At 39.9% G+C, this 288,358-nt stretch overlaps 4 protein-coding genes across 9 annotated transcripts; 2 read left to right on the top strand and 2 right to left on the bottom strand.

Moving 5' to 3' along the window:
- Positions 1–52,591: 52,591 nt before the first annotated feature.
- On the top strand, positions 52,592–91,540 carry NOX3 (NADPH oxidase 3). The gene is made up of 13 exons (XM_009956943.2): positions 52,592–52,636; positions 53,303–53,398; positions 53,599–53,709; positions 55,549–55,633; positions 64,132–64,277; positions 67,320–67,501; positions 70,307–70,436; positions 73,555–73,647; positions 74,797–75,050; positions 78,594–78,756; positions 85,998–86,144; positions 89,147–89,271; positions 91,414–91,540. The coding sequence occupies exons 1-13, from the start codon at positions 52,592–52,594 to the stop codon at positions 91,538–91,540; spliced, it is 1,704 nt and encodes a 567-aa protein (XP_009955245.2).
- Positions 91,541–114,379: 22,839 nt separating this feature from the next.
- TFB1M (transcription factor B1, mitochondrial) lies at positions 114,380–143,609 on the top strand. 3 transcript variants are annotated; one of them, XM_086461126.1, is made up of 10 exons: positions 114,381–114,410; positions 115,712–115,869; positions 117,411–117,562; positions 121,492–121,600; positions 122,912–123,063; positions 128,293–128,412; positions 128,607–128,645; positions 139,023–139,150; positions 141,868–142,395; positions 143,588–143,609. In XM_086461126.1, the coding sequence occupies exons 2-9, from the start codon at positions 115,737–115,739 to the stop codon at positions 142,124–142,126; spliced, it is 1,092 nt and encodes a 363-aa protein (XP_086317252.1). In that variant the 5' UTR covers positions 114,381–114,410; positions 115,712–115,736; the 3' UTR covers positions 142,127–142,395; positions 143,588–143,609. The 3 variants fall into 3 exon arrangements, with proteins under 3 accessions (XP_086317251.1, XP_086317252.1, XP_086317250.1); XM_086461125.1 differs by lacking the exon at positions 128,607–128,645 and having other exon boundaries at positions 114,380–114,390; XM_086461124.1 differs by lacking the exon at positions 128,607–128,645.
- Positions 132,261–133,061, bottom strand: CLDN20 (claudin 20). Its single transcript, XM_009947361.2, has one exon. It carries the CDS (start codon positions 132,958–132,960, stop codon positions 132,301–132,303), a length of 660 nt encoding a protein of 219 aa, XP_009945663.1. The 5' UTR covers positions 132,961–133,061; the 3' UTR covers positions 132,261–132,300.
- TIAM2 (TIAM Rac1 associated GEF 2) lies at positions 143,340–235,606 on the bottom strand. 4 transcript variants are annotated; one of them, XM_086461120.1, is made up of 26 exons: positions 234,410–235,606; positions 227,795–228,230; positions 222,595–222,767; positions 221,333–221,557; positions 210,572–210,757; positions 209,479–209,625; positions 208,046–208,111; positions 205,816–205,878; positions 200,864–201,031; positions 198,085–198,195; positions 197,543–197,621; positions 196,535–196,627; positions 195,205–195,465; positions 176,053–176,156; positions 156,637–156,816; positions 154,428–154,496; positions 153,927–154,052; positions 152,601–152,709; positions 151,844–152,023; positions 150,506–150,624; positions 149,227–149,335; positions 147,438–147,496; positions 146,478–146,583; positions 145,619–145,706; positions 144,895–145,049; positions 143,340–144,017 (listed from the first exon to the last, which is right to left on the bottom strand). In XM_086461120.1, exons 1-26 carry the CDS (start codon positions 235,604–235,606, stop codon positions 143,374–143,376), a joined length of 5,253 nt encoding a protein of 1,750 aa, XP_086317246.1. In that variant the 3' UTR covers positions 143,340–143,373. The 4 variants fall into 4 exon arrangements, with proteins under 4 accessions (XP_086317246.1, XP_086317247.1, XP_086317248.1 ...); XM_086461121.1 differs by lacking the exon at positions 208,046–208,111; XM_086461122.1 differs by lacking the exon at positions 208,046–208,111 and having other exon boundaries at positions 200,864–201,028.
- Between the last annotated feature and the right edge of the window lie 52,752 nt (positions 235,607–288,358).

Genomic DNA, 288,358 nt, shown 5'->3' with positions numbered 1-288,358 from the left:
TGTGCTGCAGTCCTGTGTCCTCTCCCAAATCACACCAGTAGGAGCGCGTGTGCTGGACCAGGCTGTGCTGGCTGGTGTGTTCACCCACTTGCTTCACAAAACTCTAGCTGGGCATTGACCAAGACCAACAGAAAGACATACTGAAAAGGACTTACCCTCCCTTTACCCCATTTCTCAAATGAACAGCAGAAGTAGGTATCTTCATTTGCTTGTTAAAATGCACTGCCACCGAGAGATGTGAAATACTGTAACTTTCCTGAGGCTGCCAAGCCCATTGTTCTCCCTTCCTCCCTCTCTCCAGTGATTTTTACTCCAACTCATCGCATTCATCTGTAGATTAAAAATAAATAAATGCATAAATAAATACATAGCAATCCCTTTGAGCCCAAGTTGTACCCTTCTGAATGTCCAGAAACAAAGATAGGGCTCTGATCCTGGTAGGAAATGCCGAGTACAGTGCTCAGGCTCATGACAGTTGTAATCCGGTCAGCACAGTATTAGGAGGGATTGCTGCTGCTGCTGCCTCCCAAGGTTTGTGTGGCAATGACAGGGACTGATTAAGGTGCTGAACTCCAGGGCCAGGAGGGTGGCTGCTCCCAGCCCTGAGCTTGAAGTGACTATTTTTGGAAGAGAGGAATCTAAGGGCTCTTTTCAGTATTCACTACTGCATTGCTTATCTGGCTTCAGTAGTCCAGGGTCAGGTTGTGCTGGACACAGAGCTTGGGGACCACGCTAGGGACTTCATAAGCCATGGAGAGCATATGTTCAGAGCTCAGTACTGATCCTAGCTCATCGATGCAGATTTAGCCCCCAGATGACATTGTGACAACCAGATGCACAAAACAGGACCCTAATTTACCATCAGATGAAAGAAAAACTTTTTTCAGCAAGAAGGCTTGGGCCTGAAATGAGTTATATGATTTTATTTCACCTTTTCTTTCCTGTTTTTTACTTATGGTAAATTCTCTCTGTTTCAGATGATTTTTAGAGCTTTTTTTTTTTTTTTTTTCCCATAGTAACATGGTTCACTCTTGCAGAAATGTATGCAAATTAACTTTTTATGAAAAATGGGGGCAGAAATAAAACATTATGCTGCTCTTGCAAAATAAAAAAAATCATTAGTGATTGCCAAAAGCAGCAAAGTTGATCTCTTGGCAGCATATTGTGTATAATTACAAATTTTCTATTCTATTTCAGTCCTGTGAACAGTAGAAGAATAGCCCTATCGTAGGACACAAAATAATTCTGACACCATGGTAACTGACTCATCTACCTCATTCCGACCAACTTCACACGAGCATTGTTTGAGACAAGCCACATTTTCAGTGGAGCTTTGAGGAGGGAGAGAGCAAACACTTTTTCATTACTTGAAAAGTGCCAAGGATGCTATAAGCATACCTCAGGCAGATTTAATTGTAATATTAATTAACTGGTTCACTTACTCACTAATTAATCTGCTGCCCCCACTTTTTCACACTAATGTATTTCAGAAACATATTCAGAAGAAATGTTAGAAAAGTTTCTTTTGAACATCTCTGAACTAAAATTTGCAGAAGTACATGTACAACAATTGCACTAGGATCAGAGTGGCAATGCTTAATCTACTACCTTCCTTTGATCTAGTCATTTAAAAGTAGGAAGAGGTAGCTACTTATTGACTGGATAGTATGACTAAAAGGCAATCAAAATATGTCTTAAGAAACAATCCTTAGAGTGCTATACACACTACTAAGTATATGTACTAGTGATATCCACATAACACGTAATGCTGCCATGTCTTCAACTACAAGCATTTCTCAATCATAGAGAAATGCACAACAGATATTAATATTCAATTAGAACTGTAAAATACACAGAAAACTCCACATAAGCTGTATCCTGCACACTCTGCCTCATTATTAACCTCTTCTTCAAACTTTTTTCAGCTGCTCAATACAAATAGCTGCTTCCGTGTCTATGAAAGCCAACCTGCAAGAAAAGTGTTCCCCCATTAGTGGCATTCCCATCATGTTCATTTGAAAACAAGATGTTTCTGGAGACTGCCAGTCTGCTGATGAGATGCACAGCACTGTTACTTGTTCGGTAAGGGCTGATAACACTGGAGTTTAATCTAAGGTACTCTTGTGCATAGACTAGGTTTAGAAGCCGTTTCAATATATTGGTTACAATTTCTCTTCCCTTTTGACAGAAAAGCTTTCCCAAGAGAGCTTCAATTTATAAGCAAATGGACAAAAAAAATCATATTTTTCTTGCTGCTTTGCTAGTGCAGAGCTGAGGGCTTCTAAAGGGGGAAGCAGGTAGAGAAGAGCATATTCAGATCTCCTGTTTTAGGCTATGGTAAGTATGTTACTCCAGTGCTAGCTAAAGGCCCAAACCAAGGTTTACACATGACACAGCATGACAAAGGTGCCACAAGTTGTGATTCTAAGCACTAAGTGCAAGCATCTTTTTTCACCTCTTGGGACTTAGGACCTGTTAAAAAGGAAGACCAAACCACAGAGCCTGAACAACTTTCCCAAGATCAGACAGCAAACCTGGGGCAAAATAGGAGGCAAGTTAATGTCTTCAAGTACAGGAAGACCCTTAGCACTCAGCCATATTTTCTGTCTTTAAAATGTTTTTAGGGACAGGTAGAATAAGTATACATAGGAAAAATGATGACATAACATAACTTAATGATTATTGATGATGTCTTAGAACAGGCTGCGTAGTTTTTTTGTGGCCTCAGCACACTAAGTGTAACTTATTTCCCAAGCTATGAAGTATTTCTTCCTCACTAGTGTTAGTTAGATAAAGAGACAAAATGCATCCTGCTAATTAGCATTGTTAAACTGTTTCACATGGATAGTCCAGTATTTTGGCTCAGCTCTTACTCTACTGGTTCATTCAAGCTTAAACCTCCAGCAGTGGCGATGAAATCAGTGTTCTTCAAGCAAACTGCCTCTGAGACTGCAATAAAGTTAAAGCACTTAACACTATCTTTGTGTTGGAAAATTTTTCCCTATCAAAACTGAAGAAAAGTTATTTGTTTTACAGATAAAGATGTTAACTTTATTAAACTTCAGGTACTAAGCATCTTTCAGCAGGCAATATCAAACAGTCAATGATCCAATTTATACTTGTAAATACAAGAAATTACCAGGGAATAACACTTTGAACAGAATTGGTTTTAAATGGTCAAAAATATGTCACTGAATATATGTTTTAGACTTTTTTGCTGGATGACAGCCTAGCCCCACTGTGTTCATACATTTACACAAAAGTTGTGGCATGCAGTCACTATCACACAAACCTTTACAATCACATGTTTATAAAAAGGAGAGTAATTCTTAAATTTGACAAATTATTGAACCAAAGAGCCACAGGAAAATTATTGTGACAGTAAGTTGCTCATAAGTTATATTTTCCCCAATTCGTTCTTTATATACTGACTCAGAATTCTTTGGTGTCATCAACCTGCCAGAACTGATACATTTCCTCTAAAGCTTGGCCAAGTAGAACATTTCACTTTCCATTAAAAATCTGCCTGGGAACATTACATATGCGTTATCTGAATTGTTAGTATGTATTGCAAGTAAATTATCTGGTTCTCAGAGCAGTAAAACCATGTACATTTTAAGGCAAAAAAGTGATTTTGGAAAAGGTACAAATTGATAGTCGAAACTGCATTTCAAATTAAATGCATTTACATCAATCGTTTCTGGAAATCCCTTCTCCAAATTGTGACTTAGTTTCTTGCAGACATTGACAAAGCAGGTGGAGGAGACTTCTGGTTTTTTGTAGCAGCCTTTTAGGAAGGTCTGCAACCGTAAACGATTGAGGTAATTTGGTGTTCTGCTCTGTCTCAGCAGCTAAACCCTTTCAATAAAGTAAACTTTTCATTGACTATAAATTGACTATTTTCTAAGCAAAGTGGTAGGTTTCTATTTGTATCACTTTTGATCCCAGACCCTATTTACAGAAGAACAATTTTGTGTCAATTTCTAAATCTACCAGGTTGAGATTTTCAGTAATTTGTGTAGACTTGGGCAATATCAGCATCCTGCAATGTCTTGTGTTCACTAGGAAAAACAAACAAGAAGGATGTTAACCCACAGAACTGAGAGTTAATATAACATCCACCAGCATATCACTCTCTAAGATGTAGTCCTCAGTATAAAAGGAAATTTTTCAGAGCACACAAGTCTGAGAAAATAGTATTATCTCAAAATTGCTGGAAATCTTACCTGCTTTCTGGATTAAGAATTCACCCTGCTTTCTCCACTTAATAACTGCCTCATTTTAAAGACAGTCTACTTTTACTTTTGTAAGTTTAGAAAAGGTAGTGGCAAGTTTTCTTGTGAGGCAGTAGCATCTCCCTTTCAAATTGCTAGTGAAAGCCTGCTTTAACCTGGTGAAATAAGAGATACAGTGTGTGTGAGAGGCAGTTATCATAAGAATTGTGTCTGTTCACGTACACATTTGTATTGCTTTCCAGGTGGGAGAGTCTTGAAATGTTACAAAAATAGCCCTTTGATTCAGCCAGGACATTTTTGTCTCTTTTCAATCATACTATGAACATCTTTTGCTCACTGAAAAATGCATCCTGAGGCTTATGAAACAGATAAGCTATTGAAGTCTGAGTGAAGTGGAGTATTTGCCACCATCTGGTTATGAACCCTATAGAGAAGCTATTGATGGGTCTGCTTGCTATTTAAGTGGTAGCCATATCCACACTGGTGTCCCAATTAGAATAAAAGAAAAAAAGTTATTTAATTGGAAAGACAAGTTCACACATTTCCAAATTTTATGGCAGGCCCAGATGAGACCAAAAAAAAAAAAACCCAAAACCACCCAACAAAAAAAAACCCTGGTTATGTCAAAACTGTGTTTTTTTTCAAATTGGCACAGAAGTGACCATATTTTACTCAACAAAATTCTGAACTATACTGGATGGGATGGGGGAGGGAAGAAAAATATTCAATTATTTTTCTGATATAAAGAGGGAAGAAAAAGTATGTGGACTCCAAAATGGCACCTTTCCAGGAGCCTGACTAAAAATCTGTTATTTTTTGAGAAAGAAATTAAATTTTGTAAGTTTCTAAAATGCACAATGAAAGGCTTATATACTGCCAGGTTTTTAAAGATTTTTTTCTCTGCATTGTGGAGGAGCTCCTGGTGTCCTAGTTTGAAAATTAGCTTATATTTACTAGACCTGAATGTATCACCTGCAGCGAAGATATAACTCCTTTCTAATCTGATTCAGAGATCACTGACTGATTCCTTTCAATTCTACTGCATATAACTATCTTTCTCTAAAGTAAGTAATGCACAGCTACTTACAACCCTTTACCCCTGTACAGACCAGATACAATTAAATTTTAATAACTTTATTTTCAGCTATTTTCCTACAAAAGTGTATGTTACTGTAATTCTAATGAGAATTAGGTACATGGTTACTTGGAGTCTTAAGACTGTAGCAAACTGTTAGGCCAGTGTTACGGCTATGGGAATCAGTACTTAACACATTTGAATAATTTTATTTTTAAAATATTCCATTTGTTTTGAGTGGAAACAAAAGAATAATCCATATTCCCCAGTAATATTATAACTAGCAAAGGGATTAAAATGCATAGAATCATAGAATTATTAGGTTGGAATCATCAAGTCCAACCGATGACCCAGCACCACCATGCCCACTAGACCATGTCCCACATCTACACATTTCTTGAACACCTCCAGGGACGGTGACTCCACCACCTCCCTGGGCAGCCTGTTCCAATATTTGAACACTCTTTCAGCAAAGAAATTTTTCCTAATGTCCAATCTAAACCTACCCTGCTGCAACTCGAGGCCATTTCCTCTTGTCCTATTGCTTGTTACTTGGGAGAAGAGACCAACCCTCACCTCGCTACAACCTCCTTTCAGGTAGCTGTAGAGAGCGATAAGGTCTCCCCTCAGCTTTCTCTTCTCCAGGCTAAACAGCCCCAGATCCCTCAGCCGTTCCTCATGAGACATGCTCCAAATCCTTTACTAGCTTGGTAGCTCACCTCTGGACCCCCTCCAGCACCTCAATGTCCTTCTTGTAGAGAGGGGCACAAAACTGAACCCAGTATTCGAGCTGCGGCCTCACCAGTGCCGAGTACAGGGGCACGATCACCTCCCTACTCCTGCTGGCCACACTATTTCTGATACAGGCCCGGATGCTGTTGGCCTTCTTGGCCACCTGGGCACACTGCTGGCTCATGTTCAGCTGGCTGTCAGCCAGCACACCCTTTTCTGCTGGGCAGCTTTCCAGCCACTCATCCCCAAGCCTGTAGCGCTGCATGGGGTTGTTGGGACCCAAGTGCAGGACCTGGCACTTGGCCTTGTTGAACCTCATACAATTGGCCTCAGCCCATCGATCCAGCCTGTCCAGATCCCTCTGCAGAGCCTTCCTACCCTTGAGCAGATGTCATCAGAGCTTCAGCTTGAGTTTTGTTCCACTAGTGAAAGATAATGTCCTTTGAACTCTAAATATAATAATGAAATTTCAATTAATATCTTCAATGTATGTTGGATTGCCATTAGCTAGAATGGCCTGTTCATTTTGCCCTGAAAACTGAACCCACTTATTTTTCATCATATATCAGTGATGAATTAGTAAATTGTAAGTGTTAAAAAGTGGACTGACATTGACGTACTTTTAGTATAGATGGATGAGATTATATTGAAAACAACTAATCATGTTTCTGTTCCTCTCACCTGCATATTAATGTGGGAAATAAGGGATGATGCTTCATACTCTACAGCAATGAACTATCAGATGCTGGAAACTGGGATCAAAATCCTTACCGCCTTGAATATGCTAAGTTAAGTATACGATTTTCCCAAGGAAACTATCAAAAATTTCAGGCACTGGATTAGCAACAGAATTATATCTAAACCAACAAATGCAGAGCATGACACTTGTTCAGCTGAAAAAAGGAAAACATTAAATTGAAGTGTAAAGAATATATGATATATTCTGAAATACTAAGTTATGTGTACAGAAGTGTACATATTGTAGAAACGTTCACATAATTCTATGTCTTTCAAGTATCTTTTCCTAGGAAAATGGGCAGCACTTCAGGGGAAAAAGCATACAATTCCCAAAGTGGCTTTTTTTGCCTAACAGCTTTATCTGAAGACACGTAGCAAATGCATGTTAACTAAGTGCACTGTGCAAACCCACAATCTGACTCCTAGGGTTAGATCTATGGCACCATGTGCCAGAGTCAATAAATGAATGCAAGATAGCAATGAGTGATGCTTGAAAATTTACCAATACTGATGTCACATCCTAGAAATATATTGACATTCATCTCCTGTGGTCAGGCGACGTTTTACACTGTCATGTTATAGACTCCACCTTCCCAGACTCTGCTTAAGCAAAGAGGCCAGAAGGCGGAGAGCCAGTGAAGTGACTGAAGGTTGCTGTAAATGCACCATTGTGTTACAGTACAGGAGGGATCCCCTGCAATGGATAAGAGCTGTGAAATAGCTCTACTTTCCTCTCTGCACACCAGTCAACAGAGCTGAGACTGAAAGGAGATTAAGGAAGAAACTAGAGTGTAAGTGTGGCTCTGAACTACAGTCTGTTTTCTGATATGCTCATGGGATGTTACAGCTATGTGCTGCTTTCAAAAATTGGACCAAAAATTGTAGGCTATAGTCTAGATCACACGTTTGCAGTCTAATAGCCTAGTCCATAACCTGCAATTTTTCATCATGCATTCATAGTATCTGTTAGCAATGTGTATTGGAATGTCAGGCAAAATCCATTAAAGTTTTATATCCATAACTTCAGCGTGAATTTCGGTAAACTGTCTCCTGTGTACATGAGCAAACTGCATGTGCAGTATTTGTACTCTTGGTGAGACTGATGAAAATATTTGAAATATCACAATGGGGAGTGGTAAAATTCAACAGGATTTTTTTTTTTAAAAAAATCTGTATATTTTATATTTATCTAACTGATAAAGGAAGAAAAAATTAAAGATTCTCCAAACCTGCAGTCCGTGCCTGCTTAGCCCTAGAAGATCTCAATCCTGAGGAAGTAAATTTCTGGTGTTGGTGCTTCTCAGTGCACTCAAAGGCCAGAAGCTTTGATCTCAGGAGAGTTCATCAACAAGGGCTGCCCACTTTGTCTACTAGAAGTTATCTGACAGATCAGCCCTCAAATGCAGCAAAGCAGAAGAGAGAAAGCCTGGTGTGAGAGTGACCCAGATTTATTTATATCCTTCCCTATGTTGATTTACAACACCTAACTCCTAGGAGCACATTCTGACCACTAGCTTTTGATGCACTACAAAGTAACCACCCTCAAATTTTCTCATAAAAGCTGTGTTATGGTGTGTGGGAGACACAAATACTTATTACAGCAGAATCCATAACTTGGGTCTCCCAAAAAAGCACACTATCTAGCAACCAAGCCATTTTTCCTTCTCCCTAGCCAAACGAAGAACACTTATTGCAATGAGCCTGACATGGAGGGAGAAGCTCCTGTTTGTCAGGAGGGCAGCATCCTCCTTCTTGACGTTTCCTAGCAGCAGGCTTAGGTGGACTCCTAACTGAAGGTCTGGCATCTTTGTGTTTAAGTGTCACACGAGGAGCAGCAGGTGCTGTAATATTAGGTACAATTTTATATTTGGATCTAGATGTTGATAACGATTTGGTTCAACCCAGACAGTTTGCCTGCCATGGCAGCTGCAGCCTCAATAGGCCATTGTAAAACAAAAGTGTAACCTATACCCTACAAGTAACCCAAACCTCACCTTCACAGAAAAGTGCACAACTCATGCCCGTGGCAAGAATCCCTATAGCATTCACATGTAAACTAATCTCACCAATGTAAATATTTTCTAAAAGAGAACTGTCTAGGAATATTGTACGTTTTAGAGTCTATACTCTTTTCTCCATTAAGCTCAAGTTCACAGATGTTATTACTACATTACACAATCACAGCATTTATCTCAGAAGAGTAAGGTAAATTCCTGGCTCTACATTAATCAAATGGGTGTGAACTATAGGATTTGGGCTTCAGTAGGTTCTAAGAATTCATACAAACAAACACGAGACATAGATATATAAAGAAAGAGATCAGAAAATGCATACATTTAAATTAATTCTGAACAGGGTTTTAATGTTTTTCTAAACTAAAACACTGCAAAAATGGAATTACTAAACAGATCAAAATGTCTCATATTTGAACTTTATAGTTTTGGGTCATTAGTCATTGGTCTTTTGTGTCATATTTAAATTGTTCACATGTTGTTTGTTACAATATTTCTGCTAAAGCTGAGACATTTTCCTAAATAAAGTTAAGAAAACAGTTAATGAAACATCCAAATCAAGCTAAAGTTTGCATGGAAAAAAACAGAGAACGTCCTATTGGCAGAAGCTTTTTCTGTCTAGGCTAGGCTTTCTGGTCGAGAGGAGCAGACAAAGACAAAAATCCCACAGGAGAGAACAACGTAGCAATGAATAATGTTATACAGAACATGGGGGTATGAGAAAAACACTTGAGACCCTTCTTCTTGGCTATTAGCATCTCAATCAAGTGCCATAAACACAAGGCCACCGGCCATCCTATAGCCAATGTCTCCCCATAAGCCTGAAGAAAACCTCCTGTGGGTCTGAGGTCTGACAAGCACAGAGTAGAAGTCTTGAAAAAAACAATTCAGTGGGACAAAGACATTGTTTCCTGCCTAGTTCTATTCATTACCTGCTGGTCACTGAATATAGAAAAAGAAAATGATATCTGATGCTCTGACATAGTTTCCTAAAATTTATTTGGCTAAACAATTTACAAAAATTAAATTATTTGTAAAACAATCGTTCAACATTAAGTTTCCAATGAACTTCATGTGTGAAACACACAGACTGTTCATCTGATTTAGGACAGCATTCCCTGTTTAATACTGTATCCTATTTCTAACAGTGCTCAGAAGACCAGTTGAAGAGGCAGCTATGAAACTGGAAAACAAAGAAACAGAAGAATCAATCCCTAATTCCTGCAGACGTGTGTATACCTGTAGCACCCTGTATTTAATATTCTACAATATAGAATTTATTTTTAAAAGTAGTACTTTCTGCCCCCATTGGAATCTAAACAGTATTTGCTTTAAACATCACAGGCTCATACTTTATATATGAGTAATTTTTTCTCAAAAAACCCGAGAATCATCCAAAAGTTTTATTCTTCCAGAATGTCCTTTTATTTCAACAGAACAAAATATGCCTAGTGCAGTTTCATTCAATAATGTGCTCTCAGCTACTGATGGCTGGCCATGTGATTAGTCCTTCTAGACAAATAGGATTGTTTCTCCACTCCTGTAATTGATTCTGATGTGCAGGTCTGGACATTGTTTCTGTGTTGTGCCACTTTGATTCGCCTATTTAATTGAAAATGTGTTATGTTTACAGAACATCAGAGGGAGTATATAATGCATTTGTAAGTCTGTTGAAGCAACTTTAAGCCACAAGATGGCAATGGTGTTTACATTTTTTATTAGCACTTAGATTATGTTCTGTTATATAACCTACACTTTGGTTTATGTTAAAAAATAATTAAGATATCACTCCAGAGTGGCATCTTTAAGTCTCTAACCACATATCGAAAACTTTAGCCATGGCCCTCACACCACCAGGGAACATGCAGTGAGTCACACTATGGAAGCCATCCCACTACCTCTGCCAGTCACCTTTCCCAGGCCAATGGAAGGCGCAACGACACTGTGGTGCAGAGAGGTATCAGTTGGCTCTTTGCAAGACAGTTTGAGTCTAAGAGCCACAATTCATTCACTTTGGACTACATCCAAGCTACCACAGATCAACTGGTTTGCTTGGCACTGTGCTTTCCCATGCAGATGGACTTTGTGTGCTGGTTGCACCCACCAAGAGTATCTATACCTCACTGCTTTATGTTGGATAGACATGCACTGGATGCCTTACAGAAAGCAAAGCCAAGAAACCCGTGGCAGAAATTCTGTGATGGCGTATAACAAGCTTCCATGTGCCCAGAGCTGCTCCCGGGTCCCCTTGTTGTGCCCATAACCCCTTCCTCTCCTTCTCCCAAGCTCAGGCAAGGTAACAACAACTGCCTCACACAGCTATGGCTCATAGTGTGGGCTGCTTCAGATCCAAACACTTTTTTTTTCCCCAGAGATGCTAACGTGGATTTAATTTCTTCAGTAGCATCTTAATAACCATACTTAACTACTTCTGAAAATATAATCCTCCATGTCCTTTACATCTGCTGGCAAACTGGCTGGCTTGATTGGTTAAAAGACTTTCTGTCCCAAGGTGCTTGGCTCACTCTTTTGAGACATGATCTAAAGCCTACTGAAGGAAGCAGAATCACTACCTGATTTCAGCAGGATTTGAAACTCCTGACATTTAGTTTCCTCCCCATGCCATCCTTACTCCACCATGATTTATATATAAATAATATATACATATACGTGTATATTAAAACCCACAATAGAAGAAAAAAAAAGCAGAAACAGACCAAATACAGGATTATCAAAGCAGACTCCTAACCCTGTAATTGTAACTGCACTGCATCCCTCAGCATGGAGCTTAGGATTTAGTTTATCTAATGATGTTCTCCAATTTGGAGTATAATATTTTAGGCCAGGGAATATTTGTTCTTATTTTTTGCCTAAAATATGCCTACAGTACAGCACTAGATAGAAATGAATAATACAATACAGAAACATTAGAACATGATAAACAGCCTTACGATAATGAATAGTGATGAACATCATTTTGTCTGTTTTATTGTAATCTGTAGTAAGTAACAACTTCAGACTGAGAATGCACCCACAGGGTGACTTAGGAACATGAAAACACTCTTCACAGAGGAAAGCAAAGGGGACAAAGTTAGGTCTTAAGGAAGAAGACCTAGTTCAATTTTGGCTATTAGAAGATTAAATGGAAACTCACAAAGATGTACAAGCAAGTCTATCTCTGACATTTGCATTGGGCAGAGGGAAGCATGATGGGAGTGGAGAGGGAGATTTCTTAAAGATGAAATACTGAGAGGTATTGTGCAGAGCAATGGATTATTGATCCCAAAGGCAAGAATGGCAAAGAGGAACATCCAAACAGCTGCTTGGGCTCTGGGTCAGAAAGGCATCTTTATTCAATACATTATTTAAGCATATGAGCATATGATTCATTGTTGCCCTGACCAGAAATGCATTTAATCAGTTTTCTGAATAGAGACCTAAATAAATATTGAGGAGATGAGACAGAAGAGGACTGAGCTGTAAAAACAAAGGGAAGGTGATCTTTCAAGGCAGTTATCATAATGTTGAAATCCAAGGAGAAGTCAAGGAGGATGAAGGTGGCATTTGACTACAAGGATGGCATTAGTTGCTTAAGTACAACCAGTTTTAGCATAACAGAAAAGATCTTGAGAAGAACTTTGAAGAAGTAAGAGAAGAAGAAAGGGCAGCAGCAGCTCAGGGAGAGGCAGGTATTGAATAGGGAGTTGGGAACAACAGTGTCAGGGAACGTAGCATGTGTGTTGTCAAGTGGTGGGCTGTGAAGAGAACAAGAAGACAAAGAAGAGGGTGAGAGGAGACAGAGGGCATTGGAAATGGAGCTGTCGGGGAAGGAGGGGAGAGAGGTGAAGGGATACTGTGCAGCTCAGCTGGCAGACAGTAATATCAATCCGGCCCATGATGTGTTTCAGTCCGGTTCATCGGTTTTCCCCAGAGGAGAGGAGGAAGAAGGTGCCACCCTGTGCTGGTGCTCCCACAAAAGGTACTGCTTTCTCCTGTGCCTGCTGCTGCCAAAACTAGTGATGCTGAGGGACAGTGATTGAGGGTGGAGACCGAGCTTCCAGACAGCTGTTGCCTCCTCTTGCTTCCTATGGAGCAGCCTCGCTCCATATGTGGAGCATCAGCTTGCTCTCCTGCTGCCTTCCTTCATGCTCTCTAGTATGCTACTACGAGGCAAAAGATTCAGTGAGATTCAGAACAAGTTGACTTATATCTTAAGCATGATTGTGCATTAAGACTATTCATCAGAAACCTTCTTGTGTCATCCATATATGGGAAGCGATGGATGTGCTCTACAGTTCCTGCCTGTGTATACTCAGTCAAAGGCAGCTGGCATTTTGCCTCAATACAGATTGCAGAATCCATCTACATGAAAGAAAGATTTCAATATCTCACTCTAAGCCTGAAGAATCAAGACTGGATTTTCAATCCTATTTCTCACCCCAGCTACTGCAGTGACCTATGGTAGCACATTTTATACCACAGCTTTCAAAATGACTGGTAATTTTGGTGCCACACAGCCTGATCTTCAGACATGCTCAGCTCCAATTTCCAGCTTAAAAATTAAAGACTATATTTGAAAATGCTGCTATTACCTCTGGCCCAATATTCCTGTTTGTAATAAGGAGTTAGCTTATTTCCCAAGAATTCTGAGAATTTAATTACATAATGTCTGTAAAGCAATTGGAAGAAAAGCACTATGTAAGTGTTAAGTGTTATAATTGTATTAAATGCGTATGTCCAGTATTGCAGGGAAGGGACATGATTACCTAATAAGCAATGACCTCTTCTCACCAGCAATAAAAGACTTTGTGAAGACCACAATGTTATGCTGGCATGGCTGAATTAAATGTCAAAAACATCAAGCAGTGCTTTTAAAGTTTTCATTGCACAGAAGTTTAAAAGAATTTCTGTTAAAACACACATTGCCCAATCAGAATACTCTCAGTACTAACGGTTTTACAAATACTGGTACAGATATTAACTGGAAGAGCTAATTTGAGGCTATCTCCTGTCACCAGTGCAGCTTTAGATGAATGAATTTTAATCTGACCCTCAAGAGTCAGTCTAGCCAAATAATAACAATGAAAAATGCATGAGAATAGCAATTTCAACATGGCTATTTCACAGACAAGCTTATTTTATGCATCAGTAGCAAATAAATCAAGAAATTGGATGGACTTTCTGAATGTCTTTCACTGTTCTAAGTAAATCCATCTAGCCCATGTAACCATCAGTTCTAAAGATTGGAGAGTAAACAGAGGAGGAATATTGATTGATTGCTTTATTTGTAATGGAATTCCTAACCTCACCTTTACCAGGAATTTAACTTCTAGGGGTGAAACTGAGGATTTTGCTGCTATAAGCTGAACTGTAAGATACCCTAATTGTTAGCATTTGGGTTGCACTGATTATCTAAAGAGAAATTGCATCTTAAAAAAAATACTTGTGCAAACTTTACATAAGTACTATGAAACAACAACTGATTGTTAGCAAGTTGTAATACAGCTCTGGTAGAAAGAGCTAATGAGGTGTTTTTTAAGACTTCCACAAAACGTACTATAAGATATGTGTCCTAATTAGTAACAATGGAATTACATGCTGTCACAGAAAAATAGAGTAGTTAATACAAATTTAGGTGCCTAAAAAAATAATTCAGCCTCTTCTGGCACAATGTTGTGGTCTATTGCTTTTTGCTCTAAAACATTTTCCCAGTAAGTACATACAGTGTGCCATCACTAGGCAAACAAACAAAAATACTGGGTTTTGGTGTCATTTATCTTCTCTTAATATTAAATGCTCAGGTTTAAATTTCGGGCCCAGTTCCCAGGACATATTTCATTTGATTTGGAAGATGGCCCAGACCTTTGTATTAACACAAAGCAGAAAAGTTTTTATGTTAGTGTTTACCAGTAGATTCAAGTGGAGTTCAGACAGGCAAAGTTTCATTAAAACCATCAAACCCTAAACAGTAGCTTATAAAAACAACAGATCATGTTTGGTTTTTAAAAGGAAGTTTGACATATTTTACTTGATGAGTGTTCAGTTTTGCTATATGAGAATTGATGGAACCTCAGAATAATATTCTTTAGCGTAAATTGCCGTATATATTTCAGTATCTGAAAATCTATAAAATCAGGGGGCTTTAATACAATTTTCACTGAAATCCTCAAGCATGCACATATGCATTCAGCTTTGTGAAGATTCCCTTTCTATTGAACGAGACATTGTAACTGTTCTATCAAGCACAGTCGAGTTAGATAATTGATATATTATTATACCTTAACAGATGTACAGGGAATGACTCTTGGATGTTACCACTTTGTGTCAATGTGTACTTGCACACATGTGGCACTGAACAGCTGAGACTGAAGATTATGTTTGAGAAGGCTTAAACAAAAGGCTTGTTTCATTTACCCTGTCCTGTGTGGATCTCCATTCATGTGGACAGTTTACACATGATATCAGAGTTACAAAGGAAATAACTGACTGCCTATGGACTTGGAATTGCATTGCTGAGAACCAAACTAAGCAAATGTTCATGAAACTGTTATTTTCCAAATCCTCAGCAGAAAGGTGATCTGAAGCCCTTCTGGGCTTTCATTACCGATATCTTTCTCTCCTGGCCTGATATTTGCAGATTGATACAGATGAGAAAGAAATACTCACAGGCCATTTGAGATAACTGAGCCCATTTTTTTCTGAGCAGCTTCCTCTGCGAAACTGAAATTGTGTGTGACAAACCAAGAACCCACCTGGAGAATGGATCTACAAGGAGAGTGGTTGGAGGAAGTACCCAATGAGAGCTGACAATTAAAAAGTGTTATTTCAAAGACAACAATAACATACATACCAAGAGTTTTGTCCTTAATGGGACAAAACTAGAACTAAATGTATAATGTTTCTATTGCAATACAGACATTCAAGAAAGCCTGACTTCATAGATTCAGAAGAAAAACAGAATAAAATTCCACAAAACCCATCATCATGTCTGTACCAATAAGATGCACCTCAGAGAACAGATAAAGATCTATGCTGTATGTTCATATCACATCATTAACACCACTTTCATTAGAGAGACTAGAAGGCAACGTAAGACCTCCACTCCACATAGTGGAGAAAAGAAATATTAAGTATGAGTACAAAAAAATCCTCTGTGAAAATCCCTCATCTTCCAAAGAATGACACTTTTTTTTTTTTTTGTGCCTCTGACAAAGGTGAGCTCTTGAAAAATGAGCAATTTGTTTTGGCTTAGCTTGCATATACTTGGTTTATGACGATCAGTTAAGAAGTTTCTTCTCTAATGCACGTCCATCTTGACAGGGAACAATAAGAAGTTAAAATGGTGGCAGGGACCTGGGGAGGAAGAAGGAAGGAAATGTAAACCTTGAAGGAAATAGTACAGAAACTTTTCAGAACATTAGGCATGTGGAAAAGAGGTAACAGAATATGTTTTCAAACAGTTCTTTGGTTTCCCTGACTTGGGGATAAGATCCTCCTGCTAGCTGGGGAGAGACATAGGGCAGAATTGCTCTTGGCTTTCCGTCTGTGAGGAGCAAGACCCTCTGGCTAACTTCAGATAAAGCTGTTCCAAACACTCTGACAGTGTGTTTACGAAGGATGAATCCCTGGTGGAACCAGTGCACTGTGTGGTTGATAGAAACACCAGCGTGATACTTTGAAGAAATGTACAGTAGTGCCTACACACACTCACCAGTACAGTATTTTCTCCCCTTCCTTTACAGCACACAAAAGAAGCTGCATTATTCAGTGCAGGTAGTTTATTATACAGCAACATCCTTTGTTAAACTGCAACAGTACTAGGGAAATAATAAATATGGAACAGTTATTTCCCACTTAGTGAATCTTTAAATTGAAGGCAAATTTATCCCACCAAATTTACAAGTCTACACCACCATTCACTCTCTTTACAGCTAATGGAGAGAAAGAAGTGTTGTAAAGAACAATTCATTTGACCTAATTTGGAAGTCCACTTCAGATGGGTCATATTTTAGAAGTGCCTTTTTATCTATTGACTATAAAAGCACCTAGATGATCTGCTTAAAAGTAGACCTACGTTGTTACATATGTAAGAATTCACTACAGTTTTTAATTTTTGTGATTAATGATACATGACCTACAACTTATTTCTGTCAAGCCAGGATTGTGAGGAGAACCTGAGTCATTTGTTGTCAGTATTTTGATTTAGTGATAAAAGTTTTTAACTAACACTTTTCTTTTTGCTGTGCCATTTCTGCATTTTACATGCTGTTTAAATACATCTAACAAATCGAGGATGGAGGTCAGGTATTAAGAAAATAACTTTGGAAATATTTCCAAAGAACTATTATTTTTGTCTCCAAATCAGCTAAATGATCTATTCATTAGTTAAGTATATACCATACACATGACTCCATAATAAACTGAGTTACAGTATTGTATTGGTAAAGTACAGCTTCATTTTGCACTTTCAGCACAGAATCATTAAAATCAGTGTTATCTTTATTGAGCGTTGTATGTGTATATCAAATAGATTCAAAAGAGTTTACATCATATTTTATCACCGTCAAAGCAATATTTCTCTTGGATTAGTCCAAACACATTCCAGTCCTAACAAATCAACACATCTTAAGGTTTACTACTCTAATTAACAAGAGAAGGTGGCTTTTATGTCAAGGGTAAATCATCTGTATTCTATTTATCCTACAGTCCTTAAGGATTTTAAATCAGTAAAAAATAGTTAGGTCTTTGTCCTCTCTCACTAACTTTCATAAAACAACTAAATCCAAAATCTTTACAGAGAAATGCATCTCACCCAAGAAGCAAGGCATCCTTCAGAAACAATAGCATGTATTCATGCATATAAATAAGACAGTAGAGTTAAGACTGTGTGGAGCATCTTGACTTACATTTTCATACTCTCGAATGCTTTGATCTACTACCTTCTAATGTAGGTGTTTGCTAATATAATTAGGGAAAAGCCATAAACAATTTCACCAAACACAGAAGCTCAAAGATTTCTTTTCAGGATCCTACAGTGAGCCTATCACTGTGATAGCTTATGCAATGAAACGTGCAACAGAGATCTAACTCAGACATGGAAATTATTTGCTTGTCTGGATCTGATTTGTCTTTGGAGTCCTGGGTCGTTCTTATTTAACCTTCTGCCAGGTCTCCCACTGCATATGCTGTAGTGGAAACTTAAGAAAGATCCTCTGAATGAATTAAAGCAGGGTGAAGATGTTCAGCTTCAAGTACACCGGTTGTAGCTTGACTTTTCCGACACTGTCTTAACATAAGCTATGAAGGAATGCATTTTTAGGCACTGGAAGAAATTCATTGGAAAAGGAGCCTGACTGTCTACAGACTATCACATTTTGTGGCTATTTATGTATGACAAAGAAGGAATAAATCAAGTCTCCACTCCATCTGCAAACAATGCTATAAAACGTAAAAATATAACAGAAGGCAAAATGCAGAAGACAAGTGGGCTTATACTGTTTACTAATGGAGTAGAGAAGGCATTCAACAGAAGAGTGGATGTACAGACTGCATGTATTATAGCAAACCAAAGTGTAGGACCAAAACTTGTGTACTGCCACGCAATTGCTCAGTGCTTAATTTTTAGCAGACTCTGTATCATGGTTGTGGTTAAGCCAGCTACCATTTTCCCAGGCAGTTCCCTGGGATGAACTGCTGGACCGCTTGGGCTAGGAAGTGATCCAGGAAGCAGTATGGATGGGAGCACCTGATTTGGAGCAGGGAGAAGGGAGTTTAGCAGGATGTAAGCCAGGACACACACTTGCCCTGAGTGCCAGGGAACAGACTCTGGTCACTGCTGTTTATTAGTTAGTGTAGATATGGCCACAAGTGTACCTAGTGGAATAGTCTTTTTGCTCTCCTGTAAAAAAATATTTTTTTATTCTACTAGTCATAGGACTTCGTTGTTGGAGTGCAGAGGGGAGAGGATTGAAAGTTTAGCATCTTTTCTATCCATTAAAATTATTATTGCAATCTCACCAAATAAACTAGACTCTTAAGTTCATCTACCAGAAGACAGAGATGGAAGAAAGGAAACCATCCTCATCATTCTCGGAATTGTTCTGTGGCCAATACCAAGTAATGTTACTGTGTTTCCATATATGAATAAAGATTCTCTGTGGTCTGGGCAGTGAAGATCTGATTAGCAAATCTCATTAAGATGTTCGTAGTTTAATACAAATGACATTTATTTGCCTACAGCCATCTTTCTAGTAAGTGAAGTAACTTAATGAATAATTGAAACATTACTATTTGATACCTGCTCAATTATTCAACGGTAAAAGAGAGAATATACATTTTTAGGTAAACATTGCTATCCTGAATTTGTTTAGCTGTGGTGCTAGGAACACAGTGGCAGCTTTACCTGCACTGCGAGCAAAGAAGTCAAGACAATTTTCTGATGGTTGTCCTATGTACTAACAGACTAGAAGCATTATTTTCAAAGGCATTAACACTGGGGGTTCTTACAATGTTTGTGGATTTGAGGTGTGTTCAAGAACTGAGAAAGGAGGTCAGAAATTTAAGCATTGTGCAGCTACATTTGTTTCCCTTTGGCTTTGCCTATTGTATCTTACAGAAAATTCCTAATTCATCACATAGCACTGGCACTGAGCATTCGGCTCAGTTATTTGAAACAGGATTAAATTTCCAGGAAAAATTTCCAGATTTCAGTAGCCAAAAGTTTAGACACGCCCAGAGAGACACCTTAGTATTTGTATAGATGCTTGCAAAAATGTTTGAATGCCTGCCTTGAAAACGGTGGCCTGAAAGGGCTTTGGAGTTGTTATCAGCTGCAACAAGCTGACTCCCTCGGAGACACTCAGAGCAAAACGCGAAAAACCATGACTCAAAGAAGAGGTGAAAACCAAACTTGCAACAGTTATATTATCACAGGGAATGTTACAACTCACCATGTGACTTTTTAAATAAAGGATCACAATTTTTCCAAAGATATATTTTAAATACTCTGTCTAGACTTTCTGGAATTATGTTTTCTAAGTCGACCAGGAATCGGCCAGGATTTGTGTAGCAGGTCAATTGAATGTTCTGAACTTTACTCTGTGTATAGAAATCAGACTCTAAGGTTGAAGTCCCAACTGCTTTGTTTCTGCAACTCTTTTCAAAGAGTTTCCAGTTCTGACTTGACCAAGTACTCCCCTCTGTGCAATGTTTTCTGGTAATATTTACTCTGGAATAGTGGATGTGCAGGTTATTAGACACGTATAGCTCACGTACTTAATAGACATGAAATTTTGAACCTCTGTTCCTATAGGCGTAACTTTTGAGTTAGCTCCAAGAACCTGAGGTCCTAGTGAAAATTTGCTCACAGTTCAATAAAGATACAATTTTACTTTCTTACAAAGGGTACTGACTAGTCCTTTCATTGCTTATTCTAAAAAGCACAAAATATTGCAAGGAGAAGCATAATGGCATGATTTCCTGAAGTAATTTAATTGTCCCTGATGCTTTTCCAAGTTTGACAGCAGTATCAGAAGAAACAAGGTACTGCTTCCACAACTTAATGATAATGCCTTCATCCAGGACAGCAATAATTGAGTTTTAATGTCCTGTACTGTTGCTTGTCATAAATCCTCTCTATGTGAAACTCTAACCTCTGCTAGTCAAGATTAATGGTTAACAGTGTTTATAATATTTATTAAACCTCTTTTTATATTGCTTGGCAATCTGTGCTGCCATCAAACAACTTGAAATAATTGACATTTAGTGCATCAACCTTCTTTTGACTAAGAAGCATGACATTCATGTAGATAGTAAACATTTGGCAATTGCTGTAAATGTCTCCAAATTTAACGCCATGACCTTTTCTCAGGTAAATGTTTTGGGATAAAATGTAAATAGTGATTTGCTGTATGTCAAATATCATGCAACGTCAAGTTTACTGTCTTGTTATTCTTGAGAGGTTTGCAACTTGATTTTGACCTGTTGCTTCATCTTTTAAACTTTTGTACAAAAAAGAGGTGTCTGGTTTTTTCAGTCTATTTTTATGACTTGAAGACTGGGAGAAGTTCATTGGATTTTTTTTTTTTGGTAGTTTTACAGTTCTATTGACAAGAACCCAGTAAATGTGCCACTAAAAAAAACAAGATGAGGCACATCATAAACTTTAGCAAGGTGACTTTAGTAATGTTGTGTATGTCAGAGTGTTTTAAAAAAAGATTTATTTTTTTTGTTGTTCTTTGCTTGTCCTGTCATGTACTCTGACGACAGTGCTCCAGTAACAAACAGAACAAACAAAATTCACACTAGGAAAAGCAGCTAAAGGAAAAATGACTACAAAAGCAATAAACGTTGGATTAATTCAGGTTAAAAAGGCATTACTACGTTGTGATTTAATTTGGTCCAGAATGACAACAGCAGGTGTCTGATTGCATGTGAGGTCAGCAGGTAATTACTTATATTTAACCACTTTGGAGTACAGTTAATTTGGAAAGAAAACCCAGAATATTTCCCTGTATATATCTGTGATTTAGAAATAGAGGCATTTGGTTACTAACATGGTTCCTACCAGTGAAAACACATGCAAATGAGAAAACATGTTCCTGGAGTGAGAGGAAATAGGGAGTTACAAAGAGATCTGCTTTGGTCAATGGGGAGCTGAGGCAGTATGTTATGAGAGTTAAAACAAGAAACATGCATGTCTGAGTCCCGTGATTTGTCTTCATGTTTTCAGAGTCCATTGCCATTTGGCTCAGCTTCACACCCTCCTACCAACCCTTGATCATTTGGTGGGGCCTATAGAGGTGGAAGCATTTCTGTGCTGGAGAAGCCTCGGGTGTTGTCTGAAGGCAAACCAAAATCCTTCTGATACTGTTGTTAACTCTCCATTTTAGTCACCAACTTAGAAACAGTTTCTGATACGGAGGTCTCTTAAGGATAGCCACAGAGCAGAGCACATACTTGCTATGACCCAGCTATGATTGCCTATCACCATCACCACTGTTCTCCTGTTGTCAACTTTGTCTTCTGCAGGATGGTCCTGCTCCTCTGACTCATTTAAACTGCTGCTTTCAGAAAGTCAGTTTACATAGGAAATTCCAAATAAGGTACATAAAGCCTCAGCAAGAACCGCTCATGTAAAACTCTTTCTCAGCATCACTGTTGTGATCCTTTTCAGTTCCTTCCCCTCATACCTCCACAAAGAGTTGTAGGATGCATGAGGATCTTGGGTTGTCATTGAACAGCAAACTCTTTTTCCAGAAAATTCCAAGCAAGACCAGATACAGATATTTTCTGCTCACCCAGCTTTGGACTGTACAACTTGTGTCTCTCACATTTACTGTAAAAAAACAACCATCAGTCTCAGTTCCTAATCCTTCACCCTACTGAACAGCATATGGGCCAGGAACAGAGTCTTCTCCAGACAAAACATTTCTTTACCAATAGTCAGTAAAGCTTCCTGCTTTGTCTCTGTAGACCAGCAAAATCCTCTACATGGGTAGTCAGATGTGCTTGCTGTGATAATTTAGCTTTCAGGCATCTATTCACCCTTCTATGCCAATGTGGTATTAATGGACCTCCTTACAAATGAATATACCATATACAATAAAAATAAACCAAAGAGCTGAAATTAATAGCTGAAACAAACTGGAGAGCATGGACTACCAAGACTTACTTAGCTGGGAATATATTTGTATTTGTGTTGATGAAAAGGGTATGAAATAAATGCCATCAGAGTGGGAGGAGCGCACAGCAGAAGCCATTCAAACTAGACATCACAACATACATTTTGAACATTTGGCAAACTGGCGGATGTGTGATAGAAGTTAGAGGAAGTCATTAGTGTGGTCATGAACCAGAGTGTAACTCGAGAACAGGAACAGTCATCCAGAAAAGAGTCAAACATATCTGCAGAGCAACAAAGAGCAAAAGCCCCATCCTAAGACATCCACAACTTGAAAGGAAGAGTGTAGGATGCTGTATTATTGCTTGACTGCTGATGGAGCGATAAGGATGAAATGTATTCTGTCAGTTTGTCACTATCTGCAGATTATCAAATAATAAGTGCGGATACGTTCTTTAAACAGTAAGAAATTAGCTTTGTATCCACAGTGACATATCCAGTGACTGAAGATGTCTATCCATTAACTACATATTTGCAGAACAGGCAGTATAAAACTCATTATCTCTTGACTGAAACAACAATCAAAGACAGTGATGAGCAAAAGAGCTAACTCCACCAAGTCATCAGTAGCTATAATCAATAACCAGAGCCATAAGTTTGGCCATTGAACTGTAAGTGGCAAAAGAAGATAAAGGCAGTAATTTGTTACAGTAATAATGACCCTATAGTCAATAATAATGTCTCAAACATATAAAAGTTTAGTTGGATTTCACCAGCCTCTAACTTCCTTAGGTACTTTGTTTCTGGATCACATTTAGAAATGTTGACCTTCCTATTGATTAAATGGCAATTTCATATAGCCAATGATTAGATAATCCAATCTTACCTGCCAAAAGTGATCAACCATATATGAAATAAAGGGCAGAAGTCGTGTAATTTACAATACAAATGAGCTGGTTCCTGTGGCTCTGATTAAATAAAACAAAAAATCAAATTAAACAGTGATCAAATTATAGGGGTGGCACTGTAACAATTTTAATTTTTTATCATTCATTTAATTTAAGACAGCACTTAGCTAAAAAATAAATAAAAAAGAAAACCCTTTTTACTCCTTCCATCTTTGAAGTTAATTAGCCTTACTTAAAACTATTTCTTGAAATTCCATGGTGCAAAACATTGAGAGCTATTTTCAAAGTCATCCAAGTATTATTTCTACACCACACATAAAATTGTTGACAACATCCTCAGCGATAAATTTCACTTGGGAATAATGCTTTCACTTTTTAAGAAGAGTTTTCCCAAGCTGTTTCAGTCCATTCCAGAGAAGTTGTTTCCGTTACAATACTGAAAAGACATCTTCAAAATATCCGCTCAGTTTACTGCATCCTAAAATTCACCAGGCAATTCAGCCTGGAGAACTTAGGCAATTTTTCCTGAGCATCCACTTGATCTCTGTGTCCACATGCAGGAGGATGGGAGAAGGCAGGTGGCTCCCCCAGGACACCCTCCTCCTGGAGGGAGGAGAAGGAAAGGTGTCTGTGGTCACTGATCTCCGTCAGGCAATAGAGGCAGCAGATAAGGGTACAGGAGGGTTTGTCAGGCATCAGGAAAGTTATGCTTGCACTGGTAGAGCTATTTCTGGAGATGGACAGACTACAGCTGTGCCTGTCAAAGCATGGGAGGGAAATATCATGAAGCTACCTTTGAGGAGCACACATCATTAGGCACCTTTGCATGATACAGCTGTTTTCCGCTAATATGGGAATTAAGTTCTTTGACTGGAGAATTCATACTAAGCTCCTGCGCAAAATGACATGTGGAGTACAGTGTCCAGTTTTAATACAGAACTCAATGCCAAAAAAGTAGTAAGATTGTCACTGTGACTAATATCCAAATCAATAGGTCAAATATACACAAAAATAGACAGCTGGTCATTTTTTGAAAATACAGATTCAGAAATAAAACAATTGCTGTAAGTACAGCATCAAAGATATACTGTGGACAAACTGCAAGACAGATTCTTTCTCAAAACAATGTAAGTGAAATCTTGAAAGTGGAAGATAGGATAAAACAAAGTGAGAGAGATTGAGGTATATTTGGTGCCTTGTTTATTGATATTACTTTAGAGATGAAAACAATGTAGAGCTAAACAGTGGTTTAAAAGCAGTTCATTTCAAAAGAAGAGAGTCAAATGGAGGTGGTGAAAGCAACAATCTGTTTTAATAACTGGTTTCCATTTATAAGAAAGATACATTAAATATAAGGAAATCAAGGTTTCGAGAGGTTGCTTCATAGCCTTTTACTAACACTGTTCTTCTATGTCCCTCCGTTCCAGTACTCTATTCAAGTGTTTGGGGTCTGAATCATTCACTATTCTGAATTCTAACTTGTTGCTAGAAGTTTTTCTGATCCCTGGACTCAGGATTTTCTCCCTTCTTAATCCTAAAACTGGTTTTTAGTTGCTGGGAAAGCTGCTTGAGGACTTATGACTGGTGTAAAGAGGAAGAGACCTCATTGGCCATTTCTTGTTCTGAACGTATTTCGTTTTGGCAATGAAAGAAATAATGATTTGTATGAGAACAATGTAGAATCACTTCTACCTATTAAACACACTCTCCTTTTGTCCTCTTCATTCCCCTTCACCCATTTATTATTTTTTGTGAGTTAACTTTTTTAAATTAAATTAATTTAATTAAAAGCAGTAACTAAAAAGTAAATAATTTTAAAAAGCAATCCTTGTGCGTGATGGTCAAGGTTCAACACAAGACTAGCAGACATAACTTTAAGCTATTTTTCTCTGAAGATTAGAGTAAGATATATGATCCCCCCACGCCCGTGTGTATGCCCTTTCAGCATGAAACTAGTTCCCTGACTGTATACACTCTATCTTCATGGCAATCTTTGGAGAAGGACTGCCCAGTAGGAAAGTATGCTTCTACTAGTGCCAAAATCTGTCCATCATTCTAATTAAGCTTCTTTTCCATCTAGGTCCACTAAGGATTTGATGCTGTTGATTCAAACATTACAGGCAATTCAGTATTGCACTGGTGCCATTGTTTATCTTGGCTTGCTACTTCATAAATAATCATATTTTTAAAAGGCTGACACCAAGCTATCAAAAATGTACTGCAGGTAAATCTAGACAGATGGTTACCCTAAGTGTGCATGCCTGGATAGTGGAAACTTCAAGACCTGTTATTTCTCCACTCTCTTTCTGTATTAAGACATTGGTCCCCAAATACATTTGGAGTTTTCAACAGTTTTAGTAACTTTGCACGTTCTCAGTTATTGGATGCTACCTCCCTGGCAGTAGGAGAGAGGCAGCAAGGTAAATACAGATTAACAACTAAAATAATCATTTAACACTAAAGAGGAAAGTGCAACTTTGCTTTATTTATAACTATTATTTACTTTCTGAGCTTTTGACCACACAGTTGAAACCCAGTAAGGGGATACTACTAAGGTGACAGAACAGATTTTTGGGGTGATATCTATAAGCAACTATGTAGAGTTGATCAATTTATATGCCTATGAAATTCCAAAGGTTCTGAAGAGGCATGAAGTAGACGGCCCGAGTAAACCAAGTAGTGATTTATGTGGTTTTAATGTAGTTGCATATAACAGAATTTGTTTTTATAATCACTGTAAATAACATACAAAAAGAAGAAAATTACAGTTGCAAATTTGAGCACATCAAAGGTGATGCACTCTTAAATTAGCTCCCATTTATTAGATATCATGATATAATCTTTTTAATGGCATGATAACATACCCCTACCTCATTAAAGGTGCAGAATGTACTGTGATTAAAGGAAGAACGTTTTACAGTAGGGAAAAAAGCACCTTCTGTTACAGCACAGGATGAAAGCCCAGGAAAGCTGAATGTACCCATGGTTCTATCACAGACTGCATATGTGATGGCTATCAGAAGGCAGATAAAAAAAGGATTTGGAATATGACTGCATTAGCAACTTTGTAGTTCCTAATTTCTGAATACTTTGTCTTTTCAGAGGTATTTTTCTCTTAGCACCATTCTGTGTATGAAATATGAGTTGCATGCACGCAAACCACAAAAAAGTTTTGAGATACTCAAGTAGTAAAAAATGCTTTTTTATTTCAATTACATTAAAATACATAACAGTTCTTAGGAACAGTAAGCTAGGAAGAGTCATTTTCACCACAGTTAAAATTAAATTCTAATAAGTGTGTGCAAACTGCGGAGGAAATTAAAACATTCTTGCCCTTTTAGCTCATCTCATACAGATTATACATTGAGTCATGAAATTATGGGAGCTTACAGTATACAAAATACAAATGCACTTAAACATTTGATCTGTCCTGTAAATGCTTTTCTGTACAAAGCATTTTGTTGGCAGACAGTCCCACACTACACAAACAAATTCTGATTCTATACTTAAAAATACCCTGGTACAAAGTAAACTATGCCTTCCATAGCTAAGCCATTGTGGATACTCTCCAACTAATTTTTCATTAAAATACCTCCTTTCATATTTGTTTTCAAAGCATTACAGAACCTGTTTCTGAAAGCCAAGCAGGAGAAGGCACTGTTTCAGTTGTAAAAGATGCATCTTATACATAAAAGGCAAGATAAGGAAAATGTCAAAGAGCAGTTAGTATACTGACTAATTCATGGTCATATGTTAAAATGCATAGAAATGTACAGATTTATATTCTCTGACTCACTACTATCTCATTTTATACAGGAACACGCTACACATTTTTCAAAATGTAAGCCGAAATGTAATTGGCACTTGAAAAAAAAGCTTGGTGATAGTAAAAACTTTCATCAACTGCTAGTGCAGCTTAAATGAGACTTAATATAGCAAATATTTTAAAACAATACAAAGATAGAAATTGAGAAGTTATAAGCCAGAAAAATCTGTTTTGATAAGAACTAAGTTTCTCTGAAAGTCTCTTACTGCTTTCTGAAACTTAATGCTAGTTCTTGAAGTCACCTCTATTTTTCTGCAAGCCAAAATGTACATAAGTACATGCAAACACTGTTTATAAATATGAAAAATAGACATTTTCAAAACTGTAATACTAGGGCTTTTGAATGCTGAAGAAATCTTTTTAGTAAAACTGCAAAAACCAAAAATTCATCACAGAAGAAAATCAGGAAAACACATATGAACTCATTTGTGATTTGTCAACTATTTTGGAGTGATATGATATACAACCTGTGATCTGCAATTATTAATGCCCAAATAAATTGATCTACCAGTAAGTACTTTTTGCTCCACTTAAAATATCCTGGCTTTTATTGAGTTCAATATCAGGTTTTAAAACTCATTTTAGAACACTGCTGTATATTTAATTTATTTCAGACATATCCCTAAATATCTCTGATTTTTATGATTGTAATTCTATATAAATTAATTTCAGTCAACAGAAAGGAGTGACTGTGCTTTGAAATGTCAAAAAGCATATAAAAGTAGTACTCAGCAAATACATTAACTGTATACTGTCAATCATTAATATTAGTTAATGTGGACTTAACAGGGTTAGCAATTGTAACTTGAATGTTGAGGTTTTGGTGTTGCTGCAAAATGCAAAAAAACCTTAGCACATGTTGGAATAAGGGCTTAATACATGAAGTACAGCAAGATATTCAGTAACAATTTATGGAAGATCCTAAGGTTAAAAAAAAGGGCTAATTAGGTTATTATTTCCATAGAACAAGTTGTTTCCCTGCTATAAAATGACAGGTTGAACAGCCCAGATTCTCTGTTGTGGTACTAACAATACACTGATTTAATCCTTCTTTTTCCAGGTTTATAGCAAATTTGAATTAGACTTCATCAGTTATACCACCCTAAGATGAATCAAGCTCCCTGATTTTATATTTCCTGTGAAATCGGTATTCAGGGGACTTTCAGAGTTGAAGCCTGCCTATTAGAAGACAAAAGCTTTTCATTTCTGAGGATAGCTGAAAACGGATGAGATTCTACAAACAATTTGTATTCTATACCTGAAGGGACCCATTCATATTAAGTATCTTTTATTTCTGGATCAGAATTTGGGCTCCATGGAACCACTTCTGGCACAGAACCATTTCTGGCACTTGTCCTAGCTGTCTGCCATGCTCATACAGAAAGCAGAAAGCAGCCAGCTGTAGCTAGTGACTGCGAGGGCTCCTTCCGCAGCCCCCTGCAGTGGATGTTTCCAGGAGAAAGCTCCTCAGCTGGATGAAGCAATGCAGTGGTGGCTTGTTTCACGGTTGTGGTCACAGCAGGAAAGAGGTATTTGCGTCTTCCACCCTCCTCTGTGTATTGAATGCAGCTGAACCAAGTTGGAGAATACAAATCTACACTGTGCCTGCATAGATCCTGGACATCAGCAATGTTGTAACACAAGCTGCAAAAATAGTAACAATAAATATTGCAGATTTAAGTGTAATGAAACGGGACTTCGGAAACTGTGTCAGCATTAAAAATGCTTTCAATAAGGGGTTCTTAGTAGCACATATTTTTTACTTAGAGCAGTGAAACCGCTTCTTAAACAATGGGGGGACACACCTTCTCTGCCTCAAAGATCTTGTAGTCTTGCTTGTAGCAAGTTATGCAGCAAAAAATACAGAGCATTAGGTAGGTGTGTGGGATCTTGATATATTTTTCCTTCTCAGGCTTCCTCTGGTATTGAACTGAATGTCTGCCAACCTTTGGATGAGCACCTGCATGACCAAATGTTTCTATCCAAGTGCTGAAACTATTCTTAGATGTTTGTTTAAATCTTCCCTTTCCAGTAGACTTGTTGATTGCTCCAGATTGCTAAATATGTCTATACATTGAATTGCCATCCAGCTTATGTCCAAAACCTCTAACTCTTAATATTTGACCCATATGAGTTTAGGGATTACAATTTTTTTACTAAACTTGTTCAATTTAAATTCCAGAAAAAATAGAAAAGCTTGAAATGCTTTTCTTAAGTTTACACATCTGTTCAACTTAAAATGAAGAGCTACAGGAGTCCTGATAGCCAGAAGTTCACTCATTATATTTCCTGGAGATCTGTCAAAACACACAACAATGCCCTTCACTAAATAAGGCAGAGTTAGGAAACTTTCATACTGCTTTTCCTTTAAAGTCACAAAAGATTTGCTCATATCCACAGTCTCTCTAAATGCTGGAATACATACAGGAATTTGTAGTCAAAGGCCATTCAGGTATAAACTAATCCCTAGATCTTCAAATATCTTCAGATATCAAGCTCCTGAACTTCCATTGACTCACAAAGGCTTTAGTGACATAATAGCTTTGAAGATACGGTTAGAGAGACTTCCTCTTCTTTTTTTTCTTCACACCAGTCCTCACAACAAATGTACTTGTCCATCATCAGGTATTACCGGTCAGTGTGAAAAAAGGAGACTCCTGAGCATAAAATTTCATCTCTTAGGGAAGGAATGGAAGAGGAACCCCACAGGATGGATATCCCGAGCCCAGATTTGTCACTGAGACATCACAGTCAGTAGTGGAGAGTGGCTGCAGGGAAGCCAATGCTAGATCTTTTCTGCACAAGTGACTCTAAAGTCATTTTGAACCTCTTTGTGCAAGTGACACAAGAAGGCTTTTAGTGTATGCAGATTTGAAGTTATTGAAGTCTCAGTGTTTCCCTATTGAAGTAAAAATTTCCAGAACAGGGAATGTGCATGGTTGCTTGGTAGACAGCGATATGTAACCAAATAAAACCATTTTTAAGCAGTGTTCTGTTCTAATGGAAATTCTCTGTGTAACAGAGAAAATTAGGGTAATCAATCTACTTTTATGCAAAAGGCAGAAATAATTTTCTAGTGTACCTAGCATGTTCTGTGTAGAGATGTCACAATAAATCTTTAAAATAAAATAAATAGCAAAAATAATCAGTAGACTTATGCATACATTTTAGATAGGTAGACTGAAAAAACCTAGTTATCGTTTGCTCACTAGCAAAGGAGAAATATTACTTTTATATTTTTCCAGCTACATGCATGAACCTACCTCACTCTGAGGTACCAGGGACTTCTTGGGACTCATTAGCACCAGAACACACAGAATGTCCCTAACTGAACACTCAGACAAAATGCCATACTTGAGAAACTACTAGGAAAAATATTTCATGAATAAATAAAAAACTTATGAAGCTGCAACTATAAATAGAGCTTAGAACATTTTACTTTTAGCTCCTTTTCAGCGATCAAGCAAAGCAGTTATTAAGTGCAAAGAAATTACCAGTTTTCAAATGTGGTTATTTTGAGTACGTTTACCCAGTAATAGCTGTACTATTTAAGTTAAAATGCATGTTAGTAAAATGACTATGAATTGCTAATAATTAACACGAAAAATATAAAAGTAATCTTTTACCTTTGTTAGTGAGCTGATGATAACTAGTTTTTATGGCATTCCAAACACATTCTAAATGTATTTAAAAACAATTGTGAAGCAAATGTTCAATAAATAGGATTACAGAAAAATGTAAAAAATCAGAAATATGCACCAGTTTAATGCTTTACTTTTTCATTGCATCAACACAGGCATTTGTTTTCACATTAAACATTTTACCAGGTACTGCATACAAGAATATATAAAATTACATGCTGAAAGATGATGGCTAATGATTTAACTTCTAGGATGTGATCTGCATTTGATAAAACTGACAGCATTCCAAGCAGCTTTAGAATAAGGAGGATCAGACTGCTAGCTATCAGAATCAGATTTCTTCCAGCTGCCAGGAAAATTAAGGTCTTTTCCAAGTTGGCTGAAATCTGAACAGTGCAAGTCCTAACCATGTAGTGTCCCTATAGACAGGTGCACAAGACTTGGTTGCAAGTGTAGAATTATCTCCCAGGTCTCAAAGATGATTTCTTTTTGTTGCAGTATAATTAGGACTGGACAAATGTGGGAGCTCTGAAAATCTAAACCAATGAGGCTATTTTGGACAGAAGAGTTCACTACCATATCTCATCTTCCATGGAACACAAAGAAAGAAGAAACATTTCCCCAGCAAAAGTAAAATGCAAGGCATTTAGCAGTAGGTTTCAGTGAAATCTGAACAGCTCTCCACTGTAAGAAAATACATTTTATTCTTTCAAAGACTTCTCAAGAACACTGTTCTTCTTAAAGAGTCTAGTAGAGACCCTAGTACCTTTTCTGCCAATGGAAAGACTGTTTTACACTTACTAATTCCCCAGTAGATTGGTGTAGTAAACCGAAACATTTCACTCTTCTTTGTGTGCTTATATAGCTCATTACTACATTATTTCAGTACTTGAATTATTTTCCCAGTTGGAGCAACAAAATGGAGTTAAATTAGTACTGCTCAACTACTTCAACGGTCTGTTTTGTGGGGCTGAATCCAATATCCCTCTGCCCTCTTCTCTGTGCAATCCTCATTTAGAAGCACTAAGATTTTTGATAGAAGTGATTTGTCTTTTTTGCACATCTTTCCACACAGAATATTTACAGAAATGTAGGATTCCAGCTTGCAATTCTTGCACCTAAATATCTTGCTGTGAATGTATGGTCAGCAGATGAATTTGACCTATGACTGAAAGCATCTGAAATGATGGCATGACAATGTTGTTATGGAAATGCCTAACATACAAAGCCATATGATACAGTAATTTTAAACATACCTTGTCTGAGAACTAAGGATGAATTCTCAGTTGCATCACCAACAGACATATGGTCTGAAATCTGTTCTGTGAATATGAAAATTTTGCCAATGGAATTTATAATTATTTTACAGATTGGATTAGTTGATAAGGCATTCTATGTGATTTGTTCATATTGACTTTAAATCCTAGCAAAGAAAACAGCACCATTTAGACTACAGAGAAATCATCACATTTTCACAAATCAGCCAAAGTGTGAGTTAAAGGCACACTGTAACCTCAGTTTAAGCAAATGAGTTGTTGTTAACCAGAGTCTGTGAATGCCGTTGCTAGTATCAATGAATCTATGGGATACAGAATGGTCATTACTGAAGCAGCAGTCACCATGTGGAAGCCAAGATGAGTTATTTAAGTAGTGAAATATATGTAGGTCATCAGTGAGAGGTATATGTATTCAGTCCCTCCCCCTTTTTTTTTTTTTTAAGTAGAGAGGAGGTTGGCTGAGAAGGAGGAAGCAGTGGCAGCTCTTTCTGAGCTATTAGGAGAAATAATAAATCTATTCCTACATGTGGGAGGTTCATATGCATGTTCTGTAATGGAGATGAAGTTAGAAGGGGAGGAGGCAGAGGCTGTGACTCAATTTACAGGTATTACAGATTATTTTTAATGCCCACTCATCTATTGTGATGCCTGTCCAGAAGTGCTTGAAAAAAGTAAGAAGCCACAATAAAGCTCTCCATAAATCTCTGCAAAATTATCAGTCATAACCTGATGTCTGAGAGGACCTACTTTTGAAGTGGGAGAAGCAGATGAAATAATTTCTCTCTTCTGAAACCGTCTCTGCATAGAGATTCTGTTCTTGATCTTTTGTTCTCAAGACACTTGAAAGGTAAAATGTTCATTTCTAAATGACTGTATATATGAAGATGGAGCCCTAAAGACAGAATTGTTTTTCAGGCAGCAAGAAGTCTTAAGCTTATTCGCAAAAGTGCTCTTTGCCACCAAAGTCAAACTGCATATACTACAGTCTCTTTTTTTTCTAGGTATTAGTGACACAGAAATTCAAAATCACTTCTCATTATATTTGGCACTGATCTCACTCTTAATTTGAAGCATGTGGTGCAAGCCAGAGACGTGCTTCTGTAATCAGTTGCCCTTTAAACAAATAGACTTAAAGTTTATAGCAGACACATTATCAGTAAAATTAACCATTTAATTCCACTTCACATAGATTTATTCCTAGGGGCAGCTTATCATAACAAACATTAACTGTTCCAGTTAGTGGAAATGTGATCTTACAACAACAGTGATACAACCCCCAGATTCCTTTCCTTTGGGCATACTGTAACAGGTTGCTGCCCCCTTCACAGTCTATACACTACAACTCAGAGGAAGCACAAGCTTGGCAGTGGTGCTAGGTTGATCTTTATTCTCCTGGTCTGCGCCTTTCAAAGAACCTGTAATAGTTCTTAGTAATTTCTGAGAAACTCAGGTAGTTTTACTAGTCAATGAGGTTGTCTGCAAAGTGTTGCATGTTAGTACTCCTTTTCTTACATCGTATTGAGGACAACAAACAGAGTCTGGCATTGTTAACAATTTCTCAAAAGCACTGATGTCACGTAGAGTGAACAGCTAACGGAAGTGAGGCTGATGAAAAGCAAAGGAGATACTTCTCAGTGTTTTGTATCTTCCTCCATTAGTATGTGGTTTCCTTTTTAATGGGTTTACTATCATGATGGAAAAGATCTCAGAGGCTCCCACATAAAACATTTATGTCTAGATTTCAAATATATCGTGGCATCTGACACACAGCCTAAGTCTGAGGAGCCCAGTTTCAAAGAATCACAGAATTGTTTTTGTTGGAAGGGACCTTTAAAGGTCATCTAGTTCAACCTCTCACTTACTTTACAGCAAAGCCCCAGTCTGAAAATATTTCCTTCTCAAGCTGCTGAACACTTTTCTGCCAGCAACTGTCCTAACTTCCTCTCCTTCCTCCTCTTTTCCCTCCACAAAATGGGAAACCTCTCTGAACCTCATTTTAACATCCCCAAACCTTTCCAGACAACACAGCCAGCTTCTGGAACGTTTATCAAGCACCACACAACCACATACCAGACAGAGCAGTGTCCCCCTGGAAATTCACAAAGTACTTCTGCTACTAGAAAGCATTTGCAATTATCACATTCCTACACACTGGGGGGAAAAAAAAGCCTGCTTGGAAAAATTCTATCAAGTTCCCACTACTCAGTTCAGGTATGCTGACAACAAGATAGCAAGTATGCACTTTTAGCCAAATAGCACACATAGAATTAATTTAAAACTAAATATTTGAATATTATCCTAACTGATTTACATCTAGTTAGATGTTTATACAGATTAACAGTACCTTAGTATTAATATCAATATTAATATTAAACAAAAAAAAGCAAACAAAATACAAAAGTATTCCGGAATAAGCTCAGTAGTGGTAAAATCAAAGTCTTCATACTGCGTTAAAGGCAGTATTATACCTAGATGCGTATATTTTATTGTTTTTGGTTTCTTAACTAATATTTTTCTTTTTATCTCAGGAGGACATCATTTACTCTAAAGATATATTACCTTTCAGAATACCAGAAATGCCAGAGCCAAAGCATAACATGTGACACACAGTTTGAAGCAGAAAGAACGCAGGCGCAGCCTTGTCCACCAGATTTATTCTGTGAAATAGAATGCAATTGAATTACTTATCAGATTTCAAGAGATGCTCTCAAGTACCTTTTAATCTTGCTAAGGTTACCTATTTTCTTGAAAGAATTAACAATTCAGCAATCAAGAGGCTTTAAAATGTTGCTTCTTTCATTTTGCCTTTATTGCTATTTTTTATAATGGATAGTGAAATACTTGTTGTTTAGTATGCAATTTCTTCACCAGCTTTATGCAATTCTGTTTTCTCTTAGCCCAGATATATTCACGGCAAGTTGAAAACCACTGGGTGACAAAGTTAACAGAATTTCAATCACTATGTGTAGGTGCATGCTTTTAAATTCAATGTTTATACTGAGTAGCTAGCAGAACTACTAGCTAGGTATATAAATCATGGTGCTAGTGATATAATATCACACATGTCAATGCAGAGTGTGTCTTGAAGGCCCATCTACACAACTAAACTATTCAAAGGAAGTGAGACAAGTTTATGATCATTTACACTGAGAGAAATAACCTCCTGACTCCAGCTTCAAGTAAGTACTTTTTCTCTATGTGAAAATTCACTAACTAGACTTGTAGTTTCAAGCTAATAATTTAATTCATGTATTTGGACCATCATTAACTAAAAATCTTTCCCTAATCATCTCATACTGCAGATAAATTGTGAATTAAAAGGTATCCTTCTATTCTTTTACTTCAAAAGTCCTCAAGTTTGAAGCTGTCATAATGAAATAAGTTTTGAGTCATTCAGTACTCAAACTAGATAAACTACTGTGACTGGAAAGTCGGGTGCTAAACTGTACAAATGGTACCAGAAATCAGCAAAGACAGTAGTGTGCATTTGTAGTTTGACTTTGTAGCTTGTATACTGTTAATTCATCAGAGAATTTACTATGTGTTCGTTTTCACAACGTACAATGACTGAGAGAGCCTGCAATGATCACAAAAATCAGACGATATCACTGGGCAAAAACCTCTCAATTACATGTATAATGGCAAAAACTATAGATGTGTTCTTTCACATCTGACTTTAGCCATCAAAGAATTACATATCAACTTCACAAAGAGGTAGAAACATCTTTATATTTCTAATTTTTTTTATTTGTCTTAGGCACTTAGAGAGATTAAAGATCACTTTAGGTGTTTAAACTGTGGCAAAGCGAGTCCTGTGCCTAGAGTATGACTGACTCCAGAGCTGTGAAAAAAAAAATCCAGGTGAAGAGATCTCTTGTGAATTGCATAAGATGTCTTGCAGTATTCCAATATTCCACGTTTCATTCATTTTTAGCTGCCATAGAGTACAAAAAATGCCTCAGGAATACCAGATATTTGTAGCATATTGAAGACGACATATTCTACTTTCACCTTGTAGAATTTGGAAAATCAGATTAAATTATTTCATTTACTAATTCACCAAACATACCATGTTGAGGTTCTGTTCTGATAAAAATAATATGTGAACTCATACATTACCTATAGATACAGTCAACTGGCGTTAAACTAAAGAATGAGACACAGAGATGCCCATTATTACTCACTTGAATAGAAAAAAGATTACATATTGTAGTTTTAGAGAAATTCACCAAATTAAGATATTCTTATGACTATATCTAATTGCAAAATGTAATTACATTTTGGTTTAGGTATAATTAATAAGCATATAAAAACCTTCTGGATAATTTGATAGTAAGTGGAACTAAAAGAATCAGTGCTCCTATTAGAATTCATTGAAAATAAGAGTTCCTGTATTGTTTTCAAGTGTTATGAGTTCTATAATTTTTTACCATAAAACAGAAAAGTTTTTTAAAGTTACATCAGCATACTAATTAGAGAACAACTCTGCTACCTTTCCGTCTTCCAGAGTACAGGTGCTTCCTTGCAAGGAAATATTTCAGCCCTAGTTGCTGTTATCGACTGGGTCACACACCGAGAAATATCCATGACCTATCACCTCCCTCAGAGACAGAGACAGTTGCAGAGGGGAAATGAGTGGCACAACAGGCATTTTTAGCAGTTCAAAGAGCTGATGTAGTTTGATTTCATCAGCTACAGTATAGCTGAGAGGGATGAATTATCATCCCTTTTGGTCTACGCTTCTGGATAAAGCTTGGAGAGATTTCCTTTCCTTTTCACTTTCTTTTGTTTACTCTTTACTCTGCGCATCAAACAATTGGAAGTAGGTTAATGTCATGATCAGTTCTTCCAAAGCCAGGATGAACTGAATATGAATACCACCACTCTAGAGCAAACACAAGAAATGGTTCTGGTGCAGGTTCTGTTGGCAGAGATGCACTCTAGAGCAACTGCCCCTTACCAGGACAACACGGCTGGATTTCTTTCTTTGCTGGAGATTACTTTCAAAGCTAATCAGAGGACAAGCCCCCAGCTATGCACCTCTGCCTTAATCTTGTTGAATTTATGGTGGCATACGTCTTCCACCTTTAGAAGAAACTTCTTGATTTGTTAGTATCCAAACCAAATAAATAAATTTCATACTCTAAAAGAAACAAATAAAGAACTTACTCTTTTAACCTTAACATAATAGAACACAAACCAGTAAATAACATAAAAGGGTTTTTTTTTTTTGAAAAAACTTTAAACAGAGAAAATTGCTGACGTTCCCAATCTGTATCACTCTGATAAGGTGCTCAGGATGCCACCTGACATTACGCAGTTAAATGATTTCCAATTGCTCTTACTTCAGATTTCTTGAGACTAGAAATAAACTCAAAGAGGGCTGACTTGTCCTTACCATTCCTTTTGCTTTTTTTGTAAAAAGACCTTTCTTGGGATCCATTATTTGTTTTGTGGTGTGCTCTAGTCTTTAGAATTTCCCAAAGACACCTGAAATTTCTGCTAAGATCAAAACTTCACCGTGTCTGTGATAGTTAGGGAGTGTTATATTGATTCAGCTTTCATTTCTAATCAATGGAAGTTCACTGGAGAAGTTGTGCCAAACCAGTGTTAATTCCCCCATCACACACACTGTCAGAAGGCAACGTTTACACTTTGTCCTCTAATTGCGCCTGCAGGCTGCCCCTGAAGCAGCCCTGAGGGTGGGCTGGCAGAGAAGTCACACAGGAGCTTGGGTGGAAAGAAGGAAAGGCTCTTAAAACTGTCATCACTGAATGTGTCAGCAAGCAGAATCCTTGCCAGTACAAAGCCAGGCAGGTTACATGAAGCAAGAAGTAATATATTGCCCAGCCCTCTTTTTAAAGTCCTAGATATCTTCAAGATGGAATGTTCTCTGCATTATGTTTCTTTCCTTGTGTGTCTAGGACCATGAATAAAAATTATTAGGATAAGAAAAAAAAATAATACTGGTAACAGGGTACAAGAAAAAAGTATTTGAAAATACCTTGGCTAGTTAGGAGTCTCTTATTGTGCTAGCCATCACGAAAGAAACAAAAGTAAAATAACTAGAAAGACGTGGGGCCACTCAGACAAGAAAATGATTGTACATGAATTTAATGACTTTCCTTTACAGATTAAATGAGAATATTAAAGATATATAATGGGAAAATAGTCATAAAACAGACCTCCATTTTTCCATCCAGCACAGGGAGTTTTGCAAAATAAGTCTTTTGACCAGCTTTAGATGTAGGACAAAAATTTAATTTCAAGATCATCTTGGCAAGTAGAGCAAGATTTCCAGAACAGACCACAACAATACTAATGTGAGACAGGCTTTCAGTTTTTCTGCATTAAGCTATACTGGTTGCAACTAAATTAGGAGAGAGCTTTAAAAGCATGTTTATTTTATTAAGAGTTTTGTGGAAGCCATTAGTAAAAAGTATTTTGCAAGAGTAGTAATATTTTCAGGGATTTTTTTCCTCTGCTTGTTTTCGTTTAAAAAGAAATACTCATATGAAAACTTTGGTTGCTTAGGAGTACATTTGTTCCACAGGGATTTTGATTTCAAGTCAGGAAAAAGCAGCAGCACCTGATAAATTCCTATGTGCGTATTTTTATGCAAATATCTCCAGTAATCAATAGGGAAAAGTTATAAAAAAACATATATGCTCTAGAAACAAAATTATTTTTATATAAAATATTTTCAGAATTTCCCATGAGAAGAGAGTAGTTTTTAAAAGTAAGTTGCAAATGCCATCCTTAATCTGAAAAAAAAAAAATCTATGGTGAGTTTTTCACAATATATTTATGAAAGGCATAGAAGTAAAGATTAAAGGGTACATGCACTGTCAACCTTGGAAACAGTTGCCATTAATTAAATATGTGCATAATTCCAGCTATTACATTGAAAATATGCCTCTGTGAGGGCATCTGGCTTAGCATTCCCTGTCATCTAGTCACCACAATACTGTCAGGGAGAGTAGCTACTGGATCACCCATATATTTTAAGCCTCAAGAGCTTCAACAGGGTTTTACCGGCCCTGCTCACTCAGGGGATACTGCTGTGCTGGTTAGGATCCTCCCTCAAGTTCCTCTCAAGAGACATTTTGCCTTCCTGTCTTGTTCCTATCACTCAGTTGTTTTTATCGCTCTTTCACCGTAGTATCAATTTGTCCTTTCCCGTAATTCCTCTCAATCCTGTGAGCTGCTTGGTTTCCAATTCAGCTCTCTAGAAGGCACACCATAAACATGCAGTGAATAGGGAAACAAGGCTAGAGGTAGATACAGGTGCACCGTAGATTTTCATAATGGATTACTTCTGCTCGCATCACTACTTTTTACTCAGAAAGATAAAGCTGCCAAGTCATTCAAAACCAAACTTGCAGAAAACAGTGCCACTTAGGCTATTTTAGCCTTCTCAATTTAGCCATTCATATTTAAGAAAACATGCCAGAATTTCATGGCTTGTCTGCCTTATCTTTGAAGAGATCTGCAGCTTAACAAGCATACATAAAAGAAACGTCAAACTCTTATTGCATGGACTGTTCTCCAAATTATTTCACACACACCCCTGCGACCTTGAGGCTATTTTTCAAATTATTGCATTTAGTTCTGTTTTTCAATCCAGTCCTTTTGAGACACCTTTCTTTAGACCGGGTGCAAAAGTACCTTCTTCCATTGCAGGAAGGCAATGAGATATACCCAGCTTTGCCCAAGGCATGATGGAGCACTTCCAGCTCATGGTGGATACGCAGGTAGGGATATTCATTTACACAACAACTTTAAGCCTGTTAACTGCATACCTTTTCACCCAGATACAAGGCAATCTTGAATCTAAGGCAATCCCCTCTGTCTAAAGAGCAAGAGTAAAAAAAAAAAAAAACCAACAACCCAAAAGCCATCAAAAAAGGAAACTGCATGTTTCCCTCCTTCACATACGCACATTTCCTGTGCCATTGCACAGCCCACTTCCCCTGTAGTCTGACTCCATGCCCCATGCTCCTCCAGCAAGTAGGTGCCGGGTAAGTAGGAGGCTAAAGAAAATTCATACAACTTGAGTTCGTCCTCTCACTATGACATTTTGGCTCAGTAGAGGACCTATGCAAACAAATATGCAGACAAATAGCCTTCAGGCTGTCATCCACAAATATAGGGTGAGCTGTATCTTTCTGATCTTAACTCCCCAGGACAAAAATCTGGCTTTATGTTCAAATTAATGTGTGGAAAATTTCTTAATATCAGCCTTAACTACTAAACTGTATAGATACGCTCCTTAAATCATTGTCCCAAGCTGACCACTGATCATGTCAGGGTGAGGTCAGATTCTCATCCTCCACTGTCCTTTGGGCAAAGAGTAGATCAGGTATGAAACAACTCACCCTCAATCCAATTTCCAGTAATAATAAAACACCTTAATTTTCTAGCAATTTCAGTACGTACTCAGCTAAAATATACTCACAATGAATCTAATAAATACTTGGAAAATTATAGATTCTTTCAAAAGAAAAAATTTTAGGCAGAAATTCTGAGACCAGTTTAATATGAATAGGAAAGAATTCAACACTGGGCGCAAAAGCCTCTTAGCTTAGCTTCTTGCATGCAGTCTTCACATAAAAAGAAAAAAATTAAAGTACTTGTAAACTTGGAGGACAAAAGCCAAAAATAATAAGCAAACACATAGTTACAGTTATAGAAACTTAATCAGGTATATGACGGTAGATGCCACACGGTTTTACTGAGATGTGTCACATCAGACATCTCAAATGATCATTTATTCTTTGGACATAAAGAACATTGTTATTCAGAAAAATAATTTTCTATTCAATGAAAAATTCAGATTGTGAATTGCTTTCTATTAAAAAATGAGTGAGAAAACAATCTTAATGATACTCATCTCAAAGCTTCTTAGGACAGTTAAACCACTTTGATTATACAAAATATAAGCAGCTCGGTTTCACTATTTTAATGTAACTCCTGATAATTTTTATTTTCAAAGAGAAAAATAAAATTGGAAAATTCCAAATATAAAAAAGTTGTTTTAACATGTTTTGAGTATAAAATACCAGTGTAAACAGACATTGTTAAATTTAATATCATAATTTTGGCCTATACAAAGTGGACCAAGCAGTATTCTCTGGTGGAAAATTGAATATCAACAAATTTTCTAATGGCTTTGAGGATCAGAAATTGGATGAAAGAGAATGGAAGTAGAAAAAATGGCACAAATTGGCATTCAGTGGATGTTCAGACAGTGTAATTTACATGTATAGGAGACAGAGGGAAGTCATTAAAGGAGAAGCAAATTATGGGATAGTGTAAGTCAAAATCTCTTCCCTTAGAACTTTAATTAGCCACCCTCATCATTGCTTTTCTCTTATAGACATTACTGCCCCATCTCATTCAATCGACACCAGTCTAGTGCAGCACCTAAATTCAGGGATAAATTGCATGTTTTAATAAATACATGCATTCTCTGACAGGCTCAGTCTACAGCTTGTCACTCTTTATGATGTTGCTAAAGTGAGGCCAGCTTTGATGGAAGATTTGCTCACTTACTGCAGCCCTGATTTATCTGTCTTGGAAGCACGATTCGAGGCAAGCTCCTTATGTTTCGTGGAACTACAGTGGAAATTTTATGGCAGCAAATATTTATTTTTAAGGATTATTTTATTTGATTAAATACAACAGCGCATACTGTTGCACACAGCATGATTCATACGGTGTGTCTGATATTACATTAACTTCATACTGCCTGTGCCATTTCAGCTTTCAATGTACCATAGGCTGGCACTTGCAGGTTTGAGTTAATAGTTCATTCATATGTGTAGGACACTTCACGTTCCTCAGCAATCATCCCGTGATATCTTTAAGGTCTGGACAATATCACTAGATCAGTTTACATTTGATTTATATTTTCAAGGCTGTCACCACAATAACAAGGTCTCGGATGTTGTTTATTTATTTGTCAGCTGAAAGCTGAGACTCTGGAGCACTATTCCTGGGCAAGGAGTGAAAAATATTTCAGAGTGGCTGTGTGCAAAAATTTTTCAAAGGATGGCATTACCTTCAGCCCTGATCTTTGTGGCCATCTTCTCTATCATTACCAATTTTTTCTACATAATTTTTGACTATGAGCTCTGGCTGCATTTTCTTATATCGATTTTACCAATGCTGTAAATCATGTCATATTCCTACTCCTACTCAGGACTCCCACAGCCACATAGCCATGGTCTCACTCAGCCAACCCACTGTAATAGGGATTAAGAATGAATCAGTTCACTGCTCAAAAGCACAAACCTTTCTGAAGCCACTGCTTGCCAGGAAACAAAGCTTCATTCTGTGCATGCAATTTTATTCTTAAAAATATAGACTGACATTCCAAGTCCATTTTGTTTGAAATGGCCAAGGCTGCAGTATGAACTGGGGTGCAAGTGTGGCTGATGCCTCCTCCCCCAGGCTGGGCAGGGGACGGAGCTGCTCCCTACACAGCAGACTCTGCCCCAGGGGCAGGTCCCAGTCACCAAAACCAGCATCAGCCATGATGTCAGGACAGGGAGGCTGGAGCAGGTCTCACAAGGTACGGCACCAGTTTCCTATTTAGCAAGTATTAATAATACATGGGGGGAAAAGACTTTAGAAGACAAATAACTAATTAAGCAACAAACCTCCTGTCATCTTTCTTTTTGTTTCTCACTGCCACTCTCTTAAACAATCTATCAAACCACAGTAAAATTATCTGGATCTAGTGATCATACATTATCATTTTCTCCACTATAATAACAAGTAACAGTGCAGTTCTGATAGTCTCATATATGAAGAATGATTTGGCTTTTTTCAAAACAACAGAAAAAATAGTAAACATCTTGTGAACTGCTTATGAGACACGACCTGTTAACAGATGTTGTAAGTCTTTGGCAAATCACTTAATCTTCTCTTCTGATTTTCCTTTTTGTAATAACTTATCTTCATCTTACAGAATTTGATGTAAAGACTAAATAGAAATGCCTGTACAGTGCTTTAAGTATGGCAAGAGCTACCAAAAAATGAGTGGGTTTTTTAAATGAAAAATACATTGTTATATAATAAAATTATATGATTATATAATTTTGTAATAAAATATGTATAATACAAATACTGTCAGTTGAGTATTGAGGTATTGAAAGAGAACATTTTAACTGAATTTCTGTTAAAACAATTTTTAAAATAGCATGATTTGCAAATAGGCCTTCCTCAAGGTTTTATTTCTAAAGACTAAATTTAAAAAATATTTTGTTCAGTTTTTGAATTAATAGCATTTTATTAATAGTCCTTTAAGTGTCTTTTAATTTCTTTATTCTCAAACCATAGGCAGTTAGAACTTTTATGAGATCTGAAATGAGCAATATTTGAACATAAACCAACTTCAATCTCTTCTGTTTTAAAGCACTATATTGGGAAAACCTTTAACAAAATTGAATTCATTAGCTTAAGTTGTAACTACAATATAAACAGGCATACATTAAATACTATAATCACCACATCCTTGCAGTTATCTTTGTGTTCATACTTACAATAAGGTAAATCTACAGCTTCACAGAAATTGCAGGCAGTTCAAAGCCTTGAAACACTTGCAATGTTAATCTAAATTAAGAGCAAAATTATGTGAGAGCTGACTTCCCTGAGCCCTGGTGAGGGGTGATGCCTGTGGAGAGCAGGGATGGCTGGGGTAAGGCCACAGGCCAAGGCAATGTGGTGGTGCGTGTGGTGGTGACGGGTCAGCAGGGACATTGCTGGTCACCACCCGGCTGCGGGAGATGGGAGCTGATTTTGCCAATTGAGCTGCTTTCTTGAGAAAGCACCATGGCAGGAGACCAGCCTGCATACGGTGGGGAGAGGAGTAAGAAATCCCTGCACATTGCCCAAAGGAGAGGAGAAGTGAGAAAAGAACATGAGCTGGTCTGCTTCTTTCTTCTCCATGCTCAACCTCAGACTCCCATTGATTTGGAATTACTCCACTACAGGTGAGAATGAATGAAATCGGGATCTTATTAGACAGGAATCACTCAAAATTTAATTTCAAACTGCAAGGAACAAATCACAAGGTGTGTTAAACATGTGCAACCACATGGCTCTTTGGGATGAATCTGAAGTCCTAAAACTTCATTGCTTTGTCCACAGCATGTTAAATCAACTGTGTCACAAATTGTAAGCAAAAGACTTTTTACCTATGCACACTATTGTCATGAGATGTTGGAGCAGTCTGATATGAAACTATTTATTTTTAGTTGCCAAAACTTACAGGGCTTTTAGAAAAAGTTTAGGGGAGGGGATAAAGGTGTGGGGAGGAAATGTTGAAAGGAGAAATAGAGTCAGGCATCACTTGGAAACCTTTTCTTACAAGTGTATTATTGCTCAGACTACGAAAATACTGTTTAAATGTCTGTCATCCTCCCACTATGTCTTTCTTCATTGTTTCTTCACCTCTTCTTGGTGTATTCGATCTTTACTCTCCTGCCCTGCTATGTCTCTTCATGGTTTCTTCTCACCACAGAGAGATACTTTATAGACAATGCCACCAGCTTATTTGAATTTAAGGTAATGGAAGCAAATAACATTTTAGTGGTAGAGAAATGAGTCCAGAAAACTTATAGCTTATGCTTTTATATATTACTAGACTGCAGTGCTAAAAAAGATGGCCTGTAATTACTTTAAAATACAATTTCCACTTCGAACATGCTAGAAAATGCTTTCTGCTAGGTGATCTCTTAGCTCTTGACCTCTGTTCTTGTGTGCAGTTGTGAACAGCCATCAGGAAAGGTTGTACGTACTGCTACTCTTCCTGCATGTGCATATGATTGCTGACACCAAGGAGTACATAGGAGTGACCTTTTAATGCTCCTATGCTGGGCAAACTGTATTTCATTTTTAATTTAATATGGAATAGGATTTAATAGTAATCTCAGTATGAATTTGGGAAGGAATATAAAGTCTAAATGAGGAGAAATCATTCACTGAAAACCATTCAGATTACATACAGTTTTATCAACTCTGGTAATTTTGCTACTATGCAAATGAGGAATTTGCATGGTGATGTATTTTTTGGAAAAAATTATTTGTGACACACAGTCTTAAAAACATACCTATATAAAAGTCCTTATATTAATTTAATTAAAGTCTTTATTCATGTCATTGCTACTCATTTTAAGGGTATATGAAGTCACTTAAATACCTATGTTACCTTCTTATCAGTGTTTTCACTGTATTCAGTGAAAGAATTTAAGACTGCATCAACCAAAATTGCTATAAAATATTCCACTGAAAATATTCAATCTAGCACTCCAAAACATTTCATCCTCATAAAAATGGACTGCTAATGGGATCACAAAGTTCTGAATAAGAGCCAGAAATAAAATCAGACTAATGTAATAACTTCTTCATGAAAATTTTAACAAAAGATAAATTAATTTAGTTAAATTAAGTATGCTTATAGTCTAGAGTAAGAAACTTCAGAATGCTCCATTCACTTTGTTCTAGTAAACTAAGTGGAAATCACAGACATCATAAAATGTCTGAGGTTGGAAAGGCCCACTGGAGATCATCCAGTCCAACCTCCCTGCTCACAGGTGGGTCACCTATGCCAGGCTGCTCAGGGCTGTAAGCAGATGCTTTTTGACTATCTCCAAGGAGGGAGACTATATCTCCAAGGAGGGAGACTATACCATCTTTGGGCAATCTGTGCCAGTTATCTTCACAGTAAGAAAGAGTGTCCTGAAGTTCAAAGGACTGTGTTTCAGTTTCTGCCCATTGCTTCTGGTCCTGTCACTGGGCACCACTGGGAAGACCCTGGATCCATCTTCTTTGGACCCTCCCATCAGGTATTAATACACACTGGTAGGATCCCCTAGTCTGCTCTTCTCTGGGTTGAAGAGTCCCTCAGCTTGTCCCCTCATGAAATACGCTCCAGTCCCTTAATCATCTTTGTGGCTCTGACTGGACTCATTCCAGTAAGTACATATATTTCATGTACTGGGTAGCCCAGCAGTGGACCCTAGACTCCAGATGTGTCTCACTAGCACTGAGCAGAGAGGAAGGATCACCTCCCTTGACCTGGTGACAACGCGCTTTCATAATGCAGCCCAAGAGGCTGTTGGCCTTCTTTGCCATGATGCTGCACTGCTGGCTCATGTTTAGCATGTTGCCCACCATGACCCCTAGGTTCTTCTCTGTAGCGCTGTTTTTCAGCAGTCAGTTCTCAGCTTCTACTGGTGTCTGGGCTTATTCCTCCCCAGATGCAGGACTTGACATTTCACCTTGTTGAACTTATTGGATTCCTGTCAGCTCATTTTTTCCACCTGCTCAACACCAAACCCGCCATCTCATCATAGAAGGCTGTCAGGTTTTTTAACCAAAATTTCCACTTTCTGGAGACATGCTGACTGCGTGCTGGAAATGGTTTCTAGGAAGATTTGGTCAATCACCTTCCTAGGGATTGAGCTGAGGCTCCAGTTTCCTGAGATTCTGCTTCTTGCCCTTCTTGAAGAAGGAATGATGCTTGCTTTTTTCCAGTCCTCAGGAGTCTCCTTCAACTGCCATGACCTTTCAGAGATGATTAAGAGTGGCCTCACAGAGACAGCAGCCAGGTCAGCACTGTGGGTGTGTCCCATCAGTCTCACCAGTAAAGACTGAGGTGAAAAATGGATTGCACACCTCAGCCTTGCCATGTCCTTTGTCACCAGATCCTGTCCCTGATCTGGTCAGCCCTGGAGAGCATGGAGAGGATTATGTCTGTGCAGTAGCACAGGGGAATTGGTTGTGTGCTGATGTGGAAACTGAACAACCCTTTTATACCCATATTGAGTCTCTCTCAATACTTTCTCCATGGTGTCGGTGATGGCCTGGTTCTGGGGGACAAAGTGCCAGCTGGCAGATGTCTTACCCTTCCAATACTTCGCCTGCCATGGCACAGTCCTCCCTTCCCCCTTATTGTGAGTTAATACCCAGCCTGGGAGAGCTGGCTCCCACGAGGGGCATACTGTGAGTACAGTCCTGCAAAAAAAAGTGTCACAGATTGCAGATCTGTAGACTTAGCAGTGGCACCTAGTACAGGAGATGAAGAGCTGGAAGGAGGCCAGCTGATGCACAACTTGCTTGTGCTGTATTAGGCACATATGAGACAGGGCCAGGTGAAAAATATCTCATCTGTTATGGGATTTTTCAGGCCTGGCAACACAGAGAAAACATCATGGATAATACTGTGATACTGTCATCCCTTTTTCCCCCTGCTCCCTATTTTTTCCCATTTCTCAGCTCATTTTTAAACTGTTTTCTATAGATTGCTACCTACCAAACAGCTAAAAGGATAATTCAGCTGGGTAACCTGTGGACACATCTATTTGTGGACACATCTTTTTGTACAAGAGCACAGGAAGTTCCACCTCAACATGAGGAAAAACTTCTTTACATTAAGGATGACAGAGCACTGGAACAGGCTGCCTAGGGAGGTTGTGGAATCTCCTTCCCTGGAGATATTCAAAACCCACCTGGATGCGATCCTGTGCAACCCGCTCTAGGTGAACCTGCTTTAGTAGGGGGGGACTGGACTAGGTGATCTCCAGAGGTCCCTTCCAGCTGCTACCATTCTGTGATTCTGTGATTTCAACTGCTTTGAGGGGTTGTTTTGTTTTATTAAGCTGGGAAACAGCTCATGTTGGAAAACCAGCATTTTGCACATATAATTAAGAAGGTAGGATACTCTGTTTCTGGAGATGCACAGTCAAGAGCTGGAAGATTTTGGCACTTACTGAAACAAATAGCTTTTGAACATCTGAAATTGCTCCTGAATATATTTTGATTATAGTGTGAGCATGGTAATAAAGGAGTCCCTTGAGAGAGAAAAGATTTGGATTCAAATATTAATACCGTTTGTCTGTGAACTGATTATCTCCCAAGCTAGAGCTGTTAGGTTTCTTATCGATAAACTGTTCTGCTGGCTTGTGGAAAGAATCAGAGTTGGGGTTGCCCCCTGCAAACAGGGTGCCGAGCCCTGCTTCGGGCGGAAACAACAATTGTTCTCACACTGGTCAGTGACAATACCCCTTTCAGCCTCCAGCGTGACCTCTGATTTTGATCCCAGACCATTTGCATTTCACTGTTTTTTCGACTCCTTTTCTTAGCGCCTGTAGGCATTGCTGGCGTATGCTGCAATTTCAGTTCCTGGCTCTGCCCATCAGTTGAGATATCCCTGATACCTCAGTACCAGATAGGATAGGAAAGGAACTGTTTATTGCACTGTGTCTGTCTTACTGAACTGGCTTGTGGAGTTCAAGAGGAGCTGGACCTACAACAAAAAGACTTTTTAAAGGGGTTCTGAAACTTTATTCTGCTTTTCTGGATAGAGTCAGGAGTCTTTTCCTTCATTTTGTGCCTGGTGACCAATGACTGGATTTGACATAGCCATTGCTATACCATTGCTAGTTCTGCCAGCTGCATCACAAGTGTTTTGATAATGGCATGATTTTTTTTGTTATTCAAGCTCACTTCTGCGGCCAAGTTTTTTAATATTTTATTAAAAAATAAACACATTGTTACTGAAAAAAAGCTGCAAATGAGAAGCCAGATGCCCTTGAAATCCCAGTACTCAGACTGCACAGCCTCAGTACCCCAAACTGCACACTCTTTTCTTTTTTCCATTTCATAAATTTTAGAACAATCTGATGATTTTTGAATCTTTGGCACTTACAAGGCTGATATTACATTAGTCTTTTAGAGCTTTAGGGAATTTTTGAATGTTCTCAAACTGAAAAACTTTTCCCCCATCTGTAATGTGAGTACAGTTCATAAAAAAAATCCATCACCATTAATGAGGCAGTTAAATAAAAAAAAACCACTATAAGAAAATCTCTAAAAATTATATAGCTGTTTTTCTGCTACTAGTCACTCAGCTATTGTTTATAGAAATTCAGTAAGTTTCTTTTAAAAAGCTAGAGTCAGAGCATTGAAGAACAACCAAAGCTGAACCTTGGCCTCTTCCTTCAGAATTGTCTTTAAAAGAAAAAAAAAAAAAGGAAAACATTTGCACCCTAATCAGCTTCAGCAGCTTCTCTCTCCACAAAAGTTGAATGGTTTGTCAAATAAATCGTGCAGCTTCTTCATCCATTCAACAGACACAAATCTGCCTCTGACTTCTTAAACATTATTGGGAAACATTATGTAGAAATTATGTAAAAATTGGAGAACACAGCAGCACCACCATTTTGTATGGTCTGATACAAAGTGTACACTCTGATACAGTCAGCAATTAAACGGCTGTCAGATGGTCTGCAAAATTAAAGCACTCTGATTCTCTAGATCACTTGTTTACCTATATCCATCTCTATATGTAAGATAGTGAAGCTTATTGAATTCATCCATGTTACTAATAGACATAAAGTCAAGCACACAGGAAAACTGGCAGAGTTCAGAGCTAACTGAAATGATTTTGCCTTTGAGAAACAAGGCCTAGCAAAATGAAATATATACAGGTATATGTATACAGTAAAATGCTACTAATTAATTTGTCTTGTAAAGGGTAAGCACTGTTGAAAGTACTTTTAAAAAATTACTAACAACCTCAGATAGAGGTTGCTGTCAAATAGAATAGAACTAACTGTGATGGAGATCTGTAGCAGTAATTGATATAAACATTGACATTAATGCTGAGATACTTACATGGAAAAATTCAGCACCACATAAACCTCTTTCCATGCAAAACCTGACCTTTCAAGTTAATGACAGTATTGCCTGTCTCTTGCATGGGAAGTCAGCATGCCCATCACTGCTTTTTCCCCAACTGCCAGAACAAATCCCTTTTCATCCTTATTCTAGATCCTTTTTAGGACAGTTGCAGCTCATGATAGTGATAAAATAATAACAAAGTGGAATACAATTAGTTTTTTAATCAATAAAATGCCCTTTCCTGAGTCTTGTCTGAATATTTTGTGCTAGAAATTGTCTGAGAACACTGCAAATCAGTATAATAAAATGATGATGACCAGTTCCTTTGTAGAAAACTAAGCAATAAAGAGCTCTTGTGTTAGCTTTATGTTTTTATTGATAGATAACATACTGGAGACCACACACATTACCATTATATATGAGAAAAAACATAGCTGTTTCAACAGACAGAAAATAAAGTGCAGTTGATTCATCGGCTCCTTTAAGAGGACTGGCATCTGGACCACATGCACTTCAAAGTCAAATGCTGTACTGAGATGTGCTGCTTTGAAGTACAGCTGCTGATCCAGACAAATTTTGGAGCCTAAACCAGCATATGAATCTGCTGTAGTCTGAAAAAAATCTATTTCAGATGCCAGTTTTGACTCATTTTAGAAAATTGCTGTCTGGATCGGCTGAACTTCAAAGCAGAACATCGCAATGCAGCATTTCCCTTTGAAGTGCAGCTAATCCAGATAGTGGGTTTTCTCTCCCCCCCTCCTTTTTTTTTTTTTTTTTTAAGTAGTTAAAACTGGCATCCGACCTTACCAGTATTTCTCCTCACCCTCTGCACATTCTTCTTCCCTTCTCCCTTATTTCCTCTTCTTTTGACCTCTCTGAATAATACAGCAATACTCACTATCTTGTTAGCTCCTGCATTTCCAAAGCTACTATAAAGAAGGTGGTTGAGGGAATAGCCTATATCAAGGCACATAACGGGCAGTGGCCAATTACTGCACATGGCTTGTCATAAAGTTTGTTAATAAATAATGCTTAATTTTACCATCCAAGAAAAACAAAGCTCAAAATAAATCCCTTGTAAATGCTTGTATTCAGAGTATTCATAACTACATTTCCATGCTTCTGCTTACTCATATTAAAGGTCATTAGCACTGGTTTAAAAAGTAGCTGAGCTTAATAGCATTTCAACTTTAAGAAATTGTAAGCTATTTTGTCACGGAAAGGTCTCCTTCACAGCCAAGTCAGGAAGGCCTTAAGAAAATTATTTTACTGGGGAAGGAACAAGATTACCACAGGCAGAGTTTGCACAGCTTCTGGCAAGTGGAGCCAACGGTAAATACAGAGCACTCACCAGGACAGGACAAAAGAGGAGCTGAGACCCAGACAGCAAGGAGGACCTTCCTGCAGTGGAGTGGACCACATTTCAAAGCAGTCTTTTCCTTACCCCAGTTGTTGCCAGTTCCACGATATAAGGAAGGCCAAGGGGAAAGGATTTCCTTCTGGAGAAGCGCAGAAAAGTCAATATATCATTCTTTTCTCTTAGTAAAGGGAAATCAGAAAATGTGTTCTTCACGTTGAATATAATCATGGTGCTGGCCGCTCAGAGAACCACCTACTAAAGAAAAGTCTTGATCAGACTAACAGCATTCTCTGTTATGCTGGACTGTCAAAAGGTTTTCATCTAGCTGAGAGGAACTGAATCCCTCTGACTCATTTTTGCAGGTGGCTTGTCAGATCCTTACAGGAGTAAGCCTCTGAGGAGAAGGAAGTAGCTTGAACAGCCCTCAAGACAAACCCAGAGGAAGAGGAACATCTGGTTTTATAAAGAAAAACAAACCCTGAAAAAAAATGGGTATGCTTCGGCCCTTGACAGTGTTTGTGGATTGTATTTGGAAGTGGCTTATATTCCCGAGTACCTTAAGTCCTGCCAAATCAACATGACTTTACAGACAAAATGTGGAAGCAGGGTCCGGAGCACATGAAGAGCCACAGCACCTGCCAGGCTGCTCAAGCCACATGCACAAGTAAGGGACATGGTTATTCCTAACTCCTCCGTGCTCGAAACATCTGAAATAGGCACCCTCTCCTCACCTCACAGGTCATGGGTATAGGCAGTCAATGTTTGTGAGACATGACAGAGAAGCCTAGGAGGAAATTAACTGTTACTTCTCTCCTCCTAGCAAGGAGGGAAGGAATTAGGATTCTTACACCAAACAATGTGAACAGAAGAAAGTATCTGCTTATTTTATGACTGCAGCCAACTGAATGAAAAACTAGCATGCATTTTAACATTGCCATAATCTATATTAGCAAGAAATCCAGACAAACATTAAAGGGGCATACTTTATTCTGACAGTTCCAAACTTCTGACTGAGTGACTTTTCCACTCCCAAGACCTTTTAGCAATGCTCCCGTCTTATACACACATAACGGATGCTCCCATTTGCTACTAAATTAAAATACGAATCAATGTTGCACTCTCTTCAAACTGCAAACACAAAGCAAAAAACCCCACCCAAACAAATGCTAGTACAAGAGGACAATTTAATGACAGCATCTCTCATTTGCCGAGAAATAACTTTGGAGAGAGAAAGGACTGGACAATGACCAACATTTTATTTACACAGGTCATGAGACATGTCACTTGAGTGATGTGTTCTTGTCAGGCAGTCCTTAATTAGAAAATTCCTAGAGAGAGCTCCTGCTCCCACTAGGTGCCTATTAAAATCTAAAGACAAAAGGAGTTAGTAGAAAAGCTTGAGGACTGGACAGAGAACTCAGGTTACACTGGAAGGCAAAAGTCAGCTGCGCCTAGCATAGGGAGAGGCACTCAGGATGGGATGCTGGATTTTGAATGAAAAACTCTCAGTGCTGTTATTAGTGAGTATTTTTTTAGCATTAAAAAAAAATCTAATTGGATATATATAAATATTTTAAGCTTGTTTAAAAGACATTTTATGGTTTGCTTACAGTAATACTCCTAAGCTTAATGTAAAACTTGCTATAAAATATTAAGCAGCCTTTTTATAACTAGTCTTAAAAACAATTTAAAGTCTTACTGTTTTATTTTTAATTCATTTTAAGTCCATGTACCTCAGATAGAGGAAAAGGGGTTTGCAATTGTAATTGAAATTATATTCTGAATTATTTTTAGAGGCTTTGGGGAACTGAGTATGGGGGGCAGAGAAAGGAATTTCCTCAGCTCCTAACTCCCTCCATTTCTGGAACTCTTTAATTTTAGCTTTTATTGCCTTTTTAGAGACCAGGCTAAGCTCTGTGTTTAAGATCAAGTTTACCATCACACAGTAAATGTCATCTATATCCTCTGTTGGGGATGTGGGAATAGGACTGTAATCCTGAATTTGCTAAAAGACAGCCTCATTCCATCAGGCATTTGTGATTTCTATCATCTGTGATCAAGAGCTGCATTGCACCCTGATTTTGAAGTATCTCTCAGATCCTTTTAAAACTACAACCATAACCACTTTTATATGCATTTAAAAAACACTGTAAGTGCCACTAATCTGTAGCCTGTCTGCTTTGTAGCTGATGTGGCTGGGACTGAATTTCTATTTGTTTATTGATACCTTCCACTGGTATGAAGACGAAGATGCTTACATTTATACAAGGATTATGCTGGGAGTAAGTACGAGTTTGATTGTTAAAGGGCTCCACAAGAAGAATGTATGCATAGTCTGACTTTATTTACATCCTTCATAATACTATTTTTGATGCTTCAAGTTTTCCCATATAAGTGTATTATGTTAATATAGTATTTTCTTTCTTTTGCTCTTCCTATACCAAGCTTGTAATTTAATTTCTTTATACTGTTGTATGTACAGTCAACCTTGGCTTGGGCAAGAGCTTCTGCAACGTGCCTTAATTTTAACTGCATGCTAATCCTGTTACCAGTCAGTAGAAACCTTATTTCATTCTTAAGAGGAGCAAGCATTGTAAGTACCATTTCTCAAATAGCCGTATTATCCTCCCTTTTTTATTTCCATAGTTCAGCAGTATTATCCATATCAAACATTTTCTGACAAATTTTAATTTTTGATAGAGAAGTCTGTACACTATTGCCTAGTTATTACCATTTAAATTGTCAGTATTCATGACTGAAGAGAAACAAATGGCTTGTTTAACACAGTGCTCTAAAATGCAACACTGATTTTGGCAGCCACTGCACAGCATGGTATCATGAAGTGAAAAGTGAGGAGCTACAAAAACGGTACGTAATTATGCAACTTAGCCAAACAAAGAAAATGCATATCCATCACGTATATCCTGTGTAGTTGCAAAGACAAAATCAGAGAGAAAAAATGTACAGATAGGTAAAAGTGTCATAAGGACACTAAGGAACGCGTATAAACCCTTCTGCCTGAGTGTCCACCATTCAAGTCTTCCTTTCTTGTAAACATGTGCTTTTGTAATGGAGTGGTCATCTGCTCAGAGGCATTTACATCAACCTCGGCATCACGTATAGGAGGTACTCAAGGCTTTAGCTCTACTAGCTACAGCTTCAACTTGCAGTGAATTATTACAGTCAGAGCAATTGCAATATGACATGTTTGGGTAAAAAAATCACTGATCACTTCATGCCTCCAAGAACAACAGGAATTTAGAAATCGTAATATTAATTTATTTTGTTGTAAGCTGGTTCTTGTTTCAGTTCTGCCTTCTTTTTTCTGCAGAGTTAGAGTTACATTTCAAGCAGCCTTTAGGCTGGGAATCAACACTGTTTTATAATTGTTTGAGTTTAGGAGCTGAGCATTTAAGAAAAAAAAAGTGTTGTTGGACTTCTGAATCAGCTTGTGAATTAACATAAAATATATGAATGCCACTTAGATGCTGAGTCAGAAGTCAGAGAAATGGAACTCTTCTCACAGACAATCAATATTTTGTCTTCTGGACAATATTCTGCTCTTGAGGAGCATGGTACAGAGCAACTTGACTGGCTCCAGCCTGGCCAGCATAGGGCTGGATCTGGTGACTCTCGGAGGAGGTGCTGTGTCTTAGCATTGCACCCCACTGTGCTCCAGATTTTTTCAAGATTTATTAGCTAGGAAACAAGGTGGATAAATGCCAGGATCTTTGGCATGGCACTGTGCCAGGTCAAGCGAGCAATCCAGACACCCACAACACCGTTCAGCGACTGAATTAGGTCCACCAGCGCTGTCTGTGTTCCAGCAGAATGTGTTAGTTTTGGCTGATCGCCGCCCACCCGGGCCCCAGGCTGGCTCTGTGCAGAGGCACCCAGCTGGCCATGACTACACCACCGCTGAGCATTTCCAACACTGGAAAGACAGCTCAGTAACATTTAAGCATGTAACCACCTGAGGTCTAGACAGCTTCACCCTCCTGGGGTGTACATTTCATGAAAGCAGCGAAAATGTTTTCATTGCAAGCTGGCTTTGCCAGCAATTCAGCTATGGTCATGCAGCTAAACGTAAGCTTGCAAAGCAGTGGTGGCCCAGCCTGGTGTCCTTATACCAGCAAATTAGTTAATCACTAGCCCAGACAAACCACTCACAAATCACAGCTAAATGTAGCAGAGTTTTATCAAACCTGGTTTTGAGCCCCTACACAGGCTGAATAGCTTAAGAAATCCTGGAGTGTCACTATGACAAAACCAGTTACCTGAGCCCCAAAGTTAAGGCCAAACCAAATCTTCCGCTGAGTTCCTTGGACATTCGCTTTTTAAATGTACTGAACTCCTCTCTTCTCCTCTCCAAAATGTGAGCTGTAAATACTAATAGGAATGGTATAAAACAAGGTCTGCTTTTTCCACCGAGTGCTGTGGAGGAGCGCTGAGGAGACAGCTTGACAAAAACATCGCATTTCACAAGATGGTTGCCTACGGAATAGCTGTAAATGCAAGTAAGCTTTATTTTTTCTTTCCTTCTTTGCCTTTGAAATGTTTTGAATTTCACGGTCGTTCTGTCTCACGCTGTAATCCCTATCAGCTCTGAGACGTGCTATTTCAGTGCAATCATTTGGTGACTGCAGCTTTAAATAGGTGTAGGAGTCCCATCTGATTAACCATTTGTAACTTTTTTTGCTTCAGAAAAGTTTGATTGTTAAGTCAATAAACTTTCAACCTGGACAGTAACTACTAGTTGCCATTTAGTTACTATGACCAGCTTGTGTGTTCTTAGTGTTTAACGCAAATAACTTTCATCAAATCTCTGAGAGTAGATGTTTGGGGAGATGACAAAGCATTACAGTGTGATTTCCTAAGAAAATCGTGCTTATGAGTCACACCACTCATGTGTCCATCACATATCTTCTTCAATAAATTTTCAACAAGGTAATGAATTTAATCTGAATTTGAGAGAAGCAGCTGTCTCTAAAACATTAAATTCCTTTTTTTTATTTTTTTTTTTTTAACTAGGTAATGGGTACAGGAAACTAATGGCCACCTTGAGGGAAAAACCGCATCTTGAGATCAAAAGTTATCTATACTGCTTACTGAGCTATAGGTGTTTGTTCACCTGTCTGAGAAGAAAACATGGCACCTGCCATTTCCCCAAGTTGTTAAAGGACCTGGAGAAAACTGAAGCTTGTAGGAATTCAAAGGACATGAGAGGAACAGGAGATAGTGTGAGGAAGAGGGATGTGCAAAGAAGGAAGAATGAAAGGCAGTATGAGGAATGGCATAAGCACACAGAGATGGAGAGGTATCTGGGGCAGATAGTTCTCTTAGAAAACATGAAGGAGACACAGGAGTTAATCAGGGTTATTTGCAAGCATAAGACATTGCAGGGTAACAGTTCTACCCCCGAGCTGTCAGGGTAGATCCTAGTCCCAGTATTTTTTTCCATCTACATGAGGAAGCTGCTTTTGCATATAGGCTGTTAATGTCCCCATGCAGTGAGTCAAGAATATGAAGTCAGGATTGCCATCAGGAACAAACAGCTAAAATTTGTCCTTTGTATGTACTGCTAAAGAATTCAGAGGGGAAGGCTGGAGGATGAGAACGTGCGTCTTACTGTGTATTATGATGATTTACTTATCTCTCATGTCCATTCATTTATCCGAGTTCAGTTTCACCATAAAGCAGATTCCTACAGAACGCAACATTGCTTCTTTAATTAACAAATCAACCCTGGAATGTAAATCAACTGAATTCTACTTCGTGTATAATTTGTCATGCTCCAAAAAGAAAGCAAAGCTGCACAGTCAAACCTTTTATGTTTTTGGTTTTTACATTGATATAAAAATGTTTGCTAGTGCATTAAGGTGGACAGTTTGGGAAGTGCAAGTCTATCAGAAAAGTGATTAGTTTATGGCTTCAGTAATTCCAAGGAAAAAGACATAGGAGCCGATGTGAAATGACAGAAAACACCATTATTTAATTCTATCACTCTCTAAGGAGAAAATCAGTGTTCACTGTTGGGTTGTTATTTGGGTTGGGGTTTTTTTCCTCCAGAATATACAATGGACAGATAGTTGATAAGATATTTGAGAAAGAAACCAAAATATGGGGAAGTATAATGAACAAAACATGACAACTTATGAACCCATGCTTTCCTAACAGACCAGTGAGAAACAACTATCATATTTGGGAAAACACTACACCACTGTATAGTCAGACTTGGGTAAAGTATGGCTAGAAACTCAGTTGCCGGAAATTAAATTTCAAATCCGTAAAAAAAAAACCAAAACCACAATCTACAGCACATATTGTGACAGAAAAGCAACGTTTCAGAGTAAAGAGGTACCCACAAGTATATTGAGTCCCTTTTTATAAAATCTAACAGTGTTAAAATGATGTGTAAATAGATGCCATTTTCCTCTCAACTGACACATTATTTATCCAAGTACTACCTATATTGCCTGTTGTAACACAAAAGCATAGTCAACTCCTATTAGCCTATTGCAATTTAGTAATTCTTAGTTAAATGAATGTTCTCGCCCGTATGATCAATAGCCTAAATGTGGCAGCAAGAAGTTAAACCAATTTGCAGATCAGATCAGTAAGCTTAGCCTCACAATATAAAATTGTAGACTCCTTTATTATTAAAGTAACATGTATTCATCTCAGCTTGCCAGGTGGTGTTATTCCAGCATATTTATTTAATACTGTGCTAAAAATAGCCAATGCAACATCAGTATTGTCTGGCTTATAACAGGCAGCCAGCTCAGCTGAGGTACCCGTGGCCTTGGAAAAAGTACATCTGTACCTTTAATTTTTCATTAGCTCTAATACAAATTCAAAAGCGGGCTTTAATTGGTCAGGTCATAAAGGGATATAATTAGAGACTAGTGGAAGAGGGAAGTTGGAGGAAAGAGAGAGAGTAAACAATGCTATCTATAATCAAGGGCATCATTGAAAATTCAGTAAAGGGAATTCTGCTTAGTTTGTCTTTCTGCATTTTGCATGCCTGTCTGTGATAAGAGCTGTCTGGGAGTTATTCACCCACTAATAAATCTTCCTTATAGACCTGTAACTCTGCTAGAATAAAGTCATAGTTTCATGCACTCACAGTTTGATCAGTGCAAATAATTCTATGCTTTCTAATGCAAAAGAGACTTTTCAGGTGAGAGGCAGTTTTCTGAAAACTAAAGAGACAAAAAATAATGTTTTGTACAACTCCTCCCTCTTATTGTATTGTTTTTGCCCTCTTAAGAAAGTACATTCATACATTTTCTGAAGTGGGGAGTGCTGGGGGGATAATTTTTTTTTTTTTTTTTACTTTAACATATGGTGCATATTTTGAAGAACTGCTCCTTGTGTTGTTTCGATATTTGCAGAAAAGTTATATAGATATATTACTCTAACAGTCTTTCAATTATGATATGAATAAAGCTTAAGCAATTAAGTGAAAGTAGGGGAAGGACAGCGAGGTTCTTTGGCTGTTTGAAATGGTGGTTCCTGCTCCTTAAAAATTCCAACAGTGCGATTTTCTTTAAAAACATGCAAAATGCAGACAGAAGTATAGTGATGCTGGGTTTGTTTGGCTTCTGACAAGCACTGAAAAATCTGTAGCTGAAAATACTAGAAAACCTTTCCATTTGCAACCATGGTTTGGTATTGGTGACTATGTGACAGGCTTTGGTGACCTGAGTCACCATTTTGTGTAAGCGATGAAGTTTCCAGGGAAGCAGATGCTTATTTTCAAAAGAGGTTTAGCTGATATCTCAGTGTTGTACTTCCCAAAATTACAGAAAGTCCAATTTCCATTAAACTGCATTTTGCAGTCAGATTGTTTAAATCCAGACTTAGTGCAAGTACTAGGAAGGAAAGTACATTAAATTAAAGATTATAAGCTTCCAGCTAGGATAAAAAATGGTCCAAGTCTTGTTCTACTTTGAAGTTTACAACCATTCTAAAAAAAAACCAAAAAAAATATCTAATGCAAGTACGTGTATGTTCACTATTGTTGTAATTTTTACATAAACCGCACTTTTTAGTCCACAAAGACAGCATGAAGCTGAATTAAGCTGAATTGTGCCTAGAAAAGGCACAAGGCAGTGGGTGGCAAAAGAACCCGGGCTTGGTCGGGGACAGAACTCCCTGTGCCTGGATTAGTTGCTTGCAAAGCCATTCTCTTCACTGCGGGCAGAAAGGCCAGCATTTGACCCTTTGATTTTATCATGATGGGTTGCTTAACTAAAATATGTAACTGCTAGTAGCAAGCGCCAATTTGATTATTATCCCGTACAGGCATGCAGAAAAACAGAGAGAGAAATCTTGTCCTCAGATAAACACATGCAATTTCTGTTTAGTTCAATGAGAGTTGTGCATGCTTCACTGGAGGCACAATTGGCTGAATAAGACTAGCTAAATTGACCAGACTTTCAAGATAATTTAATTACATCTCTTTGTATTTAAGAATATGTACAGTAAATACCATGCTCTAATAGCAACCCTTTTTCTCCCTCCCTCCTTCCAATAAAACCTTTTATTTGATCTCAGAGGTGGACTAGACAGAACATCTTGGGGTCAAATACAAATTAATGCATGTTAAGTGCTTCAGAGGTTCCAGATGTTGTTAAAAATAACAGCCAAAATCCTTCAGTCTTCATGCACAGTTATAAAAAAGAACTTTGTTTAAAAGATTGCATGATTTATTCTGTACTTTATATTTGATCATGCAGAATGGGGAAAAATTGAACTGAAAATCTTGAGATGCATTACCTTAAACTTTGCCCTCATTGTTAACTTGGATAAGTGGTGCAGGGGAAAAAAACCCAACTGTTGTAAGCTCAGATTTCAGAAATCTGCATATTAATTTTGGAATTACTTAGTAAATTCTATACATTGCAGATGCAAAGGACCTTCAGAAAATGCACTTTAGGGATGTAAAATATTTTAGCTAATGGCATTATATCCAGTGCCAGACTTTTTATTCTGCTGCAACTATTGTACATTAAATGAACCACACTGAAAATGGAATTAGATCTTTGCATTACTCTTACCATCCAGCTATAATTCACTCTTAGATTGCATCATTTTTTCCTAGCAGCACACAAAAATTCATCACAAGTATTAATCTAATAACACTCTAGGCAATATTTAAGATCATGGGAGACTCAGGTAAACCAACATATTCAGTACATCATTACTTTGAATGTTAATATTTTCCAGTGTATCATTATACTCTGTACATTAACAGCTACCACAGAATAGCTCACAAGTTCATTCTAGAAGTCTTCTACACTTGTAATATCCTCTGCCTGTTAGATGAAAACTGGAGGGAATATCACCCAAAAGGGAAGATCTGGTAATCCCCAAAGAAGAGGGTATGATGATGTTTCCATTGACAGTAGCACAGTAAAGCAGAACAATATTCAGATGGACAAAGCAGTGTCCTTTAATAGCCTGCAGAAAAATCTTACTAGGTTAAGTTGCAGAAAGTGGATCTCTTCTTCCAGGGAAAAGTTGCAACATGATTACCCTCCATTAAACCTTAGGCTTGAAACCTTCTTGGGAAGCTATGTCTACTCAACCCACGGGTTTTTTTCCTGTCCAAGACTGCAAATAGTCTGTTAGGAAATGTGGACCTCTGTCTGGAAGAAACTACCACCTCATTTCGATCTCAACACTCAGCATATACCAGATAGCACTAGGTTTCCTGTCACTGCTGTCGTGACTGGAATTTGTACAAATCATGTACAATCCTGCACTTTGATGGAAGTGCAAGATTTTGTAGTCTTCTAAACAACAGAAATGTCATCATTTCACATGAAGATTTCACAATTTGCAGTATCACTTTTAAAAATAATCTATGTGTTTGGAAGGTAGAAAGACAGAAAGAGTGTGATGCCCTGAACACAGATTCAACCAACCACTTCTAGTCAATGTTGCTATTTTAAGTGAACCAGGATAGTCCAAAACCTGGGGTTTATACGCTGCAGGGAACCCTTGCCGAAACAACGCTGTGGATCACAAGTGTGTGAAACTCACCTGGTCCTAAGGCTGTTGTGACTATTACATCATACTGGAGCTGCAAAGAGCATCCTGCAGGTACAGAGGACAAGAGGCCCAAGTACCTTTACTGATCGCATCAGTAATTACTAGCAGATCCCAAGATATAAGTGCTTAGTAGAAGTCCACTCAGAGATTCATCATCAGGGCTTTCCATCCTTTGAAAGTTTCCTTTTCTCTTTCCCTTAGTCTGGTACCAGACTCCATGCAACATATAACTCCACAACCTACCGCAGACAGCAGTCTGTTACCCGGCATGTCTGTCCTCCAAAGTGAACTCTTTCAGATGTCAGAGAAACCAGGTCCTCATCAAGCAGTAACTTGGTTCCCTTCCAGCTGGATCTGATAACATCCTTACCAGGCCAAAACATCTGTTCTAAAAAGAGCCCCTTGCAGGAACAGCTCCCCTCCTTCCCACTCAGCACTTAAAAGTGCTGTTACACTTAAATACATAAACAGTGTTTATATACTGCTTATACATCAGTTGTACACTGGGGAACAGATTGCCACAGCCCCCACACAGCTGCCACCTAAACCCTGCAGCTCAGAGCCTCTCAGGCTTTTGGGTTTTGACAGTCTGAATCCACACATCTCACTCGCTGCTCATGGTCTTGTGCAACCTTCCTTCCAGCATCCCGGTGCTGCCGAGGTGCTGGGAGCACCCTCTCACGCGCTGGTTCTGGGGAGCATCTGCTGCCCGACACTAGCTGGGTTGTTTCACATGCAGCAGCTAATCCATAACAACTTACGCAGGACATGCCAGGTCACTGAGTCCAATATCCTCTAATGCTCACAGTCACGTCATATACGCTATTTCATAAAATGACCAACTTTCATCTGAAAGCTGCTTCGATTGCTTGAACCCATTATCCCATTTATCGAAAGGTTATTTTAGAGTCTCATTCCTTTGATGGCTTGAATCTGTCTTCTAATTTCCAGGCTCATTTTATCTCTGTGCAGTTCATACCCATTTGGATTCAGTCTCCATTCTGCTGAAGCTATTCCAGCTTGTATAAATAATTTATTATTCATTGGGCCAAAGATTCAGAAAAAATGGGAGCTTGATTTTGCAGTTTGGGTGCTCAGGATATTCACTTGGTTTGCTGGTGTCAATAAATATTTGATTATTTTTATTAAAGGTTTCATCAGGAAACAGCTCACAAGAGAATAACCAGGCAGCCCAATGACTCGGACATGTGATTTGGTTTAAAGCCCTACTTTAAATTTAATGTAACAAGGATTTTAAAATAGGTCTTTCATCTCCCAGTAAGTCCTAAGCATGGGGCAACGAGGTGAAGCAGGTGTTAGGGAGCAGCAGGGGGGTAGTCCCTAAACTAACATTATGTTTTGAGTGAAGTGCAACCTGACAGTCAACCAACCACTCCACATCTACCGCTCTAGAAGGATCACCTCAGAGGAACGGAGTGAAAATAACTTCTCTCCAGTCCAGACACATGGGCTCACCTACTGTTCAGGGGAAGAATGCAATCTTCTACCTTTTTCACTGGCTGCTTTAAGCACTTCCATGGCCAGTTTCCTACCTCAACTCATATTCCCTTGCCCACAGCTCTGCCCAGGCACTGCAGAGGAGCTGGAGCTCGCATGCAGAGTGAGGAAGCTCACTAAGTGGATAGGCACCTAAAAGAGAGCAATACCAAAGTCCTTATGCATTTAATCCTGTGTTTTCATCTATCATTACACAGTGACTAGCACAGTAAGACATTACTTCTGTGCAAATAGTTACAATTAAGAGAAGGAAAAGAAAGAGGAAACAAGAAAGAAGAGACAAGAGAGAAAAGAGAAGAAAAAAGAAAAATTAAAAGAAAAAAGAAGTAAAAGGGAAAAAGAGTCTTCTTTTGAGATAATATTGTTCACAGGAGCTGATCATATTTGGTTTACGACAAATACTGCTTTTAGAAAGGTTTTTTAAATGGTCAGGGATGACAGCAGATAATCGCTGAAGGAGAGATGATAACAGGAAGCTAATTATAAAAACTAGAAATAGCATATCCTAATAGCTCTACTATAAACTTCTAATTGTTTTTCATTGTCATTTTTTCATCCTTTGGTGTATAACATTTTGCATTAATTACAACTTTCCTGTAATGGATTTGAGAATCTCTCATATTGAAAACTGAAACTCTGCACCTAGCATGATTATGACTTTATCTATGTTAGTCAATAATAAAACAAAGTCCTTCCTTTTCCCCTCTTTTATCATCTTTTTTTTTTTTTAGTCATCTCTCCACTCAGCAAAAGAATTACAGGGGAGTAGTACTCCACTCTAAGGCATTTTCCTAAACTGACCATTTGGGACCAAGCCAGAGGTGGAGGTGATACATGATCTTCAGGGCAAATCATATCTAATGCTGTGTTTCAGATTTCTCCCTTAAAATCATAGTTCCTTCCTCAGGCTCCACTTGCATAAAGTAATGCTATAGCTACTCGTTAATAGGGGACAGATTTTGTATGCATCTTTTAAATACCCCTCATGCAAGTTGTGAACTGGTCTATGCCTAAAACACACAAGTTACTGTCCTGCGTAGCAATATTAGATCATGGTACAATCTAGTATATTAATAAAAACCCAGTGATTTAAATCAGTTTACCTCATTTTGAACAATTTAAAATCAGAGGCAAACACCTTTATATCATCTCTCAAGAGGTTCTCCTTTGATGACACTGAAGACTGCAGGGCACTTGACTGTGAACATGGGAGGTGACCCTGGAGCTATTCCTCTCCTCTCCAATGTGAAGAAGTTGCTTCATATTAAACACATATTTGATAGAATTTTCCTTTTATTGTCAGCTTAACCCATGCAGAGCTCTCAATTTATGCCCAAGCTTTTCAAATAGTTCGTAGTGTGCTTAATGAAGTTCTTTCTGGCACTGTGGATATGTACAAGTGCATCTGTAATGTCACACCACTCTTTCTCTCATGTAGCCATCCATATTGTGGCCCACTTGATCAACATCGAGCGTTATCATACCAGCCAGTCAAAGGAAGCCGGGGAGTTACGGAATAAACTTTCTGGCCTTGGCAAGAGCCCAAATGAAAGCTACTTGAACCCAATCAGGACCTATGAAACGGTAAGCTGTCACTTTTTGGTTTTCCTCATCTAAAAAGTTTTCCTCTGTGGATTCTATTGTCGGTAAAACTGTATTTCAAAGCCTTTTAACCAGAGCGAGAAGGTGCTGCCAAAGGTTAACCTCAATTTCAGCTGAAAACACTTACTCAGAGCTGCAATTTTCAGGTTACTAAGCTCAAAGAAATGTCTACAGTATTTTAATTACTTTGTCAGGAGACAGCTGCTGGGGGGGGGGGGGGGGAGGAGGAGGATAAGGAGTGTTGTGAATAGTAGACAATGAAATGAAGCTGCAAAGAATTTTAAAAAAACCTAAACTAAACTATCAGTACATGGAACAAAAATAAACTTATTTCCAGAAAGAAAAATAAAATAGCAATAGCACTTCACAATATTTCTTTCAGTTGCTATTTTTCTTGCCCCGTGGCTGTGCAGGATCTTCCCAATCTGGGGGTTGATTCTGCCTTGTTACATGTCCAGCGTGGCTACCCAGGGAAGAGCATGTGCAAAACCACCCGGAGGCTTGCTGTATATAGGAAGAAGCGCACCAGGAAGCTAGCGCCACTGTGTGCTCTTCAGAGCCAAGCAGGACTCTGGGCACCTCAGCCCTGCAAATAAATGGTTCTTCTTGCTATGGGGAAAAAAGTGACTGTGTCTCCTGCTCATATTCTTGGCCATCTCACAACAGCATTATAAGCTCTTCCTTATAATACTTATGAAGAAAAACAGACCCTTTCTGCAAGGTTTACTTGTAAAACATGCAAAAGTTAATCAGCTTTTTTCCTTATTCCATTATACAATACATCACATTTTTGTTATATGTTTCCTTGTGTATACTGTTGTATACTGTTATATACTCCAGGGTTGAAATGGCCCGGGTGACATTCCTACACGTATTGTTTCTGCTCTTTAGAAAATTCCCACATTGCCAGCATGCAATAAAGACTGTGTGAACACCACGGACAGGGGCTCTTTTGATCAGTGCTGTGCTCCACTGAAACAAGAAACAGTGAGATAACAGCTGGACAACCATCAGCAGGGTTTGATAGTACTTTTCAGTTACAAGGCATTTTGCCCTGCTTTTTCTCAGTTCCTTTACAGTTTAGATACTGTGATCTTTCAAAATAAACAAGTAAACAATTCTCAAGTTTGAAGAAAATCAAGCAAATTAATGGTCTCAATGGTATGAATACAAAAGTCTTCATGTTAGTGTTGACAAAGTAGACAGGTTTACCAGAACAGGACAGCAAGTCAAGGACTCAGCTGCACAGTCTTTCAATACACCCAATGCCCACTCTCACCATATGCAGGTGAGATGTTCCCCAGGAATGGAACAAAGCTCACAGCTCTGAACAGGAACATACGGTACTTCAGTAGGTGTTTTTCTCCACTAAACCTTCCCACGCTGATATAATTGTGAGGTAGCCCTCTAATTAGCATTAAGATCCTAAATATCCTTGAGGAGGAAGGCTAGCATGTTTTGAGATCCTTTCCCAGACTTCTCATAGTAATATGCCCCACAATTACCTTCAAATTTACAGCTTAGATTTTAATCTAACCTCTAATATCTATATCATCCACTTGCGTCTCAGTAGCTACACCCAGAATTAATAAATTATGAAGGAAAGCAAATAAAAGATTGCTTCTAACTTCAGAGAAGAAAGTTCTGAGACCAACAATTCAGGCTTTCTTTTCAGTTTCATCCTACCCCTGTAGTAGCAATGTACTATGTGTTTTTGACATTTTTACTTGTGTCATCTCAACATTCAAACTAGCCACTGTAGTGGAAATGTTCAAAATATCACCTAGATCAATCCTGTTAATATGTAATAGGATCTGAACACAATCTTCACAGGCACCAGTTTGAAAATGTACTGTGTGCTGTCAAGTGTGAACATTTGAAAGAATGATTTGACTGTAAAAAGGGACTGTAAAAATGGCATTGTGGAATTTTATCACCTCTAGGATTTCCATATCAAATGAGTGCACTTTACAAATACAATATAGGGGGTTTTTCTCCCAGTGTATTAAGCTGTAGAACCAACTCAGGATCCAGAAGGCATGCTGAGTTCCTTCATTCCTGTGCATCAGCACCAGGAAAGCAGATATATATGCTTTGCAAGCCAAATGGGGACTTCATTTGCACTCTGCTGGCATGTTTAGCTTGAGTCTCATCTTGCATGTGAGATTTTTACTGCTGTTCTTCACGATTTGCACTTTATAACTGAGATCAGCATCTGACTGTTTTGTTCAAAATACATCTTCATTCTCACTTCAGTTTATTTTGGTGGGTTTAGACAGATGTAACAGAGCTGTGCTGATGTCTGTGAGTCAGGAACAAGAAGGAACGTGTTCTAGCCCAGCATATTAATGTTCATCACTGACAAGCATAAAAATGTAAATATAAATATGCCCTTTAAAGAATAAACCCAAGTACTACCCAATATATCTCCAGGTAAATGTAAGGAATAGGTAAATGAGAGTATGCCATTTTTATACACCATTTCAGGGCTGCTAAAAACCCACAAACTTTGAAGTAAAATAAGCATAAAAACACCCCATACCTTTATGGTTGCAGGTGTCTTAGCTCCTCACTTTATCACCCTCACATGAATAAGCTGGTTTCTAGTGCTGTTTTGCTTATAACATCTGATCTCAATTCTTTAATAATTTTCCTTTTTTTCTGAGACACTTTTACATAAGCAAAATAGACGAAAGTACTAATGAGACTGTCTAATTTACACCTTTTGATTCCTGAAACAAGTAAGTGGCAGAAAACATTTACACATCTGTCTGGGATAAGCCTGAGTGGAAATAAAGCAAAGGGATGTTTTTCCATGCTCTTCTGTGGTAAAATGGAGGTTTGTCTTGCCTCCGTGTCCTGTTCTGTTTTTGTTCCTAGGCTGTAAATATATCTTAGATTTTGACTTCATACATAATAGCAGCAACAGTAACAATAGTAACAGTAACAGAAGTAGTAATAAAAAAACCAACTATAACAACAATAACTACTAACACTAACATTAATAATGTATTCTTATTCTAGAACACAACAGGAGAGGTACTAACCACCATAGCTGGAATAACTGGAGTTGTGATAACTGTGGCTTTAATTCTGATCATGACTTCATCCACTGAGCTCATCAGAAGGTCATGCTATGAGGTGTTCTGGTATACACATCACCTCTTTGTGGTTTTCTTCATTGGTTTAATAATCCATGGTATGGGGTAAGTGTCTGCATAAACTACATGGGGTATATGTACACAGTTTGAGATGAAACATGATTCAAATCTACAATTCTGTGCTTTTCTATTAGCTAACTGCTGGGATCTTTGCTTGGAGATAGATTGCAAAATGAAAGCATTCTGAAATTAAAACACACCACTTTTCTGAGGACTAAAAGTTTGGTTTAGTTCTTTCAACCACTCTTCTGCCATCTTACAACCTGCACCTTATCAATGCGTCAGTTGGAATGAACTTTCATCCCTGGGAACTGGGGGCATTACAGATTAGGAATCAAGCCTTTGTGGTTCAAATTAATAAGATAGACTTTATGCTCATAGCTTTTGTAAGGCACATTGTGAGAGTGCTTGTACAAGCTTGACAAGCTTTCAGCATGTCAGCTACCCTATGGTGGATGTCCCTGCACCCATTCTCCTCTGCATCCATAAACATAAAGTGGTTTTGACCTTTCTTTGTGGTGCAAAGGACCCCAAATTTCCTTGCCATAGAGAAATACTGTGCAGTAGCAGTAGGCACTGTATTACAAACAAGGTTTAAATTACTACAGTAACAAACAATTCAAGCTTATGACTAGCCCAGTCAGGTGGCTTTTACAAAGAGGGCTGACTGACAGGTCGCTCTTTGTCTCCCTATTCCTCAGCACAAGAGGAAGGTCCATCCTCTTGGTACAAGGCTCTGATTCTTATACTAAGGGACAACAGAGTCGGGGAAGCCTCACTGAGAAGCTCAGGGGCTGATAAATCCCCTATTGATGCAGAGTGAGAGCAAGAATGTGCCTAGTGCTGAAAACATTTCTGTCTTCTGTTTCCAGATCCATTGACATCTTCTGCTTCCTCTCCCTTGTGTGCTTTCCCCCATTTCCTTTTCTCATTTCTTTGAGATAGCATTAATGTGAGTCTACAGTGGCGCATCTACATTCCCATTTTAACTCAGATGATAGGGAATACAGTTTTGAGGCAAAACTCATGGTCCTCCTCACCTCCTAGGTTTGGCTCATACCATGGCACAATCCCTGGACTGCATAACACGGGGTGTTTTGAGATGAAACTACACTAACAGGAATGCATCCCTGTGTGCCAAGCACTAACAAGTGATCCATTCACAGGACCAAATCCATTCACAGACCTAGTCCTAAGCCCTAGATAGCCCTCAAATGTGTTCAGTGCAAGGCCCTCAACAAAGACTGCTTTGCTCCATAGATCTTTTCCTGCTGACTATGTAGCCTACACATAGCCTCAAGCTATAGTCAGGCTTTTCAGATCTAAGGACAGAGTCACTTGGTGTTACCATAATACACTTTTTATGTCTGCTGCATAAACCATTCAGGTGGTATTGCCCACCACTAAAGTACATACAGACCACTACTCTTTGACACGCAGGAATTTCCTAGCCCACAGCAATGTGTGCATGTGCCTGTTCTCTGGAGGTACACGACATCACCACAGGTCAGGGACCAGGCTAGTGAAATGCCTTGTGGTATGTTACTTTTCTTACCTCTTTCCTTGTGATTTGAGTGCTGCCACATTCAGTTTGGCTTTGAGTGTTTCTGAAATTGCCCTAATTAATTAGGCCCAAGTTTCACAGGCACAGCTGCAAAGCTACAAACAAAGGCTGTAAACTATATCCTGGCCTGATTAATATAGCCCCCTCCCCTCTCTTTCTCTGGCACATCTTTTACAATGCAATTTCAAACAACTGTAATGAACCCTTTAAACCTTCAGCTTTGTAAGCTCCCTCTGCCTAGCCAGCTGATCGACACCCCTCAGCAAGTGGCTTCCCCGAAAAGAGGACACCTATTTAACAGCCCTATCGATAGCATTCAATGAGCATGCTGCTTGCTCCAGGCTGGGAGTGCACTGAAACAAAGCAGCTCCCTGCTGCTCCAGCACATCCCTACCACTACCCCATTCATGAAAAGAAGTCAAAATCCAAGGTTTCATTCACTTCTCACCTCTTTCTCCTTCCCAGGTGTCTGAACAAAACTCACTTGTGCCTACCTCCTTTTTTGTCTTTCTGTCTGAACTGGTGGCAGCTGATGACACTGCCATGTAGAAGGCAGCAGCACTTCTTAGCTCCTTGTCTCTTGTGGGCTAGTGGGCAGGATAGGCTAATGTAAAGCCAAAGTAAGTATGGAAGGGAAAATTCAGAGAAACAGTATGAAACAAAGTTTCCCCATAAAAATCTTCCTTCTCTACCCATAATCAACACCAGCTGAAACCTATTTAAACTGAACAGTCAGGATTGATATGTTTGGGAAAATTCGCATCATTAACATTCTCTGAAGTAAAGAAGCTAGAATTTAATATGTTTAGAGAGTACACATCTAATTACGGTCTTTCAACTTTATTTGCAGCTTTTAAAAATGCATTTAGAAAGCAGCAAAGGAAAGAGAAGGTCTGTCATTATTAAATTTTATTATTTTTCTAAACAATACCAGATGCTCATATACAGAGGAGGTCAAAGTGTCTGCTCCAAAAAACTTGAAAATCATTCTAATTTTGCCACAAACAGCAAAATGTACATTTTCTATGCAATGACTCTTTACACTTCAGCTGCATTGATGTATACCAATACTATAATACACTTCTTGCATTTGATCAAAAAGTCATGGCAAAGCTAAAGGAAAGGTAATTTGAACAAGAGAGCAGAACAGGGTTGAAATGGCCAGTTCTTGAACTTTCAGTTATCTCAGAATCTGCATTTGACTACTAGTGGAAAACCTACAGATGCACAGAAACATATCACTGATGAATAGAAGCATATCACTGATGAACATTTTTTGTTTCAAGTCAGCTTGTTCGAGGTCAGACACCTCAGAGTCTACTGCTTCACAATGTCACTTACTGTAAGGATCACTACTTGGAATGGGAGAACGCCACTCAGTGCCCTTTGCCGCAGTTTTCCGGCAACAAACCTGTGGTAAGAGTGATGTTTGTCTTCTGTTTTTAATTTAATTTCCTTCCTTGGGAGGCCAAATGTCTGAGGTAGTAGGGGGCTGGAGTGTATGCTAGTGACTGGCACTTGGTGTCACATTTAGAGTGTAGTTTCACATTTCTACTCCATGACCTCTCCCTGTGCATTAAGATAGTGATCCTGACCTCCTCTATAATCAGTATAGACAGATATAGATGAAGAGTGATGTATAAAATTTTGCTGTCATTAATAATAATTTTTATTTCTGGAAGATCCTTTAGTTAGGCAACACTTTCTTTGAAGCGTATGGATTTCAGAACTGTACTCTATTTAAATCTGTTGTGTACATTTATTTTTAATTATTCAGTATCACTAATATCCTTGATGTGTTCATTGCACAAACATAGACTCCAAGTGAAAAACTTATGAGATCAGAGATACAAAAATAGGATGGAACAGTAAAGATAGGGATGCAAATTAATATTATTATTTTAACTAATGGTACTTTAATATGGATAGTCTAAATACCAAGGGAGAATAAGTTTGAAATAAAATTATGTCCTTGCTTTGGGGCACATGCTTCATATCGTCCAGCCTTGATGTCTTAAGTTAGTTAAAAAGGAGAGAATTTGAAACAATGAATTACGAAAGGGAAAGGCGAGAGGCAGGAAAAATGTCCCACAGAAGGGTGGTTTTGCTGCAACAAGATTGCAAATCCACAGGGGGTAATTAAGTAGCAGACTTGTACAGTATGTCAGATGTCTAGCATCCAAACAAAATCATTTAACATTTACAGCTCAAGATTTAGCTTGCTCATATGCAAGTTTTTGTTGTTTCTTCCAAAAAGAGAAAACATACCAAATGAAATCCTAAAGGAGAAAAATTAGCATTCAGTGTCTTGTAGATCTTTTAATGGCTGACATAGATTTTTCTTAAACTAAACTATTGTTAGCCATTATCCAACCTGCATATTAATAGGAAAATGAATGCTTCTCTAAAAATTTCAGCTACAATGTCACCATAAAAATCAATACATGGCCACGCACCATGAATACAGACACAAGCTTGCTTCCAACAGCATGTCTTGACATTCATTATCATAAAGCTAACTGGAGAGAACTCCCACTTCTCCATGTTAAACCTATTTTGCCACACTTTCCTGCATACCCAAGGCCATACTTGCAAAGTCACATTACTTTAAATGAATTGTGATAATACCATATGGCATATAGATCATCTATAAGAACAGTGCTTTGATGGATGGGTAATGTGCTATGGTGTGATACCTGCTAACCACCACAGATAGATAGCACAAATTCATTCAGAGGCTAAAAAGCCATGGTGAGGCTTGTGCAGCACCAGCAGGGGCAGGTGCAGATGGGACTGAGCAGGGAGGGGACGGCTTTGTGCACAGCTGGGATTGCGTGAGGTGATACGGGAGTGCATGCCTCGCTGGCCACAGCTCGCAGGGGCAGAGAGGTCCTCCATAGAGGAAGCCCTCTCAGTCATGCCACATCTGCTCCCCTGCTCCATATTTCAGCAAGTAGGAGCCTGATCTGGCTCCCACCTTCTATTGCACCCAGGGTGTCCGGACTTCTATCCTCACAGCCTCTCCTGAGCCACCGCTGCCCCATCTCAGTTCATTCTCATTACAGGAGGAAACACCACTTGGGCAAGAATACCCATGCTCTGATTAGCCGGCCAGGAGCCGTGTTGCCTAGCAGCCCATCCCTCCTGGTGGATGCCCTGTTGTCCCAACCCAGCCAGAATATATTTTGGATTGAATGCTCTGTTGCATTGGAGCGATGGCACATTTGAAATCTCAGCTGAGCTCTCGCACAGGGTAGCCTGCAACCTTAACATTCCTGTCACATGCTTTTATTTACAGGTAGCACAAATGGAAGGGAGGAAAAACAGGTCTCATCATTATTGTGGCTTGATATATGCAAATATATTCAAGATGTGAGATTACCCACTGTGCAGAGACACCTGTAGTATTTAGGGACAACGGATGTGTTGAGTTTCTGCTTTAACTGAGAATCTTCTGGCTTATGCTGGTTTCTTCCCATTACTAAATCATGCATTTTTTTAATTTAATTTTCAAGACTTAACCTTGGGAAATTGCCACTCCATCCTCTCAGCACTTTCTAAGGAAGCCACGTAATTTTATGACTTGCTTCTCATAAAAGATACTTTATAACCCCTGTTACCCAGCTTGTGGAGCAAAGTCAACGTTTCAGCAAGCAAAGTTACTCTTTGGAGATTTCAAAAGCCACATGATTGTGGAGTCTTCAGTTTGCTAGAATGAGCTGTGTAATTAACAAAATGGGAAATAAAACAGTATTTCTTCTAGGGAAAAAAAAAATTAAATCATGAAGATTCAATTACATCTAATTATGTTAGCTATCAGCACAACCCAGTGAAACCATCAGCTAGTATACCTGAATAGCCAAGTATCTTTGATTGTTACAGTGATCAGTAGATACAATTAGCAAGTACAAGCACAGCAACCATGAGCAAAACTTTAAGTATGATCAGCTTAGTATCCTAGATCAAAAAAATACATTTATTGATACAGAGCCAACTAATGGATTAAATGGAAATGTATCTCATTCCTCTAATTGAATATTTGGGACTTAATATTTTCTCATGAAGTATCAGAAAACTCACAGCTGACAATAACAGCTACTCCTATCTGACTCTTCTGAAATATTTTAGACTTTGAAGAGCAAAAAAATAGTAAGACTATGGGTAATATTGTATAAATGTACGCATCTTATATCTTCAGGTCCGAAGACATCTATATGTAACACCTAAACAGATTAATTCTTTTGCCTTTTAGTAGGAAAATATTTTAAAGGACTCTTCTTGGCCAGAATACAGATAGATATTAGCACCACTTTTGGAGTGCATCTGTGAAGGAGTCCCATATGTCTGTTCCACAAGTTAGCCAGAACTGCTACACTAGCAACAGAAATACTCTCTTGAGAAAGGCAAACTGAAAATCACAGAAAAGAAATCAAATAATTTCATTTCAGGCTACCTGCTGATTTAAACCAGAAATGCAAAATGGTTTTGTAAACATTCAAATAAATATTGGTTTTTAATATGCAACTTTCTACAGGCTTGGAAGTGGGTTTTAAGTCCTATGGTGTTGTACATCTATGAAAGAATTGTTAGATTTTGGAGATTTCTACAGGAGGTGGTCATTACTAAGGTATGTAACATAGCTTGCATCTCTGCATAAAAAAATCGTTATGTCAATGACTTTTTTTATCTTTTATAGATAACTTTTCTATATTATGACCTTATTTTTCACTCCTAGCTTCAGCAGCTCTTCCATCATTACCATGGTTTCTGCCAAGTATTGATTTTAGGGTTTGCATTTATTCCAATAGCAAGTCCATATGAATATTCCATATGGGACTAAACTTGATTAATGAAGTACCAGACTTTACACCACCATAACACAAACATCTGCGCAGAGGGTCTCTCTTTTTAATGAACTGGAACCATGTTCCACTGCAGTAAATGCCAGAGACACCCTTGACTTCAGTAGGACACAGTTTTTACTTTCAAATCTGGAGGCTTCCAAGGAGATTAAGGGCTATATTATCAGTTAACATAAACAGTTGAAGCTTCATTAATTCCACTGTAATGATTTATCCCAGTTGTAAATATCTGTGTGCTAAGGGCCTATTTAAGTCCCAGCAGAACAGATAGGGAATGCTGCTATCGAAGCAGACGAATCCACACATACCAAGCCAACGATCAGAAACAGGCTTACCTTGTGTGAGGGGAAAAGCACATTGGATAAATCTTGCTGCTGATTTCACAGGGTGAAATACTGCGGTCTGAGAATCTCAGTATACTATGTGTAACATATAAAACTGGCTGCTTAACTGAGATTACTTCTTAATAAAAGTATACTGGAATTGAGCTCAATGGGCTTTTTTCTTCTTGCCAAACCAACAATAATCCAGTATATGTTAATTGTGTTACATGAGAGTAAAATTGGGAAATTATTCCAATCTATTAATACTTTTGCATAGGCTCTACTAAGACAGAGAGTTGAAAAATTGTTGAATTGTTACAGCTTTTCCTCTGCCTCTTACACTCACAAAGCAAGCTGCCCTGTGATACACACTGTATGTGCTCTCAAGCTATTGGGCAGCAAGAGGACTGCAGCATGCAGTTTAGGACATAATCTACAAGACATTTTAAAATTACTGTGGATCCCAATTTGGATTAACTTGTGGGTGGTTGAACTCAAGCAGAAATTATTGCAAAGTCACCCATAACCTAATGGAAACAAACAGTTACCCTTCTGAGGGAAAATAAAACAGGTCCTTCTATTATTGCTTAGGTGGTGACACATTCCTCTGGAGTCCTTGAGCTTCACATGAAGAAACGTGGCTTTAAAATGGAACCTGGTCAATATATCTTTCTACAGTGCCCCTTTGTCTCACAGCTGGAGTGGCACCCCTTCACTCTCACCTCAGCTCCCGAGGAGGACTTCTTCAGTGTTCACATACGGATCGTCGGGGATTGGACTGCATCCCTCTTCAGGGCCTTCGGGGCAGAGGAAAAAGCTTTCAAAGAATTGTGGATGTTACCAAGGTTTGAATAACAAACAATACATTTTAAAATGTTAATTCTACATTTTAAAATAAGTGTTAACATTCTAACCTTAACTAATTTTTTGTATACTCTTTATGATACAGTATTATATCATAGTTCTGGACCCACAAAAATGTCATTACACTAAAAAAAACCCAAAAATAAACACAGCCATGAACTTAGGCCAACAGCAACCAAGAAGACATGATGTCTAATCCAAGATAGCAATATCTATATGTCTGTCGCTATCACCTAAATATCTAACATCTATATCTACACCTAAACATATATGTGCTTAAGAACCAATTTGAAATTACACTGGAAGATATCTGCTAGCTTTTTGCCAGTACGCTTATGCTCTGATGGCACCCATCACCTGCCATCCAAAATTCCAGCTTTTCCTTTTTAGTTACTTAGATATTTTGTGGCCCCAGAAACTTCTGCCTAAACCTTACTTCTTTCCAGCAGTCTCCCTCAATTCTGTCTCTGTTTTCCAAACCTGCTGCACTCTATAAAGGTTACTCAAAGGTGCTCAAATTCAGTACCTGTGGCATCTTAATCCAAGCAAAAGGTTGATGCTTTGTTGTTGCAAGTCAGCAGGGCTCCACTGAAGCTAATGGAGCTAACCTGACTTATAGCAGCTAAGCATCTAGCTCTATATGTAATGGATTCAAACCATGCAGCTCCTTGTAGGCATAGTGGAGATTTTCAGCAAAGAAAAGCCCTGCACAAGATCATTTCAATTCTGGTGGAGTGTGCAGAGCCTGGGACCAAAGGGACTACATTTCCTCTGGAAAATGGCTTTTGATGAGGGAGTTCTAGTAAAACTGAACAGCAAAAGGCACTTATTTAACTACATTTATATAATTTAATGGGACTTGGATGCTGAAGAACATTGTCTTAAAAAGCTTATAGACACCACTAAGCTACAGAGGCATACTAGAAGGTGGGGGCAGAGAAGAAAGTCTGGTCCAGTCTTTGCATTGTATCAGTTAATAAGAATTAGAAATGAAAGCTGTGCCTTTATTAAAGGCAACTGGAATGAGAAGTATGCCGTTTCAGCAGAACTGGAGCAAAAATGGTCCAAAGTGATTGACAGCCAGTGTAAAGAATGAGAAAGAGAAAAATATTATCAAACGTTGCTGGCCACAATGCAGGGTTGAAATTAACAGCACTGTCATATATAAAGACTCTTCTTTTTAATCTTGTTAGGATGCCTAATGCCATCATTTAGTTGCTTTCTTGCAATATATTAAAAAGAATATTTCAATAGTTAAGCTAGCAATAAAGCAAAAGACAAGTCTTTTTCACAGGTTTCAATATCTAAAGATAATTGGCGACTATATTAAAAAATAACATATAGCAGAAACTGAGCAGAAGACAGAAGACACAGCAACTGAATGATAAGGTTCTAAAAATAAGGTATGTATATTTTAATTAATAAAAGAAACCTAAAATAAAATGTATGTGCATTTATGCAGGTAGCAAAGACAGTTAGTTGTGATTTCTGGCCAATTTGAGAGATAAGACCATAGAATAGACTATTCCTGTAAAAATAATCAAGTTCCATATTATGCCTTTTTGGGATTTTGGCTCACTTAATTGCTGTTTTAGCACATTGTCCCAAAATCTACAGTCAAATCAGCAAATGTTTAGATTCTAAAAATAATACAAGTATCCATTAATGTTACTTTTTGAGAACTAAATACTTTCTCTGCCTTCCCCAAAAGTATAATGCTCTTTCTAATGAAATTGTGTAGATGGACACATGAAATATGGATAACCCAAACCATAGCCAGAAACAGTCATAGCCCTATTTTCTAGCTCTCCCTTGGCAAATGTAAATGTAATATTTTTTGTCACTATGTTTACTATCTTTCTACCTTCCTCCACCCTTTCTAGGTCAAAGGAATGGGTTGTATAGCTCAGTTTCTCTTTCTCCACTTTCTCCTCCCTACTTCTCTGAGTCTTTGTATTTGACCAAGCTCTCTAGCTACAGCTGAGCAATGCGTTCAAACCATTGATGCGATCACTGTCACCTGAGGATTTAGCAGCAGACTGACAAGACAAATCTTTGTAAGGAATGATTCAGAAATAATTGATCCTGTCTTGTAGTACAGAGACAGATTAAAGAATCTCTTGAAATTCCTTCCAGATCAATTTTTTCCCAATTTACTAACAACAATGAGAGTTGCTCCCAAGCCCACATCGAACTACATAGAAAGCTCACCTGAAAGCAGTTCTTAGGCACTTTACATATATACACTAAATTAATCGTATTTTACAGGATGTTTTGAGTGCTCAAAAAGTACAGGGATGGGCAATAACCTGAATAACAATACATATTTTAAAAAAAAATTATTTTGTTTATACTTGAGGCCAGATTTCCAAAAGTTATCCCTGAGTAGCAGTTTCATGTGCTACTGCACTTGCAGAGCATTTGGAATATTGAAATAAAAGTGACAAGTACAAATAAAAGGGAAAATGTTTGCTAGGATTTCAGGTACACTTTAAGAAACCAACAATAGGGTTTCAGATATGTTGTGTCCCTATATTTGTGTGTAGTATTGTTTGGTGATCCCCCTTTCTTTTCCCGTTAAAATATTTCATTCTTCCTATATCTGCATATTTGTTTGTAGTATTTAAGCTGAATTTTAAAGATGATTCATGCAGTAAAGAGCACAAACCAATAGAAAATCTGAAAGAAGCAAAAATTCCAGTTTTAATAAGGACTGGGTATTAGTGAAACCATCTTCCAGAGCACCTATTTAAAGACAGACTGGACAGACCATTTCAAAGTACTGTGTGTATTTACATTCCATGTTGCTAGAGGAATGAATCTGATTATTTAAAAATCTCTAATTTTGACCAAAATGAATGCCTCAGCATCAGCAACATTGATTATAGGAGGTAGTAACACAAACAAGCATTTCTCCTTACACATTTTGCCTTTATGTCAGATACTAAGTACAGTATTATTGCCAAAAGTGTATTTCTGAAATATGGGTTTTTCAGAAAGAGCTCAGAAAATAGTAGTTTCCTTGCATATGATGACCTCTTTATTGCATTCTCTTTTATTACTTTAACACATAGAGAGAACTTTTCAAAATGATTAATATAATCTATTCCTCTTTACTTTGATATATACAATATAGAAAATAAAGCTCTAAAACAGGATGCTTTTCAGTAATTCGTAATCAAATATGCAAATTTCACAGCTAAATTTGGACATGCAATTATATGACTAATCACATTTCAGAAAGCCAGAAAATTGCAATTGCATGCTTAAATAGATGGCCAGGCCCCAAATCCACATGGGTGCTCTTGTTCTCTCACTTCAGAAAAAACAGTTGCTTTTCTATTAAATGGCACCCACTGAAAATTAAATGTGTTTGTATGGCTAATTTGTGTGCCAGCTTAGACATGTCTTTTCTCTTTTATTTTAACAGAAGTTCAGTTTTGAAAATATGTAGCCCAACAAATTTTAACCTTTCTGTCATTTTATGTGTTGCCTACCCTTGACTAAATGTCTTGCTGCTGTAGACTGGCCGTGGATGGACCATACGGATCTGCAACCACAGATGTTTTCCAGTACCAAGTGAGTGTGTGCATTGCAGCAGGAATCGGAGTCACGCCATTTGCCTCTATTCTGAAATCCATTTGGTACAAATGCTGCAACCCTAACACAGTCCTGGCACTGCAGAAGGTAGGTGGGAAAATTTATTGCTCCATCAAAAAGCTCCACAAATGAGTCTGTTTTGCCAGGCAAGAGAGGCAATTCAGAGCTAGAGACTCACTTCTGTGCCGCCACAGAAGCAGTCACTCACTTTCCAGCTGCCTCAGGAGCTGTTATGGGGTAGGGTGTCCCAAATTCAGTCATTCCCTGAGGAAGAAGAGTGTCCTAGCTGCAGTATGTTTAGTAAAAGCTGAAGAATCAGATTTTTCAATAGCAACTGGAGATAAACGTGGAATGTCTTTCATAGCTAGACAGATAGTTAGAGAGCTACAAGAAATTTGAACTCTTTCCTACCAAAAATAAACCCTGCAAGGTCATCTTGGACAGAAGCAAAGGGCAGCGCTTGCTCCTTGTCTAGCTGCAGGTTTCATGAAGGCCCTTTGGCTGTATGTCCTGGTCCAGAATGCTGCATTCCATGACCATTAGCTGCTTTGCAAAGTCAGGATATTAGCCAGCATAGAAAGAATTAAAAAAGACATTTAAGCTTTGGATGAGATGCATATATCAAGATGCATATTACTGCCTGAAACCACTTTAATTACTTTGTTGAAAAAATATATTGGGGTCTGTAAGGCATGGATGGCACCAATTAAGTTAACATACTCTTGATCTGCTAACCTCTTTTACATCTTCTGCTAAGGGTATGTGAGGCAGGGAGGATAGGTGAAGAAGAGATAAAGGGTGAAGTAGGGTGAGGGATAAGAAGGTAATAGAGTAAAAAAATCAGTATTAACATTCCCTTCCCTACCCATCATGGCAAGTGGTAGCTTGTGGACCTTACAACTTCTTTTAGCTCATTTTCCAATGTAAAAGCTGAATCAGGAACTGTTCAACACTTCACATTTAAGGACTAATGTTGAAATTGCATTGGAGTGGACAGATCTCTGAGAGGGTCAGTACATATGGAGCTGATTGCAGGACCAAGGGGCTGATCTTTTTAAATGAAAGAGTGTTAAAACTGGCATCTTAATGACAAGCTGCCACTGAAAAAGCATCTGGGATTTTAGTAACTGAGGAGTTGAGGACAGGTTCAAATTGCCAGGGGGGATCTTTGAGGCAGAAAAAGCACCGAGAAGGGAGGGAAATAAAAATGAGAATAGATGCTAGATGTGCTAGATATGCGAGATGTGAAAAATAGTATATTTGCAAATGCTACAATTATACCAGAATGATAATTTTCCACTGGAAGGAGAGTTATATGTATGTATACACGTTATATATGTATGTTATGTATATTCTATATGTATACAAGTAAAATTTTTATTATTTTCATTGCTGTTGTTATCTTAAGGACAAAAGAACAGAATTCAACTATGCATTGAGAGTATAGTATACCTCAGGGTGTTCATGCATAGCTTAGGGAGAATCTTGGGTAAATAGGCCTGCAAAGAAAAATGCACGGTACCTTCTGCCATGGCTTTCTGCTATAGAGTTCAGTTTTTCTGAATTCCTGTGAAATGCAAAAGTACCGTGATTTCGGTATGTCCTTTCTCTGTATCTTGGCTTCCTTATTGGTGCAGTGGGAATAGCAATGCTTATTTTTCACAGGTGTTATGAGGATAAACTTCATCAGTGCTTTTAAAATATTTGAAAGCCTGGATGAAAGGTCCTGGGGAAGTTCACAGCATTACTTAAAAAATTCAGCAGTCATCTTAGTGAGAACGATTAATCTCAGGGTAGCTCCACATTTTTTTTCCATTGGTTAAAAGCTTCCACTTGTGGTATAATTACAAATAATTTAATCTTCCTCAAAGTATTCAGCACTCTCTTTCTGCCATGATGAGTACCATAGAAATGTCTATTAAGGAAATAAATAAGAGGTTTTTCTTTTTTTAACAACTTCGTTTTGATTTGAGTACAGCTATCATTACGCTTATTGAACTAATATTTCTTAGTGTTGCCCACATACGGTTGAGATATAAATACTCATAGCTTCCATAATGTCTGCAGCTGTATAATTTAAAAAACCCAGCAAATCAAAAGGAGTACACATTTATCTAATTGATTCTTCACAATTAAATAGCCTTAGAGCCTTCATTTCCCTATCATTTTTTGCAATGAGGAAGGGCACTACTACTAGTTATGGCTGGAAAGTTTCTACTGGCTTTAGTTATGCATAAAATGATCTTTTTTTTTTCACATTAGTGGTCTCATTTTTCAGATCAATTGCTGCTGAAATTGATAAAATTGTACTGATTCATCAGATGCTAATATTAGCAAACATCCACTTTCTCTTTTACCCTATATGAGGACATAAGAAAGGTCCTACTGAGTGTCACCAAAGATCCATCTAGCCCAATATCCTGCATCCAACAGTGGCTCTTCATGAATGCCTAGGGAAAACTATACAGACCAGAAAATCACACGGTGATAAGTCTTTAGTGGACACTTTTTCGCCCTTGAGCAACTTGCAGTTCAGTAATGTCTTGATACAAGAGCTGCATCTCTATGTTTAATATCCCTTAGTAGATTTTTCTTTCATGAATTTGTCTACTTGCTTTTTGAACCCATATAGACCTTAGACAACCACAGCATGTTGTGGCAGTAAGTTCAGCTACATGCTGTGAACAAACCAAAACCAGACTCTTCCACTTGCTTTGAGACTGACTGTCCCTGCCTGAGGTGGTAACCTTCTGCTTCGAGCTCTACCCCAGCCCACAGGCTTCTCCACAAAACATCTTCTACCAAAGAACTAAAAATCTGGGCTCTTTTTGCTGTCAAATGTAACCACCTTTCTGAGCTGTGTTTGAGAACAGTTTCAGCCTCTTGCTTCAAATTTAGGGGTGTGAATTTGAGCCTTGTCCTGCATTTATACAAAAGACTGCTTGCTGCCACCCTAGCTCTAAGGCATTGCCTCATGCAGGCTGCCAAACCTCCGTCCCCTGCATGCCCCAGGCTGCAGGCACACCTGCACCTTATCTGTAGTGGCCCACTGGATCAATTAATTAGGCTGAGGAAGATCCCTGATCTTTTTTTGGTACGCTACAGCCCACGGGCAGTGTGGTATACTCAGGAGCTGGAAGGACTGGGGTTTTGCAGGGAGGTGCCTACTGCATGTCTAAGAGGGTTTTGCAAGGACTAGTCATGTCTAAGAGGGAGCCAGAGTCAGGGTTGAAGATGCTGCCCTAGATATCCTCTGCTTCGTCACCTTTTACACCCCTTCAGTGAAAAGCTGGCTTTACCCAGAGCTGCAGCTCCACCTCTGTCTTCAGGGAGCAGGGAGAAACAGACGGATGGTCATCAACAGATAATTATTAATGACTTTCCACATGATGGCAGCTGATTTACAAAGTATGTTCTTTCACCTTACAGGGAAGAGGTATCAGAGCTCTTGCTCTTGTCTTTTGTATAAAAATCAGTACGTGGGAAACACGAATGATAAATATGCATGCATTGCAAAGCAGCAGCGTATTACAGAAACAAGCGACTGCTCAAAATCCTGCATTACTGATCTGATTAATAGCAATACTGCATCTAACTCAATCTGCAAAAAGAGCACTTGGAAATGTAAGACAGTTTACTTGGGCAAGCCATCAAGCTGATGAATGTAGTCAATGGGAGCAGGGTGAGTGGAAACTAACAAAACGTAAATCTAAAACAGATTTTTAAGGGTCCTAAATATTGCAGTCATTTCATAGTATGAGGCTTACAAGAAAAAAATATGGGATTCAGAATAATTGTTTAATTATAGAAATGCACTAATACTGGCTTTATTCTACAGTTTTAATAAGGATTAATTTTATTGTGCATTTATTGTATTTTAATTATGCATGTAATATGTTGTGCTATGCTATGGGCAGTCAGTGTAAAGAAAGGAAGACTTCTTTGTAAAGACCATTTATTTTAACATATTATACTAGGAGTCCTCTTTGATCTAAGGGAAATGGAGACCTTTCACCCATAGGCCATTCTTCTTCACTACTTCTTTTCTTTCTAAGGTTATAATCATGGCCAAAAATACTGCTTATAATGACAGTCTTTCTTCATTACCAAATGCTCTCCACCTCTAACACATGAAAATTAGAGGCAGTGCAACGGGTACCACTTCAGTGGAACTGCACAAGGGATGAGCTTAAGAAATTTCTGCAGCTTTAGAAAGCACACACTTTCTCAAGAGGACTGTGCCAGAGGTGGCTTGACCCAACTCGGTTGGACTGGCTGTTACTGTGACAGCTAAGTCTGCAACTAGCTAAAAGCACTCCTTCAAGCTCCATAGCCTGATATTCTGGAAACCAGTCTCCCATTTCCAAGACCACATTGTCTCAACTTATCGGCTAGCTTTTCTTCCTCCTCCCCTGAATGTGCTTGGCTCACAGTCCTGCCCACATGCTCCCAGTTGCTACTCCACGCACAATTCATCATTCCTTTAGAAGCACATGCCTCTTCTCCACATGCATGTACTAAATATACATTTCCATAAAATGAACTGCTGAAAGGACTTGAGAAATAAGATGATCAAGTAGAGGCCGGAGGAAGAAATTTCTCACTACAAATCAACAGCCACAGTGTGATACAGACTGACACCATGCAGTGGGCTGATTTTTGAGGTACTGAGGATGTGGACAAGCAGGGACTTCAGGATTCAGACACAAAAAACCTACATAAAGGTTAAGGCTATAAATCTTATCTAGTTTTGGTAACTTAAAATAGTGCTGCTGTTGGTCACAAAAATGAAATGCTATGAAGTCAGTGGGCTAGCTTTTTCCTCATAACATATGCCAGTGTAAATCAGCAGCAAGCTCCCTGTAAAGCAATGAGGTTATATTTGAGGCATAACATTGAAACAGAAGGGGGAAAAGCAAACAACCAACATGGCTGGTACTAAAGTTCTGCGGTCAGTCCCATTCCTGGGCTGTAAAAATACCCTGCTTAACCCTGAATGCTTTACCTCTGTTTCCTAGGATCATACTTAATTTTTATTTCTTACAGAAACCACAGAGTCCCTTATAGTACACTCACATCTAGGAAACATCTCAAATTACTGTTAGTCTCTTTCACCAAATCTCCAGTGAAGCATGGTGTTACCACATTTTTCTCCCACCACCTTACCAGAAGTCTGACAACCTAGTACATAAATCTTTGGAAAATCTCTTTATAGCTTTCTGGTTTCTTCTCTGATTTTTCACTTCAGAAGTGTCTAATATGCATCTTTATCTAATTGATCCTATGGAAAAGGGCTACAATTTCCAAATCATCAGAGCTCCCACAATGTTGCCTTGGGGACAACCTTCCAGGCTTCCTTTGATATTGAGGTATAATAAAAGACAGAGGGGCTGATGAGCACAAAGAGAGATGGGTTGGAGGAAATTAAGGGATTTTGTAACAAAATAAAAGTCACAGTCACAATAAAACAAGTTCCAACAACCCCTTTGTTATAAGCTTATACATTTTCCCCATGCAGTTCCTTTTTCATGCAAAATTGTGTATTTTTAGGCTTCCTCCATGATTGTGAATTATTTCTTTGGAGGCACCATAAAGACAATTACACGCAAGATTACATTGCTTATAGAGGCCCATTCGAGGTCTGGCGCCCTCTGCTCAGAAGTAATGATAGATTGTGGGGCAAGAGCTACAGAATTCGAGTTATAAGAATTGCATTTAGATGTGTCTTATAATTGTGGCTCAGCTAGGCACCAGGGTAGTGCCTGGGCAGACACCCAGGGAACTTCAGACATTCATCCCCCGGGTGGTGCAGGAATGCCCAATTTAGTCATCTACATAGCTGGACCAGCCTGAGACAAGGGACTGAGCTGAAATTAGGTGGGAAATTCTGACTGTCCTGAAGATTCCCTAAGGTAACTCCCGCTTGGCCTAGGACAACTGTATGTCTCAGTGTGTTGATTAAGATCCTGAGAGGGGAATCTCACCAGTCCTGAGACTCTGCAGGCAGTTCCTGCTGCAAGATTTATTAACTTGTACATAGATAAGACATTTGCAACTGTTCAGCAGACGTGGCCAAACAGTACAGTCTTTTACACATAGTTAGTTAGAAGATGCTTTATATGTAGTTAAGACAATAGATCACAACAGATCATGCACATGCTGGAGCGGTCACAACAGTCCCTGGGCCAACTGGCTATAAGAATTGAGGAGAAAAAGGGGTTTGGGGAGTCTCACCTGATCCAGCTGAAGATGCTACAGCAAGGACTCTTGAAACAGAAACTCTCATCACAGATGGACAGTGACTAACATCCTGTCTGAAAGACTTTATTCCCTATGCAAGCATGATCCTATGCCAAGATCCTAATAAATTGGCTTTTTAAAAAAAAAACAAATAAGCACACAAACAAACAAACTCTCTGGTCTATTTATGGCTGACTGCAGTAGAGGAGGAATAGACAGAAATAAGCCATAGGAATGCTTAAAAGATGGAAAAATAGCTTCTCAGTGACAGATCCCAGGAATGTTTGGTTTACCATACGGAAGATTATAGGACGACTTGATCCCAGCCTTTAATTTCTAGCTGGGGAACAAAACTTTAATAACAGGCTCTCTAATCTAATAGACAATTAAAACAAGATCCAGCATATGGAAGATGAAGCTAGAGAAATCTGGATGAGGAAAAACGTGTAAATTTTTCATAAAGAGGAGAATAGAAAACCAAGCATGGGATAGTGGTTCATTTTACCCCTCTGGCAACTTTAAAATTGCAGTTTCATGTTTCTCTAGAAATCATATGATCAAATTTAAACAAGAAATACCTTAAAAAAGAAGTAGGGCCATTCTGTAACCTGTTTTATTCAGGATATCTGACTTGAAGAACATAACAGTACCTTTTCACCACATCAACTGTTAACCCATGGCATAAGGTCTTCAGAAACAGGAATCTCTTCCTTCAGTGCTGAATGAAACTGAAATTCCATTTTAATCATACTTGAAAAAAAAAATCCAAAATTTCAAATAATAATCAAGTTATTTGCAAGAAATGCAGGGCTAGGTATTTTAAGTCAAAGTTGAGACGCACTGGCAGGGGGAGATGGAAAACTTGTACATTGCCTATCTTCACTAGCACATTAATATATTCACTCTATGTTACCTTGAAAATGAATTTTTTAAAATATAGAAACTACATCGTCAAAATGATGTGTAATTATGTTTAAATTTACAGCAGAGAAGAGTCACACACTATGTGGTTAATGAGTTGAGCCAATCATTAGGAAGTTTTATTGAAAGCTTGCTTCTTGTTAAATCTCTTTACTTTTACCTGACAGGTCTATTTTTACTGGATTTGTCGAGACCCATCAGCATTTGAGTGGTTTGCCGATCTTCTGTTCCATTTGGAAACAAAAATGGCTGAAAAAGGGAAAAATGATTTTCTGAGTTATCATATATTTCTTACTGGCTGGGATGAAAGTCAGGTAATAATAAAACTCTTACAAGTCTGACTTTATGTACCTTGCTTTTCCAGTATGGGAACATATGGAACAGGAACAGCGGAACAAATCATGGATGAAGCAGAGAAACAAAGAAATGTAAATATAAAGACACCGAGCTGTCTGCTTCCATCTCACATTTAAGAAAACAGAAATGCAGAAATAAAGCCAGTGATCCTTCCAGTCCTTTATCTTGTCTTGGGTAGCGCTGATTACCAGGTGTCTCACAGAAAAGTGCAGAGAACCTTTCAGGAGCTTGTGAAGGGACATTTTGTCTATATCTTTGGAACAGTCTTTAAATAGATTCTGGCGGTTTTGTACTGAAACATGGAGGGTTGTACAAAAAGTCTTGGTTTCCTCTTATTATTTACTATAATTTCTGTTATTCACATATGTGTCCAGTGCACTTTTGAAACCTGTTGTGCCCAGAACACTTTGGCAACAAACTCTATGGTCTAATTCATGTTGTTTGAAAAGACATTTTCTCTGATTGACTTCAAATTTGCCATCTCATAATTGCATCAGATCATCCCACCTTGAGGGGGTAGACTGGGTTGATTTTATTCATCTTCTTTAGTCTTTACCTAGACCCAAATGAGTTGATTTTCTCTCTCTCTCATTTTTTAATGGATCGCTCAGATCACACTGTGATCAGAGTTAGGCACCTGCCAGAAAAACTCTCAAGGAAAGTCTTTGCTCTACTGTTTTATTTCCTGCTGTCTCTGTTGAATGAAGAACTGTCTAGTGAAGTTTAAAAAAAATAGATTTCATAGAGCTTTTTCCTTCCTGCCTTTGCTGCCACAAAAACACATTGTTTCTTTCTGCTGTCCTGAGAGTTTCTGTCAAGTAATGCGGTATGTGCATAAGGCTGTATTCAGAAAAATCTACTCCCATCGTGAAGTATATGGCAGTTATAGAAACTACCACTCTGCATTAGCAATATTACAGGGTATTACCTAAAACCTGCTTTGAAAGAAGCTATTGAGGAACCTAACAAAACACAAAGCTGCCCTCACCTCAACTGTCATCGTCTCACTTCCCTTTTGGGCAAACATAAGGCCAGAAATCAGGTAGGTAGACAACTATTCTTGCTGGGATATCTGAATCTCTTCACATGTGTGCCCTGCACTTTTCTGAAGTGAAGTGCCTCCTTCTTCTCTTCAAACCCTATCATCCAGCCTCCCTGTCAGCACTGCCTCATTATCACGTGCTGCCGGTTAGGTGACACAAGAGCTGTGCTGCCTCCCTGCCTACACTGGTACTGCTCTTGCTCCTGGAATCCCCCAGCATCCCACCTCTAAAGGGCTGTGAGGGAAGAGGAATGCTTTTCAGTGGCTGCTTCTACTCTGACCAAGCTCAGTGAACGGTGTTGGGTAACAACTCCACCTTCTTCAGACATCCACAAAGCTCCCTCATCTTACTTATCTTCAGTAAATTCCAGTTCATCGGTCCTCAAAACTTGAGCTTCAGCATCAGTGATATTTGGATGATGCTTTACTTTGCTTCTCCTTCAGCAAACAACAAAACCAACATTCTCTCCATTCACAGGGTGTCCCACCATATAGATGACCAGTAGTCGCGTGAAGCTGAACCCAGGTAGGATGGGCAATTTACACCATCTAGTGCACCCTCCACTACTGGCAGGTGTTTACTCCTCAGACATAATGTTCATTCAACACTTCGAGCTCTTTGTAGATCTCATGTTGGCAACAGATGGTCAAACAGATAAGGCACGTGTCTGCCTCTGCTTGGATAAGAAATCATGTTTCAGCCTATTGCTCCTTGCAACACCCCTGAGATTCCTAAGCAAATTTAACGCTGTGAGCTATATCAAAGGCTAACAGCAAAAATCCTGGAGAAGTTCCACTTAATGTGAATAGAAATAGCCCATCTGCTCAGTGGCACAATTTTGCTATAAACAATAAAAAAATCCTGCAGTTCCCCACCTCCCACTCCCACCAAACACTTTAAGTTCTTTTTTAGACTATTCCAAGTCCTCCATGACACTGGCCCAAACTAACAAGAACATTTTAGAAACATGACCTCCTGTGATAACTGTGCTTGACCAGAATAATTGAGTTGTTAAGCAACATGGAAGACTCATTAGCACAAGAAAGATACAATTTCCCAGGAAATGGATCTAAATTTCAGCAACCACTTCTGCAAAGATGGTAATGATGCCTAGTTCATGCTAGGGCCTGAACTAAATGCAAAGCCCGTTTTTTAACTTAGCTTTCCTCTGGTAATTTCTTGACAGTGATAGTAATGATGATAGTCTGTAGTGAAAACAAGTGTATTACCCCTACACAATAGCAACACTATTAGGAGAGATGGTGATTTTGTTTTCAAACATATCTGGGAAGTACCCAGATAGCATGGTAACGAGCATAGCATAGGAGCTGAGAGACAGTAAATGCCCACGAAAATCAGGATTTTTTTTCTTGGCGCTGGGAGCTGTGCAGCTTTCTTAGTTCAGTGCTTCTCCTGAGCTGATTCTCTTTCTGCACCTGCCTCTACCCGAGGTGAAAAGCCAAAACACTGAGGTCTTATCCCTGCCGCGCTGGTATATCCACTGTCTTTTCCATCAGCAGCAGAATGCTCTGGACTTAGTTAAGGCATATATAATTGCTAGTATTTACTGTCAAACTCTGTTACTGTACATTTTGCTCATTTTCCTAAACTCCAACTCAACCTTAAAATGGTGGCTGTCACTCCAGGATCTGCAATGAAGGAAGTGTAGGGTGAGATATTCAAAGGCTGAGAAGAGGTTTAAGAATCTAAGACCTGCTTTGTGACTGAGGCACTTAGGCCCAGGCCAGTAAAGACATATCGATCTCCTCCCATCTCCTCTCCCCTCCTCTCCCCTCCTCTGCCATTTGATAATTACAGTTTCCTTTCCCCCTTCTGTCTTTCACAGCAAAGCAGCATTATTGCTATCACCCCTATATGTTGTTGACTTTAAAATTATCTTCTAAATTTGCCTTTAGGCTACTCACATAGCCCTACATGATGATGACCAGATGGATGTAATTACTGGTTTGAGACAGAAGACCTGCTATGGAAGGCCAAACTGGGACAATGAGTTCAAGCAACTAGCTGAAAACCATCCTAGGTAAGGCAGGTTGGCTTCTAACCTTGTGTAACTCTTCTCTCAGCATAAACAGTGGAAGAAGGGAAGGGCAAACCTTTCTAAATGACCCTTTTAAAATAATTTAGGTTTTTTTGCTGTGTGGAAAGAAGATTTATGCTTAATGAAGCTTTTAATGAAGAAATCTCGGAAAGAGAATGCCAATAAAATCTAATTTTTGGACAAGAAAATCTAATATTTAGAAGTATTTCAATATCCTGGCCTTTGTCCAGATATAATTGAAACACACAATCCAATTACTGTTCTGCACAAAGGACAAAGTAGCATTAATTTCCCTTGAAGATGGTTATTAAAGAGATAAACTGTGATTTTTTTCTTATGATGTCAAGGATATGTTTGTTCCCCTAACATATTTGGCTACTCTTGCAAGACTATGCTGTTCTGTTATTAGTTCATCTCTGCTGGCAAAGACAGTTCATTTGAACTTGCTGGATTCGCAAGTGGTCTGAGAAAAGCTCCTTTGTTCCTAAAAGCCTTTGAAGCAAGAATTTGAAATATTCTTTGTTCAGCAGTACAAAATTCCAGAATCTTTGTGACTATGATTTCCAAACTTTTACCTGATAATGCAAAATAAAGGCTTGCACTTGGGAGACAGAGATACAAAATGAAAAAGAAGAAAACTTTATTTTTAAAAGATGAAAAAGACCCAAGAAAAAGCTGAAAGGGAGGAGATGAAAGAGAATGCAGTAAGCTACAAGAACACCATAAAATTGCAAAAATAACAGTAATAGAGAAACCACTTGATGGAGGTCAAAATAAATATAATCAGGAAATATGAAAGATTAAACACAGAAAAAGGCCAAGAGTAGAAAATACGATTTTTGAAAGACCTTTCATAGGGATTCTACTGCATAAACAGAGCTCTTAAAGTTATAGTTGAAACATTACCTTTTGTTACTTTTGTTAAGCACAACTTAGAAAAATCTACTTTTCTGAGGCACAGGGAGGGAGACTGGGCATTGACCTTCTATACTGGATCTTGTGTAGTTCCTTGGAAATCCAGTGCTAAAGTGACAGAAAAATCTACGTTTGCTTCTGAACCTGGATGCCAATGTTTATGGTCAATGTTAAAGCTTTTAAAGAAAACCTTGCATGAAATAAGGATTCCTTATGAGAAAAAAAATACCTTTTACTTGCTCTGAGTTACAGAAAGTACAAGAGGTAAAGAAATTCAAGAGTTTCTATTGTGCAATGGAGCAATCAACTTTTATGAAGTCACTAAATATTGGGTCCCTGCACCTAGGTCCATGGAGTTTCACTCCAGGTTAAACCTAGTGTAGTCAAGCACCAGAGCAATGTGAGCACTACTTCTGGGGACTATGGCTTGGGCACCAAAATCCTATCTACAGCCCCTCCTTTACAGAAGCAAACTTTCTGAAACTCGTGCTGTCACTTGTCACTTGCACTGTGTTTACACAGATTGAGCTTTCCCCAGTAGCACAGCACATGTGTGTACCTGCGGGTACAGATATGTGTTTTAAAGCAGTGTGTGCTGTGTACTTAGAAGCAAACCCTTTAAGGCATGTTGCAGCAAGTAAGCAGGTTTCTCCCTGTAACAGACTTGTGCGCTTATGAACACAATTATTTGTTACATTGGTCATGTTCTTATTTTATAAGAACTATCTGTTTACAAATGTTGTTATTAAATCAGCCATTTAAAAATGGCCCATAGGCAGAAAAGCATTAAAATGAGGGGGAAAAAAGAAAAAAAAAAAGAAGAAAAAACCTCAGAAGTAACTTAGAATTTTGTATATTTTTTAGGAAAAAAATTTAACTCAGTTGGAGAAAAAGCATTGAAAATTTCCAGCCCAGTGTTTCCTTCTCTGATTAAAAAAATCTATGAAGATCAAAACCAAAGAACTACCATTTAAAAAACATTTAGTTTGTGACCTCTAATATAGCGATCCAAATACGCAATGCAATAAGACATAATAAACACTAAAGTATTAAAATACTGCAATAGTATTAGTACTGCAACAGTTTGTGACAGTAACACAAATTTTTTCAAAAGTCGTTTCAAAAGATGTAGAGCTGGAGGCAGACAAAAGGTACAGTTTATCCATTTACTCTGCTATTTTCATGTTTTTGTTGTTATTGCAATTACAGCAACAGTATTGGAGTATTCTTCTGCGGACCCAAGACTCTCTCTAAGATCCTTCAAAAGACTTGCAACTCACATTCATCTGTGGATTCAAGGGGAGTTCAGTTTCACTATAACAAAGAAAGTTTCTAGGCTGTATTTCTTAACCATGTATAGATATTGCCAAATTGTATATTTTTTCCTCACCTTCTGTCCTCTGCTCATTCTGCAGCATTCAGGCCAGATATTAGGAGCTGTAAATTGAAGTAGGTGCATTGGCTTCAGTAGAAAAATGCCATCCTATGCCAACTAAAGATTTGGACTCCATCCTTAGCCTTTCCTTCAGAGATCTGAAGGGCCGATTCTCCATTACTTACTTAATGATGCTGTGACTCCATCTACATTTGTCTGAAAACAAGCACAAACCACTAACCTTTGAAGAGAAAGGCATGAGTAAAACCGACATTTAAAACTGTACTTCACTGTTGTGTATGATCAAACTACTACCGCAGGCAATACTCACATTCCTGCTGTTTAAATCGTGCCCAGACATCCAAAGCATTTTCCTTCCTGGTGTTCTGATTTTGCACTGATTTATAGCCTCCCACTGCACACACATCCATATCACCTTTTGTGCCATTGAAATACTGTTTATATACACACTGTCCAACAAATTCCCTTTGCCCTACCAAAATATGTATCATTTAAACCTGCCATTTCCACAGCAATGGTGGCCGTGCATGCCATAAGCTAATATGTTCTGAGGGTTAATATGTTAAGGAGACTCCAGAAACTGTTGCACTGAGCAAACAGATCTCCTGAGACAGGCAACTGAAACCGTGAAAAAAGGTTTCAGGTGTCTTAAATGTCACACGGCTTCATGGGCACTGAAGAATGGGCTTTAAAAGATACAGAATCTCAGACATATGACAGAGTGACTGAGGTGGGAAGGCAGCCCTGGAGATCATCTACCCCAAACCCCGTGCTGAGCTTGTTCTCTGAAGACAGGAGCAGCATTTGCATTCTTCCAGTCCTCAGGAACCTTCTCCCATTGCCGTGACTGTTCAAAGATAATGAAGAATAGCCAGCTCCCTCAGCACTTGTGGGTGCATCCCATCAGTTTCCACTGATTTGTTTGAAAGCTCCCTAACCTGATCCTTCTTCACTGAGGGTAAGTCTGAATTGTTTCAGATTTTCCCACTTGCCTCAGAAGCCTGGGATCTCTGAAGGCCAGCCTTACATCCTGTAAAGACTTAGGTGAAAAAGACATTAAGTACTTCTACCTTCTCCATGGCCTTGGGCACCAAGTCCCCACCCCATTCAGCAGCAGACCAACATTTTCCTAGCCTTCCTTTTGCTATTCATGCATGCATTAACAGCCTTTGTTCTTGCCCTTCACTTCTCTCACCATATTCAACTCCCAATGGGCTTTGGCTTCCCTAACCCCATCCCTGCACACTCAGTGTCTCTATATTCCCCCTGCATCACCTGACCCTTCTTCCACCTCTTGTATGCCTCCTTTTGTGCTTGAGTTTTGTCAGGAGGGATTTGTTCATCCTTGCAGGCCTCCTACCTTTGCTTGACTTACTCCACAGCAAGATGGATAGATTTTGAACTCGGAGGAGGCAATTCTTGAAAATCACCCAGTTCTCCTGGAGCCCTCTTCTCTCTAGGACCATATTGCATGGCATCCTTCCAAGCATGGAATTCCTCCCCATGCCACGTGTGTTAGTGCACAGGCACTTCAGAGAGGTATCCAGTCATGTGGGTTTTCCAGAAGTGTTAGCGTTGTCCTGTAGGCACTTGCTTCTTTGTGTGGGTATCCTCAGGTCCTTCTGCCCTGTTTTGTTCATTGTGACATCTCTCCTGTTCACATCATCCCACACACTTTGCTTGTCACCCCAGCCCACCACTTTCTCACTTGATTGTTGGTCATCCACTCCCTCCCCATCATTCCTAATTTAAAGCTCTCTTCACAGGCTGGCCAGCCTTTGTCCCACTGCAGTGGACCCAAATCTCTTCCTAGCAGTCCTCGATCCTCAGAGCAGGTCTCAGGGTTGTAAAAGCCAGATCACTGTTGTCAACACCTGCTGTTAAACCAACTGTTGAGTCACAGGATCCATGCCCACTGAGTTCCCCATCATACTGAAAAGCCTTTTGTTTGGTTGGTTGTTCAATAATCTTTGCTGATATGGGCGGAACCATGTTTGCCTGCCATTTTGTCATATGTCAACTTGACAGCCTCAAGAGTGGTGTATGGGTGTAAAATACTCCCACACACATATCACTGCTTAGCATTTTTAACAAAGTCTAGTTCATATCTCCATTTCTTGTTTTCAAATCTGCCTTGTAACTGATCCAGCCTTTCATCATAGGTCACAGACTATGCTCCTTAAGCTAGTTATATGTTCTCTGCTATACTCACATAGCACTGAGAGGTAGGTACAAAACAGTAAGTCATCTTCTCACCTCTGCAAACCTTCTCAGGTAGCTGCTGGGAGTCCTGAAACACAACTGAGGCAAGCTACAGAGCTGCTGGAAACAATGCTGTCGGAGAATTGTGTTTCAAACAACTCATCCAGGGCCCATGGAGCGTTCCCTGGAGCCACATCTTCTAACTTGCTGGGACTAACGTAAAGCTACGCATGCCATCTGTACAACTGCTGATGCTTTCCACAAGACAGGACTGTCTCTAGCTGGTTAAGTCAGACAGCCTTGCAGTACCTTATTTATCAAAGCAATGAAACAATGGCCTTCATACAACTCAAATCTTTGCTTATCTTCTTGCAGCTCCAACTGGCACTAGAGCTGCCGTGGCTATACGTCCTATCCCCTAAAGCAGTCCTTCCCTCACAGCTTTGTATTGCTCATCTTTGATGTCTGGGTATATCATTGCCACCTTCCTAAACCTGATGTTGTCTTCCACCTTCAAGTATGATTTGTACTTTTTTTTTGACTTTAGCACTATTAAGCACTATTAAGAAAAACTATATTTGAGTTGGACTGAGGTGTAACAGAGTTCAGTAGGATCACATAACTTGTTTACCCAGCTACACAATAAAAGTGGGAGATAGAAAACATCCTGTGTACGTTAGCATTCGAATAAGACAACTGACAACATTATGTATGCATACTTACACATGCACACAAAAATGCCCACTAGAGGGGACATAACTATAGACAAAAGAAACAGAACAATAAAAATTAAGTCACAGAAGACTCCAGTATTATTTTATACCTCTTCTATTAGGGGATACAGTATGTGAACTCAGATTGTTCTACAAGATACAGTTGTATTATACTTAAGTTTAGGGCAATGCATCTTTGTTTTAAAATTGTTGAAGTTTTTTTAAATGCCTGCCTATGTGAAATGATTAATGCGGTGCATACTGTGTAACAGTAGAGTGAGTGGAGAATTAGAGCCTCTGCCAGTTCACCTAGAGGCATTTATCTTTTATTTTTTTCCCTGGTGCCCATGCTGAGCCTCAGGGTAAGCTGACACATTTTTTAATATAAATTCAGCTTCTTTTTTTTATGTGTGCTGAAAATCTTGAAGGAAATGAGAAATGTGTGTAGGCACCAATACCAGCTGCCATTGCATGAAAGAAAGAGGTGACAATTTCCTGCAGATTCTGAATGATTGTTTTAATGGGGTTGGATCGGAGGTAACAAGCACAAAGATATTGTGCTGCCAGAAAAACAGGATCTGTTCTCCCCCTAGCCTCATGCAACAAGATGTAACATTTAGCTTCTGGCTCAACATGGCATCTCTTCACTGCTTTGATTTATTCCCACTTTTGCAAATCACTGTGGTATGCTACAGGAGATGCATTTAGAGCCCTTGTTATAGTTCATTGAGTAGCACTGCCGTTATCACCACCAGAGGAGAATTTCACTTGTATCAGGACTGAGTGACCTAGAATAAAGGAAAAATAATAATAATAAAAAAGGAAGAAGTGGGGAGGTTTGTTGGACTAGGATGAAATTGCATTTAGGTTGAATGAAAATCCCTTTATTACAAATACAATTGAAATCAAAATGGGAACTAGGAAGATTTGGCTTCCTGCCTTGTTTTGAATAACACTGAGCACACAGCAGCTATGATAATATGAGTGCATATGTAATGACTCTATTATTATGTTTATATATGGAAACATCATTCACTGTCAGGGAAAATGAAAGATATCTTCATGGATTTGTCCATTCAGCTTCTTCAGCAGGAAGTGTTCAGCACCATGTGGGAAAATATTATTAAGTAAAATATAGTCATAACAGCACAGACTCACCACATCCTGTGACAGAAAACTAATCATAGACAAGGATCGTAAACATACAGATTAATTACTTTGGCTCTTACAATAAAAAGAGTGGTATTAGAATGACTAAAGTTGTATTACGATAATTTAAGTTTATTCACTAGTCAGTAAATTGAAATACATGAGTTTATATGTTCTGGGTTTCCCCCCTCTCTCCCCTTTCCCCAGGTTATGCATGTAGTAGAAATTATTTAAGTGAGTTTGCTCCTTAGTTTACACTGAAAGACTAAACAGAAACTCCCACTGTTAACAGAAGGTAGATCATACAGCGGTGCCTGTACAAAATCATCACCATTATAAGGACTCTCCTGCTTCTTTCCTGCTTTTAGATATAATTAAATGGTTAAGAGGAAATACTGTTAACTGCAAAAAAGTGACAAACTTTTCATTGGTTTGAGTACTCCTGATTAGCAGATTTTACAAGAACTACCTTAAAGGCAGCTCAGCTGCTCTGGAAAAGTAATAAACTAAATGACATGGTAGTTTATAATCTCAACTGGTCAACAATTTTTTTTTTGGAGGGAAAATCACCTGAATTTCTTCAGGAACATAGAAAAGCAAAACAAAAATGTAACAGTGCTTCCACCCAGCTTGCCCTATGAATACCAAAAGCTTAAATAAAACATGCATAGTCAGTCAAGTAATGAGGAATGCAAACCCATGATGGTCAAAGCAGCATAGCAGGTGACTGACTGGAAGGTGCAGTACTGGGGGCAGCAAACGCAAATTGTCTAGGCCTTCACCTCTTCTCCTGACAATTCTCAGGAAATCAAATACCACACGTGAAGTCACCTTGGTGACCACTCACAAGGGAGAGGGCATTCTCCTAGGACTGACTGGTCTAAACCTTCCTAGTGCTGGAAACAGGCTGCACTGAGGCTTTCTCACCTCAGTCAGTTTAACTGTTCAGCAGCAGCAACTCCAACTCCTCATGTCCAGTCACTTAATTTTCTCAGAAATCCTGCATTTCTGTGTAATAAAATCAGGTGACCATTTCATTAAAGCTGCAGCCACAGAAAGAATCATTTTGTAGGAGTGTTTACTTCTTACTGAACATGTTTGAATGAGAGTGGACTGATGATTTGCATTTTAAAATGCTAACCAGTTAAGTCTACTTAACTAGAGTCTTCTTGACCTTCAACAAATCATATCTTACAGTGAAAAAAATCTCAATCACACAATGGTCTTTATATATACGTGAACAAATGTGTTAGTTGACATGGAAACACACTTTCTCCTTTCAAAAGCATGAAAGGATGAAAAGGCTTAAACTCTTTAAAAGATATATTAATATCCTTTCAGAATGCATAGGAACAAACAAAAGTTGTATAGTATAATTAGCCACTCAAACCAGCATTATGTCAAAGGCTATCTGCTTCAAACATTTGCAACTATTATTTCTAAACAATAATGACTTCTAACATGGTAAGACATTTGTATTCATTGAGGATAAAAGCCCTGAGCCTGCCAACACTTTCACACGTGCTTTACTAACTTCAAACAATCTTTTTACTGTCCTGGAGGACTAAATATGGTTTCCTTTGAAGCTCATGCACAGAAGACTGATGTCAGGCTCAAGGTTGGGTCCTGAAGGCTGATCTGTATGATTCAGCTATTAAACTACTGGACTATCTTGATTCTTGTCTAGAGACCATTTCTCTGGTACAGTAATTCTGAATATGAAAGACAATTTGCAGTCACGCTCGCCTTAAGGTACACAGATAAGATTGCACTTACGCACTTGAATAAAAGGCCCGGTTTTCAGTGGTCTTACAGCTTCTATTAAGCAAAAAATGTAGGTTTGGGGAGAGCTTGTCTCTTTTTTTCTTTTGGCCAAATGACGAATATGCAGATCTGAATATTTTATTTCATGGATATACACAAATAAGCACAAGAGAGGGCAGATATGAATCTGTCTTCTGAGACACAAGACCTGGTCTCCAGCCTACTGCTGAGCATCCCCCAGCACTGCTGCCTTGAACACTGAATCTCCTCTCCCATGCAAAGGCCCGTGCCTTTGTTTGAGACAGGGGTTCTGTGCACAAAAGCAACATCTTTCCTCCTGCTGCTGTCCAAGGCTGCAAAAACCCTCACAGAAATCATTACTGTCAAAAAACTGAGCTAAGTGGGACTTTGTGAGCAAAGATAAGGAAGCACACACAAGGCCAAATTAACACATGGTAGTTGTGGCATGGACGCACACAGGAAATTTGCAGAAACCTATCTGCTTTAGATCTCACAGAAGCTGATGTCCACAATTCCCTCTTACTGTAACAAGCACATTGTATTTATTCTCATGTTTCCAGGAATTGATCAAGGTTAAAAAAAGTGAAAGACAAACTTTGAATTCAAAAGATCACAGGCACCTAATCAACCTGCAACACATCACGATCATTAATTATGCATTACTATACAATTACATTATATTTAGATAAAAAATGTTTAGACTGAAGAATGCCCACCATTTGCTCATTAATATTAGTAAAATATCCATGCAATTTTCTGCGTTTATGTGCTGCTAAGGAAATTCAAAGGGCTACACAGAACGCATACCAATACAGAGTTAGCCATTTAAGATCATTCTTTTTAAATTCCTTATGATGCTGGCAAGAAGAAGATAGTTAAGAGTTGGACAACTTTGAATGTAATATCAAAGGTTTGAGGATGAAACAAACAAATGTATGCTGTGATACTGGTCAACACAGAAGTTACTTCAAATATAAATCGTGAGGAGAATAGCTAGATTTGACTGAACTGGACCTTGTGTAATACAAAGATGCCCAACTACAATTTCTCTGACAGGAATGCACATCAACTGTTTTATTATTTAATGGAAACTGTGGTCATCATTACAAAGATGTAAGAGACATCAAGCATAATCACAAACTCTGGCCACCCTACATCTATTACAGCAAGTACATCATCCTTCTGTAACATTGTGCATTCATAAAGAAGCCTGAAAACACTTTAAAAATTGTCTGATGCTGGGAGTGCTGCGCTGAAAGAGCTTTTAGTGAAACCAAAAGAAACTGTATTTGCTCGGCATTCTGCAGAACCAGACCTTTGGAGTCCAGACAATGAAATTAACTGGAGTTTTGCCAACATGAGGACAGTAGAATTTGGCTCAGTTAGTCAATGTCAGTGCAGAATGATATATTGCAAATATCGAACACTGAACTTTAAAGGAAAAAAAAAAAATTCACTTCAAATTGTTGGACTTGTTTATAATGAAATAGCCAGTGCTTTACTACATGCTGATTGTCTTACTGCTATACATGTAAATAGCCATCAATAATGAAGTCTGTAAGCAGTCTTCTTTGGGGATGGATGCAATTATAACCACATATATAATATATATTATATTATATTATATTATTAATGCTACTACATCAGGCTCCAGTTCAGCAGAATATTTGTGCTTAAGCTTAGTTGAAAGCATGTAAGATTGAGTTTTTGTTTCAAGGGAGTTAGACACATACTCAAGGCTCAGTCCATATCTTGAGAGCTTTATTCAAGGGAGACACCAAATGCTTCCACAGGGAAGTTTTTCCTAAATTAGAAGAGAATTTTCTCACATGGTTAGTGAAGAAACTGTGAAACTCCTTGGCTTTGATGTCCAAATATATCTTGTCTTATACAGGGGTATGAAATTGGTTGTCCTCTTTTCTGGGGAGCCAGTAAGATCAATCTCAATTCTTAGATTTGCATTTGCCATAATAACTAGCTGTTATGTGATTCGCTAAAGAAATAAGACCTATGTTATTATGATGTGTGTCTGTCTGTCTACTGGTTCCCTTTTCTGCTCCTCTACTCCTCAGCAAATATTGCTTAATTTGCCAATCAATTTCAACAAAGAAATAAGGCAGATAATCTTATTCTAAACTTTTATATAGCCTGTAACGCCTAAAATGTCTGAATATTTCAAAAGCTTTAACAAGTGGGCAATGTCACAGAGCAGTCAAACAAACCTGTCTGAACACAGACAACTGAGAAGCTGCACATCTCAGGGCACGGGAGGCATGCCAAACTCAGAGTATACTGCTGAACGCTGGAAATTAGTGATGCTGAAGAAGAAATTGAGGCTTTACTAGACAAACACCTCACCACATGACCCAGTAAAATAATGCAGCAAAAGAGATAATTGTTCCTTTGTACATGGGAGGGATGAGACTAATACTGGTATATTGCAAATTGTTTTGTTGTACATCTTAGGATGTTAAGAAATTAGGGTAGAGAAAAGAGCCACAAATGTATTCAAGGACTTCAGAAAATACCTTGCAATTAAAGGGCTCAATCAGCTTAGCATATCAAAAATTAGATTAAGAGATGACTCTATAATAGCATACAAGTACCTTCATGTGAAGAAAATCTAGGCACTAGCAGACTCTTTAATCTAGCATATTAAAGCATAACAAGAACCATTTCAAATAGGAAATAAGGCACTCACTTTTAACAGAGAAGGTGATTAGCTACTGGAAGGCCCCATCGGAAATGGTAAAACCTGTATCTCTTGCTGTCATCCAGTCAAGCCTGGGTGCTACTTTGGAAGTTCCATGCTAGCCAGACACAAGTTAGGCTCAGTGAAGTGGAAGTTATTGGTGCAGCTTTGTAACTGGGTTCAAATTATTGGCTGCTGCTACTTGAGCATCAAGGGTAAAAGGTGTAGGGTCCCTCTGGGGTGCAAAACGCTTTGAATGTATGTTTTTTCATAATATCCTTCTCAGGTGGGAAATATACTACTTCCAGTTTTAGATGGGGAACTGAGACATAGAAATGCTAAGTGGTTTGCCTCAAGCTCTCAAAGAAATGGCAGAATAAGAATTAAACCACAGCCTTTCAGGATCATTGCTTGAACTGCTACAGCAATCTTCCTCTCCCATAAACTGTATTACGTATATTTGACATGGCCCTTAAAAATATCTGTGAGCTTTCTGAATGAACATAAAACTGAATTGAATTTTTTTTTTTTTTTTTTTTTTTTGCGACAACAGTTAATATCGTTATTAGGCAGTATGGTTTGAAAGGCAAGTATTTTGATTCCCAGGACCATGATACATGCTTGCTCACTCTTAGAATTATATGCATTATATAAAGTACTTACATGAAAAGTAGGTCCTCTGGCATACAATGAGTGATTTCTGTGATCAAACAGAAGGTTTAAAACAACAAAAAAAGTAATATATACCAGAAAAGAAAAAACATTTGGACTTTTCTACTAAGTGATATTATCCAAATATCTGAGTACAGACTTTGATACTGGACTCAAGCCTGATCCTACTCTGAGCAAAGAGCACAGGAAAATGCTTGTTGCCTCACATAGTAACAGGATCCAGCTAAACACCACATAGCACAGCAATGCACTGTCAGGAAAGCCAGGATTTCATTTCCATGTAGGACAGATCAGAAAATTTTCAAGTGTATTAAAGCTCCTCTTTAAATATTTCATGTAAAGAATATACTACAAAAAATAATAAAGCTAAGTTAATAAATAACAGCCTGCTTCAGTTTCCTAGGATGCACTTATCCCCTTTATGACCATTTGAGGCTACACTGGATTTGTTTGCTTTCTGATTTCTGCCACCTTGCTTGTACTTAGAGAATTTTCTAAGATTGCAAAGGTGGACCCAGTTATTTCTTATGTCTAGCCTGCATTAACAGCTTAAAATAAATTCTAAGAGAAACAGATATGAAGTCTTCATCCAGACTCTTTATCACCTCTGTTATAGACTCCATAGTAATCCAGACTAATGGTATTTGGTTATTGCCCTGCTTAAAGGTACATTAAAGCTGTGTCTGCAATAATACTATTTACAAGAGCAAATTCATTCCTTCTCATTCCATTCACTAATATTTTCTATTAAATTAATGCTAGGGGAGGAAGGATTTAGTACACTTCACCTCCTGCAGAAGTAATCAGACAACATTTATGAACGTTTTCAGTTGTGATGGGAGGAATAGAACAGAAGGCAGTTTATTATGCTGATTTTATCCTATTTCTTTTGACTGGTGCTAACAAAGTACAAAAAGCCAAAGCTCACAGGAGAAAACGAATCTGTGAATTTTCAAAATTCCCTGTCAATACAATAATTTTGAGCGGGGAAAAAGTAATTCATACCTTACTGTGTCAGTTCAACTCCACTAGCTGCCAACACCACAAAGCACTGGGACATACTGTTAAGCAGAGGAATGAAAACTACTCTGAAAGACAGCATCAATCTAGAAATTCAGTCATTGAGAGCTTGCTTCATGAACTGAAGCTAATTAATGCTCTCATGTAGGGTTGAACCCAAACCATCAGAATGATAGCAGCTCCACATCTGAATTACTTTTTTAGTATGCTGCCACTTAAAATTCCACCCAGCCACTTTAAAAGGATGGAGCACATGATTAAATTGTGCTACAGGAAAGGGAAAGATGAACAATTAAAGTGAAAATCTCCTAAAAAACAAAGATGACCTAAGATATTTAAATACAGAATGACTTTATACCACAAAAAAGCTTTCTGCAAAAAAAATCCTTTAATTATCTGCACAGAGGTACTCCTTGCGCAGCTTTGTCTGGAAGCTCTAGAAAAGGTACCTTTGTTAGCTCAGTCTTACATAGCTGCTTCAGTAAAGGAGTTGAATACCCTAGTAGCAAAGTAGAAAGATGACGCTGACTGCGTGAACTATTCAGTTTTTTTAACCAGAATAATTTGTCCGTGCAGATGCCTGGAAGAATGTGACAACAAAAACCAAGGGTAGATAGAGCACATCCCTTTATCTTAGGAGTGGGAAACAGCACAGATCATTCTTACAAAGGGTATGAATCTGGAATACTTGCAAGTTACTTTCACATTTTGCCAAATGACTTTAACTTGGGACATTGTCCATGACAGTGCTTTCAAGCCCTTCCAGTTTATTTGCATTCCTAGCTGCTCTTGTTTGGATTCTTTGCTTTCTGAAATAGACAAGAATGAGATTTCAATGAGTGTTTAGGCTGGGGGAGGATGATCAGATGTATACGGCTATAAAACCACATCTGCTAATGTCTCTAAACGATGCTACAGCTGCTGAAAATCATAACATTTACTTGTCTAGGTTATCAACTAAACCAAAATTATATTTACAACTGGATTTCTCATCAAATACATGGGATTATCAAAGGTAACATTTCAAAAGGAATTGAGTTAGGAGACTAAATCACATTGACTTTCAATACAATGCAGGCATCTATGTGACATAAATATGTGACATATATAGATTAGTATTTTCAGTACTAACCCATGTCAAAGGTATGAGGCCTTTTGCTGAGTTGGGAAACAGCACATTGTAACTGGGAAGAAGCCAAAGGAAAGGGAGGGGCAGAGGAAGCATAACAGGGGGCACAGCACTTGTAGAGACTGTGAAGCATGGGTTTGACCTCAACCAGGAATGGCTGGAAGGCTTCCTCATGCTGCCCTGAAGGAGGATTAGTGTCATCTTCTGCCTGGTGTTTGGATTTCTTGTGATTTATGCAAACTAAGCCAGCTTGTGAGATTCAAACCAACATGGCTTCGGCAATCCTTTGTCATAGTCAGAAGATAGGAAGATCAGTCCCATAGGCAAACATGGACAATAAGGCCATGGTCAGTGACAGAATGGGTGGTAGGGCAGCAGGAGCTGCAGGAGGCTGTAAAGCACATGAAGGCCCAGCAACAACTCTTTTTCTAGCTATTAGACTGTGCTCAGCTATGCCACATAACGATGGGGAATGCTAATATGGCAGCAGCTCCTTTACAGGTGTTTCAGAGTGATCTATGAGGCCCATAAATGCCCTGGGCATGTATGGGCTCTCTTCATGTGACTGGCATTGTGTGTGAGCTGCCATCCCCGACTGTAGCAATGTGAGTGAAGATGCCTACTGATGATGATTTAGGCAGGAAACGTTCTTTTCAGACTCATATCCAGGACAACATCACTGCAGCTCAGGAGTTTTTGCAGCTCACCCATAAGCCTGTTCCCCTGTTGAATCATTGATTTTGCAATAGCTTTCTATCTGGCACCATACAAAGAAAAATTTTGCTTCCAGCAATGTCTCTAGCCCTGAGGAAAATGCTATAACATGCAAAAAATGGATAGGAATTTTTACTTGGGCTTTAGATGACTAAAAAAACCCAAAAGCCTAAGGTCTTAAGCTCTTCAGTTTGTCAACGCCTCCTGAACTTCTAGACTGCCCCTCCCCCCCCCCCCCGTTCTGCGCTGGGTCTAGTTTTCTCTGTCCACATACACTGGGAATCATGGTAGATAACAGAAGTGATTTAGGAGAGGTAAGCACCTTAGCAGAAAGGCCCTTAATTTATCTCACTGAGAACAATTCACAAACCTAATGCCTACAGATCCCTTGTGTTGAGTACCTGTAGCTGTACCTCAAAGGTTGCTGGAGGGCTTCTAGAACTACAATGGGAAGTACACAGGTAGCAGACAACTCAGAACTCCCAAAGCTGAGTAACAGGCCCAAGACATATTTATGGGATGCAGCTGTGGACTCTACCATGTGGCCAAAGAGTCACTGATACTGAAGTCAAGTAAGGTGATGATGGCAAATGGCTGTGACCCTGCTGCATAGAGGTTTAGGCTTGAAACTGGGACCTAGGAGACTGATTTCTATTACGGATCATTAATCAAGTTCTGTACACTTGTGTGACTGCCTAGAAGAAACTGTTTTTTCCTCTTATCACTTCAAGACAGCGAAAATCATGTCCAAAATGGTGGATCACTGGAGGATAATGGTGTACCCCAGAAAAACAGTCTCTGCAGGTTGACTTAAAAAACCACCTGTGTTTCTGTGGCAGGCAAAATTCCAAGAGAGGTGACCAGGTTGTTCAATTCACTCTATGGATGACTGGCAAGTGAGATGTGTTTATCCCATATAGTATTCCCAGAACCATAGGTAGACATCCTGATGAGGATAGCACAGAATGAAGGGATTAGAGCTTCCCAACACCAGATCTTGATTCGGTGTAAAACAAGATCATTCAACAGCAACAGTATCCCAGGCTGCATTAGGAAGAGCAGGTCGAGGGAGGCGATCCTTCACCTCCACTTACTGCTGGTGAGACACACCTGGATTGCTGGGTCCACCTTCGAAAAGTCCCAGTTGTTCTAACTTATAGTATCTACATTTTGTATTGATTTCTAGAAGGGCACTACAAAAATGAAACAGCTGAATTTGACCCAATCTGATGCTCTGAACTAATGAAATGCAACAGATTTGGAGAATAGCCATTGAAAAAAACCAGTCCTGAGTTAATGAATGGATATTGGCAAGCTCCGTTATTCCTGAAAACCAAGAGTTACATTAACTGCCTTCATAGTCCCAATATCACTTGTGCCTGTTCCAAATCCTGCTGGTAGGACTAGATAGAATGGTTTGATAACTTGAGGATGAGGTACTTTGATACTATGGATATTCAGACATGTATCTTGATACACCACCTTGCGAACTGAGTCATTGCACAGACAGCTCGAGTCTCTAAGGACTTTTTCTCCAACAGTGTCACGTAATTGACTGCAGGTTTTAGTAATATCTAATGAGGTATTTAGACCCTGTGCAGCCTAGTTACTGTGGGTTTAACCAAAGGAAGTCTCCATTTCTCTTATATCAAATATAAACCACTTATCTTCACCCCAAAGTCCCACAATGCCCTATATGTACTCTTCTTATGATCTCTTGTTCACTAGTGTGACTCTACAAGTTAGTGAGCTACTTACCCAGGTGAAGCCATACCTTGGATTCCTGCTGATTTTAATTCCTGTTTTAAGGCTTTTTATTTAACACAGAAACAAAGTTTCCAAGGTACTTAGAGCAACAAATCTTCACAGTCTTGGTTAGATCTTCTTTTCTAAAGCTCCACTGCCCTTCTAGATCATAGATAGATCCAAGCTTTCGTATCCTTCTCATTTACAGCTTCAGTCCTAGTAGCCTCCTCCTATCCTTCAAATACTTTCCTAAATTCTTCCTGCTATCAAGTATATGGAGTCTTTCACTAGTGGTTTTTGATCTTGATCTTCTCACTTCACTCTTAGCATGTGCTAAGAGTGGAGGGCAAGAGCTAAAGCTTCCAGCGTGCACCTGTGTGCTCAGAATGAGGCCTGGGATGGCATGGTCTGGACAAAAACCACCTCAAAATATTCTTCCTGCACGTTCCTAGCAGCACTTTTTCTGATCACTGTCAACAATATTAATACTATGCTCCCATCTACTCATATAGTCAGATTATCGGTATCAGCTTGGACCTCTTAACTGGGCCTCATTCCCAATCTTTGTCTTGCAAATCTTTCTGCACAACATCTGTAAGATAGTTTTTCACTCATGTAGTTAAAATTCTCATCCAATTGTCAGCTCTTCATACCTTACATACTGAAACCGCCTTCTCTCTGGCCTTCATAAATGCTTCCTTGTCGCACTTCTCATATCCATCCTTCACCACATACCTATCTACCTCTTGCTTTAGCCAGATGCCTGCTCTCTTTACATCTTCCACTGCTTCACCTTTTATATTGCAAGATATGCCACAAACCCTCATGTTCACTTGCCCCTACAGAAAGACATCTGAGTCTGCTTCCTGTAAACTCACTCATTGTTGAGAGGCCAGCTGGTTTATGAGAGCAGCCCATGTTTCAAAGAACAACCTTGACGTTTTTTCCCTTCTGCCCTCCCTGTAAACATCTGCGAAGTTCCCTTATTGTACCCTTCATATCCATCTTTTGTGATGCTATAGGAAAAATGCTGTCTTGCTGAGACCACAGCTTGTCACGCTGGCTAGTACAATCTCAGTGCCTCCTTCTTCTCTTCATCTGTCAGTATCCACTTTTCCCTATTTTTTTGGACCCACATGGCAAGGTGTTCCTGACAGTGGTCATATCTTCTGCTGCGTTAGTACAATTTCTGACATGCTCGCGTTCTGTTGGGGGCCTCTGGGTGTAACTACAATAAGAAAAGAGTCCATTCTAAACTTTGAATACAACATTGAATAGTGTATTTAATACACAGGGCTAAACAGACACATTCATTAACAGTCTCAGTGGAGCTGTGGCTCCAAGTTAACTTCAAACAAGAGTTTCACAAGTGAAGAGCCAGAAAGAAATCACTTTATCCCCCATCTACCTCCATTTTTGTTGGGTTGACAGTTGGACTTGATGATCTTAGAGGTCTTTTCCAGACTTAATGATTCTATGATTCTATTTTCAGATCACAGTACGAAAGAATGTATCTGGAAGTGAGCAGATTACTGTTGTATTCTCAAAGATGTCAGAATATTTTGGTTTAAAACCAAGTCAAACTAACCAGACATGAAAGAATTAAACAGTATTCCCCCCTGTTAGAAAGCAGCATGATCACCATGACTTTAACAGAACAATAACAATTTATGCCAGGTAAAGCCTCAGCACAATACATTTAGAAAAACAGTTGTTGTTGATTAGGGGAGCAATTTCTTGCTGATGATTTTTAACTTCAGTTTAGCACTTCCCTTAGTCTGGACAGAGAAATCATTCCAGTTAGCATTACTCTCCCACACTGATGACTACAGCAGTGGTGGTTGTTTGCCACATCAGAAATGCATGGTCAGAATGCTGTGGTAGCTACAGCACCCTAATGATATAAATAGGTCAAGGTTCAGAGGCACTACGTTGTATTATACCAGCTGCATTAGATGCAAAAATCTAACTTAAAATCTAATAGTTAATTAAATGCTTTCTTTTTAAAATAGATTTTTTAATCAGTCTTCTTTACCCTTTTCTTAGCAAAAGACAAATTCTGAACTAGCCTACTTAGGAGCTCGCAAAAAGCAGAGCAACTATGATTAACAACCTATCCTTTCAGGTGGTATATTCAGCAAACCTGAGCCTCCAGGTTTTGCAGCTTGGATTTTGCTTGCTAAATCTTCCTTTCTTGTTTACTGTAAGCGTCTACCTATTGACCTTCTGCTTTTTATTTCTGCTAGGCAGACTATATGGCATCCGCATTCTAGCAGCCTGACTCGACAGAAGGATATACAGTGGAGTCAGTAAACTTTCAGTTCCTTGCTAAATACTCTGCAGTTCACTCGTCGTGGAACAAGAGTGGCACCCAGTGGCCAGAGAGCTTGGTCCAATACCCATGCCCTGAAGTTTCTGGCTTCTGCATTTTATAAATCCCCTTCCAGCATTTTGAAGAAAGAAATCCTTCTGTGCTCAAGCTCATAGACCCCTCTCCCACCTCTGTACTTGAAAGCCAGAAGCTAGAGAACTGAAGCTAAAAAGTTTCGTCTCTGAACTCTTTTTGACTATCACTTTTTCTGAGAGCATAAATAACACACCACAGGTACTAGGCACTTATAAAGGGTACCGCTTATTTCTGAGGGATCAGGCAGCAACTGACTTGCCTGGCACAAGCACAGAAGAAGGAGGAGTTCAAGCACCTCATCTAACTCTAACGCATTGTCCAGTAGGTCCAGAGGAGGTAAACATACATTTTTAAGCTGCCCTGCAGAAAATGCAGCAGCAGGAAAGGAAAACCCAGGGATGGAGCCTGCTTTGTGATCTCCCCTCACAGGGAACATACAGGCTCTGGGCTGTTCCCAGGCCATGGCTGTGTTTTACAAGACCATAAATGAGATTGTTGCACAGGAGGCACAGATGGTGACACAATGTGGCGATGAACACCGTTACCTGTCTGATAGTACATGTTTCATGTGCTTCTCAGAGGTTCGTGTAATTTCGTATTTGTTTTTCATGATACACAATCGGAGCATAAAAGTCTGGCTTTGACTTGACACAGTATGTTGTACTTTTAATGAAAATCTTTGTGGGAGCTGTTGCAAGTAGTGAGAAAGCTTTTATTCTCATCTTTTTTCTTTTACTTAGGTATACTTACTGTTTAAACTGGAACAAGAATTTTGAAAACACCCTGCCAGAGAGCTTAATTAAGACGTAAACAACTATTACCCTCATGGGAACATTCTTCAAGATGGAGACTTGGGTGTTGGGTGAACAAGACCAAGTTCACTAGAACACCAATGTTTCACACTGCTGTAAAATACCCAGCAATAAATGGGTGATAATAGTGCAGGGGCTCACAATGCTGAATCTGAGTTTGTGTTTTTGGGTCCTACTTGCAGTGTGAAAAATCCCCATTTTTGTAAAGGCTAGCAGCTAATGTGAGAGTAGTCTTGATTCTCCCAATTCCTGGCATTCCTAAAATTTTTCCCTAAACTTTGCATTAACTGATATTCCTTCTAAATGCCCTAGCACTTAGAATGGTATGATCAAATCAAAACTGTCAAAGAAAAATAAATTTACTAGTGTGGATGGCTACAGCTAGAGCTTGACAATGTGATCCAGGTAGATTAAATGGCTCACAAATCAAAAGGCGCATCAGAAGAATAAAGCATTAAAAGAAATTCCAATGTTTTAAAATAAATATAATGATTTTTAGACATCTGCTGTGGCAATACTGAAAGCCATGGATCTTTGTACTTCCTGAGTTATGTTAGGAAAGAACTCAGCAGTCTGGACAGAAATTTCTGCCAGATTTTCTGTTATCGGGAAGTCTTTGTTCCTTGAGTGTTTAGTTTTTGCTGCACAACATTACTGAAGTGGTAACACAGAAAATACTGTTCCTGATCATAATGTCGTCTGATGAATCCGCAGTGGTAAACTGACAAAAGTAGGAAGATTTTCCCCATAACTGGATTGTTTTGCTCTAGGGGAAGAAATGGATGTAGTAATATTCTGTTTTATTTCACATTGAATGTAACCATTGCACTGAGCAGAACATTTAGTTCAAAGAAAGTGTTCTAAAATGCATTGCCTCCACCATCAAGGAGCAAGAAACCATCTTACAGATCCTCTACAGAGTTAATACTGAAGATGTTTCATGACAGTTTTGTACTTTTTTTTCAGCCTGTGGCTTCTAAAATTACTGTGACTATGCAAATGCACATCTCTCTGCTGTTATCCTACCTAAACTTTTTCCCATTTGCTAATTTATTTTCTTCAGCATTTTATTTGGTCACGTAAGTTGTCCTGAGGGGAGGGCCATCACTGTGTTGTTTGTACAGTGCCTGGTGCAACGGGCTCCTAAAATCTGTTTAGAATCCTTATGAGGTAGCACAATAGAAATAATAAACATTTTATTTTAACAAACAATAGAAAACAGTGTCTTTGAGAACAAGCTGAAGAATAGAGGCCTTGTGGTATGAAAATACTTTCAGCAGGGTGGAAAAGATTTTCTGTGTCTAACCTCTTTTGGGTGTTACATTTCCTTATCATTTGTCAATGCAATCTGGCCATTTACAACTTCTCATCTTATCTTCGATGTAAAATAATTGTCAAATAGATTCTTCTGTCTCACAATTCAAATGGAGTGCAGCATTTCAAGAGCACAGTGCGAACCCTGTTTTCTACAACACGATGCCATAACATAAAGCTAGTAACAACAATCCCAAGCAACACAATTATTTTAGGTCAGTGATATTGCACTTCCTTTTAGAGGGGCTTACTTTCGAGTCGCAACAACCTGAACACAGAACCAGTAAATAATTAGCATCTATGAATGAGCTCGGCAAGTCTGTAAAATTAAAAACTGAAATTACCACTGACATTCCACAACTGCTGTGGAAACTTTCCCCTGGTGCACATACTTTTTCACAATTACAGCCGCAACTTTGGTTTCAACCTTTGTAATGCTGGCAGGTGAACCTGACCTGAAGCTGCAGTCAAGAAAAGAACTCCAGGTGATCCCATGCGGGTGTCTCCGCACAACTGATCTCAGGACCTGAATCTGAGCTGCTTCGGATGCCCAGTGTATCTTTCCCTGGCAGCTATCTGGTCTGTGGAAAATGTGCTGGATGTTTCATTGGTTTCAAAAATAGCATGCTCTGCTCCTAAGGTCAAGACACAATTGAATAATGAAGTAAAAGTGAGATGGTGGATTCCTGCCATTCTCAAAATAAAGTATTTCACCAGCATTCCAAAACTCTGCATTATTTTGTTTTGTTTTGGGTGTGTTTGGTTGGTTTTTTATTGTGGGTTTGTTTTTTTGTTTTTTTTTTTTTGTCAACTGCTCTCACCCTGGAGGAAGGAAAGAAAATAGATTAAAAACTTCTTTAATAGATTTTTGGGCCGAGCTCCAGCATCAAAATGTAGTTACCCAAAGTCTAACTTGAGGGGTCATTAAAGTTTTATTATTGCTGTTTATGGTAGCGCTTTCCATATTCCAGCCACCTTCTATACACTTAAAGACTGTCCTGATCATGGTGCTCATAAGCCTTTGTTGTTACACAAATATCAGGAAGTCAGTCCTGTCACCCAAGACCTTACATTCAAAGCAGATGAGACAGCTATAGGGCAGTGGACGTACAGAGCCATCCATGGTATCTCACAACAATCACAAAGCAGATCACTGGAAAAGCTGGGAACAAAATCTTTGTCTCCCCACTTATGGGTCACTGCCTTGTCCATGGCACCACAATGACTCCACAAGGTTCTCCTCTGGACAGTGAACCCAGGAAAACAAACCTTTCCCACATAGTGGGCAGGCCATTAGAAGGCCACGTTCTTAACAGTGACGGAGCTCAGGATGTGACACAATAGCTAGAGTAATGCCGAAGATCTTCCAGCAGCTTATGCTTCTTCTTGCGGACTTTGAGGCATGTGATCAGAAATGTCTTCCAGTGACAATTCCAACATGTCAAGGGAGAAAGCCTTGTCCATTAAGAGGCTGGAGAGTCACAGGGTGGGTGTCAGGCATTCACAGGAACGGAAAAACTCCTTCCAGCTTCTTTTTCTCACATTTCTTCTGCAAACTTTGTTAGAACTGTAAGAAGGAAGTGCTCTTCCCACAGGCACTACATAGCTTGCAGAGGAACGACAGCATTGGAATAAGTAGAATGAACAGATGGAAGCAGGGAAGGCTCACTTTTCCTCTTGCAGAATATGTAAGACTTAGTTGGAGGCACCTTCTAGAAACGACCAATGACATGATGAGTCAAGGCTTAACTCATTCACTTTCCCTTCATGAGTTTTAGTGGCCACCCTGACTCTCTAATCCATACACTACCTACCCCTATAGCAACTTTAGGATCTGGAAATCATTTCAACTATAAAATAGAATTACTATTTTAGCAAGTGATTTTTCTACCAAGATTTTTCTACAAGTAGACCTATTAGGACAGATTGCTGTATTTATTTCAAGTACATAAGTATAAACCTATTATACCTTGTTATTATTACAGTAAGAGTTATGGCCACATGGAACACCTGGAAACTTCTGTATGTGCATCTAATCAAGAAAGAGCTTGTACCTTAACTATGACACAACACTACTTGTATCAAAGACTGAGTAGACTTGAGCTTGATGAAAAAGATCGGTCTTGGTGACAATCCAGTATGAAATGCATTATTAAAACAATGGTCTGACATAATATTTTTTACATAGTGAGGAAAACATTTAATCTGGAATCTTCTTTGCTTTAGAGTTAAAATAGCCTGGATACCTCAGCTGGTCATAAAGCTAATTCATCCCATGCCACTTTCACAGTTGCTCCTCCAAAGACCCAGTCCGTATTCCTTCACATTTCTTCAGATTTTTAGCAGAAGAATCACCATCACACTATTTTCTCGTAAAGCCCAGTTGGAATTGGACAAAGTAACAAATACAACTTGAAATCTCACATTACCACCAACAGGTGGAGCTTACATTTTGTATATAATTTACAATGACTTTAAATTCAATTAATATAGATTAAGACAAATACTTTATACCTCACATACTCAAAATTCCACTGTTTCAGAGAAGATTAGGACCATGACATTTTATTCCAATATTCCACTGTATGTAAACAGTAAACCCTAGGTCAACTCCTTTTCTTATTGACACCAATTGCAAAGTTCCCTATGTTTTTAATGTCTGCATAATTAGATCGATTTTAATTTTTCCTTGTGGCCCCTTCGCATTATATTCTCTTTCCTGTTGACTCCACTAATGTTCACACACATATTATTTATCTCACATGCATGGTTTTCAACAGTGATAAACCTGGTTGATCTCAGAATAACGACTGAACCCATATCTATAAAGAGACATTGAAGCAGCTATTATCAACCTTCTTCCACTTAATTCTTTACAGGACAACACTAAAATACATTATAGCATCTCCTGTTATTATTTAACTAGAACAGGCTATTGATGGCAGAAGCTATGTCTAACGCACAAAGCTACTTAGCAATACATCCATTATTTATCCTGAGTGAGGAATTATTTTCTGCAAATCCTTTAATGTCTCCATTTTCTTACATCTACCTAACAATATCCTTGATTATCTGTGGCTTTTCAGTGACTTCAGTTTTCTGGAAGCATCTTCTTTGCATTCCCTTGCACAGTCATCATAATCATCAAGCATGGAATTACAAAGATGAAATGGAAAAAGAACCTTAAAATCCAACAATTGTTGAAGTGTGGAGAAGGGAACTTCTTTAAGCCACCGTGACAAAAGATATTGCAGAAATACTCTGCCAAAGCAGCTTCTGATGCTACCAGTGAATATCAGGATGAGCAAAACTGGATATTGTTTTAAGAATATACACATAGATACAAATATACACACTTATATTATGAATACATAAAGTTATATGTTGGTACAGTACATTGTAGCTAAAATTCTGTTGCAACATGCAGCTGCTTAGTTGATATAATGTAACTACCGATGAGAACACTATCATTAAATGTTTCTTCAATGCTAATTTCCCAGTCAGATCAAGACGTGTGTTTTGCATGGCTCCAATTGGAAAAGCTTGAGATATACAGAAACATAGAAGGATTCCTATTTTCAAAGGAAATGAAGGGAACTACAGGTTCTGATCACCCTCTAAAATGACTGATACACAGAAATCAGCAGAGTCAGCCATTTGCGCAGTATCCAGACTAGCTGAAAAATGGCCTAGCAATTGGCTCACTCAAATGAAACAAAACCCCAAACCTCCACTGTAAATATGTAAGTCCAATTTCATTCCAGGCTGATCTCCAAATCTGCAAACCTGCGCTCCCATTCAACTTCTCCACGTCTTCTGAAAACATACCACACGCCTGTTTCCCGGAGCCTGCAGCTCCCTCTATGTGAAAGGGAGTCAGACAAATCGAATTTCCCTGGAAATAGACAAACTACACTTTAAGCCACAACTATGGCTGCCAACGGGTTCTTTTATTGCCTAGAACGCACACCCAGGGTGACTTCCATTTCAGGCCCAGCATCGCGGCCCATCCCGGCCCGCAGAGCTACAGCTCCAACGGAGCCTTGCCCCGGGCCCTCCCGCGTAGAGGCAGCAGGAACACCCACCCCCACCCCCCCCCCCAGCAGCGGCGGGAGCAGCCAGCAAGCGGAAGCTCTCGGGAAGGTTCACACCGTACGCGCGGAACGACCCCGAGGCCAAGGTCGGCCCCGGCTGCCAGCGCCAGCGCCAGCGCCGGCCCCTCCCTCTCCGCACGGCGGCGGCCGCACGCCCGCCGCGACACCGCCCCCCACCCGCCGAGGCGCATGCGCACGCGGAAAGCCGGCAGGGCACCGAACCGCCCCGGGGTGCATGCGTGTTCCCTCCCTCTCCGCGACACGGAGCCAATCACGGCGGTGAACAAGCGCATGCGGCTTCAGGGAGATACGGGGCAGAGGAGAGGCAGTTCCTTTTCCGGGTCAGCTCCCGCTCTACACCGTAAGGAAGCGCCGCGCTGCTGGGTGCTACTCTGAGGTTTCCTTTTCGCAAAAGCAGAGGCAGAAAAAGCGTCTGCGGCCCTGGTGCCCCCGGCCCGGCCCGGCCCGTGCGGCGGCTCCGCGCGGCGCCCCGCTCCGCTCCGCTTCTCCCCTAGGCCTTGCCCGCCGCTGCTTCCCCAGCCACGCTGAGGGCCTCTGCGCCTGCGTAACGAGCCGCCGTGCGGCGCCAGTCCTCCCGCGGATTGGGAAGCGCGCAACCAATGGGCGGGGCCTGGGGCGGGGCCTGTCGACGACCCGCTCGGCGGCGGGCAGGGCCGGGGCAGCCGCCGCCGCCGTGGGAGGCGGGGCGGGGGGCGTTGGCCCCTGCGAGGGGAGGCGGCCCGGCCGCTGCCGCCGCGGGGATGGCGGGGCTGGCCCGCCGGTCTGGGCGGGAGGAGCGGCTGGTGCTCCGTTGGGTGTGGGCGCCGCTGGGGACATCGCTGCCCACGGCCCGCCGGCAGCTGTAAATGGTGCCTGCCCTCAGCGCTCGCCGCCGCCTCTTGCCCGCTGCTTTCGCCGCTCCGCGGCTTTGCCCCCGTCGGCCCCTGTCGTGAGGCCACCGAGACCTAAAGCGCAGGGGGCGGCCTCTGCCCGGGGCGGCCGTTGCCAGTCGGGCTGCGCCTCGGAGCGCAGTAGCGCGGTGCGGCAGGCCCTGCGGCCGGCCTGGCAGCGCTCGGTGCTGGAGGATGTTGGCCCCGAGGTCTGTAACGGTGCGGCTGGGGCTGGCGGGTGCGAGCAGAGAGGCGAAACGATTTCTCCTGTCATGCTGCAAGTGAAAATAAATATTTTTTTTAAAAAAAAAAGTCACCTAATGCAGTTGTTTACACTTGGGATTCCTATCTTTACCTCTGCTTAGAAAAGCAGGTGATTCAGTAATTTTAAAAAATAAAATTTTCAGTTCTTGTTCAGAAACACTATAATTAAACATATTGTTTCTTTCTGTGATGCAATGAATTCAAGCAGATTATCCTGAACGATTCTTCTTTAAAGTAATGAAAGACTGACATCGAACAACTGTGAGAGGATTTTGTTTTACCTGATGTTTTGGGAAAGCTACAAAACAAGACTTGCCTAAATCCCACAAATACATTATGCTGAGCGTAAGCACTGCATACAATAGTCAAAATACTGATATTTAAAATTTAACACTTGTGTAATGATTTGTAAAGCGTGTCTTGGTTTGTAAACTTCGTAGCGTTTTTAATATTAAGTATATTAGAATTTATTGCATATACTGGAATCATCTTTTCAATGTCTCTCCAGGAGGAAGGAACAAGAGTTTTGTCTTATGGCTGTTCCAGGAAAGGTGGCAGCTTTCCATCTGCCTCCCCTGCCAACTGTTGGAGAGATTATTAAACTCTTTCGCCTTAAAGCGCAGAAACAACTTTCCCAGAACTTTCTACTGGATTTGCGATTGACAGGTTAAATATTTTATTCTAAAATTTTTGCTACTGTGAGACATGTAACGTGGTTGTCTTCAGAATCCAGATTCTAGCTAAGGAGATGATGTTTGCATGATGACATCTGTCCAACTAATGGCAGGTCAAGGCTAAACCTTTAAAGACTTCTTTTAAAAGTTGCTTTAGTTTAGACAAATTGACTTTACTTATAAATTCCTAGACAATGTCTTTCTTTATAAATTATATAGTAATTTTTAGGTAGAAACTATATTCCTATATAAAATATGGGTTGTTGATTGAAGTGTAAAAATCCAAGCCTTAGTAGTACTTTTACTGTTCAGGTCCTTTTACAGTTTGCAAGTTTGATTAAAAAAATGAGTATTTTTTTCAGATAATTATGTATCATAGAAAGTACTGTAACTCATTGTGCAGTATAATTTACTATGTACTGTGGTTAAGAAGGTCACTTGTCTGAGTTTATCAGAAATGTTGTAGCTTTTTTTTGAACCAGTTACATTATTCTGAACAATACCATTTTCTCCAGGTTCATGTCAGCAATGGGTAACAAAGCTGGCAGTGTTCAATCAGTGGTGGGTTTCTTTGCTGCCCTAGTGGTGGCTGGGATTTGCAGTAATAAATGCAGTGCAGCTTCATGTAGCTGATGACTTGATTACATTTGAAGATTCAGGTTGATAAAGATTTAGGATATGAACATGAAACTCATTTCTGCTTCCTGAACAACTGGACTGTTACTGTGGAATAAAAATGTCTGCATGCATTTAGTAAAACCTTACAAGTAGGCAAGTCTTCAGATGTTTCTTATTTTTATTGCATACTTAAGAAGCTACGGAGTGAGCAGCATAATTTCTCTCAGCATCTTTTCTCCATGCTTCCTAAGGATCACTTTGATTTGTTAGTTACATTTTAATCCTTATTTTAATCCTTAATTTGTTTTCTTTTCTGTCTGTAATACCCTTCAATGTTGTATCCTTCTGCTTATGTACAGGTATTCTTTCCTCACCTTTCAACTGCCTCACTTTCTGTAACTACCAGTTGCCTGTATTCGAACTCTTACTTTACTCCAGCTCCTCCCTCATAAAATTGCTCTGTACATACTGTAGTTTTGGTAGAGCTTCACTGTATCTTTTTTACTTCTTAAATTTCCTTGAAACAGAGGTACTGTAGTGAAATAACCTTTATAAGGATAAGTAGTGAGACTTCAGGGTGTTGAACACAAGTGCTTACTTGCAGGAGAGTAGTACTGCTAGTTTACAGATGAGAAGTAAGTTATTTTTATTTGATTCTGTAATAAGCGACAATGTATATTAAAGATGTTAAACTGAAAATAGTCTTTTTTAAATAGTTGAGCATATCTTGTGGCATGAAACAAATCTGAATTCTGTGCAGTCTAACAGGCGTGTGATCATTTAACTGGGATGAGTTGCTGTTTGTGTCTGTTCTGAGATAAGCACACTTGTCCTTTAACAATAAACAATGAGTTTTTCTTAGTGAGCTGGATCTTCTGGAGAATAAAGGCTTAGTATATTCTTTGTGTCTTGCAGACAAGATAGTGAGACAAGCTGGTGAGCTGAAAAACACACACGTTTGTGAAGTGGGCCCTGGGCCAGGAGGAATTACCAGATCCATTCTCAGAGCTGGTGTTGAACAGCTCCTTTTAATTGAAAAGGATGCTCGATTTATTCCAGGATTACAGGTACCAACTGGAGAATAATTTGTATAAATGCATCCACAACCGTGAATAAGAATGTTTAAAGAACATGGAAAGGTTCCAAGTGTCTTGTTGAGATCTCAGCATTGAAAATAGGTTTGCTTCTTTGGTTTAAATCAGAGCTATCATTTGCTTGAAGATGAAAATACGCAGTATAGCAATTAATTGCTCCTGCTTTCTCACAGGCCTTTTGGGACCTGATCCTGCAACTGAGTTAATGCTGAGGCCTGTCTGGTTTTTTCAGGTTGAGATGTTTCAGGTGCATGTCACCATGCAGGTGAAATAGTAATTTGAAGGCTGAACGTAATGTCCTTTGGTCTTATTTTTCATTTTAATCCTAATAATTATGCTTTAAAATTTATAAAATTGTGAAAGTATATCTTCGGCTAATACAGTTTGATGTGGATTAACATCCAGATAGAGAAGAATAAAGCAAGCATTATTTTACATTTTCAGAAAAACACTCTTAAACTTTCGTTCTTTTCTTTTAAAGGTGGTATAAGTTCAGAAGTCGTTGTGGCATTTTTGAAATGCCATCTACTTGTGTTGCTGTTAAGTTTCCATGTTTATGGAATATGGCTGTATAAATCTCGCAAGAAGAAGAGTCCAAAATCACTTCAGATTTGAGTGTTTGCTTGTGCGTTTACAGTCTCAGATTATATTCAAAGGGCTTTCCTTGTATGGCACTGTGTCTTCGGTAGTAAATCAGCAGTGGAAACAAATAGGTAGTTCACTTGAGAACTGCTACCATCTCTTTGTAGGACAAAACCAGTGTAAAATACGAATGAAACTGCTCATATCCTTAAACCTGAGTATGCATGTAAGTGTAGGGTTAGCCATGGATAATTTAAAGTATGCCATCGTGACCTTACAAAGTATGAAACTTCGTGTTTTCAATTTTCTTGAGTGGTGGCAAATCTGCGTTTTTGTTTTGGATTTTAAAAACTGGTTTGGGATTGGAGAAAATTTGAGATTAAATGACATTTGCTTTGGTTAACAGAGTTTTGCAAGTACTTAGACAATTTGTCTGATCTTCCAAAATGCAGGCTCTACAACAGATTCCTCTGAATAAAAGTATACCTTTCAGGGTCTATAACTAACTTTTGGTATGTAATTATCTTTACTGTTAAGTGAATTAATGTTAGTCATTGTTTTTAATTAGCAACCTCCTCACAGAGGAAATAAATATGTCTGAATGAGGTAATTGAATATAAAGATGCTATAACTCACTAACAGTGGATGTGAATGAACAAGAAATACTTTTCAACCATTAGACTTAAATTTTGTATTTTTTTTCCCCTCCAAATAAGATGATGCATAATAGAATGAACCTTTCTTTGTGATAATGTGGGTTGTAATACCTTTTTTTTTCTGGTTTCCCATTAAAAGCTCTATCAAAACCAAATGCTCATAAAAGGGTTGAGATTTGAATAACAGAAGATGTCAGAGATTAAAATAACAATCAGTGACTATAACTTAACAATTTCTCTTTAGCTCCTTACAAGATCATACAATCACAGAACAGTTTGGGTTGGAAGAGACCTTAAAGACCATCTAGTTCCAGCCTCCCTGCCATCCATGGCAGGGACACCTCCCACCAGACCAGGTTGCTCAAAGCCCCATCCAGCCTGGCCTTGAACACTGCCAGGGAGGGGCAGCCACAGCTTCTCTGGGCAACCTCTTCCAGTGTCTCACCACCCTCACAGTGAAGAACTTCTTCCTTGCAGCTAATCTAAATCTGCCCTCTTTCAGTTTGAAACCATTACCCCGTGTCATATCGCTACATGCCCTTGTAAAAAATCCCTCTTCAGATCGCTGTCGTGAAGCGTACAGCGTATTTCATTAACTGGTTTGCAGTCTGTGGTCTCTATCACAAAACTGAACTTGGGATCCTCTTTACTGCAAAGCTGAAATATAGTGATGAGCATATGTGTACAGAGAAAAAGTTTACACAAGCTGCGAGTCTGTCAGTTCTGTCTTGCTCTTAGAGAATCACAACCTCCCTATGCTATATGCCCTAGTAGTTGTTAGGCTGGAAAGATTTATAAGGAGAGAAAGGGTACGCTCAGCCAGAGAGTGGATTGAATATAGAATTCTTCCAGGAACACCATTTCGTTTTCTAAACTATGCCCTTTATATTTTCTTCGTGCCATTTTTGGTTGTGTGTGAAGAACAAGAGGATCTGTATGATGGAGAATTACTTGGCTCACGTGCTTGGTGCACAAGAGCTCCTGGAACTGTGTTGGCTGCACACGTTGGCCTTAGAGTGGAGAAAGTTTCAGTGTGTTTCTGCGTTTTTATGTCAAGTCAGAAATATACAACTGTGATTTTCTGCTCGCAAATTAAATGCAGTTCTCCATTATGTTGTGTAATACTCAAAAAACCTCAAGCTCCTCTTGACCTGAAAACCATTGTTAAAAAACAATATATGTTAATCCATGATCGTGTAGGCAGCTGTCTGCTTCCTCTTACACTATTTTCCAACTTTATTGATCTTACATTATCTTTTATCCTGTTACAGCATTTATAACAGCTTCAAAGAAAGATTTGACAAATCATGGCAGCTTAGTGAATTTATATGCCATGTAATTGCTAGTGTAATGCTGAAAAAATGTGTGAAGTGGTTTGGAGTTGAGGTTAGGTTTATTTTTCTGTATGGAAATAATTGCACTTAAAACATGTAGGAACACTTAGTTGTTAGTTAAGCTTTTTTTTTTTAGTACTTTACACAAAATTTAGCTGTTTTGATGGTAAAAAATGCTTTTACTAAAAAAAAAAAAATCATGCAAACATTTTGTGAACAGTATGAGAAAGCAGCACTTTCCTTTGGCTCAGAGATCTGTGAAATGCTGTGCCCCTGAGCACATAAACATGATTCAGATTGAAGATGGAACTAACAATGCTGAGCAGTTTGTTTCAGCAGTTAAGCCACCAGCACTTAACTGTTTATGGGTTTGGATTTCTGTGCAAAAGCAAAATTGTTCTTTAAGCCATTTTTCATTATCCTGGCTTAGGAACAATAAATATCCCCAAATGTAATCTTTGTAAAAGTTGACTTTGCTTTTGAATTGTGCTGTTTGTACGTAGTTTCATACTGTAAGAGAAAAGATTAGTACAAGACTAAAAAATGTAACTAATTTTTGTTCTGTAAACTGACACCAGAAATTAAAGAATTGGTCATCAAACCACAGCCAGTTCAGAGTTTGCATTTCAGCCTTTACTAGACACTAGATAAGCTGCAGAAGTGGAATAGACAACAGAGTGGATTTTGTAATGTCTAAAAAGATAGACATTTTGGACATTTTCTCTACAGCTAAGTACTCGTTCCCTCATTTTTGGGTACTCCTTGGTTTTTATTGATCTGAGTTCAGACTACTACAGGGATTATTAAGAGAATCTTTTCCCCCTTTTTAATGTAAAAGAAAAAATGACTGAATATTTCTGCAGCCTCCTATCAGATATGGCTAAAATTGGATGATAGACCCTACAGCTGCAGGAGAGACAGAATAAACAACATGAGCCTTGTTTCCATAGGTAATGGATCTAAAAACTTTTCAAAACCTGCTGCTTGCATTATTACTTAAATCAGGTGGGGTCCTGTTAGTGGCCCAGGGTTTGTTAATCCTCCTTGTTGAAGAGGCTCTTGTCAGTCTTCTCTGTTTTAAGTTCTCCATTAAGGATTCTACAGCTGTGAATAGTAAGCATTTACAGACTCACACATTAAACTTCTTTCATTAGTGGTTGCTTTTTGAAAGTAAATACTTACTAATATTGTGCTCAGTTTTATCTACTGTGGTGCTTTTTTGTGTATTAAAGATAAATAGGTAGCAGCGGTTTCATTCCTTCTGTGACTGAAACTGTAAATCAGTTTGGTTAATACTCACTGTGAATTCTGCTTGCTTGTTCACAAACAGATGTTATCAGAAGCAGCTCCAGGAAAAGTACGCATTGTTCATGGAGATATCCTGACATATAAAATGGAGAAGGCTTTTCCAAAGCATTTAAAAAAGAACTGGGAGGATGGTTAGTATTTGGATTTCTTTATTTAAATTCTAAGGCTTCTGAGTTAGTCTTGGATATAGTTGGAGTTCACTCGGTGCAGGTGTTACTCTCTTCTGGTACATTTTGAAGGTAAGAAGAGAAGGATGACCTAACTTCCTTTCTAGAAGGAAACAGAGATCATCTTCCTCTTGTAAGACAAAACAGTGGAATTTGTGTGACATACACCTTAGTCAACAGTGAGGATCTTTATAGTTATTAACCATAGAGTGTCTTGACTGTAGAGTAATGACTCTTGGAAAGTATAAAAGCAAATCAAATGGTATACTTTCTTCCCAGCTTCTTCGTTTTTTTGGGAGAAGCCAGAAGCCACCACTGCTGTCATTCCACTGAAGAAATTTCTGTAACTTGCTTTGAAACGTTTAGGAAATTTGTCCTCAAAAATGTAGGTTTTCTCATTGCTTTGGTTTTAGCTGGATATCTGGCAAAAGTAGGCTCTAATCAGAGATTTTTTATTATTTTTTTTTCAAATCTGAGGGTATCATAGGACTCGATTTCACCTCACTTTTAAAACATAATGTTAGTAGATAAATCGGAGATGACCTCCCAGTCCCCTCTTCAGAATTTCTTAATTTGAAGTACAGTCACTGTCTGCAGTGCCTGAAGAATGGTAAACTACTTTCTTTTGCACTTTTGTCCACTTATATTGCAATCCTGCTTAGAGATAAGAATCCCTGCTAACGAAATGCCTGCTTTGAGTTGTACAACACGTACATACTGATAGGATCCAGATGTGTCACTTCTTACGGCTAAGTCTTGTACTTAGTCTAAGACTCTTTGATTTCCTTCTGTACAGAAGGAGAGCTCTGTCTGGTTTGAGCTAGGTGATTGTTTGGGGGATTATGTAAAGTGCCCCTGGGAAGAGTGTGTTGGACAGAGTGGCTGTTTGCTTTGTACCTAGTAGTCATAGTTTAAAATCATCGAAACAGTATTGTAGCTTTGCTGTTGTTACAGTTTTGCTGTTTTGGAGTAGCTCAGCTGAAATCTGCTGATCAGATGAAAATCAGCTGAAAGCTACTGATTTGTTCAAGTGTAAATGTGAACCAAACCTAACCACTTTTTTCAAACTAATTACTGAGAATAGTAACACGGTTTTGGCAGTGTAAGACAAGTATAAATGGAAAGGCTTAATTTTGGTGTGGCACGCTAAAAATTGTTTTCATGTTTTAAGTCTAGGTTGATATGCACGTATCTTTCTTACTTATGTGTTCTTTCGTGGCAAAACCTTATCCAAAACTTCTTGACAGTTGTTTTTCTTCCATCGAATGTTAACAGAGCCACCAGATATACATATCATTGGGAATCTGCCCTTCAGTGTTTCAACTCCTCTGATCATCAAATGGCTTGAAAATGTTTCCAAGAAGGATGGACCTTTTATTTATGGCAGGACGCAGATGACATTGACTTTTCAGAAGGAAGTTGCAGAGGTAAGATGTTAGTGTTTTCCCAAAATTTTACAGATGCTAAATTGAACAAAAATTTGTTTACATGCAACCGCTTGTTTAAAAGTACAAACCCAATCTTAGTTACCTTTAAAAAGAGAGGAAAGAGTTGGTTCAATTTTTTAGTTTGTATGGCCGTGAATTATGAATATTAATGTTGAGTTAATCATCTGCTCTGATCCTTTCACAGCACATACATTTTTTTTATTTTTTAAATTTCTTATGAAGGGATCTATTTCCTTGAAGTACTTAATCTGTTCTTTTCTGAAGTTTGATTTCTTCAACATGAACAGGTTCCACAGCACTTTCTTCCCTTACAGTCATTCATGCACCATTTCCTCAGCCTGTTTTTCTTTCCCTTTCAGTCATGTCAAGAAATACAGTCATAGTTATTTCCTTTGCGCTCTTAATTAAAAATAATTTTTAAAAAAGATACGTTCCTTAAAAAAACAACGAAAACACAGGGAATGTTGTCAAGACCATGGAAACTGACGCTGGCTTTTTTGAACAAGAGTTGGTATCAGAATTATATCAGAATCATATCAGTCTTGTCGTGTGTAAAAAGGCATCATTTGAGTCCTGTCACAGGGAGTCCAAGAGCAAACTGAGATTTTACTTTGCCTCAATAGTCAGAATCTCAAAGAAGGCCAAACTGATCTGCCATGTAGTAGTGTTAATTCTAGATCAGTTGATATTAGGTTAGCTTACTCCACAATGCTTTCAGACTTAACAGTTTATGTCTGTTGCCATTGCGTGAAACATAACATAGAGGCTGAAAGACTTTTTTTCTTTGTATTTATGAAAGTGGTATGGCTTCTTACCAGCATCTCAGTATGGCTTCTTACCAGCATCACACTTGCTTTAAAAAAAAAGAAAGAGGAATTGCACATCAGTCTGAAAACTGAATTTACATCTAATTACTCCAGTGTTCGTAAATATCTGGTTTTCTGTGTGCAACCTAAATGTGTGTGTTGTTTTAATTTTAATCTTTCAAAGTAAAAATTCCAGTTGGAAAATTATGCTGGGGGTTTTTTTGGTACAAAAATTAGTAATAATTATATATGCAAGTGGCATGTCTGCGGTCGTTTTTTGGGGTCATAGAAAACCGTATTGTGCTGTTACTACTCTAGCTCTGCAGTCAAGATTCAAGACATGTACCGAAGTATTTCCAGTAGGTGGCTGCAGTGAACACCAGGGACAAACATTTGGTATGAAATAAAGTAGATTTCTTAATTCAGTTCTGAGCTCATTTGGTTTCAGGCATTAAAAAAATCCAGCTCTGTTTTCCAGAAGCACTTCATGTCATTTGAGATTAGACCTTGTTGCAAAATGTGGCTAATGGACTGTGATATAAAATGCAAAGTGATGATGGGTAAGATGCAAAGTTCTGTGACAGCAGAGAAAAAAATGGCCTAGTACTGAGTGAGAGCATAAATGCTCTCTGTCCTTTATATAGCTGTAACGAGCTGCATACGCCATTGGTGACATGCAGATTATTAGTGCTGCTGCACCCAGGATAGCTCAATGAGATGCAAAATACCATGCACTCTTACCTTCCTTAGAACGCTGAGAAGTTAGAAACACTACAAAATTGGATATGTTGTTCAAGGTCATGCAAAGAAGCTGTGTTAATTGTTGTTGAGTTTACATTCTGGGATCTCTTAATTCTTGTTCTTACATCTGTTTAAACACTGATCTTCCGCTGACAATGAAAATGCTCATAGTTTCTGGTTTGCATTTCCATAATTGATTTGACATCATGAAAAACTTGTTTGAGAGAGACTTATTTTGTTTTATGATTAGGGGAGAAGATGATAATCAAGATATGTGTCTCTTTCTGGCCCTCTAGAGTTGCTTAAGTTAATGATCGTAATTTGGCATATACAGACATATTCAGTACCACAAAATAGAGAACAGTGTAATGCAGATAATAAATAAGTCGCTGATGATATTTGGTGTATCTATGAATTTATAGTCTTGAAAGGAAGATGTCTTATACTCAAAAGTTTGATGTCCTGTAAGCTAAGAGCCTAAATATCAGAGAAAGTCTCAGTGTATATGCCATAAGCGGAGCAGAAGGGTAAGGTGCTGTCATGGAATGCAGCAGTGTGCTTTGTAACAAATTAGGATAATTTGATGTTAACAGTAAGAAAATAAAGCAACATGCTGTGTTATTTGTGGTCAAGCTTGGTTTTGCTAGTATAACAGGTAGAAAATACCTTTGCCTTTCTTAACGGGTGGTATTTTCCTGCTTTTCTGTTTCCTTGTAGCACAGCTACGTTGGCATGAGTTAGGTCAGTATAGACCTATTACTACAGAGCACTCTGTTCTGATGTGCTTTGATTAAATTGATTAAAATTGTCGATGGGAACCAGCAATTAATGTTATATACTGAGTTCTGAGGCCTATTAAGGAGGATAAGACCAGATACCCATAGCAGTAAAATGGCACTTTTAAGTGTTGAGCACATCGTTTTGTCTCTCTGTAGTTTAAATTCGTAAAATTGTTACTTACTTTGTGGATAAGAATTTTTACCTTGCCCCACATTCCTCAGTGCTTCACCTCAAATCTGCCACCTGGGCCAGCTACTTCCTGGCCCACTTCCATTAGAATGGGTCATATTTCAGTTTGAATAGAAGATCTTTGTCAGTCTCTAATTTTGAGTAAAACTGGGCAGAGAGTAGTTTGCCTGAACTGCTCTGCCAACGTGATCTGCAGGCTGGGAGGTGGGGTGCTAAACTGTTAGATGTATAGAAGACAGGCATGTTGGAAGAGCAGAATACTTAATCATTTTATATCTAACACTGCTGTCTATTTAGAACACGAGGCAAAAGGTGCTAATAAAGTGGAAAAAAATTCAGATTTTGGAGGAGCAAACAGAAGAAAAATTAACATTATGTTTTCATAACTGATATAAGTTAAATATAAATACTTACGTCCTAAAAAAAAGTTACTTTGCAGAGAGCGGCTTATATAATAAATTATGTGTAATATTCCTTCATACAGTCAGCTTTGCCAGTCTAATTCTTCATGTAGGTTAATTCCTGTGACAGATTTTGCAGATTCGTTGATAATGGGGTTTTAATACGCATTTAGGAAAAGCACAATTATATCGTATAGCTTACTGAAGAACAAAACAAATAATTGTTCCTGAGGTAGTCATTGAGAGTGGTTGATAGTGAGCAGCATTAGAAGAAATGTCAAGTGCCACCTTGATTGTATTCTAGATTAGGGTTCAGAATCTTTGTTTTGCTTCATGCCTTGCTAATATTTTAATAGTGGAACCAAAATTGTTACCTAGTTAGCTGAACTCCAGCATGGTTTACTTAGTGCAGTTTCAGATGCTAACAATGTTTTAAAAGTAGAAAAAAAGAAAATTTTGAGAACTGAGGGGAAAACGCCTAGAAAAGTAAGTCAGGTTACAGAAGTATGGGGACAGACTTTTTACCTGGGGGCCAACTTTTTAGCAGGCCATGCTGCGATAGGACAAGGGGTTAGGGTTTTAAACTAAGAGGGTAGATTTAGCCTAGGTATAAGGAAGAAATTTTTACAGTGAGGGTGGTGAAGCACTGGAACAGGCTGCCCAGAGAGGTGGTAGAAGCTCCATCCCTGGAAATGTGCAAGGTCAGGTTGGACGGGGCTCTGAGCAACCTGATCCAGCTAAAGATGTCTCTGTTCACTGCAGGGGGTTGGACTAGACGAGCTTTAAAGGTCCCTTCCTGCCCAAACTGTTCTATGATTCTATTCTATGAGTATCTTCCCAGCCTTTTTGTGTTCCTTGAGCAGTGCAATACACAAATATGTTCCTGCTGATGTGGTTGAAGTGGCTTAAGATATTACTTCCCAGCGGTGGGAGTTGTTAAGTTAGCCCTTCTGTAGCTGAGAAGTGGGAACTAATTGCCTGAGACTTGTTAGGTTGTTTTTGTGGGAGGGAAAGACTGGCTTGTTTGAATTGGCATTGGAAGGACTACAAGCGTTGTCATTAGGTCTGTTTCATTTCCACTGTAGAGGTTAAGGAAGTGCATATCTGATTCCATTGTTAGACTTTGCAGCCTGTTTTTTTTTCAGAGAATAGTACCGATGGCAGATAGATTTTAATTTTTTTTAAGAAGGTTTCCTCTGAAACGGTAGTGAAGGTAGTTTTAAATGCTGATGTATGCAAAAAGAATCGCTGAGCTTTCTTCCTGAAAAGTTGTTGAAAACTATTTTATTTACTCTATGCTGATACTTAAACTGCCTTTCAGGAGAGTTATTTAAAAAAAAATTAAAACTTCAGCAATAGGTTTAATTTTATTTTTCAGGAATAGTTTTAATAAGCAAGGCAGCATTTCATGAGTAGGCTTTTCATCTGAAGCTACCCGATGTACAGCTGCTACCAGCTAGGCAAATTGGTTTTCATCTTTTGTTTTTAATTAAGTATCTTTAAAATTCTGTTTCTGCGTAGTTAGTGTAAGGTCTTTTACCGTTTTATACTTGTTTTACTGGGTGCTTTTTGTGTTTACATCTTGGTTTTGCTAGCAAAACACAGAGAACATATTTCTTGCCAAGTTGTGAAAGTGTAGAAAACCTGTCGAGGCTACTTTTTTGATAATCTTTGTAAGAAATTTATTGGGAAAATCAGAGAGTTACTAAATTGAGCTTTACATACTAAATGCTCTTACTGTTAGGTATTCTAAATTTATGTAAAATAGATCCAGCTTTCTTGCATATATTGTAAGCGTAGACCAGTTAATAATGAAGAAATTTTGGGTTCTATCTAATTTTGAGTTCATGGAGCTTTGTTATTTCTTGAAGGAGAAAAAATAGTAATATTTGGTAGAGAAACAGTGAAAGGAAAGGGTGCAAGAATACTGTTCAGCTGATGTTATGTTTGTTTTGAATCCTGCAGTCAGAATAGTTTTAGTTTTGCCTTGTGCTCATACAAAATTCTTCTGACATTCATAAGTTCTGCAGAAGTTCAAGGAGCTCCTTTTCATGTGCATTTAATTGCAGCACTGAGGTTGTAAATTAGCACGGTATCTTAATGAAATGCTACTACATTGGAGAGGAAAAAAAATCTAAAAGAACTGGGCATAAACTTTGATATGAGTACTTAACAATTAATTGGGTTTTTTTTAATTTGTCTTTGTCTTTGATTATACTGAAATTCAAGCTTTAATGTAACCACTTGATCAATTGAGTTTCACTCATTTACATGTTTTGATTCTTCAATAGAGGCTTACAGCTAATCCAGGAGGTAAGCAACGTAGCAGACTGTCCATCATGTCTCAGCATCTCTGCACTGTTGAAAACTGTTTCGTAATTCCAGGTCAAGCCTTTGTTCCAAAGCCAGAGGTAAGCTTTAGTGTATTTCTTTGGGTTTTCTGTTAATTTGTCAATCAAGCAATGTAGCTGATTTTGAGTAGGAAACAGAGTTGGTTGCTCTAGTTCAACATCTCTCTACTGTGGAGCGGAGTGATGTGATATTCCTGTGAACAAAGCATACTTGCTTCAAGAAGGTGATTTTCTATTTGGTTCCTCAGAACCAGAACTTGGCTTTGATCTTCAAGCTGGTCTGCAAGAACAGCGTACTTCTTTGGGTGTTTCTGGAGAGGGAGATCAAGATTTAATGACAGGATGGTCTGGTGGGATTGTAGCATCTTTGGAAAGCGTGCTGTTTTACAGTTTGCATTTATAAATAGTTTAGGAATTGTGCCTAGAAAATTTGATGGGTCTTTTGAAAGACCCTGATAAATAAAAGCTTTTCATTTGTCATCTTTGTCAAAGATCTCTAATTTTACTATATCTATAATCTTTATGTTTCACCCTACTCATCTTTAGCATATTTAACTCCCTCCTATTCTCTGTAGCACTTTGTCACTGACATCCCACTGCCTGTTTAAAAAAGTAACCATCTTTTCTCCCTCCTATCCGCTCTGGAGTGAGTAAAGGAGAACGGTCTCTTTGCTGTCCTCTTACCTACTGCCACCGGTTTTTATTAATAGACATTATGATTGCAGGAATCAAGAACTAATAAATTATACTGTGTTTTGAATACAAGAATGTATCATTATTTTTTTCTTTTTGGTAAAAGTTTGTGCCTGACACTAAGTGGGGTCTGTTTCCCCTTAATACACATGGAAATCTACTGTTCTCTTTCAGAAATAAACTTGCAGCTTCTGAAAGTTCCTTTTAAACTGGTAGGTTCAGCTCATCTCCCTTCCCCCTTGGACTTTAGTCTATCTCTTGCTCTTTTCAGGCTTATCTCTTGAGAACCATTGGAAGGTCATTCTCTCTATCATAATGAATTTTAAGGCCTTTATCTGGGCATATTCTGATAATTATTTAAAATTCTGTTAGTATTTTTTGAGCAAGTAACCGTTCAAAAGTGTTAATTTATTAGTTGTGACAGCAGTCTGTTGTGAAGAAAAATGACCATGCTTAAGACGTCTTATTTTTTGCTTTGCATTTTTGGGTTGTTGGGGTTTTTTTTGCCCTGTCTCCTAGTGAAACAAAAAGTAATTTCAGGATGTCATCTCACTGTTAAATAAGTGAATTAGTGTTCAGTAAGGGCAGAATTCCAATTTGGTGGTGGTGGCTTCTCAATGGTGGATACAACTTGAGGGCATAGTAGAGCTAGTGTCATCAGAAGTCTTGTGCAGACTGTGTCTCAGAATTGGGAAGCTGTAACTGATACTCCCATTTTCCTGTACTGAAAAGGCCATAGTTGACTGAGAAAGAGGTAACTCATAGAGTTGTGACAAATGTCTTAGCGTAAGCAGATCCTGTGGTCAGTTGGTGCTCTGTTGAATAAAAAAGGCAGTACCACTAAAGGCAAGCGTATTTTTATTTAATAAATTTCTTTGAGTTAAAACAGGTATTCTTTATATTGCAAAAGCAGAAAGTACAAATTTTTCAGACAGCCCTGGCACCGGTTTTCACTACATTTAGTTTCCTTCAAATTCCTGTTGTAGATTGATCTTCTGTTTTGTCCCTGTTCTTTTAGCCGTAGACTGACATGTGGTTTTAGATATGACTGTTTCTGATAGAATCTTTGTTTTCTTGGAAAGCTCTTGCAGCATAATGTAAATGAAGTGGCTCAGTGCTTGATTTTTGTTTCATAGCTATACAAAGAAGCTCAGGTACTTCTGTATAAAGTTTTAGGATGAAAAATTTGCTGCTTATGTAACTGATTAATACTTCATTTTGCTCATAGTATGCAACTACTTCTTACGCCTCTCTGTCAAGACGCCTTTGGTTCTTATTTTACAAATGCCAGTTTTAATTCACATATATAGCAATGGTCACAGCTTAGTGTCATGTCAAACCCCTTACTAAAGGTGGAGATGCACGTTTTTGGGAATGAGTAGTTCACCTCATTTGCTCAATGAATGAGTATTATTTCAACAATATTAATACTATGAATGTTGACACATAAAAGACTCGCTTTATGGAATGGTGCTGCATAGCATTGTGTCTAAGCAAAGAAAATTTGGCTTTTTGGTCATAGTTAAGGCTCTGCAATACCACATAACTGCTGATAACTAGCATTAGGAATAGTACAAAACGAGCTGCTTGATGAATACATAGGAAACTCAAAATGGCTACGTAACAGTACTAATACAAGCGAGATGTAATTCCATTCTGTGTATATTAGAATAAAGACTCTTTACATATTAGATGCATAAACCAGTCCACTTTCTCAGATGCTAAAACAGGAGATCTTACTTTTTCCAAAGAACTACGTATAATGTTAAGGCCCCTTCATACTTGTTTTAGTGAATTTCAGGCTAATAATGTGGGGAATGAAAGTTGTTCATAAATATGCAAAATAAATAGCAGTTGGTTTTGTTGGAATATTTGTTCAGCATTATCATATTGCTAAATTTAAAGGCCTGTATCATCCCCCTTTTTTATTCCCTTACCTATGGCAGCAGATTAACATCAATTTGATTCTTGTTTAGGGAAGCATTTAGGTAGAACATACTCTGCCAATTACCAATACAAAACAAAATCTGTGCATTGAAAGAAAAGGTTAAAGGGTATAAGATTATTAATCAAAAGAAGGGAATTAAGAAAATAAATTTAAATAAAGAAGCTGTCTCTCTGTCACCATTGTGTATTACATTTTACAGTAATAGAATACATGGGAGTGGGCCTGAAACAGACCCTGCAGGAATAATTAAAAGGATTTATGAAGTTCTTTTAGAAGGCCAGAGACATAGAAGACAATAAATGGTATCTATATTATTTGAGCTGTTAAAAGCTACTTTGAGCAAGTGTAAGCCAGAAAGCTTCCAGACTTTTCTTGAACGGAGTTAGTTTAGGTTGTATCCTGTCTGTTACAGTTTGCAGGTGTTTTCATAGTCACAGTTACATTTGTGTTGTGTTGCTCCTCAAATCTAACGTTCATTGTGTAGTGATAGATTAGTAGCAGTTGGTGAATGCCGAGTAGACATGTCTTTAACAATAATAAATGAAACCCACAGCAGGTGGCAGTTTAGGGCGGGAGAGCCATTTTTGGCAAGATCTGAATGGTACTGCTGATTCTTCAGCCTGATATGCAGAATATACAATGTAGCTAAGGTTTGGAGCTATGGGGTTTTGTTGTGTTTTTTTTGGTTTGGTTTGGTGTTGGGTGTTTGGGGGGGGTAGGGGGTGGAGTGTGTGTTGATTGTTCTTGTTGTTGATGGGTTTTGTTTCTTTTTTTTTTTTTAAGAAATCTAGTTACCAAGGCAACTTAGTATTGAAAATGAAAGGCAGATGTGTCTGCTATTTAAAAAACATTGAATTGGGCTTCTTGGACAAAGAGTGTTTGGGTTTTTTTTCCTTGCATCATAATTAAAATAAATATTAAAATGTAAAATATGCTATAAAACTTTGTTATTGATAGCCTGATTTGCTAAATAGAAAGCAGTTAGGTTTTAAGCATCTTTGCTGTAACAAGCCATCAGTACATTAATTGCACTGTCAGTTTTGTTTTAAAATAGTTCCTTTTTCTTCAATAAATGTTACTTGGAAAGTCAGAAAGAATAGTTTGAAAAAATCAACAGAAAAAGTACTCTCGTAGCAGACTTAAGCATTGTCTCCTACTTCATTCTTTTTGTGGATACAGCTATAAATGAAATATCTTGCTTAACTGCAACCCAGATATAAGAAAAGTTAAGTGCTATGTTATACATTCTTTGAAGTAATCAGACTACACTTAGCCCCCAAAAAGCCTCAATGGATAGAAATAACTATTTACACATAGTCCTTCAGGTTGTAACCTGCGTTGCTCTCCTGCTCTGTGGATGGGAAATGGTGCTGCTTTGGAGGGTAAATCCATGCTCCTTGCTGCTTTTTAAAACAGGAAGTGCAGAAGATCACACCTGCGATAAGCAGAAACCCTGCTGAAATGAATCCTGTATAAACTGCTCCTCCTGGCTCGTGTTTACTGCTCTCTGGAATGGTCTGGTCCAGAAAATTTGAAATAATTTCTCTTGTGTACCAGGATGTTGGTACTAATCCAAAGATTCCTGCGAGAATGAAGCAGACTCCTCCAGCGAAACAAGCATGACTTTTGCTCTCAGTGTCCCCTCCCAACTTTGTGCATTTCATTCCAACTGTAGTGATGCAGATCCCAAAGGCTGACAGGATACAAGACAGTACCATGGTGGTCCGTGCAGCCTGGATGTAGACGGGGAGAGAGAGAACGGAGTATTTCAGGGTGCAGCTAAACATCCCAGTGCTGTACCATGTGCAGTCCATCCAAAGTCCTTGCATCTGTGTTATAGCTGTTATGATATTTGAACCAACATCTGCATTTACCTTCCAGTTTGGTAGCAAGGTGGCTGTGATATCTCCAAAAACACCAAACAAAGCCAGAATAAAAGCAAAGAACTGCAGACTTGCTGATGCCATGATGATTATCTGCTGTTACCTTTTGTCTGCCCGTTTCTCTCTTGTAAATGAGTGTAACTGGTTGGTAGCTTCGTAGCCAAGGCTGTAGCCCTCTGTGTAATAGGGAAGAAGGGGAGGGGAGGAGAAGTGCGAGGGGGAAAGAAAAAGAAATCAGCGAACAAAAAAAGCTTGCATTTAAAATTAGAGCTATCTGAGTGAACATCTGAACATCACCCTGCAGCAGATGAGAGCAGCTGAGCAGCTGCACACAAGGTACTTCAACATAAATGATGGCAAATGGACAGTATTTTAGAATTGCTTGCAAGAAGGAGCTGCTGCCCTTTCATACATGATTGCAAGCCATCAAGAAAAACTTATTTTACTGGAGTTGGTTTTGTTAATAGTATACAGATTGCAGGCTTCCTAGACAAATATACATTGTAAATGGAACATTAGAAACTTGCAGATTACAAGTCACTGTGGAAAAACGCTGTGGTAGAAAATATATTGTATTCTTCAAGTACCTCCTTTAAGTGTGTTGATGGCTGTAGGCAGCTCCTGTTGACTATTTTATAACAATGAACATAGATAGTATTATCTTTTATTTAAAGTATGGTTAGAGGTAACTCTTTATTTCAGTTATTTAAATATTGTCTGTTCTTTTGTTTCATAACTGTTAAGAAATTACGTGTTTTTGAAGGAGAATAACATTGAATTTATTTTTGTAGTATATTCACAATTAAGTCACACGTGACTTTTCTAAATCAGTATTTTATTTTCAGTCAGTGATTCTCAGTCCTTGACTTAGAGCAGCAGTATTGAGCAAGTCATAAGAGTGAGTATGATCTGCTTTTGTCTGTAAGACAAAATACTGTTTTTAACGCTGATACGAAACAACTCTGTTGTGTAAGTGCATTTTTTTAATCAGTCACTTACCTGTCTGACACAATTTGCAAATTTGCCATGAAGTGGCAGTTTTAAGAATTCATTAAAAAACCTCCCTGCTATTCTTGCATAAAGAGTCAAATTTCATTTGACAGATGAGAACATTTTAGGCAGTATGATAACTGTGCACCTGGGAAGACAGAACTGTTGTTGTTACATCAGCTGGACTGTTGGGATAGCAGGCGAAGAGCAATGGTTTGAAACCTCTGATGAGGATTAGAAGTGGTGTCCTGCCTTTTGAGTGGGGCTGTCTAATTGGCAGGTTTTATCTTTTATCAGAGTGATAGAGAAAGGGTGGTCCTCAGTCTGGGTTATGCTTTCTAAGACATTCTATCTAAATATGAATGATAATATTAAAATTGGTCTTTAACATTAATACTTTTTTGAAAAGCCATAACAATAGAGGACAAAGTTAAAGTAAGTGGAACACAAAATATCTGTAGCATTGTACTCTTATTTCAATTCATTATATATAAGACAACAAGGTTTTCATCAATATGTATTTTATCAGTCTTTAGTGGCATTTACATAACAAGTAATCCTCTAATTTATATACTGTGCTTAGTTCAGGTAATTGTTCAAGGATGTGCTAACTCTGTCCAGCATATATATAAAAATAAAGTGTTTGTAGTTAGGGTGAGAACGTTAACAGCTACTCATTTTAAAAGTCTTACTTCAAAGACCTGCCTATTTCCAGATCCCTTCGGTTTGTTCAGACTTTGAAGAGTTGCTTTGGCAAACATGTACCGTTTGCTGTATCAGGCCCACGGGAGAGATGGCTTAACTTCCTTTTACAGAAGGAACTGACATGTCTGGATAGCTCAAAACTCATTCAAAAGCATATTCTGGAACAGCTAATTAGGATCTTGAGTTAGCCTTTTTCATCGCTTCCTTTTTAAAATTTCAGCATATACAAACATGCAAACATAAACGCAAACCACTGCAAATGCTATTCATACATTACATGTAAGGGGATGAACCAAATTAAAGGCATGATAAATTCAAATATAAGCACTGCAATTGTAGTAGAAGATACAGTTATGTTTCATTCCTGTTTGTGTAGCACTTACTGCTGGATGTGAGGTCTGAGATGTTTTCTTCACTGTAGATGTCCTGGAAAAATGCAGTTTCTCTTGAATGGAACTATCCCTTCTCATATAAAACTGCATTGGCATGTATTAACAAAATTTCTTGGAATGTTGTTTTTTTTCTCTTCTCTACAGCAAGTGCATTACTGCTGTTTGTTCGCTCTCTTAGTTCCATCTACCCGAGAATAAAGGAGTACTTTGTTTAGTGAGTTTTGTTTGACAAACACTCAGTAAGGGAAAGCAAAGAGATTATGGAGAAAAACACATGAAGGCCCTTAGTCCTAAATACATAACGATAACCCAGGTTCTATGATGAAAACTGTGAACAGTGATTAAAAGAAGTAAAATCTTGAGACTCCAGAAACTGTAGACTTATGGATTGGGGGGGGCGGGGGGGGGGGGGAGGGTAGAGGGATAGGATTCATTTAGGTTGAACTGAGAGCCAGAACCAGAGGGTTTTGTTGTTTGTCGGTTCTTGTTTTTTTTTTCATCACAGATAATCTTATTAAGAGTTTAGAGAAGTATGCAGTGTATTTTAATTTGTAATTGGAACAGCAGGACATTTCTATTCAACTACAGGTTTTGCTTATCTCTTCTTGATGGCCTCAGCCTTCTGTAGGTCATCCTATAACTTGTTACCTTCGTACGAATCTGTATAAAAGAATGAAGGAATAAAGCTACTAAAAAGGCTTATATGGTAACTGATGCACATCAGAGAAGTGGCCTTGACAAGTTCGTGTCTTTAATCAAGAAGTTAGGAGAAAAGTCTTAGTGATTGCAGCATTGATATACCCATAGGTTCTGTACCTGACTTTTGGTATCCTGTGATCCTGTTTGTGACCCTAGTGTGAACGGAGTTAAGTTATTACAAAGCTGTTCTTACACAGGACTTAGATTATTGCTATTAGTGCAGTGGCACAGTTATTTTCTGCTGGAAAATAACCAAAATTAAAGCCTTGCATGGGAACAAGATTGCTGCAAGATACACATATCTGGTGTTAGACTTAACATTTGTCTGTAGTAGACAGTTAAAATGCTGGTACTGAACACTTGGTGAAAGTGCTGGCTCAAGCAGTCTGTTTTAATGAAGTTGTAATATGTTCTGCTAGATTTCAGTTCCCCGTGAGTAAATTACAGCTTGAAAAAGGGTGTGTGGGTTTGCTTTTAATACAGTCCTGTTGCAAGATACATGTATTGCCCATCATGAGACCTTTATTGTCAATAATTAGTGAAAATTCTCTCATTTAAGCTTATTCTCATTTAGAGTGTTGATTTCATCAGCAAGGCAGCAGACTTCCCTGACTTAAACTCTATGCTGTCATGTGTTCCTCCAGCCCTACCAGAACATAAACCTTCATTGTACAGATACAGGAGATCAGCAAGGGGTGAATAATTGCTGTGCTATTGACAATTCAGGATCTATCAGTTGAATAATTTTCATATTCATTATTTTGTAAGAGTTGATTATTATTTTGTGAATATTTCTAATATACGTCGTGGGGTGACAAAAAAAGTGTTACTAATAAAATTATCAGCAAATTAACGTGTGTATTTTAGGTGGTCTTGTGTACTCTATTGGCTTTCAGAATTTTATGCCTATTAAAAAGGTTAGGGAAAAATAGCATGTATAATTTTAAAGGAGTGGCCAATTACAAGTGAAAAGGTTTCCCCTGTATCTGTTGCTATAGTAACCAGGCAGCTTTCCTGGGGTCCAAAGAAAACAGCGTCTATAATGGAAGAAATGCTGAGAAGTGCTGTGTTTTGTTTCAGAAGCAGAAATTATTGCCCACTGGCCTTGAGATTGCAAATTGAGCTGTTTTTCTCTTCAAACTGTACACTGCATCTAGATTATGTTCTTTTTTTCTTTTCCTTCAGAAGTTTTTGTTAAAGATGCAGCTACAACTCCCAAAGAACCCTCATATCTCACTTAGAAGCAGTTCTGCAAAATTGAGGTGACTAGGAGATCCCAAATGGTCTCTGGTGGTTTTCTTCTCCTTGATTTTGTGAGGGAAATACCTCGTTATATTTCTTGTCAAAAATGTAGATAAACATACACATGTAAATAAGTACTTAGTATTTCTGTACGAGGAGCTGGTTGGTCATGTGAAGTATGTGTTTGTCCTGTTCAAAAAGATAAACTTTTCTGACACTCAGTGTGAACACAAGTTTTTGCTGTGTTCCTGTGGTCTTCTTGACAGGTAGCAGCAACCTGTGGCAAAGGTAGAAGCTATGAAGACTTGAGAAATTCAGAAACTGCTTTGGAAAATACATTTACGTGCATTTCACTGCAGATTCCATATGTCAAGTTGTCTTTGTCACCTCATTTTTAAAAAAGTTCTCATGTCTTCACATTCTAGTAATTAAATTATTTTTTTTCTGTCTTATTCTTAGCTCTGGCTTTCAGTAAAGGTGGAAAAGTAGAGAAAAAACACTATCTGTAACATATACTTGAGATCAGCAGTGCTAACACTGGAAACTTGCTGTGGTTTTTTTTCATCAGCACAGTTAATCGGTATTTTCTTTCCTTTCTCTGGAGAGTGTTTTCGTTCAGCTTCGTAAGTTTTGTCTACATGAAAAACTTAATGTTGCTTGAATTTCATCATTTCTGTTGAAAGCAAATACAGTACCTCTGCTGTTGAAGCAGTTGTACTGGATAGATGTACTGGACAGCTGAGCTGTTCCCCTTGAAAGTACGACATGGATGGATGGCACCTTTGTGCCAGAAGAATATGTCCACATCAGAGGTTACTACGATTCAACTGATTTTAAATTAGCGGTAGGAAATTTAACAGTAGGAAAGAAGCAACAAACTTAGCAGTAGGGAAAAACCTCTCTTATTTTGAAGTTCTCTCTTGCTTTGGATTTTTGCAAACAATTGGCACACTGATAGCGTGCTTAGAACAGAAGCTGTTCTTTGGCCTGAGGTGTATCTTTTATTTCAGTCGGAACTAGCACGTCTTCAATTTAATGTCGCATAGAATTTGTTCTATGAATGCCAATATTGACTTTCAGACCTTTTAAAAAGATGGATGATTGTCCATCATATTAGCAGACCTCTTTAATGAGAGACTGAATATTTTTAAAAGTCTGGCACTTAAAAATTTTGTTGTCATTCAGTACCAGTACTTGTACAAATTGTACAAATTTCCAGTGTGCTCCTGCATAGAAATTTTTCATTTTAATTGTTGTTAATAACTAGTTTGGAAGATGAGCTGCTGAATGATGTTGTGCAGAAGTGGATTTTTAGCCCAGCCTGTATTTTTTTAATACAAGTCTGAATTCAGGGCATTTCTCTGTATTACAGTATTTCTATAATTGCATGACATATTTGGTGGTTTTTATATGCATATACGTGTACATTGAAAGGAGGACTCTTCTGTGAACGAAGCTGCTTTTAGAACTATAAAAGAATAAAACAAGCTTGAAAAAATATTTGTAAAATGGTTCAAATATAAATTTGGATGAACTGTGATACACAGTATAAATACAGAGTTGTATGGTCACTTAAACTGAATGCGAACTTATTTCTACCAACCATTCCTTTAAATAGACTACAATTTTAAAATCTTAATGTGTTGAAAAGTAATTCCTTGGCTTGGATTTTAGAAAAGCCCTAGAGCAACAGAAAACATAGAGGGAATGGGTTTGATTTCTAATTATAATACCAATTTTCTCCAGCTGCCCTTCAGCCTGTATATTGGATATTGTCTAATTTGTGTATCATGTCAGAATTGTCTCGTGGAAGGATCTGAAAAAAAAGAAGTGCTAATTACATTACAGATTACATGGAAGTGCCATGGGGAAAAAGTACTAAGTACTAATGGTGTGTGAACTAATTGGAAATATGTAGATAACTAGACTAAAATTCTTGAAAAAGTTAAGCCAAATCTTTACATTCAAATATTATGACATTAGTCACTGCACAGCTATGTTACCTGTCAGAATAATGTGTTCCTATGTTCTGCCTGATGTCTAGCCGGTCGGTTAGCTTAGAAATCATGTATCTGAGAGGAATATATCTACTCAAATTTATCTTTCTTTTCCATATAGGTGGATGTGGCTGTGGTGCATTTCACTCCATTGGTGCAACCAAAGATACAGCAACCGTTTGAGCTGGTAGAAAAAGTGGTTCAAAGTGTTTTTCAGTTTAGAAGGAAATACTGCTTCCGTGGAATCGAGTAAGGATCTTTAATGAAACCTTCTCAATCTTTTGTAGATGTGTCAGCTACTAAACCAGTTGAGAAACACCCGTAGCTGTGCAGTTTATTTTATTCCTCCAATTTTGAATTTGTCGTCGTAGTTCATCAGATCTTTCCATGTCAGGATGGTTTCTGGAGACAAAAGTATGAGATTAATCTCTTTCTGCTGCAATTATATATCAATTACTGTGTATTTTTGTTAGTGTAGTTAAAGTTGTTAAAATTACTAGTGTAAATTGTTGATCTTTCCAATAATTTGCCTGTCTTAGAAAAACAAACCACAAAAACTACAGCATTTGTTGATTGAGTTAAAGAATGAAAGTATCAAAATTCAGAACCAAAGATGGCAGCGTGAGGAGGGAGAACGTCATCTGTGAGAAATTTTACTTATTTGGAGATAATGTCACAAGGTCAAATGCTTGTTTCTGTGCTTGCCCTTTTATGGAGTTCTTACTCACTCCTTAAAAATCCCCATGTCTTTCTTACTGAGGGATTTTCTCGGTTCTCTAACTGCTGCAAGAAACCTGCAGTCTGTTCACCAAGGCTCCTGTTAAAACTCCAGCAGAGCCACGTGTCTGCCCTGGTAGGGGAAGACCCCAGCATTCAGCATTGTAGAAGGGGACATAGCTGCTGTTAGGCCTGCAGGCGTGCTGCTGCAGCTTGGGCTGCCTGCATTTTGCTGGGCATGGTTTTGGCCCTGGTGCAGTCTAGGATTAGGGTGGATGCCACCCACCTTACTGAACTGCAAGCCTTTATGTCACTTTTAAAGGTGAACAAAGAATTTTGCCTCTACTTTTGGGTTGGTTTTTTTTTTGCTTGTGGCAGTGAATGCTATCAATGTCTGGGATGCAGACAGTGGATGCGTAACGATTTGCCTGTGTTAAGGTTTGAGTATGCATTTGGAGGTGGTTAGAAAGTGAGGTATCTGAACTGTAGATTGATCTGTATTTGATTTACAGGGTGGTGGGTTTTTTTTGGTTTCAGTTGACAATGCAGGCAGAGGGCATGTGCAATCCGCATATCTACAATATGTACAATGTTTTTGCCAAAGTTTAAAAAAAAAAAAACAAACCACACAAAAAACCTACTGTGTAATCTCAAATTGCTAATAACTGCTCTACAGTCTTCTGAGGCAAGGAGGGGGAAATCTGAACTTCTGGACATCACGTCTGCCCTAGTAGCTTATCATACTTTAGCCCTATTGTACAGCTAAGAAACACAATCCTCTTATTCTTTAGCTGGCCTGAAAAAAAAAAAAAAAACCAAAAAAAAAACACTAGCAAATTTTGGTGTTATGAGAAGGCTATTAAGTTCACTATAAGGTATATATCTGTCCATCTATTGCATATACGGTATAAAAACAAGGCAATATAATCAGTTTACATTTGTCTGTGAATTCTGGGATCTGAGAGAGACAGGGCATGTAAGATTAAGCTGTTAAGTCCATGAAGAAAAATACTGTAGTTCAAGTTGGTATTCATGGGACATTTATAAGGTGGTTCATAGTCTGTATATAAAAGGTGACTAAACATTTTTGGCTCCAGGTATGTCTTTCTTTTAACTACCCAATCAAAGAAGAGAATAACTTAGGGAGGGATATCAAAATAAGGATTGATCCATTTTACCCTTGCTGACCTAGATGCTGAACTAACGGGGACATTTTTGACCAAGGCCTGGAGTAGCACATACTTTAAACTAGGTTGTTCCCAGAAGTTCCACCCTTCTTTTGTCATTTTAAACTCTTTCTTAACTTTGTATTCTGTCTGCCCATCAAGAGCAAACTATCACTTACGGAAAGCCTTTTGACTAGCTTGTCCAGCCAACCTGCAAAACACAGCTGGGGGTGTGGGGGTGCTGCTGCATTAGATGCAGGTCTTATGTATGTATGACGGAGGTAGATCATTTGAAAAGTGAGACATGCACATCAGCCGTGTGCAAATTTTCTGCCTTCCTGATCCATTGTAGACTGAGAACTACTGCTAATAGGAGCTCGTCCTTTCAGTAGTTTGTGCTTTATAGTACGCATTCTTGTGAGACTATTCATTAAAAATTAGGGAACTTGTGAAAGCGTTGTCAACGCATCCGGCCACAGAGTAAATGCACTGATGTGACTATCTATGAACAGTGACAGAGCTGAAAACAGACACCTGGCACATTCTCCAAGTTCTAAATATTAAAAAGTGAATGATAATTAAATATTCCTTTCTTCTGCTTGCTTTTTTTTTTTTTTCCTGCATTAGAATTAAGGTAATAATGACAAGTGGTAATGGTATCTTTCCCCTTGGAATGAAACACTTGGCCTGAAAGGAGGTCATATGGTTTGGATCTGATCTGTTTTGCATAGTTTAATCTGTTGTTGTGCTCTAAATATGAGGCTAATTCTAAGAAGGCTCTGTGACTGTATCCATACCCAAAGCTTTTTTTAATGTTAGCAAACATGAACAAACACATAGGTGTGTTTAATGTACAATTTACACATATGCTTTCCTCTGTTGTCATAATTTGCATTTGCAGAAAAATAGCCCTTACATGTTTCCATTTGCTTAGATAATGAGCTATATTAAGAGTGCCAGAGCTAAAATAATGACATACTGAATAGTAAACCTATACTAAGTAAATTCCCAAGAGGAACCTGTTATATTAAGGGAGACCGAATTGTCTGTCCGAATTATTTGCATTTGGTTTTTCCTTTTTAGGACCTTGTTTCCTGAAAGTGGACGTTTGAAAAGAACAGAACAGCTGATGATGACAGCAAATGTTGATCCAACTCTTCGTCCTGCTCAGCTCTCCATGTCACAATTTAGAAATCTGTGCAATACATACAGGAAAATGTGCGATGAAGACCCAAGCCTTTTTGTGTACAATTACAGAGAAGAGTTAAGGCAAAGGAAGATGAGGAATTCTTGTAAAAGTACCAGTCAGTCTGAACAGACTGAAGAGGAAAATCATCTGTAACAGTTATAATTGCAGCAGACTGATTTTTTTATTAGTTTTAACTCCTTGGTCTAGAGGTGTTGATTCAGTAAGAGGCGGCTTATATATTCCTATATCTGTGCAGGTATGGAAGAAGCACTTTTGAGAAGGTGGTGGAGAGGGAGGACTTTCCCATTTTGTTTATTCATTCCATTCAGCTGCAGACAAAAGTGAAAAGAGAGTCCAGTTACAAGATGCCTACAGGTTCTTTATACTTCAGGGGAATGGCAAGAACACATACTACGAACAAGGTATGTTGTGAGACATGTAATGAAGTTAGGATACTTCTGAAATAATTGAGTTGAGTTTTGTATGAATAAAAGTGCATTATTGAACCGCAAGGAAAAAATACTTTTCATACTTCAGCACATAAGATGGTGTTGGGGTTTGTGCTCTTTTTATCCTGGAACATCCTACTGTGCAGAGTAATTTAAAAAACAAAAGCCAAAAAACTGTTGTATACACTCAAGTGACTGGCTTAAAGGAGGATAAAGTGCACAGATTGCCTCAAGGTCTGCTAATACTCTTCTCACTTATGCAAAAGCAAAGAATTTGGGATTTAAAGCTCCAACAAGAGAAAAGCAGCATGATAAAAAGTAGAAAACATGGCTAAGTACAATACTTATTTTACTGTACAGGCTGGTAGAGAAAATAAAAAATACAGTCAAATAAAAGATTACAGGCCAAGCTTTGTTTTTGTATTTACACATATGTATAAAGTATAAACAGCGTCTTGAAACTTACAAAAATGAAATTTCTGCACTATTGTGCACTAAAACACATTAAAATAACTTAATTCTGCTTTAAATAAAGCAAAAATGAAAACCAAAGAAATAAAATGCCCAAGGTATTGAAAAATTCATTTTGCAATGCTACTTTCCATTGTAATCCCCCCTGCCACGCAGTAGCACCTTTTCCACGTTACTTAAAATACTAATGAGGCCATCTTTCCCTTCCCCTCCCCAAGAACACTACATCATCTTAACTGCTTGAAAGGGATGAACTAATTTACAGACCTTGGCCAACTTAACCTATTTTTGATCCACAATAAATTAAAATAACTTAAGAATCCTTTACAGCTGTTTTTGTGGAAAAAAAATGTATTAGTGCACAAAATCAGATAGTAGTTTTCCTGCAGCTTCCATGAATTTACTCGTTTTAAAGCAAAATAAGTTGTTTGAATTCTATGTGGACTTCAAATCAATATTTTAAATATAGTGCTTAGAAAGCTAGGATTTCCCATGCCTCTCCACAACTTCATAAAAACAGTCCTCATTAACTACAGATGTTAAACTCTGGACGCTAAATTCTCTCTCTAAAATGGAGTTCAGATCCACATTTGCCACATCAGAGTGACTGTCAAGGGACTGGTGACGTTCTTGCATTGCCATTAAAGTTCCTCTGTTACGCTTTGTGCTGTTTACTTTTCTCTTCACTGGGCAGAAATGGCCACGCACCAGCTTTGGATGCTCTCCTGTCTCGAAGCCATCTCCTTCCTCAGTTTCAGCAGCCTGATCCCGTTCAGAGTCAGGACTTGGTTCCTCTGAAATTTTCAGCCGTTGGAACTGTATTTCAATGTCTTTCGTAGGGCTGCCCTTCTTTAGGTTCTGATAGTCATCATCGTCATCATCATCACTGAGAATATCAGACTCTTTGACAAGAACATTGGAGAAGTCAGATGCACAGCTCTGTACGTGTTTATCAGGAGATGAATTTTTGGGCTCCTGTATGCTCTCGGCCGTGTGGCAGCTGCTGCTCTGAGTACTGCTGCTCAGGCTGCACTCATCAGAGTCCTGGAAGGTGCCTTTCCCCGGGTCACCGTTCCACTCGCTACTGGATGAATTCTTCAGTACCTTCAAGGACCTCGTGGAAGCTGTGCAGAGGAAAAAGGCAGGTTTATTATTTCAGCAAAACGTCAGCTGGTTATACCATCTCTCTCGATAGCCTGCTTATAATTACAGCGTACGTAGTCTCGTTTGATAATCGTGCCAGGTCAGATGTGTCAGCACTCTGATACCGACAGTGCGATCCCGTCTCAGAGTTTTCATTCCACCTACCCCAGGGCCATCTGTTTGCCTTCACATGTAATATGTACAAAATCCTCCAAAACGTAGTAATGATTTACACACATCTGCGGGAAAGCAAGACTGACTTATTTGGGCACCTCAAGCACTGGAGGGCCCAAGTTGTAGGCGGGAGTTGAACTGTCCCAGTTCCTGTGATGTTAAGGGGATCTTACAGATGGAGAACTTGAAATATTAGTAGCTACTCCGTTTAACTAAACGTCTGAGGCCTGTACCTAATTAGGGTATCTGCTTGGAGGCAGATTTAGTGCACCGAAAGCAGCAAGACTCCTGCCTTTTGCCAGTTGTTCTACCTTAAAGTGTTATTAGGGCTGAGTTACTAAAGGGAACCCAGAGGAGAGAACACTAATACTGTATGCCAAAGGGAGTCTGTTTCTTCCCAGCAAAATAAATTTGGGCCTTACCAAGTCTTCCTTTAAGACAGCTAAGGACACATCACAGGGCAGGGTGTGTGTGTGTGTGTGTGCATGTGGCACACTTGCTTATCTGCTCTAGGCCTTGTCATGCACTGAGTTGCAGAGAAACTCTACCACCTCCCCAGCCCAAAAAAGAAATCGGATTTGTGGGCCTGGCACACGACGCGCTACACTCATGGTAGCAGCTGCGAACCTTCTGCCAGCGCTGGAGCCCAGGCTGTGTTTTTCCCTTTGAGAACATGTTTCTTACCCAGTTTGGCTGTTGCAGGGACACGGTTCTTGAGTGGGATGAGGCGATCTTTACATGTTTTCTCCAGTGGTAGCTCACATTTTATGTGACGTCTGAAATTCTCCCGCAAAATAGAACGGATCACCTTCACTATGTTAGTCTTGTTCTCACAGTCACTGCAAGTTTAAGAAAACATAACCTAATTTTCCCCTCTGAAGTAAGACACTATTGGGATAAAATCTGCCCACATCCTTTCTGCTGATGCGTTTTAGTGCAGTGGGGTTTCTTCCAGTAGCTTGCTTTAGTAGTCGTTTCGCAGCTAACATTTTTATGTGTTGCTAGGCATTTCACACACTTTGTGTTTTGAGATTTTGGTTACTTTCCCTTAGAAAAACTGCCCGAAAGGTAACTTCTGTACCAAGGGATCACCCCTTAAGTGGTCTTTATCAGAAATAATTTCTGCTAACCAGCTGAGAGTCTGATAAAATCAGTTACTTTGCCCATTATTGTACTGGAACTTATGATTATATGTCTGTGCAGACTTCCGATGTTGGATCACTGCGCCGAATTCACTCCCATTTAAAATTGTCATACTTTATGCAGTTGAACACTGGCATAGTGCCTGGATTCAAAGAGTGAGAGCTGCATTAGAAGTGCTGATGCAAAGGTCACAGAGGGGAAAATCTTTCCTGTTTTTAATTCCATTAATGTGATTTGTCAAATACAACTTCCACGGAAAGCTTACCTGCTGCACAACTGAAAAATTGTTTCTGGCCTCCCTTCTAGTTCTGACTTCGTGTGAATCAGTTCCCAGATACAGCTGTTCTCTGTTCCTGTGCATGGAAGGAAACGTCATTTTTGTATATGCTTCACAAAACCTTCGCCATTAGAAAGACCAGCGTAGAGCTCCTCCACTCCTGAAGGTGGTGTTAACATAGCCATGGCTGGATCCACAGAAGATGTCACCCGAGATGGAACCCAAGGGAGAGTCCCCAGAACTCTGCTGTTGCGGCAGCCCAGCGCTGCCTTTGATAACTTCTGTCTTGGAGAGTTGCTTTCCCCATTCTTATTGCTTCTCACTGCCTTCTAGCCTTAAAAAACCTTCTCCTAGGTGCACTAAGCATTTATTTACTCGAAACACCTAGTGACACTTTACAGAAGATACAGAACTAGATAGGATCATAAAGATCAGCTCAAAGGGAAAATAAAAACATAGCCCTCTACTACCACAAATTGCACAGTCAGCTTTCCCGCATTTGGAAAAACACGAGGGTCAGCACATACACAGCATATGGGCATCACCAGGACGTCAACCATGGTAAATCGCCTTCCTGTTCATGGTATCTTTTCATTGGGGATTTCCATTCTGTCCTTCCTTCACGTCATGTTGCATCTTCCTGAACTCATGGAAGAAGCCAACATACCAATTAAAGAAAGTCTGTTAATGTGTCAAGCCTGTACCCCTAAGTGTACAGACAACAGTAGATACCCTTTTCTCTACACCTGCCTGTTTCCAGAGGCTCCAGAAACACCTATGGAAGAAGCAGTATTACAGAGTCCCAGAAAAGCGTTCAATCTTGATGTATTCAGTGCAAGGGAATTACCTGCTGTGTTCCCCAGTCGAACTTGAAGAGCAGATAAAGGAATCAGCCAACGAAATTTAAATGGATCCAAGTCACCATAATTATGTGCAGCACGAACATTAGTAGGCTGAAAAGAAAAAGAACAAGGACATTTCTAAGAAGTTAAAGTAAAAAAAGTGGGGGTTTTCTGTGTTACGCTTAAAAGACGTGCCTCTGAGGAGAAACTAAATTCATTTGATGTTTTCCTTCAGTACCCTTATATGTACCCTTGTAAATGTAGTTGAAATGGTGAGAGACACAACCTTTGGAATTCATAATTGCTTCAACTTTTAAAAGCATTTGTTTTTAATGGATAAAAATAATACTTTGCATATAAGTACTACTAGGGAACAAGTTTCCCATGAAGGAACCCGCAGACTGTTGATTAGCAGAATCCATTAATCACGTAGCTGCTGCTGCTACTTTTAGAGCCCCTCCATCTGTTACGGTAAGCATGGCGCAGTACTTCACCACTGGTACTTGGGATGTACAACTTGCTACTTGACTTCAGCATTCCCGTTTTGTAAATGGGGACAGAGGAGGTTATGTTTGTAATGCCCCTTTTCCTTTCCTTCCAGGGTGATCAAGGGTCTGTGAACAGAGGTCTTTAACCTACACCCTATGTCAAAGTAGGCCATCATAAATGCCATCTGGAAGAATTAATGCTTCCTACATGGCAGTGTTTCATATTCAACCTGACAGAACTAACGTGGGGCTCCCACAGAGAAGATGCTGCTGCTTACTAAATAACAAAATATATTTATTGCTACCCAGATACGGAGCACTTGTTTTAGCTGTGACTGATAGCTAGAATTCCAGCCTAGCGAGGGAGGGTGGCGTTTCACTGCAGTCACTCCCCCTTCAACACCGGTATGGTCCATCTCACACTGCAGTAGGGTCCTGTGCATAAACACCCACCACCTCCACTGATACAAGACTTACCATTTTCTTTTTCAGTTTGTAGTTCTCCTTATACACCAGTATTACAGCCCTCTTAAAAACTAAAAAAAGAAAGAAGAAAAACTGTTAATTACAGATGTAATATTCAATGAAAATACTATCCTGGAGAAGCAAGATTATTGTAGTCATAGGAATGTAAAGGGTAAGTAACCTGATTGAAAAGCACCTGCGTGTATTAAGATGACAACTGGGTTTTTCATCCTACACTTGTTCATGCAATAGCTGTATTTTTTTCCTCAGATTTTGTTCTGAACATTTAGAATGAAGCCACTCTGCACATCTATTTTGATACTACCAGCAACCTGTCTCCTGTAAGTCTTCGCATAAACAAATACAGCAGATGTAGGTTAGATGTAAAGGTTCAGATTTTCTTTTTGCAATCAGTGGATGGTTTCAAGTGGAGTGAAGGGCCTATAGCAAGAGTGCTGTGAAAAAGGATGCCAAGTCTGTTCTTCCTGCAGTTCAGCATTTGTTTAGTTGGAAACACAAACATCTCAGTTCCTAGTTTTCCATCTGCAGGAATTCTCTGGCTTTCACAACATCCGACTGGAGTGGCTCACTAACCTTTCAGCCTCCAGGGAGGCAGGGACATGTTCTCTCTCATCTGTGAGGAGGAACTGAAACACGGGGGCATTGAAGCTGCAGGTGAACTAAGGGATGGCTCTGCAGAGCAGTCCTGGATCCCAGATTGGACTCCAGGGCAGTGTAGCCGTGTCCCTGCTCATGCATCCATGTTTCCTTCCAGTGGAAGAGGACAGGGACAGTGGCATGCAGTGGAGACTCATCCCTACGTGAAGCCAGATGCAGCCACAGTGAGCACAGCATTAACCCCAGAGCTTGGCAGTTTCCTTCAGGTCCATTAGGTGCATTTTCTAAGCAGCCCACATGGGGTTTGAAGTGAGAATAAAATTCGGTTTCCCCAATGGCAGACGAGCAGTCTAAGCATCAGGCCGGAGTCCTTTCATTCATACATGTCCTGCTGGGAAGTGTCTGGCACACGGGGACCACCAAGAAGCCAAGGAACCTGGCTGGTAGTTCCTGTTTGTTCTTCTGTTAGAAGCATCCCCTCCCCTAACCTGTCATGCTTCCAGGGAAGGAGTGCACGACAGCCCTGAGAAAGAGAAATTTGTCTCTTGTCAACCTGGAGCTGTTCTGTAAGTGTTTAACCAACGGCACTTTAAAGAAATATTTTTTTAAAGAATGGACAAGTGACCAAGATGATTCACTGGAAGAGATTTAATTACTTAGGTAATTATTAAATTAAGTCTATATATACTATTAAATAAAACTCTTGGTCATATGCTCTCATTTCCACCTTCATTTCTCAGGTTAAAATAATCTGGATGGGGATTTTGATGCAGTAGCTGTAAAGCAGAGGTTAGCCTAAATTCCTAAGAGTAGGACAAATCACCATTTTCCTACCAGGCTCCTTTGAAAGCTCAGTTTAGCAGATTGTTCTAAAGAAAATCACTAATTTCCATAGTTTACATATAGGCAGGAGAGCAGCTGAGGTTGGCTCACAGAGCAAACAGCAACAGCAAACAAATGAATGGAAACTTTTCACTTCTCATATTACGAAATATAACTGTGTGTTTTGTTCAGATCTAAGTCTACGTATCTACCTAAGTCTAGATATATCTACGTATCTACATAAGTCTAGATATCACATGGTTACAGGGAAAGGAGATGGTGGCTTTCATCTTGTGGGAAGATTTAATGTGGTGCATTTTTAGATTTGAAAGAGCAGAGACTCATTAAGGAAGACACTTACCAAACACTGTAAGTTCAAGGTCTTTTCTTGCTTTGCCCAGTGATGGGAAAGGATTCAGCCAGGAAACGGTAGAGTGCATCAGAAGTTCTCCCATTGAAAGCTCTGTCACCTGTATAAATTGTAACAGTAGATAATATAAATAAATAGTATAAATATATATATATCAGTGCTGTGCTCCACATATGTGAGTAAAATGTTAATGAGTACACATCAGTAACTTCAAGGATCTGTGTTTTCTGTATTTATGCATAGAGAGGAAGGCAGAGACATCTGCACTACAGCAGGAGAAGTATGAGTAATCCCCTTTTTAAAATGGATAACAACTATAAAAAGTAATAGCCCCTAAGTTACAGAAGCTGGATAGAAGTTCCTACTATTAATAACTGAGAAGAATATTAAGTTGATCTGATGATTTGTCACTTACACATAGCCAGTTGTGAACTGGCTGATTTATTAGCTGTAAGTACCTTTAATTTCTATAGAGTAATTAGTATTCATGACACTGCCAATGGCAGAATTAACGGAGGTCTTGTACTCAAAGGCTGCTTTCTTCTGTGGGACACAACGTAACACTGTGAAGAATCTCCCAGGCTGTCAAGTTTTATTTCCCCATAAATGATGAAAAACCAGGTAGCCAACAGGGACGATTTGGCTTTTACTAGGAGGAAATAAAACAACTGAGCGGGCATCTCTCCTATCTGATCTCCATCTTTACAGATTTGATCTGCTTAGTAACTGCTTGATGTAAACGGCTAAGTTGAGACCTTGCTTGCCCCAGTTCTGGGAGATGCGTGCACACAGTCTGTTTAACTAATGGGTTTTGCTCTGACAAATACCCATGGATGCCTCAGCACTGGAAGTGCAGAGAATTAGAATAACAGATCTTAATGTGAAATCCCTTGAATTGCCATTTTCATTTATACGGGTGAAAAAATATCTTAAGAACCTACGAACTGTATAGCATAAAATCCGAATGCCTTGGGGCATGGATAATTTCTGCAACATTTAAGAGGAGGAGGATTTTTCCTACTGAGAACTCTGTCTACTCCTGCTCGCATTCTTGTCAGTCCAGAAGGCAGCTGTCTGAAAATTTTACCGTAACCTCCTGACAAAAAGAAACTTGACAGGCAGATATGAAATAGAAGTCAAAATATTAAAGGAGAATGCAGGAAGCCCAGCACAAATAAGTTCCCAAAATTACCTCAGGAAGAGATAAAGACCCAAGGGCAAGCGGTCTAATGCTTCAGGAGTGAATAAAACATGTTGTTCCTTCTCTTACCTCCTTCTCTGTTCCACTTTGATCTGCAACCAGTTGGTCAAATACAGTGCCATAATCTTCATATATCTTCTGCATCTCATTGATGTGACTTGCTACTTTTTCCATTGCCTTCAGCGCTTCTATAAGGTTTAAAAATTTCATAGACAGCTATGTAATTCAATCGTATTTTCTAGACATGACATTTTTTATTGAACTCCACTTGAGGCAGGCAATGATAGCAACCATGGTTAAGTTTTGCATCTTGTATATATAGGGCGACTAGGATGTCTAGAGTAATCTACACCCATCCTAGAATAAGTCATCTGATGAGGTTTAAGAGAAACAAATTGCATTTCGCTCACCACAGAATGGACAAAGAAATACAGTGCTAGTTTGTACAAGTTCCTCACAGATTGTATCCATGAAATTGAACGCTGGTGGCCAGGTTTTGTTTAAATTTTGTTTTCCAAGCAAGAATGACACTAGATTTCATTAGACTTTTGTGTTAATTCAGAAAGGAGTTGGAGAAGGGCACTTCGTTTCTCCAGTCCCGCCAGCTCTTAATGGTGCAGCCTTTTAGCAGTTTGGCATCCATCCTGACCTGCAAGTAAGGCACCCCCAGCTTGGTTGTAAGGGCAAGGGAACAGTACCAGAAGCTCCCTTTACCATCAGTAACAGCCTTCTGACTTTTTGCTGGCAACATATTTTGCCTGAATCTATTTTGTTAAAATGACAATCGATTAATAAAATAAATCTCTAGACTTTCATCCACCAGCTGCTGACAGACCTGGACTGGAATTTGCCAGGGTGAAGTCCCAAGAGCATCGGAACCTAGAAAAGCAATCAACTCTAGTATCTGTAAGACAGACAAGTCTTTCAACGTGGGAAGACTGCAAAGCTTTGACACAGATCTCTTCTACGCAAGCAAGAGTCACAGACAAACCGCAAACAATTAAAATTTCTTTCTGCGGCACTCGAACGGACACATTTCAAGAACTGAATAATAACCACAAGATGGAGCTTCGGTCAGTGTTTCCCAAGTGGTGGGGAAAAAAAAAAAAAGCGCAACACTATGACCTGACATGCAATGACATACAAGAATTGAGGAGAAAGACCCCAGTCCTATTTGCCATGGCAAATCCTGGGCATTATCTACTTCTCAAAGGGACTTGGATGTATAGAGTAGGACTTTTTGCTAAAAGCATGAAAAAGCTACTTATTATTTTTAAGGAGAGGGAGGGAATTCTCTCTAGGTTTTGACAAGTTCTGTGCTATCTACCAGAATGGTTACCTGCATCTTGAGAAAGGGCTGGAAATAAAACTTAACTCATATTCATTCCTATAGAAGAAAGAAGTTACCTGTCAAATGATAGTGCTCCTCACTCTCGTTGTCTGTCAGAGACACCAGCTCTTTTAAAAGCAGAGGATATTTCAGTACTCTCTGAACAGGCTTTATGAGATACGACTCCAGTGTAGAAGAGTGTTGCTTTGTGGGATTTCGAGCGTCCAGAAAGGCCTTAAAGGCACTATCTGTTTTGGCTGGAGGTAAATAAAAGAATTGGTCAGGTGAACATGGAAGCCGTAGAAGCTACAATAATTTGAAAGCATAGAACTGCAACTTGTAATGAGCACCAAAAGCCTCACCTTTTCAATAAATGGTTTTCAAAGTAGTTTACATTATTCATTTCATAATCATTTCCTGCATTAAATAACATACATAAGGGCTAAGAAAGCAATTATATCAAGGTGAGATTATTTTTCAATGTAATTTTTCCACTGCACTGCAGTGGATGGCAGAGGAAGTAATTCCTAACTTACTCTACCATTTGTTGATGCTATTTGGAGTATGAGCTGGATCTGCAGACAGCTCATACTTGTGGAAGGTGCTCCTGTAGCTATTCAGGCTACTGCCTGGGTGTTACAAAAGGAATCTTATCCTTTCAGTTCTATACCATACTTCAGCAGAACTGCAGATCTTAGCTATTCCTACTGAAAGATATCCGATTAGTCCTTGCTTTGTATCAATATTCTCTGTGAGTCGACAAGATTTATTATGGTAGTTCACTGCAGTTCAAATTCATGTAAATGAATTACAGTAACGAAGATAATAAATTACCTCTCTCAAGAACTTTCTGAACTTTGATGTGGTTTGCACAGAAGCCACTGTACAGTTTAAAGTGGTCAGCATAATACAGAAAGGAGCCTCCGAGGGAAAACAGCAATTTCTGAAATCAACACAATCAAAGTATTAATTCATTACTAGAATCATAAATAAATTATCAGGTGCATAACACTCAGACTCAACGGTGTGATTATCTGCTATCTTTCTATACATATCATATTTTTTATATATATATATATGTATATACACACACATATATATTACATGAATATACTACTGGTAGTAGCTCCATGACATTTTTGTATTTCTCTGAGTGCAGAGTTCAGCCTATTTAGGCATAGCCTGCAATTTTGTCCTTTCTCCCTGAGCAGGTAACACCACTGCAGATACTCTGTCTTACTGTACCTTTCAGGCATCACAGGAACAAAAATCAACAGACATGTAAGAGGGTATGTTGTGTTGGGAAAAAAACATGAGCAATAGGAAGCAAGGCATAAAAGTGCCGAAGCCAGAAGGGACAGCGTAAAACAAACACTGAGGACTGCTTTCCAACTGTTTTCTTTCTTTCCAGCAGGTGGTAATTACAGGGCACCTCTGGTGTTCTGGGATGAAGGGGAGGTTGGGAAGGCGTGGGAGGAATTGAATCATGAGGAGATGTTTTTAGAAAAATGCTTCCCAAAGCAAAGATAAGAAAGACGACCAGTGAGGGAGGAGGAGGGAGAGGAGGAGGAAAAGGAGGAGGAGGAGAGCAGCCCTCTCCCCTCTTTTTAATCAATGTTTGCTCCACAAAAAGCAGCAAGTGTCCAGGAGACCTGCCAACAGTCTCGCCTGGTCCTGAGCCACTGACTCCATCGCCAGGGAACCTACTTTCTCCAGTTAGGGCAGGTACTGGGTGGTGCCACAGTGTACAGCTGTTTACAGTTCATAGGCTCTCTTCTTGGACCTCACAACATGAGAAACTCATGCAGCATTTAACAGGAAAGGTTCCCAGTCTGTAGTGGGTGAACTGGGCACAGCAGGGAGGAGCACAGGGCAGGGCAGAATTCAGCACAGCAACAATAACCTTTCTACAAAGGAGTTCTGCATGACAAGCATTGCTAGTTTACAGCATATTCAAAGTCCACTCTGCATTTTCCATATTGCATCTTCTGCCGTGGGCAAGAGGAAGACAAAACCATGAAAAATAGCACTTATCTTTCACTGCTGAATAGATGTCTGTAATCAAAAGTAAAGCTTCAAACATAAAAGCAACTTCTTAAAGCCAGATTTTCACAAAAATTTGCAAGCACACTACAAAGTATTAAATTACGAAATAATTACCCGGAACTGGGATGGCGTTTCCAGTGTATTAAAATCCGAGGAAGAAGATATTCCATCTTCAAGGGTCTCCAAAAACACCTTCTGGAAATCCAGCATTTCTGGCAGACTGCCGAACAAGGACTCCATCTGTGAAAAACATCAGTCTATGAAGTACAGCATTCCATGCACCTAACAGTGGTCTTGCAAAAAACAGTCCACTAAGGAGAAGTGACGCACAAAGAGGTTGTAAAGGCAAATAATGTCTTTGTTAATATTTTTCAAAAGTTTTAGAAAAAAATCCTTACAAAAAAAGCAGACACTTCTTAGTAGTTAAGTCTGAAGAACAATTACCCTTTAAAAAGGTGATGCACGCACCAGACAGAAAGGCATTGACTGGTGTAATTACTATTGTTATCTTTGTTGTTTGCTTTTTCTGTCACGCTCTCAGCAGTGGAAAAACCCAAGTGCCAAGGTCTTAACCCATAAACGAATGAAAAGCACATCTTTCAGTTATTCCCTCACCTCATCCTGGGTAAGGAAGGTTTCATTTTGAAGGGGCTCCAAGTATAGCTCGAAGAGGCAGCTCAAGTCCTGCAAGAAACAGAATTCATTCAGCTTTTATGTAACAGTTTGAAATTGTTCTTTATGCAACAACTGTGGGATAGGGGTAATTTTCAGGAATAGAAAGATACAGTTCCTTTTCTGTAGAAAAATCACCTGCATGTTGTTAGCACTAAAGTGATTGCTAAATTAGACGCAAATTGATTTGAGTGTAATGTGTTTGTTTCATCCTTAAGTCTTTACAGCTTGATTGTAACAGATTATATTTTAGCATAGCATGAGGAGAAAAAGTTACAGATGATGGCTTTCTAAAGAGTCCATATATATAAGCAGCACTGAATGCTTTAATCAAGTGTGTTAGATAAACCATGTAAGTAGCCAGTCATTTAAACATCAGTAGTAATATTCAAAAGGACAATTAACATTTTAAAATCCAATTAGTTATTAAAGTGTTCAGTTATGTTGTCAGGGGAGATGTGATCAAGGGCTTTTTCAGTCACTCCTTCAAAGAATTGGTGCCACTTTTGAAGACTTACTATCCCACATCAAAGCATGACGGCAGGGATGGGGCCCACTGCAGGGCTCTCCGACCCTGAGAAGAGAAATGGCAGAAATTCTTACGGCGAAGGAACCACAGAGTCATAGAATGGTTTGGGCTGGAAGGGACCTTAAACACCACCTAGTTCGAATCCCCTGCCATGGGCAGGGACACCTTCTACTAGACCAGGTTGCTCACAGCCCCATCCAACCTGGCCTTGAACACAGCCGGGGAGGGGGCAGTCACAGCTTCTCTGGGCAACCTCTTCCAGTGTCTCACCACCCTCACAGTGAAGAGCTTCTTCCTCACATCTAAGCTAAATCTCCCCTCTTTCAGTTTGAAACTGTTACCCCTCATCCTATCACTTCACTCCCTGACCAAGAGTCCCTCCCCACCTTTCCTGCAGGCCCCGCTTAAGTACTGGAAGGCTGCTATAAGGTCTCCCCGGAGCCTTCTCTTCTCCAGGCTGAAGAACCCCAAGTCTCCCAGCCTGTCCTCATAGGGGAGGTGCTTCAGCCCCCTGATCATCTTCATGGTCCTTCTCTGGACCTGCTCAAGCAGGTCCATGTCTTCCTTACACTGGGGGCCCCAGAGCTGGACGCAGCACTGCAGGTGGGGTCTCACAAGAGCAGAGGGGGAGAGTCATCTCCCTCGACCTGCTGGCCACACAGCTTTTGATGGAGCCCAGGATGCGATTGACTTTCTGGGCTGCGAGCATCTCCCCGAGAACACTGTAATGAGTATGTGCAGCCTCCCAGGATTTTCTGTGGTGCAAAATTTCACATGTCAGTGACTTCCATGGTCATGCCTTTGTTCAAGCGATTCCTCTGTAAGAAACTGGACATACATGAGGGTCCATGTTCTGTAAAGATTCCTCAAGCTTTAAAGCGTATGGCTGTATTAGTGTATTGGTGGATGTACTAACAACAGACTGAAAGTTTTTTGTCTTCTTTTCCACCAACATTACTGCAGCAAGTACCGATAACTCCAAGTATGCGTTTTGAAATCCAGTAAAGCAGGTGATTCCTTTTTGCTGAAGGTCAACGAAATGAATGTTTTCATGTTTCTTTTGGCATTCAGTCACATGACTTTGGGGTTTACAAAAAGAACAGACCTACATCTAACAAATTATTAACTTATTAGCCAGAGGAGAAATAACATATGTGTGACGCTACAACCAACTGGAGTTGTGTTTTTTATCTTTGCTGATTCCAAAATAATTATGCACTATGTTCCACAATTAAACTTTTTTCCTCATTTGTAGGAGAGTCTATTCTGTTCTTCTACCAGATTTATTTCCATCTTGAAAACTTGGGAAACATTCCCTGGAACACCCCTATGTTAACATATTGCAGGTATCTACTGCCCATGAATTACCACTCTCCAATATAAATACAAATTGACTAGAACTAAAGCTACTGGATCAAATCCTACAGCCTCTATTACAGGAACAAGCCTGTTGAAAACAACAGGAACAACAAGATAAGTGGACCTCGTAGGTTATGGCCCTTGTAGAGGGTTGTTTATATTAAAGGCAAGCACGAAATATCTTAAGAACATCCACAAATCATGGTCAGACGCAAAAACAAGGCTGTGGCTAGCCAGATTTCATGCTTGTTTGGTTTTTTTTACCTTGACATAAGATTTCTCAGTGTCCATAAGTTCTTGGATGACTTTCCTCAATCTATCTGCATCAGAAAGGTGGCGAGCCAGTGGTCGTGGAGGTGGATCCTGGTTGTCCTTCTGTCCTTCCATGCTGCTTGCTTGGACTTCTTGGAAGTTTCTGCACAGTGCACTGATCTGTTCTGCGCTCTGTTAAATGAGAAGAAAGAGACAAGCACCAATGTTTAGAATACAAGCTGTACTACAATTATTTTTAAATTCCTCAAATTTTGCTCCTGTTCCAAATTCGGGGTCCAGAGCATGCCACTGATTTTTCTCAAATATGTATCCTGATATCTTTGAACACCTTGAATTTATAGCAGATCCAGATCACAGCAGTAAAATTAAATGAAAATTTTCTAGTGATTTTCCAGTGCAAATTATTTTCAGTCTTCAACTACAAGCTAGTGGGATGCAAAAGATGAGAAAACACTCAGATCATATACTTTGATTCTTATGACACTAGCTTCACACTGTTTTCCATCTCTCTTATTTCGCAACACTCACTGCATCAAAATAGAAAGAATTAGTAGATAGACCTTTTAAGCATCCAGAATAACTTTTCTTTGTCATCTGCTACCTCTATTGTGTTGTGTGTTTTTTTCAAACAATGAGACGTGGAACTGAGGGTTCACATTACAATATCCTGGGATTGTCAAAAGATGTTTAGATACTTTCTCTCCAAGGAGACAACTATTTATCAGGGTTTTTTGCTTTCAAAAACAGTAAATGGAAACCTAAGTCTGAAGAATTATAAAGATTAAAAAAACTGAGACAATTTTCAAGCAAGGTAGGAACTGGAGATGGAACAACAATTAATCTTACAAGGCAAATATGGAAAAGAAAGACACTTCTGACACAATGAAATGGTTGTGTAGTTTGCTCTTGCATGACCACCACTAATATCAAAGAGCAACTTTTGCAGGCAATAATCTTTAATGCTTAATTCTAAAATTACTTCACTGTTGTCTTTCTTGCATGACGTATTCCTGAAAGCTAGGACAGTGCTACCATTACCTAATTCTACTTTAACAGCTGTCGGTATCCACCTCTTTATACTACATGAAACTATTCTTCTTCAGTGCTTCTGTCTTCCAGACACTCTCTAAGATACTGGGCAGTTGCATATGCTGTGCCATATATTATCTTCTGTTTAGCAAATGCATTCAAATGAGGCCATGAATGCTGCCTTATTTCAAGTGCAAGTCTCGTTTCAGTGATCTTGTTTCAGTGAAGAAATCAGGACACGAGTGCATTTCAGAACTGTCTTAATCTGTACTAATTTATTCCACACACTGTTTCAAGCAGTCCTTTTTGGATCTGCTCATTCACCACTGATTTTCTGTGTAGCTAGGTTCACCAACATACTAGGTCATCAAATGAGCAAATACAGGAGTTATTCTGAAACAAAGCCTTCTGCAAGGTGGAGGCGAAACGCACTAGCAATATTAAAGCTCAATCACTCATGTGACAAAACATAGGTACGTCCCTCACATCTATATGATGGAAAGAAGTGTTAAAATGTCAAATAGTTGCCATGCAGTCCATATTACTCTGTAGCTTTCCAGCCCCCAGTCTTGAGCAATGACACCACTCTAAAAGAATCAAGTTACCTTCCTCACTAATATGTGCAGGCATCTTCACAATCCCGTATAATGACAGCCTGCAGGACTATGAAATTTAGATACATTTTGTATTTACAACATTTATTAGGACCTGACAAAACACAATGTAAATTCAATGGTGTTTGTTGGAATTACAGCTGCACACTGATGGGATACATTTAAAAATCACAGTGCCACCACAATTAATTAGTGTTTTGGAAATAAATCACAACTTAATTTAGGAAGGGGGGGGGGGGGGGGGGGGCTTATTTTAAAGCAACTTCTAAATAGCTGAATGCCAAAGTACTTGAGTTTTGTTTTCTGTTTCTGATGTCAGAAAGTTTTGTATTTGTATCAGAATGACTCAGATTTTATGCTTTCTGCAGCTCAAGGTGTGCATGGGCAGCTTGATTTACATCAGCCTGATGCCTGATCAAGGACACTAGATCAAGGATATGAGACAGCCTATTGAAACAGAGTCAAACATCATCATCAAGCACAGTTTTACGGGGAGGAGTTAGAAGTCCTCTGTTCCTCCTCAACCACCTCCACGTGTAGGGCAGGCAGACATTGGAGAGCATGCTATGCCACCAAGAACCACTGGATAAGAAAGCATATGGAAATAGATTATATTCCTCAACATAAATACTATTTGAGCAACTAAGTAATGTCATTTTGGTGTCAGAAATTGTTCCACATAACTGGCCTAAGCTCAAGGCACAGGATTACCTCTCAGCCATACTGCCAAGAAGTAGTGATTTTTATAAACTTCAGGATGTTCCTGAACACGTAAGCACTTTGTGTTTGCAAGTCTGGCATTAAAAATACTGCCCTTGCCCTGTGGTGCTGCTTATAGGCTCTTGTCCATTCCTGTAGTCTTGCTGCTCTCTGTCCTTCCCTTTATGGGAGGCTTCCAGACTGTGCAATCTCCAGACCTCATTCTCACTCTTTGTACCCACTGTGGTATTTACATTTGGGTCAAAGCAAGCATGAAATACCACTTGATCGCAGGACAGAAGTATTTCACGTTTACTCCTACACATTGCACGGACCATAGATGTGGGAACCCATTTTGCCAGTGAAACCACAAAGTGTACCTAGGTTCTTGACCAAGAGCCCAGTATTCATGAGAAAATTCATAACAGCAAATAAGTAGACAGCAACAAAAACTATTATTGCTTCACATTTCTTCCCAAAACATCTTTACTGCCCAGGTCAGGATCTCCACCCTTTTTCCACACTGTTCCAGATGCTACTTTCTGCCTCCCACACTAAACAATGTCCCACTCTTTATTATTTTTGCTGTTTAAAACAGATCTTTTCTAGAAAGGCTCTAGTGATAATCCCTAAGAACATCTCTTTCATATCTTTTTTGTGTGGGCAGGAGAGGCCCAGCCTCTGCCCTCTTACTGATTGCAGCTGGGATTTCAAAGCCACCTGGGCATTCTGGATGTCAAAGTGGAGTTTGGCAGTACAGTGCCCTTAAGCTAAGTAGGCTCAAGAGAAGCCCCAAGCTGATACTACATACACCTACTGTAATCTTGAATTAAGGTGGAAATTAACCTGCAATGGCTAACACAGGCAGATTTGACTCTCAAATACATGTAGTAAACTCCTCAAGCACACAGCTTCTTTTATCTGCATCAGGCCAAGATTGTCTGTACTTAGTAAATGGTAAAAAAAAATATTTATACAAGCCTTTATAGTGTGCAGCTCATCAGAATAAAAACACTTAAGTAGGTGAAAAGCCCAAATGACACTCTGTGGACAAGGCTGCAAGGTAGCTGGGTGCAGAGAAAAGCTGAGAGAGCATACAGTGGAAACAACAAACTTTCTCCAAGATCCATCACTTAAGCTTATATATGACACTTTCAGTGACATGTACAGACAATTGCAAGCAGCTTCAGCTTACCTTTGGCACTGAACAGCAGACAGATAAGGCTAAAAACCCCAAAATTTTGACTAGCTAGAGTTGGGAAAGACAACTGGAGCTTATGCAAGATTTATAGAAAAAAAAAACAATTACTTGCATTCCAGGGGGAATGAAGGTAAGCTGCACTACACTATTTTATTGGTCATTTTCACAGATTTTCCAACAAAGCTGTATAAACCCTTCTACAGACCTAGCAATCAGGAGAAGCAGCCTCCTGCCCCATACTCTCTTGGCCTTTAAGAAAACAGAAGCATGTGCAGAAACAGCCTTAAGAAACTTATTTTTCATCCCTGCATGTTTGCAACTCATACTTCTGTCCCACATCTTTTTACAGGGAGTGTTCCCTTGAACGCAGATTGCTCACAGTAACCTTAGAAGGGAAGGCTCCAGTTGAAATGATTGTCCGCTTGACCCATAGCAGTCAACCACCACAATGGTTCTCAGCTTGTCAGACGGAGATGAAGCACATCCCATCTTCAATAACACTTCTGCTAAGAAATATTAGAGATGATTCCTCTAAAGTGAACAAAAGGATACTCTTACAAGGAACCTCTTACAGATTTTCTTTACTCCTTGCACACAACATATCATCATTTGAGGCTGTGCTACTCCACCAGAGTTAAAAATCTCCATAAAATTAATCTGCGAGACAGCAGAAGACATTAATCAGCAGTGGTTAAGCGTTAGCAGGACGATTTCACAGCTGCCCTGTGACTTTCTACTGAATGACACTGACTGGGCATAAATGCTGCACAAGGTCAATTGGTGTTAGTAGCTCTGCTCACTGCTGTTATTTTACCCTCAGATATACACCTCAGGTACTCCATCAGTCAGTTGGGGTTTGTTTGAAAAAGTGATGGAAAGCAGTATTTTGCATAGGCTTAGAAAAATCTACAGCCTAAGAAAGACTCGTTGAGGGGGTTAAAACCATGCATGTCGTTTGATGACTTTTCAGATTTCTGTACCCTTGTGCAGGACACTGATCACATCTATGTGATCCTTTGAATTCCTTATCCGAAGAGGAAGCATGCTCAGAAAACATCCTGCAGAAACAGATGAGTCTTGTACCCTCTGAAAACAAACAGCTAACAGCTTAGCTCTGCCTGATGTATGTATTTCCAGGAAGACTGAATGCACCAGTCAGCAGAAGAAATACAACTATATAGGATTTTGAGCAATGAACAACTGGCCAGAGACCTCTTTACATCCCTCACTGTGTGAAAAAGGAAAGCTTTTAGAGATGTCGGCCACTTTTCCTTTGCGTTAGAAGATGCTTCTCTCCAGATCAAAGGCAGCCCTAACAGCCATCGAGTTTTTGTGGGTCCAGCACTCCACATGTCTCTTGTCAGCCTCAGACTGGTAACAACTTTGTAACCGAGCAATGTAAAAGGCTAGAAAGTTGCAGGCCTTAGCTTCCCTAAAGACCACTGAAAAAAGTTGCCTTGTGTTACACACCGATACAGTACGTGCACTCCTCTAAATTGTTTATTAAGACTGGAAAAAGTCGGTAGAGTTTTACTGAAAAACGCCCTGTGGGCTTTTCACCATAGGTATCTGGGCAAGATTGCCTCTCAGCTTTGGACAACAGAAGCTAAAACAAAACAGTAGCTTCAGTCATCACTTATCTTCTGGTCCTTCTCCTTTTCTTCCCCAACTTCAGGGCCACTCAGAACAAGAAAACGTTCATGACTGACACTGATGAAATTGTGGGGTTCTGTTCTGTTTTGCTGTGTCTCTTGCATGTCTTTTAATCAAAATGTTTAAAACATTGCTAAAGGAAAGGTTTGGGGTTTTTTTAAACGTGTCCACTCAGATCCTTCGCAGCAATAAGCCAAGCATAGTTAGAGTTATACTTAAGGAGGGAGAAGCAATCCCTCTACACTGCATTATGAAAAGGTGCCCTACCAGACACTACCAGATCAGACAACAGGGGGAGGAATTAATGATGAACTTTTGTCTTTGAGTCAGACTTTCCCAATTTCAGGGAGATTTACATTAGCAAAGTCAGCCTGTTCCGGTAACACAAGTAGGTGTCATCAACCTCCTTTAGAAATCACAAGTACAGTAAGAAGATGGTTTAATGACCTAGTAACTCTTTCCTGACAGCACAGGTCAAGGTATGAAAGAAGGCTGGACATACAGCTGTGTAAAACAGCTAAGATGCAACCTACCTGATGTGGTGCCTGAGCTATGAATATGAATTGCATGGTGGCAAATCTTCCCTCTCACTTGCCACACAGAGAGATGCCCACCTTTGTCCTTGGGTATAGAAGAAGAACTGCTGGTGACTTTGGTACTTGACTAAAATGCTAGTTATAAACCAAGTCATGCAGCAGGGACCCGGGCCCGAAAGCCTGCATCAACCACATCTCAAGGACCAGCAGCTCCCACTGAGTTCATGGATGCTGTGTTCTGCTTCCCTAAAATCTGTCTCCAAAGTCACCTGACCCAACGCATACCAAAGTCAAAGGCAAAACAGAAGTAATTTTCAATCGTGGAATGTTAAATCCTGACCACACAAAATGTAAAGATGAGAGCATCAGAAAAACAGAGAGAGATGAACCTGACAGCCCAGGTCACAAAAAGGAGACTCTTGTCAGGTAATACCAAAGAACATAATGCAAATTTTCCCAAACCCTGATCTTGAGAAAATATTGTCATTCTTTCCTTCCCCATGTCCTTATCCTGATGTTGTCAATTTTTAACGCAGAAGGCTCATGTATTTTTCTACCACCTGTGTACTATATTTACAGCTGCCTTATATTCCTCCAGCAGTACTTTGATTGCAGCTCTTATTTTTTGCCTCCGTTTCCACAATCTTAAATTATTTGTGCAAAACCAGAGAAGCAGTAAAAACCTTCATGCTGCAGTTATTTCCAAATTTCCCTGAAGAATCTTATTAAAACCATCCCACTTCTTGTCAAAATCTGGATCATGATTTAGTCCTTTCTCTGACAGATGCAAGAAATAACTGTTTGCTCGAGCCCGGCAGCAAACAGCACAGGCAACCAACCCGCCCTTTCCTCCCCCAAACTTCAAAAAGCCCAAACCTTTTCCCATGCAGCGTACTGCTATAAACTCACCCACCGACTACATGTTACCAGAATTCATTAATTGATTATTAATGCTGGGACAGTTGCTATTTATCAAGCATAGCCAGATCATGCAGCCCCATCACCTACCTTAGCCTAATTAAGCAGCACCCCCCCAGTTTAACCCACGCTGCTGCAGAACTCACCACAGAGAACATCCTGTGCAGGGAGCCGTACGCTGCTGCTGCCTGCTGCTGGGTTTTGCGAGCCAACGCTAAACTCTTAGCTCTGGTTTTACTCCTCCTGAAGGCGGGCATTGTGGCTTGCGAATACAAACTTTGCCAAAGGAAAAGGCCCCTCGGAAGGAAGCCACAGACGCTGCGATCCCCCACGAACACACCTTCTCTCTGAGCTCAGCTGCACAAGTTTGTCTTTCGTGCCAAGTAACGAAAATCAGAGACGCTGTCAATGTCCCGGTGTAACAGGGCTAAGCAGCGTATGAGAGCACAAACAGACCTGCCATGCCTCCGTTTATTACTACAAGTGCAGGGAAAATGTGCCAGATGAGAAGGGTTCTTTTATAAATAGCTTGATGTAGTGAATGCAGGATGAAGTGCAGTTATGGCAAGGGAAGATGGGGTTTATCTCCCCAGATATGTACCTGCCTCTGTGCCTGTGAAATTTACTGCATAAACAAAACATCAGGTGCTTTGAGAAATTAGCCAAATACCTAAAAATATCTAGAGGGTGCTGACTGCCCTGAAGGTCAGCATGAATTTTCAATGGTACTGATGCTCTGTCAAGGGTATATGCCACTAAATGGTGTGGCATACAAATGCTCTTACAATGATAAAATGAAAAACAAATAGGCAGCTCTCTGTTCTTGTCCTTTGTTTGAACTGTTTAGTGTAATTACATCAATAAAAATAAATTTAAACTGTGCTCAGTAATAAATTCAGGCTTGAAAGTAAAAGTCCCCATGTTGATATATTTACACAAAACCAATCAGGTCTACAGACAGATTATTCTCAAAACAATGTAACTTTAAATAAATTATAGGACATGACACCACTGAGCTGAAGAGAGACTGACAAGCAATTCATTAATAAAAGGAGAACTATACCAGTGGCATAATAAAACACAGTAACTCCCATGTTCCCTCTAGCACTGCACAGTTAGAGTGCAATGAAGTTGAGCTGTAAGGCTTCATTTAGTACTGCCCTTGCTGCCACTTATTTCTCTCTAGCAAACCCTTTTCTTGAACCCAAATGACACACACCCCAAGCCTGGGTATCTGTATCCTTGGTTATGAGCGTGCTGCTTCAGAGGTTTCAAGGATATTCACCTTCATACAAGCAAGGGAATAACATAGCCTCCTCCTTTAATTACTGCAATTAAACTTACATCCATCTCTTTCCAAATTGTTAGAGCAACTTGACAGCTCAGCACTTGCCAAATCATACAGCTCAGTTGCCGAGCGGCCGCCTATCAGAGGAACAATGACACCGGAGCCCTGAAACAACATGCTGCCGATAAGGCTGGCAGGATGCATCGCAGTAGTAGGAACCTCTTGTTTAGCTGATGGGCTATGCTCTTTCTTTCTTTTCGAGACAGATACCAGGTTCACTGGGTAAGAAGATTATACAACAAAAAACTGAGAGAACAGTCTCGAAGGAGCAAGAAGTTTTGCCTGCTCCCTAATGTTTCATTTTTCAATGGACATACAACGTGGTTTAAAAATCCAATTATGTGGACTACTGTATAGCATGTACAAGGCTACTTTTCCTACCCACTGTTAGTGGTTGCCTCTGCAGTAGTCCACAGACCCTAGAGATCCACAGAGCCAATCCGAAGGGAAAAAGAAAATAAAAATGACAAGTCTATGGAAATTACAGGTTTACAGTACTGCATACGGCAATTTAAAAATAACACGTCAGGTGACTGGATAATTAAGAGTATAACTATACTTTCTGGAAGGGTACTGTTTCATGGTTTTCTATCAGCATGTGTTGTGGCAATTTCAAGCTCTATTTTTGTAATAGATATGTGCTAAAACACAGCTCATCCACTGGGACCAGGAGAAAAAAAAGGCTGCTAAGTTTCAGGTCCAAGCAATATCGTCAATCTTGATGAAAAACAATGACAGGCCTTTTTTAATTCCATATTAGGAAGTTATTCTTCCCCAGATTTACTAATTAAGCCTGAGTTATTAGCTAGCCATATGCCAGCTAAAAGATGTTACCAATTAACAGCTTTTTTTTTTTAATGTGTATTCATTAGAAAAAAAACAACTATGTTTTAGTAATCCTTCCAACTCCTACTGAGGGACTTGGATAAATCAAAAAAGTGAAAAACACAAACTAAACGAAACGAAATGAATGAAAGCATTTTCTTTAGCCTTTCTTCTTCTGTAGAAACACACAACAGTCAAGCCCTTTTCAAGAACATATCTCCTATTTAAAAATTTACATGTAAAATAATCACCTTAAAATATTTTTTAAATGACTGGAAAAATGACATAGCCTCGTTGTTTGCTCCTATGTGCTTTGAGTAACACACATTCCCTTTACAGACATCTGGTTTTCATCTTTCCATTTCAGTGGCACCAGGCTTGACAGTCACCATAACAGTAACATCCTTCGCAATACAGGCTTCCCTCTATTGTCCCGACATGTCGAGGTGCGCTTATCTGTACCGAGTTCATTTCCCATCCTGCTTTTGCCCTTAATGCATGAAGGTAAAAGGCTGATTTTGCTCTGTCTGTATATTGCATGAAAGGAAACAGCGGCTTGCCTCCAGGACAATTCTGAGCACTCGCAGGCTACTTTGTAACATCAGTCAGGACCATCATGAAGCAGAAGCATAATTTGTATACACAACATGTATTTTTTAGATATAAGAATGTGTGTATATATATGTATACATATATATAAAAATATACGATATATACATACATACCCTGGACTAGCAGGAGCTCTGTGACATTAGTGGTCTCTAAGCATTATAAGCTCAGGCTTAATTCAGCTGGTCTCCAGATCTCTACAGTGATCTAGAAGGACTCCATTTCTTACTTTTTATAAATATGGGTGGATGATTTTCCTAAATATTTCTCTATCGTGCTTATTAGACTAATAACATGGTTTTAAAATGCCTTCAAAATGTATTTTCAAAGCATAATTGACCACAGTGAAGACATCTGCTTTAATTCTAGCTCTAAAAAAAAAGTTATTCCAAATGTTTAAAATTAATTCTTGTTTAATTTTTAATTTCAAGCATCTTAAATACTGTTTGTAACATTCTCACCCAAAATGTTTTGTGCTGAATGCAAAAACTTTTCTCAAGTGCTGAATTAGAAACTATGGCAACCACTGAGACGTTATCTTTGCAGTTGCATTCATCTTTCACAATGTATTTTTGTGCTGTGCCTTCTCTGGAGGCAGAGGGGGCAACCCTTATATCTTCTTGTTAGTAGCAGGCATATTGCGTTTCAAAACTCCACATCAACCTCTCCACTGGTTTCGGTGGGGTTTTGTTTAGGCACTACAAGATTCTCCTGTCCCAGAAGGAAATAATCATCATGTGAGTGAAGGTCTAAGTCTGCCCACAGTAGGTTGGCAAGTAGAGACAGAAGCATGCAGTGCTACGGGCAACAGGTAACAAAACATGAAAATCTATTGGAAAGTCCCCAAGCATCTGACTCAACTGACCCCTTACTTTTTAAAATTCTCCTCCCTCTTCCTTCCCTTCAAGTATCTTTTTGTTATCTTTGATCTTGCAGAATCTGTGGCAGGTAGAAGATTTTTTTTTCAGTTTTGGCATTTCAGGTCTACCTTTGGTCTGACACATTCCTGACAGCACAAAACAGGAATCAAAGCCTCACTGAAGTGTATGGTGGTACCCAGGACACAGTATTTGTCTGAAATCCTGTATTGCAACTTTGTGTGACTTTAAAGTGACTGTGTGTCCTATGGGTAACTGCTGGGCACATCACATACCTCGGCATGTGCTAAAATCATACTTAAATGCTTCTGCATTGCAAGGAAAACACATGCATGTTATTGTCAGCACTGTAACTGAACAGTATCTCAGTCTTAAAAAAAAACAAAACACAAAATAATCTACAGCTGGCAGAGAGGTTACCCAGTTCCCTGGGTCTGTCAGAAGTGTGATTAGATATCTCCACCTTTCCTTGCTAAGTGAAAGGCTGCCATCGTATCCTGCACTGCAGGTGACCAGGGTTGCCTCTGGAAGCCCAGGGTGGTGGGCTCCCAGGCAGCTTCCTGCCCTTCATCGGTGAAGTCACAAGCGTCTCCAGAGACACTGCTAACCGTATACTATACTGGTGCAATGAACCAAGACTGTTGTCATATGCTTCTCTTTTCACCTGCAGGTAAGTCTCATGGATTTCTTTTTTTTTTTGGAAGACTACAAAGAAAAGTCATCTCCCACCAGCTCCTTTCATTTGCAAGCATCAACACAACACAATTTCTTCTCCTGATCAAAACCATCTGCACACTTTACACTGACAACTGTCACAGTACTTTTGAGAGGACGTTTCCTTCAGTCAGAGGAAGGATAACAAATACCACCTCCTCCCCAAACCCCAGTGACTCAATGTGATAGAAAAAAGTGGCGGACAAAAAGCTGGACACAACCCAGCAACGTGCGCTTGCAGCCCAGAAGGCCAACCACATCCTGGGCTCCATCAAAGGAAGCACAGCCAGCAAGTTGAGGGAGGTGATTCTGCTCTGCTCTGGTGAGAGCCCATCTGGTGTACTGCATCCAGCTCTGGAGTGTTCAGCACAAGAAAGACATGGACCTGTTGGAGTGAGCCCAGAGGAGAGCCATGAAGATGATCAGGGGGCTGAAGTACCTCTCCTATGAGGACAGGATGAGAGAGTTGGGGTTGTTCAGCTTGGAGAAGAGAAGGCTCTGGGAAGACCTTACTGCGGCCTTTCAGTCTTTAAAGGGGGGCTATAAGAAAAAGGGGGGCAATCGTTTTAGCAGTACTTGTTGCAAGAGGACAAGGGGTAATGGTTTTAAACTAAAAGAGGGTAGATTTAGACTAGATAACAAGGAAGAAATTCCTTACGATGAGGGTGGTGAAACACTGAAACAGGCTGCCCAGAGAGGTGGTAGAAGCCCCACCCCTGGAAACATCCAAGGTCAGGTTGGACGGGGCTCTGAGCAGCCTGATCTAGCTAAAGACATCCCTGCTCACTGCAGGGTGTTGGACTAGATAGTCTTTAAAGGTCTCTTCCAGCCCAACCTATTCTATGATCCTATGAAAGCACAGCAACACAAGTTCACATCTCTGCATGCAAGAACCACACAGTCTCCCTTTGGTCTTCTTTCCTGCGGTTCTTCTGCCTCCCTACCAGTAACTATGCACGCAGGTCTCCATTTACAGTTTGACCTAATGTCCTGGTTACAGGGTCACTCTAGATACAGCACCTTTCATGCTTTAATTTTTATGGTTTCAAGGCTCCTCACTATGTCAGCCAAGACATGCAATGGCTGTATTTGAATTTTGGGCCATCCATAAAGTGGCTCTGCTGAATTTCAAGAACTGCAGGATCAATGCAAAGTGAAATCTGGGACTAGGGTCAGTAGCAAGTACTCACTGGCAGGGTTACAGCAAGCCTTCTGTAACCTATAGTCCATCATTTTTGATGCCTTCTCTGAGGCATCTAAATCCTAAATTAATTAGCAAAACTCTTACAGACTTCTCACAGGCTACAATTTCACTCATATCAGTGATACCCTTCTCAAAAGGTACATGATGACAGCAGGGGTCTGGCCACAGCTCCACATTGCTGGAGCCAGCAACTCTGGCTGGGCTCACCACAGGTTGGGCTGTCTGCAAGAGAAGCACAATAATTAGCAGAGCTCCCCACAGGCTTCTGCCAAGCTTTCAATGCAGAACTGTCCCCTCCAGGCACAACTGAATCAAGGAAAACCCACTGCTGAGGAACATGCTATTTTCCCATGTTAACTCTTAACATTCCCTGAATGCATCTCACATCTGGAAGGAAAAGACACTTGGATTGCAGAGCAGTATACATGATTTTGAGAGTACCACGTTGTTAATCCTCTTCCTACAAAGCACAGGAAAAAAGGATGTTAATTGCAGACTACTCCCCAAGCTTTTGGATCTCATCAACTGCTAAAGAGAAGTTCTCACAATTAAAATAAAGGAAATGTCCAATGGATGCTGAGTAAACCTTCAGGCAGACAGGTCCCCTGCAATTAATGACATGCTGTGCAGGTGGGAACTGCCTGGCCAATGCAAAATAGAGCTAATGAGAAGCTACCACCATGAACATTGTTTAACTGGAATGAATTGCCTCCATGCAAGAAATAGGTTTGGGGACATATGGGCATACCAGTAGTTTTTTCTTCCTCTTATTTTACTTTTCCCAGATGGACCTCTGTTGAGCTTCTGGTCATTTCTGCTTGCAGCTCAACAATTCACCAGTGTTTACTTGATTAATAATAACATTCGCCTTCCAAGATTTTTGCTTAACAAAATTACTTCATACACACTTACATATTTTTTTTTTTAGATTGCCCACTGTTTTATTTCAATGTTAATGTTTCTTTGGGGTAGGGGTTCACTAACTGACTAGCAAGAAAGGATGCCACAAGGAGAGAAATAAGGCTCTGCAATCTACCAGACACATGTTAACGCACATACATACACTGCCACACCATGCTAAATGTAATCAAAATACGATTCATACTTGTCAGTTTTTACGTTTTATGCACCATAACATTGCAAATCTTCCTTCTAATTTAGTATATTTTGCTAAATCTTTAATGTTCTCACCAGAAAGTCATACTAGGAAACTGTTTAACTTTGGTGTGGATGAACAAACATTCCTTGACGTTTACCCACTAAAAGACAATCGTACATACTTACATACACACATTCAGATCGATGATCCCCATCTGATCATCTCTGAGAGCGAATGAGTGTCATCGCCAGTTCAAAACAAATAAATGAACCACCACAACTGACTACAGAAGATTACATTTACTGACTGCACCAGCAGAAGGCTGTTCGGTGTGTTTTGAAGAATGTTGCCCTGAATGATATATCCCACAGCACACATGCTACAGTTCACACGCTTTACAATGTTTTATAGGTAACAAATGAGAGGAAAACATCATTCCTAGCATCCACTTGCTTTCTTCTGTAAGATAAAATACCATTCAAATCATCCATATACACTGAACAATTGTATTAATTTTCTGCTGGGACTGGACTATATGAGCAGTGATTACTAACTGCTTTCACCTCGACTATTCCATGGCAACTGTTGCAGTTGCCCCCTTCCTCTCCCCAAAAATCAAATCACACATATTTCTTTGACAATCGAGCATTCAGACAGACTAGCAAGAGGATACACATTCTTTCATGCAGGTTTGAACTTACACCTGAATGTATATTATATCTCAGGATTTTTAATCTTAAATTACTCTATCTGCATGAGAAGTTGCTACTTCTAATGAAGGGGTTTCAAACTCAGGTTTAGACAGTTTGAAGACAAAATATTAATTTCTTCAACTTACAAAAACCATCTCTCCAGTACATGGCTATGCTGTATATGCAAGGGGCCAAAACCACAGATGCAGCAAACTCATTACAATACTCGCTGATACTCATTACAGAAATAGCCATGTGAAATTATCTAACAGGTAACACAAGGATTTCCTCTTGGAAATCACGACAGATGTATCAGGCATCTGTTGAAAGCACTATTTTGGGAAGCTTGTTGTGGTAGTTGGATGAAGCAGAAGTGGGAAAATGGGTTTGCTTTCTGACCCAGCCTCAGTCTCTGCATTCACACTGCTCAGAAACCACCTGATATGCAAACCAGCTGCTCAATTGCACCTACATTTTAGATGGGTTGGAAGAAAAACCTCACAGTTATCCAAGTTAGGCACATTTGCATGTTGACTCCATGAGCACAAGAAGTGGGATTGTATGCAGGGAGACCAAAACCCAGATTTCTCATCATGCAGAGTTCATGGAAACATCTGCTTCTCACTGCACTTGCAAAAGCTCCTCTCTGGCAAATGGAGGACTGTCCACAATTGGCATCACAATAAACAGCATACGCAGACTTCAAAAGCCCTGGAAGGATGATTTGGCATTACATAGGAGAATCAAGCATCTAAAAGCAGAGTTCTGAAATGCACAAGTACATATTTTTTCTACTTTCTTTTTTCCCCCCTGTATCTATAAATACGGACATTTCCAGTAGGGCCATTATACTGACCTGCACCTCATCCCTATAAAAAGCTGTAAGCATTTGATGAAAATGTTCCATCCTATAGGAGATGCAGATTTTGCTTGCCAAAGGTGCCATGTGCTCTGCTGACCAGACTTGTTGCATTTCCTCACCAGATGGAGGGGGAGAGAGAACATGGTTGTTAAACAGGGCAGAGAAGGAGTGAGTTGAGTTACTCTAATGCAGCCCACACTAGGGAAAGATGTTCAGGGATTTTTAATGGTAATTTCAGTTCATTGCATTAAGAATGGTATTCCCAAGAAAAAAAAAAGTTATGTATGTAGTATTTTTTATTAAGAGGTGATAGGGATAGGCTTGTCCTCATATAGATGTACTGATGTACGATTAACAAACTGTTCTGAGAGTAGATTGACTATTTTAAGAGTCAGCAGCAAAGCAAAGACAATTTCTGTAAGTCTCTATACCCAACTTATTCCCAGAATCAATTTTACTTCATTTTTTGAAAGAAACATAGCACCACTTCAAAAGCATCACAAATTCAAACCAGTGGCCATTCTTTTGAAAGCAAATTCTTGTTAACATTCAGTTTCTCATCACAGTAGCTTCCGTTTTTGCATCTGCAATGTTAATTTTTGAAGATGCCAGCATAAAACTATTCTGCATTCAGTGACTATTTTTACTGTGATTACAAAGCATCACACTAGCTATTTTTACTGTGTTTCTTTAGTTTCTTTAAAAACTCTAAGATACAGCTGAGAATGTAATGAAGTTATGTGAAATATTTGCACAGAATTTACTCTAAGTTTCTTTTCTTATGATCTGTAAAGTATTTAAAGTGAAAATACAACTTCCCCCCTCATATATGCATTTATATGAAGTTCCTTCTCTTTCGTCTGTTAAAATTTAATATGATTTCAGAAATAGTTGTCTCTGATTATATTCAAAAGATTCAGAGCAACAGAATCAGATCACAGCAGTCTTACAAGAGACCTCAGAATAGGAGCTACTTACATGGTAAAATTTCATCCTTTAGCTATGTTGGTCTTTCATAAAAGTATATTTTTAATATATTGAAAATACAAAGTAAAGATAAGCAAGTTAGTAAAAGACTATTAAACTTCATCTAAAAAAAAAACCCCATGGGCTAGAGAAAACATTTCTAAGCAATACAGTTTACAATTAGAAATCACAAGTAGCTAAAGGAAAAGTTGCATTATTTATTTATTCAGCTTCGTGCTACTTTGATGTACGGAGAACTTGATTCTTGGCAACTGTCAACATACCACAATTTAACTGAGCACCAGAAGCACAGACAATTAGTTCTCAAAATTACTAAACACAACTAAACCTAATTGTACTGACAGGCATACTCAATACCCAGATTTTCTGAGGTCCTGTATTCTTCTGTCAACAGTACGCCTACATACTCCAGAACCAACAATTGCAAGGACAACATGCCACTGCCGCATAAACAATATTTTAACACAGTTTGAAAATGTACTCCAGCAGAATGTGTTAGAAATATCTTTCCTTGTTAAATAAAATAGAAAATAAAGTTAAAGGTATTAAGGGTATAAATGAGGCATCCCAGAGAATACAGAGCTGACAAAACTGATGAACATCTTGAATGGATGGTTCTTGATGTCCCTGTGCTTTTAATAATATTTCATAACTTAAGAAACAGCTTCCATTTCTGGAATAAAACAATCCTCTATTGCCCCTCTAATTCTTTTGTTAGCTCTCAGATTAAATGCAAACATATGACAATTCTAAATTCATTCACTTCTCGGACTACAAAAAAATGAATGAATGAACAAATAAACGTATGTTTGAATGTGCTACACATGCAACAAATCACTTATTCCTTTGAAATTACAAGGCACTTCTGAAACGCCTCACTGTACTTCAGACAAGATGATGCTTAACCTTAACTTGCTATGAGATGAAGAAAATAGTGAAAAAACAAACAAACAGAAATTATCTCAATGAGAAACACGAAATCTAGAAATCAGACATGCAACCATTACATCCAAAGCTTTAAGACTTTTATTTACTTACATGTTACAGGACAAAAATCAAACAGACTTCAAAGAACTCTGCTCCCTCAGAACCAAATAATTACGTCTACAATTGCTGTCAACTGGGAAATGAGCATCTCTAGCTGTCTCTCCCCTGAAATAATCCCAAACTGCTTGTTGTTCCAGGCTGTGCTCAGAACCTCTTAGCGCCACCAACGTCTTCTCCACAGAGCTGTGCTTACAGATCTCCTCTCCCCCATACTTCTGCAACATCGCCTAATGCTGAGGTATCTGCGCTACTGCTCTCCCACAGGCGTGGGTCAAGTTAGCACATGCAGGAAACAGAAGGCAAAGGGGAAAAAAAAAAACCAAACCCAAATCCAGATGCCATGCTTTTTGAGGCTGCACAATTTCCTCAAACTAGCTGTTATTAGCAATAGCTATTGTTCATCTGGCAAGCAGTCCCAAATCATTTTAAGTGCTTTTATACCCTATCACAAAAGCACATACAATATACACTACCTAAACTTACTGCGAGTTTTGGGGTTTTTTAATTCTACATCTATTGCAGAAATCAAAAGGGTCAGACAAAAAGCTCTGACAGTAATAGGCACCCTCCAACAGAAAGACAGGAATCAATTACAAACCATTTGCAGAAATTGTAGAGCTGCCACAGATTCATTTACAGCTGCAGTTCAAGTCAGACTACCTCTGATCGCAAAGCCATTTCCCCCCCTTGTACCTACAAAACTAGGACAGCTTCAGATAATTTTTAAAATGACACTAGCAGACCTGCATGCCAACCCAAGAAGTGAACTGCAATATGGCATGGGCAGTTACTTCAGCAAATCGTGCACAAGCCATTAATACTGCCAGACAGGACAGATTTGAGGCTGGAGAGAGGGCTGGGAGCAGACCTCTCTGTCTTCCCCTCTTTTCTGAGCTTTAAACAAATTTAGTGTGTTCAGAGCAACAACTAGCATACATGAATTGTTCTCCGTGGAACTCCCCCTAATTTTCTGTCATTATTTGACACAGACAATCAGGATTGGCTTTGTTTTTCTGCTAAAGCAAAGCTGATGCCTCAGAATTTCCTCCCTTCCCCTCCAGCAGGACAGAAGCTCAGTCATGTACATCTGCACAGTGCACGGGGGGCAGTGTGTACTCTGGGCAAGCAGGGCACCCTGAGGAGCCCCGGGGAACCTGGCCAAGCAGCAGCCTGCAGGTGCAGCCAGACACGAAGGCAAAGATCCCTGCCCCACTCCAGAAGCCCTAAAATAGGACAGTAGAGAAATCCACACTACCTCTTCCAAAGGAACAATATGTCCTAAAGGTAGAAAAATCCAGTTTATTCTTGTCTGGTTGCAAAGACTTTTTGGAAGCGTAAGCAATGTGTTATACAGGATATAGATTATCTCTGTGGGAAACCCCTGTGCAGCAGGAGATGGGCTGAAGACCCACAATCATCAGGCTTCTCCTTACTCTAGGGAAACTGCATAAAGTCACCTCCATTAGACTGAAGTAGATTACAAAGTTATTCCAAAGGTAACAGAGGATTAGCTCCAATCAGTATGGCTAGAGGCACAATGTATCTTCCATGTTCCGGTCTTCTGAGTTTTTAAGTTCTGCCTTATCTCTATTTTTCATACAACGTAGTACTAGACAGTATTATATTCCAGAACCATAAAAACTCTAACTTCATTTCTGTTATGCAAGAGTACAACACAAGTGTTATCACAAATTTGGTTGGAGATACAACCAACTCATCAACAGAACTAACAAAAATATTTCTGTTGTCAGAATGGCAATGCCTAGTAAAATCACAACCACCAACATGAAAACATGACCCATGCTAGCAGTTGCGGTGCTGGACACAGGTTGCAATCTGACTGACTCAGAGCAAAATGGATGAAAAACCGCTCTTCGAAGACCAGCGCATTCAAAGGTGAACACTAATTCTGTGGGTCCCTGCCTCAGCCTCCAAAGTCCTGACTAAGAGAAGGTCTGAGCATCTATTACTCTAGCTGAAGTCAAACAGTAACTGCAGACACAGAAAGATTCTCCAAATTAGAGAGTAGGAATCACTGACCCTCAATCACTGCACCTCTCCAAGTCTGCAGTCCAGTCTAAAACTACTGATGTTAAGCGAGAGTTGCTATGGTCACTGCAATCTTAACATCAAGCCTTAGAAGTATCAGCAAAAAGAAAACATGAACCAAACAATCAGTTAGAAGCTGTAGCAGCTTTACTGTTCTCTGCAGAACTGGGTTCAAGCAACACAGACAAATTTGACAAGTCTCTGCCTGTTTGCCATTTGCCCCCACCACACTGCTTTTGGACATGCAGCAGCTGTGCTGTAGATGCTGACCTGTTGGGGTGACCGCCAGATAATAATTAGCTGTACCACTAAGTACAGTTAATATGCATAAAAAATTTTCCAAATTAGTGCCATACGTTAAATTCTTTCCCACAAAATGCAGAGTGCTAACACTACAACACTGTTCTTGTTCATAAGGATTGTTATGTCAAGCATGTTCTTACCCTGAAAGGTGGATCAGTCTTCTCCCTGTGTGGCACTTGGTCCAGAGTGCCATCAGTACTGCTCCTTTTCAAGCTGGATGTGACATCAGGCACGTTACTAAAATCTGCATTTGAAAGAAAACAAATAAATAAATTAGAGGGTTATAGGAAAGGAACAGGAAAAGTATGTGCTTTTATCTGCAAATACTTTTGGTATCTAGTAGAATTACTATAGGGAGAGAGAAGGAATATCAAATTTGCAATCCTCCCCATCCCCCAGAAAATAACAAAAGAGGTCAAAGCAAGGAGCAACTATGCCTGGAAACTCTGCTTTCAAAACAGCAGCTGGACATCTAAGACCATCTGAAGCGACGCACATATTTGATCTACCAAAATAAACCTAACGCTCTAGCTAACAGCATGCTTTCAAAGGTAGCATTATCTATAATCAGCACACTCTGTGCTGAGACAACCAGTGAGGATAATTAAATGCACTCAGTAGTTCTCCTTGGGTGAGCGTACTGTTATTTGACACAACTTGGTCCTGAATCCCTTCGACTTAGAAGAAAAGAGAATTTTGCCTTGGAACAAACACCACAGTTCATAATACAGACAAAATCCTTTCTTATCACTAACAGTTTACCAATTTTACTAAGTTTGGACTCCACATACATAGTAGCTGGCACAATGCAAAAAACAGAGGAGGCCCTACCCTGCTCTACTTACTAACAGACTGTAGCTTTCAATAACATTTATGCACAAACTTGAAATCTATCCAGCAATGCTGAACATTCATATAGAATCACAGAATGGTTTGGGTTGGAAGGGACCTTAAACACCATCTAGTTCCAACCCCCCTGCCATGGGCAGGGACACCTTCCACTGCACCAGGTTGCTCAAAGCCCCATCCAACCTGGCCTTGAACACTGCCAGGGAGGGGCAGCCACAGCTTCTCTGGGCAACCTGTTCCGGTGTCTCACCACCCTCATAGTAAAAAGCTTCTTCCTCACGTCTAAGCTAAATCTCCCCTCTTTCAGTTTGAAACCGTTACCCCTCATCCTATCACTTCACTCCCTGACCAAGAGTCCCTCCCCACCTCTCCTGCAGGCCCCCTATAAGGTCTCCCAGAGCCTTCTCCTCTCCAGGCTGAACAATCCCAACTCTCTCAGCCTGTTCTCATAGGGGAGGTGCTCCAGCCCGCTGATCATCTTCATGGTCCTTCTCTGGACCTGCTTGAGCAGGTCCATGTCTTCCTTAACACTGGGGGTGCCAGAGCTGGACGCAGCACTGCAGGTGGGGTCTCACAAGAGCAGAGCAGAGTGGGAGAATCAGCTCCCTCGACCTGCTGGCCACATTTCTCTTGCAGCCCAGGATGGAATTGGCCTTCTGGGCTGCAAGTGCACATTGCTGGCTCATATCCAGTCTTTCATCCACCAAAACCCCCAAGTCCTTCTCCCCAGGGCTGCTCTCGATCCACTCATCGCCCAACCTGTATTTGTGCTTGGGATTGCCCCGATCCAGGTGCAGGACCTTGCACTTGGCCTTGTTGAACTTCATGAGGTTTGCATGACGTTTTTTCTCTCTACATTTCCTCAATTGTCTGCTTAAAATCTGCAGAGATGTTTACATGGGAATTCTAATTAAAACTCTTACATGTGAAGAAGTGATTTTTGATCTGCAGTATTATAAATCCAAGTAGCTGAAAATCGTAAAGAAGCCAACGTAAAAATAATGATGATTTTTAGCAACCTCAAACGATAAAATAGTAATAAAATGAAGGATTTTTTTTTAATTTGCTGCTTTGTTTTCTAGTCTTTAAGCCTCTAGGGTATAATTCACACCACATTACCACATTTTCAAACTCTTTCTCAACACCTACAAATGCTGGAGATCTATTTTTAAGTGAAAGCTGAGATACTCATTTAATCACTGACTCCAGCAACTGAGGTGGTAATTAAAACCAAAATACACTCATCTGCTGTAAAATCATGAGAGGTAGCAATAATGAAAATGTGAAGGACAAGAGTATCTCTCCACCTGGGTGGTGGTGGTGTTGTCCTGTCCCTGCAGAGCAGGACCAGCTCCTCTCAGAAAGGATTGATCAACATGGACTGAAGTAGGGAGGGAAACAAGAAAAAAAAAAACAAAAAAAAAAAAAAAACAAAAAACCCACAAGAATTTTAGGCCCAAAACAGCACCTTATAGACCATGAGGAGCCTTCTCGGGAATCCAAAACATGGCAGACAGACTCCACAGGAAAGCCAGAGAGAAAGATGCAAATAACGCATCATGATGTCATCTTGATACTTTATTTTCCCACATGCTATTAAGGTGTCTATGCCAAGCTTAGCATCAAGGCTGACACTTTCCACCCAGATGCCAAGGACTTGACTACTCCGTCGTTTCCCTATCCCTGCAGAACCAAGGTCCCATCTCTTTTCTCCCCACAAGCTTTTTTACCTTTTCCTCCTGGAGTCAAGTGCGGCTCCTGATATCTCAGAGCCTATATAACACGCAATACTCCAAGAGTTACTACCTTTGCAGAATGAACATATTTTACACAACTCCACCAAACAGCCACTCATCTTCTTTAAGGACTTAACAAGGAGACTGTCTTGTCTATTTATTTCATCATGCTTTTACCCCTCTTCCTCCACTGAGATCAAATAATTTTCTCCCACCCTCTGAACTTCTAAATTATGAGTCTTTCTTCTGTATATGGGTGCACATGAATGCCCACTGACTTCCACCACTGTCAACTCCTGAGTATACAAAAGGTAAGACAACCCCTAAAACCTGAACTGACTTCTAAATAACATTTTCTTGGGGGTGAGGCTATGCCAAGGATATTATTTCCCATTGTTTCCCTGTTGTGCTCTTACTTACCTTCTGGGTTTTAATGCACTTCTCCCCCACACCTACAAATAACACCTGAGATAGATGTTGCAGTGGCATAAAGGATCTAGAGGTTGATCTCATGTAGCTCTCTAATGAGAAAAAAAAACTATGTCCTTTCCCTGATTTTACAAAGTGACCATTAAATATATTTGTCCTTTAGAAAACAGGAAGTAAAACTAACCTACGCAAGCAATGAAGAGAAAACATAAATGTAGGAAGAGGAAAATAAGGTAAAACAATCAGCAGGCGACAAGAACAACAACAACAGAAGAAACCAGGATAACAACAGTCAAAGTAGGCAAACAGAGTATTATAACACTTTGTCCAGATGATCTATCTTTTCCTCCCTTCATCCTCATCTTTGTTCTTCCTTTGGAGTCTACAGGACTGTCAGAGGGAGATCTATATAGTCTTGCCCATTTTTATAGCATTTGCTATTGGCAGAATGTGTTGCCAATAGGGGTTAGGGTAAGCAACAGTAAATGATTTTTAAATAGTAAAAACTAAAAAAATTTACACGGAAAGGATCCAAGATGAAAAAGGACATCCTACTGCATGTTGTATGCTGAACTAACAAGAGGAGGGAAGGAAGGAAGGATGTATGGCTTGTTGATCAGTTTAGCATCCATATCCTGTCTCCCTTTCCTTCTTTTACTGTGGAAGCAGACTTCCTTTGGATCTGCTCCTACAAACCATCAAACTATTCCCAAAGAGCATAGAAGTGTCAACATCAGCTGCATAGCTGAAAAAAAACCAAACCAAACAAATCAAGGGGCAAAGAAAATGAGTATTACCTTAGAGAATGGGTAATTTCAAATGCAAAGCCTAAGGACATAAACACAGCAGCAAGTTTAATATTGAAATTCTCTCTACTTCTAGTACTAAATGGAAGGGGAGTAACAAGCCAAACCATACAAAAATATTTTCTTTAAACATTCAAATTTGGATTTAGCTCTACAATGGGATTCATATTAACAAAGGCATTCAAAAGTAGTAATATAAAACTGTTATCTCACAGGCTGGGTAACCACTATACTTTCAGTCAAAACTAGTAATAAAACTGTAAAGTATGCACAGAATTAAGAGAAATGTTACAGCTGTGTGAGTACAAAATTGTTCCAGCATATAATGTTCTAGATCTTTGCTGGGAATGAGCACCACGAAGTATGCAAGCAGATACATGTTCCTAAAAAACACCCAAACATGAGGTCAAATCAGCACTTCCTCGCAGTTTATTTATTTTTATTAATATTGTTATTGTAAAAAAAGCTATCTCTAATGTTACTTACCTTAACACAATTGCATTATAAAGAGAACGTGGACTACTTTGCTGGAAGCATTGTTTGAGAGGCTTTCCAGCATAGTAATGGTGAGTATACCATGACTAAGTCTGCCTATACAACTCCATTACAGTAGTACATTGGATTTATTCTATTGACATACTTGTGATAAACCTGTCTGGAAGAAAAAAGGGACTGATAATATTGAGTTAAATCTTTTGACACACATGGCGAGTTAAATGTGTATCACTTCCATCTGGGAAAGACAGGAACCACTTAAGCAGATAGTTTCTTCTGATCTAGCAAACAGGAGTGTCTCCAGACACTAAAATACAAAAACAGTGTGGTGTGTTGACCCTGGCTGGATGCCAGGTGCCCACCAAAGCCACTCTATCACTCCCCTTCCTCAGCTGGATAGGGAAGAGGAAATATAATGAAAGGCTCATGGGTCAAGATAAGGACAGGGATAGATCACTCAGCAATTATTGTCACGGGCAAAACAGACTCAACTTGGGGAAATTAGTTCAAATTATTACCAATCAAATCGGAGTACAACAACGAGGAACAAACCCCCAATCTTAACACCTTCCCCCCACCCCTCCCTTCTTCCCAGGTTTAACTTTATTTCCGATTTCTCTACCTTCTCCCCTCAGCAGCACAGGGGGATGGGGAATGGGGGTTGGGGTCAGTTCATCACATGTTGTTTCTACCACTCCTCCCTCCTCAGAGGGAGGACTCCTCACACACTTCCCCTGCTCCAGTGTGGGGTCCCTCCCACAGGAGACAACCCTTTATGAACTTGACCAAGATGAGTCCTTCCCACAGTTTGCAGTTCTTCACAAACTGCTCCAGTGTGGGTCCCTTCCACCGGGTGCAGTCCTTCAGGAACAGATTGCTCCAGTGTGGGTCCCCCACGGGGTCACAAGTCCTGCCAGCAAACCCACTCCAGTGTGGGCTCCTCTCTCCATGGGGCCACAGGTCTTGCCAGGAGCCTGCTCCAGTGCAGGCTTCCCATGGGTTCAGGCATCCACCTGCTCTGGTGTGGGGTCCTCCATGGGCTGCAGGTGGATATCTGCTCCACCATTAACCTCCATGGGCTGCAGGGGGACAGCCTGCCTCACCGTGGTCTTCACCATGGGCTGCAGGGGAATCTCTGTTTTGGTGCCTGGAGCACCTCCTCCCCCTTCTTCTTCACTGACCTTGCTGTCTGCAGAGCTGTTTCTCACATATTCTCACTCCTCGTCATCTGCAATCACACAGGTTTTTTCCCTCTTCTTAAATACGTTATCACAGAGGTGCTACCACCATCGCTGATGGGCTCAGCCTTGGCCAGCAGCGGGTCTGTCTTGCAGCCAACTGGCATTGGCTCTATCGACATAGGAGAAGCTTCTAGCAGCTTCTCACAGAAGCTATGACCCCCCCCCCCCACCATTCCCACGCAAACCAAATACAGTCAGCTTGTTGCAAACAAGAAGAGTAGCAACCTCAGAGAAATGCTAAAATTCTCAGAAAAGCAGAGCGGGAAAATGCCATTATGTGAAAAGCTTAACTACATCATATGAAATACATACCAAACTTTTTGCTTGGCTTCTAGCAATGAACGACCAAGTACTAAGAACCTGCTCAGCACCTTCAGCTGCCAACAGCATCACCAAAGAAGAATGCTATTACTCCTGCAGTGTTGTGTCTTGCTGGCAGGCAGATACGTGAATCACAACCATTTGAGAGAAATTATAATGTAACCACTAAAAACTGAAAGAAAGCATACTTCCTAAGTCATGCTCCTCACCATTCATCATTCAATTAGAAGTAGGCACAGAGCACACAGATGGGACAGTTGGTGAGAAAAACAAACACATACAATATATCCAAGAGCTCTGTACGCCTACAGGAACGTCTATTTCCACATCGCTGCAGTGATATACATACAAGTGGTCAATATAGAAGTCAACCACATGTTTGTGAGCAGTGAGGTATAACGGAAACACATCCTCTAGCAGATGTGTGAGACAATAATAATCTGTGCTACAATCCCAGCCAAGAAACCAAAGGAAATCAACTGGAAAACATCAACATCGACCATCCGGCAGTTCATTTACCATAAAGAAGCCATCAACAAACGCAAATGTTATTTATCTTTTTTTTTTTTTCTGTTTAATTAAAGAAGAAGCTTTAATTACTTTCTAGTCAGTGCTGCTTCTACCATTTTAGCCTCTCACTGCAAAGATAAAATTACTGTGAGGAAAAAGTAGGAAGTGAGGATTCTGTTTCTTTTATAATTATTTTTTTCATAATACTTCAGCACTTGTTCTGAATTAGATTTTCTCACCAATTTCAAAAAATGCCAAATAATCATCACAAGCATGTCAAGTGTTACCAAATGTCAAGCACTATGTAGGTGGTGTAACCACCTCCTTTTTCAAACTACAGCAAGAGGGTGTGTTTCCACCTGCCACTCTACTGACAACAATAAATTGAACAAAAAATACTTTCTAGCTCTACACAAGAAGACAACACAGGTAAATTAAATGTACTCAGTCTCTCACTCCAAGACAAACTAAGACCACTGCAGGGCATCATTTTCAGATATAGCGGGAGCAGCAGTTCTGTGCATCACTTGATAACTATCCTCAGCAAGTAAAGAAGCACTCTGACAGGTACAGGCAGTCCTGACCTTGGTAAAAAAAGAGTGACTACACCAATATGGAAAATAGGGTTTCCATCCTGCAACATTTCTGAGATTGCAAAAACAGTTTGCTTTGTATCAGAATGAAACCATGTCCTTTTACATGATGCTATTTTATTTTTGCCAAAACGCTGAGAAAGAGACACCACAGAGCAAAAAGAAGTAGCTTGACACCGGAATATCCATTCATGATGTAGCACAGAGAGACAAAATCTCTTGCTCTGCCAGGCAAAGAAACTGAACCTGGATCTGTCTCAGCTAAGGCAAGATGTTTGATTAATAGCTGGTACATGTGAGTCCTTCCTGGTATCCACAACTCCACCTGATTCACTTACCATTTCACCAAACATTCACTGCAGCAAATAGATTCAGACTCTAAAACTCATGGTAAAACTAGTCCCAGAGGACGTGATTGACCCAGGCTGAAATCTGTTTGTCCTCAACAGGGAAGAGTGAGGCAGGATAGCAATTAATGACAAGAAAATTACTATGATCATTCTATGTCTCAGGTGGGTGCAAACGGAGTTGCACTCATGCAACTCAGCAGAGGATTAAACTTTCTTTAGCTCTCAACATTTAAAACCCGGCATATGAAATTGAAACTCAAGAGCAAGGAGCTTAATAAATGATTTAGCTGATGATGTGGAAAAGAGGACAATCTATGCAGCTGGTGAATAACAAGCAACAGCTACGTTTAAAGAAGGAATGTTAGGGAAACGTAATGTAAGAACTATAGAACTGTGACCTACATAGTAACCTAAGGCTTTCACAATCGATTCAAGGAAAGAAAAATTAAAAATGTGGAGATAAATGGAAAGTTATATACATACAGTATGGATAAACAAACTGCATCAAACTAACCTGACACTTGCCTTTGATAAAAGATGTTTTCAAAGACAACATAGGATAAATCCAACCTTCTAGAAACTTAGTTTTAAAAAATAAAAGATCAAAATAAACTTTTGTAATATCCCAAGGGAAATTATTAGCTACAATGAAAAGGACAGGAATTAAAACAAAGCAGAACTGGCTAGCAGATAAGATAACAATAGATGGCTCTGAATTAACTTCTAGGCATGGGAGAGGCTAACAGTAGATTTTGTCCAAGGTGGGTTTGGGGACCAGTTTTACTTGATATTTTCATTATTTGTCTAAGCAAAGAAAGTACAATTAGAAATACTCTGATTAAATACTCTAATCATTCAAAGTTAATACACAGCATTAATTAAGAGCATGACTGGCGATGCATAAAGGAGATGCAGGATGACCCTGAAGATGGAGCCACAGTCCCAGAATGAAATCGTATAGAACAAAGTTTCAGGGACCAGTAAGAACAATTCCTTTTATAAACTGTGGCTCATCAGTTGGAAACATGAAAGGAAAAAAAGTGTGAAAGTGTGGAGAAGGGGTTAACAACACATAGTTGTGAGACGGAGCTATTTAAGCAACGGTCAAGGGCAGCAGATACTGGTCAGTTATAACATTGGCCAGGAATATGTCTATGCTGGCAATTAGAAGACTGACTTTCAACCATCACATGAACAAATTTCTGGAACAGGCTTACCTGGGAACAAAGAATGCAAACAGTCTATCCTATTTTAAAATGGAATATGATAAATGTATCAATAGGGTTGTTGAAAGCATGGACTAGCAGAGGACTGGACTCAACGGAGTCTGGAAATTCCTTCCCATCCTAGGTTCCTCTGTCACCAACGTAGCAAAAATACTACACAGGTGCCTAAATACAGCTGCACAGCCAAACAGATGGCCAGAAGCCTCTGTCTGTTCACAAGACAAAGCACAAGAAATATTTTAAGTTTCATTAGTGCTGGTGTGTAAAGATTCTGGCAAAGAGTGTTTATGACTAAGAGAATGCTTATATCACAAGTGCGCATTGGTGAAGAAGCTCCGACAGTTGTCCTGCACCCCAGTCACTTGCTGATTCCAGCTCAGATGTTCATTATTAACTCCAGTTGTTACTCTGCTACAAACCGATCTTTCTCTTGTTTGTAGTTCTCTGGCACTTGAGAGGGAAATAGGGCTCTCATTTCCCACCCTCTCTGCTGCAGTTTTTAATCTGCTGTAGTTAGATGCTTCAGATATGGCAACACACACACACACACACAGAGCTTCACGCTACTATGATGGGCTTGGTCTAGTCTGTAAAAAACAGATACCTTGACGTTAGATCAGAGCAATTGACAACATTTTTAAACACTAATACTGCCTAGTGATTTCAGATAGATGTTGCAAAACAGCAATAAAGTGGGCATCAAATTATTTCTGAGAATAGTAATATGAATTGTAGCTTGAAAAAAATTAGGATCCATAATTATAAGGAATTATAGAAGGTCCACTATGAGAGAATGTATTCAATATTTTTAGTGATTCCCAAATGCTCTAGAAACTGCCATCAAAACACAATATGGCAAACCTTCAGCATGTAGGATATTCTCCTTCTCCCCGTTACAGAGAGTTTCCATAACAGGGCTGCGTGGTTTAGATGGAAACAAGATATCACATTTAGGTAATAAAGTTAAGCCAGGTTTATGGAAAGCTGCATTTTTCATTGTTGTGTGAATTCTCCAGGCTGATCAGTTAATTATGATAAGCTTGCAGTTCCCATATTCTTGTGGCCAATGTTACTATCAAGAGAAAAGTAAGCTTCCAAGAGAAGATACCAAGTATTTCCAAAATCCCTGGTGCAAATAATACTAAAGTCTGAGCCAACTCTCAGAAAGGTACAAAGCCTTGGTGGTCTTAATGCCTTCAGTCTTTCTGAAAAACAGGGAGTGGTAGGTGAAGCATTCCAGAATTGCCTGGAGAAGAGAAATATCAGTGCAGTGAACTCTAAAAATGCTCCCTTGGAGACTAGTACTCATAACTTCAGTTAAACGGTTCAGCCTGGCAGGTAGCACGCATGTGCTTATTTCTGTTGGTTCGATACAACTGAATATATTTCAGGTTTTCAACTGTATATTTACTCTTTTGTAATGAAGTTAAAAAATCGGTATGTAAGCATTTCCCTCTGTATCCTTTTCTGTTCTGAAAGACTTCAAGAAATAACTTTCAAAAAGCAACAGTTTATCCAAAGGAATGTATTGAATGGCTTTCAAGAGACATTCTCACAAACTCTGTTAAAGAAGGCATCCAAGTTTCACCAGAAAGATATGAAGGATTCTGAGTTCACTAGTTCAGTTATGAATAACTTGCATGTCCTGTTTATGTGAGGATGAGACCTTTCAGTTCTTTGGCTCATGTTATCCCCTGGGATCAGCATGGAAGGGGCACCCAGCAGCTGGCATCCAGGACAGAGCCCATGAAATCTCTGCAGCCCTTGAAATTTCTGTCTAGGTTGCAAAGAGCACATTAACTGTGGTCAGGAAACAGAAAAGCAAGAGAGTTCTGGGAGGAGAAAACAAACTCCCATGCAAGATTCATTAACTGTCCCACAATGGCCATTTGCACTGAAGAAATTGCTAGTAAATGTGAGGAGGGTCTAGAAGATGAGGTGCAGGAATAGGTAGGTTTACTAAAGCTGTGATACAAGTGGATACTGGAGTTGCTCCAGGATTTCCATCATGAAGTCCCAGGTCTGGAAACATCAAGAAGTGTTTGGAGGCATACAGTTCTTCAAGACCTTCATACAAAAGCAGGTTTTTTTCCTCTAAAGCCTCTTTGGCCAGAGAAGGATGATTACAAAGTTGGTGATAAGTCAGCTGAAAAAAATTCAGAGCCCGTAACACAAGAATCGTCCACTGCAAGTGACATGCAAAGAGCCAATTTCCACCTAGAATAAGTGCACTGACAGGTCCTATTTTACCTCAAGCTGTTGATCTATTTCCTCTATGTGTCACAGCAGCAAATAAATAAATAATTAAAATTTTTGGACTCATGTTCTACCAGTTCAAACCTCAACATATGAAAAACGGCTGCTAAACACTGACCTTACTCATGAGTAGTTTTTACAGCCACATTTGATTCTAGACTAAAAGCTGTCTACAGGTAGCTTCTGTACTAAGGAAACACATCTGAGAGAAGGTCAGTATGTTGCAGCCACAGATGAGAAACGTCCGCTGAAACACATCATATCCTCCGCCACTTTAAGCTGAAAGCCAAAGAAATTTGATTCACTTTTCATCTTCATTGGGGTTCTCTACAAATCTGGGCAAACAATTGAGGTACTATGGACCCTAAGTGCAGATTCTTATTAATCTCCAATTAAGTTTTCCAGAATTATGTGAATGTTAGCTCATTTCAGTAATTTTAACTGGCACTTATGTACTTTTATGTACGTAACTATTGCACAGTGCCAGTTCAGTTGTTTCCCCACAGCTAGTACTCACAGGCAAGTATTACTACTTAAGCATTCGCACTCCAGTGCTGGAGTAAATTCAAAACAATTTGTGGGCAGTAGCTGTGTTTATTAACTGTACAGGGGTTTACAGCTTTCACGCTGCTTTAACCAACAGTTAAAGAGACAGCAAAATGCTAAATTTATTACCAATTTAAAAACTCCTTTCTCTTTTTGCCTAAGAAATTTTCAAGTTCTTCTCAAAGCCTTTGACCTAACTTCAGATACCAACTAGCTCAAATTCTCATTACTAAATTAACGTGACTTGAGTCTACTAATACAACTACCTTCAGTTTCTAGAAAACTAAAACTAAACTTGTTAGAGAAACACAAATAAAATGCACTGGATTTTAATAATTTGGAAGTTTTTTAATCTCTGCAAGATAATTTGGCTTTTATCATTTCTTGTTGTCCTAGACATCTTGTAATCTATTTTTGGAACTGTCTGGAAGGTACGTTCTCAGCTTAGCTTCAAGGTGGTAACAACTGACTCTTTGGCGTAGCTAGAAATTTCAGTCGGGAATCCATTCAGGATGTTAAAACTGGAAAGAAAATTACCATACAGCTGTCATAACATCCGTCTTCCTAGATAGGGCTCTTAAACACAGAATTATTAGATGCCTATCACTGACAAGACTAATTGTAACCCAACGAGACATGCAATTATGGGCTAGACAAGAAGGTTTCCTTCATGGGCCCTCTCATCCATATGTTTTGGCTTCAGGGAGCAAACTATGAAATGTCAGAAGGCGCTCTATATGCTTCCTGAAAGACAATACAACCAGGCTGCTTCTTTTTGCAGATCTGATACTGCCTAGACAAAGAGAAACTCATATTTCTGGCCTGGGTCTGAAATGCTCAAGCAGGACAAGTCTCTCTCCTCTGTTCTCATCCTTCAGTGAAGAAAATGACGTTTCTTCTGCTTTAAACACTTCACATTTTCATGTTTAGAAAAAGCCAGTATTTTCATGCAATTATTCTTGTATCGTACAGCTTGCTTAAGACATGTTGGACCACATGCTGAACAGTGGCTTTGCTCCAGTTAGCCACCTACTTCTGCAAGTGTGCCCTTCTGTAGGCTGCTTTATGCTCTCTTTTATTTTTTTTATTTTTTTTTGTTTGTTTCCTAAATATCTGCAGAAACATCCATTTTGGAGCAGAGTCCTTTAGACCCCTTGGGAGTTTCCTTTGTTGGTTAACTGTTCATCGTGAAGCAAAGTAATTTGACTCATTTGCTAATTCAGTAATCAATAGGAGATACAAATTAGCAACATAATAGGAAATAGCTGCCTGCACTTCTGTAGCAATGCCTGATTAGCCACTGCATGTCAATGGTACATTTTCATAGGGTTATTTAACTTTCTAAACTTTCTCTGTCCAAGTATCTGCCAGTTAGACAACTGTTCAGGCTTTTCAGTTTTAAGTTTAACACTTCACAGTGGCCTCTCAAATTCTTACCTAAATATATTCATTTCCCAAGTGCTTAACAAATGCCGCCTAAGATACAGTCTGACTGGAAGCCTGTGTTAGCCATAGCTAGTGCGTCACCCTTCTATTCCAGTTCAACAACTGGAGACGTGTGACTGCAGTACAGAGGAGGAAGACATAGCAAAGCCCATGTTGGGTGGCCACCATCCTCCACAAGTATTAGCAAAGGCAGCAGCCCACTGCTGCCATCAGGTCTTCCAGGCTGGGACTGCTGGACATGCAGGGGTGCTGTCAGTGGCTCGTCTCCTGGTTTCTGCTGCTCACATGGGATTGCTCACATGGGATGGCTTTGGCCATTCTCAGAGGTCATTTGCACCAAGGAGAGCTATAAAGCAAATGGAGCTGGCCTTGACCAGGTATATCACCAAGTATATCACCTCAGTGGTACATTTTCTTCTCCATCTCAGACTTAATAGCCTCAAAGTATGAAAACAGAAAGGAAAAAGGGGAAAAAAATAAGTGAGTTACTCAATAGTTTAGCAAGAATTTGTGGCTAGCTTAGACAGTTTTTGTGATTACTCAATCTGCCTTACCTCTGTGAAACAGAGAACATCTGCTGTTCGATATGTCTATAAGTGAACGTCTCTAACTCCTTGATGTCCATATTGTCACTCTACAGAATTCAGTAGGATAGGCAATGTCATAATTTAACCCTAGATATTGTCACTGAGACAGAAGGTGCAGCTCCACAGGGTTTCATGGAGTTTACACCAGGAAAAAACATTTTGGTCCACTGACTTCACAGGGATTAAATCATAGCAGCATTTAGCAAAGCAGAACAGAATGCTCTTTCAGTAGAAAAGCACAACGAAGAGCATTTAAGGCTGTCCCATTTTATAGCATAATCTTTTAATTTGCAGTGTACACATCTAGCAGGAAGCCAACAGGACAGTTTGTCACGTGCTAGCAAGAGCTCATTAAACCACCACTCTTGGGAAACACTCTGTATTGCAAAACATGCAGTAAGCAATGAATGCTCCTATGGATTCAGCTTCTGAAGAGGCAAACACTTTCTTTCAATTAACCTCTACACTGCTACAGTCCCAGGTACTCTCAGGCCAGACCTAGTCTTTTCCCTGGGATCCACAAGAGCACAGGACAAAGACACTTGTGTTAACAGCACACAAACGGCTGGAATAGGACCCAACCTACCACGGTTGTCCAGGACTACTGCAGAAACACACCTCACCTCGGAGCTTGCTTTGATGAACAGCCAATGCATGTCCTATCACATCTATGTGGCTTCCTGCTGAAGTAAATTGGGTAATGAGTAAAAAAAAGAAAACCCAGCAGAGTCATCCATCTTCAGACAGATAAGCAGTCATGCTGCATAGACAACTACATGTCTATGTTAAAAAGAGGCACTGCTTTTCTAGTATGTTGCCTCACACCACACAAAACCACCAGATATCTGGTATTAGATCCACCAGGCAAGAGGAAGCGATGTGTGCAGACCTGCACAACTAACACAGATCTAACGAGACTGCGCGTGTCTTTTGGACTTGGAAAGCTAAGAAGCTGTATTCACCTCTTCTGAGCTCAAAATGAGTTTCCTGTGAAAGAACAAAAATAAATTTTATTCCTCACACATGCAGCCATGCCCTACAGTACAATGAAGAGAAAAAAACAGCAGCCAGGCAAACAAACAGGACCTGATCTGGGAAGAAGCAAAAGTAGAAGTTATTTCAGGAAAGTTTTTCAGTTAAGTTTTAGTTTTACTTTTGTTTATGAAATGTTTTGAATGTTACATTAAAAGACGCTTACAAAATGCTTTAAAAACTATGGGCAAACAGCAACAAGTAGAGCCATCCAAGCCGGTGGTCCTGGCACAGCACCCAGCTGCTGGATGCTACAGACACATCCTCCTGACTTTATCTCTTTTCTTAAGAGGTACATACAGATATTTCTGATATTCAGGCTGGGTTGGAGCTGGAAGAGGATGCAGGGAGTACTACCGGGAGAGGTGTGCGCAGTGACATGCAAACAGCCAGCTGGCTGCAGAGCCAACATCTGCCTCTTTTCCTCCCTCAACTTGGCGTTATCTGACGAAGCTGAATGGAGCAAAGTTTTCTGGAGAAGCTGTGAGTTGCAATTATGCTTTATAAAGCATTTATAGTGAATTCATTTATAGTGAAGCGTATTTGAAACAGAAAGTACCTTGGAATTGATCCAAACCAATCATTATTATGACCACATTTTAAAAAAAGAATTTAGTCATATCAAAATTAAACTTGTGGCCAACTGATGTGCTTCGCTTCTGTGTGTGCTCACTAAGATTAAAACCAGAGGTGGCTCATGTTTTGGGAAACAGAAGAGACACTTCCCATGTGAGGGTTCAAACCACTGATCCTCCTCCCGAAGCAGTTACATTTTGCAAAAATACCTCAATGCTTAGAAAATCAGGAGCTGAAATGTCATTTCTCCTCTCCAGCACACATCCCAGCTACTTGTCAAACAGCACGAGGCCTGACTCTCTCTCTGACTCCAGCCATACTTTAGACAATGTGAAATAGCTTCAGCAGCAGCGACTCAAACCAGTGTGTCCCAGACTACACTGCTGCCCGGGGATCAGCACGAGAGGTGGGAAAGCAGAGGGCAAAACCCATACTCCGAAATGGCTAGAGAGGTGCTCTGCGGGAAGGTCAGCTGAAAGAAAGCTCGCTGCCTCTTACAGTAACTCTCCTTGCAACCAGGTCTCCCCAGGCACCTGCCTGCTCGCTGCTCCTCCTTCTCCTGCTTACCTGGCTCTGGCCCTTGTCACACCTCTGCACCCGCCGGTTCAAGTCACTGAGTTTGCAGAGGGGGGCTGGAAAGAATGTTTTCTCCTTAATAAGCTTCATCAAGGGCTCCAGCAAGTGCTGTTGTCAGCACAGGGGCCGGATGAGTGCTATTGCGCTGGAAGGGAGGGCTAAGGCGGTGCAGGGGAAGAGGAGGAGGAGGAGCAAGCCTCCCCCTTGTCAGCAGCACCCAAGCCTTCTTCACCACGCCTGGGACCACATCTCTACAAAGATGGGCCAGACAGGAACTCAGACCCTGCAGAGAAAGTAAGTGCCCTACCCCAAAGATGAGGAGTACAATGGGGAGCAAAGGAACAGAATGTTTTTTTTGGTTTTTTTTTTTTTTTTAAATGGTGTCTTTCCCATCTAGCTCTTTAACCCTCCAGATTAAAGTGTTTCTTCATAGAAACTTGTTAAAGCATATCCAAACTGCCATCCCCCACTTTTTCTTTCTTTTTCACCTCTCCTTTTAATCAGAGAGCTCTATTTACAAATTAGGGTTGTTTTCAACAGTGTCAGCTAACCAGAAATGACAGGTTTTTTGGCAAAAACCCACTTGCTGGGGAAAAAAAAATAGCCCAACTCTGACAGCAACTCACATACTGCAATGGGTTTTCACACCTACTAATGCTTCTACCTCCTGCCTCAGCACTCTATAGATATACCATTAACCCACACGGGTTGTCCTAAATATACAATTTGCAATTCTCGTGCCTTCTCGTTTATTCCTCAAATATCCATGCCATCTTAAGATGAGGCACATTTTTCCTCCACAGTTGTAAGAATTCCAGTCCAATTCCTTCGGTTTTTTTAATTCTACACAAATATTTGTTTGATTTCCTTAGCACTGGAGGCTGGAACAAATTTACTTGCTCTGTTACTTGGTTTTCCACATTTATGAGTGTATTTTTTAAAAGCATTTAATCTCATTTCTTTTCCAGGATAAGCTTATTACTAGCCAAGCAGCTAAGCAGCAAGAACATAGTGTTGCCATGTGAGAGATCAAATGATGTGACCACAGCAGGTCCAAAATACAGCTACAAGGGTACAGCAACCTCTTGAAGAAAATGAATCACACTCACAGAAAATTCCCTGGGAATGATTTTTAGGAGTGGCAGAGTTAGTGGCTTTGGAGAAAGTCAATCACTTCCCTTCTGTAAAGTAAAGGCTGCCAAAGTTTGCAACGAGGTATAATTGAGTATCCTCAACATAGCAGAGTATGTAGGAAAAGGTATTCATCAGAGTTATACTAAGCAGTTACAAAACTGCAAACAAATGTGGACAAACTATTACCATCCAAGTTATGTGAAGCCAGTGATTGAAAGTAAATTCTGTTTTGCTTTTGTGTGGTGGTTGTCACCAAGCACCAGGCAGGGTATTACTGCGTGGCTTAGTGCTGAAAATTTCCATTTTCCAAGCACCTTATTAATTTCAGCTCATTAATCCTCATAGTACTCTAAAAAATATAAATAGTGTTAGTTAATTTTTAAAAACCAGGGAGGTGACAGCAGAAACATTAAAGTTTTTAACTCTAGGTATGTAAATTGAGCCAAATGGTGCTTGATTTTTGAAAGAGGTCCCCCTCCACTGGCACTAACTGACATTCAAAGGCGCTACCTTGGAAGAACAGGCTCAACGTGGACAAGCAAACGTCAGAAACTATTTTTGAAAACCGTGTTCTTAAGAGTGGCTCTACCAAAGGAGACAGAACAGTATTAAACACTGGATATGAATTTCAGAGTCTTCGGCCTCCAAATCCCTGATTGGATCATTAAATAACCCCCCTTCTTATCAAAAAATCTTACTCAATTCCTAAGTGAGTAACAGGACATAGAACGGTTAAACCCTCTATGATTATCTATTAAATCAAAGTAATGCCATTTTCTTCCATTTCCATTTGAGCCCAAACAGGTGATCAGACACTAAGCACTGAATTCAATAAACATGAAAGTCCTCCTCACAAAGCTTAATTTAGAACTATTTGTTCCCTTTCAGAATGAAATAAATCTTTCTTAGCTTCTTTTAAGCAGAAAAGCAAATATACTATGTCCTTTTATCCACTAGTGCTTCGAGTGTAATACATACTCCAGTAATTTCCTATTATAATGCAATATTTGCACAGGTTGCAAATTTATCCCGGAGGAATGAGGAATCTAGTGAATGGTCACATACATTTATTATACTGAATACTCCAGGTAATGCTGGCCTATAATATCAAGGCAACAAGCTGAATGATAGCCCTGTATAATTATGTAATTAATTAGCTCTATCATAATTTTTGTTTTATGACACTAACTTTTATGTGCCACTAGTCAATTTAATGGCATTTTAAATTGAAATAAGGCCCCTGAGAGAGATGCTACTTACTGTCTCACAAATCTTGTATTCAGATTTCTTTTAATTTCAAAAGATGACCTAATAAAATTGCTTTATAATTAAATCCATTCTAACAAGTTCTCCTATGTGATTCTTTTTCTTCTCCCATTTTTAATTACGAAAAAAAATTCCAATCAGAAAACACTTGCCACCGTAATTATATACAAAAATCAGCGATCCCTTTTTGTACCTCTTGCTGCTCTCCTTGCGCAGCAGTGCACCCTGGCTAGCTTTCCTGCAGAATTTTACTAGCATCCCCCAGAGGTGCAGCGAGGAAACTGCACCATTTACACTCAAAAAATGAGAGTTAAATTTACTTCCATCTTGTCTGAAAAATAGTCAAGGTGTGGGAAGGAAGGGGAGCAAATCCCCACATACTTTCTATTTCAGACAGGCGTTTATGAGTATTCTGGTACTGCAAGATGTATCTGTCATGTGAAGTAAGATCAGCTAAAGGAAGGGAAGGGTGACCACGGCTCTCCTCCACCCAGCGTGGCCGTGCTCCTCTACATGCCACCTCCTATTTCCAGCTGAAAAGGCAACCCAGCAATGATCATTGACACCTTCCTTGGGGCTGGGGGGGGCCGTGATGTCATCCAGGAGCAGTCCTTTCCATGTAGAGTTTTCTTCTCTGGCCAGTGCTCCTCATATGGAAACCCATCAAGATGTCACCCTGACACAGCACTGTTAGGATACGTCCTCCATTCAATGCTTAATACAGTGGTATTACATTGAGTAAGGAATGTGAGCAGGTAGTAGCAGAACAATCCCTATGAAAGCTACTTTCATAGGCTTTCTTCTACACAGTGAGCAGTTGTATCCAACAGGAACACAGTAGCATCATTGGGCGGGAGTAGAGCTAAAGGACTCCTTTCTGAGGTGATGATGATTATTGCATTTAAGGTACCTTCAATGTATGTGGTACTTCACCATATATAAAGCATAATAAACATAGAACAATAATTCTGCCTCTGAAAGCCGTCACATCATTTCAACCACTGATGCCTGGGAAATGGATGTATTGGAGGTACTCAAGACGTTACAGTTAAGAGAGAGCTTGATAATACTGGATGGTGCAGCCAAACAGATTAAAAGAATATCATTTCCCTGCAGAAACAATTATATTTTGTTCCACTTATACTTTCTAAAAAATAATAAAACTAACAGACAGATATAGAGCATAAATGGAACTTAAACAATTTGTACTGGGGCTTCTCACTAAGGCAAGCACAGAATTCTAAACATAATTGAGTTTTAAAAACCAGCAAGATTGGAAGTAAGGTGAAAGTAATTGAATGATTGTCAACCTCTTACCATTTGCTGTGTTCTTTTTGAAGTTATCTAGAAACTCTTCCAGGAGCTGTGACTGGTTTGGAGGGGGCAACAAACTCTTTGGGTCCCTGGAAATGTCGCCATCTGACCAGGATGCACATAAGGGCTGCTGGGTCCCATAATGGTTCATTCTCAGAGTGAGCATTACGTTTCTCTCTGAAAACAGTAACTCCATCTGCCTGAGATCAAGCTCAGACACAGTCTCTCCATTTATGCTCAGGATTTCATTGCCTACTCTGAGCCCTGGGAGTATGTGAAACGAAAGAAGAAAATAATTTTTTTTAAAAAGGGAATATAAAATGTAAAGGGTTACAAACCAAACCTTATGCTGCTTCACCTTTTATTTTTTTGGTTTTAATTCAAATAGCCTAATCCTACCGGAAGTCCATTAGAATCAATGGGAGCTTTATTTGTGCTATAATGATACAGATCAACCTCATGCTTACTCTGATAGGTCTTACACGTAGTACAGCAATTGAGTTGTTTCTCTCTAAAGATGCTACAGAATTTGGTGGGTGGGAGGACAGCACCACTTTCAAGAAGATTAGAACAGAGGCACCTCTCACGACTCTGATACTGTCAATGTACAGCACCCTAACACATATTTCATTATCTGGGCTAGAAGGCGGCACTAATCACACAGATCAAATCATTCATGCAAAACTGGAACAACAGCGGATGGAGTCTTTATCAGCTTTTCTATAAAACTGAACAGTGGCAACTGCTGCCTTTTAAGGTCAGCAACAAGCAAGCACTCATTACCCTCAGGTAGCAAATGAAACTCTCTGCCTCCACTTTTCTGGGTTTGTGTCTCTGTTTTTCAGAAAGCAGAAGTCATGTGATCCTGCTGTGTCAATGAAGAGAAGCATGGTTTCTGAGCAGCACAGTAGAGAAGGCGCTCACAGAAATGTATGCAGAAAACTATTTTGGGGAGGGAGGCTACTTTTCATTGCCAGCAAAAGTGGAAGTGATCGGTCTTGGAGACTGACCAAGCCCATGAGGTTCCTCAGTGTGAGATGAACACTTTCTCTAGCCTGTTCCTCTGTGCAAAAGCACTTGGTTGGATAGCTGAATACAGACTTTGTCTCCAAGGATGAACAAGAACTCTTCCCACTATATTGAAAGGGTAATTCAGTTAGGCTGTGTACATTATCTTTTGTAATATCACATACTTTCCATGGTCTTCAAGAAAGAAAATTATGAATAGCAAAAGCCAAGAACCATTTCAGACTGCAGCACTAAAGCTCCTTCAAGTTTTGGGACTTTAAAAAGACAATGAAGTTCATTTTTAAACATAAACATGATACAATACCTTCCTTGTATGCCAGCCCATCAGGGAGAACATCACTTACAAATATACGGGTGAGATGCTGATTTTCATCAACTTGTGCTGTGACAGCAAAGCCTGAAGTAAAAGAGGTTTAAATTAAATAAACATTCTCTGAAATATTTCCCTTTTATTTTGTGTATTTATTTGACTCTACACAACCAGAGGGAGGATAGTCCTCGTGAGAACACACCCACGGAGCACAGAGAAATTATCATATTGTTTCTCAGTCATTGTAAGGCTTGTTAAAGTTAATAACACTTTTCAACTTCCAGGAAATGTCATGCTGGTAAAAAAAAAAATATATATAATAATTTCAGAAAAATTTTTCAGCTCCATATGACATTTCAATAACACAGCTCATCGTTACGGTAAGAGTTCTGCAGTGTGTCCATCAGACACAGAGCTGTCTTAACAGATCCAAAAAACTGCAAACCCAAACTGTAAAGCAGCAAATCCATACCAGTGAGTGAGACAGCCCAGAAAGGAGTAATTTATACCAACAGACTTGCAGTTAAAGAACAGCACAGAGCTGCCTTACAAAGGTATCTTTGCAAGGTACATAATTATTCCCAGGCATAACCACGTCCCTCGGATAAAAAGCCTGTCAGAATTTGTACCAAAGGACACTCTGTTGATACTGCACCAACAGAGGATCCCACTATCAAAACAGGAAAGGGCAGACCTTGACCATGGCCTGACTGAGACCGATTGTACTAATCCAGGCAAAGGACATTCGTCTTCTGACAATACCATGCTTGAATTATCTGACCAGTGCAGCAGAATTAGAAAGCTGACCCTTCCCAAACATAAGAAATGCACTTGCCGGTTTAAAACAACCAGTTTGGGTCTTTCTTATAATGCCTCAAGTCCTTTACAGGCTCAGACTTTGAGCTATCAAGGATGGCTCTACCTGCTCACAGAGATAGAAAAATCCTGAAGAGAGAAAGGAAGCAATGAGAAGAATAAAAAGAAAAATTCCTGAGAGCTTACCAAAATCACTTATGTTTTCAGTCTTCGTAAGATGAACATGATAAACATTTAATGGACAAATTTCTATTTCATCATACACCTGTTTGAAAAAAACAGTAACAGAAGTCATCAAATTATGAAATTGGAAGCATCAAAACCCAAAGGCACATAATGAGAAATAAGCATGATATTCTTTGCATCAATAAAGAATCAAAATTTGCTGCCTTTACACAGAGAGCTGTGTTACTCTGCAAGCATCACCTGTATCAGTGGGACTAAATGCAAAGTAAGCTAAAGATGGAAAACCCAGCCTGGCGTAGAGGCTGACACCTTGCTTTTGTACCAGAAGCCCCACTTAAATCTTCAAACGGTTCTTGAAAAGAGTGTTTGCAGTGCCTAGCCCCTGAGATGTCTGCATAGGCATGGACTATGTGAATGAGGATGGCAGAATGCAATCCAGGAACAGCTTTAAAACCTTATTTTAGATCTAAACCACACATATTCATAGGTGATAATTCAACTGTAATTACAGACATCATGGAGTTTTATCTAAAAGGAGTCACACTTTCCTGGTCTACTATGTATTCGTATGGTTCAGGAGCACAATACTCAGTATTTTCATCAACCAGTCGTCTGAGTTGTAGGCCATAGTGTCTTGGCTCCAGCTGTTTCATCTAAGGAATAAAGAGAATGAGGTTTGGAATTTGTTATTTATTTCCAGAATACCAGAAGACAAAGAAGTGACACACACACAGAAGCAGCTCTTTAGGAATCATGCAAAAGTCAGTTTCTCAGCAAGTAATTTTCTAACTATTTTTGTGGTATAAACAAAACTCACACACTGCTTAGAAGATAAGGTTCAAGTGCAATTCCCGATTTCCCTTACGATCCTCCCAAGCCCTTTCATAAACATGTCTTCACTATTAAATTAACTGAGCACTGCTATGTGTTTCCAAAGATATCACAACTGTTTTCTGTCCTTTTGAACTTACACTCACAACCACCTTTTTCTGTGACTACTTTTAATGACTCAGTTCTGCTCAGAAACTTTTTATTCTGATGTAGAAAATGTATATGCATGTATGGGCCATTAGGAGAGGGGATGGGATGGGAAGAAGGTTCCCTAAGGGTTTGCCTTTATTGGATTTTATTTTTATTGCTGGGTTTCATCTACGATCAGAGAGTTTCACCTATTTTTTTTCACTGCGTGAGGTCAAATCAAAAATCTTGTCTCAGTAGGAAGTCAAAGGGAAATAGGAATATTCCCAAAGGATATTAGCCTGAAAGTGTTGAGCCCCTGATGGGAGTGTCTGTGAAAATCAGGATGCTGGTGTGACCACTGCACGAAACATGCTGGTTTAGCATATTAATAGAGAAACATTTCTAAAACAGGAGGAAGCAACATTTCTAAAAGAGGATGAATGACTGCATCCCATCTTTAACACATCTCTGCAGCTTACAAAATCTAAATCTACTGAGTAACTACTAATTACCATAACATTTTGTTATGTGTAACAGTTTACGAGTTGCGTATCCTGAACAATTGTATTCAAATGCACATTTCTTTCTATACATGCTATCCAAAAGCCTCAGATGGAAAACAGAAATGAGAAAAGTATAAATCCCATAAAGCATGAATGAAGGGAAAAAAAAAAAACAACCACCCCTTTGAACTTTATCCTTATACACATAACATTCAAACATGTTCTGTTAAGAAGAAAGATTCCTTACACTCACCAGAGCAGAATGAAAGTGTAAGAAGGAAAAAAACCAGGACAGATGAGCAGAAAGTATTCAGCGTTAGAGAATGCTTATGAAAAGCGTTAGGCACAGAACAGAAAGAAAAAAAAATAAAACAGAAAAACATTTAAGAAAAAAAAATTCAAATGATTTAAAACTAAATTTTCATGTGATACAGACAATGAAAATTAAAAGTCAGCTTTACAATTACAAATATTTTGGAATGATGTAGTAAGAAAGGCAAAGAATTTCCTTTTCAACTTCATTTTACGTTTATAAATTTTATTTCCTCTTTCAGGGGTCTTGCATGTCACCGTAACTACTTCCACATGTTTCAGCTCTACCGTGCCATCTGGTGGTCAAATAATGTCTCAGACAATCCCTTTAACCTGACTAGGTACAGTGAATTTTTAAAAAGTAAAGCCAGGCATTAAACTGTTTGTCCAGGAAGCAATCTCCACCAGCAAAAGCAACGAGAGGATAATTTCTTCTCAGTGATGCCATGAAGACACATTGTGACTTAGCTAAATCAGTATGCCTGTTTTGATTTAAAAAATATAGTTCATCCTGGATTTTAAAAAAAACTCTTATAACTTAATAATTTTGTTGTTGTTTACAACATTATGAGGTACAAAGAGCCATTAAATTGGGTCCTTTCCTCCATTAGAAGCCTCAAAATTCATTAACTTCAGGCCAGTTGAATGAAATCACCTGAAAGTTCACACTAACGTATGCCAAAAGCTACAGCTGGATTTTGTACAGAGCAGGACTCCTTTTTTCCCCCATTTTTCCCCTTTACTTGTGAAGTAAATAAAATATATTTATCAGTTTTCAGAAAACAGAACTTGGGGTAAAAAGTTAATTCTTCCAAAAAGTTTGTTTGCATAATTTAAGTGATTTGAATCACAAAGTTAGAGCTAAATTCAAGCACTGACACACACGGAGACAAAGGCGCTAGGTATGTTGTGATGTTCTAGAGGTGCTGGTCTTCTGTCTGTAGTTAAAATTGGTATTTCTACTTTACCTTCAACCTGTGACTCAGTTTTCTGTCCCAAGATATACAGCAATTCCTCTCAAATTGCTGGCACTGACTTTCAAAATGGAACACACTCTTTGAAATTCACAAGTAAAGCTGGTATTTAATTAAAAGCTTAAAAGGGTCCTTTAAGAAGCAAACATATACAGTAGCCTTTGTCACAGCAGTCTTAAATGTCTTAATGTCCTGGCATTAACTCCACCAGTCCCCATTACTCCTCTGTGGTTAATTTGCACAGAACAACTGAGTTCGCTGCAATGACAACGTAGAGTGGACACATGCTGAGATTTCTCAGGGGCTGACTACCTGGCAAACTACCACTGCTTTTTAAGTGTTCACTGTGCGCTGTCTTGAGCAACGCTTCTTGAAAACCTTTCCACAACCCTTCTACCTTGACTACAATACACAGATAACACATCTAAAGGGAACAGAGCAATGTGCCTTAATACAGTGACAGGGAGATGCTGGTATTATGCTTTCGCTGTTAAGGCATCCTCTGATATATTACATTCCTTCTCAAGTCCACAGCTATTAACAAGGTGCTATTGCACATGAAAAATTAGTACCTTGCATGCCAAAGATAATACATCTTCCACCTTGTGCTCTGGCTTGAGGGTCAGTGCCACTCCTTGGCCATCACAAAAGTGAACATACGTCTGGGTTTCCCAAGCACTCTCCTTCTGAATGCTCTCTGGCACTGAGCAGTAGACATTCAAAAAGTCATCGACTTGCTGCTGAAAACAAAGGAGAAATGTACAACATATGTGGATGTTGCAAAAAAAAAAACCCCAAAAGTACAATTACATTGGCAGTTTGCAGTGGATATGTATTTAGACACAGTCCTGTGTATCTTCCCCATTGCAAGACAGGGACAAAATTCTGTTACTAGCTCTCATTCACTATTGAAGGCCTGTTTTTCTTGAGAACAGATTGCACTTCCTCTGCATTCCCATTACGGGCTTTTACGCCTACATCTCATATTAATTGTTGATTTAACTCGAAGTGAAAATATGTAGCTACCTGATACTATATTGCAGTGGGAATAAATTCTCAAGAAGAACTGACTACTACAATTTTACCTAATTAACAAATGCAAAAAAACCCGGAATTACTGTAATTTTGACAGAAAACGACAATATAGTAAGTTTCCTGCAGAGAGCACTGTGGAGCAAGACTTGCCATAACATAATAAAGGACTAAAGCAGGAATAAAGTGTTCCTAGTCTATTTACAGTGTAAGAACACATTGTTTCACAGGTAGCACAGGGTATCTGCCTGTTTACCGTTTTGCTTCACATTCACCCTTATTCCAAAGCCACTCCGCTTGATCAAGTAATAACATCCACCCTGAATATATTCCCTGTTGCTTTCTCACCTTCATTTTCACGCTTTCTCCCGTACTGCACTTCAGGCTACACATTTCAAAGGAAGCCACACAAGAGAAGAAAAATACTGAGAGCTGATCAGAATTTGGAGTTTTGCCTATCTATTTGGGTCTGCCTGTTTAGCACGTCATCTAAATACCAAGGTTTTGGCATTTAAGGCACTTAAGTTTACGTAGATGGAGTTCTTTCACTCCCCTTACAGTCAATGGAAAAGGACAATAACCCTGTAAAGTAGCAGAACTGCTACCTAAGACGTATCTTAAGATACCCTGAGCTGTTCTCAGGAGTGCCTACGTCCCTAATGCTTTTTCTTTGTTTTTTTGTTTGTTTGTTTGGGTTGGGAGGTTTTGTTGCCTACATAAAGCCCCTTGATTATGCAATTCTTCCTCCTGGCTGTGCAAGGATACAAGCCCAGGGGTGCACTGCAATTAAAAGCTGCAGTAAAATCACGGCACAGGGACTGCTTCCCTTGCTGCAGGCAATAAAGTTATTGTCAACAATCTACCAGTAGCAACAGAGAGACCAATATTATTTTGGTTTTTTCCAAATAACAACCATGCCTGTGAAAATGATGTAGTAAGGAATGCTATCTAGGTAATTACCAAACAATGCAGAAATTCAGGTTGTAGATGACCCACAGTATGGCACAGTAATAATCTGATGCCAGAGTAAGACTGGTTTTGGCAGAAAAACATTAATGAACTAATGGCATTCATGGATGTTGTATCTCTTGCTCAACTATCCCTTCTAAATAGTTGAAAATTAATTTTCAATTAACACAAATCCATGGAAATCCTACTAAAATCCAGCAACTACTATACAGAACAGGAACCTTCTTATGCTAGTACAGTTAATGAAGTGATGAAATCGACACCAGGTGAAGTTTCACCTCAGTGGCTGTGGTTCCAGACCAGTCATAACACTGGTGTTGTTGAAGAAGATGATTCCCATAGAAGCATGGTCCTCTCAGAAAGCACTAAATCAAGTATCTGGAAATAAATGCTGATCTCCTTCCACAGTGGAAATAACAGAAAGGAGAAAGGGCAAGACAGGCAGCCTGCGAGAGTTTAGCAGGAACGAGTCAGATGGAATTCTCAGGCAGCTTCCTCCAAGGAAAACTGAAGCTGTGTTGCCTCAGCTAAAGAGATGCTCCCAGTAGCTCAGAGGTTTATAACTACCAGAACGCTTTGTGAAGAACAGTAGTTCTTCTTGAGAACAGATTCTCAAAGTTTTTCAACTCTCTGCAACACAAATAAATCTCACTGTCCAGAGGTGAAAAAAACCCTAAACCCCAAAACTCAGAGGATTAAGGTGATGAGAAATAGATTTAAGGCCACTTTTTTTTTTTTTTTTTCCCCAGAAGCTTTGAAGACAGGACAGAAAGTTCTGCAGCCAATATGAGATACTTCCCTTTCCCTGCCACGTACACTGGAGCTCAAGCATATGCCGTGAGATAAACTTGCCTCTGTTATTAAACATGACTATGTTCCTTAACTGCAGTCAAGGTACTGTTGCTTCATCCATACTTTCCATCTCAGAAAATCTGACATGAAAAGGTTTTTTTTTTCCCCTGTTATGCCTGCAGTGACTAATTCTACAATAGTTCATTCATTCATTGCCACATGAAGTTATAACAACCCATCCAATTTTCCAGAAATAGGCGCCAGGATTTGCAGACTGTCACACGTTGTGCCACAGGGCTGCTGCAGGACCAATAGGTTACTTCATAATTTCCTCCCACTATTTGCCTCTGGTTTTATCATCCTTTTCAGGGAAAACACAGCCTCCCTGGCAGACTTCACTAGTCATCATTCACTACACTCCTCAGCATTTTATAAAAGTTTTGATGCTGTTTTTGTTTTTCATTTGAAAGCAGCCAATGAAACCAGGCTGATGCCAAAGTAACGGTTTTCAGAGTTATGATGAATCATTTCTGAGTTGTCGTATGATTCATCAAATGTCAGGATCTTAAAAATGCCCACGCTATATTTAATTCCCATTAAAAAAAGGGTTTAGAAATAAGGTTGAGACAACAATAATAATAATGTTTTTCTAGAAATAAGGTTGAGCTGCAGAGCTCTGCTTCAGCACCTAAATCGGAGTGGGTTTTTTAGTCTTGTAACACAAATCTGCTAAACTTTGAAAAAGCCTGACCCAAAATCTACAACAACACTGCCCCCCCACCAGTCCCCTCTACTTGGGGAACAGGGCTGTAAGCCCCTACCTGAATATGGAGAAGACTGCTTTTAACCATATCTGGGTCAAGAAGCCAGACCTCATCCCTTCCCCAACACAGCACACTCCCTGGTGCCTTCAAAACGTTTCTCCATCTCCTCAGAAGGGTTCAGGATGGGCAAACACTCATGTTAGGCCAGAGGACTGGAGACCCACAGCAGATCCTGTTGCACAAGGCAGCACTGTCACCCTCCCAACCCCAAGGGGGGTCAGTGCTAAACCGAGGGACTGGTGTCACAGCCCTTCCAGAGAAACCTTCAGGGTATGCACCCAAGAGACTTTGCCTCTTCGCAGTTTTAGGAGGGCCCAAACCTTTCCATGTTTTAACAGGATTGGACAGGAACGAATTGTGTTTGCTGTCCCTGACGTGGGAAATGGATACCATCTCATACCACACCCAATGGTACATTCTAGAAGAATTTATAAGTGTTCTCTACAGGAGTTCTCATCCAGAAATCCCTCATAATTATAATTTATTTTGAAAGAAGAGGAATGACTTGTTTTAAATGCTTTCCCATCTCAGGAAATTACAAGCAAGTGGTCAAGTAACTAAGGGAATTCAGATGTTTCCATATAGTTCTTCGAAGAATAGACAAAATGCGAAGATACTTTCAGGAGGCAAAACAGCATTGTAGGATTAGCTGCTGTCAGTGGGAGATGTCCCTCTCAGTGGTATAACTTCTGCATAATTATATATTCCTTTCTTACCTAGCCATTAAATGAATGCACTTGACGAGAAAATAACCATGTAGCACATAATGATACAATAAAAAACACAAAAACCTATGAGAAATTATGAACTTTGTCCAAACCTTCCTCACGAGATTCATTACAGCTCTTCATTATAGTTAATCATTTTCAAGAGTAATATTTCATTTTAAATGCAGATTTTGATTTTTTTGTCAAACTCAGCTGAAAGGAAGCAGTACTGCAGTATGATTTTTTTTTTAAGTCTTCTTTCAAGTTTTAAACTGCATCAGGGGAATATCCGGTTCAGGGAACAAAGGAGGAAAGGGGACAGGGGGTAGATGGGAAGACAAATACCCCTTCAAGTCTGCCACATGTTGCCATTAAAGAAATCCAGCTATACCATACAGAAAATAAAGTCCAGAAACTCTGTGCGTAAGACTTAATTTGAGTTTTTTATTTGGAGCCTGCACAAGCCTACTGAGGGAGATGGATTCTGTCTAGGTAAGCCCTGCAGTACACAGACAACACTCAGTGGTCCTACATGTATGCAGTTACGGATTTTGGACCGTCCTGCTTTGCTTCCCGACCAGGAAACGGCAACATTATCCCCAGGGAGGCTGTGGGAGCCAAGAGGGACCGTGACTCACGCCAGGTCACAGCAAGCAGCAGCTCTCCTCCTCCTGGGCACTGGAGGACATCAGTCACAGTTATTTACTGGGTAACGCCATTGAAGGGATGTTGCTTCCTCTTCCTTTACTTGGGCAATCTCCAGCTATATATTAACTCTCACTTCTCTACTGGTATGCTCCACAGACTTTATAATTAGATTTTATTTGCCTTTATACTTAAAATACACTGGTTCTGTTGAAGTAGGTAATGGGGAAAAATACACCTTGGGTTTCACCATACTGTAAAGGATGTGTTCAAACAAGCTTGGTTCCAAAACTCTCTCACACTGTAAGGATTAGCACTGTGAAGAAACCTCTAGGAATGTTTTTTAATTATTTTTTTTAAAAAAAGGCTACCATGCACGTTCAGAAACTTATGTTAAAGTTATTTCATTAGCAGAATTATAATCCTGCCATCTAACACTAACTGCATTTTATGAACCTCTGTGAGGTGTCTGAACCAACCTCATCATACACTTAGTGAAACAGATTCAGGAATTTAAAAACAAGACAGTGCAGAATGAGGACAGGCATATCTTACCTCAGCAGAGTTGGCTGAATTCTGGACACCAGCAAATCCATGTCCTCCAGCTGAATCAAAGATCTATTAAAAATATTACAGATAAATAAACAGTTAAACAAATAAAACCATTTATTTCTTACCTGTGTTAGGTAAATTCTTTGAAAAAATAAACATTAAAACAAAATTAATAAATAGATATCAGCTTGCTAAACCCCAGGGATCTTTTTGTACCTTTTATCGCTTTATTCTGACTAGAAATCCCCCTCTATGAAGAAAACTTAAGCAAGTTTTCAGGCTACACATACACTCACATTCAAATTCATATAAAAGCATTCATGTCCTTGTTTTTTCCTATTTACTGTTTAGCATTAAGATTAAAGTCATTTACCTTCAAATAATGCACTACGCTGGAAGTTACAGTTTCACCTTTCTGGATACTGTTAGGTACAGCTACAAATCTCATCATGATTTAAAGAAACAATTTCAAATCACTGTTGCTGTTTACTAAAACTTCTTACTCTATAGTTTTTCATCTCTTCTAATCCAGCAGTTAGCTTGACACTATGAATGGAAACTTTTAGCTTCGCTTTAAAGGCATACTTGACCCAAATCCCGCACTATTAAGTAATGAAAATAGCTGACTACTGTGTCTGCTTTGGAAGTGATGAAAGCAGAAACTGAGACTTACGTTCTCCATCTGTTTTGAAAATTTAACTACTAGTATCTCACAAAGGTGTTAGATTTATTAATGAAATTAAAAAAAGAAATCAAATAAATCGATATGTTGGTGATAAGGGTTATATGAACACACAGATGGATCTATACAGCTTATACATGATGTTGCGATTTGCACTGTAATAACGTTACCTTCCTGAAGAGCAAATATAAATAGTATTTTTAACTCCTTCTGCAGTCAACAAATCAGGACAACATCAAACTTACATCTGACATCTTTTGTTTAGATTTTTCATTTCTTTTTTCCTTTCTTTTTTTTTTTTTTGTACTAGCAAAAGCCTTTCAGATAATCCAAGACAACAAACTCTTGCTTAAAATTTCATATGAAATCGAGTTTCTGTCAATGCAAATAAAAGGCACCACTTCTGAACTTCCTCTTCCTTGTCTCATCCACGGATGTAATCAAAGTATTTTATTGTTTATGATTTCTCAAAACAGTTTATCATTTAGGCACAAGAAAGCAGATAAGCATTTAAGAAACTGAGGATAATGTGAGCCTAGACATCCCCCATCTGCTACAGTGCAGTTTTGTTAACCGATTTGTAAAAGACTGAGCCACTTCATTAATGTTTACAGAAGCCTCCCAGCATAGAAACTCTGAACTTTTTTTTTATTAATACCATAAAATCAAACTTTAGATAAAATTAAAAACTTCTCTGAAACAACAATGTTCAAGAATATACCATCTAATTATGAAGCTAGGGTACAACAGATTAAAACATACCAACTCCAGTCAAATGAACTTTAATTAAATCCAAGAAAGCAAGACATTTTAAACCTGTTGTTTGACACAGACGTTGTACCGCAATGAGCAAAGAAGTGAGCTCCACTTCTTTGCTTAGCCCAGTTTCCCAGTGGGCTGAAAGAGACAAGAAAGGCAGCCTCAGGCCTATTCTGATTTTGATATACAATTATATGCATACACAGAAGTTTGAGCATGGACATGGCTCCCTTTTCAGCCACCTTCTAGGTTCACAGGTCAGTTTTCAAGCCATGCCCTTAAAAATTCCTCACTTTTATGGGTATGAGTCATAGCTCATTGTTACACATATGCAACACTTGGAATTTATATTTCTTTTTTATTTTATTTTATTAAATTAAACATCCTGCAATAATAATTTAAAAAAAAAAAAAAAACCAACCAAGAATCCTCATCTTACAGATGAAAATTAACACATTTTTAGGCCAGCTGGTTGCAAGGTTTGGAATAAGGAGGGTGAGGACGCACCAGGGGCACCTCTTCCTGCACCAGGGCTCCCTTGCCCATGCTTGGAAAAGTGCTGTGAAGGCAGCAGGAGCCTCCTCTCCTTGCCACGGAAATAAGATTCCCTGTCCCTAAGTATTGCAGAATCCCCTTCACGGGCTATAAAGCACATAGGAGGATGTATTACCCAGTTAAGACAGTACAAGGTATCAGCTCCGCTGAGAACTGAGCTGAAGGACATAAAATCCCTTCCCTCGAGTCTCTTATTAATAAAGAAATAGAGGTGCAGGGCTCACAGACCAGCCTCACCTGCTGGGGAACACAGGGGAAATTATGTGAAAAGGACAAGCCAGAGAAAATGTCTCCTTCAGTTCCCTCTTTCATAAGACAGACTTGAGTTTTACTCTTACTCGATTTCACCATGTAAACACATCTCAACCGATATGCTAAAACGCAAAACAGTCACCTCAAGAAGCTTCATCCCAGTGTAACACATAGATAAATATTTACCTATTAAAAACAGAAACCACTAGACCAGAAAATTCTGATGTGTTATTTTGCAACATTAAATCTGTTGCATCAGCTCTGGGACTATGGCAGTATGCATACAGATAGGCTTGTTTAAATATTGCACAAGCAGATTACCAGACATGCAAGAACAGCCCATTTTCAAGTGCTAATCATAGATTTTGGCTAATAAAATCAAAACAGAAGGGCCAGGGAACAGCAGGAACCAAGTCACCTAATGAACAATGAACAAAATAGTGTTCTGTAGGAGAAACAGCAGACACGGCAAAGGCTAGTGAAAACAATAATGTCCTGAGCATGGGCATACCTTTACACCTTCTGCCTCACCGTCAAGGAAGCATCTCTGCTGTTATCTACCTTTTTTTTTTTTTCAGGGAGAAGGCAGCGAATTTTTGTTTCACATTTAACTGTGCTTTTATTGAGAAAATACAGACTCCTGAAGTGTGGCGTTTACACTAAATGCATGCATGGGCCACTGGTTTCACAAAGACAAAAAGACCCTGTGAGATGCTGTAGTTTCATTAGCAATGCAGCCCTTCAGCAGGAGCCCGCAACAGCACAGCCCGTCTCCCTGGGGCCAGCCTCCCCCAGCACATCAAACCTGTGCCAAGCCTTCAGCTGATTTAAACTGGCACAGCTTTATTAGTCAGCTCTCTACGCCTACAGCTCCTACAGCTGGCCTCCTGCATGACAGCAGTCTTCTCAAGTTGGTTAAAACGTACTTCCAAGCAGCGCGTGTTGCTTTGAGAGGCCATGCCAAAGATGGCTGTTTTTGCAGCAATCTCTCCTCTGTTACTCTATATTAAATTGCAATAGTACTTCACAGTCCCAGTCATAAGCCAGCACACGCTGTGTTAAGGACCACGCATAAAGGCTATCTCCAAAGAAACCCTACTTCCAAACACCTCACAATGTGCCAGGAGATAAGTTTTCTTACAAATACAAACCTGATGGTCTTTTGCTCCTGATAATAAACTAACCTACTGTGTCAAAACCTCTCATTTGCCAATCTTATTTAACACAAAGAAACACAAAATGAGATATATACTCTTCACAAGTGACACTCCCATTGCAAGTACTCTGCCATGTCTATTGAAATGGCGAACATAGGTTTGATGGACAGATTTCTCCTACCCCATGCACCCACAGCACCTTCCAGGATAAGGCCCAGCAGAAACGAGCCATTCTGTGCTATCCCCAGCAAGTAAGATTACCTGAGTTATGGAAGGTCGCTTTTCTTTTCCTTTTCTTGCCAATGTGTCCAGTCCTTTCAGTGAAGAAAATAAACCCTTCTTATTTCGGACCCTTTGTGACAAAGATAGGGTACGTTTCCTGAGAGCAGCTTCATCCCTGGAGCAGATCTGTTTAAACAGAGAGGCAGGCCTTCCTATATCACTTTCATAACAGGAAAATATTTATTTATTTCAACTTGAGGTACCAAACGAGAGTTACTTCAGTTCACCTCAATGTAATAGGCCAAGGTGTAAGGACAATGTTTTAAACTTTCAGTGGTGATGCTTGTTTTGGTATTCCAGTGGCGGGATAGTGTATGGGGCAAAATTAGAAGGTCATAGGAAGGGAGGAACTGAGAAAATATGCTCTGTACAACAAAACAAGTTAATGAAAAGGCTCTGAAGAATAATGATAACCTACCATTCAGATACGAACTTTCTAGAGGAAGAAAGACTCTCAAAACTGCCAATGTAGGAGACAAACGTCTTATGGCAATGAGTTACTAACAAGGTTAGTAACTGTTTTCGGACCGACTCTTACACAAGGTTAAAGAGCAGAACCTGCTACTGCTGTACTTGCCCTGAAGTCAACAGGGTGACAACACTTCCAAAAAAGATCAGCTCAGCCCAAAGGGACCTGAACCACTTTAGGAAATTTCAGTATTAAGCTCTTTTCATCCTAAGTGACTTAGCTCCTATACACTTTAAACTCTTAACTCTGTGGAGGTGAAATTGCAATGACAAATTTTCAACACAATGCCTCATTTACAGCTGAAGAATATTTTGGTTTGTTTCGGTTTTTTTAGGTATAGGTCAGAAATACCCAATTCTGGAGTCCTTGGAGGCCAAAAAAAACCCCCACCATGGCCATATCCTCATGGCTTCAAAGTCTGTCTCTCTAGAATAAAATTTATTTGCAGCCAAGGAACAGGCAGAAAGGGTAGAAAGGGAACAGGGCCGTCTGAGCAATGCATGTAGGTGCAGCCATGTATTATTCCAGCACAACTCCACATCTAAGTACAATATTAACGATGGCTTTGTGTAACACACCCATGAAAAGCGCATTTAGACTTACCAGTGCATGGAAGGATGAGACAGAGAAAATGCCGAGCCTTCCCAGTGCCAATTTTGAAGGACGACTGGCAGCAGCCAAAAGGCTCTTTGGGTTTGGGAGCTCCCCACCTTGCAAACTAGCTAGGTAACATCGCATTCGGAAAAGGTCCATGTTAAATTTTTCCAGGTTCTGTTCCCATTGCTGGATCTGTTTAGATATAAAAAGGGACAATTAAAAGCGGAAAAATGTCTTTGTGGGCTGCATTGAGAATTCGAGCTCTTCCCCAAACCCATAGTAAATTACTTTCATCTGGTAGTATATGGATTAGATTAGCTATACCCTGCCAAAACACATTCAGTCATATTGTCTTACATCAACCCAAAAGATGGCTTGAAATAAAACAAAGCTGGTGGTCTTAAATGCATACTGACAAGATGAACATACCATGAACTTTGGGTAGTTTGATAGCCACAAAAGCAGTTACATAAAAACACAACCCTGTGGTTCACGAAGGCTTTTCCCCCCACCCCATCCCCCTCTCCTTTTTGGAAATTAGTTTTGTTTCCTTCATTTTTACGAGCTTAGATTGTATAGCTGGCTGGCTGAAAGCAAAGCAGCATAGCTATGCTAATGCACCATGCAAAGCGAAGCAGCTACACTGATAGGTCCTGCTCATTCTTTACTATCATCCTACGGCACCTTTATCTGTAAACAGGAGACAATATTGGCAACACAAGTGCGTGCGGTTCTCTGTCTGACTAACAGGTTAAGTCATGCTTACACACAGGCAAACTGCAAAAATGAACTACATATGCCAAATACAAATCACTGGACCAAAAGCAAGAATGTATACATACCCTTCACGCAATTTTTAAACATATCTAACACAGGTACATGCAAACAGCTTAATCCACTTTCAATGTAAAATTAGGAAAGTGAAGAGACTCAAATATTTACTAGACAAATAAAGTTCTGAATCAAGGCTCAGGTAACAGATTTTAAGTATTTGTGTAGGCACATGCTCATCTACACAAAAATATATTCTTATGCACTGCACAAAAATCAAATTTTGCTTTTCATTTCCCCAACTTACAGATTGGTCGTTGCATCTAAAAATCTTCCCCACAGTTTACAATATACATTAGTACCAATAAATAGTACAAATCAAAAGGTAGCTGTGTTTAATAGAGTAGGCACATTCACACATGGGAAGGCAGAAACACATGTCCATTAGGTTAATGTGCACCAAGTTCAAATACTGAAGATTGTTAAAGTCCCCTGGCAATGCTGATCTTCCAATGTCAGCTCCAATCATTGGATGTTTGTTGTTCAACAGGTGGTTTAGGGCTGAGGAGAAAGTTCATAATGTTTTCTCTAACATGCACTGACTTCATACCTTTCACCGGCACGCCCTGCCTGTCCCTGTGCACACAGGACATTATCACCTTAATGCGGAGATTAGCCAAGGTTGGGACAAGCACCTTTGTGACTTAGAAAACAAGCTGAGAAATATAATAAAAATCTCAGGTGAACTATGACCTGCAGGCACATCTAGAAGCAAAATCAGTTCAGCTTCCTTATAATGCTGCCAAATATCACAAGAACTAAATAAGTATCTTGCCTCTTACTTTGAACAATGATGAAGTAAGCAATGAAAGGGCAAAAAAGGCCCTGTTAAGAAAATGGTGCTAAGGCTTGTGCTACAACTGATAGAGACAATTCCTAGTCTGGCTTCCTTACATATGTGCTCACAAACTGTGGCATCAGTTACACTACGCTTTTGGAAGTAAGAGTTAATCTTATTTGGCAGGTAAGGTGCAGAAAGGGAAGACAATATAACTATTTTGTACATCTGCAAATGCAAAATTGTAACTTACAGTACACTAAAAAAAAAATCTTTCAAGGAATGACTATTAAAAGCAAAAGATAGAATTTACAAAAGCTGATCATGACAGCAATTCTCTAAAGCCCAGAGAAACAGGACAGAGATGTACATATAACAAAGATGCCTCATCTAATCTCTGATCACAGACATTCAAAACATGCATCCTTTGGACTCTAGAAAGAATAATCATTTTTTTTAGGTTTATTCGATCATTGCCCTTTATTTAGCTTTCTTTGTGCTCTTAGACACTCCTCACAGAGCGTTTTTCTGCTTGCCAGTACTTTACACATGGGATGACTCCAATAGATTTTGTGACGAGCTCTTTCTCTGTGTCGACATCCAACTAGAATGAAAACATGGTTGTCAGCTTTTCACAAAGCCAAAAGCTACAAGCTCAGGTGAAGCCTTTTGCTTTGAGATGACACCTCCATGGTGGGTACAGAGCCAAGTCAACTTTGAATAGCTCGGGAACAGAGCAAGGCTTGTTCTGGGCACTGCTGGAGTGAAGCATCCTGTCCCCACTGAGCATGAGCCGAACACAGGCATCCTTGTGTTTCTGAGGCCTTCTTCAAAATCCTCATTAAACATTTGTACTAAGTTGTATTTTAAAATAAAGATAATCTAGGAAGGGGGAGTGGGGTACAACATCAGGACATTTGGAAGAAATAATTAAATTACAGTGTTTATCAGTCACGCAGGATGCTAGCTAATCAGCTCCAAAAGCATTGGTAATCACGATGTTACATTTAATGGCATTAGCAAGAGCTGTAGGCAGGGAATTTCTGGGATTGTCTTGTAGTCTTATCAAACCCGGGATGTCTGGAACCAATTGAAGACCATGAACCAATACCAGCTGGTATTTGTCTAAGCCTTTTAAACGATGATAATTCTTCCTAAAGATTTATATTCTTGAAGACTAAACGGGGGAAGCACACAAATAAAAAAGCAACAACTTCAAAGCACAGTATGACCTGGTCCATGAAGTTAATTTACAGCCTGCAGACTAGCTGCTGCAACCCTTATTCTGCTATTGTGTGAGGCAAATCTCTGCCCCACGTGTGGGAGGACTGCCCAAAAGACAGCTCAAGGACTTAACTTCATTATGCACAGACAAAACGGCCCTTTTGAAATCTGCTCGAAAGCAAACGGGAAAAAGCGGATGCGCCAGAGAGCCGTGAGAGCAGGAATGGGTGACAAAGGCTAACAGCAGCATGGAGCGAGTCTGCAAAGAGAGAAGAGGCACACCAAAACAAGTGAGCACACATGAAACACTCCCCGTGTGACCTGCTCAGCTGCTGCACTTGCCTGCACTGCCAGCTACAGTGCCTGGGGCACCCAACACCATCCTCCGTCAGTCACCGCTTCAAAACCTCCATATGAATTTCCAGGAAAAGCATTAAAGGCTTTTCCTAGAGGAAAGGGAGGATATAACTCTCAGTACAGGCAAATGTTAAGCAAGGATTTCTGGGTTTAGTGGCAGCATAAGAGGGCCTGGGAGAAAGGCAAAGGGTCACCCTAATAAATGTATTCAGCCTAACAGGATCCCTGTAAGGTAGAGAGAAAAAGGAGGTTGTGGCAGAGAGATAGGAAGGAGTAAAACATGGGAAGCCTTAAGAATTAGGGCCATGAATTAGTTCACCTGGGCCACCAGGAGAACTCACACAAAGGAGCCTGGTGCAGGGACAAGACAGTAATTACGTGGGGAGTGCTAAGCGAGGGGACAAGCTTTTGCCTCAGATACTTAGTTCAGGAATGAGTTTTTAGGAGTTAACATACAAAGGAACATCAGCATGGTACTTTTGGCAGTACTTTAGCAGTAAGGATCATTTTCAGAACATAAATAGCCAATTTTCTCCAGGTTAGTGAAAAAAATCTATTCAGACACTAAGAAACAATAGTAAATTAACTACATTTTAAATCACACAAACAAATGAGCTAAAGGAAGATGCTGAAAGCACATCACTCCTAATTCAATAACCCTGCAAGGTTTTCTACAGGCAAACTCTAAAGTGGGAGCTTGGGAAAGGCAAAGGGTAAATATATTCAGACCAGACAATACAGAGGAGAGGTTTCCAGCATGCGACATGGGGATCCATGGTTCCTACAGGCCATACAGTTCTCTCTGCAGGTGACATTCTAGTGGCACCTCCACTCAAACATGCTTAGGATTTACAGACTGTGAAAGTGAGGTTCCCAACAGTCCCAGCAAAGGCAGTGCCAACCGTGTGGCTCAGGGATGGTCCCTGCCTCCTTCTTATACTACAGTGCAGAGTCTTTTGGGAGACTGGGGAAGGACTGTCTCATTTTCAAATACCTGATCAGTACAAAGTAAGAAGAGCTCAGTGTAATAAAACCCAAACCAGTATGTGAATGGCAGAAAGCAGTGCCAAAAATGACGCTGTATCACCGCGAGGCAGCAATACTTCAAAGACCTCAAGGAAAGACAGAAGAAACTTCCTGGACAGCTAACCTGGTAAGAAAATACCAGCTTTCCACCTGGCACTCATTTAAGGCAGCACAAAAGAGAAGATGCACAGGGACAAGGGCCTTCTATTAGTGTTTAAGCCTTTAAAGCTGATTTGATTTAGTAATAGTTCTTATACCACATAGAAGCATGAGCTCCTCGCTGACACAATTCACTATCTATAGCAGTAAAAAATTCAGAATTTTCCCCTATGCAACATCTTCTTCACAGATGGGTCATGTCTCTGCAAGCTAATGTAGGGAAGTCTATGGATTTAAAAGAAACTTCTGCTGCTGTTTTATATGAACAGCTTTTCAACCACATTACAAACACCACCAAACTCTTTGCATTCCAGTCCCTGGTTCTCAGACACAATTCATATTGTACCCATCTGGATAAATGAGTCACTTGCTTTCTGGGGACAAGGAAAAGATTTTTATTGTCATTACTTCCTAAAGACAACTCAAAGAAGCAAAAACATCACTCTCCCAGAAATTCCATTACTTTACAGGACACTACAGAGATACCGTCATAACTTTTAGCTCAAAGAAATAAAAAAGGGAACTTAATCGAGTACAACAACAATGATGCGCAATTAGCAATACCCTTTATTCTTTGTTCTGCCTTGTGACTTAAAACCAGCCAAGAACACTTCCTGAAATAACAGGACAGCAGCTTTTTTAATTATTATTATTTTTTAAAACATTAAATGCCATCTTTCTGCTTGTTTTGGAAGGACAGAATTTTCATCATTTTTAACCAAAACCGACAGAGGAAGTCTTATTCCCAATACCACTGACAGCACAAAAGTGCACCCATGTGTACCAAATTTACATTCTTGTCAATAATCTGATTGAAAGTGGCAGTACCACATGTATGTCTATGGCTAGGGATGTAATTAAGAAAAACACTGAATCTTATTATCTAGCTGCCCCGCCCCAAAAACCAGAAGACTAGCCCCTTCTGCATACGCTCCCCCACTAGCTTCATCATATAGTATCATAGACTCATAGAATCGTTCATGTTGGAAAAGACCTTTGAGATCACCAAGTCCAACCACCAGCCTTACTCTACCAAGTACACCCCTAAACCGTATCGCCAAGCACCACATCTAAATGACCTTTAAACACATGAAGGGATGGTGACTCAACCACCTCCCTGGGCAGCCTGTTCCAATGTCTGACAACCCTTTCAGTGAAAAAAATTTTCCTAATATGAGATAATGTTATGCAACTCCACATTCAGTAACAGTTTATTCATTTTTCACTATTTTATACTAAATCTTTCTGAAAACAAGAAATGGAAATTCACCCATCTGCAAAACAGTAATTACAGTGGTGAGGAGAACAGAGGTGACCTTCTCTAACTTTCTGGCTGCCTACTCATTTCGTTTCTTAGTGACAGTCTACTACTACTAAAGAGAAGGATTTTACTAATGATGTAGGGAGGAATCATCCTACGCTGAAGAGTGACACCTGAAAAGAAATAGTACTGAACCACTCAGAAAGCAGAGCTCTGCTTTAGCCAGTTTAAAGACCACCCAAACTGCAGATCTGTTCTAACAAGTTTAGATTTTTTTTTAGTTTAGGAGGGTATGGAAGAAAGAAAAGTAACTGTGTATTGCAATTTTAGTCTAATTTGTACACAGCAAAACTGCCAAGTGCTAGCAAAGTTCCCTGAAAAGATTCCCTTTGAGTGTTGTTATTGTGAGTTTTCATCTGAATGTCAGACAATATTTCATCAGATGCTTTACAGAAAATTAAGACATGAAATTTGGGCTTTGGGGAGCCTGAAGAATTAAATTCCCAAAACTATTCCAGTCATCTTCCTATAAATGTGAGAGAAAAGAGAGTCAAGTACATTTTAAACAAAAAAGCCAAAAAAACAACAACAGAAAAAAAAAGAAAAAAAAAAAGTAAAAAGGAAAAGAGAAAAAAAAAAGAGAAAAAAAAGTAGTTATGCTCTGTGTAAAGAGCCAAAGACCACTACAGGGAAGAGAAGAAAGATACTAAGGGATTTAATGAGTAGCCAGAGTAAAGACACCACCATCTTACCGATCCCCTTATTTTTTATAGCAACAGATAAACTACTTTTAGTCGGAGGACACATATGAAAACTTCCATATCTCCAAGCATGTGCCTGTTCTTCTCATTAATGCCTCATCATTTCAGTGCCTGCAAGTAAATACCTATGCTCACAACCCATCTGATAAGTAAGTTAAGTATCACATGCACAGAAAATATGAATCACATCAGAAACCCCTGAACAGCTTGGAAAACATGATTATACCGACCATTATTAAAATTTGAAGAGAAAAATCTAGAATGCTTTCAAGCAACTATTATTCTTATTATTGTTCCAAAGGAAGACAACAGAATAGATTTATGTACCAAGTACATAAAGAAGTGCACCCAGAGCTGCAGTGCCCTCACTGTGAAGTAGATTTTCCATCTCATTCAAACCAGTTCTACAGGCACAGACAGCCCCACTTTTCATTTCATGTGCAGTATTTTGTTAAAAGCTCTGAATAAATGGTAATAATCCCTTTCACTAACTTCAGCAGTAGTTAAGACAGGGCTCCATATTCACAGCAAACACAGTGATTTCTCTAGTAGGTTGAACAGCTAGGAAAACTGAATTGTTTTCAGAGACGGGCTTTGAAATTCATCTCGGCACCAGGGGATTTTCAAACTTGCTACCTTTTGTCCTAATTCTCTTCAGTTTAGGAGAGGTTACACCCTAGGGGAATACCACCACCCACAACATATTTATTGCATATAGTAATATAAATGCGCGTGGCTGTAGGTAGTATGTGCAGACTTGGGATTTCCAGCCATGCCGCCAGTGGCCTCCTGAGACTGGCTGCTGTATGTACACTGCTCTTGCAGTTGTTTCATTGATCTCTTCTAAACTGCCCAACAATACCAATAGCTATGTGAAGGGCTGTCATTTTCTCTTAAACAGTTACTAAGGCTATTATTATTATTGGACCAGTAAACCGAGATAGAAAGAATCCCTGATCTAGGCTGCAAGGCTGAAGACATTTCTCAACCAGTTCAATAGCATCAAGTCTCTAAAACAATCAGTTCTCTAGGAAAAAAACATTTTCCTTGTAATTTTTTTTGTTTGCACTTCTTCTGTTTAGCACTAGCTTTATCAGTTGCTAGCCTGCAAATCCACCAAGTTTAAAAGATAGTATCAGATAAGCTTCTTCAGTCTATTTGGTGGACACCAAAAAGAAACGTATGTACATTAAAACACCTATAGCAATTTTAGAAATCCAGGATTCCTTACTGCAAATGCCTTTCAGGTGATGGTAACTGAAACAAGAAAAGGTTTTGCTTTCTTGTAAAGCCCTGTGAATTACTAAGTCTTCAGCAGAGAAGTATTGCTTTTAAATCAATACAGATGTGAAAGAAAATAGAAAGCTGCGGTTGGGTGGGGTTTTTTTTTTGAGGAAGAGGAAGGAAAAGGAGAAAGGATATAGAAATCACAGTTTCCAAGATAATCCCCTAGTGGAAATAAATTAAGACTGTGCCTCATCTTTCTATGTAAAAACCCACCATGGTCCTTCTGAAGTTCATCACAATATTTCCGCTGACTTCCCAAAACACATCACCAGTGCATTTTCCAGCACACGATATAGGGCATGCTTATAAACTAAAGCATTGGCAATACAGTATACTTCAGCATGGAGGAATCATAACTGCCAGATGATTGAAAACACCACCAAATTTACACAAAACCAAACCCAGAATTTATATTCCTTTTGTTGCTCAAAGTGGCAAAAGACAACTAAACAACCACAGTTACCAAACAACTGAGCTACATACATGCAAACTTTTCCCTCAGGAGTAATGTTTTTTTCAAAATTGTTAGCTTACTAAGTATATTAAGAATCCTTGGTTACTAATTACATCAAGATTTTTCCTTTGCAAAAGCCAATCTCTGAGACATCAAATCAAAAGATTAGGAAAGCCAGTTATCTATTGACTTTTCTCTGAAGTGACTCTTGTCAACACACCTTCACCAATCATAAGGAGAGATTTTACAGAGATCAGAGAGATCAAGACTGGAGAAAGGCTTATTATAAATTTACTGTTTGCTAACTAATGGGTGCTTGTACATGATCCATCTCACTCTTTGTCTCTCTGGTTTGCCCTCATTCAATCTTCTGTCTAGGAATGTCTCAAAACATTAACATGAATAAATCTTCTGCAGCCCTAGTGATGGATTTCAGTTCTAGCAGAATGCAGCCAACTTCTTCCAGGGACTGGGCTGGAAAACGTGGCAGTTGTTCAGGGACAGAACATCTGATTAGCAGATATTAAGTGGGCATCATGAATTATCTTCAGCTGACTACTAGCATCAGTATCTAATGGGGGGAGGGGTAAATTAAGTTAATATACACCAGGATTCTTCTGCAGTGCATCACATGTTACAAGCACTAGACATCTCTAGAAATCTGTATATTCTTCTAGGTCTCAAAATCCACTGCAATAAAAGGATGCTTAATGTTTTTCCTCCTCCATCCACCTCACTAGGCTCTGGACCATGAAATAAAGTGATCTGGAAATAAATTACAAAGACCTGAGCACTCAAAGGGCTTATTAACATCTGCACCACAAATCCCTACACAAACCTGCACACTTTTTGAACTCTGCTCATATAGCTTCAGACTGAAGTGTGCTACAAGAGCTCAACAGTGAAGTCAGTACCAGTCAGCTTGCCCTTTGATAAGTTCAAACCAGTATAGTAAGAATTTTAAATATTATAAGCATCAAATTCCTGAAACTAAAAGTGTTCCACTAACCAATGAAACATAATCATGCTGTATTGGATCAAAGGAAATAAAATTCAGTTGCTACTCAAGAGTCCATAATGTGCAGCCTAAAGCCACGACAGAGCAATAGCTACTCTGACTGGAAAGACAGGTAAGGATGGGCTCTCAAATACCAGTTAACAAATTCAAATTCTCAGATGTTTTCTGTTAATGGCCTAACAAAATAAGAGATACAGCAACCTCAGCCCACAGGCCTATTACGATAAACTGCTAGACAACTTTAGTTTACTACACTAGAGGCCCTGGGTAGTGAGGTCTTTGCCTGAACACTAAGCATGTCTAATTAAAGCATCTTTTGCCAGTTGCCACCTGCAAAACTGGAGACATGGGCAAGATGTTACCACCTCAAGATATACTTCCATAAGGTATCACGGGAGTGTTTCCTGGTTCATGTGCTAGAAGTGAGAGCAGAGTAAGTCTTGATGTCTATGCACCACCGTACAGACAACACAGTGACCCTTTTCACTGAGGAACAGTTCTAGTGGCTCATCCTTTTTGTCTTAGGCATGGCTTGGCTAAAATCCCAAGGTATGTGCCATAAACACTAATTTTTGGGGCGGTTGTTCCGGTTTTTGTTTTAAAACAAATCTTAGTGGTGAATCTTCATCAGCGCTAAGCTGCTGCTTTAGCCAAGATTCAGGCATTCCCACCACCATAATATGAAAACATGATCAGAATAACACATCAGGCATTCGGAAGCCATACTCAAATTTCCAGGGGGAGGCAAATGATGACTCAGCTCATTTCTTGCTGCAACAAAACAAAATTAGCATTGAAACAAGTTTGGATGCAAACATTTTGCCTGCTCCAGCAATGGGCAAAGATCTTGCCTTTAGTATGTTAGCTCTCCCAAGCTAAGCAGTGATGGGCCTGGGCTTATACTGAGGTAAAAAATTCCCAGCATGCAACCAGCGAGTACTGTTAGTGACTAAGTGTCCCCCTTTTCTTTTAATTGATAGTGGTATAATGCTCCAGTGGCTGCCAGTGGTATTCATGGCAGTGCTTTTCCACCCAGGATGGAAAACTCCAGTCTTGACTTCTTGTTCTCATTTAAGACTGCTACGGGGCTTTTTAAGAAGCCTAGTGGATCTTGGCCTTCTAGTCATGGCTAAATTTCAACTGAAGCACATGGTTTTGTCTGCCTCAGTCCTTCCTCCAATTTTATTTGGATAAAGTACTCTTCACTTCCTGTCTTAAGGTGCAGAACAGTACCTATTTCTTAAACATCTACTGCAATTCATCAGTAAATTAAATTATTCACAGAAATACTGTATATTCCGTGGTATGCCGTGTAACAGCTAGATATTATTAACAGCTAAGTATATCATAAAACAGTGAAAATTAATTACATTTTTCCAGAATAGAATAGAAATAGCTTTGTGCTCATAAAACAGATCAGTCTGATCCTCAGCTTTGAGGAGCCTACCTCCTGCGCTGCTCTGGATTGCTGTAGAAAACCAGCAATAACTGCAACTACTGTGCCAGCTGCCCCCAAGACCATTACTCTCAGGCCTAGAAAGCACAGACAGTCAGAGCCCAAAGCAAGAAATAATGATAAATATGCTCCTATAAAAATATTGTTTCTAGTACCTGATTCTCTATGGCCTTCCTGTTTTTTGGATCGCTAACAATTGAGAGCTGCAACTCTGCCATCTTTTTCATCTTGCCATCCATGTCAATCTTCTGGAAGAGACTCTTGGTTTGATTTTTCAGCAGCCTAACAGTGTCCTCTTTCCCAAGCTTCTTCGCAAAGAGGGAAGCACAGGCTGAATGTATGGCAGTAACCCAGTTTTCCAGATCCGTCTGGCTTGTCGCCTGTGAAGCAAATCAACAGCGCAACATTATGAGCAGACAAGAGACAGAGATAAAAACAAAAATAAAAATCAGCAGCTCTAGGACATGAAGTGCTTGACAGGTTCACTGAGATCTTAGGCACTTTATCACAAAATGAGTGAAATAAGGTTTTATCTTTAAAACTGTGCAAATAAAGGAAGTGTGAGCTTTTCCTGCACTCTGTCATGACTTGCCTCCAGCTTCTGCTTCTTAGACCTGCAAGGTCTGAGAACTTTGGGAGCACAACAGTGGCTCATGAGCTTTGGGGAAAGATGTGACTTGTATCCTTCGTCCCTCCAATTAATTAAGGTAAAACCCAGCAAGTTTCAAAGATAAACCTCCTCTTCTGCAGGTAACATAGCAACAGAGAAGATTTTACATGTAACGTTTGAGGAGAGGTGTTTGCTTACTTTAAAAATGCCAAGTTAGTGGAGAGAAGACAGCAAGGTAAAGAGAATACACCTGCACAAAGTGTCTTTGGAGATATTTAGAAGTGTACCTATGAATCAACATGTTTCTATGCAGGCAGTTCCACACAATACTGTTCATTATTAACATTTCCAGTGGTGCAGTTAAGCAGCCAAGATCTTTAGATTATTTTTAGCCTTCTTTTTTGAACATCTTGCTCAAGTAAACTCTCTTTGGGGCCAGCAGATTCAGGGTTGAGCACACCATTCTGTAAGGATGGAATGCTAATAGAGGTGAAAAAAAATATGTAATAAAGCTGATTTTCTAGAAGTTTGTAACAACCAGGTACCAAAAGTGTCTTGCAGATTTGTGATCTTTGTTCTTTTGATGTCTGAACCATAATCAACTGGGCCAACTGGTGTTAGTTATCATATACCTGAAGTCATACCATACACTTAAATCAATATTATACTAGTATAGTGTTATTACTATTACATATGCTATTATTTTTAAGTCAAAGGCACAAGCATGATGTGTATGTGTGCACGTGCATATTCACAAACACATCCTAAAATTTAAACGACCACAAAGTTCTGTGTGCATACTGTTACCTGAAATAGGTAGACATCTCCAAAAGAATTGCTGAGACAGAACACGTTTTCTTTCTTGGGATGTTCTGGAACAGACTGAACTATACTGTCTTCTGCAAACAGGGCATATCGAGGCAAACTGCTCTGCTCCATCGAGTTCCTTCCATAGGTGTCATAAAACAGCAGAGTACAACCTTTGCAGTTCAGAGGGACAAAAAACCATAAGGAGAAAGTAAGTTCTGGATCTCCCATTTGAGTTCTCTTATATTAATGCTTTTGTGAATTAGCATTCACAAAATGAATTTTGTGAATTTTGACACCCTTCAGTGACATGGAACATCAGTTCTGCCCCTCTTTTGTAATAAAGAGAAAAGGAAGATCTTCTAAACTGCAAAATAGATAAAGTTAATGATGAATTTGCCAGTGGGAAGTTGGAACAGACATCTAACAGGGACACATCCATTGACTTAAAAAATAAAACAGGATACCTCAATATGAAGTGAACAAGATCAGACTGGATGGGGTTTGCGTAACCTGACCTAGTGAAAGATGTCCCTGCCCATGGCAGCAGGGTTGGATTAGGTATCTTTAAAGGTGCCTTCTGACCCAAACCATTCTGTGATTCTATGAATAAACTCAGCCAATTAAAATGCTACAGCATGAAGAAAAGATTAATTTCTACTTAGTTAAACTGGCTTTTGTGTTTCTTTATTAAACTGAACCCTCTCATAACAGCCACCTAAGAAATCTTTGTATTTGTTGAAAAGATTTGCAGAAACTTTTGTCTTCAAACAACGCAGTGAATAAACATCTCAAGTTTAAACTGGATTTCCTCAAATCTACCTGCAAACTAGACAATTCTAAATAATTTAAAACCGTTCAAAGGGGCTGAGTTTGAGCGTGTTCAGCCTTCTAGACAGTGTAATATCTAAGGTATGAAACTTGCATCCAGAAAACAAACTTCATCCTTGATGATGACAATTCTGAGTGTAACAAGAGAAATTACTTCTGGAGGACAGCAGAGGACACTTGATCCCAGTCCCCAGCAGTATGATTACATTGCCATGTTGCCTTTGGCAGTGAAGTTGGCTCAAGAAGGGCTTGTCCCCTCCATCCCCGCCAGCCTTTCATTCCTACCCCATGCTACAATCCACTGTCCTTGGAGATGTGCTGATTTGCCTGTTCAAGGGGTCACAGGCTGAACTGCACTACTAAAATAATCTAGTTTACAGACTAGACTAGATTTCTCAATAATTTCTTAGGCTAGTTCTGCATCCAGAGAAAGTAAGTAAATAAACCTCACTTTCGCCCCTGGGAAACAGCAGTTCAATAACAGAGTTGGGTGCTTTTTTTTTTTTTTTAAATTTGCAAGATAAATTCATACTTTGTCTGAATGTTTAACGTGGGAGAACTAAGACCAGATAACATTTTGAAAACTGAGGATAACCTAAGCAGTTAAAAAAATCTGAGGCTGATGGTGGATTCTCCAGCAAGGCAAGCCTTCTCCAAAAGTTAACACTCAAATTCATTCAGGAATTAATTTAAAGAAGACCTATGGCTCCATTACATAGCAAGTCAGACTAAATGATCACAGTGGTCCATTAGGGCCTAGTAATCCACAAATATATTACTGCTGTAAGCCCTATACATATTCAGTAGCAGACTTCACATTTAACCAATACAAGGCTTGAGTTTGCTAGGGCTACAGCATTGTCACCTCTCTAGCCTGCTTTTTGTTGTTGTTTTTACTTCAAATCAAAGAGGCACCACAACACATGGCAGCACCAAAACGGAGATTTCGGTTTGACTTGCTGATTTTCAGGCTGGTGTTTCTCTGTGTGACACACTGTGTGTATGTATGCACACGCAAATACACCTAAGAAGTGCATATCAAGTGGACATCGCATAACCTGCAAAACAAAAATGTTTCCTTTGTGGATGCTTTTAAAATAGTTAGGTAAAAACAGATTACAACCTTTATTTTAGTAATTCTCTAACATTTACACAGCTGTATTAAAAATCAAGGTTTTTTGGATTGTTCTGTCTGATAAAGAGAAAATCTGGGCCTACTAGAGTTTATGGGACAGATTTGCTGTGAAAAGTTATGAGGTGGAATACACTGGTCCTCATATAGCCAAACTCTAAAGTCTATGAAAAATTATATCCATCAGATGGATTTCATCACATTCTCCAGTGCCAATGAATGTACAACAGTTACAAGAAAAAGGGAAATATATATCACAGCTTACTACCAAATCATCTGGTGACTGAAAGGTTTTCAAAAGAAGAAATACAATAAATAGAAATGCCGCTATACTACTTAAGTGCACCTTTTCCTATTACAGTCCAGAGTATCTGGCTGAGTATTTAGGGTAAGAGCAAATCCTACAGAGTTGGTCCTATCCTTTCCCCTTAGCAGCCCTCACTTGATCTTCTTTATAACACAGAAATACTTGGAGATCTCTGCAGTTGGAAAAGAAGGCTATGGTTTGTTATACTCTCCATATTAGGCATGGCACTTCTGTTGTCATTTCAACATAACAGGACAAACTAACCCAACAAAACCAAGTACCCTCTTCTATTCAGCAGCAGGACTATACAACCACTTCCACTTCTGCATTTTAGTTAGGAAAGTGCAAATTAAGTTCTATTTTAAACTCCCATATTTCCCCTATGTGTGATCAAAAAGGTAACTAAAGATGTGTCATTTTTCATCCTGACAGTTTATACGTACATAAATAAAAAATTTTGACGGGCATCCATGTGTATTCAGGTGTACAGCACCCCAGGTATATCTTCAGGTCAAGCCAAGTGATCCCTGGAAGCAGCTAGTTTCATAAATTCTGACAGACCCACTGGGACTGATTATCATCCAAGTATTTTAATCAAGACTTGAACTGAAGAGGGAGGGCAATGGGAAAGCGATTTCCCTTGTTAAAATAAACTAATTAGACAGGACAGATGGAAAAGAGAGTTCCTCTTGTTAAAGGGTTACTAGTCAAGCTCAGGTCGTGGTGGCCCTGAAAGTAGAGCAGAGGCCTCAGGACATGTATACTTTGAAGTCTGGCAGGTAACCAGATGGTTATAAGCCTTCTGCATATTTGTAATTAAACACATCTCAACAGAGTGCAAAGAAACATGCTGTTCCCCATTTGCATATGTGGCTATTTTAAGTCATATTTCAAAATATCTTGGCTATTTAAACTTTGAAAACAAATTAAACACAGATGTATTCAAAACACTGTATAAGGAGATCCAAAGGAAGCACCTTGATCTTGATACAGCATATTATGAAAACAGAACCTCCCCTTGATATCCAGACAGGCAAGTTTATTTTTGCATCAGAAGTCTCCACACGACAATAAAGGTACAAGATCAAGGAAATGAGGAATGTATTTTTAAAACAGCTAACAAAGTGGAAGAGATTCTTCATCATGAATGCAGCACATCACCCATCCAAAGTAAAAATAATTTTATCTAATACTTCTTATAATATTAGAAGTTAATAAAGCTTTCACAAATACTTTTATTACTCTTTTTTTATAGCTGCGGAAATTCAGGTAGCAAGAAGGGATGTGACTTGTTCAAGGTCACCAATAAGCCAATTATATAGCAAAGAACTGAGCACGAAGTACCTAAATTCCTTCCCAGATCTTCATTAACCCCAAAATACATGAACTACTACTATATAATGTACTTCAGTTTAGAGTTTTGATAGGATAGTTTACAAACTACTTGAATTTTAGAAGAGGCAGGTCAAACTCCTACTCATACTCCATAACACAAACACATACAATAAAGGGGCGGAATTTAGATACCATTTTTCCCTTTGTATACACTGCTTGTAAGCATGAATCATGCTACTTGATGATCAGGATAAGTGATTTAAACTGTTAAGACTACCTACATTTTGATCCCTTGATAACAGGTCTCTGAATTATTAGGCAGAACTGCTACATTCTAGCAAGTTTGCTTCTTTTAAATCGGCACTATCAAGGACAACATTCCCAGCACTTGCTGTTTACCGTTCACTTTTCTTCAGGTCTACACACCCATGCAGAAATTTTGAAAAGGGCAACCTGTGGGAAAGTTGTTATTGTCTCTCCTCCAGTCCCAGGTATGCTAGGAAATTATTAAGTTTGATCATTTCCTTACTCATTAACTTAGCATTATATTTACTGAAAGACAAACCCTTTGGAAGCAATTCAAAAAAAAAAAAAAAAGCCTATGAACTCACCCATTAAATTCCTCTTCCTCCCCACAATAGATGTTATTTTCCTTCTCACACTTCGTGACACCTATACACTTCTTGCAGTACACCTACCTGCTCGATTACTCTGAGCCATCACCGTGCGCTGTGAGCGCAGCACTGAGCACAGCAATCACATCGCAGCCCACTTGCAGCAGCCCCTGTTAAGTGGACTGCCCTCCCATGGGGCTGTTTCACAACAGGAGCAGCTGAGGAAATGGGAAGGTGGGCATGCTGAAAGCTAGAAGGGGTTGGTATTGCAGGGAGAAGGCAAGGTGAAACATCATCCAGGGAAAGGAGGGAGACTGGTGAGCCCTGGGAGTGGTTCACAGCAGCTAAGCCTCAGGCACGGCAGGGTTTCTCCTGCTGCTGCTTCAGCCTCCCTTGCCCTGAATCGCACACTTTTCTGTGTAAATGCTCTACCATGGGGAGTTCACCTCTTTGTTATGTTGCCACTTGAAGCACTGGAAATGAACAATTTTTACATTAACCTACCCCAACATTAAGTAAACCTCATAGCAGAGCCCAAGGAACTGTGTGCCTGTGATAGGGAATTGGGCACCAGGGCCTTCTCCTGATCCTTAAATTTTTATTCCCCCTGAGACAGATGTTTAACTTCTGTATTTTTCTCAGTTTTGGTTCAATTTGGTCTTTGACCTCCAAACATCCAAAAGCGTCTTCTAAAGACTCAATTCTGCATGAGTACAGAAACTGGACAGTCAGACAAAACAATTCCCACTATGGTATGAAACGCAAGGCTGCATGTATAATACCAAAGACACAAGCACCACTTTGATTCATTGGGCTGCTTAACCATGTGCTCCACTTTAAGCGTGTGGGTAGACTCTGTAAAGTTAAGTGTGAATTTCTTATCCCCCTAAACCCGCTAATAGAAACCACCGTGCGTGAAAAGTTGCTGAGACATAATGGAAACTGTTGCTGCCAAGTCGAAGGAGCAATGTGGTGGTTTACCTTTGAGTGTGACCCAGTACTGCTTCCACTTCCGCCGTGTGACCAGCTCCAGTTTCTTTTCCTTCTGCAGGGTCACCAGGGGTTTGAAGAACAGCCACCCTGCCTTGCGCACCACTCCTTGCTCTTTCTCATACAACAAATCCAGCTGCTCCAAAGAGCTGAGGGACTCGCCGCTGGAGTCCTCTGTTTCCGACGAAGTCTCAGTGTTCTCCAGGTTCGTCCTGCTCATCTCCAGCTCCCGCATGAAGTTTTCATAAATGTTCTGCCTCAGCGCATCACTGCTGACCACGTTGGTGGACTCGCTTCTCTGGGACAGGACGTGGCTGGAGCCAGGTGACCACAACAAAGCAGAGAGCTGCGATGGTGCCAGTGAGTCTGTGGTGAAGTTGTCCATTCTGCTGTCAAAGTATTCACTCCCATCTTTACCCTTTGGCTCCTATGCAAAAAAGGAATTTGTCAGTGATCCATCACCAGAGCTACGATGAAAAGACACACCTCATTTGGCATTTAAATTTGTTTCATGTTTAGCCACAGCCAGTTCCTTCACCAAAGGCCACCTCTTTTCACCATTACATGATACGCTTTGCCTTGGCAGCCACTGACACCATCAACGCCATCACTCACAGTTCTCTCAGCAGAACCCCATGAAACCCTAACCACTACATCTGAAAGCTTTGGCAACTCAGACACCTGCAAGTTATCTCCAAATTCACTAGTAACTACTGGGGCTTCTACTGGCTGAAACCTGGTGGACTCCAGGAGACAACCAGATCCTCTGGTTGAAACCCAGGCACTACCGCTTACACACCTGTTTGAGTACAAACAGGAACAGTGTCACAAAGTTTCTTTATTACAGGGTTTTCAATACTTTGGTGACACCCCATTTGTGTGAGGCAGTGCATTTAGCTTCAGCACAGCTAGGCTGATTTTACCTCCACTTCCTATTTGTGCTTAATCAACACAAAAAAGGTCAAAAGTTGAGAATATTTTAAGCATGTTAGTATTGACCAATTGACAAAAATCTAATCTAACAGAAGATACAATTTAAAAATAGAAAGACATGCTTGCTGACTGGCATGAATCCAGTCTCCAGACTGCAGAGGTGTGTATTTTCTGACTTGCTGGAAACCCCCTGGGAGCTTGACTCTCTCATCAAGCATCGACAGGCCTTTCTCCTAATTGCATTGTGCAACTTCATCCCTTGTATTGAGAGGGCTGGCCAATTTTATTTGAAATACACTGGCCTGATGGTATGACTTCAATTCTGCCTTGTGATACGGATGCTAACACAGGCCCATTTCTTGCCACTGCTTGTTGATGTGGGACCTTATTGGCAGATTGGGCCTTTTCCTTCTTAAGCCTTTCCCAGTAATGTCGTGACTGGTCCCAACTCTCCCAGACTCCAGTGATGGAATTTTCATACTACATAAGGATTTTCATACTTCCCAAGACAGAGCTCTTTGGACTAACTTGACTATCGAGAACCATACCATCCATCATAAGAAGCCATTTATTGTCTTCCCAACTCAAGCATTGCTGATGTTATTTAAAAGCAACCAAGATTTACGAACATACAACACAAAAAACCTGCTGCCTTTTGCAGCAGAAGTGTGAGGGAAGAGAAGAGATAGTCATAAACAATTCAAGAAGTGGAGCTATTAGCCTCAGTAATAATAAAGCTATTACACTTTCAAGTTTAGACTGCCTCTCTAAAAGCATTTATTTGTTCATAGACTTCTGTACACAAATAAAGTAAATAAACTTTGGTCTCCTGTGAGCTTCTCTCACCAGCAGCTTTGAAAGCAACTACTTTTTTGTTCCTTTGCTTCCTACTTGATGCTCTTCAAAACTGCAGTGGAAAAGCTGCCCTGTGTTTTGATAGCATCAGGACCTCCAGCATACAGCCAAAAGCAACAGTGGGATCACACGCCCTCCCAAGCATCGCCAGACAAGCCACTTCTCAAGCAGCAGGACACTGCTGGTCGTGGACTCGCAAAAGCCAACTTGAACTGAACCCCATGTTCTTTTACAATACATCAAAGTTTAAGTCTGGCTTTTCAGATCACCGTGTCTGGCAATAAGGATCTAATTTTCCTGGTAATGGAGCACCTTCCTCAAATCTTATTGCAGAGTGTTAATCAGCATTCTCCGAGAGTAACTCCTAAACATCAACAGTTTTGCTTTTCATACAGCAAAGGGTGGCAAATCAGGGCGGGGGGGGGGGGGGGGGGGGGGGGGGGGCAGACAGAGAAATAATCACTCATGTAATGTGTTTATGCCCACAAAGTGATGGTACAGCATGGACTGTACAACTGTGCCAGCCATCTGCAGTTCGGTGGGAAACCGGAAGCTTTCTCCACCCTCTTTTTAATTACTGCCACTGTACAAGTGTGCCAAAATCCTGTATTTTAATTGTTAGACTATTCTCCAGGAACTGCCAGTGTCCTCTAGAAAACATTAGCACACAGTTTATTAAGAACATGTATTTATTTCAGTCCCAAAGCACTAGTAAGAAAAACAACACAAGACACATACATAAGAAGGTGTCTGCTGTGAAAGGCCACTACTGAAACAACAAGCATTAATGAAAAGGACTGGAGTTACAACCTATCCATGAACAGCCACTAACCTATGTTTTCTCCACGCACACAGAAAGGGTACCAGAGTAGAGTAAATGGACACAGGATCCAAAATGAATATATACACTTCACCATGACAGTATCACTTTTATTTTATTTTTTTTAAAGAATGAAACTGGCAGAGTCACACAGTTTCTACAAGTCCTCAGGTAGGCTGTCACTGTAGCAGGATCTGGTCACCACTGAAAAGGTCTAACCCAAATTGCTGTTGGTGGTGGTTTCCCTGCCAGGCGACTTTCTGCTTGTCTTCTCTCTGTGGCATCTTGCAGTGATAGAAAACCACCAATGTTTCTGCTCAGCTGCATTCGAGCAGATCTCTCAATGTCTGAGATATACCCTGCAATAGTTATAGATAATGCAAACAAGGCTAGCTAAGATACCGATTAGACAAAATGATGCATGTAATAATTATCTGTAAAGAACGGCACAGGAAACAATGCAGCCTACTAAATTCATTAGGACCCAAGCTGAAAGTAGAATCTAATACCAGTTTTCAAGCCAAATAAAGAAGTTGTCTCTATGTACTTTTCTTTTAAACTCTCTTTACACCACACTTCAGGGCTGAGGCTTACAAAGTCAGGAAATTTCAGAAATGATTCCCATGACGAGTCTATTTACTTCACTGAAGAACCTATCTGCAGCAGCTGTTTCTGGTTGCTGGATTTTCATTTTACACAGCATTTGCTCATTTTCTCCATGTTATACAGTTGCACACTGAGTCTACACCACCACCTTTAGCAGCAGCTGACTGTGCAACAAGTCTGCCTAAATTCTGTCCAGAGGTCTCACATGCATCACATAAACCTTGCTACTCCCATATAGTGGTACAGCCTCTCTCCAATGCTGTTTCAGCAAGGATTAAACTAAATGAGGACATACCATGCAGTAGAGTATCAGTGAGGCATCGAGGGAATGCATTAGAACACCCTCGGGCAATGAAAGCTGGGTCATAGCACAGAATGACTGCAAGTCTTGATGTGAGACCGTTATTAGAAAGGCAGACTCAATTCCAGGATATATCAGATCAAGTGTCAGATCAATTCAGACATAAGGAAACATCCAAGTCAGTGGGCAGGCGACAGGGCTCCTCTGGAATATCCCATATCCAAATCTGTTTATGGATGATTTAAAACAGGTGCAGAGGAAGGGTGCCAGAATGAAAAGGAAACAGACTTCTTATCTTAAGACAAGAGACCAAAGAGAGTCTCCATAGCCCCACAAACGCAGGCTGAGAAAAGATACCATTTCTTCCTTTTGATAAATCATAACATTAAATAATAGGGAAGAATAACTAATGTAGCGAACAATACTGCCATCAGAACAAACTGGCTGGGACTACATTTACTTGCAAATTATCAAGCACAAGAGTAAGAGGGTTTGAAAATAGCCTTCAAGGTAGGGAAAACCGTACCTGATTTTAAACTGCAATTTGTTCACGGAGGGATTATACTCCACTGCCTTTCTAGTGGCAAAGGACTGGCCTCAATATCCCAAGACTGTGCCTCCTGGTCCTGCACCCCCATGAAGCAGGAGGCTTGGCTGACTTGTCTCCACCCGGGTAGCCATATCCACCCAGCCAGTACCAGTGCCTAGGCTTACTTATAGCGAAATATTCCAGCTTTCACCTACGTTCAGCCCAAGTGACTCACAATCAGTTATTAGTAATGTACTGAGGAAGGGACATGTTGTTCAGAGCAAAGCACAGAGGCTACAATTGCTGTGATGAACAGTCTTACAAACAGGGACTAATCATCTGACAGATCATAACTGCACAGAGTACTTCTGCATTTTTAAGCCAAAGGATCCAGTAAGAGTATAATTGTTACCAAACTACAACATTGCAATCTCCAGAAGAGACAGCAGGTTACTCAAAGCGTGCAAGGTGGAAAGGAGCTGACCAAGCCTCATGAGGAAGGCAAAAATCATAAAGCAATTGCTACCCCGCTTATATTTCCTGTCACTGGATTCTTGTCTGACAAAAATCAATGACTAATTATTTCCTATGCCTTTTTCTAAGAAATCACCATTTTTGGAGCTAAGGCTGATTTCCTTCTACCAGAATCAGATTCAAGCTTGATGCAATCTCATCAGCCAAATTTCCTTGCTGTGTCTGAAGTCAGTTCACTGCACAGTGAATTCAAAACAGCTATGAATCGTGCACCACAAATACCATTCCGAAAATGTCATAACTAAGTAACACATTGCAAAGGTCTGGGATGCAGAAATCGTATATAAAGCCTGGCTGTAAAATCCAGAACAGCTACGGATGTTGAAACCAGTGAAGGATCCTGGCATAAAGCACTGAGGCTGTTCACTAATTCCAGTTTTTCTGCCCTTTCTTTCACAGCTGAGTAAGAAGGTAAAAACACAGCATCTGATAAAATACATGAGCACCAACTCACAAAAGAAGGGATCCAAATAAACAACTGTTCCCTTCACTCTCTGCTCACTTCTGAAGTCACAGACACCCCAATGTTGCTGAAAGGGAGACCGCATCTGGAATATCGTGTCCTGTTCTGGACACCTCAGTTCAAGAAGGACAGGGAACTGCTTGAAAGAGTCCAGCCCAGAGCCACAGAGATGATTAAGGGGGCGGAACACCTCCCTTATGATGAAAGGCTGAGGGAGCTGGGTCTCTTTAGCTTAGAGAAGAAGAGACATAAACATTAATGTTTATGAATATGTAAAGGGTGAGTGTCAGGAGGACGGAGCCGGGCTCTTCTCGGTGACGGCCAATGACAGGACAAGGGGCAATGGGTGCAAGCTGGAGCACAGGAGGTTCCATGTTAACATAAGGAAAAGCTTTTCCTTTAACTGTGAGGGTGCCAGAGCACTGGAACAGGCTGCCCAGAGAGGTTGTGGAGTCTCCTTCTCCGGAGACATTCAAAACTCGCCTGGATGCGTTCCTGGGTGATCTACTGTAGGTGGTCCTGCTCTGGCAGGGGGGTTGGACTGGGTGATCTTTCGAGGTCCCTTCCAACCCCTAATGTTCTGTGATTCTGTGATCCTTCATCTAGGGAAGCACAGTGACTGCTCCTGTATGAGAAACACCAGGGAAGACTAAAAAAAATTTTAAAAAAATCCTAAACCAAAACCAAAACCAGTCTGTGCTCCACCTCAGCTTGCCAACTCATGTGCAGAAGTCCAGGCACAGTCAGGCATTTAAAGAGCTGATTCCAGGGCCTACAGCTAGCGACAAGAATTTCATTCCTGACCACAGGCATCTTAAATTCCTATTAATGGGATTAGCCTTAAATTCTTCTAAAGAAACATCCTTTCCCTCCCTCTTGCCCTCCTCCCATCTCCTTCTTCACACCACCATCTCCTGGTGAGCCAGATGGCAACTCAAGCTTTTCCATCTGGTGAACTAAGCTGACACACAGGAAGGAGGACGATGCTCCACGTAATGCCTTCAGAGGAGGTGGAGACAGAATTAGCAGCTCTGGTCGATACTCTACAGTTGCTCACCTTGCTAGATAGACTGATCTAGTGAAACCAGAGTGGTGAAGCCACTAACACAAATAGGGAATACCTGTGAAGACATTTATAACATCCTCCTTCTACTCCTCCTTCCACATTCTTTAGATAATATATGCTGATTCACAGCATATATACAAGATCTAGGTTATATTTCTGTAGTTGAAACAAAGAGAAGGCTTGAAAACTCCAAGTCACTTTTTAAGTAAAGCAATGATTTCAAGTTAATTCACTGAGAGATCAGGCTGCAGAGACTGGAGTTAGCTAAAAAGGTGACAAAATAGGAAGGGAAAATTTCCACGCATAAATGTATAATTTTTTTTTTGCAGTTGACATTTCAGGTAGCTCCAGGGATGCAATACTTCAGAGTTCCTCAAATTACTAAATCAGATTATCAATTAATTATCCTGTAAGAAAGACAAACATGATGCAATCACTGCATTTATAAGACGAATCTACAAACAAACTTTCAGGCACCTAGGTTGGGGTTTGTACATACCTGCAGCTTCCGTTTCTTCCTTGAGAGACTTCCTGTCCAGTCACTGATCCGTCGCATTCGGTTTTTTAATGTATCCTTCTTAGATGCATCCTCGCTGAGTGGCTTGGACTTTCTGCATGGGAGTGTGTAGGACGAGTAATGTGCAGGACTTCCCTGCTCTACCCTGGAGGGAACATCAATGTCCGAGGCAAATGAGACACGGTTGCTTAGGCTACCATGAGTGTCAATATACTCATCAGACAGTCTGATCCCAGGTGGAGGAGTGATTTCCAAATTTGTATCCTTATAGAGATCTCTGAGTGAGGAGAGAGATGAACTTTGGTTGAAGGATTTCTTGTTCTCACTTGCTGGGAAACTGGCATGAATGCTTGTGTCCGGAGTGCTCCTTGTCAAATACGGACCATCCAACTCATTGATATCCCCAGCATTGCCCCAGAGAGAGTCATACCATGAAGACTCAGAGCTGAGGGAGCTTCCTTTACTAGATCGAAGCCTTGAATCAGTAGGTGACAGACGATGGCTTGAAGAACAGTCTGCGCTGGAGTTCCTCCTGACATCGAGCAGGTTATTCGGCTTTGATTCCAAGGCAGGTGAATACCTCAGCAACTGGACTGGTCCGCTGGACTCCTCGGTTGGTACCTTGCTATTGTTGCTGTTGTGGAACTCAACCCTCAAGCAACCGTCCAACTTCCCCAGTGTTTTAATGAGAACTTTTGGACTCTTCCTGTCCTCTGATGGGGAGGTTGATGCAAGACTCTCATTCTTTCCATAGCAATTTAAAATGTGCCCATTGCATTCTCGAGAGGCGGCATGATTACTTCCAGATTGAAGGCCAATATAGTGGAAACCATTCTCGGGTAAAAACACCGCATTACTTCCTTGGCAGTAGTCCCCCGAGGGATTTGTCCTGTGTTTGGCATGGGCATTGCTTTTAGAGACCTTCACCACAGTGTCACCTAGTCTAGATGAATAAGGCTGATTACTCTTGAAGTGAGAAAGGCAGCTTCTGGCAAGGGACCTTGATTTGTAGTTTGAGCCACTATTGGTATGTCCCCATCCATGTATAGAGCAAGACTTTTCATCTTTAGCATGAATGCTGCGAATTTTCAGAGAGCAAGGCTTCTGCTTGGCACCAGCTGTAGCAGCAGCATGATTTTTTGATCCCTGAAGACTGTATTGGCTTTCTGAATTCCCCATTTTCCACTAAATTAAGAAGACTTTCATTAGAAACAATGGCTAGAAGACAGAGTGAACAGTAACAGATCATTTTTACCCTCCACACAGGAAAGTGCCTTTTTAAAAATGATATGAAACAATTGTTTCAGTAAAAGCCATTTAAATAGCCATTTACAACATTAAATTTATAACTGAACTTATTTTAGGGGCAGGCTAGGAAAGCGTATTCTTTGTATGGTTCATTACCCCTTTGTTATTAAGCTGGAATCTAACTCCATTGAAATCATGTCAACACCTTTCTCCACCCACACCCCTGGCAACATCCTTTTCTTACAACTTACAAAATCTCTGCTCCCACGAACAATGGCATAATGAAAGGGAGACAGCAAGATAATCATAACTTAGATGTAAAGTGAACTGTACTTTCAGAAAAATCCCTTCTGCCAGGAGACAAGCCCACTATAGTTTCAGCTTGACTGATTTCTCTGCAACTAAGTGTTGCCTCAATAAACTGTTCAGCAAACCCCAACTTTGTGTTTAAATGGAGTCAATCCAGGAGAAAGGAAAAAAACAACTCAAAACCCATGCCAAAAAAAACCAAACAAAAAATAACTTGGTTAGCGAATAGCCTCATCTTCCATTACAGCACAAAACTGCATTATGTTCATTCAGCATGGCGCAGTTCGACAGTTCAGTTGGTAAAATGCTCTCTGGATTTTTACTGAATTCACAGTGAACAGCCCACACTGGAGCAGCCAAATTGTCCCAGTGAGACGACTGAAGATTTTGGACCTACATAAAGCACACCCCAAAGTAAAAAAGATTGATCTGTTCTTTTTGTTACTTGGAGCAAATCTCCGCTGTTTGTAATTTACAGAAACAACATCAAACCGCTTTCTCCCCGGCACTATGCTTCTTTGCACATCGGATCTCAGACTATTACTCTTAGGAGAATACACTGCAGACTCATTAAATTTTGTCAAAACAAGCCATTGTGAAAGTACAATCTTATCTTCTAGAGTTTGTATATATTTTAACATATCCATTTCTAGCCCTTAGCACTTCTGGATGAAAAGCATAGTATAAAACAAAGAGTAAACCTGTAGGATCACTCAAACACAGCCACGGTTAGCAGTTAGCATGCTCTGCATTGTCTTCGTGGTCTTCGTGTCTTTTGGCTGCTACACTTGCCAAAACCAGGATGGAGTTGCACACAGCCTTCCTAGAAAACACCACAAAGACAAAAAAGGGTTTTCAGTCAAACAGAACTTACACTTTACTCCAGCTGTAAGCAAAACGAGTAATAATAAAAAATAATCAGAAGTTACAAATGGAGAAGAGAGGTCTGCTTAAGGAGATTCCTAGACTTCAGTTATATATTTTTATAAACATACTTTAACAAACAACATTGAATTAATACAATTAAGTCACTTTTTGGGTAAGTGTTTCATTTTCTAATTCTGTCCTTCTCCCCTCTCACTGACAAGTTAGGGCAAACTTTGATCCCCCTCCAGTTTTCTTTTTGGAAGACCAATTACAGATGGCAGGATTGTGCAGTGATCCATTACAGTGTGGACCAAACTGATCACAGCAATGCCCCGCAGCATCTGTTTACCCTTCCCCATGCCTGGATTCCAACTGTGATCCTTGCAGTGAAAGGCCACTGTGCAATTCACGCCACCAACCACCCAGCAACCTCTCTCTTGGGTTTGTTCAGATTTTAAGTTAATCTGCCAGTAAAACAACAAAAAGACAGCACCGCTGCACATACCCAAAGGTAACAAGGCCCAAGTTCTTCTTGAGCATCTAAACGTATCGGCTCTTCACTTGGCACACAAAGGCCGCAACTCAAAACAAAAGGACAGAAGCTGAATCTCACAGAACACATCAGTAGTTTAGGGACTGACACACGCAGCAGAAAAGAAGCTGTACAAGATCTTAGGCTCAGTTTTGGAACATATGTTTTAGCTAAAAACCATTCTTAATAAAATATCTAAAAAATATATTATTTTCTGCATAAATTCAGTGGCTACTGTTCATCATTTTCAATTTAATAACTACTTGATTTGAATATGCAGAGTTTGCTCTTTTTGACTCATTCTGTGGCTATTTACTGCATAAGAACCTTTAAGATATTTAAAGGAATTCACTAATAACATAGATATTTTGTTTAACCAAAAACAAAGTTAAAGGTTGCAAACTAGAACTAAAACCAGTCTCAATAGGAAGCCTAGAAAAAGGTTAGCAAATAAATTACTTAGATCATACTTTTGGATCATACTAGAGATGCTACAGAACTATAAACACAAATTCATGGCTGTTATCACAAAGATATTTGATATAAACATATAAGCCACAGAAATTTCATCTTACGCGCCAAGAAAAAACAAAAACAAAAACAAAAAATCTGTTTAACTTGCTTATTCTTTCTAATAATTTGGAAGGTTGCTATTTAGGACACCCTTGCTGAGCAGGTTTGATTTGCCTATGCTGCTAAGTGCATCTATTTATGTAAACAGTTTTTTAAAATGTCACATGCAACATGGATTGAACAAAAGACTTTCAATTCAAGGTAAACATATGACAATAAACAAACTTCCTAAGCTCCAAGCTGCTGAACACATTGTGAACCCCCAGCAAAACTGCCTTCCTTGATACTGGAGGTGCAGACCACAAACAAGCAATGAGTTTACATTCAGAATTCTTCATCTGGGAGCAGAAAGTACATTCAACAAGGGGGCTCTGAAGGCCTTATATCTATTCATAAGTGAACACTGAATGCAATTTGTCTAAAGAAACAGGCAAAAAGACCATCTGGTCTCCATAGTGACTGTGCAATGGTTAGGTAATCCTTTTAACAGACTGGGTAGCAAGCAAGCTGCTGTCATGAACCTCAGAAGATAGACATTCAATTCGTCAAGGCTCGAGCTGCTTCTACAGCGTCCATTGTATGTGTCTGATCCAATACACAGGTCACATAATGGGTGAACGAATAAATTTATCGCAGGGTACAACGTCTACAAAACAGTGTCTCGGTCTGTGCAGGAATCAGTCAGCAGTACAACAGAACAGTCAATAAATCCCATAGAAATAGCCCTGAGGGATTTTTCTCAGCATCCCGGCTGTCCAGAAAGCTATGGTAGGCTAAACATTCACACACGCTGCGATAACCAAACGGGGCATCTGCAAGGCTGCACAAAGACTGTCACTCTGAAAATCAGCTGTGATGCCTTTCTCTTGCCTCATACTTGTGTGGAGCAATTTTCTTTCTGTTAATTACAAATTGGGGGGTGAGGGGGGTGGGGGGAGCAGAGTGAGTTGGCTTGTGCCCAAATGCAGTGTGACACCGGCGCGGGGGGGGGCAGTTGTGGATAAGCTCTGGCTGCACTTGCTCCAAACACTCACCCATTTTATACTATTTGAACTGTGGAAGCACTGGAAATTACAGTGCAGGAGACAGTGTTCATCTTCCCCTGTATTTCTCACAGCAATCTACCACTGCAGAAGACAATGTGCTTTTCTCTCTTCCTATGCAGAGGGATGAACATTTCTTGTGAGTAAAACCAGTTTCTATGAATATTTTTCTGCAATTATAACCAGTATATTTAGAAAGCAGCTCACTGTGCCTGAAGAGGACTACTAAGAATTTATTTGCTTTCAATTATATCCACAGTCCCTAAAAAAAGGTAGTTTTTCATCTTCACCCTGGTTCCTCTTGACACATTAAAAAAACACAGCTATGCAAACATACTAATCCGGGAACCCCACCGTCCCCACCACACCCAATAATTAACACAAATCATAACCCCAGAGCTAAAAACGTATTTCCCCATCTTGAGGCTTCTCCACATAAAGTTACCTTAGACTTTTTTGGCTCCGAAAAACAAACACACGAGCTCAGGAGCCATTCCAGAGAAGTGCCTGCCACCTATATTCCCTCATTAATACACTGCAGCTAGATTGCTTTATAGATGCTAGAGGGGAAAATGCCTTTTTTAAGATTAAGGTGAGGGCACATACAAGTAGTGCTCTGCAACTGCATGGGTGCTTTCCTCCCCAGTCTTAATCTCTCAAAGTAAAGGTTTACAAAGCTTGGCTTGCTAACAGTATTGCAAGAAAAACTGAAGCATAACAGTATCCCAGCGCTAGGTTTGCTTACAAGATGCAACAGGGAATTAATATATTATGAATTAGTGGGAGATCTGAGACAAGGGAGACAGGCTCCTGTGCTGGTTTCATCTGCTACAGCAGGAACACACACCAAACATGATTTCACTGCTGCCAGCCATCTGTTTCCAGCACAGTCACATGAACCAGGCTGAGACTTTCTAAAACTACAGGTCAGAAAATGGCAAGCTCCAGCCTGACAGGAGGTGAGCACAGAGCCGTAAGCAGACTGAATGTTCCACAATCACAGCCAGCATCAAACAGTTGCCAAATACCAGTTACAAGAAGACAGGAGGTTGTGGTAGCATCTTTGTAGGGAGGCTCAGCAGATTTCCCTGGCTGGGACTGACAATCTCACCACCCAGAATACGTTGTAAGAGCTCAAGCAATCTCAGCCCTAGCAATGTAAAGCTTTAGCCAGGAACAAGAAGTTGCCCTCATGAGACATGAGCACATGCACCAAAACTATCTCTCTGATGTATTTTGATGCCTTTATTCCTTTGGATGGATGGCGACAACGAACCTTCACTGGTAGACGCATAATAAACAATCTACAAACCATTCAATCCCTGCTGAAGCTTCCCCAAAATTCTATTGATGAATCGCAGAGTCACAGAACATTAGGGGTTGGAAGGGACCTCGAAAGATCATCAGAGCACTGGAATGAGCTGCCAGAGAGGTTGTGGAGTCTCCTCTGGAGATGTTCAAAACCCGCTTGGATGCGTTCCTGGGTGATCTACTGTAGGCAGTCCTACTCTGGAAGGGGGGTTGGACTAGATGATCTTTTGAGGTCCCTTCCAAGGTATAGGGAAGTTGATTCTCACTTCATTAAATATGACATCAGGGCAAAAATGGCAAAAAAAAATAACAACAATAAAGAACAGTATGGATTGGTCCAGATGAGGATAACATCATCCCACCAAATTATCACCACTGAGTGAGGACTCATTAAGAAATGCGGGAACTCAGGAACAATAACTCTTTATGGACAGCAGAAAAGCTTAAATGTAAAACCTCCTGTCTTTAACAAGAAAAAAACTTTCAAAAGAGCTAGATTAAAAGCTAGAAAATAGCTAGAGCTAGCTGCCTCACCCCTAAAAAATAAGGGCCTACACCTTTTCAGTTCTTTACAATGACACACCAGGACACAGTTTAAACTTTTTAGGAAGGCCTTTCCTTGAGGAAAGTACAGAAAATCATTCAAGAAAGAAACAAGCTAACCAAGTATGTAAGCAGCAACCATGTGTCACAACTCTTCAGGCTCTCTTCATCAAAAGGAGGATTGTTACCTGCAACAGTGCAGTGCCTTTCAAGAGGGCATAGGACCAACTCTCGAGTACCTCCACTGTCCCTCAGACAGTCCCTCACAGCCATCCACACAGGTATAAACATCTGACAAAGGAAGGCAGAGCTTCAATTCACTTCGTGGCGATATAAATACTTATACAAAGGGCCTTTATATGCAAACGGCAGAGTATATCCCATCAACTGCTCTCTAGTAATGAAGAGCAGAGAGTCCTGCATGCTGTCTGCTGTGTTTGAAGACTGTATTTCCACAAGGGCAGGTGAGGACTCCCAGCTGTGATGGCCACCTCCGGACTGCACACGGTGGAGTGGAGAGGCACAGAGAGTAGAAAAGGCAGTGCCAGGGTCTTTACACAGGCAGCTGCTCTGAGTGCGTGGTTCATAAGTGCACCACGGGAGGCTGTCATCAGGATTAGTGGAGCTGGGATAATGAAGAATCTGAAAGTATTTCAGAGCAATAAACAAAGGAAACAGGAATCCCCTTCATTTATATGAAATAACCAACTTGTTTTCTTTTAATGGCAGCTCTAGTTAGAAATGGTACAGGCTTTGATGTACAGCAACTACATAAGTGGGGTTTTTTTCCATCAGGAGAAGCCTTTTTTGGTTTTGGTTTTGTAGGGTTTTTTTTAATTGATCAAGCAATTCTTATTTTTCTTTCAAACTGCTTTTACATTCTGTTTCACTTAACAGTTAAAACACCATCCATTTTAAATGGCTTATAAAGTCTTAGAAATTGTATACAACTATCTTCCAGATACTAAAATGTTCCTAAGTTTCGGAAAGAATCAGTGTGCTTTGTGGATTCTTACAGAGAAACAGAATTACAGGTTTGAAGTTTTAATTAACTTTTAAACTACTTTGTTTTTTTAATATGAAAGTAATACAGAATGCTAGAATGTGAACCTGCCCTCCCCTTCCTACATGGCTGTGTAGGATGGATACATGAAACTAATGAGGGAGGCAGGTTAGCACAACACTGTAGTTGGATTAAATGTGGAGTTTCTTACTGGAAACAATTTACTGTATTTTTTAGAACTACGCACTTTGGTCACATGCTTCCACAAATCAGAAGCAGATTTCTTATTCCTGCAATCTCAATCATATTCCTATTACAAAAATATACCATAATAATTATACCCTGGTATTCTTGGCAGGATATTTTGCATTATATACCACTGCATTCAAAGAATGAATAACCAAAACACCACAAGTATGTCTTTCTTTTAAAAAATAGGACTATTTTGCCTTAAAAATCCAATTTGAAGCCAGAATTACTCACTCACTCATTAATCTCTTTAGAGCTATAGCCTCCTGTATTAGAAACTGTTTGGTAGCTCACAGATCAATTTAAAACCAATCGTCCTTTTCACTAAACGTAACAGTCATTATGATCCCAGACATTTTTTTTTCACGCTGTGAATCATACCTATATTGCATATAGGCTTCTAAGTTCACAGTTTAAGTAAGAAGGGGATCTCCTTTCCTGGTTCCTTCTCTTAAAATAACATTAACCCCAACAGGCCTACACTGCATCACAGACATATCACATCAGAATTACACATCCTGTACCTCGGATGTGATTCCTTCTTTTACTCAACCCATTCTTCTGGGTCCAAGTCATTGGCAGCTTGATTAAATTATGCTTTATAGCTTTCAAGTTAGCACAATATGGAAGGTTGAGTCAAGCCTGATGATCCTTATCATATTACACCAGTGCTGATACAATCTATATCTCTAGGGACTTATTTTTCTTTGGCAGGAAAAACAAATTTAACCATTTGTAAATGTTATTGAATTTATACACAATGGCTAAAGTGCACATCCATTTAAATGAAAGCCATTAAGCTTGTTAAAACAAAAAAAAAACCACCAGGAATGCCAGCTCACATCTTGGCTTAGTGCAGTAGCTGCAGTAGTTAAGGAGTTGATATGTCCAAGGGTCTATTTCCTGCCCTTGAAGGGGAAATGAACTCAGTGATCTGAAAGGTCTTTTCTTCTCCACCTGCTCTGGTTGTAAGCATACTGGCAGGGCCTGATGCAGATTAATGCAGTGCTTTCAAAGGATTTCAAGGCCTGGGGCCTCCAGCGGGGAGGATGGTACACCAAGATGCTCCAAGCAGGGCAGCCTCAGCTCCAGCCTCCCTGGCCACCCTGGGCTGTGAAGTAACAACACTTCAGAGGCTGAGCTCAGGTCTGCAGACTTCCTGCCTGAGCTTAAACAGACTCCTGAAGAGGTCTCTGCCTCAATCCTCCTTACTTGTAAAAAAAACAGGAGGTGAGACTGGGGCTTTCTGGTCGAACTGGGATTCCCAAATTCCCACCAGGAACATCTGCCCTTCTGCTCTCTTGTCTACTTCAGTAGCAACGAGCTCATGCTACCAAACACAACCATAGTCAGCAGGCAGCTATGGGGATATTCTCTCACACGTACACACCCAAAACTGTAGGTGCCAAGGCATCAGCTTTGGGGAGGGTAGGAGAAAGGTTATTTTTGGACTGGGACACAATTTACAACACTGTACCCTGAGCAGCCCCGTAGACCCTACCAAAAGGAGATGAAAACACAATCCCAGGCAGGAATGTTAACCCATTCTGCCCCCAAAGACACCTTTCCAAGTCTATTGGACCAACTCTTAACCCTTGGCACTAGAGAAAAGCTTCCAGTAGCAACTGGTAGGACACTGTCCTTCAGGCTGAGGGACAGGGGCTGGGACGGCCGCAGGACTCCCTGCCTACCACCTATTACACAGCCCGCTCCACAAGGAGGAGGGGGAAACCGCACTGCATTTGGCATAGTCTTTTCTACTTCTCAGCTTACACATTCATAAACACCTGAGGGTGTCGATTCCAAAGTAAATGCTTTCCCACCTTCAGCCCTGGGACTTCCTGAAGAGGATAGAGGATCTGGGAGTTAGACACCAGAAGTAAACTTGAGACACAGTCCCTTGGAAAATTAAAAACAGATCTTGATGTTTGCATGCCAAGGGCCCTACAGCAGTAACACAGCTTAGGGCTTCCTTTTCTGTACCCCTGTGGTATCAGCGTGTTACTCTTACACTAAAAGAATAAAAAAGTACACTGAGGATTAGGTTTCCTCCCTAAAACACTCGCTTTGTAGCTTCACAGCTACACAGCACCCTATTTAGAGTCCTCTCTTCCATGGTATGTGGATACCGTTTCCTGTTAAAGGTGATCAGACAAAAAAATTTCTATCCCTTGCCTGTAACTAGTGATTTGCTATACATTGTATAATGTTACCAAATCATCCACCCTAAAAGGAAAGAAAGGCACAATTTCCAGAATGAAGCATGAAGTCACCAGTGAACAAAATTAACTCTGTGACCACATCAGCAACAAGTAGAAACAAAGTAGCAAACTTTAGTTGCATTGCACAAGCAAATAATCACCCCCCCATCTTACCAAATTAAAAAAAAAAAAAAAAGGGCAGGGGGGAAGTAACTTCTCCATTTCTTGGGCATTTCCCTTTTTTATTTTTTTTTCTGTGTCACAGAACATAGCATTTTCACCATTTTTGTACAATTATGTATTAAAAATCTACATAGCATTAAAAAATCTACGTAGAAAAATCAAAACCTCCACAGGACCTACCTCTGCCAGATGCAGAAGCTCCGGTTTTCCAAATCATCCCAGTCCAGTGGTAGTACTAAAGCTGACTGAAACTTTTTCCTCTAAAGCTTCACAAACATGCAACCCTTGCTTGGCTACACTGCCTATTTATTGTAAGTTACTTTAAGTATTAGTAAGAATAGACAGAACAATAAAAAAGAAAAGATTCAGGATTATTAATCATATCGTATTAGGAGAGCCACTTTAATGTTGCAGAAACTGTAGCACCCTCAAACATACTTTCTCATATTCATCTTCAAAAAAAGTCCAGCCCTGTTGTAGCAGAGCTGTAAAATGATCCTAGTGGTGGTTTATTTAGCAATTCAGGCAATTGAGTTTGACAGATGACCACCGAGAACTGTTTTCTGGAGGAAAACCATTCATCTTGTGCGCAGCCGGCGATAGCAGAGGCAGCGCGGGGGCTGCAAGTCCTGACACTACAGCAGCCTGCTCTGCCCTGAGCTTTCAGAGGCTTCCCAAGTCTTTCCCTACTTTTCTTTCAGTTCTCCAGGCCTGGCTGGCAGCCGGCAGGCAGAGGACTGACAGCTCTCCCCCAGCATCTCCCTCCCTGGCTCGAGTCCCCCTTCCCGCTCCCGCTTACCTTCCCCAGGGCACTGGCTTCAGCCTCCTGGCAGCCTCAGCTCTGCGCAGGGACACGGACACATGGACACGCAGACACAGGGACTCTCCCTGCCCTGGGCACGCCAGGAAACTGTGCCTAACACTTCAAAACACTCAGCCGTTAGGAACTAAAAACAGACCCTGTGCAAGGCTGGATGTATTTTTGTCTGCAGGCTACACACCCTCCTCCCGTTCAATTTTTTCCATTGGTGGAACAGCATGATGCAGACTTAACCAGAGGGTGGTTTTCCACGGGCCGCCTGGAACGATTACACGGGCCGGCCTGCCACGATGCTGGGCAGCCGCCGGGGAATAGGCCGTGACTGGGCTCTTGTCTGACCCCACATTCCTCAGCCGCCTGGCTGCTTCCACAGGAAAGCTGCTCGGAAGGAAGGCTGCTGAATGGAGAGGGGTTTGCTTGCCTGAAGGTAGCTCCAGGGGTCTCCTCTTTATTTTTTTTTTTTGTCTTTTGGAATTTCCCCCCCTCTTTTTTTTTTTTTTTTTTTTAAACTTGCTAGGAGAGAGTAGGTATTCCTAATACCCTTGTGTGAGATGCCCTGGCAAAAACTCCCTAAACCACAGCGGGAACATTGTAGTCATGAAAACCCGCTCTTAAGAGTGGCTCTCGGTCGTGTTTAACGACTCTGCACAACGGCATCCCATATACAGCCACAAACTCTGGCATTCTCTTCCTTGCTGCTTTCTTTTGTCAGACTTCTTATACTACCCTATGGAGAGAATTAGTTGTTTTTAATAACTGACCTCAGCTGAAATGGCTCTCTCTAGATGCAAACAGTATCCCCAAGTTTCAATATACAGAGCTAGGCTGTTAAATCTGTAGTTAGGTGCACGAACAATTGCTTTATTATCAGAAAAGCTGAACACTTCATTGATTGCAGCAACAGTTGGTGAAGAAACTCAGCCAAAAAACAAGGCATTTATTCAAATATTCTAATAAAATTGCAGGGTCACATTCAAGTGCCAAGCATGAAAATACAGCCAAGTTACACTGCAGATGACGTATTCAATTGAAAAGAAGCACATGAACACTATAATAGAAATCATTAGTAACCCGCAAAAGCCCCAAATCAATATTTTATGTCCACAAAAACAAAATAACGAATTGCATAGTAACATAGGAATTAAAAGTGGACCTCTGTTTCACTGTGTTCACTATTCTGTCTCATTATAGACGAAACTCCAAAACACAGAAGCTTTGGAGTAATTTGGAACAAAATTCTATTTCATCTCCAAAGCCCAGTTATAATTAACTCCTCCACCGGAAAAAAACAACTTGGATCTCTTCTCAGACTTCACAGGTCGACGATATTAGCACTGAATATGCTTTCCTCATCACAGTAAAGGTCAAATCCTTTAAATTCTACTGACCTCAATTAAGTTTTCCATAAGCGAGTTCCACATGTCAGTTTTTGTAAAACCTAATAGAGGAATACATGACTTATGCCTGTACTCCTAATTCTACACCTGAAGTCTGCAAGCTCCACATCTGCTTGTTCTGGTAACAACTTTGCTCTCTGAGAGAAGCAGACTATTTTCTTTTTCCTGTTCCTGGTACAGTTGTATTCTCTTCACATGATGCTGCTGAGGGCCAACTATTTCGATAACAGGCCAAATCCAAGTCCTGGGACTAACGTGGAAGCAATGACAGCTCACGAGTCAAAGCACCAGGTCTCTCTCAGGAGCAATAGCTGGCCTCTGGTCCTATCCCACTTCTCACAGAGACTACTGCATTTCTCCCACGAGTTCACCTCTTAGTTGACTAAATAAACCATGTTCAAATGATTCCTTAGATAAGGTTAGCCTCCAACCAGTCCAGAAGCCTTTCATCATCACCTATTTTGTTGAATTTATCTTTCTTAAAGGTAATTGTTCAGAAGTATAAATATTATTCCCAAAGATGCATCTTCAGCAGCCTGTTCAGCCATAATAATTCTTCCCTAACTCAACAAAAAATACCTGGACTGACATAACCTAGGACACAGCTGAATCACATTAGTGCCTCACAATCTTCCAGCAACGGGTAATAAAGCTGTCCATTCCCTTCCTCTCTCATTTTCAGAGGGTGACTCCCAAATGTCAACAGGCATTCTTGCTATTAGTGCAAAGCACTCAACCCTGTACTTGCCTCTTCTTCAAGTTCACTGCATTTTATCATTCCAGTCCTAGGGGTCATTCAGCTATTTACTACATTATTTCTACTCTACCTGTGTATTTCCTATGTTCCCCACTTTTTATCAGCCAGTTTCATCAACACATTCCCACTTTTCGTGACAAGCCATCCATCACCCATTCAGTTTGGTCTCAAGACTCCAGCTGATACCCCCCAGGTTCTTTTATTTTTGCTTCCACCTCTAACACACTTAACTGAATACTTTTAGCACACAGACATTACATGTCAAAGGCATACTTTTCTGACTTCTGCTTGACTTACATGGAGCTTTAACATCCTCAATCTCAGGGCTGCTGCGAGTGCTTCCCCCTGACCATGGGGCATCCTCCTGCCTTGCTCCTTGAGGACCTCCTTCGGGTGCAGGCAGGATGGGCTGACAGGGCTTTGGTACAGTCTAGCTCGTTGGTCACAGAATGAGGGTCCTTCTTTATTACAACTCCAAAACTGAGTCTCCACATCCACCTCATCCCCCTTTTCTCACCTGCTGCCTTGCTGTTATCATCTTGGGACAACCTGATAACGAAATATTCTCTGGAGATCAATAAGGAACAGGCAAGCTCCATGCTGAACACAATACATGACTCTCTTATTACTATGTGAAGTATTTATGTGCCTCTCAATCTTCCACAAATGTATCACCACAACATTACCAGGAAGGAGAAGGGTGCCATTATCCTCATTTTCTAGAGAACTGCTAGGTCACACAGGAAATTAAAAGGTATTTCAATACAGTAAGAGGAAGCTCCACAGCTTGTGTTAATGCATGTCTCTGCTAGCTTAATGGCTCTCAATATCTCTGTTTTGCAGTAAAAACAAACTGTAGTTTGTGCAGAGAACTCCATAGTGGAATTAAAAATAAAAGTTGGGCCTTGAATAAACACTCTAGATTAAAAAGTTGTTAGGAAGGTTGTATGTTAAACATGTGTTCTACAGAACGTTTTAAAGCCAAGAACTAATTTTTTATAGATAGAGATCAATGAATTATCAAATTAAAGACAGCTTTTTTTAACCGATGTTTTACGCTACTTTTACACTACAAAAACGTTCAGATTTTACTTTGAAAGTGCTAAGACATCTCATTGTCATCATTGTTTTGTTTTCCAAGCAATGGAAATCCACTAAGAAAAATACAGAAAATGCACATATCCCCAGCAGTCATGCTAAGAAGACACACCCCCTTCTGTAAAGTCAGCTCAATTTTATAAACATATGCCATCTCTATAAAATATCTTTTTCTAGATACAGTCCAGTCTGTTTCTGGAAGGCCAGTCCTCTGCTTTGCCTCTTGCCCTCCCCTGCCCAGCTCACCTGACAGTGATACAGTTGAGCTGCGTGAAAGTCCCTGGTCCCTGAGGTCCCTCAGCCAATACTCTGACGGGCACTGGACACGCACGCGTGGAGAGATTTCAGTATCTTGCCAGTCATGGCTTAACCTCAGGCCAGCAGATGTGTACAGAGACTTCCCATGAAATCCAAAACATGTTCCCATGTTCTCCAAAATAGAATACATGTAGGAATTAAAGAAGCCTGAAGTAGGAGATCAGGTTTCTCAAATCAGAAACTTCTAACGGAGCTCTCAAGAAAGCTGAGAAGTTGTGCTACACTAAGTATAACTAAGCTGCTAAAAAATAATTACATATTATTGTCAACAAGATAATAACCAGAGATGAGTTTTGAAGCCTTGTTGATTTCATGACCAAAACATCTGAATTGTGCAACATCTGCTAGACAAATATACTCATTAAACTGAACTCAAGGTCCATTCTTGGTATCTTTGGCCTTGAAGGGGAACTGCAATGGTGTCCCATTCAGCCAACAGTGAAAGGAAACCTTATACCACATGAAATTCCTCTAAAAGACATCAATTCAATTTCTGAGAAATCCTCACCTTTCTGCAAGCCAGTGCTCACGCACTCGGCTTCCTGGTTTCATCTCGAAATGTTTGCCAGATGGAAAAGGACAAAAATAATTGAGGTAATTTGTTACTTAATTCTGATTCAGAGGAATTTGGGAAAAGAATAAACAGGGGCCTATGTGTTAGCATGTTCCTTCTCACCAGAGCTCACAGACCCCAGCGGGTCATTTCACTTACTGAATGACAGCATCAACACAAGTCTAACAGCTCTGGCTATAGGTCAGAATAGATGTTAAGCAATGAAAAATGATGCAGATGAGCACAATTTTATACCTCAGCTATCACAGAGACTTACAATGCCCTAAGTGACTATTACCTTTCTGTCAGAGGCTCTTATTCTCCCGGTGAAATGCTGTAATACAAGAGATCAAAGGGATGCTCCACATCCCCACCTCCCTGTGGAGCCAGTGTGCCCAGCTCAGCAGAGAAGAAGGGCTGCTGTCCAGACACTAGCCACACACACCTCGTGCTCCTCTCAAACGGGTTTTCTCAGTGTCCAAAACAGGGAGAACCCATTGACATTCAAGGCACCCAATAAACCACACCTCATGTTTAAAGCAAGATGAAATTTTTCCTTTATTTTTATGTTGTGTGGTTCTTTAGCAATGCTGTAGACATGGGCTTACTATTTGTGGTTATGATCTATGTTCAAGTGAGTTACAGGGAATAGTTGGGGAATTAAAGTGCCTCTGGCTACTGTCCTATTAATTTCAGTATAATCAAATGAAGAAAGGTGAAGCATGCTCACGTGATGGCAGGGCATGTGGCAGAAGCATTACTGAAGAATGAGAAATCAATTAGGAGAAAGAGATGAACTACGCAGAAAACCCATCTCCTCAGTTTAGGTGACTAAGCACACTGGCTGTGAGAAGCCTGGCCTGCAATGTTTGATCAGTACTCCTGCACTGCGTCTGGCTGGGATGGAGTTAATTTTCATAGCAGCCCCTATGGTGCTGTGGTTTAGATTTGTGACCAAATCAGTGTTGATAGCACACCGATGTTTTTGCTATTGCTGAACAGTGCTGGCACAGCATCAAGGCTTTCTCCATTTCTCACTCTGCCCTGCCAGCAAATAGGCAAGAGGCTGGAAGGGGACATGGCTGGGACAGTTGACCCCAACGGACCAAAAGGATAATCCACATGCTCAGCAATAAAAACGGGTGGTTGTTTTGCCGGGGTTCCTGTTGCGACATCCGAGACCAGGGTGGCCTTTCCAGGCGGTGGTAGCTGCTGCTACAGAAAGGCTTGCCCTCCACGGCCTGAGAGACTCACGCTTGTTAATACTCTTTTTTTCTTCAGAACTAACGGTAAAAGCTTCATTTTCGAAAAACAAAGTGAGAGAGAAATACTGGCACACAAGATGAAGATGGGAATCCCTTCTGAGCACTATTTGCTAGTATCTATATCACTAGAACAGAACCGATCCATCTTTTTTGACGAGCACCCTACTTCAGTGCTACACTTTTTCATTACACAATAGACAGTAACAAACTTTAGTTAACTAGATAATCTTCTGAGCTATTATTAAAAGTTCTTTTACTAAAACAGATAGGTGCAAAAATGGTCTTGATTTAGGATTATTACTTTGCAGGAACAAAACTAAGACTTGGACAGATCTCACAAAATAGGAGTGGAAAGTTTTTTTTTAATTCATTAAGTTAAAAAATGAGAACTGAAGCCTTCACACATGCCATTAAAGAAAAAGCACATCTATTAAGCATGTAAAAATATTTGAAGGTGGAGCCATTTGTCACAAGAATATACTAGGAGATCTTACAACATAAATATTTATAAAGCACAGATGTTATTTCACATTGCGTTACTACCATAGCTTGTTCCATTAACTGATTCAACAGACCAGCTAATTGCTTGTGCAAGATTGACTATTTGCTATCACCCATTCAACACAGAAGTGCAAATAGTTGCTGGGGGGGTGGGGTGGGGGGGTGGGGTGGGAAGCTTTAAGGGGTTGTTTTCTAACCAAACGTATTAAATAATTTTTCATTAAAATACTGGTCATTGGTTCATCAATTAAGTTAGAAAAATCTGTAGACATATATAAATGTTACATAAAAAGTAAGTATGGCAAAGTTTCTATGAAAATTGTGTCAAATCAGTTTTTGCTACAATAGCATTCACCAAAAGGCGTATAAAATACATCTTGGGCATAATGAATTTTAACTGAAGTAGTCCTGCACACGACTTCATAGGAAGTTTCAAGACATGAATGTTTGCCCTGAAGTTTCAGATCCCAGGGTTATACGAGTATACAGCCAATTCTGCTTGATGATACCTCTAATCCTTCTGTTTGTAGAGAAGCACTTCAAAACGCAAAATAAGAAATTAACATAACAGAAGGAATATTAAAGAAGTAAAGTTGGGGGGGGTGGGGGGTGGTGTGTGTTTGCCTTTTTTTTTTTTTTTTTTTAAGCCTTGATTGTGTTTCTCATTATAGGTGACTGGCAAACCTACTAAAATTGGTAAATGGCAATATTAGCAGCTTATTACAATATCATTAAATTAACTAAAAGAAATACTGGGGTATAAAAGCTAGAAGAAGTCTGACTAACATGTGTTGATTACACCCGCACACACCACCCGAACAGAGCGACGCACAAATCCTGTAAGTGGCTGCAAAGCTATTTGCCTGAAGCAGAGCGAACAATGAGAACAAGTTCAACATCTGCCAGGGTGTCCAACTGCTCACAATCATTTTTCTGGTCAGAGGGGGCATTGTTTAAGTTGACAGATTCCTAATGGTCTGAATTATTTAGCAATTCTCGAAAGACTCTTTCTACTCATTAGAGAGGAAAATGCGAACCACCACAGCCAGGGATCCCTTGCTCCCCGGGAGCCGATCATGCTAATTGAGGAGAACATCACAATATGTCCCATTTTAATCACATGAGTTAAGTAGGCAAGAGGCTTCTATTATCCCCGCCATATAATGAAAGACGGAGGATGCCAGCTTCCGCAAGGATACACACCATGGTATATCATCTCAACATTTTTTAAAAACCTCACTTCAAACAAAGAGGACATATGTTGCTGATAAGCACTGCACCTACCAAATGAAGTAAACAAGTGAATTATATTAAAAGACATTTGAAACATGCTGTTTCAAGCCTGAACGCTAAGTGAGCAACAGTAAGCATCTCAACATATGGGAAGTTATGGGGAGGAGGAGGCAAAATAGCTGTTTATTGATTTTTCTTCTCATCTGCCATATGATAGATGACAGCTACAAACAAACTAACGTAGCAGCACAAGAGGTTATGGACAAATGACACACATACTTAAAGAGACAGATCATTCAGAAATATTCCCACTTCTAATATCTATAAAAATGAAGGGGAACACTACAATAAGGAAGCACAATAACAGCAGCTTTACTTATGATGGATTATTTCTCAGTCACTTAACAGTAATTGAACACGCTCTGCAGCAGTGATTATTTCATGTAATCCCAGCCTTTCTGAATATGGGAAAAAACGCAACAGTTACAATCAACAGGACTCTCTTATTTTCTTCACAGCATCAGCAGACCTCTAAATTTGGAATCCCTTCAAAATTGTAACAGGGTTCCTCACATAAACTTTGTAAGGAATGTTAGTGTAGTAATTACAAATGCCTGCAATAGACCTCTATTACCAAAACACAGACCATGTGTAAGAAGAAAGAGATTTACAATCTCATTCAAAGGCTATAAGGAAAGACATGTAAATATTTAGTAAATTACCATATGGAATGCAACAGCTATAGGGAATTGCCAGTTTGATGGAAGGACAAATGGAAGCAGAAGACTTCAAAATTAACATTATTACTTCTGTTCCTAAGCAACCACAATGTGGATAAGAAATAACAAAAATAAATTACCTTAATGCATGTAATAGGAGTTTGAGAAATTCCTTTCCCATTCTTTAAAAAGATGCTACAGAGATAAGCCTTTCAACTAATACGAAAAAAAACTAAGCCACCAATTTACATAGAAAAATCTATATTTTGTCATCTGCGTATAAACATTTCCAGAAGCAGAAGATTAAGTCAGCAAGCTAAATGGAAAGATATACAATATTCTGCCAGCATGACATTGTGAATAAATAACTAAAAGCCCAAAAAAGCAAAGAGACAACACGATGCTGGCCTATTCAGCCATAAAATTCATTTCCAATAACCGCATTTCAGCATGCAGCTTAGATCATATGTAGCATTTTCCTGTTTGAGAGCATGCAAGATTGATTATTACAGGCTCAATTGTCCCATACACAGGCAAACAACATGTAAGGAATAATTAAATCAGCAAGATTCCCCCACTGAGCCTCCTACACATGCTTACACTCAGGCAAAGGAGAGGTGGGGTCCCTCCCAAGAAACAAAAGCGTAGGATTATGTGAGAAGCCTGAGACCATCTGCACAAAGTCATGTGGCCAGGGATTTCCTCTTCCCCTTGTTGTGTACAGGGCATCCTTTCCCACTTCCAGTCTGAGCTGCGTGGAGGGCAGCAGAGTCGGGCTTAATTCCCAGCTCAGGGACAAAAGCGAATCAGTGACCAGGGGTTTCCAAGGTCCTCTTTGCCCACACTTACTGCCTTCAAAGCTAAGCCACTTAAGGATGTAATCCTTAATACCCCAATGTGCAGAAGTTCATAAAGTCTGGGTCATTGAGAAGTTTTACATACCCTGGTCTCAGCCCAGCCCCACTTGCGCCCCCTCCAGCAGGCTGCACTCCCACCTCGGGGCAGTGCCAGCCAGGCACGGTCACCCTGCTTCCACCCGTCTCCCAGGCACAGAAGCAAGAGGCTCTTCCTTGCAACCACGAAGACTGCAGGAAAGACCCAATGTATCCCAGTTTCAGGTGAATTAACCGGCAGAGCATTGGCATTTTTTTTTCCTATTTTCTCTCAACTAATTTGAGTTCCTGTCTGCTTGTCTGAGGTAGAAAGCTCATATCAAGGAAGAAAAAAAAAAAATGTCATCCTTGACCTCAACAGGATATCTTGTTAGGGTATGGCAGCCTCAAGGATTCTTTCCTCTTTCCTGGCATATGAGAAGGGGGTTACAATTAACGTTCCTGTTGGTTCGCTTTTTCCATGAGGCCCAGAGGGGAATTCTATAGCATTTTTCCATATATAATGAAACATTAACTCTATTTGCAGTAAAGGCAACTCACAAAGCAATGTTTGGATGCTCTTTGACTTCAGTAACCCTAAGCAATTTGCAGAACCAGATCTGTTTTTCCGAAGTGCTCCACGCTTTCTAAACAATGCTCAAGCCTGCCTGAACAGTGTACTCTGAAGCAGTGATTTCTGAGTCCTGCCTGCTCTCTCCCACCTTACCAAGCTGCCTTTCAGCTTCCTGAAATATTATTGCTGACATAATGGCATTACTAAGATAGAGCCTGATCCAAGACAACTGCAGATAATAGAAAGGCTCCCACTGACTTCTGCAGCCTTTGGATCAGACCAAAAGCAGTGAAAGTACCCAGAGGATGAAGTTGCACAGATCTGCTTTTCATTTCAATATGGTCCTTAAAAATATGCCTAACTTTAGGTATTATACTCTTGACTTTATGCTGGGCTAGCAAGGTACACTGAGCCAACCTAGTAAAACATATAACTTATCTCAGCTTAAATTTAGATCATTACATCTTTATTCTTCTGCAAATTTCAGATAATAAAGTTCAAAAAAATAATCAAGAAAAGGTTACTTATACAAAAAGCAAACTGTGCTAAATACAGAAAAGGAACACTCTGCTTACCCAACACACTCACTACATACTGTGTTTATCAACACTGGCATTAGTTTTGCAATGTGTGAGACAGTCTCCAACCTCTTCTTGCAGGCTCTATTTGTGAAATGCAAGAAGACCTCAGGGCCATCCCCAGGAAATCCTTAACTCCTTTCTATTCATCAAAAATACCAGGCAGCCATTACCTTCCAGGTCCAATCAAACCTTGTTAAATATCCCCCAGCGATATATAAATTGGTCAACCTTCCAATGCAAGATTCATGTCTGGACCTAGATTTTGAACAATATTCAAAAACTAGGAATGTCTGGATTTCAAGCCTTCACTTAATTGTCTCTGGAATAAATCAAATCCACAGTCTAGTTTGCATTTCAACCCTACATTTTCAAAGTGGTTCCAGTGTAATATTTTAATTTGGACAAATTGCTACTTTTAGTAATTAGAGACTTGAAACTTTCCAAAAACCATGTGTTTACTAAAATGCTTTCCTTGAAACGCAAAATTTTGAAAAAAACAAAGTACATGTAAAAATCTGCAACATGTTCTGGTGTCTTACTACTTTTCAACCACAAACTAGTAAGTTCAATAACTATGAAATTGATGAACATGTACACACAGAGAAACACATGCAGAGCACCTCATTTTCAGTGCAGTGGTCTGTATTTGCAAGGTTAAGATAAACCATCAGTGCTCGACATTCCTGACAGGCAGCAAGTCCTCTCTAGTGGGGACACCTGTTAGGCCCACCAGCATCTGAAGAACTGAGTGAAACTGTGTCAACACTGTGGCAACAGTACATGGCTTTTAATAAACCAGATTAATCCCAGTTACATACTTTGTAGCTGTTACAGCAACCAAGCTAACACCTCGACATGAACCAAAGTGAAAAAGCAGTGAGTCTTGCAGAGATTGCAAACATTTATGAGTTTGTCCCTTGTTACTTTGTCAAGGTACACAGAAATAAACAATTTAAACTATGAGCACTTCCATTAATAGTAAATGAGAATGGTCAACTAACCAAGGGTCATGCCTCAAAGTAAAAAAGCATTTCCTGATTTTCAGAGGGAACCTCCTGTGATTTGTTTTTACCCATTGCCTCTGGTCCTGTCACTGGGCACCACCAATAAAAGCCTGTCTCCACCCTTTTTGCACCCTCCCTTCAGGTACTTACATACATTGATAAGATCCCCCTGTCCCTTCTCTTCTCCAGGCTGAACAGTACCCGATCTCTCAGCTTCTCCTCACAGGGAAAGTGCTCCAGTCCCTTCATCATCCTTGTGGCTCTTCATCAGACTCTCTCCACTACACCTATCTATCTCTATTTTGCACTGGGGAGCCCAGAAGTTGAGACAGTACTCCAGGTGTGGCCTCACCGGAGTTTAGAGACAGAAGAGCAGGACTACTTGTTCGGTGTGTTTTGGGGTTGGGGTGGTTTTTTTACTACTATTGCTTAAGAAAACTGCAACTGCAGCAGAGGTAGGATTCAGAAGTACTGACAGAAACAGGTAAGAGAAGGAAAAGGACCAGAAATTTCTCAAAGCTCCACATCTATGGCTGTCAGAGTTTCTGGGATGTTTAGTCAAGAGCAGGAACAAAAACTCATCTTGACACTTTCTGGCAGCAGGAGCCGAGAGACCCTTAAGCCAAACGCCTATCACCATTTGCTAGCCACAGGCTGATGGAAAAATGGAGATGCCAGCCAGCCCCTCCACAGGAGTCTGACTGGAGCTTTCTGGCCAACAGCTGTACTGCCAAGCTCCTCACAAGGCCAAAGCCCCTCTGCCTTGGCATAGAGAGAAGCCCAGCATCATTACAAACTGAAGCTAGTAAATGTAGCTCACTGGCTCACCACTGTTCGGTGCCCTTTTCCATGCCTGCTTTCTACAGGTTTCTGCGATGGGCACCTGGTCATTGTTGATGGTGAAATGAAGCAGTTGCTCTGTTTGCATGTAGGACATTATTTGGCCATAACAGGCAAAACGTCTTTCTCTCCTTGACTCTTAAATACAAGATGTTATGAATAAACACAAATGGATGCATGTGCATTTCCTAGAGACAGGATTACTGATCAAACTTCATTCCTCTGAAGAGCATCCAACTCCCTTCAAAGTAGTCTCTACAGAAGACTGTCTCTTATTCTGCAAGTGCAGGCTGGGCATCAAAGTTGACCCATCACAGCACGTAGCACTTTCCTCCTGCTTTGTACCAGCATAAATGAATGGACAAGACAAAGTTCTTGAGAAATATTCCCTGTTTAAATCATTTTTTGTTTAAGAATGGAGTGGAAAGAGCAGATCTGGTCTTGCCTTCTGTCATTTATTCTTATTGGTTGAGAAAATAAGAAATGGTTATAATCAAGCTTGTCTCAAGTATGATCAGCAGGAAGAGTAGTCTTTTCAAAATACTGGAAGCTGGGTTAAATAAATACCCAAGTTCAGAGCACAGACTCAAGACGACAGCATTTCTGGCAAGTGTACAACATGGACTAAGAAAACCATATCGTGTTGTTAATTTGGGAAACAGAATTTCTGGTGACCCCAAAAGTACTACTTACTTACCAGGAAATACGATTTCCCTGGAGAAAAGCATTGTATGGCTCTTCTGCTATACACAAATTTATATTTCAACTATCGATTTCTCCTCTCTTTCTGTATTATCACATTTCTCATACTACACTGAGCTTTATGTAGGTACTTCTAGGAAGCCCATAAACAGCAACTTTCTTCCTGTGCTTGGCTTGTACTGCTCAGCCATTGTACTGCTTTTTCCTCTCTCCTCCCTGGAGACTAGAAGCACCAGTTCCTTTCACTTTCCCTTATAATGTAAGTCTTGCTCAGTATAATTTTTTCTGTTTTCTATTGTTATTTTGTACTCTATGAGGTAATGTAGCCATTTAGGATCCAAATGAGATGAAAGATGAAACTAAATTTATCCCGCAGGCTCCAGGTCAATAGCAGATCTGGGGGCTAAGATGGCAAAAAAGATGAATGCCTACACAGCAAAACTAAGTGCAAAACCTCATAGATTCATGTTTGGCTGACTCTAAACCATGAGGTCATACATAAGATTTTTCTTTTAAATGGACATTAGGTTTTTATTTAAAATAATATAAAAATTACACTTTTGTGGTATTTTAAAGCAATTTGGTGGGTAACACCTACAAACCCACCTGCATGACAGACGAAGACCACTACAGTGATGTCTGACCAGTATTTTACATCAGGAATAACTCCAATGAAATCACTGCAATTATTCTGAAGCAAAGAACAAATGCTGGAAAAAAGGACAACCAGGCTGTTTCACTGTGTTTAATTCACCTATATCACACAGCTTCATCTGTTTCTCTGCTTCCTCTGCATAATTAGCTGAAGGCTGAACCTATGAGCACCCTGGAATATAGGTAAACTGAGAAACCTGTGTTTCAAGGGCATGTAGAAGATTTGTGTGACTTAATGTAAGTCAGTTAGGGAACAGCGGGGGTTGGTGGAGGTATTTCCTTCTAAAAAAAAAAAAAAAAAGGGTCATGCCAGATTGAAGACAATGAAGACTATGTGAAATGAGGGGTTTTTTTGTTTGTTTGTTTTTTTTTTTTTGCTAGAGCTTTCAGTTTTCAAGCTGTCTCTGTCCCTTTAGACAACACAGTGTAAATTTGACAATGGGAAAACAAAACCAAAACAGAATACTAATCCAGCAAGAACTTCATGAACCAAACAAATTGAAACTGTGGCAACTCCCCCCTTGCCCCAAAAAAACCCCACAACAGATGACAAAAGTATCAAAACTGTCTTATTTTCCTACTAAAAGTCCCTGACACCAGACAGGATTCTCCATAGACATATGGCTTGGGCTCCTACTTATATTAAAGTAAAATTCAGATCTGATCATTTTAATCCACCATAGCTAATCCTATTTGCCCAACCAAGAGTTAAAATACCTAGCACAGCTCTCCTTCCTCTGCTAGTTCAATGGGTGGCATCTACTCTGCTTTTCCCCACTTTAAGCATTAAAGATAAGTAGTTCATAAGAGCCACAAGTCATTATTCTACAGAGTATATAACATACATATTCTTCCTTCCTCAGCTTTTGGGAGTGAAGTTCTCCATTTTGCTTTCTCATCTGAAGCTGTGCTTAAGAGACTGCATTCCTGCATTTTGGGGTGGTTTGGTTGGTTGGTTTTGTTGTTGTTTTTTTTTTTTTTCCCCAAAAGCCACATCTGTGGAAGTCTTAGTTACACCACCAGCAGTCGGAAGAGGAAACCTGCACCTACAGTAACGGAGGTCATTAATCAGTCCGTAAAACTGTTGCCAAGACCTGGACTAAGTTTACAGACTGCTCAGTGTTCATGAACTTTCCACTGAACGTCTGTAGAGTGGGCGGGGGGGAGTCTAGAGCACTTAAGACAATTGATTTAGCCAAGATTAGGTTAAAAAAATGAAACAAAGCACTGGTGTTCAGACAATGTACTTAGTGCACCTCCTTTTAACTTACTTTAAAAAACATCTTCCACCTGGTAAATTTTAATCCTTTTCCTCAACTCTGTCCTCAAATACTCATCACTGTCCTATTTATACCTTTTCTTCTGCAGTAAATTCCTCTTTGGCCAACATCACGTGGCTTCCAGGTATCATTTACTTGACTCCATACTTATAATAATTTGCTCTTTGCATAAGGAGCTGGATGTCAGGACACTACCTGTGCCTACAGACAGGGATACAGAAATGTTAGAGGTCTGCTGATTTCTAGGTTGTCTCCCCACTGGCAGCAGCTTGCCTGGCTGGCATGGAAAGGGCTGGGAAGGAGGGCAGCAGAGACACACTTCCATGGGTCTTTTGAACTAATTTTGTTAGTTCAGTTCACTAACTGCATTTTTTGATATGCTGTCTCCATTCTCCTCTTGTAGCCACCATATTTTAAATGTTCTGATAAACAAACTAAAATAAATACATTGTTTATCCATTTTAAATATAACTCAAATTTCCAAAAAACACAACTTGACACAACTAACAGATTAAGAAGCCATGCAAATGTCACGTGTAAATGTACACATGAAACTGCCAGATTAAGAATTTGCTAAATCATAGGTACAATCATACAAATGTTTAAATAAGAATGATTCAGTATAATGTGACTTACTGATACACAAAAAGATAAGTATGATGATAGCTTCTCAGCTGCAAACCAGAATTTTTCATGGTAAATAACCAAGGAGAACCAACTCAGCTCTAGGAAGACAGCTAGTACCCAGTACAAAATAAACTCAAACACACTACTACCATACATAGGTGACCCTTAGCATGGCAGCACAAGTCACTCCAAATGTTCCCATGCTGATGAAGCTCAGTTTCCACACACATACAGGATTTGAACATGGCAAAAGCCTGCAGTCAGAGATGCCAGATGCTGGTCTGGTTTTCTCCTACCCCAAATCAGTTCACATTTAAAACTCTGGTTTACCACCAGGGACGTAAGTGGGTTGGTTCGTTCTGCCCTCCCTTCCCACTTCCCTCCCGAGGCCACACATGAAGGTAATGCAATTGCATAATAAGAATCAGACGAAATGCCATTTACAGCTCCATGCTCATACAATAGCTGCACTTGGTCGGTGGCCTCTTTGCACAGGCACTACATGAGGAGGTAACCCCAAACCCCTCCCGTTCCAAGGCTGTTCCTCTCAGACAGCAGTTAGATGTAATAGCACTTAACTTTGAGGCATCTTGTATCCACCTGAAAAGAAGACTAATGCTTATTGTTGTCATTTTTCCAGAACAGAATAAACCCAATTTTGAAAAGCAGGAAAGGTTGCACACAGCCCCCCAAAGGCAGGGGGTACAGTCTCTTTATGCCCATTCTTACAGCCAGAGAAGTGATTAATTCGTCATGCTGCTACTTGCAGTTTAACTGGGCATGAGTAACTCTAGATGAAAACAAACATTTTCAGTATGCAGCTAACTACTCAACTACAGGTGAGATACCTCAGCAGCAGAACAAAGAACATCAAAGGGCTCGATCTTGATACCCTAGGCACCAATATCACAGTGAAGCATGTACACCAGCTTTTACACGACAGTGACCCCGCCAGAGTCTAAGGAAATAAAAATATTGTTATTCCAAGCAAAACAACCAAAATTGCTGAACACAGTAGCTGCCCACATACAGATTTTGGAGCAAAGCATTTTTGCTGCAAGGACTCCAAAAAGAGACTGTAAGCAGGGCCAGTCAGCAGCCAGGCTCTGTACTTGCTGGGAAGACTAGCACATCTAGCCCAAAACATCAAACCAGCAGATGGAGAAGGCTGAAGAAATTCAAGGTCACTGAGCTTTTGTCTGCTTTTGTCCTGGCCCCGAGATAAATCAAGACAGTAAAGTGATAGTTCAAAAGAGGACTGGGACGTTAAGGAAAAGCGGAAGATCAATCCTACTGCCTCCCGCTGCTGGATTCCAGCTGCTTGCTGAAGGGGGTACTTTATATATTCACCTTATAGGAACAATGCTTCCTCAAAGTGCTTAATTCTTTAGGTCACTCTGCTTCCTAATGTAAACAACCCGAACAGCAAACCAGCACCAAAAGGCATGCCAGTATTTTACACAGGAAATGTTACTGAGATCAACTTCTGACTTTCATTTTAAAAAAATACCTTAAGGACCGATATCTGTTTGTTGGTCTGGCCTCTTGGGTCCTTGAATCCACTCGATTATGTCCAAAGAAAAGTCTTTTAAGGACACTTTAAAATATACTGGCACATACTTTATGACGGCAAGTTATTCTTTTGCTCTTCATTCCTCTGATGGACAATCTCAGGAAGCTGCAGCTCTTGAGATCTCTTGATCAGCTTCTCCTGTAATCACAGTCAAGCAGCAAGGTCAAAAAGGAAACAGTAGCTATAAAACAATTTTTAACACTACTTTTATTTTTTTTTTTTTTTGTCTTTAAGAGTTACATTGTATGGAAGACTAGAGAAAATGTGTACAGTTTCTCTCAAAAGGGAAGCATTTATCCATTTAAAATTTCAAAGTGTGTTATTTCTTTTTTTGCTTTAATTCTTTTTCTCCTTCCTGTAAGCAAGGAGAAGAGACTCAAAAAAAAAAAAAAAAAAAGTGATACATCGTGGTCCCAGCGAGCTTCCTGTCCTGGTTTGCATCAACTGTGTCATGAAATGAAGAATGACATAATATGCAATAGCTCCCTCAGCTTTGAAAAACATATGTTAGGGTGGCGCATACACTCCAGAATACTGCAGCCAGAGTATACAGCTGGAGCACTCCAGTTTCCATTTGTGAAAAACCTCAGAAAAGCATTTTAAGCACAAGTTTGACTTTTAACACATCTTTACCCTACTGAAGTCCTGTATCTTGAACTAGTGCTTAAGGCTTAACTGATGCTTACTCCCTTTAAAAAGCACTTCTTTTTTGACAAATTTTCTTTCACATTTCTAAGGTGAAATCCCAGCTAGACCGAATTTGTCACCCTCAGCAAGTTTGCTGATGATACCAAACTGGGAGGAGCGGCTGACACACCAGAAGGCTGTGCTGCCATTCAGTGAGACCTGGACAGGCTGGAGAGCTGGGTGGCGAGAAATTTAATGAAGTTCAACAAGGGCAAGTGTAGGGTCCTGCACCTGGGGAGGAATAACCCCCTGCACTAGAACAGGCTGGGGATCGACCTGCTGGAGAGCAGCTCTGCCGAGGACCAGGGAGTTGTGGTAGACAATAAGTTGACCATGAGCCAGCAATGTGCCCTTGTGGCCAAGAAGGCCAATCGTATCCTCGGGTGCACTAAGAAGACTGTGACCAGCAGGTTGAGTGAGGTTCTCCTCCACCTCTACTCTGCTCTGGTGAGGCCACTTCTGGAATACTGTGTCCAGTTCTGGGCCCCCCAGTTCAAGACAGGGAACTACTGGAGAGAGTCCAGTGGAGGGCTACGAAGATGATGAGGGGACTGGAGAATCTCTCCTACAAGGAAAGGCTGAGAGATCAGAGTCTGTTTAGCCTGGAGAAGACTGAGAGGGGATCTTATCAACACTTATAAATATCTCAAGGGCGGGTGTCAAGAGGATGAAGGCAGGCTCTTTTCAGTGGTGCCCAGTGACAGGACAATGCGCAACGGGCACAAATTGAAGCACAGGCAGTTCCTCCTCAACATGAGGAAAAACTTCTTTACTCTGAGGGTGACAGAGCACTGGAACAAGCTGCCCAGGGAGGCTGTGGAGCCTCCTTCTCTGGAGATATTCAAAACCCACCTGGATGCCATCCTATGCAACCTGACGTGGGTGAACCTGCTTTAGCAGATGATCTCCAGAGATCCCTTCCAACTCCTACCGTTCTGTAATTCTGTGAAAATTAGCATAAGGTTGCTTACTGCAAAGCCAGGATTTCACTCCCAGCTATGAATTTTCTTACGATTAGCTTGGGACAAACTGTGTCCCCAGAGTTGCGAGAGTATTCAATAAATGGTACAAAACACATGCCCTCGCAGTGCACCTCTGCCTGCAGTCCCCGCAAGAGGGTTGAGCTGTGTGGGAAGCACAAAGGCAGTGGGAAGTCCAAGGCACATTAGCTAAAGCCTGGAACTGCACAAATGAATGACAAGCAGGTTTTTACCCACTTTCCTTGTAAGGTCCCCTCTCTTCCCAACCTGGCCCATAATCAAAAATCATGAGGGAAGTTACATGCAAGTCCTCCAAGAGAAGAGCACAGACTCCCAGTACGAGCTGGTTCCTCTCCTCATCCTCCCCAGGCAACGTCCCAGGAACTGAGGGACCCAAGCTTTGCAGAAACCAGTATAAATCAACACACTTTTGACAAAATGTTTTTTTTTTAAATTCTTTTTAACGATTCCAACTAGCTGGTGCTGCAGCAGCCAGCACACATGAGTTATTCTCTGTTTTTATCAGTGGCAATCGATGTATTTTTCCTTACTTATGTCTGAGGAGGCATAGGAGACAGCAAAGGTGGTCGGATTATCACTTAGCAGTCCTAAACTGCAGAATCCCTTATTTTTGTATGGATAAAATTATTTTACATGTTATCTCCTGCATTATGCAGCCATTAACTGGAACTTGGAAAAGCTGCAAACTGGGCAGGAACCAGGGAGTAGGGAGATGATAAGGGTGCTCCAGATGATGACTTTTGCATAGCTGCAAAAGTATCATGGAACTCAGCGCACGTGCACTGTAGGGGGAGGGGGTGACTGAGAGGAGGCAATAGCTTTAAGTCCCTCTCCATCCTGCTTAATAAATCTGTGTCTGACAGATCCCCACAGGCCTATATATCATTTTCTCTTTCTGTAATTAGGAGACCAGCTGCAATTCCTTGGCCAGAGCCCAGTCCAGCTTCCCATGCTCCTTCTATAAGCTTCTCCAACAAATAGCACTAAGAAGCAAAGAAACTGAAAACAAAATTTAGCATGTGACAAACTCTTCCATGTGTGACCTCTGTACCAGGCAACCTGTGAATCTACATCATACTGACTTTCTGCATAAGGTCATGACAAGAAAAAAAATGGATCTGGACAGTCTATGAACTTTGTTTCCCACCCAGCCTTTCCCCATTTCCTGTCTCCACACATCATCTACCATTTCTGCTCAATTTGAATGAACAAGAAGCCCAGATCCCAAGATAAGTATGTGCCATCTACAGCAGGGTAGTTCCTTGTTTAATTCTGATGAAGATGTAGCTATTTAATATTTACTGAAGAGAAGCATATTGCCCCAGAAAATACTTTTACAGAGCATTAGAACTTAATCCCAGAAGAAGGGAGAGGCCAGTGTCAAACTCACTTCCGTTCTGTATGTCCAAGAGAATGAAATATAGCTTCCCACAACGCTTCCTCTTCTTATTTCCTCCAAGAAAAAAGTTAGTCTTTCAGGAATTTGCTGCTATCTTGAAACTTGCCACTGGAAAAAGCAATTGATTGCAAGAAGCTGGAAATGAACAGCAAATCTCAATGCCGCATGCCAGTCTGCCACCAGTGACCTCAGGAACAGAGAAACTGTTCCTGTCTGCTGTCCTATGTATTTTCCATCTGCTGCTCCTCCTATTTCCCCCTAGAACACTCCATTTAAAATAATTTAAAAAAAAAAAAATTTAAAAAAATCAGAAAATAAAATGATTCCCCATCAAGCACTGAATTTCTGTGCTATATAGGCACCTGAGGGGCACACTTGATTAAAGACTGTGAGCTCAAGCTACCCTCAAAGCTTGGCACCCTTTGAGTTTTCTTCTTTCAGAGAAAAGGTAAGAAACACACTACCAGCCTGACTGCTGCCACTTCCAGTGCTGCTGTAGTAGCACAGGAACCAAGACTTACCCATCCAAGTCCATGTTCTATGGAAAGCAACAGTGGGGATGTTCCTAAATACATTTGAAAGCTTATTTCACAGTAAGTCTTACAGTTTCCATGAGAAGCAGCATATTTCATCATCAACCTAACACTCAAAATTCCAGACAGTGCTGAAGTAGCTTCTTATCAGTACAGTGAGCTGGCAGGGCAAATACAAATGGCTGAAATCATCACTCCCTCCTGCTCTCATCCCAAGTCCCATAGCCCATTTCCTCACTCTGTCTTCAGTCACATCCCCAACACGTTCACCAGGCAGCAGCACTCAATATTAAATCCAGGGCCTCTTCAAACCTAACCAGACAGGTTACAATGGGTCATATTTTGAATGAATCTTGAGAAGACCATTCAGAAGAGATGAAAGGCCAGTGGAAGAAAAAAAAAAGTGTAATAAACAACCTTTGATTCACCTTAGCCTTTCAAGATAGTGATCAGACAGCACATTAGTTTTGTACAGGATACAATGGGGGAATCATGCTCCACACTCCTATAAACTGTCTTGATGCGTTGCTGTTACAGTGACAGCCTCAGTAGCCAGAACTATTAAAAAAAAAAAAAAAAAAAAAAAAAGGAAAAAAGGATTGCTAGGAATGACAAGTCTCACAAAACAGTAGGGAGCACACTAGGCTCCTACCAAATGATTTGCACTTAAAAGCAGTCCATGCCATGATGCTTTGTTCTCTCCTATAACAAGAAACAGAAGATCACAGGTTTACTGTAGACAGAAAATATTGGCAAAGGGTCCTTCTAGGCTTCTTGACAGATGCTTTATCCTCTTCCCAAAGCACATCAGATGGTGAAATCACGTTGCTGTGTTTCCCTGGTAGGTGTACACTCTATGCTGGGGCATGGGAGCAAGTGGGGTCACGTGCAGGCTGGACCCTGCATTTCCTGGACCCCTCAAGAGCCTGGATGGGGAATGGCCATGTGGCAAAGCCTGTGCCTGTTGGAGCCACCTTGGACATGCCAAGAGGGAAGGCCATCATGGTGAACCAGCAGCAGGGTTGGCTGCCCAGTAGGGGCATGCCCACAGGGGTGCAGAGGGTGAAGAGGCAGACGGCCGGTGACACGGGGCTACCTGGTATGTCACAGTAATATCTTGTCACCACCACCCCACGTGCACCAGGGGTCCATGAGCATGACTGTGCAAAGACACCAGCTCCTGGGCTTTCTTACAACCCTTAATTCATTACACAGCTCTAGCACGGCAGCTAACACGGCAGAAAACATTAACGAGAGCAGGCCCCTTGGGTGAGATTAGGCTCCACCTATGCCTTAGAGGATACTGGGCCTATCCAAAATTGCCCTAAAGAAGTGAGCTGAGGACTTATGTAATCAATTTGGTTTGCTGCTCAGCGTGTCCTTTGCCCCCAGTTATTCATCACTGCCCTGCCTAATTCACCATGAAGGAATTCCTGAGGAACTGGCCTGCCGTCAGGAAGGCTCTATTTATTCAAAGGAAAGACCAAAAAGCACCAATAATTGAATGATTTCACTTGGCACAGACTGCTTAATTTAAGCAGATTTCTTTATCAGAGCAACAGCTTTGGGGAGGAAGAAAAAAAAAAAAAGCAAAAAACAAAAAACAGGAGAACAATTAGGATCAAGAATAATGAATTGTTTTTTTTCAATTAGCCACCAGAAAACAGGCTTTAAAGCTAGGACAGAATCATGCACAGTAAGTGCCGTGCTTGGCTGAGGAGCCGTCGGTGTTCCTGCAGAAAGGACAAGTTGCAGTGAGAGGAACTGCCACAAGTTCGATACTGCTGGTCCTCTTCTGCTTTACACTTTATACCACATTTCTGGAGTATGGGGGCGGCCAGTGAAGAAACTGGTTCCTGTCCATATCTTTTGATTAAACTTATGCTATTTTCGCTTATTCTCAAATTTTAAGATGGGGCCCTATCACAAAATGTCTGAAATATATTGGTCAATACTGGCAAAATACAAGTTATTATTAAAACAATACAAGCATTGGCACTCATATTGTCTTTTTAATGTATTATAGCAGTATAATGATATTTCCCTTCCTCAACATTTTCTACCCCGTTTCATCCCCTCTGCAAACAACCACTCTACACATCAAAATATCAGCTGCTCTAAGGCAAACAAACTGTTTATGCTTGCAAATGGTATCAGAACTCAATATTTGCAGAGCTATAGTATAAGATGTTAAATAGAGCATTCAACATTCTATTTGGACAATTTCTGTTTAATGTTTTTATTCCCCGCTCGGAAATTCAGAAAAGGAGAGTGATGGGCCAAAGCCACACCAGAAAAAAAGGTGTACTTTTAAAGTATTTCAACTCTAACCCAGCAATTACAGTACAAACCTAGCATTTTATTTCCCAAAACATAACGGAGGACAACATGAGATTAAAACTAAATACGAGGACATTTGACAGAAAGCTAGGGAAAAATTGGAAGCATAGCCCACAAGTTTTGCATCATAATGATCTCTCTCTGATAATATCTTCCTCTTTCTTGCAAAGTCACATTAAAACATAGGTTGCATAGACACAAATAGATACTTCTCTACCACTGCCACTTGGCTTTATTATATCACTGAGTTTAGCATTTGTCACTAGTCACATCTCTAAAAAAGCTTCACTGTAGGAGTCCTTTTCAAGAAATCCTTCCGCAACATGTTGTTCCTGGCCTGTACCGTGTACTTAACGTCAAAGACACAAAATAATCTTTTCCAAATTATTTGTATGAAAGCTTCACACTCTATCAATTAAAGCAGGAAATAGGATGTTAAAGAAAAAGCCCACACTCAGATTTTCCATAAAGCCTTTGCTATTAATATACCCCGATTCACTCCATGCTGTGTTTATGATTAGAATCCTTTGCGGAAACATCAGCTGGTTAATAATCATCTACATCTGTCACAATATCCCATTTATGCCTCAGCCTACATCCTTCCATTGTTTTATTAGCTACCTTCGATAAATGATTGTCAGAATTATTTCCTCTTTGTTTCCAGGAATAATCTGAGGATGAAAAAGAAGAAAATAAAAACCAAAAAGGTGATGCTGACTTGTAGTATAATTGGGATGGCAAATAAATAAGATTTTTAAAGGTCTCACGCATTGTTCCACCAGTAAAACAGAGTGTTTATTAAGCAGATTGTACAGCCCACCCTTCCTCCTGAGTTTTTAAAGGTCTGTCCTGACCGGCCCTGGGTGGTTTGCCCTTTCTCAGGGTTCATCCCAGGAGCAAAACTCTACAGCCACTTTACTCAGGGACCCACCAGCACTGCTGGCCGCTGCTCCTGCGGCTGGTAGGGGCCCGAGGCAGCAGGTCTCTGCAGGCCCCCTAATCAAATGTCCATCCTGGGGATATTTATATATGATTCAGGACAACACAGCTACCTAGCCTGCAAGAGGGACCAAGCCCAGAAACCTCTGCAAATATTTATCAGGTAAACGCACAGCTTGGTTCAGTACTTTCACAACCACTGTCACCAAAACCACTGTTCCGCTGAACTCCAAAGTGGGGAAAAAAGGCTAGAGATCTCCATTTTTCCACAGATTGAAATAACTTGGTGGGACTAAAATGCAGTCTGTCACTTTGACAAGAATAAAGCAAAAGGACAACACACATTTTGCAGGCAACAGAGACCCGTGATCACATTTATAGCCAGGACAGTTTCCAGATTTATTTGCTCCATTGCAGTCCTCGTTTTGTTATTTTAAATAACACACGCTACCAGTTTCCTACCAGACTTAACACGTCCTCCTCGGATTACCCAGGAGCTCTCCTGGCAGCTGTCGTGGTGGGCTGAGGAAAGCCCAGGAAGCCTGAAGGGTAGCATGGAGGCATAAGGCTAGACGGCCTTCGCTTTGAAGCCCTGTTGCAGTCTTTGCAAGGACAAAACCCCCTCATGCCTACCCTTCAGGAGTGGGGGGGTTAGGTTCCCCTTCCACCGACGGCCTGGGGAGGGAAGCAGCCAGGACGAGCTGCTCTAAGGCGCTTTGGGCCAACAGGTAATGTTACCTATCACAAAATGCTAGAAGAGAACAACTAGCACTATTGAAAGTTAATGAATAGCAATGATAACGGAGGTAACATTACCAGTGTCAGATGTCCTCCTTTAAACAGCCAGATTGCAGAGTTAGCCAGAGGCAAAACACAGTTCCAGGCGCCAGGTAAGAAGCAGAGGAAAGATGGTTCTTAAATACATACAACGGGTGTCTAAGGGCGATCCACGATCTGCTGGAAACTTGCTGGTGAAATTACTCAACTGATTACTAAAAAGTCATTAAGAACAAGCAAACTTTGCTGAAAGCAGCATTTCAGGCTGCTTGTCAGGCTATCTTTTGATGACGTCTGTGGCATATTAAGGCATTTGATGCACCTAGAAAAGCACTAAAGGGAAAGAAAACAGTAACAGTGTGCGGAGTATTATCTGAGCCTTCATTTGTGAGCAAGGTAAACACTGGTTCCAATCAAACCGCCTCATGTTTTGTTTTGCCATTGAAAAAGGCAGGCTCTGCCTCAGTTAATCTTCCAGAGTGCTTTAACTAATGAAGTCTTAAACACAAACCATTTGACCAAGAGAGAAGAAAGCATGAAAACAAAACAGCATTCTTTTGCATGGTGCGGAGCAGGAAAAATATTCGTGAAGTGCAAATAATACAGTAATAAAGAAATAAATAATAAAGAAATAATAAAGAAAACGGTACATTCTGTGCTGGGGGGCAAATTGCCATTTTGCCCAACAACTATGGGATGCAGCCCACCCAACCTAGCCTTCTGCTGAGCAGCAAAACTGTTGCCATTTTCTAATTGAAGGGTATTAAGAAAATAGTTCAACATGACTCAGAGTTTTGCCCCATAAGTCGAGGGAAAAGAAAATGCTGCCTGGAGCTGACTTCTGGGTAGGTATGGAGACAGGGCAACAGTACCTTGCTCCTTGCCTGCAAACAAAAGCACTCACTACAGCAAAAACCTTTGCCAACATATTTGAGAGACCAACAAGTAGCCAAAGGAGACAGGGTAAGAGAAGAGAGAAGACCAGGGCAGGCTGACCTCGGGACCCAGCAGGGAATGGCACAAGCAGACGGTCGGCACTGCAACTCACAAAGCACTTGCCTGCTGCCCGTGCCCGCAGGGACCACGCAGTCACTCTCCTCCTGTTCTGTGTTCGCTTCTGGTGGTGTGCGAGTCCATGACAGCATCATCACAAGCCAGTAATAATAAAACCTTACTTCCCCCCTCCCCAATTAAGTGCATACAAATATTCAAATCCAATTTTCATCAAAACTTAAGATTTCTCTAAAGCAAATATATTTGATGTCATTCACTGTCCCTCCTCCTCTCCGTTCCTCCACAGTTTAACTCCAAGCAGCCTTGCAGCAGAAGCAGCATGGTTCCAAACATACAGGAGCCAGTCCAGGCCAATCCCGGGCACAGGCAATCACAGAAGCAAGCCACGTGCAGGCAGGAGGCAGCAACCTCAGAGCAAAGGCTGGCCACCAGCTGAACACCAGGTAGGGCCACATTCACTTTTATATGAACACTCGAACCAAAAAGCTGGCTTTCAGAAAGGAAAGCAGAAACTATCGCTGTGGGGCAGACCTCCCCAGGCTGGGCCTAAAAGCAACACGGCCTGTGGCCGTGACTGCTCCTCCATGCACACTTACCCCCAGTATCTCAGCACCCTGGGGGCAACCCAGCAGCACACCCAGGCCTTCCTCCAAGCTGCACAAAAATGCCCTGGGAGCTGCCCTGGAAACAAGCTAGTCCATGAAAAACGAAAGCTGGAGACTCACTGCCCCTATCAACCAAATATTGTGCTCCTGAGCACCATAACCACATCATTTAATCCTTCACTAGGATCTTATGAGTTAAGGAGAGAAAGGCAGGTATGTGCTACAACAGTTAAAGCTATTGCTTTGATCAGTATTTCACAGAAGAAAACTTTGAAATAGCATCTCTTCAGACTTACAATGTCCTTGTCAAAGTTTCAAAATTAATCAGAAGAAACATCCAGTTCCAGCACGCCCGCTCAAGTACACAGTCACAACAGGCAGCAGAGACTGCCTTCCAACACAATCCTTCTGTACAAGCGAATGAGAAAACGCCAGGCTTACAGTAACCTACAACAACTACCTAAATTCTAGTTTTAGATTCATTTCACTTTCATGAACCACGATTTCAGAAACCAGAGTTACAAAAACTGAAAACGCACACAAAGACTTGCTCAAAAGACTGACTATGCAGGAAGCAGCTCCCGGCCTCAAATACCAGATTCAATACCATCGATTTGCACCTTTGATTACATTTGGCTTCTCCAACAGCAAATTGAAAAGACTATTACTTAATCTATCTGGGAAGGGTTGTCAAGACTGATCATCAAGCAGGTCTAACACGGTCAGCCATACAACTGGACAAGACCATTTCTTTGTAAATACAACAAGCAACCGCATCCCTATGAGAAGCGTTAATTCAACAGACATATTCTGCAAATCAAAGATAATTCATATTATAATTCACACTGTGATCACATTCGTAGTATAATTCATCGTAAATATCTCTAACTACCCTTGTTCATACAGTCTATCAAGAGGCATCTCAAACAAAGTGGGATTCGCGGCTTCACAGGAATGCTGGTGGAAGGCTTTTGCTGTCACTGTGAACACTGATAATTGCATTACTACTGAGAATAACTTGCAGGAAGGCAGTGCATAGTAATACTAGATGAGTTTTCTGCATCTGAAATAGAGATTTCCTCTTCAGAACCCACTGCAAATGTACTAACCTCCTGGATCAGTTTCTAATCACCAGGTTCTCACCACTTTGTGTGGGCTTAGGTTTGCTTGCTAACACAAGCTGCTGTGGTCTGTAAAAACAACTCATTGGAAAACAACACCTTGGAAATTTTCAAACTTTTCTTACATAAAGAAAATATATCTCTATCTGTGTTAACCAAAGGTTTTGATTAAACTCCACTGGTTAAGCCCTGTAAGAAGTTCAGAGTGATAGATCACAAAGCAAAAGTGTCATAAGAAAATTAAAGACTTTAAAAAACGAACAAAAACCAGTATGTCTTAGCACAAACGTTTGTGTGCTGTCCCTGTGTCAGACAAATGCTCTGCAGCCCTTCACACACCAGAACAATGACTCTTAAAGTGACGGAAATGGCACCATCCAAGAATCCCAGCAACATTAATACTACAGTGTTTCCTGAAACCACTACAAGCCATAAACAACCGTGGAGAAGGCAGCCTGAAACGCCATTTTGACTCCATCTGTGCAGCAACCAAGCGGTGCACGAGAGCTGATATTTGCTCCTACTCAGAGACTGCACATGGCTCTGCCATGCTGCCCAAAGAGCCACACGGCTCTTCTGCACCGGACATCTCCAGCAGGGAGGAAAGAACAGGGTGGGATTCATCTCCTCTGATCTTAGCTAACTTGCTAAACTAACCAGTAATCCAAGTTCCTGCTACAGTTAGTGGAATGACCCAGGCATTTCAGAGACTAATTCATCCCCTTTTAAATAAGTGCCAGAGATAGCTGGGTGCTTGTACTAGCTGTTCCATTCTGAGTAATCTTGCAGCCAGAACATACGTATGCCTCCTCACTTACTATGAAAATACAAGATACTCTCTGAGGTGGTTTCAGGGTGTTTGTTGTTTTTTCTTCCCCACAGTAACATACTCATCGACACTTTCAACTGCTGCTTTTCCTGGAAATAAGCTTTTCCTCTCTTGTGACAAGTTGCATATCTTGCAGTAATTGAAAAAAGGAGAGCACCAGATAAGGGTATCCTGTCTGCCTTGAAATAACTCTCCTACTTCCTTTTCCACGAAGATAAGAAACATCTGCACATATGGGCATTACTACACAAAAGCTACTGCGCTTCAAGGAAAAATCCTAATTGAAAATTCAAATAATTTCTACAGCTAGAAGAATCCTCATGGACACAGCCTGGACTGGCAATTCAGGTATGTTATGACCTGAGCAACGAGGGGGTGCCGTTGAGCTGTCCAAATTACGTGCAAGCTTTGTCTCTCATTCAGAGACTAGTATCATATTTGCCTTTTTGCTCATCAAGTAATTATAAAATACAAACCGTGTACTGATTTTCTTTCCTGTGCTTCCCAGATTCCTTTTCTAACTATTCTTCTCCATCACCTCCACCTCCCATCTTCCCTTACTCTCACATCAGCACCACAAACTTCGTCCACTGAACAACTATTGCCCATCCCGGCTCCCCCTCGTGCAGAAGTCCAACCCCTTCTTCAACACATCGCTACTCCCTCTGGCCCCTGCCAGCCACCCCATCTGCTCCTCCACTCCTTACTTGCCGCTCTGACTGCAGCCTGAGAATACATCCCCAAAATCCATCCAGTTATCCACGTGAGGTGACACGGCAGGTCAGGTCATGTCCACTTGCTTCACCTCTGCTGCGGGCACTGGTTTGAAGCTGGCTGCCTGGGAACATGGGCAGCGAGCAGGGCTGAGCTCCTGGCAGAGGGGAGCTCCTCTGCTGCCCAGCCCCATCCACCACAACCGCCTGGCTCTCCCCCCACCCTTATCTCGCTGCATCACTTGGCTTTTGTGACCTGGCCTCTAGGATACGGGTAACATTTTCTGCTACAGCTGCCTGCTACGAATCTCTTGCATGAGGAGAACGGAGGACGCCTGAGCTGATGGCTGAGACACGGCCAGATGGCCATGCTGTCATCCTGCGGGTTTATGTGGGCTTCTCCCACTCACATCCTTGGACTTCAAGTTCCTCTGCCCACCCCGACTAGCAGACGCATCAACCTCTGCTATATTCCTTTATTCTGTCTGTGTCATGGCATCAAAATTAGCTTTGAGTAACCTTTGAACAGCTATCTTTTTCTTCCACTGTAACAGTTTAGTGAAGAAAACAAAATGAAGCAGTGAATATGAACTATTTATTACACAGAGAGCGCACTGATGCTCTGGAATCAGACAATAAATCAAGATCAGTTTTCCCCTGCAACATAAAATTATTTGTAGCTAGCTGCCTCCCTCCCTCTGGAAAGCCTCCCAGGCTAAACGCATCGTGACACCTGAGCTGTTGGGGTTTGTTGTCCTGAAAACAGCGAGGACAGGCACAAACATGTCCTAACCACCAGCCAAGAGGAGCAGAGGGACTCCAGAGGTGATGCAAACCATCACGCAACCATAGCACACAGACGAGCAGAGAGGTGCTGTCTGCCCGGCCCTGCCTGCACCCCTTGCACCAGACCCTTTTCCCCACTGCTTCAAAGGCTTGCACCTGGGAGAAGGCCATCTGGGAGAAGGCCACCATCAGGTCCTTTTCTGAAGGCAGTAAGAATGGCTCAACAAAAGACAACTCTTCACATATTTTGGCACCACCTTCCAGGGAGGGTTATCTCGCCTCCACCAGGCTCTCCAGCAGGTGCCAGCATCACTGGGGGGGACCCCAGGAGGGACCCCCTTTCCTGCAGCTGCTCTAACGGCTCCTGGCTGCTATCTAGTGACCCAGGTGGACCCCGGCACCAGCTGCAGCTGCTAAGAGGAACCCCTCCCAGTACCACTGCTGCTCCATGACACACCCGATACTGCACAGCCTGTCTCCAAATGCTCTATTATCTTACCGAAAACATCTGAATGCATTTTTGTGTAGGACCTCTACAGCAGCACAAGGTCCAAAAGCCCAGCTCTCCTCCTCAAAAGTGCAAGGAGAGAGATTTGATTTGTACAAGTCAGGTACAGAAACGCAAGTCCCATCATCAAATTAAACAGAGAAATGCATCCATATATTTGGAAAGATGGATAATTATATCCAACTATCGTTCTCCTTTCTTTAGCTAGCAATATCCCAACTGCGTATTTGCACATTATGTTGCTGAATTTAGGTGATAAAATGCTCTAAATGTGTGACATGTTCTTGATCTTTAGCAGCAAAACAACAGCTCCATCCTGTACCTTTCACATTGGTGCAACTGAGAACTAAAATGAAGTCCACATTTTTCCATTTGGCTGAAAAGCACAGCCTACAAATAAGTCACAGAATGAAACATCACAATCACAACAGGTAGGAAAAAGAGTGATGACTTTTGAGAGCAGCTCAAGCAGTTTCCTTAAATACATGGAAATTAACTTACATTTCTTATCTTCATGCAAATCATCATTTTTGTGTGATTGGGTTTATTTCTTTTACTACTTTTTTTTTTTTTTCAGATGTGCATGAAGGAAGTAAGAATGACACTTCAACTAAAAAGATACAGGCACAAACCAGTATGAGTCAGCAACTTTTTAAACAAAAATAAAACCTTCTTTGATTTATTAAAATGATCAGATAACTCTTTCATCAATACTGTTGGAATTTTGAAGAGAACTACTTTGTTCAGTTATTTAAAAGAAAGACATAGGCATTTTGAAGAAACTAAAAAGGACAAACTTCCTTAGAAAAGAGAATGAAAAAATAGGAAGTAGAATATTCTTTCAGTATATAAAAGACTGTTATAAAGAGATTTGGGATCAGCTGTTGGCCAGGCTCATCAAGAATAGATGAGAAATAAATCAGCTTGATTTTTAGTGAGAAACCTTTGTACAGATGTCAGGGAAAGCTTTCTAAGTATAAGGACATCTAAGACCAAGCTACTTTAGGAAGGTTACATATACAGACAAATTAGCAAAAAAAGGCAGCGTGGGAGGGAAATGACGTATTATGCTTTACAATGGTGCAAAAAGCCTCCAGTAACTGACTGTGCCAAAATGAAACAAAAAATGGTTGTTGCAAGTGTCAGCAGGTTGGATCGATTTTTACAGGAAACTGGCAAAAGCAATCATTTCCAATTAAATAATGCACAGCTTAAAACTAATGGCTTTGAAACTTTTTAATACTGTATTTGCTTTAAAATAGCCTTTTCAGATTTAGACTACCTTTTGGGAAAAATCACAGTACAAATTTTCCATGCACTTCTTGCAGAAGTGTTTGGAAAAAAACATCCACTAGCTGACAGCACAGTTCTGCATCTTTTTTTTCCTAATGAAAACTGATCTTCATGACAAAGTCAGTTTTCTGTATGACATACAGAGTATTTTGTTAGGTTTTGGCTAAAAACTAAGCTACCACTTCACAGTGTAACACTTGCTCTTTTCTTTCCATAGTCTAGACAGAAGCAGTAACTCTGTAACTAAAGTTTCCAAATCCTTTCAGTTATAAAGCCTTGGTTTTAAAAATTCACATTTTAATTAATGACATGGTTCTCACCAGGACTGTTAATGACTCTTAAGTGTTTGTTGCAGAAGGGAATGCTCAGCAATACAATCAGATTGCCATCTCTGTCCCAGTAGGGCAGATCTTCCTCAATGTTGCCAAGGGCAGGGGGAGAAAGAAAAAAACAGCAGCGGATGAATGCTGACCCAGATCTCATTGATGGTAAAATCCCCAAAGTGTTCAGCAATGCCAAGACTTTGCCTAGGGAAATTATTACAATTTCACGCTATCATAACTAGTTAAAAAATCAGGCTGTTTACTGCTGAATGCCACCTGCTACTGCCTGGCAAAGCACATTCAAACAATTACACAGGGCACATTATCACAATAAATGGGGCTTTTCATTTACAAATCCAGAAGTGCTGTGTTGAAGTGGTATTTATCCCCTGTTGAAGACAGGCGGAAGAGGGGGAAAGACAGGGAGAAGAGAGATGGGCGCATGGACGAGAGGCTTTCTCCAAGCAGAATGGTGGCCAAGGGATGGATGTGTCTCAGTTGCCCCAAGCTCTCCTGTTGCATCTTTTCCTATAGGCTGCACACTTAATTCAGCAGGAAAGGATTTCACATTGTGTGTTGTCTCTCAAAACACATACAGAAAAGCAACAGCTGGTAAAGCACCAGGTATTGCTTATTTCATCACATTCTGCAGGAACCTGGAAGGGGACGCGGTGGGTCAGGCTCATAGATCCACTTAGAACCACCAGTCTCCAGGAGTGACCAGCAGCAGCAGAGGCAAAGCAAGGTTTGGAGGGAATTACAGAAATACAGTAATCAAGAAGCAATCTATCAAGGATTGCAGCCTATTTTCTTCTTTTAAACCAAAAATACATAAACTAATGTTTCTTTAAGAAGAAAAAAAAAAAAAAAAAATCGTTCACACCACTTGGGTTATTCAGGAAATCAAACCAGATGATCACAGTGATCACTTCTGGCATTGCAATATATTAACTTTAAAAAATTGTCAAACGTCTACTTCGTTCTCTGTGTTTTTCCCCACGAAGTCCAAAGAACTTAGGAAACCCAGCCTTCATCTCCTGGATTTTACTATAAATCTTCCTCTACTGGTTCTACAAAAGCCTTGGAGATCAAATATCTTTTCATTTCCAACTTCTGTGAATAATCAAAACTTTGTTCAACACTATGGCTTTTATTCCAACACACATAAATAGCTTCTTGACTTGCACAAAACCTGAAACCACTTTAATCAATCAGCTATATATAGCCTGGATAAATACTGATTTTGAGATTCTGAGTATACAGCCAATCCTGTGCTATTTGCTAATACTTTGATCTCAGTTCACATTATTTTAAGAAGAAATGAAAAATATTCTGTGGAGAACAAAGACAACAGCTAAGAAATGTATAGCCTGAAAAAGCTGGAGGATATGTACATTAGCTAAAAATTCAAGTTGTTCCAAAAGCATTTCAGAAAACAGAAGTACATTTAGACTTATCACAAAATGAGACAAAAACATCCATAAATTCGTTATTTTGTAACTCCCACAGGAATTCACTCTTGATTTTCCAGAAATCTAGCACTATATTAAGTATACTTAGTAGCATTAGCAGACAGCACGACAGTCTCATTGCGTGTGTAACGTACTGCTCCATTTTCTATGGCAGCATTATAGCGCAGGTGATTTATGCCTGTGTAACAGAAAGGGCTATTCTGTAGAAATATCACAGGAAATGACACACAGGAAATAAACCAACACAGGCATCTTACAATCATTTCCTAAGCTCTCGCGCAGCAATCTGCTGAGCTGCTGAGCTCCTGAAAGAACCCAGATGCTACTAACGCAAGGAATGAACAAGCACCAAAAAGACTTCCCTCTCCCAGCATGATTTCTCGGTTCTGAGAGGAGAAAAGGATGAACAAGCTGACAAGCTATGGAATACTTAGTTATTTGCCACCTGGAAATATGCTTTATTGGGTATTAACTGTTTAGGACTGTCATGGTTCAACCACGGTGGCTATGGACAGATAAGAGAGACCTGCAGCAGCTGTGAAAACAAGCAAGCTGAAGATTAATGTGTGGTGAATGCTAAAGTAATGGCTGGGGAAAAGAAGGCCACATGGAAAAAAGTCACAGCAAGCCTCATGCCAGAGCTTTCTCGTCTTCTCCTTGTCTGCCTCCCTCATGACAGGGGGCTTATAAGAAAGATGGGAACAGACTTTTTAGCAGGGTCTGTAGTAATAGGACAAGGAGTAACTGTTTTAAACCAAAGAACAGTAGATTCAGACCAGATAGAAGGAAGAAATTTCTTATGATAAGGGTGATGAAACCTTGCAACAGGCTGCCCAGAGACATTGTAGATGCCCCATTCCTGGAAACATTCAAGGTCAGGTTGGACGGGGCTCTAAGCAGCCTGATCCAATAAAAGATGTCCCTGCTTGTTGCAGGGGGTTGGACTAGACCTCTAAAGGACTCTACCAACCCAAACTATTCCATGATTCTATGAATTATCTCAGTTCCACGCAGATACCATCCCATTAGCACATGTTATTCTGCTCTAATACCCAAAAGTATCTGTTCCCTTCCCACAAACTGCATCAGGTAGCAGACAGACTACAAATTCAGTCCCTGCCCTCAAGAGCAGGTTACAGCAAGATATCAACAGATGCAAAGAAATAATGGTGTTTCAGTCAGGTTTGCCAACGTGCAAGAGAAGACCACATCCTGGAAGCCAGATGAACTCAATAACAATTTAACATGGATTTTATTAAGGAATGCTAGGACATAGCTCATGAGGGTTTAACCTAATGCACAGTATAGAGAACTGCTTTTCATCTAAGTAAACTTTACCAGTTAAAAATAGCCAGAAAATGAATAAATATTTCAGCCTACTATCTCATTATTGCTCAATATTCTACTAGTCCCACTTACCCTTCATACAGAATTTGAATGGAAATCAAAATATGTGAAAGCCACACATACAGATATGTATACAATATATTAAAAAAAAAAAAATACATCTGACATCAGTGTCCTAAGATAAGAATCAGTACGAGACATCTTTATACCACAATCTTCCAGGTAAAAGAGCAGAAGCAGACGATACTGATGCACACTTAAAATTTAATTATTTCTTGCAATTTTTTTCCTTACCTACTAGAGGAATTAGCAAGGCTGTTTCAAGATAGCAATCATCCATCCATGTCATTCCATGACTTTTTTTTTTTTTTTTTTTTGAGACCAAAGTCATTTCCTCAATAGATTTCATGTGCCATTTTAACCATTAAGTACATTGAGGTCACATAGTTGGTGAAATACCTAAAACATGTCAGCTAAGCAGCAAAGAAACATAAGACTAGTTTTACTACTGTGTAACTTAAAAGTCAAACGGTATTGTCAATTTTTGTCTTAAGTGAAATTTAGTCTGCCAGTAAAAATGTCCTTTTCTGTAGGCAAAAAAGGGGAAGTTTTGAGAAACTCAGTACAAAATTTTGCTGTAACTAAGTGAAACTTCCCATTATAAAGGAAAGTATAATTTTCTTCAGGTAACTGAAAAAGATACCTAACACTTTCACTATTACCTACAAACCAAAGAATCATAAAATACACACATACTGTATAAACATTCAAACCATCTTAAAACACCGTGGGTGAAATTTTGGTCCCATCAAAGCTGATGGCAAACTTCCCGCTAACTTCAATAGCAACAGAACTTCATCCATTGTGCCAACTCATAAAGCAGAAAAGGGTAAAGAAAAAGCTTTGAAATACAAAACTAAAACAATAAATAAGATTGCTTTAATCACCACTTTTGATGCCTTCGATCTTCCACGCAATTTCTGCCCCTCTCTCTGATATGCCAACAAGCTGAAGGTTCAGTCCTTAAGCAGTTGATTTATTGGTCCCTGCGATCCAGATTTGGCCCATGTCCTGCCCTTTCCACTGTTTCATGCCCAGCAAAACACAAAACAGCAGCTCTTACATCAGTCATATTTTAATAGTGCGGGAAAAGATCTGCAACTCAGTTTTGCAGTGACTCAATCCAGAGCACTGCACTTCCTAAAACAGGGAGGGGGGATAAGTTTGGGGTTTTTTAAGGTTAGAGGAAAGTTCCCCAGCTATCGGTGTGCATGATCCCTTATCAGCGATGCAGGAAAGTGGGTGGCACCATTTGGTTTCCATTCAAATTCCACTCCAGTCCCAAATGAAAGAGATTTTTGCAATTATATTGTCGCCTCTTCAGATATATTGCAGAGACTTCAAAGGAAGAACATTTCTAGAAATCAAATGGCTTAGTAGGTCCAAAGGGAGAAATGTACCTAAAGGCCAAATGTCTTTCATAAGATACTGGACTCTTAACAACAGCTGTTACTCATATACAAACTAGCCACTTCTGGGCATCCTAAACAGCAACTGTATACAGCAACAGTATATGAAAAGCAGAGCTTTCAAGCAAGACCTTAATGAATGAGCTGGCGCTGCATTTACTGGCCCAGTCATCTGAAAAACTAAATTCTAAAGCACTGTAGGAACTGCTACCAGATTAATGTCGCTGCAGGGAAGCGCACTGAACTTCAGAACTACTGAATCATTATATATTGTGGTTTTTTTTTTTTTTTAAAAGTATTTTAAAAAAGTATTTTTAAAAGTATTTTTTTTAAAAAAAAAAGTATTTTTAATTATGTTTGTAAAAATCTCAAATTTAGCACACCTGTTTTGTTCAGTTCCATCAATAATTATTGATTAAACGCCAACAACAGGCCAGACAGAACAGTAATTAAAATTTCAGGTCATACAAATGTATGCAACATTTGGACCAGACTAAACACTAAATTTGCTTGGAACAGCAAATATGAAGAGGCAACATCTTCTTTAATGTTGTCTTTTAGAGAAAAAAAAAAATCCACTGCAAATTTCTTTTTAATATTGTCCACAATGCTTTTATAAGACATCAAAGGTTGTGCAAGGCATGAGCACATGAACAAGAAGCATTGACTCTGTTTTAAAGTGAGGATACTCAATAACCACTACCCATCATTTTCTTTTCTGTATCTTCTATTTCCAAGACCATTTTGCTATCCCATTTAACATTATCCTATATTACACATCCAATGATTTTGAAATATGTCATTCACCAATACGAAAGTGTAACATGGTTTTTAAGAGATTAGCTCCGTATGCAAATTCAGCTGAAGACCATAGGGAACACTTGATGTACATAATTCTGAGAAGAAAAAAGAAAAAAAAAAAAAAAAAAAGAGAGAGAGAGAGAACTCTGACATATGAGGATAAAAGACAATGTTTCTGTTAGGAAAGGTAGATTATGCTGTGAGGTTTCACAGGACATTGGAAAGAGGGAGCAGAAATAAGAGCTCATCTTCAGCACCAGAGTATATCTCTGAGCAGACAAAAAGCAGCAGCTGTCAGAACCTCTAGCAGGGATGTCCATAACCTGTTGATGACAGTAGTAAGGCTCAGGTGGGAGAACAATGATCTACCCCGACTGAGAGTAAACTCACTTAAAATGTCTCTCAGAGAAATATAAACACAAATACTCCTTCTGCTCCCATGCTCACACACAGAGCACCACCGTTTCTGCTCAAAGCCTGGCCATACAGACCAGGAAAAGTTTGGTGTGACGCTTACTGGGTATCAGCCACACTACTTACACATACCAGCTCCCTGCCACCTTGCATGACACCGAAAGAGGATGAGCTCTCCAGTACAACAGGCAAGCTACATCTTGCTGGCCACATACCAAGAACCGACACCCAAGTAGTTATCCCAGCAGGGCTGTAGGTCAGCACCCCACGCTCCCCCAGAAAGTTGCGTTCCTCTTCCCAAGGCATATCCCAACAGCTCATATCCCAACAGCTCCACAGGGCAAAGGTGCCATTTTGCTCCTTTCATCCCAGCGTCTTGCCAGCAGTGCCAGCTTACAGAAGTGTCAAACTAGATACGTGCAACAGGGAGAGCTACCCTGTGGCTGGAGAGCAGCACCACTGAACTTTGTCAGGTGTGCCTAACTTTTCAGTGTCCTCTTTAGTAAGGCTGATGGTCCTTGCCGCCAGTGCAGCCGAGCTGTCGGGCAGTGCAAGAAGAGGCTGTGACAGAGAACACCAAGAAAATGGGGAAATTAGTGTACAACTAGAAAACAAGGGTAGGCAGTAACTACAGCTACCCAGCTTTGGAGACAGGAATATTATTTCAACTTGAAGGCCTTAGGGCCTTATATACTCCTTCTAGGGTTACACTGCAAAAAATGCATACACCAGATGATTTTTTAGGAAATCGGTAACTCGACTTTACTGAATTTATCCACTGTTGCCTGTAAATAAGAAATAGTTTCCTGAATACAGAGCTTAAAACAGCAGGCCACAAGGCTTCCTTCAGTAGACCGATGTTTTCTTCTGCTTCCTCAGCCTTTTTTGCATTGTTCCTCTTGTGTGCTATGCTTGAACATCAGTCACAGGGGCTTGCCCAAATAGCCACAAAGCTTCTTTCTGCCATGTCCCTACCTTGTTTCGCATGAACTTTGAATGTACACTGCTAGTACCAACATTATATGTTACTGAAAGAGTTTTTAAGATTGCTCTGTCCATGGTTTGCATAAAGGCACTGGTGCATATTCTCCTCACTCTCAATTAGCTTCCTCACCATTCCATAACAAATTTGTTTTTTTTTTTTTTTCCCCCTGGGTCTACAAACTCTTGTTTAGCATTTTCTCATCCAATCAACCACATAAGTACGACTTTCACTTGGAAAAGAGATAAAGAACCAAGCCTTGGTTTTAATTACTTTAACCTAGGAACAATTTGTTGCAAGAGTCTACAGATGGAGTTAGGATCACATCTTAATCAAACATCTTAATGGAGTCCACAGTCTTACTGCATATGACAGCAATGCTGGGCCATAACTAAACAGTTATTAAAGTAAGCACAAAATGACCCACTTATCTCAATTATACATCTGCTTTCCTTCAAAAAAGGCTCATTGAAAAATCAGGTGTCCGTCTTCCTCAGGCCACACCACCATTGAAGATCCAGCGTGAATACATACCAGTAGGTACTTCACTCTTACCACTTTCAACACATCCATATCTCATGCTAACTACCTCTCCTCCTAACTCAGGTTTTCTACACCTCGCACATGCACAACCAATCACCCTCCACAGCAACTTGCGAGTTGGTCTGTAGTACAGGCACCCATGCTTGTGTCTTCCAAGCGGTGCCCAAAGGCAGAGGGACACTTTAAAGCCTATGTGCAATACACAGCAAGCAGGTTCTTTGGTCACATGAACCAGGAGCCCTCGGGCCCAAGGAATCAGAGCCTGCCATCCTGCAAAGGGAACGATCCATGTGCCTCCATCCAGAGGGAACTCCAGCCAGCCAGGAAGGGCTTGCTCCTGCAGAGCCTGAGGAAGTGTGCCTTGTCAGGCACCTTCTTAGTGCCCACCACATGCTGCCCCTTTCCAAGCACACTCTAAGCTGGTAAATCAGCACAGGGCCTGCCTTCCTCATGAGATTAAGTTTTAAACCACCTCTATCTCCAGAACATACTTTACTGGAATACATAATGAGGCCCAAGCCCATAGCGTTATTAACACTAACAGAGTCTGCACAACTCTGCCTGTACGGGCCAGCTGCTGTAACAAAATTCAGCTGCAACATAAATGCAGGAACAATCAAACTTGTTACTGAAATTCACCAAGTAATTTCAGGCTGTAAAACTGAACAGATGGCACTTGTGAGCTTTATTCAATATCTTGGACTTTTTAATTAGATTCCTGTTCAAGTCAGTCTGCTGGTCTACAGGAGGAGACCCCAGGTTTCAAAGTAACCTCAGGAATCCCATTGCTCTGTCTGATAGAAACCACCACGTCAGGGAACTGTTGCAGGCCCAGGTCCTGCTGCTTCCATCCCAAGAACTGGTCAGCAGGTAATTAAAACAGCAGAATTAAAGGGATAGTCCAAAAATGCAGCTACGCCTTAGCCAAAACGCAAATTAATGCTTTAATGCACCATACTGCTTTATAATTTTAGGATGCTCTTGGTATGTTTATCATTAGGAATACATATGCCATAATTTTCTCTTCCATGTTTCACGTGTTTCTCAAATTTACCTTCTGCCACTGACAAACTTGCTCTGGGTTTTCATCGCCTTTTGGAAAGCTGCAGATGATCACAATCAAACTGAAGCAAAATTTACTGACTGCTAAAAAGCTGAAGAACTTGCAAGGCAGTAAGTAGCACATCTACCCCACTGCACTGAAACTCAGCAAAAACCACCAGCAGGCTCTGATGGTTGTGGGACCCAATACCCTAACAGATGTTAGTCTCATTAAATTTTAGAATCAGGTCCAATACTTACTTTTACCAACACAGATCAAACAAAACCAAAATCACCCAAGCCCCCAACAGGTTCGCTGACATGACAAATTAAGACTTTTACGAGTGCTGCAGTGTATAAAATCTCAGTGACGCTTTTAACCTGAGGCAATGGAGCATGGCACAACACACCAGAACAGTTAAGTCTGGATGTATCAATCACAATGGCACAGCATCATGGCTGTCCTTGTATCAGAAGCAGTTAGAATTTGACTATTTTGGGGTTGGTTGTTTGTATTACTTCACCTTTCTGAGGAGGGAAAACTCCAAAATTTAAGATTGCTTCTAGACTGTTGTAATCATGTTCAATGTAACACTGATCACTCCTGCAAATCCATTTTCATTTTATAATATGACCTGAATGTATAAGCTAGTATTAAAAATAACCTGTCTTTTTTAGAAAGGAATGGGTCAAATACTCTACTAACTAAAGAAGAGCAAATGCAGAGCTCATGCAGACTTACTTCTGTGGCACTGGTGCCCTAAGTTTCTTTCAAGTGGCAGAACTCCAAAATCATTACAAAATGTAGCAATGCTCCATTATATACTGATTTTAAGAGACAAGTGGGTTACAAAATAAACTGAATATCTACATTTTTAATTTTTTTTTAACTGTTTGAATATCATATAACAATCAGCTCTAACAGTCATATGCCTATTGTGTATCAGTCAGAGAAAAGTCAGAGTTCTCCTGTTTATTCAGCACAATTTTGCCTGGCAAGAAAAGCAATCCTGTCCTAGCACCGGATGAGATTGGATCCCTCTGAAACTGCAGCCCTCGCCAGTGGATGTGTTTAAGAACATGTCAGACAAACTCCCAGAGAATGAGGATGAACTGGACACGTCCAGGTCCAACCCTGCTCCCTAGGACTTAGTGATGTGCAGAACTGCCCATTGGCCTGAACTTCCTAAAAGGTGGCTTTGTTAGGGTTGCGCAATGGATTCCTGCTACAAAGCCCAGACACGTATGGATTTTGTGTTAACTAGTAGCATACAAGGTGTAGCAGAGAGCACAGTATTGACAACAATGTGGGGTTTCTTCAATTAATGATGCCAAACAATGCTGAAGCAATTAAAAATAATGAAAAGTTGAATAAACACTCTCCTCACCCTTTTATAAAACATCATGATTAACTCTTAAAATCTCTAATACAACCCCTTTATTTCCCACGACAAAACTAAAGGCGGTAGAGGAAACCTGCCCTTCCATAAGCTCAGGTCTTTCAAATCCTCAACCAAAGCATCTCTCTCTCTCACATGCCACGCATAAGATTTGTGACTACAACAGAAAAAATCTGATGATCACCAGAACTAAACTTTAACGCTGCTCTGTCCTTTGGGGACAGTGAGACATCAGGAGTAGGGCATCTCTTTGCTGGTAATTTTCTGTCTAATTCTGGAACGATGCAGTCTACACCAGGAACTGCTCATCCATTCCCTCTCCTTTGACCAACAGACATCTACCACATCATAACACTCTTAATAGCTGGGCAGGAAAAAGCCTAAACCCCTCCCTCTCCCTCCTTAAGTTAAGTATAGAAAACTGCATCTGTGCTATTTACAGATTTGGATGCTTGTCTGGACTGAAGTTTTGTAAATACAACTTATTTTGAAGTCAGAGGCATTAAGAGTTGGATGAATGCCTTGTAAGAAACAATTCAGATAGTCTATGTTCCCCCAGGGCTGGTTCACTATTGGTTGACTCTAAAGCCTCAAAGGCACTCAGCCAATATGGAACATTAAGACCCAGGGACTAAAGTGAATTTTAAGCTGGCTGTATCTGGACCTTGGCCTGTAACTGTTTCATAATCCAATTTATACATTCAGAAATAAAGAAACCAACAACATAAAAACAAACAAACCTTGCATAATTTATTTGCTCTCCGCATGCCTTGTTCCCCTCTGCATCCTAGGGTGAAAGCACAGAGGGTGGGCGGGGTGTATTCTCAACACTGCCCTTGCCGCTTCATCAGCTGAAGACTTTTTTTTTTTCTGGAAGTCTCTATTTTCGTAGCACTGGCAATCTGAAAAACAAAAACTGTTTTGTTAACACGTGTATCCCTAGATACATTAGAATTAAGTTTCATTCTGAACGACTGCCAACTAAATCATTAACCTCTTCCATGCAAAGCTAACAACTCGCATGTAAAAAAAAAAAAAAACAGCTAGAAACATCTCCGCTCATTTCATACCTCACTTACGTGTTCAGCACAGACCGCTCATGCACAGCAGCTGAAAGCTTCTTTCTATATACAAAGGGAAGTTAGACACTGGTAACACAACACATTACAAATGCGTGCATAAAGAGGAGTTTTTGTTAAGCTGTCCAGGTTTACATCTGGGAAACACACAACCAGGAAAGGCACTTGAAAGAGGCCAGTAGCATCACAGTCCCTTTTCTACAGTGGCGGCACCGACCGTAAATGGTGCCTGCACCACAATAGGACCACGATCCATGCAAGAGCACCTTCAGGTCTGTTCCCATATGTTCTTACTTAAGGCTTCTCGCATCCCAGGCCTGGACAGGCTATCAAATCCCAGACAGGACCTCTGCAAAATAGCCTCACATTGGCTACAAAGATCTCCCATGGAAGTTCTCTTGCACCAGCAAGCCAGACTCTGAAAAGCTGGCCACTGCTTTCAAGCAGACCAATATGGACTAACCAGCTGCTTTTTTTTGCCCACACCACCTGAAAATGGTAAGACAGCAGGCATAGCTGCTCTTCTTGTTCAATGTGAATACATCAAAGATGGTGTCTGAGCTCCCAAAAGCTGGCAAGGAGAACTTCATGCTCTGCAAAGTCTGTCGTTTTCATGCTGGAAAGTGTCAGACTGTATTACAATATTTTCTGTGATGTTTAAATTGGCACCGCTGATTTTTAACAGCTTCTTCACGGCACACAGCACCTTGTCATAAAAATATCCTTATTTCTACAACAGTTAAACTGACATACCACAGAATTAAAACTAACATAAGAATTTTATCATACTCATGCTTCAAAAGGCAAATCTTACTGAAAAGCCTGGTGATGGAGTCAGTATACAACAAAACAGATTCTCAAGTGAAATGTTACATATAAACACGTAAAATAGAAACTAGGGGTTGCTCCTCTATCTAAACCTGTCAAGCACACAAATAGGGCAAAATAGTACTAGAAGTTTTCTTTTTGTAAGATTACCCAGATGAATTAGGACAAAGTCCCAAACAGACTTCACCAAAAACAAAGGCTGTCCCAACAAAATAAAACACAGACAAAATTGCAAATACTACAAGCTGCAAAACCAC

This window comes from Leptosomus discolor, chromosome 2, assembly GCF_034619465.1.
Source record: "Leptosomus discolor isolate bLepDis1 chromosome 2, bLepDis1.hap2, whole genome shotgun sequence".
NCBI lineage: Eukaryota > Metazoa > Chordata > Aves > Leptosomiformes > Leptosomidae > Leptosomus > Leptosomus discolor.
This window is presented reverse-complemented; position numbering and strand designations above follow the sequence as displayed.

Coding starts and splice junctions, on each gene's coding strand:
- TFB1M (XM_086461126.1), top strand. CDS start 115,737: ATGGCTGTTCCAGGAAAGGTGGCAGCTTTCCATCTGCCTCCCCTGCCA. Junction 117,563..121,491: donor GATTTATTCCAGGATTACAG/GTACCAACTGGA, acceptor GTTCACAAACAG/ATGTTATCAGAAGCAGCTCC. Junction 121,601..122,911: donor AAAAAAGAACTGGGAGGATG/GTTAGTATTTGG, acceptor GAATGTTAACAG/AGCCACCAGATATACATATC.
- NOX3 (XM_009956943.2), top strand. CDS start 52,592: ATGGGATGCTGGATTTTGAATGAAAAACTCTCAGTGCTGTTATTA. Junction 55,634..64,131: donor CGGAATAGCTGTAAATGCAA/GTAAGCTTTATT, acceptor TCTCTCATGTAG/CCATCCATATTGTGGCCCAC. Junction 64,278..67,319: donor CAATCAGGACCTATGAAACG/GTAAGCTGTCAC, acceptor TTCTTATTCTAG/AACACAACAGGAGAGGTACT.
- TIAM2 (XM_086461120.1), bottom strand. CDS start 235,606: ATGGGGAATTCAGAAAGCCAATACAGTCTTCAGGGATCAAAAAATCAT. Junction 198,196..200,863: donor TATTATCTTTGGCATGCAAG/GTACTAATTTTT, acceptor TTTATTCCTTAG/ATGAAACAGCTGGAGCCAAG. Junction 145,050..145,618: donor ATTTTTCAGTTGTGCAGCAG/GTAAGCTTTCCG, acceptor TTAAACTTGCAG/TGACTGTGAGAACAAGACTA.
- CLDN20 (XM_009947361.2), bottom strand. CDS start 132,960: ATGGCATCAGCAAGTCTGCAGTTCTTTGCTTTTATTCTGGCTTTGTTT.